A 277,417-nucleotide genomic window follows, 5' to 3' on the forward strand; every position below is an offset into this window, starting at 1 on the left:
AGTAAATAAGCCGCGAAAAATGTTACAAAAATATCATGATTTTTGGCACTTAACACGTCGTGGGTATATTCTAGAGGTTGAAAGGGTATTAATTTTCGAGTGGATTTATACACACTTTAAATTTAAGACAGGAACAGTTGATAGAAAAATGAGTCAACTATAGGTCCTCCGGCAGGAATCGAACCTACGCTTTTGCGATGCAGGAGCAATGCTCTTGCCACTGAGGCAAGTTCTAAAATCAGAATTGATTTACCCTCACCTATTCCCGGCATTACCCTCACCTATTCCCGGCATCCCCTCACCCATTACCAGCATAATTATACACATTAACCTCGCTTGCTTTTGTCAGCTACCTCTGTAGCTTAGTGGCAAGGGCATTGCACCGGCATCGCAAAAGCGTAGGTTGTCGATTCCTGCCGGAGTAACTATAGTTGATTCATTTTTCCATCAACTGTTCCTGGCTTGAATTTGAAGTGTGTATAAATCCACTCGAAAATTAATACCCTTTCAACCTCTATTATAAAAATATATCTTACTTTAAATAAATTTTACTTATCTATAATGAAATCTTTTAACTGTTCTCGTTTGTATTCCCAAAGTTAATTTCGTTTTATATACGAACCAAAGACCATTTGTATTTTCACAAAAACAGCAATCAAAAAATGTCGGGAAAATTTTCGAAACTCGTTATGCCACTCCTAAACAGTTCAATGCTCCTAAACGATGCTTACAGAAAATATCCGCACCGCACCCCGGCGTATGTAGTGGCGTATGGTGGTGTATGAATTCTACGAGTGTTTTAGTTCGAATTCTCAGTAAAATAGCCCCATCTATATAATAAATAACAAAAACGACCTTTCGCTATAATTATAGTACATACAAGCATGCACGCATAACCATTTGCGCAGCACAACTTTTTTTCAAGGGTTATATGTTAGTTATGAATCTATTTGCTCAGTTATATGTTAGTTATGAATCTTTTTTTTTTGGAAAGAAGTATAACAGCTATATATTAATATATCACTTACCTTTTGCCTTCGTAAAGTATGAAAACGAAGCAATTAAACAAAGTTTGATAAACGTCTTCTGTGTCATCATCCAGCAGTGTTATAGATAAACAAATACGTTATGCGACTGCACCGGAATGAGTTATTCTTCCTGTTATCACTGAAAATGAAATTTAGCATATATGCTTCGTTCTTTATAGGGGGGATAGATAATTATTAACATGTCCACTCCATTAACAGCTTTTCCCTTTCTATATGACACGAAACTTGTCATTCCATGCAGTGTGCAAGAGAACTATACTTATCCTGACATAGAAAATGAATATTCTAAGAGGGCTAAGAGGGCCACTTAAACTACAAAGTATACTTTGTAGTATACTCAAGACTATGGGAGCGGCTGGTAATCACTTTTTATTACATATTGGTTTATTTAGAGTTGTTACTATGGACCGACTATATGGATATAAAAAAAAATTTCGCGTGAGATGCGTGTTTTAGTACCTAACATAAAAGCATAAATGGTACTTTTTCATTTTGATTTCCGTTAACTATACGAGTCGCAACGCAGCTAAATGGTGTCATTATATATAAATACAAAAATATTCTAGATATTTTCCTCAAAGAATTTTGATTTCCGCGAACTCTTTGTGTGAGTTGAGTCGAGCATGCATGCATGCACATAGTATTTCGCTGATAAAATTTCTCATTTTTCTATAATCTGTTACAGTGCGTATCAATGGACTGTTTAAATTAGAATGGTTCGTAATTATAGAAATAACGCTACAAATAATTATACGATTCCTAGACTGATTGGCTAAGGCTTAACAAATGTTTCGATATGTAATTGACTAATCGAGATTAAGCGAAGAAATGAACTACTCTAGCGATGTTAGGTCTTTAAGTATTGAAACCCGCTCTTCACGTTAAATAATTTATTGTGAGGTTAAAAACAGCTGCCAACAGCCTAAATTACGAATGTGATTTTTGGCACTTCATCCGATGCAGGTAAATTTTAAAGGTTTTAAAGGGTCTTAATTTCGAGTGGAATTATACACACTTCAAATTCAAGCCAAGAACAGTTGATGTAAAAAATGAGTCAACTATAGGTCCTCTGGCAGGAATCGAACCTACGCGATGCCGGTGCAATGCTCTTGCCACTGAGCTACAGAGGTAACTGACAAGGGCAAGCGTGGTTAATGTGTATATAAGATCTCATTAAATCTTTCTTTAAATTTTCCATCAACTGTTCCTGCCTTGAATTTGAAGTGTGTATAATTCCACTCGAAAGTCGAAACTATATAAGACCCTTTAAAACCTCTATAAATTACGAATGTATATATAATGAGTGAATTTATAGGGTAAATTTACTGGCTTCAAGGCGCGCACAGTAAATAATTCATGTAAAAGAAATATAGTGAAATCATTTAATACATGTTGATTCACTGAAAAAAACATCACGAACAACGGTTGTTGAGGAAATTCATATCATAATAGTTAATTTCAAAGGAAGTTAAGGCGATAAAGCGAAAGAGAAAGGTTTCTTTATGTTTAGAAACTATTGTTATATAGCCAATTATAGGTCCTGAGTATCCTAAATGTGATTGGTTCTTTTGTAGTCACATGACTTTGAATAAATGCAATGTGCCTCGCAATGGAAACAAGTAAAAAATTGATGCCCACATATTGTCATAACAGTGTAATTAAAGTGTTTTTTCTTGAAATGAAATTGTTGTGTAAAATGTATGTTTTGTTCCAATTGCAAGGTTTCCAAAGGGCGAGATAATATAAAATACATTTACTAAAGCAGGAGAAAATAAAATGACACCGATGATTTGTAGCACTGCATGTGTCGTATAATTTTTTGTGTTAGTGCGGCTGGTCTCTGTCATGAGTGCCTTTATTAACATGGGGCGTAGAAAGAATTTTTCGAAAACGCCGAAATCTGGATAGAATATTTTTGTGAGGCGTGCAGTTATCTCGTGGTGAAAGAAGGACCAGTTTACAAACTTAGGAATTGATTTGATTCATATAATTCGAAAATCTAGCAAACGCGTCCGTCGGAAGTTTCTTAATTGTTATATTTTAATTGTTGTATGTTTATCGGTACAGTATTTTTAATACAGCTCTTTCCAAAACTCAAGCATTATGGGGAACATCAAAAGGATTGCATCACAGTGTCGACCCATTTATATTAACACTTCAAGACCCATGTACGTCAGCACTCAGCACAATCCGCTAATCAATATTTCTCTCGTAGGCGTAATAATGTACTTCTTTCCGCCAACGCTATTATCTTTGGCACCTGATATTTTTGTGTCATGATCAAAATCAAATTAACGTAACGTTTTTCATCTTATTTTGCTTCCCTAAATTTTATACCTTTTCGACTAATATAAGTTAAAGCCGATCTGTTTGGGATTTACAAATTAATAACTGTTCAGAATTGTCGGTTACGCTCTAATTCTTAACTATTGCTTTTTCTATTTTTGTGCATGCAATAAGCTCATGTTCCTTATACGGAAACCGATGGTTCGACTCATCACGCAATTTGATTGGTTTCTGATATGTTTGGATTACCCGTGTTTATGTTACGTGCGCCTTACAAGGCATTTCGAAACTGCATTAACGCTTCCACGTTTCACAACCCACTCCCATTAATTTAAGGACATGAACCCTCAAGAGCATTTAGAAGTACGGATGTTGTATTTTCCTTTTTCGCCGTACTCATGTTTCGTTACTCACGGTAAATATGAATATAAGTTTGAAAGACAACAATCGTTATATAGCCGAGTCGGCAGTACTAAAGGAACTTTGTACACACCTTAGATTTGTACATACCTCAGATTTATGAAATTTGTTGTTATTGTTGACAGATTGTTAATTAAAGTTGATATTTTGTATTGAAAATTGAAAATATTTGAATCGTCGACTGAATTGATATTTTTCAAAAGTAAATTGTTTTTCTTGAAGCATTCACTATTAGGTATGTATTGTTTTGATTACATCTCCAATCATCAACCAGATATTTAATATAGCAGCCAAAGTTACTGGTCCTTAAAGCAGGAAAATTACATTAAAAACATTAATGTAATTTTGTCTACAATACTTGATTAACTTTTTTACACACCATACGTTTATGAAATTTGTGGTATCATCAGCCAGATATTTAGTATAGTGGCCATAGTTATTTGTCTTTATAGCAGAAAGAGAGATGACATCTGAGATGAATGATGATACCTGCCAGGTATCTCTTCTTCTGTCACAATAGCGTCCTTGGTAAACAACAAAGGATCATGATCACTGATTCCAAAGATGTCCGTGGAATAGAGAAATGCAATGTGTTGATCGAGCAAATTATCTGTCACACGATGAGTTGAATCTTCTATATAGTCTAGGACCTGTAAAGGAGTTTGTATGCATTTCATTTAGGACAGATTATCTCAACTGTTTTAGGGTAAAATGATCATGGCGGTCAACATGGCATATGTGCCAAAATCTGAATCCGGGACGAAAGTCCTGAAAATGACCACACCCAGAAACAGCATAGTCGACATAGCTCTAAATCCTGAATTATCAAAGCTACAGTCTTTCTGAATTGTTTATATGGTTCAGAATGGTTGCTTTTAGGGGTGGTCACTTGAGGGTGAAATTAGCCCAAGTTTCATATTTTAAAAGAAAATGAATGTTTTCTATCCCAGGTTAACTACTAATTATGCATAAAATTACAGATTCACCTGGCAAAGTCTAATTTTCCCCATTTTCTAAAAATGTTTGCCGTATGATGAAAAAAATGCTTATTTTAGTATATTTATTATAAATTTCCTAGGAAATAACAATGTTTTGTTGCGATACGACATATTTCATTTCACTTACCCCCCGCCATAACACGATTTCAGCCATATTTCGCAAATTTGATCGCCGTTTTTCGCCGTCCGTCTCAAGCACCATCCAAATACTGTACTTTAGCACGATTCTAGTGGACTAAAGAATTATTCAAGCAATTTTCGATGGGTTTTGAAGTAGTGCCATGTAATATTTTTTCATTTTTGTGTCTTTTGTGCCTTGACATTTCACCAATTATGTCGGCATTGCCATGTCTCGTCGCCTTTCTGCACGATAAATGCCACTTCTTGATCCCCAGCTGTATTTTTTTAACAGCATCGATAAATAATTGATAGTACAATAGCAGCTATCCAAAATTTGAAAGCATTTGTCCCACTTCCAAGTAAAAAACCACCCCTCGTTTATCGGGAATGAAATTCAAGTGCGAAAGATTCAAAATAATTTGAAAGTCTCGCGCAAACTCCGAGTCGACGAGCCCTCGTGGACAGCATTCCGGGGGGGACGAAAATTAAAGCATACATTTGTTCACAACCACAATAAGTCAACAACCCGAGTAAAATTTGTCCGTTTTTGCGATTAATATTTCTCATAACAAAATTAACAAGTCTCCGCGTTTAAATTGCATTTTCTTGCTTTCACAAAGCTAAAAAAATAAACCAGAAATGTATTCGTGAAAATAATCCCCCCCTTGCAATGTTGCCCAGGAGCATTTGTCGTGGAGTTTGCGCGAGACTTTCAAATTATTTTGAATCTTTCGCATTTGAATTTCATTCAAGATAAACGAGGGGTGGTTTTTTACTTTCAAGTGGGACAAATGCTTTTAAATTTTGGATAGCTGCTATTGTACCATCAGTTATTTATCGATGCTGTGAAAAAAATACAGCTGGGGATCAAGAACTGGCATTTATCGTGCAGAAAGGCGACGAGACAGGGCAATGGCGACATAATTGATGAAATGTCAAGGAACACAAAAATGAGAAAATATTACATGGCACTACTTCTCCCCCAAGTGACCACCCCTAAAAGCAACCATTCTGAACCATATAAACGATTCAGAAAGACTGTAGCTTGGATAATTCAGGATTTAGAGCTATGTCGACTATGCCGTTTCTGGGTGTGGTCATTTTCAGGACTTTCGTCCCGGATTCACATTTTGGCACATGTACCATGTTGACCGCCATGGTCATTTTACCCTAAAACAGTTGAGATAATCTGTCCTAAATGAAATGCATACAAACTCCTTTACAGGTCCTAGACTAATAGAATCTTCTATTGAATGTTCCATAGAATGTCGTATAGAATATCCTATAGAATGTCGTATAGAATATCCTATAGAATTAGTGCCAAAATCTTTTAGAATATTCTATAGAATATTTCAATAGAACATGCAGCATCTTTCTTGATTGACACTTACCAGATGATATGATCATCACCACATGGTACAATTACCATGATGATATTATCTTACCATAATATGAGCGGTACTTTAATTTGACAATTGTAAAAAATCTTACCTTCAAGTTATTCTGTATTGGTGAACTAGTTAAATTAAAATGATTTTCAGCAGGAATTTCTTAAATTGCGATAATTGTTTTGTTTGCAGTGTTTTTGATCTTGTGTCCCTCATCAAGACTGTATAATATAATTCTAGAGAAATATCAATTATAAAAACACATTTATGATACATCTTTATTGTCAAAGTGAAACAGGATTTAAGTAATTGATGAATACCAAAGTGATCATAGCCATGTGAATCTAGACAACTGGGCAGAACAAGAATGTGTAAGACGTGAAAGACATTTGTACATGTTATTAAGATAAACATTAATATCCAGATGACGTCAATCTATCTATGAACATGTGTCATGATCACATGAGCACTAGCAATATAAAAGTTTTGTTTTATGTAGTTGTTAGTTAGTTGTAGTTGACTCCAGCACTTGTAAGTTTTCGTTAATAAATATTGTTATATATAAGTCTTCCGCGCTCACGAGTTTAACAGTACACCTACTAGACTTAAAGAACATTTGGTACATGATTTGTCAAAAAAGTTCAACATCAATCATTGTTTGAGGTAGACAAGATCTTTATACATAATATTTTGTGTAATCCCCATAGGTGGTTAAGCAAACTCCTTGAATTTTTTCTAGATTTTAAGTACGTTGCTTTATTTACCTTTGAACCATGGAACAAAAGAACCCGAATTTCAAGAGCCCTAGAGAGTAAAGCTCTCTAATAATACTCAGCAGGCCACACCAGTCCTCCAGTCCATCCGGACGATAATTCGTCGCCGTCGGGTAAATTCATTGAAAGTCCGATTGAGAATGCAGAGAAACCTGTCTCAAACTCTTCGAAGGCAAAACGTAACGGTAAGTTCTATTTCATTCCTTCAATGTTTTTAGTTGTTCATTACAATTAATGTCTACAAAGAGTGGCTATTTGACGTAACAAACACGTTTGAAACCAAGCTTAAACTCTGCTGTGTTTGATGATCCGTTTGGTCTTTTCAGTGCCAAAGAAATATTTTTCAGTCATTTGTTATTCCATAGTGCCCTTTGTTAACTTTAATGGTTTATTTCACTTAATATATACAAACATGTGTTCAAAACAAAGACGACATATAGGCTGCTCCTTTTTGTGTTCGGAGTATGCCGGATTTTCAGAACAGTAATGGAATGAACGGAGTACTGTCACATGATTGTTCGGAACTGTTCTGGCTGCCCCAACTTTGAAGATGGGGCAGCAGCCTTTCAATAGATATGCCCCATCACCTATAAGATGGTTATCCTGGCCACACCATTGCTGGCCAATATTCCAAATGTCACAATTTCTTAAAATCCTTGCATCATGTACGCTCCTATGCCAACCGGCTACCACATGTAAAAATTGCAAGTTACTTGCACTAATGCCCTGAAGAACGATGGAGTGAAATTTTTTCGATTAACGTATACTTTTGGATGATCGTGTGGCGCTACAATGCGAATATGAGTTCCATCGATTGCACCCAAAACATTCGGGAATTGTGATGCTGTGTAAAAATCATCTATGGGGCAAATAGATGAACTTCTTTCTCAAAGTTCGCAGTACCACGTCAAATACTTGATCTCTACATCGAATGACAGATGAATCTGTAACGTTAGACCGGTCACCAATTCTGTGTATGGTATCTTGATGGGCAATAAACCAAATAGTGATAAATAACTTCTTCTCTGGCTTAATAATTGGTCTTCCTCTTTGAATATCCGGCGTAAGAACCACAGCCACGTTCCTCAGAATAATTTCAAAAGTACGCCAAGATATTCTGAAGAACCTTTGAAAATCGTCGAGCAGGTAAAATGGTATTTTCTCCTCGGCATAACCGCTTATCTTTCGCCTGTCCTCACGAACCCTGACATTATGAAAAAGATATTATGAAAAAGATATATCGGTGGGCTCCGCACACGATCACCACCGCTCCGCGATAAGTTTGATTTTTAGCTACCCGGGATCTCAAGCGGATTGTGGCAATTGAAAAAAGACAAGCAGTACTTTTTACTATACATGAAACGGTAAAATTTCAAAAAAGTTTCGAAATTATTTTAAGATATGAACTGGTTATACTCAAAAATCGGCCAATAAAAATCGTAAAATATCAAAACGGCTTGATGTTGTCCGATAAAAATCGGGCAACAAAAATCAGTTAAAAATAAAACGTCACACACAACGATTTGTTAGTTTTTATAGTCAAACGATTTTAGTCGGCCGAGAAAATCGTGTCGTGTGCGCCTTGCAATTTTTTTGTGTTCACTTTTTTGAAATAAAGCAAGGGTTTTCCAAGACATCTTATCTTTCATAAAATAGCTTCAAATTTTCACTAGAAAAGAAAGTATAGCACACTTACATTGCAGTGGTTACAGTAATTAAATTTTCAACGAAGCTGTCACTTTCAAAGGCATTTTAAGCTGGTTCAAAATCCCAAAGTAAAATCGGTATTAACTTTTCAGCCATATTGAAAAATGCGAATTTAATTTATGCACACTCATTTTCGCAAGCCAATGTTCCGGAATGCCATGTGCATTCCATTACGCAGAATTCCAGAACAGTATCGGGCATACTCCAGAACACAAAAAGGAGCAGCCTCATATTGTCAACGCTTCTCGAACGTTTTTCGGTCACGTGTCCGTAATTATCTATATCCCTCATTATCAATGTTTGTTCTAATATACTCTTATATATATATACATATGTCAACACCCTTCGATTACAGAATAGATGAGTCAACAAAACGAGCAAGAAGAAAGTTCGGCCAATACTAGCTCAAATGCCTGTTCATTTCAATTGGACAAACTATGGCGTGATATTCTATCCATTTAATCTTCGCTAACGGCAGAAAATACACACCAAAACACTTCACTTGATACTTCTTCACAAAATATGAGAAAAAAAGGAAATATTCTAAAAGAATGGTTTGAATATTTGAGGGATTCAAGAATTCGCGACGTTTTATTTAGGCCCGCAAGCATCGGAGTTCGGCAACATGCACTATGCGTTTTTTCAGAATTTAAACGTAAAATAACAACGTCTATGAAATTGAATTTGAAAAGACATGTGTAACGAATAACTCAAAATGTCATAATGCTTCTAAGTATTAGAAATACCTAAATCGAAAAATAAATTGTCTCTGTACTGACTCACTCGCGGCAATACAGTCAAAATTCGCGTCCGGCACTTCCAAATCGCCCCTGGCGTTTATCGGTCTTTATTGTTTTACCGAAGTGCTTGCGCCCAATGTTTTATACCAATTCTCTCTCAAATCCTCCTTGTGTGATAAATCATTGCCATGACCAAGAATTTAATAAAGATTGTATATCATAGTTTAATTAAAAACCTTACTCCGCGCAGCTTTTCACAAAATTACCACGGCTGCATGTGGATTAATTTTAGAATCAACAAATTATCATATTTCAATCCCACCTCCACAATATATATATCTCCAATCGTGATTCCTGAATGCTTATTGTGTCATAAACACATGACTTCTAATGAACCATTTTATGTCGATAATGTCGGTAAATTAATTAAGGTCAAAGCAAAAGAGATAAGGCAGACAGAAGAAGCCGCTATTGTAATATTTTGTAGTATACCCATTCGCCGAAAGCCGAACAAAATGGCGTGAATCGAATATCAAATGTTTACTTTTAACCTGTAAAATTATGTACAAATTTTTTTCACAACAACCTTTTCGCCTGTTAAAATGAATGCTTAATAAAATTACACATTAAGGTACTGTACAGTGTACATGCATGCAGCTCTGCGAATGTTCATATGCAGGGTATCCCAAAAAATGAAACCTGATAAAATAATATAATAATTTAAATTTTCACTGAAATATTGAGATTATTGCTCTGAATAATCGAATGAACTTGCATGATATCCCTGTTCGTCCAAAATTTCATATGCTTTGAATAATATAGGAAAACAAATAACCGAAACAAAACAAAATTACATACAGTTATATAATACTTCGGCAATTGTCATTTTAATGCATTCTCTCGGAACACCTGATGATGGAGAATTAGCTGTAACAAAGCGATTAATTTAGATTAAGTATTTGGTAGCCACAACAAAGGTTTTGTACGATAAACCAGGCTCCTATTTATAACGAGAACCTCGGGTGTCAGAGACTATGCGGATTGTTACGTAAGTTCTTCGCGCAGCAAAAAACTGCTTTCAGGCGGTGGATACACTACTGTTGGACACTGTTCGCTTCTTATATTATTTTGCACGATGGAATGGCGCTATACTTTGTGATCGTATGTGAAACGTCGTTGTATACGAGCGTCCTAACTCCTAATTTCGCTTAAAAGATTAATATCTCCCCTGCATGGTTTACAAAATCACTAGCTTGCGTGTCAAAGGTGGCTCTTTACAGTTTTCAAAAATCCAAGTTATAAAACTTTGAAATGCATGTTGAATAATGGCAATACATCAGACTTTGTGGTGCTCTGTATAGTGAAACATAGGTCGTTGCTATCGTGCATGTGTTTTACTTGCACTAGCTCTGAAGTCTTTTGCCATTGCAAAGTTTTTTTTATTTTAATGAACTTTTTTTGCGGACTGCGGCGAAATACAGCATGCGAGATTTGAAAACATGATTATCCGAAAATCTAGAAAATACATGCATGTAGTTGAGCCATTGCGTCCGCTCCCACTATCAGTATTATTTCCTACCCTATGCCTTCCTTCTCTTACGGAAAAGTTTAGCAGGGCGTTTATAAAATCGGACAGTGCTCTTCATGTGACTCTGTGTGTATTTTGCAATGGCATTTTACTGTTGCGAGTTAAAAACCAGGCTATTGTCTATTATTGTGGTTATTTCTGTTAAAGAAAGTTCAAATGGAGTAGTTACATTTGGATTTGCTAAACTGCTGTTGATAGCCATCGTTGTGCGCTATATTTTTACACTTAAATGATGAAGCAGCAGAGCGAGCGCCGCGGGTCAACTGAAAACTAATGGACTCAGACTCATTTCATTCATTTGACTTTTAAAACAGGCGATTCGTTCAAACGTGTGAAAAAACCCTCCATAATGAGTGTCAGTATTAAAGTGCCTGTATTACTTGTGGGATTTTTACGGATTTGAATAGGGCTTGAAAAATTTGTTTATATGTTCTACAACATTTTTTGATATATTTAAACAGTTTTAGAAATACGTCGGTTGGGGGGACTGGGACTCAGGAATGATTTACAAAGACGCCGTCTTTTATAATGTAAACATGAAGAGTTTTACTAGCGATATAGTTTGCGCTTTTCAAGAAAAAAATGCGGGAACGGTGCGTTGTGTATGGCTTTAGCAACTGGGCGAGTTTTTCTCAAAATGTTTTATTGGAAGATCGAAGTAAAATTACAATTGATTATATTATGTTTGACAAGAACTCGGTTCCTGAGTCCAAGGCCCCCGAGCACGACGAAAATTTAGGCAAATCGTTATTTTTAGGTGTACATATTTCCGTAACTATTTAACTGTATCAAAAAGGGTTGTAGAACTTATAAACTAATTTTTCAAGCTCTATTTAAATCCGTAAAGATCCCACAAGTGATATAGGCACTTTAATATTTTCTTTGATAAGATGGTCTTAACGCTACAGCCAAGTCATCAAGGAAATGAAATATCACCAGTGCTAAACTATCTACTATAGCAAAGCTGCAAAGCAGAGGTGGATCCAGCACTAGTGCACAAATTGGCATTACAAAACAAAGTGGTTATTTTTAGCAGTTTTCTTTTGTCATGCAAATTAGTGCACTAGTGCTGGATCCACCCCTGCCTCAAAGGAAAAATAGAATAATATGTCAAATGGAAATTTTCCTTTAAAACAAGTAGTAGAACTGGGCTCGATTCCCGGTCAACGCATATCCGCTTTCGGGTCTTCACCATCCCCTATTTGAATGAAAATATTGCATGTTTTTCGTCGACAATAGAAATTAACTTTTGCCTGTGTTAACAAAACAGTTGCTGTTTCATTCCATTGGTTTTATACTTCCAAAAAAATCAGAAACAACATAATTTGAGTGAATTTACGGGACTCAGAACACTACAAAAAAACGTAGGAATTATCTTGACTGCCTTAAATCTTCGACTAATCATCTTAAAAAGTTCCTCGATTCAACGAGACGTGCAATGCCTTGAATTTTTTCCGTGAAGAGTGATTATAGTTACAGTTGGTCCTGCCGAGATTTGAACTCGGATCGTTGGATTCAGAGTCCAAAGTGCTAACCATTACACCACAGAACCAACTTGAGATTGGTTTCGAAACGCATTTTTCTTTTAGCATTATAACGATGCTTATAAGACTGTTCACCGTGAATTTCTCCATACAAACTAGGATACAAATTTTTAAATCAGGAACAACATATTTCGAGTGAATTTATAAGACACAGAACAATAGCAAAAAACGTTTGAATTATCTTCACTACCTTAAATCTTCAAGTGATCATCTTAAAAAGTTTCTCATTTCCACGAGACGTGAAATACCTACGATTTTTTCGCGTTAAAGCGTGATTTGCCTTAATGCGGTCGTAGGTCTTGCGGAGGTTTGAACTCGGATCCTTGGATTCACAGTCGAAAGTGCTAACCATTACACCACAGAACCAACTTGAGATTGATTTCGAAACGCATTTTACTTCCAGGATTATAACGATGCATATAAGACTGTTCACCATTAATTTCTCCATTCCAACTAGCGTGCAAATTTTTTCTATGCCCGATTTTCTTCATTCTCTCCATCTATTTGCTACGTTCGATTTTTAACAAAAAGTAAAATGATGTGTCGAACAATACCATATCTTGTGTTGATGGTGACATGGTTAGCATTGCTGCCTTCCAAGCTGTAGATCTGGGTTCGATTTCCGATCAACGCATAGCCGCTTTCGAGTCTTCATCATCCTCTATTTGAATGAAAATATTCCATGTTTTTACGCCGACAATAGAAATTAACTTTTGTCTAGGTTAACAAAACCGATTCTTTTTTATTCCATTGGTTTGATATTTCCAAGAAAATCAGGAACAACATATTTCGGGTGAATTTACGGGACACAGAACACTAGCAAAAAACGTTTGCATTATCTTTACTGCCATAAATCTTCGACTAATTTTCCTAAAAAGGGCCTCGTTTTCAAGAGACTTGCAATGAAGCCAATAATTTTTTGCTTGAAAGCGTGATTTGCGTTTAAGATGGTCGTAGGTCCTGCCGAGATTTGAACTCGGAACCTTGGATTTAAAGTCCAAAGTTCTAACCATTACACCACAGAACCAACCTGAGATTGGTCTCGAAACGCATTTTTTTCATCAAGGATTATAACGATGCATATAAGACTGGTCACCATGAATTTCTCTTTTCTAACTAGAGAGCAATTTTTTCTATCCCCAATTTTTTTCATTCTCTCCATCTATTTGCTACCTTTGATTTCTAACAAAAAGTACCATGATGTGTCGCACATTACCCTATCTTGCGTTGATGGTGTAATGCTTAGCATTGTTGCCTTCCAAGCAGTAGATCTGGGTTCGATTCCCGGTCAACGCATATCCGCTTCCGAGCCTTCATTGTCCCCTATTTTAATGCAAATATTGCATGTTTTTCACCGACAATAGAAATTAACTTTTGCCTTTGTTAACAAAACAGTTGCTGTTTTATTCCATTCGTTTTATACTTCCATAAAAATCAGAAACAACATATTTTGAGTGAATTTACGGGACTTAGAACACTATAAAAAAACGTACGAATTATCTTCACTGCCCGAAATCTTCGACTAATCATCTTAAAAAGTTCCTCGATTCAAGAGACGTGCAATGCTTGCAATTTTTTCCTTGAAGAGTGATTCAGTACAGTTACAGTTGGTCCTGCCGAGATTTGAACTCGGATCGTTGGATTCAGAGTCCAAAGTGCTAACCATTACACCACAGAACCAACTTGAGATTGGTTTCGAAACGCATTTTTCTTTTAGGATTATAACGATGCTTATAAGACTGCCGGTTCACCGTGAATTTCTCCATTCAAACTAGGATACAAAATTTTTATATCAGGAACAACATATTTCCAGTGAATTTATAAGACACAGAACAATAGCAAAAAACGTTTGAATTATCTTCACTACCGTAAATCTTCAAGTAATCATCTTAAAAAGTTTCTCATTTCCATTTTTTGCGTGAAAGCGTGATTTACTTTAATGCGGTCGTAGGTCTTGCCGAGGTTTGAACTTGGGTCCTTTGATTCAAAGTCGAAAGTGCTGACCATTACACCTCAGAACCAACTTGAGATTGGTTTCGAAACGCATTTTTCTTCAAGGATTATAATGATGCTTATAAGACTGTTCACCATGAATTTCTCCATTCCAACTAGCGTGCAAATTTTTTCTATCCCCGATTATCTTCATTCTCTCCATCTATTTGCTACGTTCGATTTTTAACAAATAGTACAATGATGTGTCGAACATTACCATATCTTGTGTTGATGGTGTAATGGTTAGCATTGCTGCCTTCCAGGCAGTAGATCTTGGTTCCATTCCCGGTCAACGCATATCCGCTTTCGAGTCTTCATGATCCTCTATTTGAATAAAAATATTGCATGTTTTTACGCCGACCATAGAAATTAACTTTTGCCTTTGTTAACAAAATCGATTCTATTTTATTCCATTTGTTTGATATGTCCAAAAAAAATCAGGAACAATATATTTCGAGTCAATTTACGAGACATAGAACACTAGCAAAAAACGTTTGAATTATCTTCACTGCCATAAATCTTCGACTAATGATCCTAAAAAGGGCCTCGTTTCCAAGAGACGTGCAATGGAGGTAATAATTTTTTGCTTGAAAGCGTGATTTGCGGTAAATACGGTCGTAGGTCATGCCGAGATTTGAACTCGGTTCCTTGGATTCATAGTCCATAGTGCTAATCATTACACCACAGAACTAACTTCAGATTAGTTTCGAAACGCATTTTTTTCCATCCAGGATTATAACGGTAACAAAAAAAATGTTTAATTATCTTCACTGCAAAAAATCTTCAACTACTCATCTTATTAAAAAGTTCCTCGTTTCCACGAGACGTGAAATGCTTGCAATTTTTTTCTTGAATTGTGATTAGCTTTAATGCGATCGTACCTCCTGCCGAGAATTGAACCCGGGTCCTTGCAATTGGATTCAGAGTCCAAAGTGCTAACCATTACACCACAGAACCGACTTACAGTGGTTCCGAAACGCTTTTTCATCCAGGAATATAACGATGCATATGAGACTGTTCGCCGTGAATTTCTCCATTTAAACTAGCGTACAATTTTTTTCTATCAACCATTTTTTTCGATCTCTCCATCCAATTTCTACCATTAATTTGTAACAAATGTACAATGACGTGTCGAATATTACTATAACTTGCGTTGATGGTGTAATGGTTAGCATTTCTGCCTTCTAAGTGGTAGGTCTGGGTTTGATTCTCGGTCAACGCATATCCGCTTTCGAGTCTTCATCATCCTTTATTCAAAGGAAACTCGCGTGACAGCTGTCCAACCTCCTCTTGAATCCGGCCATCTCGGAAAAATATCCTGCGAGTTCGGTAAATTCAAACTGACCTGTAGTAATGCAAGAAATGGACTGATTGGTTTCCCTTATGCAAATCAGTCCGTCACCCCACAAGTAGACAGTCGAGATAAATCCAAATGGCTTATGGACCTGTGAAATGAGCATGCTGCCTGTGCCAGTTTCGGCGTTTTACCGCTGCTCTTAATAAACGAATATGTTTTAATCTGAACCCGCTACATGACACTAAACTGGATTATGATGTTGTGAAACAAAACTAGACTATGACGTTGTTTAGTCTTCCATAATTATTTAGTAATAATTTTTTATGTTATTTGACACTTCACTCAATGCAGGTAAACTCTGGAGGTTTAAAGGGTCTTAGAATTACTAATTTTCCCCTGTAATAATTTTTTAGGTATATATTGCAAAAATTAATGACTATAATGGTCGAACTGGTGTCACGCAGGATACATCATTAATGTTAGCGTGCGATCGCAGCCTTTGCTGGTACGCGGAAAACATTGTGACAAAATAATGAATTTTGAGCGGAATTATTAAAGCGAAGACATTTCCTAGAGCTTTATAGCTGCTTCATCTTCAACAGTCACGTGACAAGGGGTGGTCGTTGTTCGTAATTCTTCCTCCTTCACTTGTTGTACATTGATGTAAGATTTCTAAAAATAATTTTGAAATTATTGTAGAAAATTCACTATAACAGTGATATAATCATAGTTATATATAAGTCTTGTTTGTTTAAAAATTCTTCATCTCGATTTGCAAACTGTGCATAGGAACTATATTTTTCGAACAATAATACATTATATCGTTTCTATACAACAGTTCTGGTAATGAAAAGACATGAATGATTGTGAGGAATATCTACATCGATCTTATTTCTAAATGCTTCTCAGTACAAAAAGATATTATGATATTACTAGTTTTTATGCGTCGAAGTATAGTAATAAACGAACAGGGCTTAGATCAATTTCTGCCGACTTTAAGACATTCTGGGTTGTTCTTCCTCTTTGCTACAATCTCTGTGCTGCACATAAATACAAAAATATAAAAATGTTTTCATGCCATATTGCAAGCCAAGTTGCCATAGTGAAAAAAAAACAACTGTAGGATTCGGTCCACAAATCGGTCGGGAATTCCCAATACTGGAAAATGGACGTTTTTTTAAACGCGTTAAACAAACTATTGTTGGTTTTAACTCTAGAACGACGGGATTGGTTTACTTATTTCTATTTATTTTTGCCTTGGAGCTGAACGGCCTGAACCTAGAATAAAACTTTTCCAGCATTAAAAAGTTTTGCAGGGCTAAGAATATAAAACTTCTACGATCTACTGATCTAAAATAAACAGTCGCTTTTATCTTAGACTGAACGGAATACAACACTTTTAGGTTTGGGTCCGAGCCGAATGTCTTTAAAGTCAAGCATTAAAATCTTATTATGTTAGACTTATTACTTTTTTAATTATCGCACCCGAAAGTAAAGGGAATGAGAATTTTAGTTTGCTAAGAAAAGCGACGAAAAATTTTTTGCATATAATAATTCATAAATAATAGAAACAAAACAATAGAACAACAAAATAATAGAATAAACAAATTGCCCTTTTGTGTGCTCCGGATAAAACACTATACTAATTCTTGCGGCATCATGAACTTAATACCTTTCTAACCGCAAAAGACGACATTTGTGATTTCACTGATTTAAACCTTAAGGCCTACCTGATCATATATTAACATATCATGGAGATCTTTTCTTAATTGGAAAAAACTTGGTCGCTTCTTTTCATCAACATCCCAACAATTCATCATTATCTTATATCTACGTAGAAAAGAGATTTAAAAACGCTTGAAAGATTCTTCCTGGCAGAGATCTTCGGCGGTTTACAGACAATGACCTCCTTTTTAGCAACATATTGGCGATCAACATAATTATGAGCAACATATGAGCTAACTGATTGGCTCTCTGTTAGGCACATATTTGCTCATATCTTTCCAATAGAGAAACGTAGACAAAAAGGTGGCAAGATTTGGCGCCTTTAAAAAAAGCGAGGTTCAAAATGTAAATAAACCGTTTGCTCACATACGAACTTGACTTCCACTTTAAGTTTGCTTTACTTACATTTCGTTGGAACAGTTTGGCGGTTTTTGTAATCGACCTCCTGAACTAATGTAGCTGACAATCACAAACGGTGATAAATGTTTGTATGGTATTTCTCCTGAAAATTCAATCACTTCATTTATTTAAACATGACGTTTTATACAGTGGAATCTACCACAAGAAGGGTGAAAAGTGGATGAAGCAAAGTTCACTTGAATCATGCAGGACTGGAAATGGGGATGAGTTACAATCTAATCACTTAGGAAATTTCAAGTTCGTAGAGACATTGCAAAGTTCGTGCATGAACGCCTAGTAAGAATTCCAACTAATGTTCTACTAATTTAAAAATTTCATTACTTACCTAGAGTTACGATTTCATAAAGGAGGACACCAAAACTCCACCTGATTAATTTTAAATGCAAATAAAATATTTCAATAGTATTCTTATTGCACTTATGTGATACTGCATGATTAATTTGTGATTGAGAATACATGCCATTTGTGTATAAAATAAACAGTAGGCTATAAACATACACGTCACTAGCAGTCGTAAATCGACCGTAAAGTAGACTTTCCAATGCCATCCATTTTACTGGAAGTAGGTCCTAATAGAATACACGAGAAATTAAGGTTATATACGAACTGTAAGACCTGATTGCCTACGGTAAAAAGTTTAAAAAACCCGCGGCCAGTGCCAGAAATAAAACGGAGGGGAAATACAAATAAACATGAATGGTTAGTGATTATGCAGGAAGAATAAGTCGCAAGTTTTCATTTTTCAAGTTAATATTTTTCAACCTCACGTTCGAACTAATTAAACAGTTTTTTTGAAACTCTGACTATGATCTTATTTTTCAAGCCATTCATTTACTACCACGATCATTTTTTTGCCTAGTTTTATGTATTAATTAAAATATAGTCTTGCGAAGCATTTGAATACACGTGGGTGTAATTACTCGATTCAGCATTTACTTTCGGTCACAATAATATAATTTATGTAAAATACCTGGTTCGTTCGCATATATTCTTCAGTATTTGCAATATCCCTTGTCAACCCAAAGTCCGTAATTTTTGCGACATTATTGTTACAGCTGATAAGAATATTTCGTGCAGCCAAGTCACGATGAACCAGCTGAAAATATGAAATGTTTAATAAGGCATTGGAACCTTCCTTCATTTTTTTGTTTCAAATTCCATATACTAAGGGACTATGTTACACATATTCTGTTCCTATACTATTGCTATATCCATAGTATGGAAATAGCAATTACAGTATGGATATTATAAACTTCCATACTATTTTCAATCACCATCCATGCATTATCTCCGCATATAATATGGATTTTGAAAAATTATTCCTTTGAGCTGAGATAAACTGTTAACAGCCAGTTAATAAATGCCGTTTCCTATATAATACAGTGAACGGAGAAAGAAAATGCTGTGCAATGACCACCATTTCACTAAGCTGTATTTTTTTCTGCAGTGACACTTGCATTTATAAAAAATTTTGACACCATTGCTATTATAAAAAATTAGATATTCTCATATCGTTTTCGTTGTGGCGCTATGTATCTTATTTTAGAAATTTTGTGTGACTTAATTTGAGTGAAATTTTGAAAAGGCGTACTATTAATGACTTTTTCAGTTTACATTTATTGCCAAGCTGTATGCATGTAAACACCAAGATTGGTATATACCTTCAGTTCAGAAAGATGCACCATTCCACTTGCCACATCCACGCCAATTTTCAGCAGTTGACGACTGTCTAAAGTCGAAGTTGTTTTGACATACTTCGAGTCAAATGTTGAAGAGTTGTCAATAACTCTTCTTTTCCTCAAAAAACTTTGTAGATTACCACAAAAGCAATACTCTGTCACCACCATTAGTTTCTCTGAAATCAAGGAAGTATCTTCAGGCATGCCGTAAATGATATCTGTATTGCAACTGGAAAGATTTGTCTATAAATTTTTGGTACGTTCCAATATCACCTGGGAGCAGCGTGGAAGCGTCTTCAAACAACTTAGCATCAAATGTGGTATAACAACTGCCGAAAATATACAAAACATTTCTCAACGTTTTGCCAACGGAGGGCCTTGATATGATACTAACTCATCCTTGACGTATGATACTAACTCTCCTGACGAAGACCTTCAGGTCGAAACGTTGAGACGTTGAGAGAATTCATGTTGGTTCTTTCCAAACGGTACGTGCTTTATACTCCATATAATATCGGTACAAGAACGGAAAGAATCAAAACGCGAGATAAGTTACTTGGAGCAAAATATTAATAAAGCCAAGAAGAGTTTAAGTATATTGCGCGCAGTGGCGTAGCCAGAATGACGATGTCTTTAGAAATTTACTGTTTTCACAGTCAATGAACACCAAGGTATTAGCATAGCGAGACAAATTGTTTAGGCAGGCTACGCTACTGTTCGTGCGCCATGGCGGTTTAAGCTGTATGTATTAAACCTGGCAAACGAACATCGAACATCAAACTCAGCGAACATCGTACATTTTACCCCGGTTTTGCAGAATTGAAGTCGCCGAAGAAGTTGCCAAACACTATTTTGACACTTCGGGCTATTCAGATCGTTGCGAGCTCCGTAGCGTGGCCAGCCTGACGATTTGTATATCTTTCATATATATATATATATATATATATATATATATATATATATATATATATATATATATATATATATATATATATATATATATATATATATATTACTCATATCTGAAGACATGAATATTTAAAAAAACGCAAAATTTACATAGCGGGACAAAATCGTCAGGCTGGCAACGCCACTGTGCGGGCTCATTTTAGCGCCTTGACTTTGTGCAGTAGTGGCATGCAGGACTATGTTGTGCTTTAATGCATGTGATTGGTTAGTTTAGAACCTTTAGTCCTTTATTGATTTATATTTTGTCAAATCAGCTTTTCCCCATATCCGAAATGAATACTAATATCTATACACGGTTCGGAGATTGGAGACTCGATCCGAAAGACTATCGCTGCAATAAGGTCAGTATTAATATTATATAATATTAAATATTTACATACTTAAAAGGCCTAGCTTTTTTAAAAGCATAATAAGGCTTAAATCTAGTTCTTCCTCGTCCAAGGGATGTGAGATTCTATTTGTTCCTGCTAACTAGTGAGAGATGCCCAGTGGCTAGGAACAAGTGTGCACCAGGCATAAGGTCAAGCAACCCTTAGAGATTTATGACTATCGTGCAATTGTCTTGAGGAGCGTTAAAAATTTTCGATTTGCAGGCCCCCGTATTTTCGCCATCAACTGTTTTTGATTGATAAATAGGGACTTACCTTCTGAAATACAAGCTCCAATAAATCGTATGACATTTGGGTGTGGTTCTTTGTTAGTTTTTTTCAACATCTCCAACTCATCTACGAAATCTGACACTTCAGATTCCGTCGGATTATCTAAACAAAAGCGTTGAAAATTTCAAGAGGGAATAACAATAGTTGTAAAATCAAGGTAAAATCAGTGAAATATCACCTATTTATATAAAATATATCTTAGATATCTATATACAATATATCTTAACATATCGTTCACCTAAAATTGGAATGTGCCGTAAATATTAAATAAAGGTATATTCAACAACTATAATTTAATAATTATTACATTTTAACTCAAAAAACGTTATCCTGTAAAATGAGAACGAAACATTTTGCAGACTATCCTTTCTGTGATTTAATGAACCTACGAAATTGGGATCGCAAAGCGAAACGTGATTTCAGACTATTCTCTTATACAGTCAGTATTAAGGAATCATCCGGTTTGCTCACACATTACGTCGTCTAAAATACAAGTTAAACAAATGTTTTCTCCCACTAATATAGCTTGGTATCACGACTGTATTATTGTATATACGTATCCTTTCCGAGCTTCCTTAAGACCTTACCTTAACCCGTTCGCATTAGGCGTACGAATGAAGGTTTTATACCGTATATCAGTATGGGATAAAAATAAAACATTGTATGAATTATTTACTTTTTAACATTTTCACAGCAACCTGTACTGGTTCTTCACCTAGGGAAGCTGTATATAACCCTTTTTTCACAATCCCAAACTTTCCAATTCCAAGTATTTCATCCAGAACCTTTAAGCGGTTGGGGGGAATTTCCCAGTTATTCAACAGTCTAACGTAAGTTAGTTCTTCTGACTGTAATTCTAAAAAGAAAAAATGGATTTCTGATCAGCGATCGTGAGTTTACTTTCTCTCTCCCTTTCTCTCTGATGTTTTTCCTTTAATCTTTGTGTTAAAATAAGGAGTAAGCATGTGGGACTTGGTTTTCAAGGCGAAAGATGTTATTATATAAGTATACTATATAGAGAGAGGTTTTAGGGTTTTAATTTCGAGTGGAATTATACACACTTCAAATTCAAGCCAGGAACAGTCGATGGAAAAATGAGTCAACTATAGGTCCTCCGGCAGGAATCGAACCTATTTTTTCTCTCTCAAGGGGTTTTTCGTGCAGCTTAATTATAAAAATTTATATTGTTTAACTTTAAGATGTTTTGTAATATGCCATATAATGTTATATATTAAAATGTTATCTAGTGTTACTATGTAATATTAATTAACTAACCTATAAGATATTATCTAAGCTATAAAAATCTTATTATAAAATATACTATAGAAATATACTAGCTATATAGACACTAATTAAAAAGTATTAAAAATGTCATATATTGCTGATCTTCGAAAAGTTCTTTTAAGCACTACCTTTTTAGTTCATATTTAAATCTTTGATTCATCTTAGTTCATATATATCTATGAAATAGGAGTTTGGGAGAACGAGAAATAATCAGTGGGAAAACGAGCCCGTACGACTAGTTTTTCCCAGTGAACTCAAATAGGACTGGAACGCTCACTCTTTCGGAAGTTTGAAGCCAAGATGGCAGACACTGAAGCCTTTCTCGCAGGTATGACCCGGGCCTCTACGCGGAAATTTTTTAGGTAAGATGGCGACTTAATTTTTAACCTTTGAAATTTCCGCTTAGAGGCCTGGTTGATACCTACAAGAGAGGCTTCATGATCTGCCATCTTGGCTTCACTCATTAATGAGGGAAAGTCAGAGAGTAGGCGTTCCACTCTTATTTGAGTTCACTGGTTTTTCCTCGTTATTTCGAGCTCTCCACAACTCCCACATGTCTTTCTACACGGGAAAAATTATTATATTTCTTTAATAATATAACTCAAAAAAAAGATTCCTCAAGAATTCCTCGCGAATTCCTCACGAAAAACTCTCCGCACACGAGAGTAACTTGCTGAGCTAACAACCACGCGTGGTCTTATCTCAGCTAAATAGCTCTCGTGTGCTGCGGGTTAAATTTGACTATTGTACTGTACGCCTTATTTTAGAAACAAAAAAAAACATTGTGCTTTTCCTCGCAATATAAATACTCACTGTCATTTTCCTTCGATTTCTCTGAATTGTTAACTGTACTCGACGGGTAATGTCCTCTTTTCTCTTTCATTTCGGCTTGCAAAGATTCAAAATCCTGCAAGAAATAAAATAATAGCTATAAAAGTTTTATTTTTAGTTTTACATTGGAGAAAATAATTATGTAAACTATTATCTGAGATCAATAGAGAAAAAGTGTACTTTTAAAAATTAATTTACACAAGAGGACTAATATAAATGGAAAGGTCGAGGAAGAAAGCTTTTCACAAAATGAATTGTAAGATGACAACGTTCTTATGTCCTCCGGAATTTGGTTCCAGACATAGGCACCGTTGTAGCTAAAATTTTTTCAAGTAATCCGTCCTGGGCTTGGGAAGACATAACCTAGTTGAGGACCCTCTATTAGAATGTATTAGAATTTTAGAATAGATCTCTCAGACAAATATGACCTTATTTAAAATGCCTATATCACTTGTGAGATTTTTACGGATTTAAATAGAGCTTGAAAAATTAGTTTATAAGTTCTACAACCCTTTTTGATATAGTTAAATAGTTTCGGAAATATTTACACCAAAACATAACGATTTGCCTAAATTTCCGTCGTACTCGGGGGCCTGGGACTCAGGAACCGAGTTCTTGTCAAACATAATATAATCAATTGTAATTTTACTTCGATCTTCCAATAACGTAAAATATTTTGAGAAAAACTCGCCCAGTTGCTAAAGCCATACACAACGCACCGTTCCCGCATTTTTTTCTTGAAAAGCGCAAACTATATCGCTAGTAAAACTCTTCATGTTTACATTATCGAAGACGGCGTCTTTGCAAATCATTCCTGAGTCCCAGTCTGCCCAACCGACGTATTTTCAAAACTGTTTAATTATATCAAAAAAGGTTGTAGAACTTATAAACAAATTTTTCAAGCCCTATTCAAATCCGTAAAGATCCCACAAGTGACATAGGCACTTTTATATCAGACTAGTAGAAAGCTAATCAGCTTGCACATAACTCACACCTTGCGCTTGTGTATATAATAAACAGTTGTATTGTAAATTCAAAACCGCACAAAATAACGAGATATAGCGCGCTTTGTTCATCAAAAATGGAATTTTTAAATTACGTGTGCAATTACACGCGCGGGCCGAAACAAACATCACGTGAAACAAACACGCGTCGCGCATGCTGTTCTAATTGTTCTGATTCTGATAGAAGCATTTATGTTTACTGGTTTTGGCAGTGCGTTCGAAAATGGAACTAGACAAATATCGCGAGGCTATTTGTTTATACGCGCAAGAGCTTAACTAAATATACTGTATCGAGCCACCTTAAACGGCGAATGTGTGTTATAGCCTTTAAAAGTTGGTTTATGCCTGTAAACTGCATCCTAATACCGGGAAGCAAAATACGAAATCAACATAATAAACACGTATACTACCTTTAAAACACTTACTGTACCCTCGCAAGCTAGGGTTTCGGTCCCCCAAAAAATTTACACACATGATAAAACCATATTCTATTATTATACTGACAAACGCTGCCTTAACGAGACAAAATGCCAGTCCGACTACAATACTGGCATTATTGGTCATAGTTTGATTAATTGAGTGTAATATAATTTACCTTGATGGATTTTCTTCGTCGTCTTCTCCGTATTATCTTCAACAGGAAAAAACAGATAGTTACAGCAAGGATGAGGAATAAAGTCGCGCTTATCACTCCAGCGGCAATAGCGATCTTGTCGGGCCTTGATTCCTTATTTTTTTTCAAGTTAGACTCAACAGTTGGATTCTTGAGTGTCGTCATATTGTCGGTAAAATACACGGTCTTATTCGTAGCTTGTATCCTCGTTTTACGATTTATCGTTATGTTTTTTACATAGGCGGCTTCCCCCACACCATCGTTATCAACAGCCTGGACTTTTATGGTGTATTGCCCAAATTCATCTAAACGATAAAAATTGTGCAGAAAATGCGAATATAAAAGGACATGTCGAAGTTTCCCTAATTTCTATTTCTACCTTTTTTTTAATTTAATCAAATTTTACTGCATATAAAGATAATTATGAACATAAATAAAGTAAATAAAGTAAAATATAAAGTAATATATCGAAGGAAAAACGGAAAGGAACAATAAGAACCATACTAAAGCCGTTATGCCAAAAAGCAAAATACGATTTAAAGGATCAAACAAGTTATACATCCAGGGCCGTAGCTAGAAGCTTGGGGGGGTGTATATTCATATATTCGTCTTATGCCCCACTGATTTCTTTTGCACGCTATTGTTCCTACGGTATATAAACATGAGTATATGAATATACAACCCCCCAATTAAGCGGTCTAGCTACGGCCCTCTATACATCCCAAGAAAAACGAGTTTGGGATGATAAGAAATTTTTTTTTTGCTCCTTACAATAACAATGAGGAGTTTCGTTTTAAACTAATCGCCAATTTTGTTTAAATTTTTCAGTCAAAGCCCATCAGAACGCCTAAATTTTTAATACTTCATGTAAAATGATATATATTGCACTTTTTATCAAAATTTATGCATTCTGATTGAGTTGCTGAAAATTTGAACAAAGTTGCTGATTGGTACAAATACAAAATTCCCTTATTATTCTTTGTAATAATGTATAAACTTTGCAACGCTACCACTGAAAGTTCAGATATTTTCTGGTCGATTTGTCCCTAGATATACTACTTTTCAATTAAAAAATATCGCATTAAAATGTGCGGTTCTACATGTACATTTAGGAATTTTCAATTTCCCTCGGGCAGTTAATCTTAATCTTGTGTCTGAGCCTCTGAGGAAGACTCAACAAAAAAATCAACAGAACAGCTATATAGACCAGTTTTCATTTTATAGAATGCTGTTAAGAAGTTTATCTCTCTTCGATGTAACAATGGTCGTTCCTTATATTCCAATTCTGGCATTAACATACGTGTTACACGTCCTTGAACGTTTTCAATCAACTTAAACATTTAATGTTCATCAATGAAATTCAAGATTTAATTGAAGTTTATTTAAATTAAAAGAAAGAAAGAAAGAAAGCAAACAAAATGGTTTATAGCGCGTGTAAGGAGATATGCAGAGTAGTCACTTACTTCCAAAATTATGAATAAAAGGACTGGCTGAAACATTTGTCTTGTGAAAATTACCATTTCTATTTTCTCTTCTCCAGAACACGAAGTAGTAATCCACACTACTATATGAGACTTCAGGTGGCAGCCATTTAACGATTATTTTGCCCCCATTAACAGTCAGCGTAACATTTCTAGGTTTACTTGGTCCTAAATCATGAGTTAGGAAAATGTTTAATCGGCGGAATGATGCAGTTATATTTGCCTTCTAAATAATTGAATTGAAATTTTTGACAATTGAAACTGAAATTTTCTACACTCGTGTATATCTGCAACAACAAAATACAACATCGATGAAACTTTATGTATGTTTTTGTAAAAACTGTTATGTATGGTTCATGTCAACTCTACATATTTTGTTTCATACTGAAAATGTTTTGTATGGTATTCAACGTAATAATGGGTTTATAAAACCTTGGCTTAGAAAAGCAGGACGAATACTGATAAAAATTAAAATTAAAAAACTATCTCGAAATATTTGTAATTATATCTGTATTGCAACTAGCAATCTAGGCAAAGTATAGCCAACCTACTAATAGTTCTATTTTAGCGTTTTAGAACTTTGTATTCTACAGTATACTCATGATCATGAGGCTATAGTTTAACACCATATGCTAATTTCCGCGGAAGTAGAAAGTTAATTTTGTCTGAATTTTCTGGCGCTGTATCTAAATATCTCTATATAACGTTGAAATAATATAGACCTACAGGGCATCAAAAAAGGCGACACTTATAATATTAAAAAATATTCACTTTTTGAGCTACACAATTAGAAGTATACAATTAGTGGTACCATTGTTCTTAATAACAGTATGGATATTGAGTGGTTGTCTTTTTTTTATACACTCTGTACATATATGACAATGTAGAGATTTATGTCACAACACTCACCCGCCTCCAACACAATTCTATTCCAATCACGACAATTGGACAAGCCAGGGACAACTGTGATATCTTTCGGTTCAACGGGGTGTTTCCATGGACTAAAGCATTTGCTATCCCCACTCGTGGTCGGAAGAAGCTTCAAATGTTTGGCAACAGGGTTGTGTGTCCATTTAGCAGCAGCTGGACCATCACAGTCATTGGAGAGTATAAGTACAAGGTTAGAATCAATTTTCACGCATTTTCCAGTATTCATTTCCTGGAGGACACTTTTACTCGTAAAGCGAAAATAAGCAGCACCAACACGAGTCTTCAAAAATTGGAGAAGATCAAGATGGCGAAAAATGCCATAACGATGCACATAACCAGACTGTTCTGATTTTATTATATACGTAGTGTAAGGTCCAACTGAAACGAAAGCGTATGATTAAAGTCCTGTCCAAACGATCAACTTTGTCTGATCCATTTAACTTCTGTTTGATGTTTCATAGTCTGTTGACGTCCAATTTATATGGGCAGCAAATCAACTAAAGTCAATGCAGCCAATACTTTAACAATGACAACAACAGACCACATACATCAGAAGTGAATTGGATCGCGTGAACATACTTTCGCGTGAGGAAAATGAAATAGATGAAATAATTGCGTACTTAAGGGTGCATTGATGGGAACCCCATCCTCGTTCCAGGTTTTTCGCGTACTGCGGATGGGGTCCGAGGATGGGGTTCCCCGTAGTCTCCTAATGAGAATGCCCATTATATCTGTGCAAGTGTTATTCCACCCCGCGGATAAACAACAAAAATTATTAATTATTGACATCGGGCAACTAGGGCTGGGACGTTTATCCAAAGATGCGTATAATTCTGTGTGAAACACTTAGTTTGGTAAGCAGCGTAGATTTGCTAAGGCCATAGTAATGTTATTGGGTTAGTCATTTAATCAACTTGCATAAGTCTACCTTTCTTTTTTTTAGTCTTAGTTTCCTCTTATTTGTTATTGCTAGAAGTTGTCAGTCGATATGAATAATGTAAAATGAAGTCAGTACGAGCGCAAGTTAAACCACTTTCTGACATATCTTTTGTGTAGGAGATAGTATGTGCCGCAATACTTTTTGAAAGAATTTACATTTTCCTTCTTTTTCGCACTGTGGCTTAACATTAGCAATCACAATAAACGTTTTTCCTTTGTTTAACAACACTTGCAAAGAAGTAATTACTTAAACCTCTACTTCCGATCAATGTATTCTTATGTGCATGTTTACTTATTTTACAGTTTCACAAATCAATATCCTTTTATGGTGCTAATACAAGTATAAGGAAATTTTGAATTTTTTAAGTTAATATAATTTTACCTGTCGAAGTACATTCTACTCCGGCGTCAGTAGAATGGTTGCAGTTATGAATTCCCCAGTTCTGTAGAGAGCAACTTGCAAGATTTTTCTCCTCTCCAGTGCAGTTAACCCCTTCTAACCATATCTTACCAGAACCGGACGGAATCTGTCCGCCTTTAAGAGCTTTGACTGCATTCAGATGACCAAGCTCGCGGCAAACAACACGTGCGTCATTTATATCCCAACCATTATCACAGATTGTCCCCCAGATTCCATTGTAGAATACCTCAACACGTCCGATGCCTTTTGAGCTGGATGGTCCTTGTATCCTGATGCTTTTTGATATTCCTTATAAATAAGAAGGGAATTATTGTATACAAGTTGAGTAAAAACTGATACAATTAACTACAGTTTTATTGCCTCTCGCGCGTATAGAATGCATTAAGCTTTTATCTCCCAAAGGGAACAAGTTGTTATGATTTCGGTAAATTAAGAATTTAGTTTAGAGAACATGTTTCAGATTATTGTGGGCAAACTTAACGCATCATCCTTCGTTCCGAGTACCCCCATATCCCTCACCATCAACACATCACCCCTTTTTCAGAGTACCTCCACAACCGACACCATTCCTCCGTTGATGATGTTTCCAACAGCGCCTCCAACACACTAAGACAAAACAATCGGGATTCCTTAATTCATCCGCTTAGTTTACCGTCGAATAATCAATGTGATTATAAACTTAGAGTACCAAAAATATGTGTATCAAACGTGAGATCCTTAGCACCCAAAATAGATGAAGTATCCGAGTTTATACCGTACCACCCAGATTGACTTCGCATTTATCATTGAGACTTGGTTGAAGGAATCAATTGATGACAGTGTCATTAGTATTCCAGGATACACTGTTTTTCGTAGAGACAGAAAGACAGATGACCATGGGGGCGTATGCATTTACGTAGATAAAAATTGGTCTAAAATTAAGCGTATCTCTAACCTTGCATCCAGACGGAAACCGATAAGTTTAGCCAATGTTGAAACGTTTTCTAACCTTACACCAAGAGATCAAGCAATGAAATTAACAAAGCAACCTTTCTAAACGTATCAGAAATAGAGTGCAAAAAGCTTTGTCGAAACTCCCAACGAATAGAGCATGTGGACCCAATAAGTTACCAAATGAGGTATTAAAGACTATTCATATATCCTAGCCCTCCCAATCTCAATTATCCTCAACACCTCATACCGAGAGCAACGTGTACCTACCACTTGGAAAATGGCCAATATTACACCTTTGCCTAAGACAAAAATTGTAAGAGATCCAAAGAAAGATTTAAGACCTATTTCACTTACCGCTAGTATCTCTAAAGCCGCTGAGGAATTTAGTGTCGTTGATTATGTGAAACCAGCAATCTTGAAAGTCATCGAACCAAAACAATTTGGTGCGGTTCTTAGAAGTTCTACTACTATTGCGTTAATCAGCATGATCCATCGCTGGTCCACCACCACTGACGGTAATGGCACCATTGTAAGAACAATCCTCTTCGATTACCGAAAAGAATTTGATCTTATTGATCATTTAAATTTTGATCCAGAAACTATCAGAGTTAGAATTACATATAGCGTCATCAATTGGATATCAGACTTTCTGACTAACAGATATCAACGAGTAAAGTTAGCAGATAACTGTTATTTAGAATGAGGCCCAGCTCCATCTGGCGTGCCCCAAGGAACTAAATTAGGTCCTTGGTTATTCATTTTACTCATAAACGACCTAACAGCAACCCAAGCAGATCTTTGGAAATACATCGATGATTCGACAGTAATCAGAAATTGTTACGAAGGATTCCATCAGTAACGCCCAAAATAATACAGATAATGTGGTTACGTGGTCCAATGCAAATAGAATGCAACTTTATCCGGAAAATGTAAGGAACTACGAATCTCGTTTAACTCTATGCCGAGACCTTTCGATTCAATTGTAATCAATGGAAAAGAGTTAGAAGTTGTAAACAAAATCAAACTCAAAACTATTTTAGCGTTTTAGTACTTTGTATTCTACAGTATACTCATGATCACGAGGCTATACAAGTTTAACACCATATGCTAATTTCCGCGGAAGTAGAAAGTTAATTTTGTCTGAATTTTCTGGCGCTGTATCTAAATATCCCTATATAACGTTGAAATAATATAGACCTACAGGGCATCGAAAAAGGCGCCCCTTAATATTAAAAAATATTCGCTTTTTGAGCTGCACAATTAGAAGTATACAATTAGTGGTACTATTGTTCTTAATAACAGTATGGATATTGAGTGGTTGTCTTTTTTTTATACACTTTGTACATAATATGACAATGTAGAGATTTATGTCACAACACTCACCCGCCTCCAACACGATTCTATTCCAATCACGACAGTTGGACAAGCCAGGGACAACTGTGATATCTTTCGGTTCAACGGGGTGTTTCCATGGACTAAAGCATTTGCTATCCCCACTGGTGGTCGGAAGAAGCTTCAAATGTTTGGCAACAGGGTTGTATGTCCATTTAGCAGCAGCTGGACCATCACAGTCATTGGAGAGTATAAGTACAAGGTTAGAATCAATTTTCACGCATTTTCCAGTATTCATTTCCTGGAGGACACTTTTACTCGTAAAGCGAAAATGAGCAGCACCAACACGAGTCTTCAAAAATTGGAGAAGATCAAGATGGCGAAAAATGCCATAACGATGCACATAACCAGACTGTTCTGATTTTATTATATACGTAGTGTAAGGTCCAACTGAAACGAAAGCGTATGATTAAAGTCCTGTCCAAACGATCAAACTTTGTCTGATCCATTTAACTTCTGTTTGATGTTTCATAGTCTGTTGACGTCCAATTTATATGGGCAGCAAATCAACTAAAGTCAATGCAGCCAATACTTTAACAATGACAACAACAGACCACATACATCAGAAGTGAATTGGATCGCGTGAACATACTTTCGCGTGAGGAAAATGAAATAGATGAAATAATTGCGGTACTTAAGGGTGCATTGATGGGAACCCCATCCTCGTTCCAGGTTTTTCGCGTACTGCGGATGGGGTCCGAGGATGGGGTTCCCCGTAGTCTACCTAATGAGAATGCCCATTATATCTGTGCAAGTGTTATTCCACCCCGCGGATAAACAACAAAAATTATTGATTATTGACATCGGGCAACTAGGGTTGGGACGTTTATCCAAAGATGCGTATAATTCTGTGTGAAACACTTAGTTTGGTAAGCAGCGTAGATTTGCTAAGGCCATAGTAATGTTATTGGGTTAGTCATTTAATCAACTTGCATAAGTCTACCTTTCTTTTTTTAGTCTTAGTTTCCTCTTATTTGTTATTGCTAGAAGTTGTCAGTCGATATGAATAATGTAAAATGGAAGTCAGAACGAGCGCAAGTTAAACCACTTTCTGACATATCTTTTGTGTAGGAGATAGTATGTGCCGCAATACTTTTTGAAAAAGAATTTACATTTTCCTTCTTTTTCGCACTGTGGCTTAACATTAGCAAATCACAATAAACGTTTTTCCTTTGTTTAACAACACTTGCAAAGAAGTAAAATTACTTAAACCTCTACTTCCGATCAATGTATTCTTATGTGCATGTTTACTTATTTTACAGTTTCACAAATCAATATCCTTTTATGGTGCTAATACAAGTATAAGGAAAAATTTTGAATATTTTTAAGTTAATATAATTTTACCTGTCGAAGTACATTCTACTCCGGCGTCAGTAGAATGGTTGCAGTTATGAATTCCCCAGTTCTGTAGAGAGCAACTTGCAAGATTTTTCTCCTCTCCAGTGCAGTTAACCCCTTTTAACCATATCTTACCAGAACCGGACGGAATCTGTCCGCCTTTAAGAGCTTTGACTGCATTCAGATGACCAAGCTCGCGGCAAACAACACGTGCGTCATTTATATCCCAACCATTATCACAGATTGTCCCCCAGATTCCATTGTAGAATACCTCAACACGTCCGATGCCTTTTGAGCTGGATGGTCCTTGTATCCTGATGCTTTTTGATATTCCTTATAAATAAGAAGGGAATTATTGTATACAAGTTGAGTAAAAAACTGATACAATTAACTACAGTTTATTGCCTCTCGCGCGTATAGAATGCATTAAGCTTTTATCTCCCAAAGGGAACAAGTTGTTATGATTTCGGTAAATTAAGAATTTAGTTTAGAGAACATGTTTCAGATTATTGTGGAGTGGGCAAACTTAACGCATCATCCTTCGTTCCGAGTACCCCCATATCCCTCACCATCAACACATCACCCCTTTTTCAGAGTACCTCCACAACCGACACCATTCCTCCGTTGATGATGTTTCCAACAGCGCCTCCAACACACTAAGACAAAACAATCGGGATTCCTTAATTCATCCGCTTAGTTTACCGTCGAATAATCAATGTGATTATAAACTTAGAGTACCAAAAATATGTGTATCAAACGTGAGATCCTTAGCACCCAAAATAGATGAAGTATCCGAGTTTTACCGTACCACCCAGATTGACTTCGCATTTATCATTGAGACTTGGTTGAAGGAATCAATTGATGACAGTGTCATTAGTATTCCAGGATACACTGTTTTTCGTAGAGACAGAAAGACAGATGACCATGGGGGCGTATGCATTTACGTAGATAAAAATTGGTCTAAAATTAAGCGTATCTCTAACCTTGCATCCAGACGGAAACCGATAAGTTTAGCCAATGTTGAAACGTTTTCTAACCTTACACCAAGAGATCAAGCAAATGAAATTAACAAAGCAACCTTTCTAAACGTATCAGAAATAAGAGTGCAAAAAGCTTTGTCGAAACTCCCAACGAATAGAGCATGTGGACCCAATAAGTTACCAAATGAGGTATTAAAGGACTATTCATATATCCTAGCCCTCCCAATCTCAATTATCCTCAACACCTCATACCGAGAGCAACGTGTACCTACCACTTGGAAAATGGCCAATATTACACCTTTGCCTAAGACAAAAATTGTAAGAGATCCAAAGAAAGATTTAAGACCTATTTCACTTACCGCTAGTATCTCTAAAGCCGCTGAGGAATTTAGTGTCGTTGATTATGTGAAACCAGCAATCTTGAAAGTCATCGAACCAAAACAATTTGGTGCGGTTCTTAGAAGTTCTACTACTATTGCGTTAATCAGCATGATCCATCGCTGGTCCACCACCACTGACGGTAATGGCACCATTGTAAGAACAATCCTCTTCGATTACCGAAAAGAATTTGATCTTATTGATCATTTAAATTTTGATCCAGAAACTATCAGAGTTAGAATTACAATATAGCGTCATCAATTGGATATCAGACTTTCTGACTAACAGATATCAACGAGTAAAGTTAGCAGATAACTGTTATTTAGAATGAGGCCCAGCTCCATCTGGCGTGCCCCAAGGAACTAAATTAGGTCCTTGGTTATTCATTTTACTCATAAACGACCTAACAGCAACCCAAGCAGATCTTTGGAAATACATCGATGATTCGACAGTATCAGAAATTGTTACGAAGGATTCCATCAGTAACGCCCAAAATAATACAGATAATGTGGTTACGTGGTCCAATGCAAATAGAATGCAACTTTATCCGGAAAATGTAAGGAACTACGAATCTCGTTTAACTCTATGCCGAGACCTTTCGATTCAATTGTAATCAATGGAAAAGAGTTAGAAGTTGTAAACAAAATCAAACTCAAAACTATTTTAGCGTTTTAGTACTTTGTATTCTACAGTATACTCATGATCACGAGGCTATACAAGTTTAACACCATATGCTAATTTCCGCGGAAGTAGAAAGTTAATTTTGTCTGAATTTTCTGGCGCTGTATCTAAATATCCCTATATAACGTTGAAATAATATAGACCTACAGGGCATCGAAAAAGGCGCCCCTTAATATTAAAAAATATTCGCTTTTTGAGCTGCACAATTAGAAGTATACAATTAGTGGTACTATTGTTCTTAATAACAGTATGGATATTGAGTGGTTGTCTTTTTTTTATACACTTTGTACATATTGACAATGTAAGATTTATGTCCACAACACTCACCCGCCTCCAACACGATTCTTTCCAATCACGACAGTTGGACAAGCAGGACAACTGTGATATCTTTCGGTTCAACGGTGTTTCCATGGACTAAAGCATTTGCTATCCCCACTGGTGGTTCGGAAGAAGCTTCAAATGTTTGGCAACAGGTTGTATGTCCATTTAGCAGCAGCTGGACCATCACAGTCATTGGAGAGTATAAGTACAAGGTTAGAATCAATTTTCACGCATTTTCCAGTATTCATTTCCTGGAGGACACTTTTACTCGTAAAGCGAAAATGAGCAGCACCAACACGAGTCTTCAAAAATTGGAGAGATCAAGATGGCGAAAAATGCCATAACGATGCACATAACCAGACTGTTCTGATTTTATTATATACGTAGTGTAAGGTCCAACTGAAACGAAAGCGTATGATTAAAGTCCTGTCCAAACGATCAAACTTTGTCTGATCCATTTAACTTCTGTTTGATGTTTCATAGTCTGTTGACGTCCAATTTATATGGGCAGCAAATCAACTAAAGTCAATGCAGCCAATACTTTAACAATGACAACAACAGACCACATACATCAGAAGTGAATTGGATCGCGTGAACATACTTTCGCGTGAGGAAAATGAAATAGATGAAATAATTGCGTACTTAAGGGTGCATTGATGGGAACCCCATCCTCGTTCCAGGTTTTTCGCGTACTGCGGATGGGGTCCGAGGATGGGGTTCCCCGTAGTCTACCTAATGAGAATGCCCATTATATCTGTGCAAGTGTTATTCCACCCCGCGGATAAACAACAAAAATTATTGATTATTGACATCGGGCAACTAGGGTTGGGACGTTTATCCAAAGATGCGTATAATTCTGTGTGAAACACTTAGTTTGGTAAGCAGCGTAGATTTGCTAAGGCCATAGTAATGTTATTGGGTTAGTCATTTAATCAACTTGCATAAGTCTACCTTTCTTTTTTTAGTCTTAGTTTCCTCTTATTTGTTATTGCTAGAAGTTGTCAGTCGATATGAATAATGTAAAATGGAAGTCAGAACGAGCGCAAGTTAAACCACTTTCTGACATATCTTTTGTGTAGGAGATAGTATGTGCCGCAATACTTTTTTGAAAAAGAATTTACATTTTCCTTCTTTTTCGCACTGTGGCTTAACATTAGCAAATCACAATAAACGTTTTTCCTTTGTTTAACAACACTTGCAAAGAAGTAAAATTACTTAAACCTCTACTTCCGATCAATGTATTCTTATGTGCATGTTTACTTATTTTACAGTTTCACAAATCAATATCCTTTTATGGTGCTAATACAAGTATAAGGAAAAATTTTGAATATTTTTAAGTTAATATAATTTACCTGTCGAAGTACATTCTACTCCGGCGTCAGTAGAATGGTTGCAGTTATGAATTCCCCAGTTCTGTAGAGAGCAACTTGCAAGATTTTTCTCCTCTCAGTGCAGTTAACCCCTTTTAACCATATCTTACCAGAACCGGACGGAATCTGTCCGCCTTTAAGAGCTTTGACTGCATTCAGATGACCAAGCTCGCGGCAAACAACACGTGCGTCATTTATATCCCAACCATTATCACAGATTGTCCCCAGATTCCATTGTAGAATACCTCAACACGTCCGATGCCTTTTGAGCTGGATGGTCCTTGTATCCTGATGCTTTTGATATTCCTTATAAATAGAAGGGAATTATTGTATACAAGTTGAGTAAAAAACTGATACAATTAACTACAGTTTATTGCCTCTCGCGCGTAGAATGCATTAAGCTTTTATCTCCCAAAGGAACAAGTTGTTATGATTTCGGTAAATAAGAATTTAGTTTAGAGAACATGTTTCAGATTATTGTGGAGTGGGCAAACTTAACGCATCATCCTTCGTTCCGAGTACCCCATATCCTCACATCAACACATCACCCCTTTTTCAGAGTACCTCCACAACCGACACCATTCCTCCGTTGATGATGTTTCAACAGCGCCTCCAACACACTAAGACAAAACAATCGGATTCCTTAATTCATCCGCTTAGTTTACCGTCGAATAATCAATGTGATTATAAACTTAGAGTACCAAAAATATGTGTATCAAACGTGAGATCCTTAGCACCCAAAATAGATGAAGTCCGAGTTTTACGTACCACCCAGATTGACTTCGCATTTATCATTGAGACTTGGTTTGAAGGAATCAATTGATGACAGTGTCATTAGTATTCCAGGATACACTGTTTTTCGTAGAGACAGAAAGACAGATGACCATGGGGGCGTATGCATTTACGTAGATAAAATTGGTCTAAAATTAAGCGTATCTCTAACCTTGCATCCAGACGGAAACCGATAAGTTTAGCCAAATGTTGAAACGTTTTCTAACCTTACACCAAGAGATCAAGCAAATGAATTAACAAAGCAACCTTTCTAAACGTATCAGAAATAAGAGTGCAAAAAGCTTTGTCGAAACCCAACGAATAGAGCATGTGGACCCAATAAGTTACCAAATGAGGTATTAAAGGACTATTCATATTCCTAGCCCTCCCAATCTCATTATCCTCAACACCTCATACCGGAGCAACGTGTACCTACCACTTGGAAAATGGCCAATTTACACCTTTGCCTAAGACAAAAATTGTAAGAGATCCAAAGAAAGATTTAAGACCTATTTCACTTACCGCTAGTATCTCTAAAGCCGCTGAGGAATTTAGTGTCGTTGATTATGTGAAACCAGCAACTTTGAAAGTCATCGAACCAAACACAATTTGGTGCGGTTCTTAGAAGTTCTACTACTATTGCGTTAATCAGCATGATCCATCGCTGGTCCACCACCACTGACATGGCACCATTGTAAGAACAATCCTCTTCGATTACGAAAAGAATTTGATCTTATTGATCATTTAAATTTTGATCCAGAAACTATCAGAGTTAGAATTACATATAGCGTCATCAATTGATATCAGACTTTCTGACTAACAGATATCAACGAGTAAAGTTAGCAGATAACTGTTATTTAGAATGAGGCCCAGCTCCATCTGGCGTGCCCCAAGGAACTAAATTAGGTCCTTGGTTTATTCATTTTACTCATAAACGACCTAACAGCAACCCAAGCAGATCTTTGGAAAATACATCGATGATTCGACAGTATCAGAAATTGTTACGAAGGATTCCATCAGTAACGCCCAAAATAATACAGATAATGTGGTTACGTGGTCCAATGCAAATAGAATGCAACTTTATCCGGAAAATGTAAGGAACTACGAATCTCGTTTACTCTATGCCGAGACCTTTCGATTCAATTGTAATCAATGGAAAAGAGTTAGAAGTTGTAAACAAAACAAACTCAAAACTATTTTAGCGTTTTAGTACTTTGTATTCTACAGTATACTCATGATCACGAGGCTATACAAGTTTAACACCATATGCTAATTTCCGCGGAAGTAGAAAGTTAATTTTGTCTGAATTTTCTGGCGCTGTATCTAAATATCCCTATATAACGTTGAAATAATATAGACCTACAGGGCATCGAAAAAGGCGCCCCTTAATATTAAAAAATATTCGCTTTTTGAGCTGCACAATTAGAAGTATACAATTAGTGGTACTATTGTTCTTAATAACAGTATGGATATTGAGTGGTTGTCTTTTTTTTATACACTTTGTACATAATATGACAATGTAGAGATTTATGTCACAACACTCACCCGCCTCCAACACGATTCTATTCCAATCACGACAGTTGGACAAGCCAGGGACAACTGTGATATCTTTCGGTTCAACGGAGTGTTTCCATGGACTAAAGCATTTACTATCTCGTGGTCGGAAGAAGCTTCAAATGTTTGGCAACAGGGTTGTGTGTCCATTTAGCAGCAGCTGGACCATCACAGTCATTGGAGAGTATAAGTACAAGGTTAGAGTCAATTTTCACGCATTTTCCAGTATTCATTTCCTGGAGGACACTTTTACTCGTAAAGCGAAAATGAGCAGCACCAACACGAGTCTTCAAAAATTGGAGAAGATCAAGATGGCGAAAAATGCCATAACGATGCACATAACCAGACTGTTCTGATTTTATTATATACGTAGTGTAAGGTCCAGCTGAAACGAAAGCGTATGATTAAAGTCCTGTCCAAACGATCCAACTTTGTCTGATCCATTTAACTTCTGTTTGATGTTTCATAGTCTGTTGACGTCCAATTTATATGGGCAGCAAATCAACAAAAGTCAATGCAGCCAATACTTTAACAATGACAACAGCAGACCACATACATCAGAAGTGAATTGGATCACGTGAACATACTTTCGCGTGAGGAAAATGAAATAGATGAAATAATTGCCGTACTTAAGGGTGCATTGATGGGAACCCCATCCTCGTTCCAGGTTTTCGCGTACTGCCGATGGGGTCCGAGGATGGGGTTCCCCCGTAGTCTTCCTAATGAGAATGCCCATTATAACTGTGCAAGTGTTATTCCACCCCGCGGATAAACAACAAAAATTATTAATTATTGACATCGGGCAACTAGAGCTAGGACGTTTATCCAAAGATGCGTATAATTCTGTGTGAAACACTTAGTTTGGTAAGCAGCGTAGATTTGCTAAGGCCATAGTAATGTTATTGGGTTAGTCATTTAATCAACTTGCATAAGTCTACCTTTCTTTTTTTAGTCTTAGTTTCCTCTTATTTGTTATTGCTAGAAGTTGTAAGCCGATATGAATAATGTAAAATGAAAGTTAGTACGAGCACAAGTTAAACCACTTTCTGACATATCTTTTGTGTAGAAGATAGTATGTGCCGCAATACTATTTTGATGAAGAATTTACATTTTCCTTCTTTTTCGCACTGTGGCTTAACATTATCACATCACAATAAACGTTTTTCCTTTGTTTAACAACACTTGCAAAGAAGTACAATTACTTAAACCTCTACTTCCGATCAATGTATTCTTAATATGTGCATGTTTACTTATTTTACAGTTTCACAAATCAATCTCCTTTTATGGTGCTAATACAAGTATAAGGAAAAATTTTGAATATTTTTAAGTTAATATAATTTTACCTGTCGAAGTACATTCTACTCCGGCGTCAGTAGAATGGTTGCAGTTATGAATTCCCCAGTTCTGTAGAGAGCAACTTGAAAGATTTTTCTCCTCTCCAGTGCAGTTAACCCCTTCTAACCATATCTTACCAGAACCGGACGGAATCTGTCCGCCTTTAAGAGCTTTGACTGCATTCAGATGACCAAGCTCGCGGCAAACAACACGTGCGTCATTTATATCCCAACCATTATCACAGATTGTCCCCCAGATTCCATTGTAGAATACCTCAACACGTCCGATGCCTTTTGAGCTGGATGGTCCTTGTATCCTGATGCTTTTTGATATTCCTTATAAATAAGAAGGGAATTATTGTATACAAGTTGAGTAAAAAACTGATACAATTAACTACAGTTTTATTGCCTCTCGCGCGTATAGAATGCATTAAGCTTTTATCTCCCAAAGGGAACAAGTTGTTATGATTTCGGTAAATTAAGAATTTAGTTTAGAGAACATGTTTCAGATTATTGTGGAGTGGGCAAACTTAACGCATCATCCTTCGTTCCGAGTACCCCCATATCCCTCACCATCAACACATCACCCCTTTTTCAGAGTACCTCCACAACCGACACCATTCCTCCGTTGATGATGTTTCCAACAGCGCCTCCAACACACTAAGACAAAACAATCAGGATTCCTTAATTCATATGCTTAGTTTACCGTCGAATAATCAATGTGATTATAAACTTAGAGTACCAAAAATATGTGTATCAAACGTGAGATCCTTAGCACCCAAAATAGATGAAGTATCCGAGTTTATACCGTACCACCCAGATTGACTTCGCATTTATCATTGAGACTTGGTTGAAGGAATCAATTGATGACAGTGTCATTAGTATTCCAGGATACACTGTTTTTCGTAGAGACAGAAAGACAGATGACCATGGGGGCGTATGCATTTACGTAGATAAAAATTGGTCTAAAATTAAGCGTATCTCCAACCTTGCATCCAAACGGAAACCGATAAGTTTAGCCAATGTTGAAACGTTTTCTAACCTTACACCAAGAGATCAAGCGAATGAAATTAACAAAGCAACCTTTCTAAACGTATCAGAAATAAGAGTGCAAAAAGCTTTGTCGAAACTCCCAACGAATAGAGCATGTGGACCCAATAAGTTACCAAATGAGGTATTAAAAGACTATTCATATATCCTATTCCTTCCAATCTCAATTATCCTCAACACCTCATACCGAGAGCAACGTGTACCTACCACTTGGAAAATGGCCAATATTACACCTTTGCCTAAGACAAAAATTGTAAGAGATCCAAAGAAAGATTTAAGACCTATTTCACTTACCACTAGTATCTCTAAAGCCGCTGAGGAATTTAGTGTCGTTGATTATGTGAAACCAGCAATCTTGAAAGTCATCGAACCAAAACAATATGGTGCGGTTCTTAGAAGTTCTACTACTATTGCGTTAATCAGCATGATCCATCGCTGGTCCACCACCACTGACGGTAATGGCACCATTGTAAGAACAATCCTCTTCGATTACCGAAAAGAATTTGATCTTATTGATCATTTAAATTTTGATCCAGAAACTATCAGAGTTAGAATTACTATATAGCGTCATCAATTGGATATCAGACTTTCTGACTAACAGATATCAACAGGTAAAGTTAGCAGATAACTGTTATTTAGAATGAGGCCCAGCTCCATCTGGCGTGCCCCAAGGAACTAAATTAGGTCCTTGGTTATTCATTTTACTCATAAACGACCTAACAGCAACCCAACCGGAAATTTTTTTGAAATACATCGATGATTCGACAGTATCAGAAATTGTTACGAAGGATTCCATCAGTAACGCCCAAAATAATACAGATAATGTGGTTACGTGGTCCAATGCAAATAGAATGCAACTTTATCCGGAAAATGTAAGGAACTACGAATCTCGTTTAACCCTATGCCGAGACCTTTCGATTCAATTGTAATCAATGGAAAAGAGTTAGAAGTTGTAAACAAAATCAAACTCAAAACTATTTTAGCGTTTTAGTACTTTGTATTCTACAGTATACTCATGATCACGAGGCTATACAAGTTTAACACCATATGCTAATTTCCGCGGAAGTAGAAAGTTAATTTTGTCTGAATTTTCTGGCGCTGTATCTAAATATCTCTATATAACGTTGAAATAATCCCCGAGCGGGCGCGGAGCGCCTGCGAGGGTACTAATTCTGCTCGGAGATTAGGAGTTACACCCGGAACCCGGTAGAACATAGCCGAATCCAAAGTTGTCCAAATTCTTTGTCATGGACGGTCGACGTTGGGTGGTTTTGTAAGTTATGCGCATGCGCGAGTAACGTCTGGTAATCAACGAACGTTCTGATTGGCTAAGACAGAAAGTTTGTATTTCAATGAGAACGTCAGCAATTTAAATTAACTGTCATTTCGTAAACATTTTTGTAATTTGTAAAAGCGTTTCGTAAACTTTGTGCAAAGAAAGTAAAACAAGAAGAAACAAGATATATGAAGCATGACAGTTAGCAAAGATGAACGTGGATACGGTCAAGACAAAGCCGTGTAAGAGGAATAATTCATAATCTGCAAACTTATAAATGTTTTCAAAGACAATGGGTACGTGTTTACTTTGTTTATTTCGTATTTGTTTCGCGATAAGAAAGCCGTATTTGTATACTTTTCAGCTTTGTATGGCGTTTATTTGTAAAATTTTCAGCTTTTTATGCAAACGCATAAACCTGTGAAAGGCTATTACACCTTTGCTTTAACTTCAAAAAGTGTTTTTGAAAGTGTAATTTGAATTTTGGTATCAAAAATACACACTATATTTATAAAGTATAAAACATTTAGCCGCCGGCGTCGACTGCAATTACAGAATAAAATAACATTTGAAGTTTTTGTACTGTTTTAATCGTTTGAAACTTCGATTTTAAACCGTTACTTAATTGCTGGCATGGTATAATGCAGCAAAAATGAACGGGCAATGTTTACACTAGCTTTATGATTATTTTTGTATTGAATGATGGAAACATTAGCTATAATATTCTCGGTAAAATATAATAGGACTGATTTGAGTTTTGTGTCATTTCATAATATAAGTTTAGGTCAGGTTAACTCAGGAAATTGTGTACTTGGTTTGAAATAGCGAGGGGTTGCTGCATGCATGTATTTCTAGTATAGACCTACAGGGCATCGAAAAAGGCGACACTTAATATTAAAAAATATTCGCTTTTTGAGCTGCACAATTAGAAGTATACAATTAGTTGTACTATTGTTCTTAATAACAGTATGGATATTGAGTGGTTGTCTTTTTTTTTATACACTTTGTACATAATATGACAATGTAGAGATTTATGTCACAACACTCACCCGCCTCCAACACGATTCTATTCCAATCACGACAGTTGGACAAGCCAGGGACAACTGTGATATCTTTCGGTTCAACGGAGTGTTTCCATGGACTAAAGCATTTGCTATCCCCACTCGTGGTCGGAAGAAGCTTCAAATGTTTGGCAACAGGGTTGTATGTCCATTTAGCAGCAGCTGGACCATCACAGTCATTGGAGAGTATAAGTACAAGGTTAGAATCAATTTTCACGCATTTTCCAGTATCCATTTCCTGGAGGACACCTTTACTCGTAAAGCGAAAATGAGCAGCACCAACACGAGTCTTCAAAAATTGGAGAAGATCAAGATGGCGAAAAATGCCATAACGATGCACATAACCAGACTGTTCTGATTTTATTATATACGTAGTGTAAGGTCCAACTGAAACGAAAGCGTATGATTAAAGTCCTGTCCAAACGATCCAACTTTGTCTGATCCATTTAACTTCTGTTTGATGTTTCATAGTCTGTTGACGTCCAATTTATATGGGCAGCAAATCAACTAAAGTCAATGCAGCCAATACTTTAACAATGACAACAACAGACCACATACATCAGAAGTGAATTGGATCGCGTGAACATACTTTCGCGTGAGGAAAATTAAATAGATGAAATAATTGCCGTACTTAAGGGTGCATTGATGGGAACCCCATCCTCGTTCCAGGTTTTCGCGTACTGCCGATGGGGTCCGAGGATGGGGTTCCCCCGTAGTCTTCCTAATGAGAATGCCCATTATATCTGTGCAAGTGTTATTCCACCCCGCGGATAAACAACAAAAATTATTAATTATTGACATCGGGCAACTAGGGCTGGGACGTTTATCCAAAGATGCGTATAATTCTGTGTGAAACACTTAGTTTGGTAAGCAGCGTAGATTTGCTAAGGCCATAGTAATGTTATTGGGTTAGTCATTTAATCAACTTGCATAAGTCTATACCTTCTTTTTTTAGTCTTAGTTTCCTCTTATTTGTTATTGCTAGAAGTTGTCAGTCGATATGAATAATGTAAAATGGAAGTCAGTACGAGCGCAAGTTAAACCACTTTCTGACATATCTTTTGTGTAGGAGATAGTATGTGCCGCAATACTTTTTTGATGAACAATTTACATTTTCCTTCTTTTTGGCATTGTTAATTGTCATTAGCACATGACAATAAACGTTTTTTTCTTCGTTTAACAACACTCGCTACGGAGTACATTTACTTAAACCTCAACTTCCGATCAATGTATTTTTATGTGCAGGTTTACTTATTTTACAGTTTCACAAATCAATATCCTTTTATGGTGCTAATACAAGTATAAGGACAAATTTTGAATATTTTTAAGGTAATATAATTTTACCTGTCGAAGTACATTCTACTCCGGCGTCAGTAGAATGGTTGCAGTTATGAATTCCCCAGTTCTGTAGAGAGCAACTTGCAAGATTTTTCTCCTCTCCAGTGCAGTTAACCCCTTCTAACCATATCTTACCAGAACCGGACGGAATCTGTCCGCCTTTAAGAGCTTTGACTGAATTCAGATGACCAAGCTCGCGGCAAACAACACGTGCGTCATTTATATCCCAACCATTATCACAGATTGTCCCCCAGGTTCCATTGTAGAATACCTCAACACGTCCGATGCCTTTTGAGCTGAATGGTCCTTGTATCCTGATGCTTTTTGATATTCCTTATAAATAAGAAGGGAATTATTGTATACAAGATGAGTAAAAAACTGATACAATTAACTACAGTTTTATTGCCTCTCGCGCGTATAGAATGCATTAAGCTTTTATCTCCCAAAGGGAACAAGTTGTTATGATTTTGGTAAAGGATTTAGTTTAGAGACCATGTTTCAGATTATTGTAGTATGGGCAAACTTAACGCATCATCCTTCGTTCCGAGTACCCCCATATCCCCCACCATCAACACATCACCCCTTTTTCGGAGTACCTCCACAACCGACACCATTCCTACACCCTCCCGCACTACTATGCCCACCACCTCCGTTGATGATGTTTTAACACACTAAGACAAAACAATCAGGATTCCTTAATTCATCTGCTTAGTTTACCGTCGAATAATCAATGTGATTATAAACTTAGAGTACCAAAAATATGTGTATCAAACGTGACATCCTTAGCACCCAAAATAGATGAAGTATCCGAGTTTATACCGTACCACCCAGATTGACTTCGCATTTATCATTGAGACTTGGCTGAAGGAATCAATTGATGACAGTGTCATTAGTATTCCAGGATACACTGTTTTTCGTAGAGACAGAAAGACAGATGACCATGGGGGCGTATGCATTTACGTAGATAAAAATTGGTCTAAAATTAAACGTATCTCCAACCTTGCATCCAAACGGAAACCGATAAGTTTAGCCAATGTTGAAACGTTTTCTAACCTTACACCAAGAGATCAAGCGAATGAAATTAACAAAGCAACCTTTCTAAACGTATCAGAAATAAGAGTGCAAAAAGCTTTGTCGAAACTCCCAACGAATAGAGCATGTGGACCCAATAAGTTACCAAATGAGGTATTAAAAGACTATTCATATATCCTAGCCCTTCCAATCTCAATTATCCTCAACACCTCATACCGAGAGCAACGTGTACCTACCACTTGGAAAATGGCCAATATTACACCTTTGCCTAAGACAAAAATTGTAAGAGATCCAAAGAAAGATTTAAGACCTATTTCACTTACCGCTAGTATCTCTAAAGCCGCTGAGGAATTTAGTGTCGTTGATTATGTGAAACCAGCAATCTTGAAAGTCATCGACTTAAAACAATATGGTGCGGTTCCTAGAAGTTCCACTACTATTTCGTTAATCAGCATGATCCATCGCTGGTCCACCACCATTGATGGTAATGGCACCATTGTAAGAACAATCCTCTTCGATTACCGAAAAGCATTTGATCTTATTGATCATTTAAATTTTGATCCAGAAACTATCAGAGTTAGAATTACTATATAGCGTCATCAATTGGATATCAGACTTTCTGACTAACAGATATCAACGAGTAAAGTTAGCAGATAACTGTTATTCAGAATGAGGCCCAGCTCCATCTGGCGTGCCCCAAGGAACTAAATTAGGTCCTTGGTTATTCATTTTACTCATAAACGACCTAACAGCAACCCAAGCAGATCTTTGGAAATACATCGATGATTCGACAGTATCAGAAATTGTTACGAAGGATTCCATCAGTAACGCCCAAAATAATACAGATAATGTGGTTACGTGGTCGAATGCAAATAGAATGCAACTTAATCCGGGAAAATGTAAGGAACTACGAATCTCGTTTAACGCTGTACAGAGACCTTTCGATTAAATTGTAATCAATGGGAAAGAGGTAGAAGTTGTTAACAAACTTATGGGTCTTACCATGAATAATACTTGGAAACCTCACATAGACAAAGTCGTCAAAAAGGTTAATAAAAGACTCTTTTTTCTCAAGCAACTTAAACGCGCAAGTGTTCCGTGTAAAAACCTGGCCTCCTTTTATATATTATGCATTAGATTAGTCATGGACTATGCCATCCCGATTTTTTACAATTCGCTACCTCAATACTTGAAAAACGATTTGGAACGGCCAGAGAAAAGAGCTATGGCCATTATTATACCTAAAAAAATTATTCTGTCACATTAGACTCACTTGGTATTCCATCTTTGAAAGTTCATCATGAACATCTGTGTAACAAGCTATTTAATTCTGCTGTGTTGCATTCAAACAATAAAATTCATAATTTTTGCTAGAGAGGAACAAATCTAATAATAATCTAAGACATGCAAGAATCTTCGATATTCCAATGAGCCACACAAATAGGGTATCAAACTCTTTTATATATGCTATGAGTAATAAGGTCAACAAAAGTTAACCTTTTTGTTCGATTTTAATTTTAAAATGAAATTATTTTATTATCTTACATATTAATAATTTTAATAGTTCTTAGCAATAGTTATAGCTATAATTTTATTGATACAATAGTTTTAACTGCAAAAATTACGTAATTCAGTCTTTAGGCTGCAAAGTAATTTTATTAAATACAAATGCAAATGTCATAAAAAGATCATTTGCGTCATCAAAAATATTAAAGTTGTGAACCTTTTTAAGTATTCATCGATTGTGCAGAATACCAACCCGACTAGTGCTACAACGCCTTAAACAAACAAGATATGGGACCTGGAGTGAGCTTCTAACACCAACCCACATTTCTAACTTACAACACTCATTGGCTGGATAAGGATCAGCCAATCATGTCGATGACGTGTGCAAGTGTCCCTCATACATCCTGTATATTCCAGTACTGTTAGTAACAACAACGAGTCAAACCACCCCGATAGCAAGAGTAGCCACTCAAACTCCTTTTTTGTCTTTGACGACAGCGTCAAAGATAAAAAACAGGCACAGCGACACAAACGGAGAGTCAGCGCCTTATGCCGCTGTTTTCCGGCTGGGTACGAATCAGATTCTGCCAGAACATGCAGTGATAAACTGGTCGAACAGCCAGATGAACAAGTCCCGGAAAACGCATGCTCTTCATACTACATCGGTACTTTTTATGGCAATGCTAGACCTTGTCCCATATCTTCGTAGCCAGCTTAACCGTTTATCTACGCACGTATATATAGGATATTACAAGCGGTTGCGATTAGATATGGATTTTACGTTCGAGTGCATGGTAAAAACAATATCTCACGAGTGAGCGCAGTAAATAAGAAATATATTGTTTTTGACTCGAGCGAACCGTGTAATTGTGTTTATTATATGGACTAAATTATGAGTGACAAAAATACATGCACGCAAATACGACAAGTAAATAAGCTGCGAAAGATATTACAAAAATATTATGATTTTTCGCACTTAACACGTTGTGGATATATTCTAGAGGTTGAATTGGTATTAATTTTCGAGTGAATTTATACACACTTCAAATTTAAGCCAGGAACAGTTGATGGAGAAATGAGTCAGCTATAGGTCCTCCGGCAGGAATCGAACCTACGCTTTTGCGATCACTGAGCTACAGAGGCAAGTGCTAAAGTCATAATTGATTTACCCTCACCTATTCCCGGAATTACCAACATAATTATACACATTACACACCTCGCTTGCTCTTGTCAGCTACCTCTGTAGGTCAGTGGCAAGAGCATTGCACCGGCATCGCAAAAGCGTAGTTTCGATTCCTGTCGGAGGACCTATAGTTGATTCATTTTTCCATCAACTGTTCAACCTTTTGGTTCGTTTTTCGCTAAAACGACGTCGTCAAGTTTTTCCGACAACTTAGACAGCCAACTTGATTCGGATATTTAATTCATCCCGGATTATGTATTGCCAATATTGGAAGTTGAAGACGATGCGATACTGTTGCTTCAAGAGACAGTACGCCTACAAATGACGGTTTATATCAACTTTACCAAGACAAACCGATTGCTGACCGTGCTGAGTATAATAAAGACTAAAAGAGGGACGTGTATATGAAGAGAGAAGGAAGCTTCTTTTATTCGCAAAACGGCCGGACTATCCCAGTGTCAGATTGCTAAGTAAAATATATAAAAGCACTATATCATTACATATAAAGCACTACATATACTGACATTTCACCGTATTGTTTCACAATCAATATTAATATATGTTTTTGTAGGTGCAAACGTAAAAATTGCAAGATCGATCTCTTGGTAAATGAAAAACAGGAGCGTTGAAGCGTTGAATGGAGAACTTGTCATACAAGAACTTTGAGAAGTCTCACATTGCATAACAATGCGCCCTGGTCAAGGTGATTAAAAACAGGCAAGTATTCAACAATAACTAGTGGCTAATATGCATGTCCTTTAGCCATTTCAATTCAAACATGATAATTTAGAATAACTTCTCAACACTTTGCATTGATCTATATTGTTTGAAGGTTTTAAAGATCTTTCCTCGAAAACTTTGTCTGAAATGGAATAAGGAGCACATGTCGACATAGGTATTCTTCTCTTTCCCAAGTAGCCATAAACCAATAGACCTTTTCAGCTTGCATGCAATTGTGACTTGAAATGGTTAATTTGCATACAAGCTGAAAAATAGCTACTTGGGAAAGAGAAGAATACCTTTGTGTCAGCATGTGCTTAGGATTCCATTCCAGACAAAGTTTTGGAGGAAAGATCTTTAAAACCTTCAAAACTTTGTCTTTGGAAATCATAAGCATATACAATATAGATCAATATGAAGTATTGAGAATTTATTGTAAATTATCACGTTTGAATTGAAATGGCTAAAGGACATGCATATTAGCCACTAGTTATTGTTGAATACTTGCTTGTTTTAAGGCTCTTTTCCACTCATCGCAAAACGTCCTCGCAGCGAGCTTGCGAGGAGTCTCAAACCGCGCTGCCAATTTCCACACTTAGCTTTGCCATTAATTCGCGTGCTATTTTCGTGCTATTTTTACTTGCAAAATGGCGGCTGCCTTTAATCGGCGCCTTTTGCTATTATTGTATTTAAGACGTCGTAGGCGAAGACGCCTAAAGTATTTAAAGCGTTTTTGGGTTAGGCCGATTTTCCTAAGACGAGAACAACATGGGGAGTACTTCAAGTTGGTTAAAGAAATGAAAGACGAAGACCACGAAAGCTACTTCGCATACTTTAGAATGCTCCCTCGACAATTTGATTTCTTGTTGTCTCTGGTTGAGCCTCTTATCGGCAAATGCAACAGGAGAAGAGATACTATTTCTTCATCAGAAAGGCTTGCTTTGACATTACGTTATTTGGCGTCTGGTGACAGCCCTCGAAGCTTATCATTCAGCTACAGGATTGGCTTGACTACTGTTCATAGAATAATTGGGGATGTTACTGAAGCAATCTGGTCCACTCTTTTGAGTGCAGGATATATTAAAGCACCAGAGAGTTCTTTTGAGTGGGAGAAAATAGCAGGAGAGTTTGAAAGACGGTGGAACTTCCCTCATTGTTGTGGAGCCATGGATGGAAAGCACATCAGGATGCAAGCTCCCCCATCAGCTGGTAGCAGATATTATAATTACAAACTGTGGCACAGCATTGTCCTACTTGCAGTTGTATCAGCTGATTATACTTTTTATTGATTGATGTTGGTGACTGTGGTCGCCATAGTGATGGAGGTGTTTTGCAGAACTCCCACTTTGGTGCAGCGCTGTTAACAGATCAACTTGGTTTACCATGCTCAAAACCACTTGCTGGTGTGGATCCAAATGTAAAGATACCTTTTATGTTTGTGGCTGATGAAGCATTTCCATTAAGATGCAACATCATGCGTCCATATATCCTGGCAAGAACCTGACAGAAGCAAAAAGGGTCTTTAATTACCGTTTATCAAGGGCGAGGAGGATTGTAGAAAATGCTTTTGGCATTGCTGCATCGAGATTCCGCATCTTGAGACAAGAAATTATTGCCAACCCTAGCAAAGTAGAAAGTATTTCCAAAGCAGTTGTGGCCTTACATAATTTTCTAATAGTTTCTGAGCAGCATGTACCTGCTGGGTCTAGGATGTATTGTCCACCAGGATTTGCAGACTGTGAAGACAGGTAAGAAAATTTTTACTTGAATTTGAAGTTTCTATTTGAATAATTTTCCCTGGATAATTTAATGCAGATTTTGCATTGTTTGTACCTAATTTAATTACACCTATAATTACAAGTGGTAGGAATATGTAGATGGCATGTTTACAAGATGCCATCTTGGACAACACCTAATTCTTACCCACTGTGTCTATTTCACCATTTTACAAAGATGTATGGTAAATTTAACAGGTTTTTAATCATTCCTTCAATTTGTAGATCAGGTAATTTAGTTGCTGGGCAGTGGAGGCATTTACCTACTGGTGAGACTACACTTCAGTCCCTGAGCAGGCAGGGAAGCAATTTTTTTACTAGAGATGCTGCACAAGTACGAGAAGAACTAATGAAATACTTTTGTTCAGCAACAGGACAGGTTTCATGGCAGCTGCAACATGTTCGTGCAGATGGTAATGATGCAAATTAATCCAATTCTGCATAGTTTTATTGGTTGTGTTAAATAAGCCATACAGAAAAATGGTTGTGTGAAATTTTTGAAATAATTATATATCAAACAAAAGGGGCAAATACTGCAATTTCAAATTCAAATTTTGTATTTAGTAGTTTATACAGAAGAGTGTACAATTAAAAAGGAATAGAATGAATTTACAGTATATAGTCATGCTATTAATACAAAATCACACTCATGATTAAATAATGCAACCTCCTACTGTGTGATCAGCTTTTTTGTAATCATTTGTATGATTTTTGCATTAATAGACATAATAGTACTCCTATAAATCATTCGATGAATTTGTAATTAGTTTGGAGGATAATATTTATTAAAAATTAATAACCAATTGCAAAATACAATAATTGTATGAATTTATAACATATTTCAACATTTTTTTCCAACTGTATTAAATATATGTATATATGTACATTAACAAATATATGTATATCAATTATATAAATTATATATCAATTTATTATATAAAATAATTCAGAACAAACAGGTTCACACAACACAAAATGTTCGAAGTATAACCTCAACAAATTTGAAAAGACTGTTTGGTAGCCAAGATTAATTTTCTGTGAGTGGCAACCCACACTCAACTTGAAACAATACTTCTGTGATTTTCATCTTTGCTAAAGCTTTCTGATAATTATCAAAGCTTCTCAGTGTGTGGGCAATTGAGTTTCCAAAGGAAGCCTCGGCATCTGTTTCACTTTGGCCAACATTGGAACTTTTATCTTCTTTTAACAATTTCAAGAGTGCTATATCAACTTCCTGGTCAACATTTTTTTTCTTCTTTATCGGAGAATTATGCACACTTGATGGCATTCTTTTTAAATCTAGCTTCTCTGTACTAGTTTTGTTGTTGGTTGACACTTCGAATTCAGGAGAAGAAACTTCCAATGGCAATGTGCTACTGCTTTGCAATGGTACGTAATTCAATTTCACTGCATTCACCTTTCTCTGGACAAGCTTTTCCTTCATTTTCACTGTATGTTGGCACAAAACCAATGTTACTGGAACTTGTTCTGTGTGAAATGCAATCTCTTACAAACTGCATATGCTCGAACCACCTCCATCTTATCACTTTCTTTCTTCCTGATCCAGATGGAAGTTTTTCACGTCGAACATTTTCTGTAAATGTGTCACGAAGTCCTTTCCATTTAGTTTGACAAATGTGAACTGTATAAATGTAATGGTAGAATTACTAAAAGGCCATTTTAATTTCTTACAAAACAAACGCCTATGTTGTTTACTTTTCAAAACTTCCAAACTTGAGTTGAGATACGATTGGGATAAATAAACAAGCACTGCGTAAAATATTAAACAGAAAGGAAGCAACTAATACTTTTATTATGGCGAACACAAACAAAAAAAAGGTAGAAATCTTCAACTAACCTGGAAATTCCAGTTCATCAGCGACTTTTGTTCTTGTACTCTTTATATGTGACATCGAAGAGAACTTTGTATTTTTTAACATTTTCTATTAGCATTTCAATCTTGGTATTTGTCCAAACGATAGAAACATTGACATCATTTTCCACGTTTTCTTCCTCAATCGCAGCCATTTTGCTCTCACTGTCAGTCACGTGACATTTTAAACGAATTTTATTGGCTAATAGAACTTTTGTTCGCGCAAGCAGAAAATATTGTTCAGATTATTTAACTTTGCTGCAAATCATAGTACCTCGCTGCGAATTACTCGCAGGCACTCGCAGCGAGCTTACGAGTGGGTTTTGCGATGAGTGGAAAAGAGCCTTTAATCACCTTGCACATTTATACTTCCTTCCATCTATGTTTTAAAACAGACGCAACGACCAGGGCGCATTGTTATGGAATGTGGGACTTCTCTAACTTCTTGTAAGACAAGTTCTCCACTCAACGTTTCAACGCTCCTGTTTTTCATTTACCAAGAGTCGATCTTGCAATTTTTACATTTGCACCTACAAAAACATATATATTTATATTGATTGTGAAACAATAGGGTGAAATGTCAGTATTTTCACACAGCTTTATGGAAATCAACAGGCCTTTATATATTTCATTTACCAATCTGACACTAGGATAGTCCGGCCGTTTTGGGAAATAAAAGAAGCTGCCTTCTTTCTTCATGTACACGTCCCACTTTAGTCTTCATTATACTCAGCACCGTCAGCAATCGGTTTGTCTTGGTAAAGTTGATATAAACCATCATGTGTAGGCACGCCTCTTAAAGCAACAGTATCGCATCGTCTTCAACTTCCAATATTGGCAATACATAATCCGGGATGAATTAAATATCCGAATCAAGTTGGCTGTCTAAGTTGTCGGAAAACCTGATGATGTCGTTTTAGCGAAAAACGAACCAAAAAGTTTATATACTACAAGATTTGGCTCTTTATTGCCGCAATATTTCTATATTTTAAAGCGTGTTTCTTGTTTACAAAATTAGCGTGTTCTCCAATGTACGTCACTTCCGGTGAAAAAGGGCAACTAGTTCCCACTCACAGCACCTCACGGTCAAACACGAAAAAAGCTAACTTTGAGGCCCGAAAAGTACATGAAGATCAAATTTTCGCCTTATCAAATATATTGCAAATGTTCTTAATTAAAATTGTCTGATCTATCCAAGTAGGTTATTTCCCTGAGGTTGATATAGGCACTTTAAGTGTTCTCGTTTTTATTAGTTAACATGCACCGAAGGACTTATAACCTCATTAACGAACGAAACTTACGTTAAGATCATTGTTCCCTATTGGCTGGGACTGCCAAATTCGTTCGTTACCGTAAAATGCCAGGTCCTCATTGGTTGAACGTTTAGTGTCAGGTATGATATATTCATAATCGAAAATAAGTTTGCAGTTCTGTTTTGCATAAGTTCTTTCAACGCAAGTTGAATGCTTAAAATATATTCTAATCTTAAAGCGCCTTTAAGCCTAGTTTACACTTGTCTGGGATTCCCTTTGGGCTTTGTCCTCAGACAAAGTTGACCGCTGGTGTGCAAAATGCTTTTCTGAGACTATCGGAAAGTAATACAATGGATCCCCGATTCTTAGGAGCCAGTGTGATCCAGGCCTTACACTGATCGATCATTATATCTAGCTTATGCATGTACATTCAAGTTCATTTGACATTATGTAGACCCTAAAATTCGCTCGACTTCATGGATTACCCTGCGTCCTCTCATTGAAGATTGCAGTAAAACTTTTAGTTCTATACTAGAAGTTCATCTATTCTCGCAGCTTGGTAATTTCAACTCAATAAATGTTTGTTTGTAAAAGACTGCTTTATATTTCCATATTTATTGTGCTGAGAGAGCATGTCCCAAAGGACTAATAGTCTTGATTTATCTTATGACATGGAAATTTACACCGGCATTGCATGCGAGTTATAATTGTTTTCTAACATTTCACAATGTTGTGCTTGTTTCGCGACCATCATATAAGAATTAATAGTGTCAGGTGCAGGTATATGGGGTGCTTTTTCGACAATCCTATGCTACAAAATCTATGGAAAATACCGAAAATATAACGAATTTTGAAAACATTGCAATCGACTATTTACTTTTAACGAACATCAACATGCTTACATGCATACATCGTCTCATTTGCAATTATTATACATTTAGCCAATCACAATTAGAACTTTTACGTTCGTACATTTGCATAACTGAATATAACGTCGCTTACGGTCTTCGGTGCATGTTAACTAATATTCCCAACGTTAATTTCGTTTTATATACGAACCAAAGACCATTTGTATTTTCACAAAAACAGCAATCAAAAAATGTCGGGAAAATTTTCGAAACTCATGCCACTCATAAACAGTTCAATGCTCCTAGACAATACGCATATCCGCACCGTACCCCGGCGTATGTACAGGCGTATGAATTCTACAAGTCTTTTAGTTCGAATTCTCAGTAAAATAGCCCCATCCATATAATAAATAACAAAAACGACCTTTCGCTATAGTTATAGTACATATAAGCATGCACGCATAACCATTTGCGCAGCACAATTTTCTTTTGAACGGTTATATGTTAGTTATGAATCTATTTGTTCAGCCTTCCCTTCATTTTTCTTTGGAAAGAAGTATAACGGTTATATATTAATATATCACTTACCTTTTGTCTTCGTAAAGTATGAAAACGAAGCAATTAAACAAAGTTTGATAAACGTCTTCTGTGTCATCATCCAGCAGTGTTAGATAAACAAATACGTTATGCGACTGCACGGGAATGAGTTATTCTTCCTGTTGTCACTGAAAATTAAATTTAGCATATATGCTTCGTTATTTATACAGAGGACAGATAATTATTAACATGTCAACTCCATTAACAGCTTTTCCCTTTTTATATGACACGAAACTTGTCATTCCATGCAATTTGCATGAGAAACTATACGCATCTTGACATAGAAACATGAATATGCGAAAAGGGCTAAGAGGGCCACTTAAACTACAAAGTACTCAAGACTATGGGAGCGGCTGGTGATCACTTTTTATTATATATTGGTCTATTTAGAGTTGATACTATAGACTGACTATATGGAGATAAAAAATTTCACGTGAGATGCGTGTTTTAGTACCTAGCTAACATAAAAGCATAAATTGTTCCTTTTCATTTTGATTTCCGTTTACTATACGAGTCGCAGCGCCGCTAAATAGTGTCATTATATAAAGTCATTATATAAAAATACAAAGATATTCTAAATATTTTCTTCAAAGAATTTTGATTTCCGCGAACTCTTTGTGTGAGTTGAGTCGAGCATGCATGCATGCACATAGTATTTCACTGATAAAAATTTCTCGTTTTTCTATAATCTGTTACAGTGCGTATCAATGGACTGTTTAAATTAGAATGGTTCGTAATTATAGAAATTATGCTACAAATAATTATACGATTCCTAGACTGATTGGCTAGGGCTTAACAAATGCTTCGATGTGTAATTGACTAATCGAAATTAAGCGAAGAAATGAACTACTCTAGCGATGTTAGGTCTTTAAGTATTGAAACCCGCTCTCTACATTAAATAATTTATAGCGAGGTTAGAAACAGCTGCCAACAGCCTAAATTACGAATGTGGTTTTTGGCATTTCACTCGATGCAGGTAAATTCTAGAGGTTTTAAAGGGTCTTAATTTCGAGTGGAATTATACACACTTCAAATTCAAGCCAAGAACAGCTAATGGATGGAAAAAATGAGTCAACTATAGCCCCTTTTACACTACACTGAATTTATCAGCACGGCACGGCTAAAATGGGCACCCGTACCCAATTTTATCAGTGTTCAGGCTACCAAAACAAAGGCCGAGTACAGATGAAATGGGTACGGGTGCCCATTTTAGCCTTTCCGTGCCAATAAATTGAGTGTAGTGTAAACGAGGCTTATAGGTCCTCTGGCAGGAATCAAATCTATACGCGATGCTGGTGCAATGCTCTCGCGACTGCATGAGCTACAGAGGTAACTGACAAGAGCAAGCGTGGTTAATGCGTATAGAATATGTAATTAATGTGTATAGGACTCATTTTTCCATCAACTGTTTCTGGCTTGAATTTGAAGTGTGTATAATTCCACTCGAAACTAAGACCCTTTAAAACCTCTATAAATTACGAATGTACATATAATGAGTGAATTTATGGGGTAAATTTACTGGTTTCAAGGCACAGTAAAAAATTCATGTAAAAGAAATATAGTAAAAACATTTAATGCATGCTGATTTACTGAAAAAAACATCACGAACAACGGTTGTTGAAGAAATTCATATCATCATTACCAGAAATTTGCGACATGATAATTTGCATATATACTAATTTGCATTTAACTTTCAGCATAATGGCCTTCAACTTTTACTATTAAATGCATATAGTAAATACACAAAGTCTAAAAATGCCGTTGACCTAGATCTTGCCCACTGTTTGCCGACCTCTGGATCAATAAAACAGCTTTTTCCCAACGTTTTAATGATCGAATTACTTACCTTAGGTATTTTTACGTTCGGCCAAATGATTGTGAACAAATGGGTATATATAGCCTTCGTATTACTCAAGTTACAGATGAGACTGATAATATTTTTTAAAGTGACTGCAGTAAAAATCCGAACCGTACAAGAAAGTTTATACACAAATACGAAAGACAATATCTTCAACAATTTTTTTGGTACAACTATCCGAATCGAAATATTCGAATCGATGTGAGCGATTTTAAAAGTTCGTGGACAGAACACGGACAATTGAGCAATATATCTTTAAATTTGGCAGAATGCAGAAATGCCCAAGCTAAAAAATTCTGTCACCAAAACGTTTCTAAACAGGTGCTCTACCGATCTAGAGGTCGGCAAACAGTGGGCAAGGTCTAGGGCAACGGCATTTTTAAGTTTTTTATAATTACCTAATGTATTTTATAGTAAAAGTTGAAGGCCATTATGCTGAAAGTTAAATGCAAATTAGTGTACATGCAAATTATCATGTCACAAATTTCTGGTAATGATAGTTTATTTCAAAGGAAGTTAAGGAGATAAAGCGAAAGAGAAAGGTTTCTTTAGGTTCAAGCACTGTTATAATATAGCCAATTATAGGTCCTGAGTATTTTAAGCCTGGTTTCCATATGACGCCGACGTCGGCAAAGTATTATTGTCGGTGATTACTGATGATTGAAATCTTTTGTCTTTCTGAAATCATTTTCTCCCTGGATGATTACAGACAATGAGTCGGCGACAGGTCGGCGTCATATGGAAACCAGGCTTAAATGTGATTGGTTCTTTCGTAGTCACATGACTTTAAATAAATGCAATGTTTCTCGCAATAGAAACAAGTGAAAAATTGATGCCCACATATTGTCATAACAGTGTAAATAAAGTGTTTTTTTCTTGAAATGAAATTGTTGTGTAAAATGTATGTTTTTGTTCCAATTGCAGGTTTCGAAAGGGCGAGATAATATAAAATACATTTATTAAAACAGAAGAAAATAAAATGCAGCAGATGATTCGTAGCACTGCATGTATCGTACAATTTGTAGTGTTAGTGCGGCCGGTCTCTTTCAAGAGTGCCTTTATTAACAAGCGGCGTATAGACACAATTTTTCCAGAAACAATTTTTCGAAAACGGCGAAATCTGGATAGAATATTTTTGTGAGGCGTGCGGTTATCTCGTGGTGAAAGAAGGACCAGTTTACAAATTTAGGAATTGATTTGATTCATATAATTCGAAAATCTAGCAAACGCGTATGTGCATGCACGTCGGAAGTTTCTTAATTGTTTTATTTTAATTGTTGTATGTTTATCGGTACAGTATTTTTAATATAGCTCTTTCCAAAACTCCAGCATTATGGGGAACAACAAAAGGATTGCATCACAGTGTGGACCCATTTACATCAACACTTCAAAACCCATGTACGTCAACACAATCCGCTAATCAATATTTCCCTCGTAGGCGTAATAATGTACTTCTTTCCGCCAACCCTATTATTTTTGGCACCTGATATTTTTGTGTCATGATCAAAATCAAATTAACGTAACGTTTTTCATCTTATTTTGCTGGCCTAAATTTTATACCTTTTCCATTAAGATAAGTTAAAGCCGATCTGTTTGTGATTTACAAATGAATAACTGTTCAGAACTGTCGGTTACGTTCGAATCTTTACTAGTACTTTTTTTATTTTTGTGCATGCAATAAGCTCATGTTCCTTATAAGGAAACCGATGGTTCGACTCATCGCGCAATTTGATTGGTTTCTGATATGTTTGGATTACCCGTGTTTATGTTACGTGGCCTTACAAGGCAATTCGAAACTGCATTCCGCTTCCACGTTTCACAACCCACTCCCATTAATTTAAGGACATGAACCCTCAAGAGCATTTAGAAGTACGGATGTTGTATTTTCCTTTTTCGCCGTACTCATGTTTCGTTACTCACGGTAAATATGAATATAAGTTTGAAAGACAACAATCGTTATATAGCCGAGTCGGCAGTACTAAAGGAACTTTGTACACACCTTAGATTTGTACATACCTCAGATTTATGAAATTTGTTGTTATTGTTGACAGATTGTTAATTAAAGTTGATATTTTGTATTGAAAATTGAAAATATTTGAATCGTCGACTGAATTGATATTTTTCAAAAGTAAATTGTTTTTCTTGAAGCATTCACTATTAGGTATGTATTCTTTTGATTACATCTCCAGTCATCAACCAGATATTTAATATAATAGCAGCCAAAGTTACTGGTCCTTAAAGCAGAAAAATTACATTAAAAACATTAATGTAATTTGTCTAACAATACTTGATTAACTTTTTTACGCACCATACGTTTATGAAATTTGTGGTATCACCAGCCAGATATTTAGTATAGTAGCCATAGTTATTTGTCTTTATAGCAGAAAGAGAGTTAAGAGATCCTGAAGACAAATTACGGCCATAAGGTGGTGGCTATAAAATTATAATGATACTAAATTAACTTTGACTTTGTTAAGTGAATCATTTTATAAAAATATTTATATATTTTTTCTGACAATACTTGATTAACTTTTTTTCACACCATACTTTTATGAAATTTGTGGTATTTGTGAATTGTTGAGATTGTTGTTTCGGCTTCAGAACTACAATACACGTATTCGGCAAAACAACTAAACAGTGTCAGTGTGATTAGGGATATTGGCATCAGTTGAATACCAAGAACTGTAGAGCATCACCACACGAGTTTCACATCTCGTGCGGTGATAGCTTGACTTGACTCAGCTGTCATGATGTCTGCTGCTCGACGAACCATAGCAACATAAAAAAGAGTCAGAAGAGCAAAAGAACGTAGGACAGTATTTAACTCTGTGAGTTATGGAGTAAATAGTCAACCTGCGATTATGAACTTTGGGAATCACACGGTACCTTTGCTTGAATAGCGTCATTCATCTCAGAACTGCCAGGTATCTCGTCTTCTGTCACAATAGCGTCCTTGGTGAACAACAAAGGATCATGATCACTGATTCCAAAGATGTCCGTGGAATAGAGAAATGCAATGTGTTGATCGAGCAAATTGTCTGTCATACGATGAGTTGAATCTTCTATAGAATCTTCTATTGAATGTTCCATAGAATGTCATATAAAACATCCTATAGAATGTCGTAATGAATATTCCATAGAATTAGTGCCAAAATCTTTTAGAATATTCTATGGAATATTTCAATAGAATATGCAGCATCTTTCTTGATTGACTAATTAACACAAGAGTTCGATGTCCTTCGCGCTTTAAATTCACCAGAAGTTAAAGAAGAAAGGCAAGTTTAACCGATTCTTCAACAAGTTGTTCCAACGGAAGAGAGCACCTTTCATGCTTACATTCTGTGTCTTCGTCGTCTCTGATTTATATTAAAATAATTGCAAGTCAGTAAAGTACACAACACCTGCCGGGCTACGAGCGAAACATTTCTTATCATTATAGGAATTGATCAACTTACAGTTCATCATTCAATCCTAATTGTTTACAAGCCATGGTGGACACAACATGGTACAATTACCCGATGATATGACCACCACCACATTGTACAAATACCAGATGATATGATCATCACCACAATTACCAGATGATATTACCTTACCATAATATGAGCGGTACTTTAATTTGACAATTGTAAAATCTTACCTTCAAGTTATTCTGTATTTGTGAACCAGTTAAATTAAAATGATTTTCAGCAGGAACTTTCTCAAATTGCGATAGTTGTTTTGTTTGCAGTGTTTTTGATCTTGTGTCCCTCATCAAGACTGTATAATATAATTCTAGAGAAATATCAATTATAAAAACACATTTATGATACATCTTTATTGTTAAAGTAAAACAGGATTTAAGTAATTGATGAATACCAAAGTGATCATAGCCATGTGAATCTAGACAACTGGGCAGAACAAAAAAAACTGGGCAGAACAAAAAAAAAACAAAAAAAAAAAAACAAAAAAAAAAAATACAAAACAAACAAGAATTTGTAAGACGTGAAAGACATTTGTACATGTTGTTAAGATAAACATTAATATCCAGATGAACATGTGTCATGATCACATTAACACTAGCAATATAAAAGTTTTGTTTCATGTAGTTGTTAGTTAGTCGTAGTTGACTCCAGCACTTGTAAGTTTTCGTTAATAAATATTGTTATATATAAGTCTTCCGCGCTCACGAGTTTAACAGTACACCTACTAGACTTAAAGAACATTTGGTACATGATTTGTCAAAAAAGTTCAACATCAATCATTGTTTGAGGTAGATAAGATCTTGATACATAATATTTTGTGTAATCCCCATAGGTGGTTAAGCAAACTCCTTGAATTTTTTCTAGATTTTAAGTACGTTGCTTTATTTACCTTTGAACCATGGAACAAAAGAACCCGAATTTCAGGAGCCCTAGAGAGAAAATTTGGTTCAGGATTCGTATCAACTATCAACGCAGTGTTTACATGGCCACTTCTGAACAATCCAGCCAGAAATGAAACCACTTGGAACCACTTCCCTAATTCCATGTCATCCCCTAATATTCATCATATTTTCTCTTCATGGAGTTTCCAAAACCACATCACACCTTCAATTTGATATGGATAAAGCTTGTTGTAAATTGCCTTGGGCAGTTTGAAACTTTCTGCATCTTCTTCATCATCGTCATCAGCATCACCATCATCATTTGAGATCGTGTGACATTCCCATTACAACCGTCAATACATTATTCCTACGTCCAACTTCTCAATTTTGTTTTGACAGCTTTTCACTTTTGTGTATTTCATATGCTTTTTTTAAATAAGGTTAAACCCCCAATAAACAGAGGAAAGAATGCTTTCCAGGACGGTTTATAATCTTTATAAAATTGTTCTTTTAAATCTTCAACAATTTGATTTGATTTTGCCTCATTTGCATGATAATAGATAGGCTTTTAATTTTTATTAACTAGTTTCATAAAGAATTACTGAATGAAGGTTTAGCCATAAATAATTCAAAATTACTTAAATTAGTAAATCATTAAAAGTTTATATTTATTTCCTACCGTAGTCAATGTCCAACTATTCAATTTCTCTTCCAAACTTTTAACGACAACTTTTTCGTCAGAATTCATTGTTTATAAGATAAACTAGTAATTTCTAATAGAAAGATAATTGCTGCGTGGGGTTAGATCATTCAAGAATCAAGATTAGTCCTTCAGTCGTGATTAAATATAAAATCCTTGAAGATATTATAAAACGTGCGTACGACGCCTTGATCAAAACTGGATTTATAACGTTGAATTAAACATAATTTTTGAGCTCTATTAGTGAATTTCTGTGCTTACCTTCTTTTGGAAAAACGTCTCAATCGCCGTTGGGTTGAAAAGAACGTGCGAATGTGCGAACACGTGTGTCTGCTGGCTGGTTTAAAAAAAATCTGCATCGCGCACTGTATAGAAATCACTACAACTGTCCGACACAGCGAAGGCTCACAAGATCATCTCGAATGAATCGAATCGACAATATTCACACGATTAGTAAGCTGCTTGCTTCGCTCGCAGCAATTGCAATTTTTAAGGAGGCAATAACAAAACATTTAATTCAAACCATAACTCTGCAGTAATCAGGGGCGTAGGAAGCATATTTAAGATGGGGGCGCCATTAACGTCTAGGGCATTTGCCTGATGAAAAGGTCATTTAACATTAGCACGTATATTATTGTTGAAAAAAGTTGAATTATATTATTATATTGTTGCGTTGGCATAGACGTTTCCACAAAGAAAAAGGGCACTTTTTCTGTGATTTTTAAAGTTGGGACGCCTGGGCCCCCTTGGCCCCCCCGGTTCATACGCCCCTGGCAGTGATTCAAGTTCAACCAACTCAAAAAGTAGCGTGAAAATTTTCAATTTTGTTCATTCGGAGCCTGCATACAAAGTATGATACTTCATGTTAAGCACTGTGTTGTTGAAAAAAGTTTGGTAACTTCGGAACCGGTTGTCATAAAAATTATACTTATAAACACAACTAAAAACGCCAGTGTTTTTTGTTCTTTGGAAAAGAAAAAATGTAGTTATCATATTATCAAGATGTTCGTTGTGCATTTAACGACTGTATACGAAATAAAAAGAAAAATTTGTTGTTAATTGTTAAACTTTCAAACTCCAACTGAGGTGGTATTAGGCATAGAGATTATAAATAACACTAGAGGAGGCATTGGTATCGGAAACATCAGTCAAAAAAGGGAGCGCGATAATGGGGGGCAAATTCAAGTCCCGGATGCTAAGCCAAGCGCTGATTGGCTAGATCAATGCCTCCTTAGCAACCACGTTAGCAACAATTTTAAAAAAGTTATATTCGTTATTTAGGTCGCTTTGCCGGTTTTTTAAGGAAAAACAGTGCTTTTTGAAACTGGTTTTACTAACTTAGACATCCTGAGACGATATTTTCGGCAAAAAAACATTTAGAAATAAAAAAAACTCGTTAAAAACGACATATTTGGCCTCGGACATCATGAATGAGTGAACATCCGGGACTTGGATTTGCCCCCCATTAACGCGCTCCCCAATTTTTCCTCGATGACTCCTCTAGTTTTATTTATAATCTCTATGGTATTAGGGAGCTTTAGATTTGACTACGGCTCCCGCTACTGCTACGAGATTCGTCACATTGACGTGATATTCGTGATACTTCGTACTGACGCCATAGACTCATAGCCGTCGCTTATCTGACTACGGCATTTTAAGAAAACTTCGTAGTCCTCACTACGTGATTTAAAAGAGAATAAAAGTTGACATTTTCTCGTTTTTTTCTAGAAGATAATTTGAGAGAACTGTTTTTTATGACCAAGCCACCGTGGCGTTTGATTGTGCGTATTTTTCGAAAAACGTTTGAAACCAAGCTTAAACTCGTTTGCATTTACTCGTCCATGGACTTAATTGTGCTGTGTTTGATGATCTGTTTGGTCTTTTCAGTGCCAAAATAAATGTTTTCCAGTCATTTTTTATTCCATAGTGCCCTTCGATTACAGAACTTCTATTTTTTTAATAGATGAGTCATCAAAACGAGCAAGAAGAAAGTTCGGCCAATACTAGCTCAAATGCCTGTTCATTTCAATTGGACAAACTATGGCGTGATATTTCATCCATTTAATCTTCGCTAACGGCAGAAAATACACACCAAAACACTTCACTTGATACTTCTTCACAAAATATGAGAAAAAAGCAAACATTCTAAAAGGATGGTTTGAATATGTGAGGGATTCAAGAATTCGCGACGTTTTATTTAGGCCCACAAGCATCGGAGGCGATTTGGCAACACGATGCGTTTTTTCAGAATTTAAACGTAAAATAACAACGTCTATGAAATTGAATTCGAAAAGACATGTGTAACAAATAACTCAAAATGTCATAATGCTTCTAAGTATTAGAAATACCTAAATCGAAAAAGAAATTGTCTCCGTACTGACTCACTCGGCAATACAGTCAAAATTCGCGTCGCACTTCCAAAATCGCCTCCGGCGTTTATCGGTCTTTATTATTTTACTGAAGTGCTTGCGCCCAATGTTTTATACCAATTCCCTCTCAAAGCTTCCTTGTGTGATAAATCATTGCCATGACCAAGAATTTAATAAAGATTGTATATCATAGTTTAATTAAAAACATTACTCCGCGCAGCTTTTCACAAAATTACCAGGGTTGCATGTGGATTAATTTTAGAATAAACAAATTATCATAATTCAATCCCATCTCCACAATATATCTCCAATCGTGATTCCTGAATGCTTATTGTTTCATAAACACATGACTTCTAATGAACCATTTTATGTCGATAATGTCGGTGAATTAATTGAAGGATTTCTTTTAATTTTTAGAGGCAACTCGATCCTAGATTGCTATTTAAATAACGTAACGCAGGTTCGAAAAGCAATGTCGTCCATGTAACAAACGATATTTTTGTGTTTTTATGTAGATAGTAGTGTTAAACAACGATACGTTTCGATATAAATTCGGTGGGAATTTTTAAGAGCATACCAAAGTCCTTTGTTTTATTAAGGTCAAAGCAAAAGAGATAAGGCAGAGAGAAGAAGCTGCTGTTGTAATATTTTGTAGTATACCCATTCGCAGAGAGCCGAACAAAATGGCGTGAATTTCGAATATCAAAATGTTTACTTTTAACCTGTAAAATTAAGTAAAATTTTTTGCACAACAACCTTTTCGCGTGTTAAAATGAACACAACATTAAGGTACTGTAAGGTGTACATGCATGTAGCTCTGCGAATCTTCATATGCAGGATGTCCCAAAAAAATGAAACGTGATAAAATGATATAATAATTCAAATTTTCACTGAATTATTGAGATTATTGCTCTGAATAATCGAATGAACTTCCATGATATCCCTGTTCGTCCAAAATTTCAAAACAATGCGAAACAAAACAAAATTACATACAATTATAATACTTCGGCAATTGTCATTTTAATGCATAATCTGTCGAAACACCCTGATGATGGAGAATTAGCTGTAACAAAACGATTAATTTAGATTAAGTATTTGGTAGCCACAACAAAGGTTTTGTACGATAAACCAGGCTGCCATTTATAACGAGAACCTCGGGTGTCAAAGTCTATGCGGATTGTTACGTAAGTTCTTCGCGCAGCAAAAAAACTGCTTTCGGGGTGGATACACTACTGTTGGACACTGTTCGCTTCTTATGTTATTTTAAGCGATGGAATGGCGCTATACTTTGTGATCGTATGTGAAACGTCGTTGTATACGAGCGTCCTAACTCCTAATTTTGCTTAAAAGATTAATATCTCCCCTGCATGGTTTACAAAATCACTAGCTTGCATGTCAAAGGTGGCTCTTTACAGTTTTCAAAAATCCAAGTTATAAAACTTTGAAATGCATGTTGAATAATAACAATACATCAGACTTTTTGGTGCTCTGTATAGTGAAACATAGGTCGTTGCTATTGTGCATGTGTTTTACTTGCACTAGCTGTAAAGTCTTAATTTTGCCATTGCAAAGTTTTTTTATTTTAATGAACTTTTTTTGCGGACTGCGCAGAAATACAGCATGCGAGATTTGAAAATGTATCGCCGGACAATATAATGTTAAAGATTTATTGACCCTAACAAAGTGGAAATACTCAGTCGAATTTTTTTCTATAGAGGTCACTTATAGTAATGTTCTTATACATGGTGAAGTTTGCTGTATAACGTGCCATCTTAACATTACAACATAAGCCATCTCGGGGCTCTCGGCAACTCTATTTCTCCAGTAAGAATTCTAGGAATCAATTCCACAATATCGGTTCCTGGGTTACTTTCAAGTTGAAAATTTTGTTTGATTGAACGCTGTGGTGTTTAACCAATCATAGAATACTATTGTAACAGGACTGATATTCAGTATAAACACTAAAGCCAATTCAATTTAAAGCGGATCGATAAGTTACCTTGCCTGGTATTTGTAATTCTTGCTTTTATGTATTGTTTATTATAAGTAGCGTTGGTAATGGGAGTTTTCTTGAGTGGTGAACTGCCAATTTACTTCGTGGTGAAATGTGAAAAGCGCGATTAACATTTCCTACTATTTTCAGGGCAAGTCTAATAGATTCGAAAACGTAGACTGAATTGGGTTTATTGAGAGTATCATCCTTGTTTTTGTGGAAAAGTAATTCAACAAACCGAACAAAAAACATGATTATGCGAAAATCTAGAAAATACATGCATGTAGTTGAACCATTGCGTCCGCTCCCACTATCAGTATTATTTCCTACCCTATGCCTTCCTTTTCTTACAGAAAAGTTTAGCAGGGCGTTTATAAAATCGGACAGTGCTTTTCATGTGACTCTGTGTGTATTTTGCATGCAATGGCATTTTACTGTTGCGAGTTAAAAACCAGGCTATTGTCTATTGAGATTTAAGATAAAATCTTTTCGTGGATTTCTAAGATTGGCCTGAATTTTTATCGATCAAACTTTGCTTTTGTGTAACTTGCAAAAATTGTTTCGGCAATGGGCGGCAAAAATAGACACAACCAGCAACCCCGGCAATTTTCTGTTGTCGAAGTCGAACACGTGCAAATCCAAATGCTATTATGCCATCCGCATAACAGAATTAAGACTCCATGTTTTGTTCACAAAACATTGCTAAAGTTGAGGTAATGTAGTGGTTATTTCTGTTAAAGAAAGTTCAAATGGAGTAATTACTTTTTGGATTTGCTAAACTGCTGTTGATAGCCATCGTTGTGCGCTATATTTTTACACTTAAATGATGAAGCGGCAGAGCGAGCACCGCGGGTCAACTCAAAACTAATGGACTCAGACTCATTTCAGTCATTTGACTCATAAAACAGGCGATTCGTTCAAACGTGTGAAAAAACCCTCCATAATGAGTGTCAGTATTAAAGTGCCTGTATCACTTGTGGGATCTTTACGGATTTGAATAGGGCTTGAAAAATTTGTTTATATGTTCTACAACCTTTTTTGATATATTTAAACAGTTTTAGAAATACGTCGGTTGGGGGGACTGGGACTCAGGAATGATTTGCAAAGACGCCGTCTTTTATAATGTAAACATGAAGAGTTTTACTAGCGATATAGTTTGCGCTTTTCAAGAAAAAAATGCGGGAACGGTGCGTTGTGTATGGCTTTAGCAACTGGGCGATTTTTTCTCAAAATATTTTACGTTATTGGAAGATCAAAGTAAAATTACAATTGATTATATTATGTTTGACAAGAACTCGGTTCCTGGGACCCAGGCCCCGGAGCACGACGGAAATTTAGAAAAATCGTCATGTTTAGATGTAAATATTTCCGAAACTATCTAACTATATCAAAAAGGGTTGTAGAACTTATAAACTAATTTTTCAAGCTCTATTTAAATCCGTAAAGATCCCACAAGTGATATAGGCACTTTAATATTTTCTTTGATAAGATGGTCTTTACGCTACAGCCAAAATTTTCACGAAGTCAAGTCATCAAGGAAATGAAATATCACCAGTGCTAAACTATCTACTATAGCAAAGCTGCCAGGTGGATCCAGCACTGGTGCACAAATTTGCATTACAAAACAAAGTGGTTATTTTTAGCAGTTTTCTTGTGTCATGCAAATTAGTGCACTAGTGCTGGATCCACCCCTGCCGCAAAGGAAAAATAGAATAATATGTCAAATGGAAATTTTCCTTTAAAATGATAATGCTAATTATGGATACCTGTGATCTATACCACAAGGGCAGAGCCAACAGTTTGGCTGACTGATATGGTATTTTGAACTAATGCAATTTCAGTATATTAAACCAAACCAAGGTTCGAATATACCAATATTACAGTATAGCATTAAATGTGGTACAACCACTGCCTAAAATAGACAAAGCACTTCTCTATATTTCATCCTGAGGGCCTTTGTCAGCAGAGTTAGCTAACTCTGCTAAGTTGCTAAGTTGTTTGAAGATGCTGCCATGCTGCTCCCTAGTTAAATTGGAACATATTACAGTATATTCAACCTTATGAAGATGGAAGATACCTGATATACCAGTATATTCCAGCCTACACTGAAGGTTCAGTATACCACATTCTGCTGTAGTTAAAATGGGGGTATAAAGCACATAGGTACTATATAGGCAGGGTACTGATATATCGTATGCCTAGAATTTTACAGGCAAGCATTGTAGGCAATTTTTCAGGAATTCTTGTTTATTTAATTTAAAACCACTCATAATATTACTGCGTATCATGTTGCATTTGTTGTTTAGATTTCAAATTATTAATATTTGCTACAAAATCTGTTTCCAATTATATTATGAATTATTGACAGATGTCCCATGGTTTTGTCAGTCAGCAAATATGGAAAATTCCTTTACGGATCACACTTATACTGATATGTGAATTATATGAATGCACTGGTATGGTTTACCAAGTGTATACATTGCTACTGCATCATTACTAATAGTGCTATTCATCATTACATTTGTACGAATTCCACCAACATTAATTAACAGCAGGATGAAACTTCCTTGTTTTTCTCATGGGAGTGATTGGAAAGATTAACGCTTTCATCTAGAGGGCTAGGGGCAAGGTTCATCATCTGTCTGTCTAACTTTTCCTCGAGCTCCAAACGTCTTTTCACAGAAAAACTGAAAGATAAATCCACATTGGTGTTGTCTTTGGCACTTGTTTCAAAGTATGGTAGTTCACCATTCATTTGACACCATGACTTGGCATCATCCTCATTCACCATCCTCTCCTCTTCCATGTCAACCTTGTTACCAAGGACAAGGAAAGGAAAGTTTTCAGGTTCCTTTACATCAGCATAAAAAAGGAATTCCTTTTTCCAATGTGCGAGATTCTCAAGACTCTGCCTATCATTCACAGCAAAAACAAGTAAACAAATATCTGATCCTCTATAAAATGGCATTCGCAAGCTTTTAAATCTTTCTTGTCCAGCTGTATCCCAAATTTGAAGTGTGAAAGTCCCTATAAAATATTTTAAAGAAAATCAAAGTATCATTATGCATAAAAGAGGGTACCCACTAAAGAGGGTACCCATGCATAAATTCAGTATTCGGGGTCTACAAAAACATGTTCGAAGATGAATATATCTAGTGAGTACCATGGGTTTTGCAGTACCTGTTTATCACAGATAATTCATTGGAAATATTAAGATATAACCGATGGTGCAGGAAGTAAGACTGAATAAATATATATCCTTTAAACATTTGAGTTAAACGACTAAATTTTTAATGGCAAACATGTTTCAGCTTACACTAAGCCATCTTCAGTGCGAAGTGAGCTAAGAATATTTACAGCAGGATTTGTGATACAATAAAGTGACATGAATTAATTATGATACAAATATTACATTACAATAACAAATATACATGTGTCAATTATTATTTACAAAAGTGGGTTATTATATTTGCAAAATAGGGTCAAGTATATTTACAAGTTGAAAATGGTATTAATTCAAAATGCTGTATTTGCTTATTGAGATCTGGTTTGAGTTTTTTGATATAGAGAGCTTCTTTGAGTTTGATAGGGAACTGTGATTGTGCATGATCTAGTACGAAGTGTATGCAGCTTTGCATTGTGGTGAATTGTGGAGATGTTTGTATACCTGCGAGTTCTTATCCAACGTGGTGTGTTCCTTAATGCGTGTAATTATAAATGACGATTAGTTTCGGCAACATAACGGGCATTACATCCCGCATATGAAAATTCATGTACTACTCATGATTTAAAGGTGGACGGAAATGAGTGAAATTAACATCCATCAACTATGGATTCCATTCACCTTCAGTATCGACCTAATCCAAAGAAATTATTGCCAAGCTGAATTTGTCCCATCCACACAATATAAACTATTTTTTTAATAGTTGGATGCGAGAAAAAGAGTCTGAGAACTAATTAGGGTTTTGACGTCATACCGGGCAGGGAACGAAATCGACTAGTGTCACATGACAGTAAATATATGTCGTACGCATTGAAATTTGTATACTTTGCGTTGCAAAATGCCGGCTAGATGGGGTTGGGATAAAACGCGGAAACGGAATACGGAACGGAATGGCGGAAGCGGATTCCGCAAATTGAGAGAAAACGCAGATTCCGCAGATGGGGATAAAACGCGGATTCAGCAAACGGGACTGAATAAAACGAGAAATTGCGCAATAAAGATTAAGAAGCAAATAAAAACCCAAATGGGCAAGTTGTCGTCGACTCCTCCCATAAAGTAGTTGACAAAGTTCAACCTTTAGGGCAACTGCATTCGAGGTTATTTCCAAATATGTTTTCATTAGTTAGCCATACGATTTTAATATGTGTACAAATTTCAGTAAACATATTCTGATGTCTATAACCCAATTGCAATGGTCTGCGATCCTCAATTGGCGTCCCAATCTTAATTAACATTATATCTAAAGGTATTCTGTCCTAAAATCAGGAAATAAAATGCCAATTAAGAAACTGAGTCCAAAACGTCTAAGCCTTTGTTTCGCATTTTACTAACTATACCAACTGAAGGACGTTGGGTATTCAAATAGCAGACTTTATAAACAAGAAACCTGCCCGTTAACAAATAAAACTAAAAATCTAAATAATGCTACGATTTCTCATCGTCTTTGCGGACAAATTCTTGCAGAATAATTACTGGGTAGCGCTGTACTGAACGGAAGCAATTCGCCGTTTACATTTTAACGCTATTGTCGTGGAAATTTTAAAGATAAAAATAGAATTCTATGCAGTATTAAGGGCTGTTTATATGACAGCCAGGCTGGCCCCCTTGGTAAGATAGGCCTCTAAGCCGACTAAGCGAGATCCCGCTGTCTAGTAAAACTATGACAATAGTGTTGATTTGAAACCAGAATATTGCTAGGTTTTAAATCTCGATGCGAAATATCCATGTCATGTAGAACTTTTAACGCATTTATAGACATCAGAATATCTTTAAAATGCTTTTTAAAATCGTATGTTTGGAAATAACTTGGAATGTAGTTGCCCTGAAGGTTGAACTTTGTCAACTACTTTAAGGGAGTCGTCGGACCACAATTTGCCGATTTGGGTTTTTATCTGCTCCTTGATCTTTGCGCAACTCCGCGTTTTACCCCTGTTTGCGGAATCCGCGTTTTATCCTCATTTGCGGAATCCGCTTCCGCTATTACGTTCCGTATTCCGTTTCCGCGTTATATCCCAAACCCGACTAGATGTGTCGTATACGGTTGTTCCAACACACCAGATGCCTAAAATCAAATGTATAATGGAGATTTGCGCCCAGAGGCAGTAAGAAGACGAAAGAAATGGATAGACTTCGTTAAATTCAAGCGCGCTGGATTGGACTTGGAGCAATCACGTGAAAGCCATGTTTGCTCCAAATATTTTAAGTCTGATGACTGTTTGGGAATTCGCCTGGTTTAGAAATAGAACGCACATTCCTTCGACTGAAGAGAGACGAAATTGGGGTCACCCCTTATCCAACGATACAAATTGCGGTCGAAAAACAGATAAACTTCTCTGCGAGATCTGCAAGGGCGATTCGATGCAAGGTGAGAATGTTACAGTTAATCATATTTTAGATTTATTTATCGAGAAATTTTGTGGGTAATTTATTATCCATTAGAGTTGGACATTCTAAATGCCCTTTTAGAGCTATGAGAGAAAGCGCGTCCCATAATGAGGAAACAAAACCATCTGTTACATGTTTATTGATATATAATGTAATAATGTTACATATTGGTGCTTTATATTTAATATCGGCCTATATTTTTTTCAACAATGAGTAATATACACCTTACTGCTTTAACACTTTTTGTCCCAGTGGCCTCATTTTTGGACAACTTCTAAGTATTCATATGAGAACCAGTGTTCATTGAAACAACTGCAAGGCTATATAGCAATGTAAACTATGTCTTATAAACAATGATTTACTTATAATGTATGAGTCGACGACTAGCTCAAACAAGGATGAGCAGTAAGATCTATTGGTTAAATTTCATTGTTTTTACATCTTAAATTAAGAGAAGAAGAATTAACCTATAAATTTTCTCAGTTCTTTTGTTCCGTGGGCAATTTGCAACAAACTCATGCCCTTTCATGCGTTGTTGACATTCCTTGCAATGTGTTTTGCTCTTTGCGCCAGTGTCCCAATCTGTTGTAAGGGCCCGATTCCACGGGCGCTTTTTCTTGGTGAAATGTGAAATATTTCGCCTATTTCTTTTGAATTGTGACCACTTGAATATATTAATTCTGATTGATTGCTCACAATTCAAAAGAAACAAGCGAAATATTTCGCATTTCGCTTGAAAATTTCGCACGAGCAGGGCTTAACAATAAATATTAATAAAGCACCAACATGTAACATTTATTTATGTATGAAATCATAACTATGGACACAGGATGATAATGGTATTCTTAATTTGCCCAATTTGCCCTGCACAAGTCTGGCAACACTTTGTTCCAGTGGCCTCATTTTTGGACAACTTCTATGTATTCCTCTCATATGAGAACCAGTGTTCATAGAGACAACCCCAAGGCTATATAGCAATGTAGAAAAGGTCACTATGTATTTGCTCTTTGCGCCAATGTCCCAATCTGTTGTAACAGATGGTTCTGATTTCTCACTATGGGATGCGCTTTCTTTCATAATCTAAAAAGGCATTTAGAATGTCCAACTCTAATGAATTGCCCACATAACATGACTCGATATATAAGTCTAAAACATAAGTAACTGTAACATTCGCACCTTGTATCGAATCGCCTTTGCAGATCTCGAAGATAAGTCCATCTGTTTTTCGACCACAATTTGTATCGTTGGATACGGGGTAACCACAATTTCGTCTCTCTTCAGTCGAGGGAATGTGCGTTGTTCGATTTCTAAACCAGGCGAATTCCCAAAAAGTCATCAGACTTAAAATACTTTGAGCAAACATGACTTTCACGTGATGGTTCGCATCCAGCGCGCTTGAATTTAACGAAATCTACCCATTTCGTTCGTCTCCTTACTGCCTCTGGGCGCAAATCTCCACTATACATTTGATTTTAAGCATCTGGTGTGTTGGAACAACCGTATACGACACATCTAGCCTGCATTTTGCAACGCAAAGTATACAAATTTCGATGCATACGACATATATTTACTGTAATGTGACACTAGTCGATTTCGTTCCGTGCCCGGTATGCGTTCAGCTTAGCCTACATTATTTCATTTATATAGGCAAAGTTAGTAGCTTACCTCCTTCAACTGAAACGTCTCTGTTGAGAAATTTCACACCGATGGTATTGAGGCACTGACTGTCGAATGTATTACTGACAAATCGATTCATAAGCGACGATTTCCCGACTCCTGCATCACCTAAAAGCAGGACTTTTAATACAGCCGGCTTACTGGTCATGACGCTGGAATTATTGCGCCAAAGTTTATGTCAATTTAACCTATTTTCATAGTAGTATTTGATCATTTGGAATCTGTCGCAATACAATTTCAATGTATATAAAATATCATGTGATTTTTAATTCTTGACATTTCCGGTTTAGCTTCACTGAATCGACCTCAGTCAGGTGAAATAAGCGGTCAGCAGTGAAGCTTTCGTTCCCTAATACTTTATTTCGGTCATTTCAAAAGTAAACTTGTGTCGTTTAAGGGGGTTACCGTCCCCTCATCGGTTCCCCACGTTGAAAGAAACCTTGATTAGACGCAATCAAATGCAAACTAACTATGAACTTAGAAATAGTCATACAGATCTGGCTGTTTCTAAGCCCAAAAGAGAATTGCTAAAAAAGAGCTTTAAATATAGTGGAGCTAAATTATGGAATAGTCTCCCTATCAACACCAGACTGGCTGAGTCCATTCATGCATTCAAAAGCCAGCTGAAACGTAACTCCAACGTAACGAATAATTATATTCTAACACATTCTAATCATAATATCCCGGGTCACACGAACTTGAACATAGACTTTATTTTCCTATATTTTTGTTATTTTTAATCTTGCAGGCGCCCCCCGTGGAAATCAACTTATTGTTGTCGGGGCTAGTGTCTTCAAATAAAGTTTTACATACATACATACAAGCCAAAGCTGGTAGATATCGAGGCGCTATAGTACGTCAGATTCAGACCTCCTATGTGCGCAGTCAACTAAATTCGTATTTTTCAATTTTATTTATTCATATTTTTGAGAAAAAATGAGGGGAATTTCAATGAAAAGTATAATATTAATGCTTTGTATTGAGATACTACAAATAAATTAACAAAGAAATAAGCGATATCTTACAAGGAAAGCTAAGGAGTGGCGGATTGTTGATGTTTTCGGCTTTTCGCAAATCACAACATTTTCTCAAAGAATATGCTTCCCAAAAAAACATAAATAAAACTTTTTTCAGTTCAATTCAGTCTATATAAGGCTTTCATCCGTGTAAAAAATTAAGAGGAAAGAAAATTATGCTGAAAAACGTACGAGTTTGAAATAATACTAATATATGATTATGAAATTTATCAACAAGACTCATAATGCACATATAAAAGAAACCTTAAAAAGAGCCCTATATGCTAGGAAAGCAGCCCAAAAAATAAAGGACAACTAGTGTTAAAGGTGGACTGGCATGATTAGTAAAAGGTGGACTATAACCTGAAACACCGGAAACACCGTTCCGGAAATGAATACGTAAACCATATTCCGGGGGGAGGTAAATACCAAAGAGTGTCAAAACCAGAGTTGGTAGATATGCAATTTTTGAGGCCAAATTGTCATTAGTGCTATCAAGAAAACAAAGAAAACAAAAGACAAAGACAAAGGAAACAAAGAACTAGTGTGATGTTGTTTGGCCTCAAATATGCAGCTATCTACCAACCCTGATCAAAACAATATTAGGCATTGAATATTTTATGATTTCGTACCATTGTACACAAAACAAAGACTTTCGAAAAAAGAGCTAAACATATCGGTCAAATCCTTTAATAAATGGTCGTTATATTCACTGTCGGCTCTACGATTTCATACGAAGAGTAGATATATAAAGAGGGTTCACACTTCGAAATTCCAATACTTTACCATCAAAGAGCAGAATATCTACTCTTTTGATATATCCATACCAGTATAACAACAATAAGAACTAAGAAATTGCGAAGTACAAGTATTTTTCATAGGCTGTGATGCTACAAACTGTGAAATAAATATATGGATTTGACCGTTTTGGCATACTGTTCCAGTACGAATAGCCACTGCGTTATCTTGAACTCTCTCAAAACGTGCCATGTTTCAAAACGTGGACGTGCAGAAGAACATTGAAAAGAACACTGTACATGTTAAAAGGGTCTTCAAACATTATACCATACTATAAAATGTGACATTTATTATATGACTTTTTTTCTGTTCATGATCAAAAGAACGTAACAACAGCTAGGAAAGGCTCACGAAAATTTTGAGTAACTGATTTAATCATTTACAGCTTATATCATGTATTTATCAAGTAATCAGTGTAAATGTATCATTTTTTGTTATAGTTGACTTATTCATATTCATCATCTGTGTATCGGGGAAGGGACATAATAAAGATAGTAAGTACAAAATTTAAGTGCAATAGTTTCTTGGTATTACACTCGCACGTATCTCAAAATTATAACGTTTGAATTGCACGAGTTCTAAGCTAAAGCATAGACATGCAGTTGTTATTTTAAGCGTCAAACCCACTTTTTGTGCCATGTAATAAGATCACAATATAAAACAAGATGGCAGATATTTAACAGTTATTCCGCGAACTCGAGTCGTATATGCGCTTATAGCCGACGAAGCACGAAGCGGCGAGTTATCTATTAGTCATATATACGACGCGAGTCAGCAGAATAAGAGTTTGATTGACAATAACTTTAAAATTTATTCGTAATTTGAACAACATTTAAAAACTGAATAATTAAGTCCTCTATCGTGTTTTTTTCGGACGTTTTAATATAGAATATAACAGAAACAAAAGTGTATATTTTGTAAACCAATAGTTTTTAACCAGCCGTTGAACTTTTGTTTCAAAGATAGTCAACCTTTCGGTGCACGCACTTTATTGTACTTTCATCAAGGAAAACTTGTGTGAATTTCATTGTCGCCTTAACTCCCCAAATCTTCCCGCCTTTTTGTTTACGTTTCTCTACTGGACACATATGAGCTAATATCTGTCTAGCAGAGAGCCAATCAGATTTCACGCTAGCTCATATGTTGATTGTTAATATCTTGCGAAAAGGGAAGATAAAAAAAATTTGTAAAAAGGCTTTATAAGAAGTTTAAATATTTTTTCAACAAAACAGAAATATTTTTTATTTCCATATCCTAAATTAGAAGTAGTGAATTAATAATAATTATTAAGCAGGCTGGCGTCTGAAGTATAGCCATTAAATATGGTTAATGAATGACTATGATGTTGTCTTAACAAATTCCACTTTTCGGTCCTTCCAAAGTAATTCTTTTCTTAAGTTATTCTGTTTAGGCCATTTCTGCACGAGTGCGTTTGTTCTTTTTGTGTCAAATGGTAGATATATTACCATATTATTAAATTATTAAAGCGTTATTAAATCTCCTTTCTATGTAGATATAAGATAATGATGAATTGTTGGGATGTTGATGAAAAGAAGCGACCAAGTTTTTCCCGTATATTCTTGAAAACATATTCGTTTATTCAGAGCAGCGGTAAAACGCCAGGAATGGCATAGCCATTTGGACTTATCTCGACCGATTTGTGGGGTGACTGGTCTGAGTTGCATAAGGGAAACTAATCAGTCCATTTCTTGCATTACTACTGGTCAGTTTGAATTTACCAGACTCACAGGATTATTTTCCGCTATGGCATGACTTCAGAAGAGGTTGGACAGCCGTCACGTGAGTTTCTCAACCAATGAGAATGCGCAATTTCTCTATTACGCATGCGAAAAATTTGAGCAAGAAATTTTGCACGGGATGTAAAAATACCGAAAATTCGAGCTTACACTTATGGAAGTTTCGTAGTTAAAACAAGGCTGCCGCTTCAGAGAAGGGAGGTAAAACTATCGATATATTCAAAATTTATAGCGATAAACGTTCCTTGAAGATTATGGCAACTGGAGTTGGTCGTGTCGCTCCGATTTGATGATTCATATGCGCGTTTGTTTACATATTTTCAAAGTTGAAAATGGACAATTCCTGTTGTACGATTTTTGAAATTCTACATAGGGATAAAGGTGAGTATTAAAATTGTTTGTCTTTAATAATTGAAAATTGCATTTATCAACAGAAAATTTTGCCTGATTATATATATCACAAATAATTAAATTTGTCATAGAAATTTCGGACAAATGTTGGCAAAAAAAAGATGGAGAAGAAAAAAAGAAAATCTTTGATAGAGAGATATTAACAGACCATTTCATTGCAAATATTCGTGGTGAAAAGTCTTATAATTATCTGTCCTTGTAATCTTTGACGAAATATATGCGTTTCGAAAACAATCGCATGCATGTTGTTTCTGTGGTGTAATGGTTAGGGGACTTTGGACTTTGAATCCAAGGAACCTAGTTCAAATCTTGGTAGGACCTAAGACTGCCTTTAAAGCAAATCAAGATTTCACAAAAAAAATGCAAGGATTCCATGTTTCATGGATACGAGGAACTTTTTAAGATGAATAATCAAAGATTTATGGCAGTGATGATAATTCGAACGTTTTTTTGTAGTGTCCCGTAAATTCCCTAGAAATATGTTGTTTCTGATTTTTTTTTGGAAATATAAAACCAATGGAATGACATAGCAACTGTTTTGTTAACAAAAGGAAATATTTTCCTTCAAACAGAGGATGATGAAGACTCAAAAGCGAATATGCGTTGACCGGGGATCGAACCCAGATATTCTGCTTGGAACGCAGCAATGATAACCATTACACCATCAACGCAAGATATGATAATACTCCACACATCATTGCACTTTTTGTTAATCAAAGGTAGCAAATAGATGGAGAGAATGAAGAAAATCATAGAAACAAAAAAATTGCACGCTAGTTTGAATGGAGAAGATCATCGTGAACAGTTTTATATGCATCGTTATAATCCTGGAGGAAAAAAATGCGCTTCGAAACCAATCTCACGTTGGTTCTGTAGTGTAATGGTTAGCACTTTGGACTTTGAATCCAAGAATCCGAGTTCAAATCTCGGCAGGACCTATACGAATGCGATTACCGCTAATCACACTTTCACGCTAAGATAATTTTGCAAGGATTGTAGGTCTTGTGGAAGCGAGGCACTTTTTAAGATGATAAATCGAAGATTTAGGGCAATGAAGATAATTTGTACGTTTTTTTGTAGTGTTCTGAGTCCTGTTAATTCACTCAAAATATGATGTTTCTAATTTTTTGGGGAAATATAAAATCAATGGAATGAATTAGCAACTGTTTTTAGTAATAACAAAGGGAAAAGTAATTTCTATTGTCGGCTTAAAAACTTGCAATATTTTCCTTTAAACAGACGATGATGAAGACCCAAAAGCGAATATGCGTTGACCGGGAATCGAACCCAGATCTACTGCTTGGAAGGCAGCAGTGCTATTACCATTACACAATCAAAGCAAGATATGACAATATTCGACACATCATTGTACTTTTTGTTACAAATCAAAGGCAGCAAATAGATGGAGAGCATGAAGAAAATCATAGAAGAAAAAAAATTGCAGGGAAGTTTAATGAAGAAATTTATCGTGAACAGTTTTATATGCATCGTTATAATCCTGGATGAAAAAAATGCGCTTCGAAACCAATCTTACGTTGGTTCTCTGGTGTAATGGTTAGCACTTTGGACTTTGAATCCAAGAATCCGAGTTCAAATCTCGGCAGGACCTATACGAATGCGATTAACGCTAATCACACTTTCACGCTAAGATAATTTTGCAAGGATTGAAGGTCTTGTGGAAGCGAGGCACTTTTTAAGATGATAAATCGAAGATTTAGGGCAATGAAGATAATTTGTACGTTTTTTTGTAGTGTTCTGAGTCCTGTAAATTCACTCAAAATATGATGTTTCTAATTTTTTGGGGAAATATAAAATCAATGGAATGAATTAGCAACTGTTTTTAGTAATAACAAAGGGAAAAGTAATTTCTAATGTCGGCTTAAAAACTTGCAATATTTTCCTTTAAACAGACGATGATGAAGACCCAAAAGCGAATATGCGTTGACCGGGAATCGAACCCAGATCTACTGCTTGGAAGGCAGCAGTGCTATTACCATTACACAATCAAAGCAAGATATGACAATATTCGACACATCATTGTACTTTTTGTTACAAATCAAAGGCAGCAAATAGATGGAGAGCATGAAGAAAATCATAGAAAAAAAAAATTGCAGGGAAGTTTAATGGAGAAATTTATCGTGAACAGTTTTATATGCATCGTTATAATCCTGGATGAAAAAAATGCGCTTCGAAACCAATCTTACGTTGGTTCTGTGGTGTAATGGTTAGCACTTTGGACTTTGAATCCAAGAATCCGAGTTCAAATCTCGGCAGGACCTATACGAATGCGATTAACGCTAATCACACTTTCACGCTAAGATAATTTTGCAAGGATTGAAGGTGTTGTGGAAGCGAGGCACTTTTTAAGATGATTTGTCGAAGATTTAGGGCAGTGAAGATAATTTGTAAGTTTTTTTGTAGTGTTCTGAGTCCCGTAAATTCAGTCAAAATATGTTTTTTCTAATTTTTTGGGGAAATATAAAACCAATGGAATGAAATAGCAACTGTTTTCAGTAATAACAAAGAAAGAAGTTAATTTCTATTGTCGGCTTAAAAAATTTGCAATAGTTTTCCTTCAAATAGAGGATGATGAAGACCCAAAAGCGAATATGCGTTGACCGGGAATCGAACAAGTATGTTTTGTCAACGGCACGATATCAACGCCAAAAAAGATAGTCTGTGGGGTTCCTCAGGGATCCATCTTAGGACCATTATTGTTTTTACTTTACATTAACGATCTCCCAGATTGTCTCGATAACACCACCCCGTGCTTATATGCTGATGATACGCAGATGTTTTCAACAGCAAAGGATTCAGCAGAACTTATCTCCAAGTTAAATACCGATTTGAATAAAATTAGCCAGTGGCTAAAATGTAACAAATTACAGCACCATTCAACCAAAACTAAATTTATGTACGTTGGATCAAAGCATAATCTTCTTAAGATCAATGATGATATTCCTGTAATGCTAAATAGCAAACCTATTCCCAGAGTATATTCAATCTCTTGTCTGGGCGTTACCCTTGATGAAACATTAAGTTGGGAAGAACACATTGAAACGATTTGCAAAAAAGTTGGGGCAGGTATAGGAACGTTAAAACGCGTTAAGCCCTATGTTCCTGGAAACATGTTGCAATCGAACTTTAAAGCTTTGATACAACCCTATTTCGATTATTGCTCTCCCCTTTGGGATACCTGCAACAAGACATTGAAAGATAAGCTGCAAAAATTTCAAAATCGGGCAGCTCGAATAATAGCTGGCGCTAGCTATGAAATTAGGTCTGCAGATATTCTTCGGGCACTTGACTGGGAAAATTTAGATTCCAGACGAAGTATGACCAAGGCAGCATTATTATATAAAATTTTGAATGATTATACCGCACCTAATTTGAAAGAATTATTCATCAGGAGGAATCTTTTGCAAAATAATTATGACCTCAGAAACTGTCACATTGATTTGGCTCTTCCAAATCCGAGACGAGAATTTCTGAAAAAAAGTTTTAAGTACAGTGGTGCTAAACTTTGGAATAATCTTTCACAAGAAGCTAAGGAAGCGCAATCTATTTATTCTTTCAAAAATATTGTAAAGCAAATGAATTGTTAAATAGAATTAAGATTCAATCATGTATAGATCTTAGCATACGGCCGGATCACACCAACTTAATCTATTTTCTTTCTTATATATTTCTCTTTTGTAAATAGCTATGTAGATATATTATTATCTTTTGTAAATGTTCTATTGTGTTTTGGACGCCCCTTATGGAAACCGACTTTTGTTGATAAGGCTAGCGTCATTAAAGAAGGTTTTACATACATACAACCAACGTGAGGTTGGTTTCGAAGCGCATTTTTTTCATCCAGGATTATAACGATGCATATAAAACTGTTCACGATGAATTTCTCCATTCAAACTTCCCTGCAATTTTTTTTTTCTATGATTTTCTTCATGCTCTCCATCTATTTGCTGCCTTTGATTTGTAACAAAAAGTACAATCATGTATCGAATATTGAAATATCTTGCGTTGACGGTGTAATGGTTGGCATTGTTGCCTTCCAAGCAGTAGATCTGGGTTCGAATCCGGGTTTTTAAGCCGACAATAGAAATTAACTTCTTTCTTTGTTATTACTGAAAACAGTTGCTATTTCATTCCATTGGTTTTACATTTCCCCAAAAAATTAGAAACAACATATTTTGACTGAATTTACGGGACTCAGAACACTACAAAAAAACGTACAAATTATCTTCATTGCCTTAAATCTTCGACTGATCATCTTAAAAAGTGCCTCGCTTCCACAAGACCTTCAATCCTTGCAAAATTATCTTAGCGTGAAAGTGTGTGATAAGCGGTAATCGCATTCGTATAGGTCCTGCCGAGATTTGAACTCGGATTCTTGGATTCAAAGTCCAAAGTGCTAACCATTACACCACAGAACCAACGTGAGATTGGTTTCGAAGCACAATTTTTTCATCCAGGATTATAGTGATGCATATAAAACTGTTCACGATGAATTTCTCCATTCAAACTTCCCTGCAATTTTTTTTTCTCTATGATTTTCTTCCTGCTCTCCATCTTTTTGCTGCCTTTGATTTGTAACAAAAAGTACAATGATGTGTCGAATATTGTCATATCTTGCGTTGATGGTGTAATGGTTAGCATTGCTGCCTTCCAAGCAGTAGATCTGGGTTCGACTCCCGGTCAACGCATATTCGCTTTTGGGTCTTCACCATCCTCTGTTTGAAGGAAAATATTGCATGTTTTTAAGCCGACAATAGAAATTAACTTTCCCTTTGTTAACAAAACAGTTGCTATTTCATTCCATTGGTTTTATATTTCCAAAAAAAATCATAAACAACATATTTTGAATGAATTTACGGGACTCAGAACACTACAAAAAAATGATGTACGAACTATCTTCACTGCCATAAATCTTCGACTAATCATTTTAAAAAGTGCCTTGATTAAACGAGACGTGCAATGCTTGCAATTTTTTCCGTGAAGACTGATTAGAGTTAAAGTTGGTCCTGCCGAGATTTGAACTCGGATCGTTGGATTCAGAGTCCAAAGTGCTAACCATTACACCACAGAACCAATCGAGATTGGTTTTTAACGCATTTTTTGATCCAGGATTATAACGATGCATATAAAACTGTTCACGGTGAATTTCTCCATTCAAACTTGCGTGCAGTTTTTTTTCTTTCTATGATTTTCTTCATGCTTTCCATCTATTTGCTGCCTTTGATTTGTAACAAACAGCACAATGATGTATCGAATATTGAAATATCTTGCGTTGATGGTGTAATGGTTAGCATTGTTGCCTTCCAAGCAGTAGATCTGGGTTCGATTCCCAGTCAACGCATATTCGCTTTTGGGTCTTCACCATCCTCTGTTTGAAGGAAAATATTGCATGTTTTTAAGCCGACAATAGAAATTAACTTTCCCTTTGTTAACAAAACAGTTGCTATTTCATTCCATTGGTTTTAAATTTCCAAAAAAAAATTAGAAAAAACATATTTTGAGTGAATTTACGGGACTCAGAACACTTAAAAAAATGATGTACGAATTATCTTCACTGCTATAAATCTTCGACTAACCATTTTAAAAAGTGCCTTGATTCAACGAGACGTGCAATGCTTGCAATTTTTCCGTGAAGAGTGATTAGAGTTAAAGTTGGTCCTGCCGAGATTTGAACTCGGATCGTTGGATTCAGAGTCCAAAGTGCTAACCATTACACCACAGAACCAACCGTGATTGGTTTTTAACGCATTTTTTGATCCAGGATTTTAACGATGCATATAAAACTGTTCACGATGAATTTCTCCATTCAAACTTGTGTTCAATTTTTTTCTTCTATGATTTTCTTCATGCTCTCCATCTATTTGCTGCCTTTGATTTGTAACAAAAAGTACAATGATGTGTCGAATATTGTCATATCTTGCGTTGATGGTGTAATGGTGAGCATTGTTGCGTTCCAAGAAGTAGATCTGGGTTCGATTCCTGGTCAACGCATACTCGCTTTTGGGTCTTCATCATCCTCTATTTGAAGAAAAATATTGCAAGTTTTTAAGCCGACAATAGAAATTAACTTCTTTCTTTCTTATTACTGAAAACAGTTGCTATTTCATTCCATTGGTTTTATATTTCCCCAAAAAATTAGAAACAACATATTTTGACTGAATTTACGGGACTCAGAACACTACAAAAAAACGTGCAAATTATCTTCACTGCCCTAAATCTTCGACAAATCATCTTAAAAAGTGCCTCGCTTCCACACGACCTTCAATCCTTGCAAAATTATCTTAGCGTGAAAGTGTGATTAGCTTTAATCGCATTCGTATAGGTCTTGCCAAGATTTAAACCCGGATTCTTGGATTCAAAGTCAAAAGTGCTAACCATTACACCACAGGAGCAACGTGACATTGGTCTCGAAGCGCCTTTTTTCCATCCAGGATTATAACGATGCATATAAACATGTTCACGATGAATTTCTCCATTCAAACTTCACTGCAATTTTTTTTTTAATTGCTTCATGCTCTCCATCTATTTGCTGCCTTTGATTTGTAACAAATAGTACAATGATGTGTCGAATATTGTCATATCTTGCGTGATGGTGTAATGGTTAGCATTGTTGCCTTCCAAGCAGTAGATCTGGGTTCGATTCCCGGTCAACGCATATTCGCTTATGGGTCGACTTCATCATCCTCTATTTGAAGGAAAATATTGCAAGTTTTTAAGCCGACAGTAGAAATCAACTTTTCCCTTTGTTATTACTGAAAACATTGCTTATTCATTCCAATGGTTTTATATTTCCCCAAAAAATTAGAAACAACATATTTTGAGTGAATTTACGGGACTCAGAACACTACAAAAAAACGTACAAATTATCTTCATTGCCCTAAATCTTCGACTAATCATCTTAAAAAGTGCCTCGCTTCCACAAGACCTTCAATCCTTGCAAAATTATCTTAGCGTGAAAGTGTGATTAGCGGTAATCGCATTCGTATAGGTCCTGCCGAGATTTAAACTCGGATTCTTGGATTCAAAGTCCAAAGTGCTAACCATTACACCACAGAACCAACGTGAGATTGGTTTCAAAGCGCATTTTTTTTATCCAGGATTATAACGATGCATATAAAACTGTTCACGATGAATTTCTCCATTCAAACTTCCCTGCAATTTTTTTTTTCCATGATTTTCTTCATGCTCTCCATCTTTTTGCTGCCTTTGATTTGTAACAAAAAGTACAATGATGTGTCGAATATTGTCATATCTTGCGTTGATGGTGTAATGGTTAGCATTGCTGCCTTCCAAGCAGTAGATCTGGGTTCGATTCCCGGTCAACGCATATTCGCTTTGGGTCTTCATCATCCTCTGTTTGAAAAAATATTGCATGTTTTTAAGCCGAAATAGAAATTAACTTTTCCCTTTGTTAACAAAACGGTTGCTATTTCATTCCATTGGTTTTTTTTTCCAAAAAAATCAGAAACAACATATTTTGAGTGAATTAAAGGGACTCAGAACACTACAAAAAAATGATGTACGAACTATCTTCACTGCCATAAATCTTCGACTAATCACTCTAAAAAGAGCCTTGATTCAACAAGACGTGCAATGCTTGCAATTTTTTCCGTGAAGAGTGATTAGAGTTAAAGTTGGTCCTGCCGAGACTTGAACTCGGATCGTTGGATTCAGAGTCCAAAGTGCTAACCATTACACCACAGAACCAATCGTTATTGGCTTTACGCATTTTTTCATCCAGCATTTTAACGATCAATATAAAACTGTTCACAGTGAATTTCTCCATTCAAACTTGCGTGCAGTTTTTTTCTTTCTATGATTTTCTTCATGCTTTCCATCTATTTGCTGCCTTTGATTTGTAACAAAGCAGAATGATGTGTCGAATATTGAAATATCTTGCGTTGATGGTGTAATGGTTAGCATTGTTGCCTTCCAAGCATGATCTGGTTCGATTCCCAGTCAACGCATATTCGCTTTTGGGTCTTCATCATCCTCTATTTTAAGGAAAATATTGCAAATTTTTAAGCCGACAATAGAAATTAACTTCTTTCTTTCTTATTACTGAAAACAGTTGCTATTTCATTCCATTGGTTTTATATTTCCCCAAAAAATTAGAAACAACATATTTTGAGTGAATTTACGGGACTCAGAACACTACAAAAAAACGTACAAATTATCTTCACTGCCCTAAATCTTCGACAAATCATCTTAAAAAGTGCCTCGCTTCCACAAGACCTTCAATCCTTGCAAAATTATCTTAGCGTGAAAGTGTGATTAGCGTTAATCGCATTCGTATAGGTCTTGCCGAGATTTAACCCGGATTCTTGGATTCAAAGTCAAAAGTGCTAACCATTACACCACAGAACCAACGTGAGATTGGTCTCGAAGCGCCTTTTTTCCATGCAGGATTATAACGATGCATATAAACATGTTCACGATGAATTTCTCCATTCAAACTTCCCTGCAATTTTTTTTTTTTAATTGCTTCATGCTCTCCATCTATATGCTGCCTTTGATTTGTAACAAATAGTACAATGATGTGTCGAATATTGTCATATCTTGCGTTGATGGTGTAATGGTTAGCATTGTTGCCTTCCAAGCAGTAGATCTGGGTTCGATTCCCGGTCAACGCATATTCGCTTTTGGGTCGACTTCATCATCCTCTATTTGAAGGAAAATATTGCAAGTTTTTAAGCCGACAGTAGAAATTAACTTTTCCCTTTGTTATTACTGAAAACAGTTGCTAATTCATTCCATTGGTTTTATATTTCCCCAAAAAATTAGAAACCACATATTTTGAGTGAATTTACGGGACTCAGAACACTACAAAAAAACGTACAAATTATCTTCATTGCCCTAAATCTTCGACTAATCACTCTAAAAAGTGCCTTGATTCAACAAGACGTGCAATGCTTGCAATTTTTTCCGTGAAGAGTGATTAGAGTTAAAGTTGGTCCTGCCGAGATTTGAACTCGGATCGTTGGATTCAGAGTCCAAAGTGCTAACCATTACACCACAGAACCAACGTATTGGTTTACGCATTTTTTGATCCAGGATTTAACGATGCATATAAAACTGTTCACAGTGAATTTCTCCATTCAAACTTGCGTGCATTTTTTTTCTTTCTATGATTTTCTTCATGCTTTCCATCTATTTGCTGCCTTTGATTTGTAACAAAGCAGAATGATGTGTCGAATATTGATATCTTGCGTTGATGGTGTAATGGTTAGCATTGTTGCCTTCCAAGCATGATCTGGTTCGATTCCCAGTCAACGCATATTCGCTTTTGGGTCTTCATCATCCTCTATTTGAAGAAAATATTGCAATTTTTAAGCCGACAATAGAAATTAACTTCTTTCTTTCTTATTACTGAAAACAGTTGCTATTTCATTCCATTGGTTTTATATTTCCCCAAAAAATTAGAAACAACATATTTTGAGTGAATTTACGGACTCAGAACACTACAAAAAAACGTACAAATTATCTTCACTGCCCTAAATCTTCGACAAATCATCTTAAAAAGTGCCTCGCTTCCACAAGACCTTCAATCCTTGCAAAATTATCTTAGCGTGAAAGTGTGATTAGCGTTAATCGCATTCGTATAGGTCCTTGCCGAGATTTGAACCGGATTCTTGGATTCAAAGTCCAAAGTGCTAACCATTACACCACAGAACCAACGTGAGATTGGTTCGAAGCGCTTTTTTCATGCAGGATTATAACGATGCATATAAAACTGTTCACGATGAATTTCTCCATTCAAACTTCCTGCAATTTTTTTTTTTTAATTGCTTCATGCTCTCCATCTATTGCTGCCTTTGATTTGTAACAAAAGTACAATGATGTGTCGAATATTGTCATATCTTGCTTGATGGTGTAATGGTTAGCATTGTTCCTTCCAAGCAGTAGATCTGGGTTCGATTCCCGGTCAACGCATATTCGCTTTTGGGTCGACTTCATCATCCTCTATTGAAGGAAAATATTGCAAGTTTTTAAGCCGACAGTAGAAATTAACTTTTCCCTTTGTTATTACTGAAAACAGTTGCTAATTCATTCCATTGGTTTTATATTTCCCCAAAAAATTAGAAACCACATATTTTGAGTGAATTTACGGGACTCAGAACACTACAAAAAAACGTACAAATTATCTTCATTGCCCTAAATCTTCGACTAATCACTCTAAAAAGTGCCTTGATTCAACAAGACGTCAATGCTTGCAATTTTTCCGTGAAGAGTGATTAGAGTTAAAGTTGGTCCTGCCGAGATTTGAACTCGGATCGTTGGATTCAGAGTCCAAAGTGCTAACCATTACACCACAGAACCAACGTATTGGTTTACGCATTTTTTGATCCAGGATTTTAACGATGCATATAAAACTGTTCACAGTGAATTTCTCCATTCAAACTTGCGTGCAGTTTTTTTCTTTCTATGATTTTCTTCATGCTTTCCATCTATTTGCTGCCTTTGATTTGTAACAGACAGCAGAATGATGTATCGAATATTGAAATATCTTGGGTTGATGGTGTAATGGTTAGCATTGTTGCCTTCCAAGCATGATCTGGCTTCGATTCCCAGTCAACGCATATTCGCTTTTGGGTCTTCATCATCCTCTATTTTAAGGAAAATATTACAAATTTTTAAGCCGACAATAGAAATTAACTTCTTTCTTTTATTACTGAAAACAGTTGCTATTTCATTCCATTGGTTTTATATTTCCCCAAAAAATTAGAAACAACATATTTTGAGTGAATTTACGGGACTCAGAACACTACAAAAAAACGTACAAATTATCTTCACTGCCCTAAATCTTCGACAAATCATCTTAAAAAGTGCCTCGCTTCCACAAGACCTTCAATCCTTGCAAAATTATCTTAGCGTGAAAGTGTGATTAGCGTTAATCGCATTCGTATAGGTCTTGCCGAGATTTAAACCCGGATTCTTGGATTCAAAGTCAAAAGTGCTAACCATTACACCACAGAACCAACGTGAGATTGGTCTCGAAGCGCCTTTTTTCCATGCAGGATTATAACGATGCATATAAACATGTTCACGATGAATTTCTCCATTCAAACTTCCCTGCAATTTTTTTTTTTTAATTGCTTCATGCTCTCCATCTATATGCTGCCTTTGATTTGTAACAAATAGTACAATGATGTGTCGAATATTGTCATATCTTGCTTTGATGGTGTAATAGTTAGCATTGTTTCCTTCCAAGCAGTAGATCTGGGTTCTATTCCCGGTCAACGCATATTCGCTTTTGGGTCGACTTCATCATCCTCTATTTGAAGGAAAATATTGCAAGTTTTTAAGCCGACAGTAGAAATTAACTTTTCCCTTTGTTATTACTGAAAACAGTTGCTAATTCATTCCATTGGTTTTATATTTCCCCAAAAAATTAGAAACCACATATTTTGAGTGAATTTACGGGACTCAGAACACTACAAAAAAACGTACAAATTATCTTCATTGCCCTAAATCTTCGACTAATCACTCTAAAAAGTGCCTTGATTCAACAAGACGTGCAATGCTTGCAATTTTTTCCGTGAAGAGTGATTAGAGTTAAAGTTGGTCCTGCCGAGATTTGAACTCGGATCGTTGGATTCAGAGTCCAAAGTGCTAACCATTACACCACAGAACCAATCGTTATTGGCTTTACGCATTTTTTGATCCAGGATTTTAACGATGCATATAAAACTGTTCACAGTGAATTTCTCCATTCAAACTTGCGTGCAGTTTTTTTTCTTTCTATGATTTTCTTCATGCTTTCCATCTATTTGCTGCCTTTGATTTGTAACAGACAGCAGAATGATGTATCGAATATTGAAATATCTTGGGTTGATGGTGTAATGGTTAGCATTGTTGCCTTCCAAGCATGATCTGGCTTCGATTCCCAGTCAACGCATATTCGCTTTTGGGTCTTCATCATCCTCTATTTTAAGCAAAATATTACAAATTTTTAAGCCGACAATAGAAATTAACTTCTTTCTTTCTTATTACTGAAAACAGTTGCTATTTCATTCCATTGGTTTTATATTTCCCCAAAAAATTAGAAACAACATATTTTGAGTGAATTTACGGGACTCAGAACACTACAAAAAAACGTACAAATATCTTCATGCCCTAAATCTTCGACAATCATCTTAAAAAGTGCCTCGCTTCCACAAGACCTTCAATCCTTGCAAAATTATCTTTGAAAGTGTGATTAGCGTAATCGCATTCGTATAGGTCTGCCGAGATTTAACTCGGATTCTTGGATTCAAAGTCCAAAGTGCTAACCATTACACCACAGAACCAACGTGAGATTGGTTTCCAAGCGCATTTTTTTCATCCAGGATTATAACGATGCATATAAAACTGTTCACGATGAATTTCTCCATTCAAACTTCCCTGCAATTTTTTTTTTCCATGATTTTCTTCATGCTCTCCATCTTTTTGCTGCGTTTGATTTGTAACAAAAAGTACAATAATGTGTGGAATATTGTCATATCTTGCGTTGATGGTGTAATGGTTAGCATTGCTGCCTTCCAAGCAGTAGATCTGGGTTCGATTCCCGGTCAACGCATATTCGCTTTGGGGTCTTCATCATCCTCTGTTTGAAGGAAAATATTGCATGTTTTTAGGCCAAAAATAGAAATTAACTTTTCCCTTTGTTAACAAAACGGTTGCTATTTCATTCCATTGGTTTTTTTATTTCCAAAAAAAATCAGAAACAACATATTTTGAGTGAATTAAAGGGACTCAGAACACTACAAAAAAATAAAATGATACGCAACTATCTTCACTGCCATAAATCTTCGACTAATCACTCTAAAAAGTGCCTTGATTCAACGAGACGTGCAATGCTTGCAATTTTTTCCGTGAAGAGTGATTAGAGTTAAAGTTGGTCCTGCCGAGATTTGAACTCGGATCGTTGGATTCAGAGTCCAAAGTGCTAATTATTACACCACAGAACCAATCGTTATTGGCTTTACGCATTTTTTGATCCAGGATTTTAACGATGCATATAAAACTGTTCACAGTGAATTTCTCCATTCAAACTTATGTGCAGTTTTTTCCTTTCTATGATTTTCTTCATGCTTTCCATCTATTTGCTGCCTTTGATTTGTAACAGAAGCAATGATGTATCGAATCTTGAAATATGCGTTGATGGTGTAATGGTTAGCATTGTTGCCTTCCAAGCATGATCTGGCTTCGATTCCCAGTCAACGCATATTCGCTTTTGGGTCTTCATCATCCTCTATTTTAAGGAAAATATTGCACATTTTTAAGCCGACAATAGAAATTAACTTCTTTCTTTCTTATTACTGAAAACAGTTGCTATTTCATTCCATTGGTTTTATATTTCCCCAAAAAATTAGAAACCACATATTTTGAGTGAATTTACGGGACTCAGAACACTACAAAACAAAGTACAAATTATCTTCATTGCCCTAAATCTTCGACTAATCATCTTAAAAAGTGCCTCGCTTCCACAAGACCTTCAATCCTTGCAAAATTATCTTAGAGTGAAAGTGTGATTAGCGGTAATCGCATTCGTATAGGTCCTGCCGAGATTTGAACTCAGATTCTTGGATTCAAAGTCCAAAGTGCTAACCATTACACCACAGAACCAACGTGAGATTGGTTTCAAAGCGAATTTTTTTCATCCAGGATTATAACGATGCATATAAAACTGTTCACGATGAATTTCTCCATTCAAACTTCCCTGCAATTTTTTTTCATGATTTTCTTCATGCTCTCCATCTTTTGCTGCTTTGATTTGTAACAAAAAGTACAATGATGTGTCGAATATTGTCATATCTTGCGTTGATGGTGTAATGGTTAGCATTGCTGCCTTCCAAGCAGTAGATCTGGGTTCGATTCCCGGTCAACGCATATTCGCTTTGGGTCTTCATCATCCTCTGTTTGAAGGAAAATATTGCATGTTTTTAGGCCAAAAATAGAAATTAACTTTTCCCTTTGTTAACAAAACGGTTGCTATTTCATTCCATTGGTTTTTTATTTCCAAAAAAATCAGAAACAACATATTTTGAGTGAATTAGGGACTCAGAACACTACAAAAAAATGATGTACGAACTATCTTCACTGCCATAAATCTTCGACTAATCACTTAAAAAGTGCCTTGATTCAACGAGACGTGCAATGCTTGCAATTTTTCGGTGAAGAGTGATTAGAGTTAAAGTTGGTCCTGCCGAGATTTGAACTCGGATCGTTGGATTCAGAGTCCAAAGTGCTAACCATTACACGACAGAACCAACCGTGATTGGTTTTAAACGCATTTTTTGATCCAGGATTTTAACGATGCATATAAAACTGTTCACGATGAATTTCTCCATACAAACTTGTGTTCAATTTTTTTTTTCTATGATTTTCTTCATGCTCTCCATCTATTTGCTGCCTTTGATTTGTCACAAAAAGTACAATGATGTGTCGAATATTGTCATATCTTGCGTTGATGGTGTAATGGTGAGCATTGTTGCGTTCCAAGAAGTAGATCTGGGTTCGATTCCCAGTAACGCATATTCGCTTTTGGGTCTTCATCATCCTCTATTTGAAGAAAAATATTGCAAGTTTTTAAGCCGACAATAGAAATTAACTTCTTTCTTTCTTATTACTGAAAACAGTTGCTATTTCATTCCATTGGTTTTATATTTCCCCAAAAAATTAGAAACAACATATTTTGAGTGAATTTACGGGACTCAGAACACTACAAAAAAACGTACAAATTATCTTCACTGCCCTAAATCTTCGACAAATCATCTTAAAAAGTGCCTCGCTTCCACAAGACCTTCAATCCTTGCAAAATTATCTTAGCGTTAAAGTGTGATTAGCGTTAATCGCATTCGTATAGGTCTTGCCGAGATTTAAACCCGGATTCTTGGATTCAAAGTCAAAAGTGCTAACCATTACACCACAGAACCAACGTGAGATTGGTCTCGAAGCGCCTTTTTTCCATGCAGGATTATAACGATGCATATAAACATGTTCACGATGAATTTCTCCATTCAAACTTCCCTGCAATTTTTTTTTTTTAATTGCTTCATGCTCTCCATCTATATGCTGCCTTTGATTTGTAACAAATAGTACAATGATGTGTCGAATATTGTCATATCTTGCGTGATGGTGTAATGGTTAGCATTGTTGCCTTCCAAGCAGTAGATCTGGGTTCGATTCCCGGTCAACGCATATTCGCTTTTGGGTCGACTTCATCATCCTCTATTTGAAGGAAAATATTGCAAGTTTTTAAGCCGACAGTAGAAATTAACTTTTCCCTTTGTTATTACTGAAAACAGTTGCTAATTCATTCCATTGGTTTTATATTTCCCCAAAAAATTAGAAACCACATATTTTGAGTGAATTTACGGGACTCAGAACACTACAAAACAAAGTACAAATTATCTTCATTGCCCTAAATCTTCGACTAATCATCTTAAAAAGTGCCTCGCTTCCACAAGACCTTCAATCCTTGCAAAATTATCTTAGAGTGAAAGTGTGATTAGCGGTAATCGCATTCGTATAGGTCCTGCCGAGATTTGAACTCGGATTCTTGGATTCAAAGTCCAAAGTGCTAACCATTACACCACAGAACCAACGTGAGATTGGTTTCAAAGCGCATTTTTTGATCCAGGATTATAACGATGCATATAAAACTGTTCACGATGAATTTCTCCATTCAAACTTCCCTGCAATTTTTTTTTTCCATAATTTTCTTCATGCTCTCCATCTTTTTGCTGCCTTTGATTTGTAACAAAAAGTACAATGATGTGTCGAATATTGTCATATCTTGCGTTGATGGTGTAATGGTTAGCATTGCTGCCTTCCAAGCAGTAGATCTGGGTTCGATTCCCGGTCAACGCATATTCGCTTTGGGGTCTTCATCATCCTCTGTTTGAAGGAAAATATTGCATGTTTTTAAGCCGAAAATAGAAATTAACTTTTCCCTTTGTTAACAAAACGGTTGCTATTTCATTCCATTGGTTTTTTTATTTCCAAAAAAAATCAGAAACAACATATTTTGAGTGAATTAAAGGGACTCAGAACACTACAAAAAAATGATGTACGAACTATCTTCACTGCCATAAATCTTCGACTAATCACTCTAAAAAGTGCCTTGATTCAACGAGACGTGCAATGCTTGCAATTTTTTCGGTGAAGAGTGATTAGAGTTAAAGTTGGTCCTGCCGAGATTTGAACTCGGATCGTTGGATTCAGAGTCCAAAGTGCTAACCATTACACGACAGAACCAACCGTGATTGGTTTTAAACGCATTTTTTGATCCAGGATTTTAACGATGCATATAAAACTGTTCACGATGAATTTCTCCATACAAACTTGTGTTCAATTTTTTTCTTTCTATGATTTTCTTCATGCTCTCCATCTATTTGCTGCCTTTGATTTGTCACAAAAAGTACAATGATGTGTCGAATATTGTCATATCTTGCGTTGATGGTGTAATGGTGAGCATTGTTGCGTTCCAAGAAGTAGATCTGGGTTCGATTCCCAGTAAACGCATATTCGCTTTTGGGTCTTCATCATCCTCTATTTGAAGAAAAATATTGCAAGTTTTTAAGCCGACAATAGAAATTAACTTCTTTCTTTCTTATTACTGAAAACAGTTGCTATTTCATTCCATTGGTTTTATATTTCCCCAAAAAATTAGAACAACATATTTTGAGTGAATTTACGGGACTCAGAACACTACAAAAAAACGTACAAATTATCTTCACTGCCCTAAATCTTCGACAAATCATCTTAAAAAGTGCCTCGCTTCCACAAGACCTTCAATCCTTGCAAAATTATCTTAGCGTTAAAGTGTGATTAGCGTTAATCGCATTCGTATAGGTCTTGCCGAGATTTAAACCCGGATTCTTGGATTCAAAGTCAAAAGTGCTAACCATTACACCACAGAACCAACGTGAGATTGGTCTCGAAGCGCCTTTTTTCCATGCAGGATTATAACGATGCATAAAACATGTTCACGATGAATTTCTCCATTCAAACTTCCCTGCAATTTTTTTTTTTTAATTGCTTCATGCTCTCCATCTATATGCTGCCTTTGATTTGTAACAAATAGTACAATGATGTGTCGAATATTGTCATATCTTGCGTGATGGTGTAATGGTTAGCATTGTTGCCTTCCAAGCAGTAGATCTGGGTTCGATTCCCGGTCAACGCATATTCGCTTTTGGGTCGACTTCATCATCCTCTATTTGAAGGAAAATATTGCAAGTTTTTAAGCCGACAGTAGAAATTAACTTTTCCCTTTGTTATTACTGAAAACAGTTGCTAATTCATTCCATTGGTTTTATATTTCCCCAAAAAATTAGAAACCACATATTTTGAGTGAATTTACGGGACTCAGAACACTACAAAACAAAGTACAAATTATCTTCATTGCCCTAAATCTTCGACTAATCATCTTAAAAAGTGCCTCGCTTCCACAAGACCTTCAATCCTTGCAAAATTATCTTAGAGTGAAAGTGTGATTAGCGGTAATCGCATTCGTATAGGTCCTGCCGAGATTTGAACTCGGATTCTTGGATTCAAAGTCCAAAGTGCTAACCATTACACCACAGAACCAACGTGAGATTGGTTTCAAAGCGCATTTTTTTGATCCAGGATTATAACGATGCATATAAAACTGTTCACGATGAATTTCTCCATTCAAACTTCCCTGCAATTTTTTTTTTCCATAATTTTCTTCATGCTCTCCATCTTTTGCTGCCTTTGATTTGTAACAAAAAGTACAATGATGTGTCGAATATTGTCATATCTTGCGTTGATGGTGTAATGGTTAGCATTGCTGCCTTCCAAGCAGTAGATCTGGGTTCGATTCCCGGTCAACGCATATTCGCTTTGGGGTCTTCATCATCCTCTGTTTGAAGGAAAATATTGCATGTTTTTAAGCCGAAAATAGAAATTAACTTTTCCCTTTGTTAACAAAACGGTTGCTATTTCATTCCATTGGTTTTTTTATTTCCAAAAAAAATCAGAAACAACATATTTTGAGTGAATTAAAGGGACTCAGAACACTACAAAAAAATGATGTACGAACTATCTTCACTGCCATAAATCTTCGACTAATCACTCTAAAAAGTGCCTTGATTCAACGAGACGTGCAATGCTTGCAATTTTTCGGTGAAGAGAGTGATTAGAGTTTAAAGTTGGTCCTGCCGAGATTTGAACTCGGATCGTTGGATTCAGAGTCCAAAGTGCTAACCATTACACGACAGAACCAACCGTGATTGGTTTTAAACGCATTTTTTGATCCAGGATTTTAACGATGCATATAAAACTGTTCACGATGAATTTCTCCATTCAAACTTCCATGCAATTTTTTTTTCTATGATTTTCTTCATGCTCTCCATCTATTTGCTGCCTTTGATTTGTCACAAAAAGTACAATGATGTGTCGAATATTGTCATATCTGCGTTGATGGTGTAATGGTGAGCATTGTTGCGTTCCAAGAAGTAGATCTGGGTTCGATTCCCAGTAAACGCATATTCGCTTTTGGGTCTTCATCATCCTCATTTGAAGAAAATATTTGCAAGTTTTTAAGCCGACAATAGAAATTAACTTCTTTCTTTCTTATTACTGAAAACAGTTGCTATTTCATTCCATTGGTTTTATATTTCCCCAAAAAATTAGAAACAACATATTTTGAGTGAATTTACGGGACTCAGAACACTACAAAAAAACGTACAAATTATCTTCACTGCCCTAAATCTTCGACAAATCATCTTAAAAAGTGCCTCGCTTCCACAAGACCTTCAATCCTTGCAAAATATCTTAGCGTTAAAGTGTGATTAGCGTTAATCGCATTCGTATAGGTCTTGCCGAGATTAAACCCGGATTCTTGGATTCAAAGTCAAAAGTGCTAACCATTACACCACAGAACCAACGTGAGATTGGTCTCGAAGCGCCTTTTTTCCATGCAGGATTATAACGATGCATATAAACATGTTTCACGATGAATTTCTCCATTTCAAACTTCCCTGCAATTTTTTTTTTTTTAATTGCTTCATGCTCTCCATCTATATGCTGCCTTTGATTTGTAACAAAATAGTACAATGATGTGTCGAATATTGTCATATCTTGCGTGATGGTGTAATGGTTAGCATTGTTGCCTTCCAAGCAGTAGATCTGGGTTCGATTCCCGGTCAACGCATATTCGCTTTTGGGTCGACTTCATCATCCTCTATTTGAAGGAAAATATTGCAAGTTTTTAAGCCGACAGTAGAAATTAACTTTTCCCTTTGTTATTACTGAAAACAGTTGCTAATTCATTCCATTGGTTTTATATTTCCCCAAAAAATTAGAAACCACATATTTTGAGTGAATTTACGGGACTCAGAACACTACAAAACAAAGTACAAATTATCTTCATTGCCCTAAATCTTCGACTAATCATCTTAAAAAGTGCCTCGCTTCCACAAGACCTTCAATCCTTGCAAAATTATCTTAGCGTGAAAGTGTGATTAGCGGTAATCGCATTCGTATAGGTCCTGCCGAGATTTGAACTCGGATTCTTGGATTCAAAGTCCAAAGTGCTAACCATTACACCACAGAACCAACGTGAGATTGGTTTCAAAGCGCATTTTTTTGATCCAGGATTATAACGATGCATATAAAACTGTTCACGATGAATTTCTCCATTCAAACTTCCCTGCAATTTTTTTTTCTTGATTTTCTTCATGCTCCATCTTTTTGCTGCTTTGATTTGTAACAAAAAGTACAATAATGTGTGGAATATTGTCATATCTTGCGTTGATGGTGTAATAGTTAGCATTGCTGCCTTCCAAGCAGTAGATCTGGGTTCGATTCCCGGTCAACGCATATTCGCTTTGGGGTCTTCATCATCCTCTGTTTGAAGGAAAATATTGCATGTTTTTAAGCCGAAAATAGAAATTAACTTTTCCCTTTGTTAACAAAACGGTTGCTATTTCATTCCATAGGTTTTAAATTTCCAAAAAAAATTAGAAACAACATATTTTGAGTGAATTTACGGGACTCAGAACACTACAAAAAATGACGTACGAATTATCTTTACTGCTATAAATCTTCGACTAATCATTTTAAAAAGTGCCTTGATTCAACGAGACGTGCAATGCTTGCAATTTTTCCGTGAAGAGTGATTAGAGTTAAAGTTGTTCCTGCCGAGATTTGAACTCGGATCGTTGGATTCAGAGTCCAAAGTGCTAACCATTACACGACAGAACCAACCGTGATTGGTTTTAAACGCATTTTTTGATCCAGGATTTTAACGATGCATATAAAACTGTTCACGATGAATTTCTCCATTCAAACTTGTTCAATTTTTTTCTTTCTATGATTTTCTTCATGCTCTCCATCTATTTGCTGCCTTTGATTTGTCACAAAAAGTACAATGATGTGTCGAATATTGTCATATCTTGCGTTGATGGTTTAATGGTGAGCATTGTTGCGTTCCAAGAAGTAGATCTGGGTTCGATTCCCAGTCAACGCATATTCGCTTTTGGGTCTTCATCATCCTCTATTTGAAGAAAAATATTGCAAGTTTTTAAGCCGACAATAGAAATTAACTTCTTTCTTTCTTATTACTGAAAACAGTTGCTATTTCATTCCATTGGTTTTATATTTCCCCAAAAAATTAGAAACAACATATTTTGAGTGAATTTACGGGACTCAGAACACTACAAAAAAACGTACAAATTATCTTCACTGCCCTAAATCTTCGACAAATCATCTTAAAAAGTGCCTCGCTTCCACAAGACCTTCAATCCTTGCAAAATTATCTTAGCGTGAAAGTGTGATTAGCGTTAATCGCATTCGTATAGGTCTTGCCGAGATTTAAACCCGGATTCTTGGATTCAAAGTCAAAAGTGCTAACCATTACACCACAGAACCAACGTGAGATTGGTCTCGAAGCGCCTTTTTTCCATGCAGGATTATAACGATGCATATAAACATGTTCACGATGAATTTCTCCATTCAAACTTCCCTGCAATTTTTTTTTTTTAATTGCTTCATGCTCTCCATCTATTGCTGCCTTTGATTTGTAAAAATAGTACAATGATGTGTCGAATATTGTCATATCTTGCGTTGATGGTGTAATGGTTAGCATTGTTGCCTTCCAAGCAGTAGATCTGGGTTCGATTCCCGGTCAACGCATATTCGCTTTTGGGTCGACTTCATCATCCTCTATTTGAAGGAAAATATTGCAAGTTTTTAAGCCGACAGTAGAAATTAACTTTTCCCTTTGTTATTACTGAAAACAGTTGCAATTCATTCCATTGGTTTTATATTTCCCCAAAAAATTAGAAACCACATATTTTGAGTGAATTTACGGGACTCAGAACACTACAAAAAAAGTACAAATTATCTTCATTGCCCTAAATCTCGACTAATCATCTTAAAAAGTGCCTCGCTTCCACAAGACCTTCAATCCTTGCAAAATTATCTTAGCGTGAAAGTGTGATTAGCGGTAATCGCATTCGTATAGGTCCTGCCGAGATTTGAACTCGGATTCTTGGATTCAAAGTCCAAAGTGCTAACCATTACACCACAGAACCAACGGAGATTGGTTTCGAAGCGCATTTTTTTCATCAAGGATTATAACGATGCATATAAAACTGTTCACGATGAATTTCTCCATTCAAACTTCCATGCAATTTTTTTTTCTATGATTTTCTTATGCTCTCCATCTATTTGCTGCCTTTGATTTGTAACAAAAGTACAATGACTGTGTCGAATATCATATCTTGCGTTGATGGTGTAATGGTTAGCATTGCTGCCTTCCAAGCAGTAGATCTGGGTTCGATTCCCGGTCAACGCATATTCGCTTTTGGGTCTTCATCATCCTCTGTTTGAACGAAAATATTGCATGTTTTTAAGCCGACAATAGAAATTAACTTTTCCTTTTGTTAACAAAACAGTTGCTATTTCATTCCATTGGTTTTATATTTCCAAAACCAATCAGACACAACATATTTTGAGTGAATTTGCAGGACTCAGAACACTACAAAAAACGTACAAATTATCTTCACTGCCCTAAATCTTCGACAAATCATCTTAAAAATGCCTTGCTTTGACAAGACCTTCAATCATTGCAAAATTATCTTAGCGTGAAAGTGTGATTAGCGTTAATCGCATTCGTATAGGTCCTGCCGAGATTTGAACTCGGATTCTTGGATTCAAAGCCCAAAGTGCTAACCATTACACCACAGAACCAACGTGAGATTGGTTTCGAAGCGCACTTTTTTCATCCAGGATTATAACGATGCATATAAAACTGTTCACGATGAATTTCTCCATTCAAACTTCCATGCAATTTTTTTTTCTATGATTTTCTTTATGCTCTCCATCTATTTGCTGCCTTTGATTTGTAGCAAAAAGTACAATGATGTGTCGAATATTATTATATCTTGCGTTGATGGTGTAATGGTTAGCATTGCTGCCTTCCAAGCAGTAGATCTGGGTTCGATTCCCGGTCAACGCATATTCGCTTTTGGGTCTTCATCATCCCTGTTTGAACGAAAAATATTGCATGTTTTTAAGCCGAAATAGAAATTAACTTTTCCCTTTGTTACAAAACAGTTGCTATTTCATTCCATTGGTTTTATATTTCCAAAAACCAATCAGACACAACATATTTTGAGTGAATTTGCGGGACTCAGAACACTACAAAAAAATGATGTACAAATTATCTTCACTGCCATAAATCTTCGACTAATCTTTAAAAAGTGCCTTGATTCAACGAGACGTGCAATGCTTGCAATTTTTCCGTGAAGAGTGATTAGAGTTAAAGTTGGTCCTGCCGAGATTTGAACTCGGATCGTTGGATTCAGAGTCCAAAGTGCTAACCATTACCGACAGAACCAACCGTGATTGGTTTTAAACGTATTTTTTGATCCAGGATTTTAACGATGCATATAAAACTGTTCACGATGAATTTCTCCATACAAACTTGTGTTCAATTTTTTTCTTTCTATGATTTTCTTCATGCTCTCCATCTATTTGCTGCCTTTGATTTGTCACAAAAAGTACAATGATGTGTCGAATATTGTCATATCTTGCGTTGATGGTTTAATGGTGAGCATTGTTGCGTTCCAAGAAGTAGATCTGGGTTCGATTCCCAGTCAACGCATATTCGCTTTTGGGTCTTCATCATCCTCTATTTGAAGAAAAATATTGCAAGTTTTTAAGCCGACAATAGAAATTAACTTCTTTCTTTCTTATTACTGAAAACAGTTGCTATTTCATTCCATTGGTTTTATATTTCCCCAAAAAATTAGAACAACATATTTTGAGTGAATTTACGGGACTCAGAACACTACAAAAAAAACGTACACAAATTATCTTCACTGCCCTAAATCTTCGACAAATCATCTTAAAAAGTGCCTCGCTTCCACAAGACCTTCAATCCTTGCAAAATTATCTTAGCGTGAAAGTGTGATTAGCGTTAATCGCATTCGTATAGGTCTTGCCGAGATTTAACCCGGATTCTTGGATTCAAAGTCAAAAGTGCTAACCATTACACCACGAACCAACGTGAGATTGGTCTCGAAGCGCCTTTTTTCCATGCAGGATTATAACGATGCATATAAACATGTTCACGATGAATTTCTCCATTCAAACTTCCCTGCAATTTTTTTTTTTTAATTGCTTCATGCTCTCCATCTATATGCTGCCTTTGATTTGTAACAAATAGTACAATGATGTGTCGAATATTGTCATATCTTGCGTGATGGTGTAATGGTTAGCATTGTTGCCTTCCAAGCAGTAGATCTGGGTTCGATTCCCGGTCAACGCATATTCGCTTTTGGGTCGACTTCATCATCCTCTATTTGAAGGAAAATATTGCAAGTTTTTAAGCCGACAGTAGAAATTAACTTTTCCCTTTGTTATTACTGAAAACAGTTGCTAATTCATTCCATTGGTTTTATATTTCCCCAAAAAATTAGAAACCACATATTTTGAGTGAATTTACGGGACTCAGAACACTACAAAACAAAGTACAAATTATCTTCATTGCCCTAAATCTTCGACTAATCATCTTAAAAAGTGCCTCGCTTCCACAAGACCTTCAATCCTTGCAAAATTATCTTAGCGTGAAAGTGTGATTAGCGGTAATCGCATTCGTATAGGTCCTGCCGAGATTTGAACTCGGATTCTTGGATTCAAAGTCCAAAGTGCTAACCATTACACCACAGAACCAACGGGAGATTGGTTTCGAAGCGCATTTTTTTCATCAAGGATTATAACGATGCATATAAAACTGTTCACGATGAATTTCTCCATTCAAACTTCCATGCAATTTTTTTTTCTATGATTTTCTTTATGCTCTCCATCTATTTGCTGCCTTTGATTTGTAACAAAAAGTACAATGACGTGTCGAATATTATCATATCTTGCGTTGATGGTGTAATGGTTAGCATTGCTGCCTTCCAAGCAGTAGATCTGGGTTCGATTCCCGGTCAACGCATATTCGCTTTTGGGTCTTCATCATCCTCTGTTTGAACGAAAAAATATTGCATGTTTTTAAGCCGACAATAGAAATTAACTTTTCCTTTGTTAACAAAACAGTTGCTATTTCATTCCATTGGTTTTATATTTCCAAAAACCAATCAGACACAACATATTTTGAGTGAATTTGCAGGACTCAGAACACTACAAAAAAACGTACAAATTATCTTCACTGCCCTAAATCTTCGACAAATCATCTTAAAAAATGCCTTGCTTTGACAAGACCTTCAATCATTGCAAAATTATCTTAGCGTGAAAGTGTGATTAGCGTTAATCGCATTCGTATAGGTCCTGCCGAGATTTGAACTCGGATTCTTGGATTCAAAGCCCAAAGTGCTAACCATTACACCACAGAACCAACGTGAGATTGGTTTCGAAGCGCACTTTTTTCATCCAGGATTATAACGATGCATAAAACTGTTCACGATGAATTTCTCCATTCAAACTTCCATGCAATTTTTTTTTTCTATGATTTTCTTATGCTCTCCATCTATTTGCTGCCTTTGATTTGTAGCAAAAGTACAATGATGTGTCGAATATTATTATATCTTGCGTTGATGGTGTAATGGTTAGCATTGCTGCCTTCCAAGCAGTAGATCTGGGTTCGATTCCCGGTCAACGCATATTCGCTTTTGGGTCTTCATCATCCTCTGTTTGAACGAAAAATATTGCATGTTTTTAAGCCGACAATAGAAATTAACTTTTCCCTTTGTTAACAAAACAGTTGCTATTTCATTCCATTGGTTTTATATTTCCAAAAACCAATCAGACACAACATATTTTGAGTGAATTTGCGGGACTCAGAACACTACAAAAAAATGATGTACGAATTATCTTCACTGCCATAAATCTTCGACTAATCATTTTAAAAAGTGCCTTGATTCAACGAGACGTGCAATGCTTGCAATTTTTCCGTGAAGAGTGATTAGAGTTAAAGTTGGTCCTGCCGAGATTTGAACTCGGATCGTTGGATTCAGAGTCCAAAGTGCTAACCATTACACGACAGAACCAACCGTGATTGGTTTTAAACGTATTTTTTGATCCAGGATTTTAACGATGCATATAAAACTGTTCACGATGAATTTCTCCATACAAACTTGTGTTCAATTTTTTTCTTTCTATGATTTTCTTCATGCTCTCCATCTATTTGCTGCCTTTGATTTGTCACAAAAAGTACAATGATGTGTCGAATATTGTCATATCTTGCGTTGATGGTGTAATGGTGAGCATTGTTGCGTTCCAAGAAGTAGATCTGGCTTCGATTCCCAGTCAACGCATATTCGCTTTTGGGTCTTCATCATCCTCTATTTGAAGAAAAATATTGCAAGTTTTTAAGCCGACAATAGAAATTAACTTCTTTCTTTCTTATTACTGAAACAGTTGCTATTTCATTCCATTGGTTTTATATTTCCCCAAAAAATTAGAAACAACATATTTTGAGTGAATTTACGGGACTCAGAACACTACAAAAAACGTACAAATTATCTTCACTGCCCTAAATCTTCGACAAATCATCTTAAAAAGTGCCTCGCTTCCACAAGACCTTCAATCCTTGCAAAATTATCTTAGCGTGAAAGTGTGATTAGCGTTAATCGCATTCGTATAGGTCTTGCCGAGATTTAAACCCGGATTCTTGGATTCAAAGTCAAAAGTGCTAACCATTACACCACAGAACCAACGTGAGATTGGTCTCGAAGCGCCTTTTTTCCATGCAGGATTATAACGATGCATATAAACATGTTCACGATGAATTTCTCCATTCAAACTTCCCTGCAATTTTTTTTTTTAATTGCTTCATGCTCTCCATCTATATGCTGCCTTTGATTTGTAACAAATAGTACAATGATGTGTCGAATATTGTCATATCTTGCGTTGATGGTGTAATGGTTAGCATTGTTGCCTTCCAAGCAGTAGATCTGGGTTCGATTCCCGGTCAACGCATATTCGCTTTTGGGTCGACTTCATCATCCTATATTTGAAGGAAAATATTGCAAGTTTTTAAGCCGACAGTAGAAATTAACTTTTCCCTTTATTATTACTGAAAACAGTTGCTAATTCATTCCATTGGTTTTATATTTCCCCAAAAAATTAGAAACCACATATTTTGAGTGAATTTACGGGACTCAGAACACTACAAAAAAACGTACAAATTATCTTCATTGCCCTAAATCTTCGACTAATCATCTTAAAAAGTGCCTCGCTTCCACAAGACCTTCAATCCTTGCAAAATTATCTTAGCGTGAAAGTGTGATTAGCGGTAATCGCATTCGTATAGGTCCTGCCGAGATTTGAACTCGGATTCTTGGATTCAAAGTCCAAAGTGCTAACCATTACACCACAGAACCAACGTGAGATTGGTTTCGAAGCGCATTTTTTTCATCAAGGATTATAACGATGCATATAAAACTGTTCACGATGAATTTCTCCATTCAAACTTCCATGCAATTTTTTTTTCTATGATTTTCTTTATGCTCTCCATCTATTTGCTGCCTTTGATTTGTATTAAAAAGTACAATGACGTGTCGAATATTATCATATCTTGCGTTGATGGTGTAATGGTTAGCATTGCTGCCTTCCAAGCAGTAGATCTGGGTTCGATTCCCGGTCAACGCATATTCGCTTTTGGGTCTTCATCATCCTCTGTTTGAACGAAAAATATTGCATGTTTTTAAGCCGACAATAGAAATTAACTTTTCCCTTTGTTAACAAAACAGTTGCTATTTCATTCCATTGGTTTTATATTTCCAAAAACCAATCAGACACAACATATTTTGAGTGAATTTGCGGGACTCAGAACACTACAAAAAACGTACAAATTATCTTCACTGCCCTAAATCTTCGACAAATCATCTTAAAAAATGCCTTGCTTTGACAAGACCTTCAATCATTGCAAAATTATCTTAGCGTGAAAGTGTGATTAGCGTTAATCGCATTCGTATAGGTCCTGCCGAGATTTGAACTCGGATTCTTGGATTCAAAGCCCAAAGTGCTAACCATTACACCACAGAACCAACGTGAGATTGGTTTCGAAGCGCACTTTTTTCATCCAGGATTATAACGATGCATATAAAACTGTTCACGATGAATTTCTCCATTCAAACTTCCATGCAATTTTTTTTTCTATGATTTTCTTTATGCTCTCCATCTATTTGCTGCCTTTGATTTGTAGCAAAAAGTACAATGATGTGTCGAATATTATTATATCTTGCGTTGATGGTGTTATGGTTAGCATTGCTGCTTTCCAAGCAGTAGATCTGGGTTCGATTCCCGGTCAACGCATATTCGCTTTTGGGTCTTCATCATCCTCTGTTTGAACGAAAAATATTGCATGTTTTTAAGCCGACAATAGAAATTAACTTTTCCCTTTGTTAACAAAACAGTTGCTATTTCATTCCATTGGTTTTATATTTCCAAAAACCAATCAGACACAACATATTTTGAGTGAATTTGCGGGACTCAGAACACTACAAAAAAACGTACAAATTATCTTCACTGCCCTAAATCTTCGACAAATCATCTTAAAAAATGCCTTGCTTTGACAAGACCTTCAATCATTGCAAAATTATCTTAGCGTGAAAGTGTGATTAGCGTTAATCGCATTCGTATAGGTCCTGCCGAGATTTAAACTCGGATTCTTGGATTCAAAGCCCAAAGTGCTAACCATTACACCACAGAACCAACGTGAGATTGGTTTCGAAGCGCACTTTTTTCATCCAGGATTATAACGATGCATATAAAACTGTTCACGATGAATTTCTCCATTCAAACTTCCATGCAATTTTTTTTTCTATGATTTTCTTTATGCTCTCCATCTATTTGCTGCCTTTGATTTGTAGCAAAAAGTACAATGATGTGTCGAATATTATTATATCTTGCGTTGATGGTGTAATGGTTAGCATTGCTGCCTTCCAAGCAGTAGATCTGGGTTCGATTCCCGGTCAACGCATATTCGCTTTTGGGTCTTCATCATCCTCTGTTTGAACGAAAAATATTGCATGTTTTTAAGCCGACAATAGAAATTAACTTTTCCCTTTGTTAACAAAACAGTTGCTATTTCATTCCATTGGTTTTATATTTCCAAAAACCAATCAGACACAACATATTTTGAGTGAATTTGCGGGACTCAGAACACTACAAAAAAATGATGTACGAATTATCTTCACTGCCATAAATCTTCGACTAATCATTTTAAAAAGTGCCTTGATTCAACGAGACGTGCTATGCTTGCAATTTTTTCCGTGAAGAGTGATTAGAGTTAAAGTTGGTCCTGCCGAGATTTGAACTCGGATCGTTGGATTCAGAGTCCAAAGTGCTAACCATTACACCACAGAACCAATCCAGATTGGTTTTAAAACGCATATTTTTATCCAGGATTATAACGATGCATATAAAACTGTTCACTATGAATTTCTCCATTCAAACTTGGGTGCAGTTTTTTTTCTTTCTATGATTTTCTTCAACTTCTCCATCTATTTGCTGCCTTTGATTTGTAACAAAAAGTACAATGATGTGTCGAATATTGTCATATCTTGCGTTGATGGTGTAATGGTTAGCATTCTTGCCTTCCAAGCAGTAGATCTGGGTTCGATTCCCGGTCAACGCATATTCGCATTTCATGGGTCCTCATCATCCTCTGTTTGAAGGAAAATATTGCATGTTTTTAAGCCGACAATAGAAATTAACTTCTTTCTTTGTTATTACTGAAAACAGTTGCTATTTCATTCCATTGGTTTTATATTTCCCCAAAAAATTAGAAACAACATAATTATTTTGAGTGAATTTACGGGACTCAGAACACTACAAAAAAACGTACAAATTATCTTCATTGCCCTAAATCTTCGACTAATCATCTCGCTTCCACAAGACCTTCAATCCTTGCAAAATTATCTTAGCGTGAAAGTTTAATTAGCGGTAATCGCATTCGTATAGGCCCTGCCGAGATTTGAACTCGGATTCTTGGATTCAAAGTCCAAAGTGCAAACCATTACATTACAGAACCAACGTGAGATTGGTGTCGAAGCGCATTTTTTTTGTCCAGGATTATAACGATGCATATAAAACTGTTCACGATGAATTTCTCCATTCAAACTTGCGTTCAATTTTTTTTTCTATGATTTTCTTCATGCTCTCCATCTTTTTGCTGCCTTTGATTTGTAACAAAAAGTACAATGGTGTGTCGAATATTGTCATATCTTGCGTTGATGGTGTAATGGTTAGCATTGCTGCCTTCCAAGCAGTAGATCTGCATGTTTTTAAGCCGACAATAGAAATTAACTTTTCCCTTTGTTAACAAAACAGTTGCTGTTTCATTCCATTGGTTTTATATTTCCAAAAAAAATCAGAAACAACATATTTTGAGTGAATTTACGGGAGTCAGAACACTAAAAAAAAATGATGTACGAATTATCTTCAATGCTATAAATCTTCGACTAATCATTTTAAGAAGTGCCTTGATTCAACGACACGTGCAATGCTTAGAACTTTTTCCGTGAAGAGTGATTAGAGTTAAAGTTGGTCCTGCCGAGATTTGAACTCGGATTGTTGGATTCCGAGTCCAAAGTGCTAACCATTACACCACAGAATTACACATTGCGTTTTTTTGTAATGTTCAATGCTAAGCATTAACATTAATGCTAAGCAATCTCATTTTGGTTCTGTGGTGTAATTGTCAGCATTTTGGACTTTTAATCCAAGGATCCGAGTTCAAATCTCGTAGTTTAATAAATCAAATATTGCAGTGAGTAAGACTGAATTATAGCTGATTTTACAGGATATTTCGCTAACTAAATAATTATATATTTCAAATGCAGTATATGTACATTTCATTTCGAATAAGGGTCATTAAAACTTACACAATCTAAATTGTACTTTTTTAAAATTTCACTTTCATTGCTTGAATAGGAATAACTAGAAATTACTAGAAATTTACGAGAAATTAACCACTAGAAATTTACTAGAAATTAGTAAAGTGAAAACGATCTGTCTTAATTAGAGGGAGTTCATACTTTCTGATAGTTCGAAGATTATTATAAACACCCGATTTTACACTTGGTAAAATAATTATTCAATTTATGATTCTGATTTTGTTCTATTTGATCAAAAATCTGTTTACATAAGTATTCTCGTCTATCATAGAGTGACTCTAGATGTCCCCTTTGCAAGGCCTCTTTGTACTTCATACCAGGGAAAATAATCCTCATTGCACGTCGTTGTACTCATTCCAGATCATCAGATAGATATGTAGGAAGATTCGAATAATTGGAGACTTCACAGGCATATTCTAGTAATGATCGAACACATGCATTTTAGAATTGAATTAAATATTTTTCTTCCACATCAGCTCGTCGCAGTTGTTTTAAAAGATAAAGTCGTTTTGAAGTTTTAGCAACCACCGTTTGTATGTGTTTTGTCCATTTAAGATCATCTGTTAGGATTAATTCTAGAACTTTCGTTGATTTTACAATTTCAATATGTCGTCCATTCATCGTAATTGGATCAAACATACCTTCGTGCTTGGCAAATTGAATCCTCATCTCTTTTCATTTTTCGGGGTGTAGATTTAATTTATTCTGTTCAGACCAATTACCAATTTTATCAACAGCTGGCTGCAGTGCGCTATTGCTGTGTTTAGGAATGACTTCGGAAATTTTGGTGTCACTCTTCATATTTCCACATATCTTCTGAGGGCTCGCCGGAAAGTAGGAAGTCGTTAATCATGGCAAGAAAGAGCCAGGGCCCAAGTTTTGTTCCTTGAGGGACACCTGCTGGAACGCGCTAAAAATTTGAGTAACAATCCGAGTCAATTCTCACTCTTTGAAACCGATTCCGTAAAAAATCCACATTCCAATTTATAATTGCTGGTTTTATACCATAGTCATACAGTTTGGCAACCAGAAGGTTATGATCAACCATATCAAAAGCCTTTTTATAATCTAACAAAATCACTCTAATCAGCCTGTTCCATCAGTAGCGGACAACTATTTGTGGAGCATTGAAATTAGGGCAAATTTTGTGCATGATTCCGGAATAAATCCAAATTGTTTAGGATCAATAATATTTAAAAGATTAGGGTTTTTATTCATGTTGGATAACAAAATCTGCAGCAATTTTGGATAAAGTTGACGTCAAAGATATCGCTTTTAGGTCTTTGTTAAAGTCTTTGATATTTTGAGCTTTTGGAAGTGGAGAAATATCTGCGAATTTTGCCAACAAAATAATTATCCTCGAAACATTACCCATAACACTTCATGATCGTCATGGTAGAGATCACCTAGGAGTTTACATTTAATATTATTTTTATATAGAGACAGATAAACGCCTCTGTGATCTCTTTGTTTACGGTCCCTTCTTAGCAATTGGTATCCTTCTCATCACATTGATTTTGCTTCACGACACATGCTACCAGTAGCGTAGCCAGCCTGTCGATTTGTCCCGCTATGCTAATATTTTCGGGTTCACTGACTGTGAAAACAATAGATTTCTAAAGACATGAACAATTATAATAACTCGAAATTTACATAGCTACTTCGTCAATTTTGGGGGTCAACGACATCACGTTTAAGAGTAAGATGGATGGGACGAAGTATGTTGATATCGGAACTTCATTTCCGTAAGCAATTGGAGTACGTTTTATAAATCTTAATTGGCGGAAAATTGGTGATCTTCGAGAACATCCACGATTATAGTTAGTTTGCTTCGTTGTCTTTAGCCTGTGCACAGACCTATATCCGGAAAGATAAAGACATCTTTCCGGATATAGGTCTGTGCACAGGCTACGTTGTCTTATGAGCACTGGAATTTCTTTATTTGGGCGCTTAGTAGAAATAGGGGTTAAATTTGGCCTTGGTCTGTTTTTATATTAATATATAAGATATAATACAGTAATTAGTGCAGACAGTAGAAGCTGACCGCGCGCGTAAACAATGCAGTCGAAGACTGAGCATAAACAGATTTCTGGGCTGCCTATGGTCTGCGTGGGCCTTAATACTATTCATATTCCTATTCTGATGGAACGGCAGTTCGTCATTGTATTTGAAATATTATAATTTTTGAAAGTTGTTAAATCACAAACTCTGATTGGCTTGTTAAGAATTCCAATCTCAGATTGGCAATCTCCCGCCATAAGTGGTGTTTGTACTGTTACCTTTGATGTTTTGTACTGTTTACACTGGTATATAGCGCAACAAAGGAAAATTTAATTGCTTTGGAGCAGGTAGGAAGTAATAAAGGAATACTAAATTGTTTTCCGTGCAGGATGGCGTGATATACTGCGCGCGGGATATTGCAAGACTTTTGGAAAGCTGTTTTTACCCTCTCCGAAAGTCGAGCAATATCCCAAGTTCAGTATCACGCTATCCTGCAGGGAAAACCATTTAGTATATGCTTTATAAAATAACCACAACGAGACAACGGTCAAATTTATTTAATAAGTTAGCGGTAGTTTGGAATTCTAAACAAGCCAATCAGAGTTTGTGATTTAACCACTTTCATAAAATATAATATTTCAAATACAACGTCGAAGATGCCTTTCTATCAGTATACTAAATAGAATATGAATAAAGGAATACCAAATGATTTTCCGTGCAGGATTGCGTGATCCATGCACGCGGGATGTTGCGAGACTTTCGGAAAGCGTGAAAATACACGAGCCGTAGGCGAGTGTATTTTCACGCTTTCCGAAAGTCGAGCAACATCCCAAGTGCATGGATCACGCAATCCTGCACGGAAAACCATTTGGTAATTGTTTTATAAAATAACTGTAGTGAAACAACGGTTAACTTTATTAAAATTAAATTTTGCGTGCAGGATTGTCTAAAACGCGTGCAGGATTGTCTGATCCTGCACGGCTATTGACCAATCACATTGCGTGTTTCACTATAGTTATTATATAACAGTATTTTCCGTTAGCGTAATTTTCATCACGGTGTCAAGTTTATGCAATCGATGGATTTATCACTCTCCATCTTTCTATCTTAAAATCTTTAAGAAAACTATCAAGTTGTGAAGATGAAAAACGTCGACCCGCGACGATTACAAAGATAATATCACATGCAGGTGGCATGACTTTCTTACTACGAATTAATACAAAAATTATGTAAAATTCAGGGTTAAAATTTCCCGCGGATGGTTGATGAAAACGTATAACCGGGGATCTTACGGAAATCATAGAGTATGTTATGGATTTCAACTAGACTACAACTTTCGTACCGTTTGACAGAAGAATAAGTATTTTCTATAGTTCTGCCTTGTTCCAGTAATCGGTAAACGGTATCGCAACGATTTCTTTCAACTGCAATCAGTTTACAACAAGTTTAAACTTTTCTAAGCCCAGTCAGTTATGAGAACACAGAAGCTGGGCTACGTCCTGGGTGTCGTTTTGTACTTCAAAACCTGTCGTAAATGTAATGGTACTAGCAAGAAAATTCACGAGGCCTCTCAGTTCCCGTCTCACCGCGTGTACTAAGGAACGTATATAAGAGGCCTAATAACTAGGCTGTTTGCATGGACAAAATCAGGGAAAATTTTTGAAATCTCAACATTTTGTGCCTCTTAACGTGGGCTGCCCCGCATAATTTACAGCGGGAACTTACAAGGCCTGGGATTAGGCTGCAAAAAGCTGATAAGTTTGGCTGTAACATCCGACATGTATAACGTCCAGTCTCAAATAAATTCGCTAACTGTAAATGAACTGGTGCGATAACTCGGTTGCCATCTTTGCAGTCGAAAAGAAGGACCAGTCAATCTTTTTTTACTGTTTATGTCGGCACGGTTAACGTAATAACTATCGTGCGGACAAAACAATAAAGAATGGCCGGCGTCGGTACAACAATCAGTTCTCACGCAATTTAAAGCAATTTAAATATGCATGCATATTTTTAGGGAATCAGTTAAGCCCACCGCACACGAGAGATATCAGCTGAGTTAACGACCTCGCAGGGCAGTTAGCTCGGCCGAAAACCATCCGCACACGTGAGAAACTTGCCTCTCGAGTCGAATTCTTCACAAAAAACTATCCGCACACGAAAGTAACTTGCTGAGCTAACAACCACGCGTGGTCTTTAGCTTAGCTAATAGCTCATGCACGTGCATGTGCGGTGGGCTTTGCGATCTACCATGCGGTCAGCTCGACGTTGCTAGTCTATTATTTTCCTACCTCCTACCTTTGCTACCTACCTTCGGGCGATTTCGGAGAATAAGATTATTTTGCTAGAAATAAGCTATTCGCTACGGGAAATTAATTATGCTGCCCTGATATATGTTCATGTACCTATAAAATTATATACCTACTGCATACAAATATAGACGGAACTATTCACAGCGCAGTTCAAAGCTACTGCATATTCTATCACGATTGTCACAACTTGATTTGTAAATGTCATGCAGTACACATTTACATATATAAATATAAATTTCTGTGCTCATAACAGCAGCCGTATTTCTCGAGGTATATTTCGCCATGAGAACTGCACCGTACAGTACTTCACGCGGAAAGATTTCGAAGTATCAAATTCTGTGGTTTTAGTTACATGGGATCCTCCATAAACAGTTCTGGTAAGGTAAAAATCGTTATTTCCTGCAATACACGCCTCATTTCAGCTCGATCGCATCAAACGCCTGAAACGTTTGCAATTGCATGTAAATATCAAGTAAACACTGATAAACATAAAATAATAAATAATATCTTTCGATTATGAGTTTTTCTGAACTTCGCTGCGTCTCATAATTCAGCATTCATTACCGGCCCATCTTATGACACACAATGTTTTTTACATGCAGTAATGTATGTTAAGCCATGTTTATGCTTTTAGTTATTGCTATGCTATGTTAGGCAATATCAGTTTGTTTATGTAAGAACTCACATGCATATATGTCTGTTCGTTTGAACTGCTCCACTCGGTAAATCCGATAATAAGATTTAAATAAATATGGCATATCCATGTGCATGTATGAAATATTTCTGTTCTCTAACACTTCATGAACACTGCACTAGAAGTAGACGGTTTGAATTATTATTGTCTGTCTTATTAAGCAAATATCATAAGAATAAATCGAGAATATACTAAGTATCGAGTAATGTGCATTCTATATAACTTGCATGGAGAGTTCGTATAACTTGGTTGCTAAATCTTAATTACGATTTTTTATTAGCTTCAGTTAATAAAACAGTTCACGATTCGATTCTAACTCTGAGAATTGCTGAGCTCATGAAATATGAAAAAATTTCACAATATATTTATCGTATGATACTACATAATATAATCAAGGTCAACGTGATATGATATATATAAACAAGGTCAAAGTCAGTTGCTGCACCGTCAACATCTGGAATATATTTACATACAAATTATTACTCCAGCCTAAGCGACAGAGTTGAAAATTCGCCCAGGTTTTGTTTGTGTTGTTTTCGTCGTCGCAAGTGTGTTTTGGCGCGAAATATACTAGTATTTGAAAAGTATATGTGACCGTATTTATCTACGTCACATTTTTGTCTCCCAAGAGTTGTGGTGCGCAACTCGAAATCTCTGACTAATTTACTGATGCGCGATTTGATTTCTCTCGCATGATATTCGGAAATTCCTCCAAAAGGAAAAAATAAACCGTTCTTTTGATGCTGTTCGATTACGTTAAGATTTAATTGGGGTAAGAATATATTTAATACATGTAGATTCTGGTCCTATTTTATTAATATCGCTGCTATTTCGATGTGGTCGTGTATGGGCGCGTTGACACGTCGCAATTTGCACAGGATTGAAGATTTAATAAGCGCAAATTCCAAAATGTAAGACAAAGTGAACGCCTTATCTTGCGGTTTATTTACTTTTTTTAAACAATTGAACTTCTACACTTTTTAAAGTACTATGTGCTTCTGAATGTTGCGATCGAGCAACATTTAGGTTCGCAAGGCATCTAAATGGGTATTAACTGTATTGTTTATGTTCAGAGACTTTATATTGAAGACAGGCACGTGCGCGGCACGCCGGAGTTAACGCCAGAACAGGCATCTTGTTGTATGTAAATCATTCATTGTTGGCTGCAAACGCATAGAAATACTCTATTACGGCTGTCACCTTAACATCTTGTCCATCATCTCTAATTCCTAACTGCCCAGTGAAATGCTGTTTCACTGCTACTATATTCTTAGCGAAATACTTCATTTCAAAATATGACCACTCTGACCATTTTCGTTAAAGGAAAGCGCCTGAAGTCAAATTGAAGATGGATTCCACAAATAGATCGGACGTTTTTCTGGATACAATTGCGAAACAATGTGGGGATCTGCATGCATGGTATGTGAATTAAGTTTCGCATCTTTTAAATTTTTTTAATTTTAGTAAACGCTAGTAATAGCGTAAGGTATCCGCACAGACAGCACATCGTGCTACTTATCAGGCAAATTTGAAAACGAAACTGATGAAAGTCGACTCAGCATTAAATGAGTTTTCAGTATTTTAGATGGACGAAAATATTAGCCGCAATGTAGAAGTAATTGATATCTCATATTTAGCCGTGAAATTAAAGTATTTTCCTTTGTTTTAAAGATGGATGAAAACAATTTTACCTGCGGTAAGCGACTTTTACCTTGCCCCTCCAAAGGCAGTGAAAAAGTTGATGAGCATGAAGATTCTGAGATTTCCCACGAGGGAGTTATGGAGAGATCCAAGATATATTACCCACTAGACGTATGGTGTATACTGGCTAAATACATCGAACCCTTACAAATTCAAACATATGCGTGCATATGTCGTTCATCCTACCTGGCTATAAATTCATCGACATTTTGGAATCATCTTTATAAACGTTATATCAAGGACACCGTACGTTTACCAAAATGTTTAATGCAAAATTTTGGAGCAAAGCACATCGGACTTAAAATATTTGTGATACGAGCCCTTTTCCTCTTACACCCAAATCTTAGCAGTCGATTGATGAAAGAGGATTCGTTGGACATTGACAAACTATTGTTGCAACAGGTAATTGGATTACGTTGTTGCAACACTTGGTACAAAATTGAAAGCTCATTGGGCAGTTCACACGTTTACCTGTTTCGATTTCAACTTAAAAGCGATGGCAAGAAAGTGTCTGCGCCTAACCTTCCCGCCATCAATCAAGATTATTTAACTCGTAATAATGAAGAGAATTATGTTGTGCTACAAGTGAGAGTTCGAGAATTTACACGTGTTCATTTCAAAGCAAATACCGTGCTACTAGAAGTATCAGTAGATACGGATAATGCACTTTTAACAATGGAGTTTGGTTGTTCAGATGTAGATTGGAATGTGGAAAACAATCGAGAGAATGTGGTTCTTAATGCAGTTAGCGCCATAAAACTGTTACGTTGGTGGCACCCATCTTACCCACATCGTAATTAAATTTTAAACCCGCAAAGAAAGAAAATTAGTATATCACTCTGTTAATTCTCCTTGTTCACATTGCTTGTCGTTTCTTCTCGTCTTGTAAAAGATCTTTTGAACGAATGCATAAGCCTATTGGAAACATGCACAATGTAAAGCATCATGCTGAACATTCTCTTCGTGTTAGCAGCAATAAATTCCTAGAAGCAAATCAAACTACATGGCGTATGACAAGAATACCATAATTGTAACATGTCTTGTCATACGTTTATGTAGCAGTTTATTTGCTTTTGTATTATTACAATGCAATTATAAAAAATTCTGGCCTCTGATTGGTCCAACGACCTCGGATTATTACGCAATAATCATCTAAGCGGTTTTTCAAAGGAGTTGTTTTTGCCAAAGTGACAGATGAAGAAATACGTTACTTTATCAGAAATGCTGAACCTGAAGAGGAATGAAAAAATTATTTTCAAGACAAAATACTACTTTGTAGAACGCTTTTCAACTTTATTTTGCAAAAACATTGTTTTATTTGAATCGCCGTAAAACTGTCCAGATATTTGTTTACGTTTGTAAAACATGCATTTTATACAACAGATTCACTTTCTCGATAAATTTGTAATTATACTAAAACAATTATTCACCTCAGCATCGGTGAGTTTCGCTAAATAAAAACCTCAACTTCGTCTCGGATTTTATTCACTTCGTCTTCGGCGAATAATTGTTAAAATAATGTTTACAGCAATGCCTACTTTGCAGGTGCCCTAGTATAACACTAGCTGATGTGGGCGGTAAGAACAAGGAAAATTTTATAAACTAGGATGTATATATTTCTTAGTAAACTGACACTCCTTTCTTTTACTCCTATATACAGTGGCTTACCTCATCCGTCTAAGTCTCACCGCCTTATGTAAATATAAAACTATGAAAAATACTCATGTGAGAAGGAGTTATTTACTCGCTTGGTAAAATAACAAATTTTGTTTCACCAAGGCCAAGTCGATGGAGACATCGACTTACGACTTAGGGGGCAACAAAATTTAACATTTCCGAAGGGATATTACATTATAAATACATCGTTGTATAGCAATAAGAAATGAAACAGAGAGAACAGGTACAAGAAAAATTTTCTATTTTTTTAAGTTTCGGTGGCATTTTGTTCTTACGCAATACGTTTTAAGGATCGAACAAACATGTGACCACTAATCGGCTAATTACAATTAGAATATAGGCGGTAGATATATCACAATTTTTGTAAGTTGTAACTCTTTCCTAAAACCTCACAATGGAGTTGAGTGACAGACTCCGTGAACAACATTTTCCTAGCGGAAAATCCGTATAATTGCATTTTTAGGGCGTGCCGTATTTACTGGACAGGGGGCTGAGTCGAGTTGTAGCTGTGAAATACGCTAGACGCTAATATGACTTTGATACACTTTTATTTTACATGGAAATTCGTCGATAACACTTTGAAGAGATGTGCTCTTGAGAGTGCTAAGTAAGACTGTCCGACTGACAACAATTTACAAGTCATTTTATACTCTAGCTAGTAAAGGTGAGGCGGAAAAACATGCAATTAAGATTAGCGTAAAAGTATTATATATAAAAATAGTGTTCGTAAGTTTCAGACATTTCTTTGCGCGCCTACCAGAAACCACATAATTTGCGCGAAATATTAACGCGACTACGCACTACAGTAGCCCCCTGCTAGTGCAGAAGTTAATGAAGATTAACAATAAACGATGGAGACATAACGCGCACGAAAATGGACATTTCGGCAAGATCTTGTTTTTCGAACCAGTGTTTCATCTTGAATGGTGGAAGTTGTTGAAGATGGGGTCGCTACAGTGGCTGGTAAAACAATGTCCGCGTCCGTGCAATATTCGGAAAATGAAAAGTTCTACTACATTTTTATGGAAGAGGTATATGACAAAATTTACACGTAAATGCCGGCCGGAAATGCCTACAATGGCCATGTTATTTATTCAATCATCACAATGAGGGTACAGTGGATACCACCAACGCAGTAAGCGAAATTCTGAAACAGGATCAAGAACAATCACTTTTCCGTCACCTTTTCTATACCTGCCATCATGCCGGAAATCATGAAATGTCATTTTTATACAATGAAACCTTAAGTTTCGACTCAAATTTACCGAGATATCTGTCAGGTTCTCTCCTAAAACTGGCTTCAAAAGAATAAAGTTTGATACGGTTATTTGAAGGACTATAAAATCACGTTCGTTATTGGCAGTCAGATATTGAACTCTTTCGTCGTCTGTGCTTAAGATTTTTGATTTGTAAACATCATTGCATTTAAATTTGAAATAAAATAGAAATATGTCAGTGTTTTTAGCTGATGTCGTCAACTTGTACCACACATGACTACAGCGTAATCCGATAAGATGTGACGTTGCATGGGTATCACGTGTTGTTTCCAGTGTTTTTTTCCCTAAACGATCATGAAGACTTTTGTACCCGATAAACAAGGCTCGTACAACTCGGCTTTTAAAGCCATTTCTGCTTTCAATCCAGTCCGATTTCAATCGAGCAGGTAAACACTCGCTGTCTGAGATAAATCGCTTGTAAAGACGTAACCAGAAACTGAAGGAGCTTAGCGCAAAGTAAGATCCACGGCATATGCAAGAAAAAACTTGTACTTGCTCTGGTGTGATATAATTTGCAAGAATACACCATAAATCCAGCGGGTATTGCCTCCCAGGCTGTGCAAGAATCTCATGTCCTGCCGAAATATTTTCAACATTTTTAACAGTTTTGGCTTCTAGATATTCGATATCATCGCAACTTTCCTGACTTTCGTTCTCTTCGTCGTCGGTTTCCCCGATGTTTGTCCGATCATACCATGGAGATTCATCGTCAGATACCGTATCCATCTCGGCCATTTCCTCCGCTTTTTTAATTTTTTCTGGATGACGAAGTAGGGCGAAGGATCCTTAAAAGTAAAGTGAAAAAATTCCTTAAAAATGAAATGTGATTTTTCGCGTTGACCGGATTTCATGGGGTGCCGAATAGAACTTTCCCCTTTTTGTTTTCAAGCGCGCAATGCGTGACGGTAGTTGATTATCAAGGTCAATTTGAGTTGTGATTTCGCCATGTTCAGGAGCGATTTAGTTTAACAAAAATCAAAAAGAAAGTTTCTTACAAACAAAATCGCTTCATAGCAGAGCGATATCGCAACTCAAAGTTGCTTGATAATCAACTACCGTCACGCATTGCGCGCTTAAAAGCTAAAAGGGGAAAGGTCTATTGAAAAGTATTAATATTAGAATTAAAGACTTGCATTATAAAAATCTAATGCAAGATCATTTTCATGGTTTGATCATAGGATCATTGTTCTTGAACATACTAAAAACATATGGTATTTAATATGCCGCCGTAGTGTAGTTAGGGTAAAAAAAATGAAGGGAAATAAACAGTTGATCCCGGCTTATATACCTGCTGACGAAATCATTTTCTTTGAAATTTTCTTGAGATCACCTTCATTTGGGGCATTTGCGAATTCGTTCAAAGAAATGTCTAAAATAATATTTTAAATTACTAATATTAGAGGGGTAACGATATATAGTTCTGCATATATAGCAATATAACAACAGTTCACACTTGTTAACATATACTCACAAGGAGGAAATCTATGGTCATAAGCTTCCGGGTGTCGCATTTCACTATGCTGCATGCAAAATAAAGTTTTAAACTATTTCGAGGCAAAAGATTTCTCCTTCTTTCTGATTTATTCAGAAGGTGGTCTCGGATCTAAAGGTCCGTCACGTCAGATCAAGTCAGTCACGTCAGCACGTCACGTCACACCACACCACAGTCCATCCTATCCCATCCAATTCTATCCCTTGCCACCCCACTCTACCACATCACATCACACCACACCCCATCCCATCCCATCCCATCCCATCCCATCCCATCCCATCCCATCCCATCCCATCCCATCCCATCCCATCCATCCCATCCCATCCCATCCCATCCCATCCCATCCCATCCCATCCCATCCCATCCCATCCCATCCCATCCATCCCATCCCATCCCATCCCATCCCATCCCATCCCATCCCATTTCATCCCATGCCATCCCACCCCTTCTCATCCGACCACATCACATCACACCACACCACATCACACCCCATGCCATCCCATCCCATCCCATGCCATCCCATGCCATCCCATGCCATCCCACCCCATCCCATCCCATCCCATCCCATCCCATCCCATCCCATCCCATCCCATCCCATCCCATCCCATCCCATCCCATCCCATCCCATCCCATCCCATCCCATCCCATCCCATCCCATCCCATCCCATCTTATCACATCACATCCCATCGCATTACATTACTTACGTTCTGAATTTGAAGTTATAATTACTTGGTGTGCATTCGTGACCTGCATGGCAGCTAAGTTATAACTAAAAGGTCGTTGGTTCGAATTCCACCGCGCGGTCAAGCTAATTTTTCAGTTTTTCCAGCCGCGGTTAGTTACTCAGATAAGCGCAATCGAAATAGGAATTCACGTAGCTGAGTCATATAAAGACAAACATAACTATCGAAATATTATCAAGCAATGCGTGAGCGATATAATCTTATACGGATTAATGAGCTACTCGCAGAGTGCTTGAGCGTTTTGGCGTTAATTACAAAGATCAAACCATACAATAAATATATGATGGATGCACTTGAGATGCAGGAAAAATACACTCATGCATTCACGTCATACGGTTCAGGGTACTCGCAACCGGATATGATTCGCAAATGCTGTTGTGATTAAACTACATAAATCGTTAGTCATTGCATGTTCTTCGATGAACAATTGAATTGTGTTTCATCAAGTATCTATTTTGCATGTGTCTGTGTGCCGGTGTTGTTCGGTAACGCTATTTAGAATGTCTTCTATCATAACAGGTTTTCTTGGCAAAACAGTTGGTTTATTGTGGAACAAAGGACTGGATTTGACAGCAGCGAAATTAACGAGGAAATTAAGACACTCCGACGTTACAGATGAGACTATTCGTGGGTTGCTTGCGCGAGAGCTGAATGATATCAAAATGAAACTTGATGGAATTTTACGAAATGACTTGAACCGCAGCTACGGTTACCTATTGGAAGGTATAGATTTTTTTAAAGCCTCCCTCGATGAAATAAAACCGCAGCAGAACACCGTAGAACACGACAGTCTAGATGATATCGCTGAAGTACCTGGAACGTCAAGCGGTGCGGATGAAAAGATATTGAATAAAGCATTAATGCTCCTGGACGTCGTAGAAATTCTCCAACTCGACTCAAGCGACAATTTCGCGAAAGCAATGGAACGATTCAAAAACGCGCGTGAGAAAGCGCACGATGCTTTCTTCAGCGAAGGCTTAACCATCGAGGATAAAATCTTTGTGGCAAAAGTACGAATAGTTTCGGAAATTCTTGAGAATATCCGATGTCCGCAGTCCGCTGTAACCGGATGTGTATCGTTTTTGAAAAAGCTGCATGGTCTACCCGCAATTCAAGAGATGTTCTCGGTGTACATTCATAGCCGAGTCGTTATATCGTGGTTGAATAAAGCAAGACGCGTGGAAAATGTGAAAGCCGTGATGTTGATCAACTTTGTTCTGTATCAATACGCTTCCAAATTCAGCAGTAAGTATTGTTCCGCCTGCACCTGGCCAACAATCAATCTTCCTGAACTTTCTCGCAGTTTTTACCCTATATTACAATGGAATGAAATTTCTATGCGGAAATCTATGGGCGAGATATTAAGTCAGCACTCCATCAACCCAGTGGTTCTGGATGAAATAATACTTTGGGAATCTACCGTTGTAAATGGTGCTGGCGAGATTGTCACACCTTCTCAAGATGGCGTAGAGATTATATCCAAAACAGAAGAAAAAAAAATAGTAAAAATCCGTGAGCCTACGAAAGGTAGGCTGATCTCGCAATGTATAGAGGGGTTGAATGTTGACAAGAATAACAACATTTACATTGTCACCCATGCAAAGATGCTGATGGAAGACAGTGACGAAGAGTTCCTGAGTTACATGTTGTATATCATAGATGATAAACAAAATGTAAAATGCGAGTCCGTCCTGGACTCGCTTGAGGCTTACACATCTTGTAAACGCATAATGATCGCGATAAACCAAAGCAATGACATAATCCTTATCAAACTTGGTGATCCTAATATTTACGTCTTTGACGACACTGGACTGCTGAAGCACAAGTTTAAACGATGCTCACGTGCTCTGACGTTCCTCAACGTAACCGAGAAGAATGAAATATTGATTAGGGCAAACCGAAGGAAAGCTTTTCAATTCTACTCACAAGAAGGAGATCTGATGTCAACGATTATTGTACCAAAACATCACCGCATTGTGGGGGCGGCATTTCACTACGTTACAGGCAAAATTATTGTCCTAACAAACATGCGTTCTGAGAAATATGGATATTTCGTGCTGATTTATTCGGCAGATGGCGATATGAAGGCATTTTCGTGCCTTTGCAAGGAACCCGGATATCATCTGCATAAGATCACATCTCATCCAAATGGTCCAGTCGCCCTTTTGGGACCGAGTCGCATCATTTATATTTAAAAAGCTTTATATGTTTGTTGAACTCTGTTTGGCAGTCTGAAATTATAACATTAACAACGCTTTTATGCAGAAAGGCGTCAGGGCGTCCAGCTGGGAGTCTTCAATCAAAAGTTGACGGCTTTGGACGCCGAAAATTCAAGAGAAACACTTTTTTGTCTGAATATGTACTTATAATTGAAAACTGTTACCTTTGTTATTAACTTTACCACACACCTGATATTTTTATTAATTCGATAATGCATTTTAAGCAAAAACGCAAAAATGTTTGTAAAATCTTGCATGACCTTTTCAAAAAATGTTTGTAAAATCGTTCATGAAGCAATATGCAGTACACCTCTGAATTTCTCAATGGAATTTCATACCGCTTTACTTGTATGATCCATATTCTTTTAGTAAGAGACAGGCCACTTTCATCAAAGATAGCTATCTCGCAACTTAAAATCGGTTTTTGATCGGTGACTAATACCCAAAATTTTTACCAATTACATACAACACGTACCCCCTCATCCTCGTCCCCAGGTTTTCCGCGTCCTGCGCATTACCCCTTTTGTTTCTTAAGACCCCTCGTGATATCATTTGCACCAATCAAGCCTTTGGTTTGCTATTCATTTCAAATGGTTAAAATTTGGAATAAAATCAGCAAAACAGCCTCCATAGAGGTTTTCCAGTATACAACCAGTAACAATCCCTCAAAACAGTAATCAATGATCAACCAAAGATCCACAAAGTCACATAAAATTTAACCATCAACCAACCTCTATCACAATGATGGAATCTAATTTACATTTTGTTAACTCAAACATCACTAGTACTATAGGTGTAAATAGTAATCAAAATTCTTTATGCCTAGATTACCTTTATTTTCAATATAAACCTTGTATAAGTTATCATTCAATAATACCAAGACATAAAAATTAATTTATTAAAACAAAGTAAAATATGTGAGAAGTATTAAATCTCTTAGTTTTACATTTAAAACCATTATTATGGCTGAAATAGAACTTGCGAATAGTGTTATTTTAAATGTTTGGTTTATCAGTCAGAAAACGCATACGCATACGAAAGAGATCTGTCAGGCAGAACAAATTAAATGAATACTCACCCCACCCCCACATGTTATAGCATATCATATATTCACTGCAGCCTAAACAGTTATATTCTCTCTAATTTCAGATTATTTTAGCCATAATTAATACAGTAGTGTATTACCAATGAATAGTTTCATGAATTTCTAATTTAGCAATTTTTAAAATTTTGCAAGCATTTTTCCAACCAGGTTGGTAAGTGCATATTTGTTTAGCCACAATCTCTTTGGCCCAACTTAGGTTGGAGTAAATAACATAAGGTATCCGCAGTAGAGACGAACAAGTCAGAACATTCACATTGATCAATGTTCAACACATATGAAATTACATCATGCCCCTGTATGCCACTACCCTGGCCACCGAATAATGGAGTGTTAATAGTTAACTTTCAAATATAGATGCAAATGCCTCTGCTATTACACCAGAAAGTTGACTGCCTAAAAATATGCCCTTCCCAAATTTGATTGCAGTACTTTTTGGGAGTATAATTTATATATTAGGGACATTAAAAAAACATCATAATACAACTTCGGTCAATTAAGGTTAATTGCCCCTACTGTAGTAGTTTATCCCACATACTACCTTTGGAGAACATTTAATAGCCCTGTCTGGTGTACAGGAAACTGGGGAAAGAGTAAATTGTTTCATGGGGAAACTGTTTAGTGTTAAAAGCATGTATAAAATTTCAAATTGAAATCAGCGTATTCAGTCGATACTTTATAAAACGCGAATATTTTGCGACCCAAAAATATTGAAAATATAAAATGCACTCACCATGGATAGAATATTGGTCTCCTCCAGTACTGTTCCCTGGCGCATTTTTACTCCTCGTGGCTTTTCTTCGAGTTCTTCTTTTCCTTGATTTCCTCCTTGATTTTTCGTCCATGTCATGTCTCTCAAGATTGCCTCCACTCAACTTCGATCATTTTTGAAAGTTTACAACGTTCATATTGCTTTAGAACTACAAATTAAACCAAAACGAGAAAACATCACCAGTATTGGTTGGTACCGCTAAAAGTCCGCTATTTGCCCGGAAGGACACTGAATACTTCATGTAAGGAGGTATCATTGACACTGACGATAAAAAACTGATCTTGAAGGTTACACGATGCAATTTTTTTAAAAAATAGCAAAAAAAATTGCAAAAATTTTTTTAGCGACCTGCAATTCTATTGCAACAAGACGCCTTCACTCGGGCTGCATCACAGTGCTACCGGTTATCTCGTAGTAACGTGACAGTTTGAGGATTTACAGTTGTATAACTCGCGGCGGAACCCTTTGATGTTGCTGTCCGGCCTGTCCCTCAATTCCAAACGCTCAATGTAGCAAATCTATAGGGTATATTCGCCAAAATTGTTGTTTTACTACAAAAATTGACTATTTTCCTACCTTCCCCTATACTAAAAGAAATCATGACACGGTCTTTTGCTTCGCGCGTGCGCATAATTATGCGGGACAAGAATTTCTGCGAGTTACGCAACTGTATATCCTTAAACTGTGATAACATGCTATGTTCGTGACACCCGCGCGAGAAACAGACCTAGGACGATTTCGATTCGTTGGAAGACTTCGTGCTGCCCACGTGTGATTTTCGTAAACTCGCGACGCAAAAGGAAAACCGATCCCACTTTTCAACTCGCTCTAACTAAGGTAGCCCGAGTAATAATACCATAATTACGGTCATTTTAAAATTGGACAACACGACGACATGACGCCAATAAATAAGAACGATAGAGAGTACATTTATATTTTACATACAGACTGCCTCCTTTCCATCTATGCTAGACCTACGTACCCTAAGACAAAGAGTGCGAAAACTAAAAAACTTGTGATTACCACGGCAACAAATACAATCGGTTACATGGTTTTATACTGTGAAAACTTTTTGTGAAATCCTTTGATTCTCTCTTCCTTCTCACCGCGACAAAGCGCGCATTTATACTTGGATTTTGATTTGGACAATTCCTTGTATGTTTTCTCATTGATACCCTCACAATCAGTATGCGTCCATCTGTCACACATATCACAGCATACCATGGGCAGATCCGTCTCATCGTTACGATATACTTTGAGGCAAATGGGACAGAAGTTGCCATTTCGAAACAACCTTGAACACGATATGCACAGCGTTTGCAGAAACTGCGGCTCTTGCCCATCGCCTGGGATTGTGAACTCGTGTTTCCACTTGGCGGCGCTACCTTCGGGTCCAGGCACTCTCTTCAAGCACGAAGCGCACATTCCACATTTATCGCAGATCCATCGGCCAATCGGAATCTGGGTTAGACCGACACAGAAGCTATGGTATCCCCGATCACATTCATCACAGAACAGCATCTTGTCTTCATCGTGAGGATCATTGCACAGGGTACACCTCTTACATTCCATACACTGCCAAGAATAAGTCTTGATGATTCTTACCAACTGAGCGCTCATATCAAGACAAGATGGATGGCCACTGTTTTCGCATTCTGAACAATGGATTAGGCTTTCTGGCATGCCTGTGAAAATATATACCAGGGTTTTAGTATTACTAAAAGACATTTGCTGGTTTTCTTTACTGTAGCAACGATTGTCATAGGTAAAAGAAAACGGTTTCCAGGATGGACAATCCCAGGGGCCGGTTGTATCAAGCCCGTTTAGCGTAAACGGTGGATAAGCTCAAAATAGAAAGCAAGTCCATCGTTTTATTCAAGAAGCTAACTAAATGTTTTTAACCTTAATACAAAGATACTGTTTACAACTACATACTCAGTGCATAATATTCAAGTTGACTCATGCATTCAAGAGAGATGTAAGAGTGTTATTTAATTTTGACTTATCCACCGTTTAAGCTAAACGGGCTTGATACAACCGACTCCTGCTATACATTATTTTTTTATTTAGGGAAGCCGAACAAAATCCAATACAATTTCTGAAGAGAGCCAAATTTTGGTTCGCAAAATCATGGAATATTGCTTCGTAGATCTTACAAATTTTGTACATGCTCGTTTTACACCTTAAAAGCTTTCAACGCAAAAATGTGGACGTGCCTAATAAAAATGAGTAGAAACTTTACAGAGCTACTTTTCAATTTTGATTTTTGAATCCAATTATTGCTGTTAAACTCTAAGATGTTCCTTCAAACTGTTTTGGATCTTGTTTTTTATGCCTTTATCAAAATTTCAGTGGAATCTTCAATATTATATATATGAGAATCATGCGAAGTAGAAAATAACCACGTTGGTACAGAATGGTACTTTGCACGGCCATATTTCCGCACAAAATTCCGCGAAACAAGCTTGGCAGGTTTTTACTTATTCTAAGATGTTCTTTGTAACCGAAATGCTGCCAAATGTAAAAAATAGTAGCTATATATAGTCCTGTATGATATTTTTATGTGACCAAAACGGCAACTCTTTTCTGAGAAACGTTTCAACAATTTCGCGACGAAAATTTTACTAACTTTGCGCCGCTCCTTCCCTTGCAAATATCAAAAAGTTGTTCAACACACAAGAGGTTCATTCACATCAAGTATTGTGAATGCACAAAATTTACCTTTCTTATTCATCTCTGGACCAGACAAGCAAATGCCACACACGGGGTCTTTTTTCCCGCTCGGCTGTTTTCTGTATGTTCTCTTAGGAGGGGGTTCGTCATAGACGTCTTCTCGTTTCCCCATGGTGACCAGAGGTGATGTTGGCTCAGGATCATTGGTCACATTTTCCAGCATCTGAAATGCCTCTGGCACTTTTACTACCTTTATTAAAAAAGTAAAATTTTCATCAACTCATATTCAGTTGTTCTTACGAAAAAAAACAACTGATTGCTGCACTATCAAAAGGAAATGAGAAAGATTGAACATGCCTGAAGGAACTGATATGGTTGATTTTTTTTTGTTTATAGCCTAAAAGCCTCAATGCATTGTTAACCTCATCATTACCATTATGAATCCTCTAGAGTGATTTCAGAATGTGGCTAAGAAAATTGTTTTCAGACAGATTGCAATCCCATATTTGAATTCACCCTTACCCAAGACAGATCACAGTGGGCCTGAATTGTTTTGAAGGACAAAAAGAACATATCAGCTTCAACAATTCACACATATGGTGTTAAATATTTAACTGATTTAAAATATTGTCCTTTCAAATTCTAATTTGCTCCTCTATATCCAAGACCATTGCTCTCAGTACTGATTTAAATAACGAAAAAAAAGAGATTACAAGAAAGCTGAACTACTAGCTAGTGTACAGTTATGCCTGCCTTACCCAAGACTTCGAGAAATTGTTAGTTATTTGGAAAATAAACTGCTATAAAAGATGTACATATTATATGATAAATGTTTACCTCTGGTTGTGGAGGAAGAGGGAAGGAGACAATTGAACCGAGAGGAAATTGATTTAGTTCACTTGAAGTATATGGATAATAGTAATCTTGATATTGACCAGGAAGCAGAGCTACAGGATACTTGCTTGGAACTGTCATATGTGATGGCAATTTTCTATTCTTCCGGGCAGGGATATGAATGAGTTGGGTTTGCATGTCGTAGTAGGATGCTCGTTCTTCTTTACGTTGTTGCAGTAGGATAGAGTTATACTCTGATGAATCTTTCATGGCCTTCTTTAGAGCATTGGTCTGCCGTATAGACATCATCTTACTGTTCTTCTTCGCCTTGCTGATTGCTTGTTGCCTTTCTTTTTTATGCAAAGTTGTTATGTATTTTTGATAGAATGTGGGGAAATGATCAATCATCACCTGTCTCACATCATCAGTATTTAGGGCCACTAACTGTGAAGAGAATTATATACAGTGACTTCAATACTGGTTGTCTTCATTATAATATGATGTTAAATATTTTATGCCCTACCCAAGCCAGAAAAATGGCTGGCAAATAGATTTTATAGTACAGTTATCTTTCTTTACTTAAGACTTGGGTATTCTTACAAACCAATTATTCTTACAAAATTAACATTAGACTTTTTTTGTCTTTGGTATTTATATTCATGAAAAACAATTTATATGAAAAACAATATATAATGAATGTTATCATGCATTCATGTTATGGAAAGAACATTTTAATTTGTTAAAAGATGGAATGGTCCATTAAACGTGGGGCTTAACTATAGAATACCTTGCTGTTTAGTGTATTTTTCCATATTTTTGGAACAGCAGAACAAAGGTGATAGACATAGTATAGACATGCTAGAACATTTAGAATACAAATCAGCATACAATTTTTGATTTGCAATCTCAGTTTGAGCAACTCTGATTTGCCTCATTGAAAGGGTGATTCTAATCATTCTTCTTAAGAAAATATTCTTACCATGCACTCATATATGATATAAAACATTATTAGTGTAAATATAGTGTACAATACCTTTTGGTCTTCCTTTTGATATTCTGTTTCTGTTATGGCTTTCTGCTCAAAAAGATACTTCCTCTCCTCTTTTGACACCTGATGATGCTGTATCTCAGGGTATTTCTGTAACAGACTATCCATATTCAAATATTCACAAACATGCTTTTCTAGTAGGAAAAATTCTCCAGCTTTATCCTGAGGCCATTGATATTCAAACGGAGTTGTTTCCAACGATTCTTCCTTGGTCGATGGTTTCTCCTTCTCAGCTACCGTCGCAACACCAGACATTGCAAAAACAATTTACAAACACTAAATTAATCACTGTTTTGTTTCAGAAATCGACATAAACAAATTTGCCACGCTTTCTTCTTCATTGACCTTTTTCGAGTCTTCGACAAAGGAAAGTAGGAGGCTGATGATTGGTCAATTTCCAAACTGACTTAATGTTGTAAACTGGACGTCGACACCAATTTCGTCGACACGAAACATGTGCAAAATTATTTTTACGAGGATTTTTGAATAGCTCGCATATTAAATTTTTAGAGGTGGAGTGCTCACCCCAACCTCGCAGGCCAGGCTTTTCCGTTGAGCGTAAGTAGAGAAACCTGGCTTGCGAGGTTGTGCCCACCCCGAAGCCCAAGTCAAGCCTCATACATAACCCCACTAAAATCCATATTCATATAATATTCACAGCAGCCTGCAGCTATATCACATAGCTACACGCATATTGTGATACTCTTAAAATATATTATAAATCATTATCCTCCCCATAGCTATTTTATTGATGGTCCGCTTCATCTCTTTACACGGGTTAAACCGGTCTATTTGACCCGTCTATAACGGGGATTCAAGCAGTGGCGTAGGAAGGGGGGGGGCACTGGGGGCACGTGCCCCCCCAAGATTTTTCAAGGGACCAAAAGTGCCCTTTTTGTGAAAAAAATGCCTTTTTGGGAAACGAAAAGAAAGAAAAAAGTATCTACTATTTCCCAATAATCCTTAAATTGAGAGGGATTTGTGGCCATTTCAGAGGCCTATATCTCAAAATTTTCTCGGGGAAGCATGCCCCCGGACCCCCCTAGCAGTACGGAGCCCAAGAAATACGAAAAATGTTCTGCTGTCGGCGGTCCCTGAATCAAGCCGTCCATATATATATATTTTTATTAACCATTTTAACCGTCATTTTTATTAACCAAAAGTGCCCTTAGAAGCTGGTGCCCCTCCAACCTCTGGATGCTTCCTACGCCCTTGGATTCAAGTGTGTCCAAAATCCAATCAAGGGCGGATCAAAGACGGACTTACTTCAAAAGATTTACAAATACTCATCAACAAAATATGCCCTGCACACGGCAAAAATGAATCGCCTGCATTTTTACATCCACAGTCGACAGTTGTGGTGCATACTTTAAGTTTAAGCCTGAAATGACCATTTCTCAGCAGTCAGATGCCGTATATGAAGAGCTGTCAAAAGATTGCAGAATCAGAATGCGTATTCAGAAGAAAATTAAACTTTTTAAAGTTATTCAAACGTTTTTCTTTGACAGCAATAACGAAATGCACAATTGTGAACCAGTGATTAGATTTTCGGATTAAAACTTCATAAACACCAATTTTTGCGGTGTGGTGTGGTGGTGGTTTTACCATAGGTTTTAATATCGAAATAAATATAGATAAATATCGAAATTGAATTTGGCACTTCGAATGTGGAAACATACTCAATATTTCCCACAAGTCATTTCTTCTCTCATTATCTCAATCTCGTGGTGGAAAGACTTTGAACGTTTTTGTTTGCGATTTTACCGCAAAATGACAGCGTTTTTGCCGTCCAATCTTTTAGCGTTATTCGCTGCAAGAGAACCTATACCATATTTGCCACCGCTTGATAAACTTGGCCATCAGAAGAAACCATGGCCGTACATCGGAGTGTCCAACCATCTTGGGATGTTTGAGGTACATTGTGTTCATTGCCAGTTTCTGGACAGCTGGAATTTCATTTATTATTTCTCAAATAATGACCAATTATCAATTGTTGTCTGTTTTGAGAACTACTTTGCTTCAATGAGTCGGGTATTCGGACTCAAAGACTTGTTCTATGACTTCTATCAAAAGTAAAGCTTTTGAGTTGATTGAGTTCAGGCCATAAGGGCACATTGCATAAATTATTCTAAAAATAATTAAGTTAGCTCTTTCAGTAAACATGTAGAGTAACTGCAGATATGAATAAACCTCTATCAGGTTGATTAAGGCCATATTTTTAGCAAAAATTGGATTTCTAATATAGAAGAAAAAGTAGGTTTCTACTTCTATGAAAGAGATTATAGCCATACCCTTGCCTAGCAAAACGTCTATGTTGTGTAGTATTAAAAGGATCGCAGAGAGCAAGGGTAGCAAACCCAGTTTGCAATCCTTCAAAGGAAGTGCGTAATAGAAATTGTACAAATGAGCTAACAGAAATGCAATATTCTTTCCAAAAGATTTTATTATCTGTTGAAAGTAAAATTACTATTTGGGAAATATATTTTGAATCTGACTTCTATATTTCCATGTCATCTTAAAAAAGTTGTAAAAAAATTTCTATTAAAATTTTAGAATATTTTGACTTTTGATGTGTGTAGTTAGGTTTCTGCTTTTGGTATCTTCACCATAATTAATCAAATCATTTTCATTTTTAACCTTAGGATCCAAGTGAAACACCAGCTCCAACCAGAGCAGAAAATAGAATAGAAAAATCTGAACGAAAAGTAAGTGCATCATATGAATAAGATGTCTGTTGTCAATTTAATATATAAAAAAACTTTTTTGATTTAGATTTCTGATTGTTTATTTGCCAATGACCAGACATATCAACTGTTAACTTAGCTGATCACCTTATTTTACTATCATTTTGCAAAAATTGATGTTCATAAATCATAATATTGTTATCCCAATGTTCACTTTGATCCCCTGTACATTTTGACAAAAATTTTAGAGCCGAAAATTTGTATTTTGTATAAAATGAAAGAATTCATTCTGTGTTTTCGAAACCAAATAGAAAAAAGAGAGAAATGAAAAGAACAAGCTTCAACTGGAACAAGCTTTGGAAGATTGTAAGTATTACATCTTACATAGACATAATTTCCTTCATTACAATCAATTTTGAGTTTTGATTGGCAAATGATGATTGTGACCTCTCCCTTGTATGTAATAATCTGTTAGTGGCTTAGGATATATCTAGCATATTTGAAATAGATATTTAAATAAACTTTTAAAATTAATAAAGGCAATATGGTAGAAGGCAGAGCATATGTACAGTACCATAATATGTAGTGCATCTTAGTCAACATATATGGCAGCATAAAGTGTGGACATTGAATAAAACTCTATTTTGCTATTATGAAGTTCCTCCAATCAAAGATTTTGTCAATAACAGCATGTAAACTTAATCACCACAGGGATGAAACAGAGCAATTTTGGGGGGGGGGAAGGGGTGCTTTGTGATTGCTGTGTGTGCTGGAAATTTGGAAAATATGCAGGCCCCTAAACATACACTGACAATAACCAATGGAGCATGTTTTATTTTTTTAGGGGATCCACATACAGATCCTAATGCTGTAACCGATGCCTTTAAAACCTTGTTTATTGGTCGATTAGTAAGTACACTCATGTGCTGTATCTATAAGATACTACTGTATCTATAAGAACGAAATTTAGACTATGTGCACATCATGGTAACGTTTTCAAACATGGTCAATTTACATTATATAATAACGTAAAGAATTCAAGCAATTTCATTGGTCGAGAGCCATGATCTATAAGAGGACAGACGCACGGAATGACGTCACAGCAATTTTCTTGTTTTTAAATTGCAAACAAATAATTCAATTAATTTTGGATTTTTTTCAGTTTTATTATATAAAACAAATCGATTACAATGAACCGTTGTTTGTTCAGTTATAGATACACGGTATGACGCCATATGTCATAAGAACAAAAGAGTGACCACTCGCCCCGGCGGCTCGTGGCCACTTTTTTTGTTCTTATCACATATGACGTCATACCGTGTATCTATAACTGAACAGACAACGGTTCATTGTAATCTATTTGTTAAATAGAAGTTCAAGCTAATTTACATATTGAGCATGTATTTTTCCTTGGGTTGTGTGGACAGAGCATCAAAACAATAAAATAAACAAAAACTATTCTGAAAACGCTAGAAAATGGCCCTCATGTGCACATAGCCTTAATGAAGAAATATAAAACGTACGTAATGGTTATTTTGTAAATCATTGTGCTCTATGTCCTAATTCCTGTTTATTTTTCCCTTGTTATGTTTGAAAATAATAGTATTCTGTGGTACTACTGTATCTTTCATGAAACAATGTTGCTAAATGTGAGAACTATTCTTTCAGAACTACGATACATCTGAAAGCAAGTTACGAAGAGAGATGGAAATCTATGGCCCTGTGAAATCTGTAAGATATATCCACCATTATTTTGTATTTGCTACGATGCCGAGCAACCTGGCTATGTTCTGCTGTCTAGGCCTGTGAAGTCTCTGAATTAGCGTTTCTTACGATGACGTTTTGGGGTACTTTCAATTCTCTCAAATATGTAGGTTTAAAAAATTATAACAAGATGAACAGCAATGTTTTTACAATCAGCAGACCATTTGAAGAATAAATTCAGCCCAAAAATAAAGATAGTCGCCGTTACGAGGTCTTACGCTCTTGATTTTAAAATGTCCTACCCCAAAAATGGCGGTATATTCGTCATCGTGAGAAAGGCTGATTGAGCTCTGCATTCAGCAATTGTTAGGGCATTAGAAAATTGCTCACATCTCTGCAACTGTATGGATAACTGCCGTCCATCTCTGGCAACTGTATTAACTACAACAATTTTCCAAGTGGCAATTTTTTTTTTGCAATCCTGTATATAAAATTTTGGCCTCCCCTAGGCTGGGGCGGTTCTCGGAAAAAACCAAAACCGAAAACCGTTAAGAAAAAACCGGAAAACCGTTTTTTTTTTATCTGAATTGAGACGATTTTAATTTTGACGAATTAGAACGTCGTATAACTATAACACAGAAAGGTTCCAAGATCAAAATTTATAATTCATTTACTGGTATAAAGATTTCGTAGACTAATAGATATTTACAACGTTTTTTTTATAAATTTTCTGCGAGGAAAGTGAGCATATCAACCTTTCCTGGTTTCAATAGTGCTCGTGATGGAACGCTGATCAATCCCGCCTTGCTGAAAAGTCGTTCAGATGGAGAGCTAGGCCCTCCCCTGTTACTTCCATTGTTTCATTTCATATGTAATTATTCTTAGATCCAAATGGTGACCAATACATCGACAGGAAAACCACGTGGTTACGCATTTGTTGAATTTGAACACGAACGAGATATGCACTGTAAGTACATATACGTTAAAGGTATAATGTATCTAACGTTAGCTACATAGATTTCATAAAATGACCAATATAAACTGTTGACGGTGGCATATTACTAGGCCTATAAGATCGGCACGTTTGTTTTAGTTAAAATTTTTGCCTTCTGGAACTCATTTTGTCTCCAATAATACGGATTTCCAAATGAATTCCTACATCTAAGAAAATGCTTGGTGTGTTGTAGTTCGGATGTGATCAATATCATCTTCGGATGTGATGAATCTCATCTTCGGATGTGATCGATCTCATCTTCGGATGTGATCGATCTCATCTTCGGATGTGATCGATGTCATCTTCGGATTTGATCAATCTCATCTTCGTTAAAGTGTATAGTGACTCTTTTCGAGAGCTCGATCTGTCGAGATCCTGACAGCCGAAACTATTTCTGATCAACTTCTGTATCAATAGCTACACTATTCAATTATGCGTCACTTTGTACTGTATACACGAATGTATCTTAATGTACTAAGCGCATTTTAAAGGTATATGTACTCGCAAATGGCCATTTTGATGGTAAGTCTTCGTGTTGCGTTCTCGGTGTTTTGGTAAGTTTTGTGTTCCGTATTTGGTAAGGTCTGCATCCGGTTTCCCTTCGAACAGTCTTATCAGGTTATCTTATAGGCGCCTTACATGGCAACCATTTCGTGTGAATAATACTGCTGTTATTAAATCCTTGCAGTGCAAATACTAAGAATGTTGAGCCAATACTCAATGGCAACAGATGTTCACGCCATGGCCAACTTGATCTTTAAAAATCTTTCATTTTAACTGGTGGGTATTTTGGTGGGTATAGGTTCGTATGACGTTTGCCTACAAACACCATTTGAATAATTTCGGATTTTCTTTCATTCAAAATTTTTCACTTAAAAAATTGCGTTTATTTTATGAAAATCGCAAAAAAATTGTGGGCCTTAGTGTTAGTTTTTTACAAAACAAGAGCGTTTCGATAAAATTTAACAAATCCTTTTCGAACTTGAAAAAAACACAGGCTAAAAATATTTGGAGTCAAGCATGCATGCAATGAATTATAAATAAGCTTTTGAACAGATTGTTCTAACAAGAAGTAGCAAAAACGGTTTTTTCAGCGGTTTGAAAGAAAACGGTGGTCACAGAAAAATAATACCAGTTAAAAAGAATTAAAACTTTTGAAAACAATATTTAAAAAAATTACCGTTAGTTTTATATATTCTGCTTCATCAAACATTATACGTAATTTTTGCGCGACCGTTGTACCTTCGTCCTGTACTTTTGCGTATTGAACCTAAAACATCATTTTCTATCAACAATTCTGTATTCTTTATTCCTGAAAACGAGACCTGCATAATGAGATAATAGAGAAGGCAGTCAATTCATGAGGCTGCTGCACCTTGTCTAATTGGTGGCTTAGGTAAATGATTTATTTTGCACTAATCGTAGCCTCTGGCTTACCCGGTTGCTTTTCGTGAACCCGCATCCAAAAAATATATTTTGGGAGTGTGCTGCTTATAATCTACTTAATCTAACTTGGTCATGCAGAGACAATTATTAATTGTGCGTTATCAAATGCTAAAAATTATATTACAGTAAGTTAGAAAGTTGGCCACCGCGCAGCCAAGAATGAAAACTATAAATTATTTCAATTGCGACTAAAAAAACTCTGTGTAAGATAAACATATGCATTTCTTGGCGAATTCCTGATTTGATCTAATTTGAAACGAAGCAATGGTTAACTTGGAGGTTTATTTCCTGGTAATCTTTGTAATTGGTTCGTTTGTAAGTATAACTGACAGTTCGTAAGTATTCGCGGTAAAACATACGTGCCTTATAAGATCTGCATGTGAGTTCCAGACCTGAAAATCTGTTTTCTTTACGAGATTATGGTAAATAGAATGAAATTCTATTTGTGAGTTGGTCTTCGTTGATTTAATGATTTTCCGTCTGGTAATTGATCCTTTGATATACTGAAGAATTCCCAGAAACCTAAGCTGCAATCCTAATCAGTAATGACATACGTGACTTTTCGTAAGTCCTATGTATATAAGTCCTCCCTCTTTAACCGCAAATTTATATCCATTTTTGCATCGAGTAGTTATATATAATCGAGTAGTTAGATATATTCTTCACATTCCAAGCTGTAACAATGGCATGTTCAACTTTCTTTGCTGAAGAACTTTCGTCATCATCAACTGCAACTACGGGGAATGTTTTGAATAGTCTCGTCAAACGTAAATGCTTGAAGGGACGCTTAATCTCGTACGATTCTAGCGTTTCTTTGAACGTTGTCCTTAAAACGGTTTTTGCGACTTGTCAGAGACTTGCAGCATTCCCATGTACGAGAAATGCAGTAAAAGCTTCTTCAATATTCGTCTAAAGTGTTTAAACATGGTTGAAGACCGAGTATCAGCTTGGTAAAGCTTTACTCTTTATATTATAATCTCTACATTTTGTGTGAATGTATTTCTGGTCCCCTCTGGTGCCAGCCCGTGAGATTGGGCCAACATCTTCTACTGTCTCCGTATTCGATTTACGGTTTAGCGTTTTTAACGACTGACATGAATGTAAGTAGCTATTACCACGATAAATGTCTCAACCAGTGGGCATGCATGTGTTTATATCTTTCAAAGAAAACGAAATTGGAGAAAACTCGCCGTCCGTCTTAATAAATGGCAATTCTTTAAGGCGGGGTCAACAAGATCCAGAGTAAAAATTCCCATGATGATAGACCCCGCGATCCTTCATACGGAGAAACGTTTACGTATCAGCCCGCTGTGAACATCAGCAGTTTGGTATTCTCTCAGTGGGTTATTTAGGCCTTGCTACATAAGTTCAATGATTTTCACAATTGCTCAAGCTGGGCATTAGCAATCAAGATATGACCTGGAAGCTCAGCTAAAATTTGATAATTCGACTTGACCGGCGTCAACGTCTCTATTGACAACGTTCGGGCATGCATGTCCGCTGCATGGTCGTGTTTAGGCAGTTTAGGTGGAAAGTTGCTTTAATTATTCGCGAAATACCCACAACTTGACGCTTAGCGTAAGGGGAAAATGTGGTAATAATGGTAGGTTTGAATGTGTGGCACGTACGTAGAACCAATTTCCCTAGCTTTAGGTTTAAAACTCTTACTATATATTAACTATGGCATTACATGATACACGGGACAGTTTAGAGTTGAACTGTGCCAGACTTGGCTGGATTTCTTGTAGTGTCACCCTATCCCCTGGCTAACAACCTCACCGGTATCAGTTGTATAAATGTACTGAATGTATAAATGTATTTCCTTTACTGACGTCCCTGGTTTACCGAACTAAACGCACTTGTTTCGTATTGTTACAGCTGCTTATAAACACGCTGATGGCAAGAAGATTGATGGTCGACGTATCGTGGTTGATGTCGAGAGAGGAAGAACTGTGAAGAATTGGAAACCGCGGCGTTTAGGTAGTCTTTTAGATTATTTTTCCAACTTTACCAGTGCTCTGGGAAAGTTTCTACAGTATTCAATGAGAAATCGTTATTTCAGTGTTTCTAGTAAGAGGTGGCTATAGTCTATTTCGCATCTGACCCTAGACAGGCCTGTTATGAGTTGAACGAAAACGTGCATGACTCGTGTCGTTTTCTAAATTCATTTCGAGTCATTTCGAATTCCAAGCATTCGCTACTCAAGCAAAAAGCCCATCCCCCCCTTTCCATTCAATAGTGAGCTTAAGCAAGTGACGTTTTTGACAACACGTACGTTAACCGGAAGTAAAGTTTTTGTTTTTCACCAATCACAACCCTTGACCCAGTCTTTTCACGTTGCTCATGCCGTTTGTGTTGTCAAAAACGTCGTTTGATTAAGCTCACTAGTGTTGTCGATGCGATGGGGATCACCTGACATGTGTTTTTCGCAACATTTGCTGGGTGGCGAGTCTGGCCTACCTTTATCAAAACTGATTGTACCTTAGTTTTTATGCAACCCGCCACAGGCCTCCAGAATTACATGCTGTAATTTTGTGTGTACGTCGCTCGGTTGTATTTTATTGATGTTATTTTGTCTGATGAGTTCCCACAAATATCATCAAATCGTTTATAATTTCAATTAAACAATTGTTAATCGTATGTATAATAGGTGGTGGTCTTGGTGGCACTCGTAATGGCCCAGCTGAGATGAACGTAAGACATTCAGGTCGTGTAGAGAACTTTGAAAGGTGAGTAGATAGTCTTTTCACTTGGTGCCCGGCAACTAGCTAGTGCCCGAGTTATCAAAGTGCTCAAACGGTCACAATGGTAGTGTGCTCCGCATTAGTGTAGAAGACATAAGATTGACGTTTATTGATTAACCGCAAATTTTAATTCGCTTTGAAAGTAAACCCTGTAGGTTTTTTCACAGTATTATATACTTCTTCACATTTCCTGCTTTAATCTTAATGAACAAACTATCCCAATTTCGGCCAGCTAACAACTGATTAAAGATTTCGAATTTTAAATTATTTGCGGTTTGCCATTAACGTCAATCTTGAAGTGCCTATTGCTAATTAAACAGCCTTTAATTATAACTTCTAAAAAAGACTTTTTCAAACGGATCCAACATCACCCAACAATTTTTGAATAAAGTTTTTTGCTGTTCAAACCCGATTAGTTTAAGCCTAGGATTTCAACGTAGATAAATGTTAAAATATAGAAAACCCCACAGTTCATCAAGACATTTTAGCGCTGTATCAAGTGTCAACATTTCTGCGTTTGTTCAAACGAACCTTAAGAACAGTAAAGTGAAGGTTCCTGTAGTACTCATCCGTACAGTGCACAAATTCTGGCCTGGATCAATTAAGAAAACTCTTTCAAACTATACGAGTCCTTCGGCTTGAATCGAGCATTAGCATTCTCATCCTAACCCTGTACCTGTTATTTTCACGAGTTCTTTTATTAGGCAATGAAAAATATATCTCAAATCTGATCCTAATGTTACTAAGCAAAAGCCCAAAGAATCATTCTCATGGAAACTTTTAGTTCGTAGTTTACTAATCTACGTGTTTCATTCCCTCGATAGGGATCGTGAACGTGAAGATCGTGGTGGTGGTGGTGGTGGTGGCGGCGGTGGGGGTGGTGGTGGTGGGTTGGTGATTTCCGTGATCGTCAGAGGCGTGAACGTGACCGCGACCGTGAGCGTGACCGTGGTGGTCGTGACAGGGAACGTGATCGGGACAGAGATAGAGATCGGGATCGGCGTAGAGATCGTGGAGAACGGGATCGTAGTGAACGTGATCGTGGTGATCGTGAACGAAGTGATCGTGATCGTGGTGATCGTGAACGAAGTGATCGTGAGCGTGGTGACCGCGATCGGGGAGATCGTGATCGTGGAGAACGTGGTGATAGAGACCGTGATCGAGACAGGTAATCTTTGCCAGGTCTTTTCTTTTTCTATGCTGCTTGTCTTTGTGGTTGGTTATATGGTTGGCTTAACTACCTTAGTTGGCTGGCTGGCTAGTTGGCTGGTCGTTAAATGGATGGGTGGGTTTTTTGTGGGTTAGATGGAATGATGGTTCTTTGTGTGGATGGGTGGTTTGGTCAGGCGGTAGGTAGACCGATTGGTTAGTTAGTCGGTCGTTAGGGTTGGTTGGCTTGGTTGCTTGCGTGTTTCTCATTAAGACTCTCAAGATTAACTTTTTTGTGATATCCAGTATGATTTGATCATATTTTTTTGGATAATTTATTAAAAGCAAATATTCGGCCGCAATTCGTATGGTACACGTCATACTAACCCGTTCACTGTTCTCAGGGATCGGGACAGGCGTCGTGATCGAGAAGGTGAACGTAATCGTGATGGTGAACGTGAAACACGCGAGGGCGAGCGTGAAGGGGAAATTCGTGAGCGTGAAGGAGTTCGTGAGCGTGAAGGAGTTCGTGATGGTGATATGCGAGAACATAATGATTTGAAACAGGAACGCGAGGAAGGGGAGCGCGAACGTGATAGCGATCGTGAGAAGTATCGTGATGGAGAACGTGAGCGTGGTGAAGATCGGGAAAGACAGCGTGAGGGGGAACGTGATCGTGATAGAGAGCGTGATCGTGATCGTGATAGAGAGCGTGATGCGGTTCGTGATCGAGATCGTGATGGCGAACGTGACCGTGAACGTGGTGGCGAACGCGATCGTGAGCGTGATGGCGAACGTGACCGTGATCGCGAGCGTGATAGAGAGGGTGATGGAGAGCGTGAACGTGACCGCGAAAGGGATGGTGAGCGTGAAAGAGATCGTTCTGATCGTGAACGTCGTGATCGTCACAAGCGTGATCGTGATGAAGACGATGAACGCAATGGTGAAAGAAAAGAAGACGCAATAAAGAAAATAAAAACAGAGGATGATGGATATTATGGTTATCAAGGAAACATGGAAGCAGGCGATAAGGAAAAACAAATGGTGAAACAAGAACCAGTAGATGACTATTATTAAACTAGATTCAAGCCATGAAATAGTGCAAGAATAGCAATTTCTTGTATTTGACTATTGACTTTACACTGACTTTGTTTTTACAAACGTGTTGTAATAACTGCTACTCTATCCAGGAAATTTTACAACTTCAACTTAATTTAAAGTTAAAAAATTACAACCTCTCTTTAATATTGCACGCCCAATGGCAACAGGAAAAGGCAAGACGGAAACAGCTATTATTGCTGTCTTAGCATTTAAAAATCCCGTCATTTAAGAAATACGTGTATAAAACTGTGCTTGATTCAACGAGGTTCACCGCCATGTTTAACATTGGTCATCTGGTTTAACCTCAATTACTCTTTTAACAAGATAAATCAACGCTTTTATACTGATAATATAAATGTAAATAGTTTTCTCCTCAGTTTAGCGCAATAAAAGAAGGATCAAAACAATTACGACTGGGAATAATATAGTTACAACATTTTGAAATAGGCCGCGCGAACTTGCTAAAAAGTTGCAGGAAAAATGAAGAGGATCAAAATTTTCATGATTAATTGCAAGTGTCTCAAACACATTATTACGAGAACGCTCAAGATGGCGTAGTTAAACGTGTGCATGCGAGTGTATCTGAAGTATTTTCACTTTTGATGGTTTGGAAATTTGGTAAATTTCATGCATCTATAGTCAGCTCTAACATTTGAAAATTGCTCTGGTTTTCTGAAGTAAGATTGAGTTCTATGATGAGGTGATTCAGGTAACGACATTGGGCAATGATCCATGATGGGCTTCATGAAAAATATGATGTTTTGAGGCCTTATTCCCAAGTGACGAAGAAAATAACAAAGAATTTATTCTCTAAAAATCACCAACAACAGCCAACACCGACTGTCGGTGACCAATGAGAATCAAGTTTTACTTCGAACAAATTTGCATAAACATGGACCGATTTCCAGACCATAAAGAAAGTGAAAGATTCTTCTTAAGAGTTAGAGAGACATGTATGTAAGCTGGGTATTATTAGTGCTTTAATAAAGTTTTGCTGCTTGTTTAGAATTTGTTTTGGCTGGGCACAGTTTTCTATTCATATTCCTTACGGCTGCTGGGCTGGGTGTCAATAATTATTATCGCATGTTACCGATGCATGATTACGAACGAAATCGCTATCAAAATCTTTTCTGCAACCTCGTACCCAGGTTTTTTTCTAGGGGATACCCCTGGGTATGAGGTTTTATTTTCTGTTGGATTAGAGTCAATAATGCCCACACAGACTCATGGGAAGTCGCCATGCACATGCGATAGGAAAGAGAGTTCAGTGTTTATATATCTAATTCATATGGATTAAATATTCCGGACTAAATTTGACAAGTTCAACAGCTAAAACTACAACTTACCAGCGCCCTCACTCTCCAAAAGTGCTAAAATTAAAAAAGTTTGATACAATATGTATTGAAAATTTCCCTAAAATCAATCGAAATTCGCATTTCCCCATCAATTTCATGCAAATTATGTTCGTCGTTCATATTTATATCAACAAGAGGATTCAAATGTTTACTTTGTGTGTCGAAACCTATAAGACAAACGATCCATTTATATTGCAAGAAGTAGTTTTATTTACCAACTGTATTCATGGAGTGAAGTGAGATACTGTTCATTGCTTTTATACCCGACGAAACGCGCTTATCCAGAAAGCGAACATGTGTTTGAAACTGAAAGGAGATTAAATCATATTTTTTAAAGGTAATTTGATAAATTGTTAGTGGAACTAAGGGGATCAAGGTATACATTACGATCATTTTTGGCAATATAGCGAACGTTGACATGTTTGAGAATACTTCAAGATATTTCCCTTGCGTTTCCATGATGGCAGTTTCGAGGGCTATACAAGACGATAATGAGCCTTGGATTCTTTTTTGTAATGGTTTGATTGTGGATGTTTGATGTGCGAATTGAAACTATGTTATGAGTCAACGTTAGGATATAGTAATTCTCATTATAGTAACAAATCAAGTAATTAGAATAACCTCTCTTGTTCTAAACGGTTCTAACGGATGTGCATGCGTAAATTGCAAAGTTCTTTAGAGGCATTCGGATATTTCAGTGAAGTGCAAAGCATTTTACAGCATTAAGAACACGAAAGAGTTAGACTTAGCCAATATTGAAAGGGATTTCTGAAGTACGTGTGGTTTTTAAGGTTAAAAGGTCGATCTTCACATTGAACTTAGTCAACTTGCATAAACGCTCCATGGCATGGCATTTTCTTTTAAATGGAAAATTAATTCACTGTAAGAATGCTCAGAAAGACGTTTCGTAAAAACATTGGCGGCCGCAAAGCGGTAAGAAAGCCTCTAACGAGTGAAAGTATTCACGAATTATTATGCAAGTATTTGGCTTATGGCCTTATAGAACGCTGTGTGTTTATATGCGATCTTCGCTTTATTTACATATGATTAATTATAATAAACAGTCGTGGAAACTTTAGCTGTTAACATAAAGCGAACTCTATCTTTTAGTAGCTGATGATAGCGAGATTGAAACGAACCTATAAAAGAAGCTACCAACTGACAAGTTCACGGTTGATTCAAGGTTTGCAACATCATTTTATGCAACTTTAAGGTAAGTGTCCAAGAAATGACAAGCAAATATCTGTTGCAGTTTAGGTTTCGTATGTCGCAGATTGCACACAAAGGAGGTATTGCAAGAAATTACGCCCTGTATTGATAAATATTTCGTGGTGCAAAGTTCCTTGCCTGTATATGACACGAGTTTTAAAAATTTTAAATTCACTTCAGTAACTTTTTGTAAAATTTTAGTAACTTGCTCTCTCTCGAGTTATATTAAAACCTGTCTCATATCCAAATATCACTATATTTCTGCATTGGTGTAACATCACATCGAAAAATTAACTTGATAAAATGCTTCAAAGCTAGGTTAGCGCTAACCGGGTTTAAATCCAATCCGCTGTTTTAGTTTACGTGCTTCTGCACCGTCGCTTGTTTTAAAACTTTGCAAAATATGATTTCTATTGAACCAGAAAATACTCATGGAAAAAATATTCAACTCTTATTGACAAGCGATGAAAAAAAAATGATGTAAAAAATTGCGTTAACTCTAGGTTAAGTAAACCGGCTTTTGAACAACCGTTAGTTAACTCTCAACTATAATTAGTGGCAAAATTGGCGGATCAGGATCGTGTATATTTTCGGATTCTTTTTGGAATTGCGAATTGTTGTGAAGAGACGGTCGTATATAAATGAAAACAAACTGCGACCAAAACATTTAATTATAATGTCGTTGAAAAATATGCATATATTTTCGTGCTTTCAGTGGCCCTACATCCCAAAGACGAACCTTTCCGTAATATTTTGCGAGGAGTTATCCTGAGATTTGGAGGCATGGGCGACCAGAGCTAGCTAATGAGTTTTAGCAAAATGTAGTCGAATATTACTGTAAATGCTAATTGGCTATGCTACTAGCCATCAATTTACTTATAGATAGCGAGTATTAGGTTAACGTTCATTAGTGCTTACTCAGAGAAAATTAGACTACCCGCTCCTGCTCTTTACTTTACCAGAGCGGTTTCCAGAATTTGCTTTATTTACAATTATCAGCAGTTTCCAGAATTTTGCTTCATCTGCAATTATCCTATAAAAGTCTCGAGCTTATGATCAATTTGTGAAGCACAGTCTGTAGTTTGTTAGGGTTTATTATCTTCATCATTCAAGAGAGCGAGTACCATAAGCTTGTTATCGTTCAATTAGGTCCGTTGTCACTAGTCTTTTTTATGTTCCAAGCTCCTGCACTATATGGCTTTGGTTATACGTCGCATTGTGGTTGCGTCGAATGCAATTCAAGCAATAGATAATGCATATGAAATCATAATGAAGATTAATGAAGTTTATTATCTCATATGCTTTTATCAGTCTGATATACAAATTATCATTCAAATATGCAGTTGAGTTCACCTACAAAGCATTTTTCTCCCACGAAATATATTCTTTAACGATCATTTTGAATTCCCCCAGGGCCTAACTATAGCGTGATGTATATTATGGTGGGGTGTATATTGATATACCCAACTTGATTTAATGTTCATTGGAAACCTCCCAATTATCGCATCTAAGTTTGGCCGTGCATCTCCCCGCGCGAGTGATAACTATAAGAGCTATTGTTGCCATACAGATAAACAAGCCCATATCTGAAAATGTAAATGCGTTGTCCTGTGTTTTTAGTGGAGAAGACAACAGACCTACAATATTACCGTACTCAAGGAGTCTGAAAACCCATAATTTTCGATGAGCTTCAGAAGAGAGAGAATCAAGAACTCGCCAATCCTCAATAGGATCCGGACGAGAACGACAAAGGAAACAGCGTTATATTTATGCAAAGCCGACATATTTCTACCGAGAGCAGAGATTCCATCAACGCGAAAACACCTGGCGAAAATTTTGAGTCATGTAGATCCAGGTTGGAAGTTCATCAGATTTCGTAACGATGAAATCTCCCCCCTGGCTGTAAAACATGATCGTTTAAACACGAGCGAAATTGAAAACAGTGAGGAGACTAGTATCCAGGCCCTTAGTGTGGTCTTGTTCATAGACGAAGCGCTATATGAAGAGGTACTGGGTACCATTCAGAATGAGGCAGATATCTGGCAATTACGCCATAGCATTAAACTGTTAAATAATGTTGACGACTCTACGGTGATTGGCTGTATGGATTTCTATGAATTCTCCAAGCATTTGCCTCTCTGGGCGATTTCTCCAATACATTTTGGCAACAAGATTCTAAGATTTCATATATTCGTCAAAGATTTTGAGAAAATGAGAGAATATTATGAACGGCTCATATCACAACAATGTAATTTCATAAGAACAGGATTTTGCATTTTCAATGTTCATTCTTACCCAGGCCTAGACGTCCAAATCTCGTTGAAGAAGGAACTATATGCGCATCTTCATCTAACAAGATCAGCGGTGCTGCGTTTGAAGTTTCGAAAACTTGATGTTGCGCGGTGTAATTTGGTTTCTTCACTTGTGCAAATTAACTTACGTGTATGGCGTACAAAGGATCCAGAGGGGAATGTGATATTGCTCGAAGAGATTGGAAACGAGTCACCTGATAAGCTCTCGAAACATCGTTCGAAATCCGAAGTTGCGAATGACGAATTGGTATTTGTATAATATATCGGTTTAAAACACGTGATAGACGTCTTGGAAGAGAGTTTTGAATGCCATTCTGTTGGATTGGAAACGAGTCACTTGATAAGCTTACGAGATATCGTTCAAAATCAAAAGTACTAAAAATAAATATTGTTGTTTGTATAATATCAAAGAAACACAACAAGATAGCCCGATGGGTTTTTATCATTCTGATGTATTTCAAGCGTTTAAAAGCAAGAAGCAAGTGCAAGCAGCCAAGCGAAATAAACGCAAGCAAAACAACGAAAACGATTATATATGTTCGCAGTAAATAAAAACAAACATGGTTTTCCTAGAAAAGTTATTTGTATTTTCAAAGCAACTTAATATGTTGCCCTTTCGACATTGTTTTTGCCTCGACAGGATGTATGCATGACCAATTATATATTTATTTTTATTTTGCCATGATGATTTTTATTGTAACTGCGATTTTTATTTTGAGATTATGTCGCAAAGCACAACTCAGAGGCCCTGTTACACGGTGCAACTTTTCCTGCAACTTGCAATCCAATTCTTCTTTTGAGAGATGTAAATTTGGTAACTACAAAACTCTTGTCTTTATTACATGTACTCACATGGCGTTTCTTACACTTGCATTCTGAATACTTTTCACTAATTTACATTTCTTAAAAGTAGAATTGCATTGCAAGTTGCAAGAAAAATTTCACCGTGTAAAATGGGTAAGACAAAGCCTCAAAAAGTTAACTGACGATCACTGATTAAGACGCAGAAGTCAGACTGGCCTATGACCTAAACCTCTATTAACAGATTTAAAGATCCTAACCCCTTTGTCGATTTCTTTTCTCGGCAACAAGCCTTTCGAGCTTTTGTTTGGCATGGAGATCTGGTTGCTCAAAAACTCCATATAGTCTCTATTTACACTACACTCAATATAATTATTGGCATGGTAATTGGTACGATCGCGACTTGCGCTTTAGACTAATTTTTTCATTGGGTAACAAGAAGGGAATAAACTTACTTACTAAGGAGCTAATTACATGGAGTGTTTTCAGCCCGGGCTGAGTTTCAGCTAGAAACTTCAGCCCAGGGTTGTTATAAAATCCTAACAAAATCACGCACGCGATTACATGAAAATTTCAGCCCGGCAATCTCTTGCGCGATTTTGTTGGGATTTTATAGCAACCCTGGGCTGAAGTTTCAGCCCGGTTGGCTGAAAACACTCCATGAAATCAGCCGCTAAGCGCACTTAAATTAGTGTAAATGCAAAGTTTGGCCGCGAAATTCTGTGAATTAGTTAACTAAATTAGTTAACAAAATGGCTTACACACTTCCAGCCGTAATACAAAAGTATACAAAATTTGTCACCTTCGCATGGCTATATTTTCCGTGATTTAAAACAATTCCCAGTCAAACTTGGCGTTTTACTCATTTTAATACGCTCTTTCAGAAAATGTCCTTTTTATTCCCGGGGTAAGAAATTAGTCTAAAACGTTAGCCGTCCATTGGTACCCGAACCAAATTTCATCCGTGCATGGCAATAAATTGAGTGTAATGCAGACAAACATTTAAATAAAAGGCTAATTAAGACAAAGGGAAGGAGAAGTGACAGATGATAGAAATGTATTTACTGGCTTTTACCCTATTTCTAAGACGACGACTCTCGAAGCAGCAAGTTGAAATTATCGCGTAAGCAGGTAAGCTATATAGCTATGTCGCTATCTCCATGAATTTCAATGCCGGTATCACAATTCATCAACATTTCTCTTCAAAGTTTCGCCCCAGTGAGTGGCTCTACTGCCAACGAAAACGTCGTAGTTGTGTAATATCTCGTCCTTGCTGAGTGCATCGTCCTATTTAAGATTTAAGAAAGAAGTAGGCTATAAGATTTTTTTTAAAGTCGATCGACTTTCATATTTATATTTGGCGACAATTATAATGCGAGATTTTTTATTTTGCCACAAAAGAATAACTCTTATTCTATTTTGCGCGTATCTGCAAAAGGCATTGGACTTTTGCATACTAGACCAACTTTTGATTTAGACAATTACAAAAAGGAATGTTCCTCAATTTTTTCTACGACCGGGATCGAGCTTAGCTGTGGTGATTTTTTTCCATCTTGTTACATATATCGTAAGTTGTTGGTCATATATATGAGCCTTCTTAATCCAACAAATGAATAGCAGAACGAGGTTGCAATTGAGTTCTGTTCGTGAATATAGTACGTTTTTGCCGGTGTAAAAACTATAAGGCCGATGTAACGACATAGATGCACGTCCGTACACCTCTGTAGAAAAAACGCGACAGTGGAAATCTGTCAGTGGGAATTTTACGTTTCCGGACATCTTTTATATAGATGCACTCTGCATGTGTAACAGATTTATGATGTATATATGCATGTGTTGCTGTACGACCTGTACATGCACAGAATTTATTGACCCGAATCTCATGTACCATGCTAAATCCTGAAGAGTCTGCATGCACTACACTTGTTCATTTTTAGTTGCCGGTTGCACGAATGCTGGTTAGCGCTATATCCATCGGATTATAGTGATTTTTTCAACTTTTCTAAAAATGCTTGAAAAGCAATAAGATTTCAGCTTAGGAACCAATTATTATTAAAGAGGTTCCTCAATTTAGGAATACTGTAAGGTTTAATTAAATTTCAGCCAACAACAGGCGATTTTAGAGCGATTGAAAAAACACTAATGCGGTGGATAGCGCTATATCCTGCTTTCATACAACAGGGCCCAGAAAATCTTGATTTAAACACCGCTTTAGTTATACAACTTACAATACACACCTTATCACTATCAGCCTTGCCAATGAGATGCAATGCTTCGTTTTCATGGCGATCGTATTTCGTCGGAAAATACCATTCCTTCACTTCATCCTGAAGAAAGAAGGTTTCATAAAATGACCATAGACTGGGTGATGACCCCGGACGGGGTCGGTAAAATATAATGAATAAAACATATCGGAATATTATGATACACAACATTATGATACAAAAATTTTATGATATATTATGGTCTGTTGAAGCAATCCAATTTTATTGCATCCAATTCACTTCTGCATGCATGGCGTATGAAATAAAGTCAGGTTATTGACAAAGCAGTACTGCGTTGGTTTAAGGTGATTTGCTGCTCACGTGCATTGCAATTCAACAGACTATAGCCCCGTTTACACTAAACTCGATTTATTGGCACGGCACGGCTAAAATGGGTACCCGTGCCCATTTTGTCTGTGCTCGATCTTTGCTTTGGTAACCTTAATACTAATAAAATTGGGTACGGGTACCAATTTTAGTCGTGTCGTGCCGATAAATAGAGTGTAGTGTAAACGGGGCAAAATGAATTGGATCCGACAAAATTGGACCGTGTGAACAGATCTTTAAAGTACAAGTATAATATATACTGTTGTTATTCATGGGGTTCAGCACAACATTCTTCACTCATGACGCGACGACCTGATCGATTTTTCACCTTGTATTCGTAGATCAACTGTAGTAGGTAAAGGTCAAAGACTCACCTTGTCCAGTACATCATTTTTATTTAAATCCCTGATACCAAACTCCCTTTTTGTATCCTCACGGGATCTTTTTTCGCCTGGAAGAAATTAACAGAAAGCAAGTTCGACAAATTTTGGGTAATCTCCATAACAGTATGGCCCAAGAAAATGACCATGCAGCAATATTAAAGTTTACAAACTCAGTGTAGACCATCAACGCTTTTGGTTGAAGTAGCAGACACATCGTCACATTGTTAGGGTGGTAGCTAAACCGATCAATTGGGGAGTGGGGTGTATATTCATATATTCATGTTGACATATCATATTTAGTAACAACAACGTACAAAAGAAATCAGTCGGGCATAAGAGGAATATATGAATATACACCCACAAACTAAGGTTTTATCTACAGTCCAGTATATTGTGGATTTCGCACGGGCACGTTCTGGGCTATTCGATTAAAGCCATTAAACGAAATCCACGCCACAAACCTTTTTTGAATTCCTCGAAAGTTATCACGCCGTCTTTATTCAAGTCCATCGTCTCCATCGCTTCATCTATGAATACGTCATACATACGAGGAAAGAGATCCATGTACTGATATGCCACGAATTCATCCAAACTCAGTTTGTTGTCTTTATTTTCATCAGCTGCTTCGAACCGTTTGTGATATTTATTGATCCTAGCTATTATTGTCTCATCTACAGTCAAAGATACAGCGATATAAATTATTTTTGAAAATTATTTTTGGTGAGTGTTCACAAAATCTGTTTACGGACTTTCGTTATCTTTATTACCCACTTTTCATCTGGGATATGCCTATGCTTATGCAACTCATGGCTGACGGCCGTGTTTGAAGACAATTTGAAGAATATTTCAATTCTGTCATTTCATATTTTCATTCTTTGATACACTGGGTCTGGGTGATATGTATATATATACATGACATTTCTGATCTCGATGTAGAAACCTTTAGTGCCTATTTTTAGGCTTTTTAGTGTAAAAATTTAGTCTATCTTAGCTGTGTTTGTTCTGCATGCTATATATATTATATCAATGTAATCGGCATGTGACTCAGTTTTTCTGCAAAATGAGTGAACCATTAAATTGGCTTCGTTTAAGATGGCGACCGAGCTAGCTAGCTATATCATCAGTTATTGTCCCGGTTCACGTGAAATTCTTTGCTCTTGTCGCCCCAAAGATAGCGGACAAGGTCATACGTCATGTTACATCAGGACCTTTAAAAAGCAACTTCAGAAGTTTTAAATTTGCAGAGAAATTCAATGGCTGAGAACCTTACCATGATCTTTTCCAGGAAAATTTAAAGCTTGATAATCCTCCCAGCTGATAAGGCCATCACCATCAATGATCGAGGGATAATTATCAGCCCAATACTTTCTCATTAATTCCTTCGGTTCATTTAATGAAATGTATTTCAACCACTCTGTCATTTCACTCTTTGATACATTACCGTCGCCATTTTTATCGATTTTGTCAACCAGTTTGCTTAAAAACAATAATTTACTATAAATTTTCAAAAGTAGCTATATAGTTTTGAATAGTGGAGTAAAATAAAAATAACAAATAAACAATTGAGGACACTTTTGGAAATGCTATGATGCACAGTAATTTATTTCAAAGTAAACTTCAGACACACAGAAAGGAAAACGACGATGCAATTCAAACAAAATCAGAATGAGGGGATGAATCTTTTACACGGCTTCATTATAAACCCGTTACATGTCGCTAGAACTGTTTCATTGAAAAAAATCATTTTCCATGGGTCAGTTGTATAAAAAGGTAGTTGCAGATTTGGCCAATCAGAATAATGTATTTTCTAGTAACTACGATTTAACTACTTAAAATGTAGTTGAGCGTTTTATACAAACGGCCCCTGGTCCCTGGACAAAAAACTCTGCGAGTATTGCATGCAAACTTGAACAATCTCACAATTTTACTATAAGAATGTTTAATAAAAATATTGTTCCCCGTGGCCCATGAATATGACCATGATCTATTATTCACGCACCCTAGCGGTGAACCAGGCATGTCAAAACTTTGGTCACGAGTTTAAATAGAAGAGTTTCAGCAGACGAAAACTGATTTCCAAGGGGTGATCGAGTGGCAAGTCAGAATGAATGATCAGCAATGTCAGATTAAATGCAAATTAGTCATCCCATAAGTTCAGTGGTTTCAAATTACCAACATATTAAACACGATATGTATAAATATAACATCGAATGCGCTTTGTGAGTTTCTTGCATCGCTGCTTTCGATTAGAATCCATGAGTAAAGGAATCACGCATTCAGGATAAGGACGCGCGCACAACAGATAGAATCGAATCGATTGCCATGGATCTGTGCATGCAGATATGAATTTGTAACAGGAAATGTTCAGGATGTGGTAATTAAAACAGTTAGCAGTGTTTACACACAAATACCTCTTTCTTTCAAGCTTTCAACTACGGATCAATGGAAAGTGATGTGTGCTTTATTGTTTCATGATTGTAAACATTCGAGATTCATATCAATTATTATTTTAATTTATCTATTTTCACGTGAATATTAAATTAGGCATAATATATTTCATACAAAGTTTAGACTTCAGACTTCGGGGTGCATGCATGCTCGCGAAGGACTGATAGAAGAGCTCCGGTAAGTAAATAGATAGATGCACTTAACGACGTCTATGCTTACCTGAGTCTAAGTATTCTCTCTTGATTATTCAGTTCGCCGAATTCTTTTTGCCCATCATGGCCGAGAAACGTTTCGTGGTCATATTCATCATTATGCTTGCCATCCTCTGTGTAGTGACCATCTTCAGCTCTCCCGGGCACTGAGTGTGCTAGACATGTAGGGAGCAAAATAAAAAACAATAAAAATCGTACGTTTGCCATGATTTCTTCGACAGATTGTTGTGTCACAGGGCGCAAGCAATGAATGTATTCGTCGCGCAAATGCGAATGTTTTCTATGCGCTTTGAAATTTCTTACTTTGCGTGGAAATGTGGCCGTGCGCTATTGGACAGTTGCTATCACGTGATAAAAATGAAGCATTTCTATTGGCTACTTGATTCTGTCCAGCACATATGAAAGCCCTTATTGTTGTTGTCAATCTCTCGCATAAAAGGCAAAATTAAGTACTCATTTACTCGAAATCCGCAACACAATAAAAAGGATGAACTTAGTGTCTAAGACGGAATAAATATTTAAATAAATTGCGCAAAATCTATTTGTATCAAAGAGGCAGCAAGGCATAAAATGTCGTAACTGTGTCAGGGGTTTTCCCCACTATTTTGAAAATTTGAGTTCATTCATGCTAGTTTCCGGTCACTTCCGAGTCTGGGCGATGACATTTCTACCTCAATTACTAATCTTTAAAATTATTTTGCAAATAAATTGGGGCGATTTAGTATTCTTGGTTAAAATTAACAATCATCTGCAGAAGTCTGCTCAGACTTAGCTTGGGGGTGTTGGAAATAAGTTAGCATTTGGGGGTTCAGACGAAGGTAGTTCATGGGTGGGCAAAATGACAATCCTTGAATACTTTGCCTGAGTTTGGTGCGTCAGCTCCCACGACGTGGCATGATCATGCGTGTAATACGACAGCGCAAATTTGGGTACGTGGCAATTGGCCGCCGAAGGTCCCATTTTGAATGCATGTCGAAATATAAAAATCTGTGGGCAGTTTTGTTGTAAAACGCTCATAATAACATTTTGACATTGACAATGCAGTCTGTTCTAAAGTCATGCCTATTTGGAACGGAACGAGCGAAACACAAATGCATCACTGGGACTCATCTTATGACATCAATGCCCGTTTGCGGGTTTTTACCGACGCTGTAAGACAATAGCGCATTATAGTAACTCAAAACACAAAACAGCAACGTGGCATATATTTCGTCGAGCCATGTTTAAATGCGAGGTTCATCGTGAGGGTTTAGCATTGATTCATTTGATTGAACGCTAGTGGCTGTATCTAGGATTTGTCATCATGGAGATACAAATAAAATGCTTTCTAAGTCTGCTTTGTTGTGTGCTAGTCAACTCAATACCACGCATTCGACCAAGTGATCATTACATTGACGGTAAACACAATGTAGAACATGACCACAAAGCATTTCTTGATGAGAGCGAGAGAGATACATTTAAAACTCTCACGCCAGAAGAGAGCAGACTGCGTCTTAGGTAAGATGGGGATCTTGTTGAATAGGATTATGTTTATAACAGGCTGCCAAGGGGCCAAAGTTTTGTTGCAATGGAGTTTGCCAATTATACATAAAGGTTTATACTTGGTATTATGATATATTATTTTATCGCTGCCGCATTAATTTACGGAAGCAGTCAGGTAAACAATTTGCATAAAGCACGAGTGAATAATTAAATATGGCCCCAAATAATGGTGTCTTATTCCATAAAATTTATTTATTCTACCAATATATATGATGCAAGTTACTGAAGTTAGAACTGTAGTAATCTATTCTGACTTAAATCTATTGATCTATCCATTGATCACTCTTCTCATGATGACGTCAAACGCGGGAAATCTGATGTTAAACTGTTTAATGATGTTAAAATGTTTGACTGGCCCGCAACACTAACGAGACCATGAAACTCCTTGTCCCTTCTCGCACTTGACGTTTCATGAGAAAAGTCTATTGCCTAATATTTTTCGGAACGCCTGGGTATATTTTCTGAACGCAATGACTGTAATATAGTAATGTGTTCTTTGATGTGGGCACAAACAGTGGTGGATTTAGGGCCTATTCATATGCCTCGCGTACCCATAACCATGGCATACTATTGCTATTTGGGTATACATTGAGTTTACATGCATTGTAAATTAAGGCCCTGTTATACAGTGCAATTTTTTTTGCAACTTGCAATGCAATTCTACTTCCCAAGAGATGCAAATTACTGAAGATTCTTGCAGAAGAAAAGCGAAGTGTAATAAACACAAAAGTTTAGTTGTTCCCAAATATACATCTCCCAAAAGTAGAATTGCATTGCAAGTTGCAACAAAAATTGCACCGTGTAACAGGGCCTTAAGTATTGGATTGAATTCTTTTTTGCAGTGAAATTGTCGATAAAATAGACAAGGATAGCAATGGTAACATAACAAAGACAGAGTTAAGGGCTTGGATGGAATATATTCAACTGAAACATCTTCGTGATGAGGTGGATAAGCGTTTTCATAAGATTGACACGGATGGTGATGGAGTGATATCCTGGGACGAGTTTAAAGAGAGACATTATGGGCATAAAATGGGTGAGAAATTTGATTAAGAAATATTCTTCGCATGCTTGTCCAAATCAGCATCATTGGAGAACGTGCTGCAAATTAAATAAGTAGGTTTTTCTTTTATAAGTAAGTTCAGCAAGAGATCATATATAGCGTATGATTAGAATATCTTCGATCTAGTTGTTGGAATTCAAGAGTCAAAACACAAGAGGTTATTTCATGGCCAGGATTAGCATTTTGTTGTCCTTTAAAGCTAGGAATCTTTCAATTTCCTATTTGAACAATATAAATTATTATGAGGAATTCTCCCCTGATCCATTCCGCTTAAAATATTTCATATTTATTGAATTGCATTCTGTACACCCTTCAAGTTACTCATATTAAAATTCAACCATGTTTGAGATCTCTTTTTTTTATATTCACGAAGATCACGACAACAGAAATGTGGACGAACAGTACAAGAAGAAACGGGAATTCGACAAAAAAAAATATCAGGCCGCAGACTCCGACCACGACAATATGTTAACAAAAGACGAATACTCGGCATATTTACACCCCGGCGAATACAGGAGAATGCATGAAATCGCTGCTGAGGAAACATTAAAAGGGATAGACAAGGACAAAGATGGATACCTTTCTCTTGAAGAATATATTGGTAATTCATATTTTTGTCAACTTTTCTTACTGCATGGTGGCTTTGCTCAGGTTTTACAGCTCTACTCGTACCCAGGTTCACCAGAACGATACAAAGCTAAAGTAGGGCGCAGGGGGGGGGGACTGTTGCGGCTGGTTTTCGTCCATATTGCCGCATACAAGCGATTGTTAACAGTACTATCGTGATGGTTTGTTAAATTATTTTGTCAGCTATTCTGTGTCCATTACGATATTCAATGCCCGGTAGACGATTGCGTTTTCTTTGAAGCTTTTTAGCTGCAAGGATAGCAGATGAAGGCATATTATTAGCGCTTTCGTCGCAACGACAGTAGAATATACGTTGCACTGCAGAAGTTTTTAGTTTAAAACCACCCTGCTACACAAAAATTGTAAGAGGAAATTGTTTCTACTGTTTTTAAAAGGTGATTATGGTGAAACAGAACCGGAGTGGGTGGACGAGGAAAGAGAATACTTTCGGAAGGAAAGAGATAAGGACGGCGACGGAAAACTTAATAAGGTAGGAGTGAATTATGGCACAACCTACTGAACTCTGCAATTAGCAGAACCCGAGAAACGAGCGCGAAAAGTCAACCAAGCAGAAGACATTTTTGTTTTCTACATTACATGCTTACATAATTTTCCAACAGAAAAGAAGTTATTATATAGAGAAATAAATGACCGTAGATACTCTTTATCTCTCAGTGGACTACAATAGCACATAATTTATAAAGTAATTTAAATTCCACATTCTTAGGCAGAAGTACTCACTTGGTTGTTTCCTGTCAATTATAATCCGCTTGATGCTGAGACAGAACATTTAATGTATGAGGCTGATGGAAATAAGGTATGTTTTATTTGCATACATAGAATTTAATACAACTGAACGATAACAACACTGAAGTCTAAACATCAGTTATCAGGCTGGCCTGGTATAAGAAACTAAGGCAATAAAACTAAAGACTTGTAAAATAGCTACTATTTCATGAGTTTTTCTATTTACATATTTATATACAACAATTCGAATGCTTTGAGAGTGCGTAAAGAGATGATGCTTTAATGCTAATTATAGTCTATTTACAGGCTCTGTTTCAACCCATAGGTGTTGAGAAAGTTCTCCAGTATAATGTTCCACTGTCATTTCTCATTTCAGGACAAGACTGTCACCAAGCGGGAAATATTGGACAAACAAGAGTTATTTGTTAAAAGCAAAGCTACGAACTATGGGGAGACGTTGAATCGTCCCGTGGACGAACTTTGAAGTAATATAAAATTGTCCAAGATTTAAAAGTTTTCCTAAACGGGCAAGTGTCCTAATTGGTCTTTTGGCCCACGTGACCGCATGTATATACCAACGTTGATGCACGTGATTCGTATTCACACGTGAAGCTATTTTGAAAAAAAACGTCTAAAAGTTTGTTCAAATTCATTTCCGTAGGAATTAAATTAAAAGTATTCGAATTTGAATATTACAATTTCTGAGTTTTTGTTTTCTGGGTAATGGCGATATTGTGTGGTTATTATTAGTTTAAATGATTCTTGAAGTACTGTTTTCCCGCGCTTCATTGATTTTCAGTAGCGTAGCCAGCCTGAAGATCTGTCCTGCTATGCTAATATCATGTTCGTTGACTGTGAAAAGAAGAAATTTACATTTACATAAATTTTAGGCGAGTCGACGTACGAATAAATGCATTGCAGCGGTGTAAACAGGGCTTTCTTTCTAGAACATTATATATCTTTTTTTCAATAAGCTGTTAGTAATCTTCTCATTGTATTTGCGCTTAGTATATGACGAATGATCATATCCACCGTCCCCCCCCCCTTCCGATACACCTTCACTCCAGAAGTGACATGCAGCCGCTGGTAAGTTCATTGCGGTGATTACGGATTCAAAATTTCTCCTTTCCTTAGATAAAACATTTTGTTTGCATGCAAATGAAATGATAATGCACGACACTGAAAATAGGCTGCATTGTATAATACGTTTGTTATGTTAACAAATCTGCATAAATAAAAAGGAAGAGCGCGAAATGCAATTTAGGTCGATGGCAAATAATTAAACCGCAAATTTATTTTGTGGTTGATATAAACCGCATAACCGGGATAAATAACTGCATATGCGGTTACATGATAATAGTGGTAAAAGAACGAGGTGTAGTCGAGAAATAATATAACTTATTAATCACGAGTATAACTCGGCTGCAATTATTGAGTTTTGTAATTTTGTAATCACACTGTTCAAAATTAAACTAAAAATACACAAAGTTACACTGCATGAGGTTCAGATAGCTGTTAAAAAGGTATTTTCTGACTCGCAAAGGTATGTTATTTGTGTCGTAGAAGCATGTATAAGAAAATCAAAATCCATGTTTTTCCACCTTTTCCCCCCAAATAGTAATATAGGCTTAACTTAGCTAACAGTCTAAGAATAGTGTGCATATGCAATTACAGCCGGTGAAATAAATTGTTAATGACATTGCTTCAAAACCAATGAAATTTCGGTACGAGTCCTCAGATCACAAAAGTTATATAATTACCGCGATAAATTAGAAAATAAAATGTAATAAATTTTTCTAGACTTCATCGCCTTGACCAAAGAAAAATAGATCTAGAAGCGCATGGCATCATAAACAACAATTATTCAAATTTTCCGACCTTGTATAAATATAGACCTTTATTAATAATATATAAATTTTAATCACCATGGCGTTGAGCAAATGAACTATATCAATATTTATGCATATTGAAAGACATCCCCTAATAACATCTTACTATTACCGCAAACCTTTCGAGTAGACAACGATTTACAAATTTATTAAAATACCATATAATGCAATATTTGACTTATATAGTGCTAACAAAACAAAAGCTATCACAAAATTTATAACAAGAGACTGGGTAAATTTCTTGTTGTATTATGATGAAAATATTGATATAGAATACATGCACCTGCAAAATGACAGTTATAGCAACATATATAGCACCTGTCGCGGTCGGTCGATCCATAAACAACGTGTTCATGCTAAGTCAAAACAAGGAACAGTTGCAATTGTTTCAAAACGTATTAAACTTCAGCAGAGTATAAGCGATGTTTTCCAGTGACGTTTAAAAGGAAGGTAACTGTTCGTGACTGTCATGGTATTGCTGAAGAATGTTACACGGAAATTTAATGGAGTTAAGTAGACAGGAAGAGCAGCAACGCTAATGAACAATCTTGATATATAGATTCAAAGATGCAGAAGGCTGTTTTGAAACCTCCAGATGGATTGCAAGGTTTTAATTCGCTTCAATTTGACCGTGACCTTAGAAGTTCCCTGCGGAGTCAGAGGTGTTCTTCGCGACCAGAAACTACCCCTTCTCCCGACGTGGATTGTGATATCACGATTTTGAATGAAACGCCGAAGCAAAAAGCAGACAGACTCTTACAGGAAGCGAATAAACGAGATATTACCCTAATGGCCACAAGCTCGCGACCGACGACTCGCTATGCGGCTTTGTACGCCGCTAGCAAAAACCGCGGGCTCGACGCATCTTTAGGAAGAAACTTGACGTTTTTGGAATCTATGAAAAAGAAAAAAGTAAGAATGATTCAACAAACACAAGAAGCGCTAAAACAGGATTTTAGAAAGACCAAAAAGGTTTCTTTACGACGGGATAAACAACTCGTAAAACAAAACAGTGAAAGTAGTATTTATACAGAAAGGAAAAAATCCCGCCCGGGAAATAATCGGCGGAGTGTTAAGTTACCACCAATTAATCTTAGAAAAATGAATAGCCTGTGAATAACAGCCATGCATGGGAGTGCTTTACACACGTAAGTAATCCAAGCAGGTTCTAGTTATCTTTACATGCTGTGTCTTCATATAAAGATTGACGCGATAAATGCATGCATGTAGAAAGTTAAAATCAACTGAAAAGGAAAGAAAAAAGATCAGGATTGAATTACCGTAAATACAATACGCGCTTCTCTGTTGCCATGTTGGATGATTCATTTGAAATTAAAGGCCATGGTCTACTTTAAACAGATGTAAATTAGTGAAGAGTCTTTAAAGTGTAAGTGCAAGCGGTACAACAATCGCCATGGAGCGTAATATAGACGAAAGTTCGGTAGTTGCCAAATTTACATCTCTCAAAAGAAGAATTGCATTGCAAATTGCAAGAAAAATTGCATCGTGTAACATGGCCTAAACTGGGGGAATTAGTTGGAAATATATAAATACATACTACAAATACATTGCATAGATTGATATTGTTTGCACGAGCAAAACGCAGCATTAAAACAGTCAGTTTACTCAAGCTGTAAATATGACATGCATGACTTGATGTGTCAGTTTGAGGCGCTCAAAATCATAACTAAGTCACGTCAAGACTCATAACCGTAATTTTATTAATTATGATAAAAGTTTTGAATATCATAATATTGACTGATAGAGAATTTGTCGCAAAATAATACCACGCAACGTCGTTGTTTGGGGTGTATTTTGCCCCATTCAGAAAAAAATTGTGTTCCGAAACTGTGTTGCACATACATCTTTAATAGTATTGTCTGTCGGCTGCCCAGCATGCAGGTGCACGAATATGAAGTTATATTTATTTCATGTTCGACAGCAGGGGCCGCGGAAGATCGTTACGTGGGAGGGGATATATTCACGTTCAGCATTATTAGTTTTTTTGAGATTGATTGTCTTTACGGTCTGCTAACATGCATGAATATATGAATAGTTACCAAACTCAACGATCTTCCGCTGCACTTTTAGACTTGTAGTACAGTAACGGTCAAAGATGTCTCGCAAATGTCATACTCATTATTGACATTACGTCAACTACTTCAGTTCCTAATTTATCCATTATCCCAACCATGCATTATGGCATTATCTAAGTGACCGTTTGCAATAATAAAACCAGACAGCAAGAATCTCGGAATCTGTAAGAATATAGTGTAAGATCTATAGAGAGGTAAAAAAGTGAAATTTTTCCAAGTTGAATAAAGCCATGAATTTATGAACAAGTTTAAACAATGAAATCTCTATTGGCTATCATGTTCCTTATTATTATAAACCACCAGTATGTTATAGAAAGCGTTAAGAGCATGATCACGTGTGCTCTATAGGATATAGAGTCCCAAGAATTAGATCATAAATTCATAATTTTATTTAATTCGTGGGACTCTATATCCCATAGAGCAGAATTGGTCATGCTTTAACCGTCATTAGTAACTCAATATAAAGTTGTTAATAAATTCAAAAAAGTCACTCATAATTTTCATGATTTTCAACCCCTATCAGTTAAAGAGCATGGAAATACTGGAAGCTGATTGGCCGAGTGAAGGTAGCTATTCTCTAACTTATGTTCCAGTCTAGTAGATGTTGAATTTTAGCGACAAGCTTGTCAGACTGGAAAGAAATGCCAAAGTGTATGTCAAAATAAGCCAAAACATCGACAAAACTCAGTTATCATTTTACCTATTCTTTTATTTTCGCTCAGAAAGCTTGCATTTTCCAATGTATTGTTTATAAACCATAACAACGACTCCTGTTATGTAATAACTTGTCTTTGCACATAACGTCATCATGAGAACATGCTCATGCGGACTACTTTTCGCCTTCATACAAAAGTTATATGTTCTTCATACGCGTGATTCACGATGACCATGCATTCAGACTCACTGTCCTCACTCTTGCTCAGGGAACCATCAACACTAGACATAGCTTCTTCCGGAAACAGACCATGTTCAGAATACTCATTTTTACTCCACATATGTTTTCTTAGCCTAGAATTTGAATTCGAACTCTCTTCCAAAATCTTTGATTCAAAATTGTTGTTTTCATCAACTTCATTTGGTGACTCGCAATGAAAGTTGCTAACTTTGGAATAAGACCTTTCAATGATAACGTCATTGCCATCTGGGTCTTGAAGAATGTAATTTGATTGGTTCGAAGAATGTTGGGCCGATGCCAAAAAGTCGAACAGCGGAGATATGCTTTGGACTTTAAATTTCAGTCGAAACAAACTACTCCGTAAGGGCAACACAGTTGAATTTTTCTTCAAACCGATTTGAACATCTAGACCGTCTTCCGAGTATGTCGTGAGGAAGCAAAAATCCGGCCCACAATCCTTTGCTTTCCTGTCTGTAATACTTTCGTAGAATACTTTCATCTCGTGGAAATTTTTCACATTGATATGAAATCGAACATGTTCGTTTCCGTAATGTACGCTACCGACTGATATCAATGGCATATCATACGAACATCTGTAAAACTCTTGTCTTGCGATTGTCCGAGGTCGTTCAATCCGGGAACTTTCAATCACGTGATCAAGTTGCCATGGTAATCCCTCGAGATGACTTTTAAGTGTGAACTCTAGGTCTGTATCCTCTTTTAGAAAAAAACAAATCGCATGCGATTGTGCCGGATTTTTTTCCAATGACCTGATTTTTAAAGCTTCATTCGGTTCAGTTGTGAAATTTCCAGAGTTACCAAATTCCAGTATGTTGAAAGGAAGTCTTATCTCTTTGAGATAATCCTGTAATAACTGTTCAATTTCTGGATTCTTTTGTTCAATACAAACTGCAATTGAACAATAGCAGGTAGTTTCCCCCATGATTATTGCCTACGGTGATACGAATGGGTATAAGTAATCGTGAAAGGCGAGGTACGCCTACGTCGGGGCTTTTATTCAGTGATATTCAAAGAACCTTGGAAAATCAGGATAAGTTCGACATTATGTCACTATTATAACGAAACGTCCAGCTTGGCTAATGAGTGTTTGACAATTTTTGTAAATCAACTTTGTAAATTGTAATTAGTGTAGGTAATAATACTATCATTACTATGGTGCGACAGCGTACGAATTTTTTGTACGAGTGACATACGAAAGTTTTGCCAAAATTAGACGAGACGTCGAGCATGATTATTTGTCAGTTATAAATTATGTATTAGTTCGATACAAAGGGGTTTTACAGCCGGTTTTCATTGCAAGTGTCATCATAGTTCATTGTCAAAGACTAGAATCCACGAAATATGGAATTTTATCAATATTGAATCCCACTAGATGGTTAGTGCATGACATATTAGTTTGCCTGCTAGGGCCGGACCAAGACTAATAAAGAGGTCAAGATACCCCGATTTCGGTATATGGGTACGGTAGCCATATCAGTTTGTTCCTTGGAATTTCTTGTTGTTTGCACGTTTCATGATACAAATCATGCCTGCCTCAAGAGGCTAAAGTCTACTCGAAATGATATGTTGAGGTAATCTTCGAAAAAATTGAGAAACACTGATGGAAATTCAGTGAACAAAATAAGGCTACCCGTACCCGTACATCGGGAACGGGGTATCTTAACTTCTTTAATGAGTTATAGCATTGGGTGCTGGGTTGCGTGGGTCGGCTGCGTGTCCGAAATTCATTTATGCTAAGAAGTGCTGTGGATTACGTTTATATTTTTATCAAGCACCCAAGATAATTTTTCATAGGAGCATTGACAACTACATGTTATTAGAGTGGAGGAGATATATTTTACTTTTCCTTGGTCATTTACAAAAAGCTTCAGGTTACAATTTATTCAAGTCTACATTACACTAACTATAAGAGCATCCGACCTAAGATAATAAATGAAATCATACTCGTTACTCGTATATATATTCACTCATGAAATGATGGGATATAGGAACAAATACCAGGACCTCTACTATTCATTCGAAAACATTCAAAAGCATGAAAGGCCGGTTATATATCCAACATTATTGACCTTGTTTGTCTGTGGTAATAATGTCAAGCGAACCTGAATTGCAATTAAGATTTTCTTAGCTTTTATTAAATAAGTGCCTTTGATCGGTTTGAAGGATCTTTTATAAATCTGACCAGAATTACGATTAATCCAATTAAACAGCGTTTTGGCTTATAAGATTAGGAACCTTACAATACTTTGGGGACTAGAACTGTTTGTGGATATTGGAAATTACTCACCAATTGATTTTATTTTTATTGATAACTTAACTGCGCTTCGAAAGCGTGTAAACGTTACTTACCCTCGATGCAATCCACTGTGTCTGTAACTTGTAAAACCAGGGATCCGAAGAGCATGTATCGTTTAATTTAGGAAGACCATCTTAGTAAAACTTGCAACAAGCTTATTTATGCTCTGAATTACACCTCGAATCCTTTAAACTGAATTCCAAAGAATATAATTAATGAGATGCATTTCTACTGATAAAGTGCATTCTGTAAGATATGCATACTGTAAAATGCATTGACAAACGATTAAGAGTCATAAAACGTTTTAATGGCTTGTTAAAATGTAGCGGATATTTGGTATGGTCAAGAAAATTTCCTTTATCACAGTGAAATCAAGCTTACAAGAATCTGTAGGTGAGGAAGCTGCAGTGGCAAATAGAAATATATCCATTTTCTCTATAAAACTAGATTAACGAAACTATAAATAGCCACTACAGACTGAAAAATACACTACAGATTGTTGAAAAAAGAAGCCAAACATTGGTATAGTCGGGCCTTTGATTTCTTTGTTTCAAACAAAGAAAACAACGATTATGGTAATAACATTTGGCTAATTTACTCAGGAATCTGGCAACCCTGAGTGTAGCTCAGTGAGTGTAGTCTGTAGATTGCACACATGATCAATCATTAATTATGTAAATTCAATTCACCCTAAAGACGTCATCACCCGAGACGGCCGAGAGCAATCAACTTTCAATTTTTTTCTCGTTTTTGTGAGCGTCAGCCCTCAAGGATTGCTCAGCTAATGGCATTATAATTACCTCTCTGGTATGCAAATAAACAGAATGAATTATGGTGTTCGCTCAATCGCTTAACTTCTGGCAATTTGGATCCCGTTTAGACGGTACCGAACGAATTTGGAACTAGTCGAAAACGCATGCATGCATGGATATCATGCAATACGTTTCCTGAATTAGTCACTAATCACTGATGTCTCAAATAATCAAATAAAATCTAAAAGTTTAACTGTTACGCTCGCTTCAGTATATCTCACTTCCCCTTTCTCTCACGTCTTCTTAATTCCCTTCTCATTTCAATTTATCTTAAACGGAGTATTAACGAAAGAACCAGTCTGAAATTCGTCGTTTTCGTCCTTTCGTTTCAGTATACACGGCCAAAAAATGATCAGGTTGTCACATCAGGAGTGAAAAATGTTGTGCTACAGTTACAACAAGTTGCAACAACATTGATGATTCAACAAGCTTAAACAACATTGTTAACAATACTGTCCACAGGGTGCAGCACAACATCGTTCACTACTGTTTTTAACAACTTGCATCAACATGATGATTTTTACGGGTGTAGGTGGTTTGGAATTTCTGCCATCTTGGTTGATTTTTCAAAACATGTGAACAAATAATTTTTTTCGCCCATAAAACCCAGCCTCGTACCCAGGCGCTTTATTGGGAAACATAAAGGCTGCATTCAGCGTAATATAGAGATCTGTGGCTGAGATGTGCGAGCGCGCAGGGGTATATTACGCTGAATGCAGCCTTTATGTTTTCCAATAAAGCGCCTGGGTACGAGGCTGCATAAAACCCATAAAAATGATGTGTGAATTTTGACTCGTCCGGTACCGTGTAAACACCGAGACCGGGTTTGTTTTTGTACATAAAGCGCGGCAGAGGTTCAGCAGAGGATTGGGTATGATAAGAAAACGGTGGTCATATTGTACTTTTACATGAAGTATATCCTACACCCAGTGACCAAATTCAGTCTAATCGTCCGGTACTGTGTAAACTCTTGACAAAAAAAGGACCAGACTGATTTGTCTGATTTTCATGGTCCATGTAAACGGGCGAAAAATAATGAATTACAGACCGGTCCCAAATTCGTGCGGTAGCGTGTAAACGTAGCATCGTTTGCACAAAGCGTCGAAGGCACTCAGTGACACTGTGACAGTGGGCTTAGGGCTCGTTTATACCGGTCAGATTCACGCTACGCTATCTTCGTTTGCTGCTTAAGAAGTTACGGTTAGTTGCAAATCCTTACTTTTTTCAAAGATTTGATATAAAAGGTGTGTCGCAAAAGGTATTCCATTCTCTGGTAGCCCAGAAGACCGCAAACATTTTGGGGGCTACCTGGGTTACAAGGCGAATAAAAAACACCTTCCAAGCAGGGGCGAAACTACCACCTTTTTGCTGGGGGGGGTGTTGGGTAAATTTGCCCTGCCAAATTTTATCATGCCCTGCAGCATTGTAGGTATAGTCCATTTAGAGATGTAACATATCAGCTAAGATTTTGTTTGAAAGGCGTGGGTTAACACGATCCCTAGTAATACGTTTTAGCTTTATAACGCTAATACTGTCTCGTATGTAACTGAATATTAACAGTATTTATTTCATTGGCTTTATTCGAAATTTGCGCATCTTAACTTTGGCCCAAGTGTCCAGTACAACGTTCAAATCAATACTGTCTGTGAGATCCTTTTCACAAGCCAGTAGGATCAAGTCATTCAAACGCTTGTCTTTCATAGTTGACCTAAGGCAGTTCTTGACAATCTTCAGTTTGCTGAAAGTTCGCTCATCCTTGGCGACGGACACTGGAGCAGTACTGCCTCGTCCCCAGTCGCTTTCATTCCAAGGGGAAGACAATTCGGGCGCGCGAAAAATGAAGAGCGCGCGCGAAGAATGAGGAACGCGCGCGAAGAATAATGGGAAGGCGTATCCCATAATGCATTGCCTGACACTAATCCCAGCCACTGATCTATATGATTGCACTGCACTGTGTTCAACGAAGGGCCTGCGGAGGAGGCAGGGAGCAGTAAGCAACAGCTGATAAGCTTTGCATACGGTTGGGAAGATCCTGATATACTCGTGAGCATATTTGGCTGCTTCTTGTACGGAGCTAGGTTGTTTTCTCGAGATAGTGGTACTGAATATTTCTAGCTCAGACATAAGCACATGAGGTTCAATTCGACAAGCAGGAGGAAAAAGACAGCACATTGCTTTAACTGTTTCATCTTTTGGTTTCTGTACAGGAGGTTGCAGGCAATCAGCTAGGGGTTTAATCTGGTCAAGGCAGACTTTGATGTTGTCCATATACTCGGTAATTAAGGAATCGAGCACCCCACACATTTCTTTCCTGTAAAACTCTTTGAATAGTAATTGCGCAGAAGCTTCTGGGTGGTCGTCAATTCTTCTTGGTGGTCTCCTTGGTCTATGATGAAGTTGGTATTGTGCAATTGAATCTATGCCCATTTTGTTTCCGAACTCAACAATCGCGTCTAGCTCTGCATCCATTGCACGATCTTCACTACGCATTTTTTTCATGTTTTCCACCGTAGAATCGATTAACAACAGTGCGTCCAAAATATTGAGCTCTTCTTCCTGCAACTGCTTTGTGAGAACTTTTGTTTTCTTCATAATAAGTCTCATAAACATGAGAGCAAAGAGAAAGTCAAAACTAAGCAATTTCGTCTTGATCCCGTTACCTTTGCTTTAACTTTCGGTTCGACACCATCAGCAGTGACAACTTCATCAATTGCTTTCGGGATTTGCTCGTAACTTTTCCAAACAGCGTCGATTGATTCAGAACAGTAAACCCATCTGGTCTTTGACAAGTTTCGGAACTTTAAAACGTTTTCAATCTCTTTCGTAGAATTCTCAATAACTTTATTTCTCTTTGTGCTTTGGCTAAAAAATACGTATATATCTTCCAATACGGTTATACATCGATGTTACAATTGCGCTCTGTTTGCAGCAGTGTTCATTGAAAGTGTTAGATCGGTGCCCCTGGCATGGAATATAAGGCACTGGTCGTTGCAACATGTCTTGCAAGATTTTTTGTGCACCGTTCAATCTACCAGACATCGACGCTGTAAAGTCATACGTCTGAAAAGACAGCATATCTAAGTCGATTTCATTATCTTTCAAAGATCTAATTATGTCCTTTGCTGTCCCAGCACCACTCTTATCAACGGATTCTTTCATTTCAATTACTCTTTCGCGTGGGAGACCTGCAGAATCGACATACCTTCCAGCAACTACTAACTTATCTTGATTCGAGCTAATAAGCTAATAATTTAAATAACGGGAAACGTACGTATTTTTAGTTCATATTTTTTTCATTTTGGTGTATTACATAAATCTAAAACAGTTTAACCAATGTGCGTGCAGCGTGCCTTTTGCCCTGCAAGAATGTCCCTTGCCCTGCCAATCGGAGTATGGGGGGGTGTCACACCCCCACACCCCCCAGAAGTTTTGCCCCTGCTTCCAAGGACTGGACCAACTTTTCTTCCAATTCAAGAAATAATATAGATATATTAGTTTCCTGCAAGCAATAAATAGTTTTAATATATAATTTGTATTCTAGAAGAATAAATTAAAGCCTTGTCAACTCACTAAGTCGTGCTTACGGTAAATGCATTATTAATTTCTATTTCATTCATTAATTTAACTTCATGTATTGCAGCTGCAAGGATTTTAGTCAACTTTTGCCTCCGATGTTTTATCGTTCGTAGCTAAACCGCTGGGAGGGAGGCTGTACGGCCGACACGAGTTTTATATTTTGAATTGGAGCGCTCATGCATCCACGAACGAAAAGAAAATAGATCCAAGAAGAATACACGGTAAGAACAAGATGTTTGGAAAAAATACTTTTACAAATTGAGAATGCACGACAATATAAAGTTAACACATGTATATGAAAATAATTTCTTTATATAAATATATATATTAATATTCCTACTCTATATGACAGTGAAGAATGAAAGCGTTGATAAAATCATAATCATATTAAACTGTCAATAGCAGGCAAATGTACGCGACTAAAACTCGTCATGACGAGCTAATGCTTCACCAAAGTCTGTCACTTGGCTGCCAACAAATATGTCATGTTTCTCCAAAATTTCCTCTTTCGTTAGAACTCCATCCTAAAATGGGAGATTTTGTATAGAACTATTATTGATTTCGGGGTTATCGAGAAGTACATTAGTGCGCGGTTGAGAAATTTTAAGAGTTTTTGCTAAACTTTGTGCAAACTAAAGGATTGTTAACTTCAGAGAATAAAGACGAATCTTCCACATGGGTGAAAATGAAAACTAGCGCTAATTAAAATTTAGTCCCATGCACGCAAAAGGTTTTTTCCAAGGTATTTCAAAACTATGGAGATAAATAAACATACAATTACATGGCCTAAAGCCCGTGAAAAACAATAGCATTATTTATTCACAAGCCAATTAAGAAAGAAAATGGTAAAATGATCGTCTACCACCAGCATCGAGAAACCTTTTCCAAAAAGGAAAGTGTAGTTGCGATGGCTTCATTCATTTACCGATCTGCGCTATCAAGGTTTGATATACATATCACCACTTATGGTAAATCAAACTAAGCTCCAGGTAAATGCAGTTATTGTTGAACATAGTAAGACATACTTCAACCACCTTGACATGATCATGACAATTACTCCTGAATGAAAACCAATATTTCAAATGTTCGTACCTTATTAGAATCAGCCTCATGCATCAAATGTGTAGATTCTGCAGCAACATTGTCATATTCTGCTGGTAGGATCCAGTCCTTCACTTCAGACTAAATAGAAATTGCAAAATATACGAATCATAAACTTTTGTCCGTCCATCCGATTAGCATAATGTAATGCTTACCCCATCGTTACGTCTTTTTTTGCTTTGTTATGACGTTTTAATTAAGAAAATTTGTACAACAGAACAGCAGTCTATTTTTGTTCAATGCTTACCTTGCCCATGTAACCATCACCATTTTTATCTCTGTATCTTGTGAATTGCTCTTTCTCAGTCTTTAACCAATCAGGTTCTTCAGCATTGTTCTTTCGTTCATCTTCCGAATACATATCGCCTGAACGAGAATAAATTCAATTTAGTACAGTGCGCATACTATCATAGTCCTAAACTTACTTGGCTATATACACGTACAGTAGAGACAATGCATACAAGGGTCTATATACACGTGCAGTCGGTGGAGACAATGCATCCGACTATTCCGTCTTAATAAATCATTGTACTAGTGGCGTAGTCAGCATTAGGCCAATACTTATACACTCTATATCCATATTCACAACCCTCAAATAACTTTTTAAAAAGAAATGCAAATTAATATTGTCGTCAAAATCATTTCTCACCGATATACTCATCTAACGAAATTCTCCCGTCTTTATCTTTATCAATATCCTCCATCGTCTCCTCCACCATGATTTCTTTCATGTGATCAATCTCTTCTGGGTGTAAAAATGACGTCAGTTCATCCTTGGTCAGCTTATCGTTGTTGTCAAGGTCGGCTTTCTCCCACCTTCTTCTGTCCCTTCGTTTCATATCCTTGTAATTGAACTCCGTGTTTCTCTGTGGATCATCTACAAACGATTAAAGTTGTTAATTTACCAGTGTCGTACGTGAAACGATAATTGGGGGGAGGGGGGGGCACATATTCATGTTAACAGGCCTTTAAACACAATGGGTTTGAAAAGAAATTAATCTTGCAAAACATGAATATATGAATATCTGGACCCCCCCCCAATTATCGTCTCCCGTACGCCACTGTTATTTACAACACATGCACTTCTTGGTTGTGAAGCGTTAACTCATCATTCGAGTTTCATTGGCCCTAAGGCCCGGCTAAACTCTTTCCATTGCATTTCTAAGTTACTTCTGAATCCTCTGAATCCGGTCAAGTTTATACAAGTAAGGCAGGGTGATTCCTCAACTGATATAAAAGATATTTAACCTGTAATAGCATCAAATGTGGCATAACAATTGCCTAAATAGACAAAACACTTCTCGACGTTTCGACCTGAAGGCCTTCGTTAAGAGAGTTAGTATGACACTCATGGCAGTTATTATACCATTTGATGCTAACACAAATATTACCTAGTCGAGCATATCCTGTGATGCAATTACAGTAGTTGGCATACATAAATGAATTTCCAGTATAAAATAAATTTTCAAATAATGAATTTGAAACAAAAATTGTTGCAAATAAGTGACCGAAATACTTGGAGCACTACAAGATATACATTCCTGTACCAGATCTGAGAAACGTAAATAGATTCTCGTTCAATCGCCTAATTGATTTTATTCTTACCAACATCAAAGCCATATGTTCTATTCACATATTCTCCCCAGAGTATGGAAGGTTTGTTATCTGGATTGAGATCTTTCCACTGTCGATCAACATCTTCATAAATGTATCGCTTTTGTGTGTGATCAATGTAGAACTTCAGTTCTTCCTCTGTTATCTTTTTGTCGCCATCACGATCGATCTTGTCCACAAGAATTCTGTGCAATATGAAGTGGAAAGATTACATGCATTACGTTACATTATGAAGAAAAATAGAATCCTTGGGTTTATTTGGTGGAAAAAAGGGCGCTAAACTCACGCTTTTAATGATAATTAAGGTCGTGTTACATGACGCAACTTTTCTCGCAACTACAATTGCAATTCTACTTTCGAGAGATGTAAATTAGTGACGAAATGTTTGCATGTATTGAATAATGAGCACAGTTTTTCACAATGAGTTCGTAGTTGCCAACTTTACATCTATCAAAAGTAGAATTGCATTGCATGCAGCGAGATGATATAACACCACCTTTAGGTCATGAATTAAAAGTCCGAAATATCGCAACTTCCCCAACGGAAATAAAAAGATAACTGACTGGGTAGGAAGAAGTGTATGCCTACGAACTACAAAATTTCGGTAGGGAAGGACGAATGATATCAGCAAAAATTGTGAGGTACAAATTGCCTAAATTGATACCGCTTTGAGCAATGGACTCTGTATATATATATGTATTCGTATCGTGGATTCAACTGGTTTTTCTTTCGCTGTATGACAAGTCAACCAATTTGTCTATCGCGCCAAAACACACTTGCGACGATTGAAAAAAAAATTAAAAAAACCCAAAAAACCTTCGGAATTTTCAACTCCGTCACTGACGCCGGAGTAATTACGTCCAGGGCACATTAGTCAGCATAATAGATGCCGGTAGGCATATTTCAATGCGCAATTATTATAATTTCAGGTTGCATTATCTTTACAGGAAATAAAATAGGTTTTTCACCGCTAATATATCGACCAGACAAAACTGGTTGCATTTGATTTGTTCCACCCACGCACAATACACTCTAAATTAATGTCAATATGATTTAACTATGCCAAAGTTTCATATAACATATTTCTGAATTCTGGTGCTATTACAGTGATGTTATTACACACGACGAAGCTTTACATAACGGACCATACTGTCCTTGTGTCCCAAACTTAATATTCCGTTAATTGTGTCTTATAAATATTGAGACTACAGCGGTATAGCCTGCTTGGTTTATGCCACCGGCCACGGTACTCGTTGCCAATTTGTGGCAGTTTTATATGAATAAAATGATCACATCCGGTGCACAAACTGCACATAATCCTTATGCACATGTAACTTAGGTTAGCGATGCATGATGCATGATTAATTCATTTTTATTGTGTATTTACTGACCGGCGCGTACAAATACAAAAGTTGCCAGACTGCTGCCCATTTGCGCTCTTATAGAAGAATAATCGATTAAATTCAATCTTAAACACACAAAACAAGAGAATAGTCAGAAACTGCTAGATTTTTAATACACATTCTGTGTATGTATGAAGTATATATTTCACTTTATTACTAAACTACATGCGAAAGTATTGCCCAGTAACACTGAAGTGGAAGTCGAAATGTTGCGCGCCAGCCCGAATATTATGAAACACAGCATAGTGAGCATTCGGTGTGCAAACAGCATACCTAATTGATCAACATTTGCCGAACTAAAAACACATCCCACTTACCCAAGTCTACGTAAGCTTTCTTCGGGTGAAAGCTGATCAAATGTGGCCTTCTGTTCGTTGCCTAAGAACGCTTCGTGGTCGTATTCCGCGTTGTGTTGCTTGTTACTCTGGTAATGTTCCTCACCTGAAAGCGGCTGTTGCTCATGAACGCGTTTCTTCGCTCCCCCTTCGTTCGGCCTCGGAATGCCGTTAACCAATATCGACATACACAACATTAGCATTCCTAGACAACGAATCTCCATCTTGATAGCCAAGGCAACAGTCACAGAACAACGAATATGCGAGTAAAGAGCAGCAACAACACAAAAATTTTACGTGTTTCGGTTTAATATGCAGAGTATGTTGCAACGCAATTGGTCAATGTAGAACACGTGGTATAAACGTAAACATTGCCACGTTGGCAACTCATTTGAATGGCCCCTTGTCTTACTCTGAGGCAGTCTGGGGCGAGTAAATAAACGTCTAGAAATCTGGGGAAAACCGTATGACGTGTCGCTGATAAGGGTGTCTAGTTGATTAAGTGCATAAATCGGACACGGGCATATAAATTTGTAATGCTTTCGCATATTTATGGTAGACTGCTATTGTCTGGTCACCAGTATCGGATTCCAATTTATATATTTACACAGACATTAGACATGCATCCATATTACTTAAAAATTTATCACTCAGATTCACTCTGCCTCGATTTCTGGTGTTGTATGAATCCTTGTTTGCATTCAGTCACTGCCTGTCGCTTCCGTGACATGTGATCGATGTTAAATAGCATCTGTTGTGTATAGTATAGGAACTCAGTCTTACTGATCGCTGAGATATTTCTTGGTTAATTATGATGTATTGTTTTGACACTGTCATTGACAGTTTGACACAAAAAAACTAGCATACTGTTGTCACTGGAGTAAAGGCTGGCATATGGAAACCGAATTGTAACAAATTACCACAAATTACGGCGACAAATTACAACGAATTATGTAGCTAATATAACATGTCACTGTGGTGAGGTATTACGATGTTTCAGTCTATATTGGCATTTTAAATACATAGAATAAAGAAGAATTCCCATTATTTCACATCGGAGAAAATAACCTGCTCGAGACATTTGCGACTACATTGCAAATTCAATTGACTGAAATTGGCGAAAACAACCAATGTAATAACTTGGAATTTGAATGGTGAGACCAAATCGTCCAGGCTAGCTGAGCCACTATAAAGACAAAATGGGATTATGGGAACCAGGCCTCATGCATGGCCCAGTTTTTATTTGCCAATCCACATTCCAGTTTATTTGCAGATCAGTGATATCGCGTGTACTTTATGTCACAGCCGCTTGGTAGTTGATAGTCAGTGGTGTAGCCAGCCCGACAACTTAGTAATGCTATGGTAATATTTTGTTGTTCATTGACTGCGAAAACAATGAATTTCTAAAGAAATGAATAATGATAATAATGAAAAATTTGCATAGCATGACTAAATCGTCAGGCTGGCTACGCCACGCTGATAGTTGGTACTCTCATTGGTCGCCATTGATTTTTGCACTTTCGTTGATCACCTTCTCGTGACTTAAATACTGAAAGTCTTAGAAGAATTAAAATTACACGCATAATTATGCCAAATGAAATTATCGATCAAATGCCTGCCTTCATGATTGTTAATTACGAGCAAATACTTTCTTTTCAGGGGTCGCAAAGATCGTTAAGTGGGAGGGGAGAAATATTCATATATTTACGTTCAGCATTATATAGTTTCTATTGAAAATTGATTGTTTTTACTGTCTTCTGACATGGATATATGAATACCCCCCCTCAACCGAACGATCTTTCGCTGCCTCTGCTTTTCAAACTCGACTTAAGGAGCGTTTTAAACTTCGCTATTCTTTTTGCATGCACTTTTAAATAATTCTATTTATATTATAGCTCATCATGTTCCAGTAACGTGTTCTGTAAATCGGGATAAAACGTCTTGAACTTATCCCAATTTTTGAGTATTTCATCTTGGTTTAAAGATCCATCCTGCAAGAAAACAGTGCAAAATTAGAAAGATAATTTATCAGTAATACACTAATGCAAAAATATGCTAAACTTATAAAGCTTCACGCGAATGTTGCCAGCTATAATTATTGAAATGAGGCATACCTCCAAGGCATGTCAAACAGCATGGACAGGACTCAGGAGTAAGCTGGGATTGAAATAAACCTCCAAACTATAACTGGATTGGACTGTAAAGGCCCGCCTAGCAATACTTGCTGCGATATTATGAACGATTTTCTTCTTTTGATAGATGTGAACGAGTAATTATTCTGTTATATCAAAAGAGGAAAATCCCGTATAAAATCGCACCAAAAATCGCAAGTGCAAACGAGCCTTTACATGCCCACTGTCGCCTTCACCTTATTTCTATCTATCTGTTGCATAAAACCATTCGTTTCAATGTCGATCCGCGATGGAAATGATCGGTGAAGCCATTTCTTGACCTCCACCTAAAACAACAAGAGAGTTAAGATTAACTTTGAGAAGTATTTTAGAGGTATTTATTGAGACAACGGTTGAATGAAGAACACTTCACTTCAGAAAAAATAATTGTTCTTGGATAGGCATTACGAAGGCAGGATAGTTCCTTCCACCGAATAGTCATTTCTTCAATTGCTCTAAAATTGCCTATTGTTCGGTATAACTTTAGATAAACCTTAGTGTTCTTAAATTAGGGATCGTCCTTAATAATTGTTAGCTCACTGAAAGCTGTGGTTTTATTAATTTCCCAGCATTTACACAACAGTTTAAACTGATAAATCAATAATTGGCAGATATAGCGCTATCCAGTTTTCGTTGCTACATCTAACTGTACCTTATCTAGAAAACCGTCCTTATTTCTGTCCTTCAAAATTTTGAAATAACGTTCTCTAAAATCAACTTCCTCAGCAGCCACGCTTGAAGACACATCAGAACCTTGAAGAAATTTATCATGAAAACGTCAGTGAATTTCATAGGTTATGGCCTTGCTGGAAGCACACTCATCATCCCATAGTGCGAATGTGTATTTAATTGTCGTTCCAGTTTTTTGACAACGTCCGGCAGGTTGCGTCACAGCGATATGAAAACCTTGGCTCCAGGCCTATGTCTAACATGGGTGCTGACAATTTTTAAACCTTTTGGTATACTCTTTCTAGTTCTTTCGGAAGTTCTCTATAAATCCCGTTAACTTAATGAAAGCTCGGTTTTTTAATCAGTTACTAGATAATATGGCGCAGATTTTGTAAATGCCTGTTTTCCATGAGATTTCATCCTCGTTGCCAGGTTTCCCGTGTATTGTTTTTCATTATACTTTTGCACTAGGCCACGGCTAAGATTATGCAATCGCGCATCACTGATAGGCGAAAACTAGATATATCGTTCGTATTAAGAAATACGATACAGAATTGGACTAGAAAAACCTGCTCGACATTTTCTTGCTTGCATGCCATAGCTAAGACAGAAATTAGGGTTGCTAACAATTTTGCAAACTTCGCGCATTTCTCCAAAGTTTGTCTTACTTCATCTTGTTTCGGAAAAGCAAAAATATGTAGATTTGTCACAAAACCTCCCTAGGGCTTGACATTTTGACTCACAATTAATGATATTAGCTAAGTGAATTCTTATATTTTATGCTGGTATACTATTGGCGGATCTAGGAGTGTGCAAAGTAAATTACACAACTTCATTTTAAAGTCGAAACACCTTAATAACTAGTAATTTATTCTGCACACCCCTAGATCCGCCACTGCGGGATACTACTTAAAGCAGAGCAGGTACGTGTAGAACGGAAAGATACCTCGTTATTATGGAAACTCTCTCATGTAAAAAGATTTCAGCACATTGCTTACCAAGATATTCATTCAGAGAAACCTTCCCGTCCCTGTCGGAGTCCAAGTTTTCAAATGTTTCTTCCACATTGTAATCTTTCATTTCCTCATAATCTTCAGGGTTTTCAAACGCTGCTAATTCGTCAAGTGAAAGACTCCCATCTCGATTGAAATCGGCGTAACTCCAACGCCTTTTGTCTTGCTCTTGACTTTGTAATATTTGGTCGCGGTTTTCTTGTGTCGGAAGTAAATCTACAAATCAGTTAGCATGTTGTTGGCGGAGAGTCAGTCAGACCTTATACAAATCAATCCTTATACGCGATACCAGGCTTTTTATTCATGTTTTATTTACTTAAAAGTCAGATCACTGCTTCGTACATTTTGATTACTGTATTACATTACATTTTGGTACCACATTTTGTGACGTAGGCCAAAGGCGATTACACTCGCAGCCGACTAGCCGTATATTGAAAAATGGGGAAACATACCTGTGTTGTCAGCATTACCATAAATATATACGAAGTATTCATCCATTGAAACTAGTCCATCATTATTACTGTCATATTCAGCAATTCTTTCTTTGGTCATCTTTATTGCGTTATTACTCCTTACGCTCGTAACCCAAACTTTTACTTCTTGAGAAGATAAAACTCCGTTTTTATTTTTATCAATCGTACGGAACAAGTGTCTATAATTATACATATATACACTGTATAATTATATAACATTTAGATATATACTGTATAAAACAATTGAATTCACAAAACTGAAACGTTTCAATACGATCTCTATTAAAGCAGGTCGGCTGCTGTTCCCGAAGGTTGAAAGTTGACAAGGATTTTTTTATATTTTACATTCGCGGTGAAGGTAGCGTTCTGTAAAAGGTTTTAGAAAGGTTTACTTGTGTTTTTTTAAACTTTATTTTTGCCACTAAACTTTATCTTCAGATAAGGACGGCGCAGTGGGGGGATCAAACGTTCCATATATTTTTGTTTGCAGATAAAAATATCAATTTCAAAAAGGAACGAATAATGTGGAACGTGAATGTATGCATACCACGCCCCCCCCCCTTGCTTAACAATCTTCCGCCGACCTTGTCAGCATTTATGTAAAATGAAGTATAAAACGCACTATGGTGAGGCCAAAAAGAGAGGCTGTAACATTTATATACTGATTCCGAGTGGCATACACTCATTTATAATAACACTATTCAGTTTTTGTTTTCAGTGTTCTCAAAGAACCTTTATCTGTCCCATTGTATCCTTGAGTGTACTGGATATCATATGCTGTCTAACTAAACTAAGCAAGATTAATTAGACCCTCGAATTTTCTCCCCAGGCCTTAAATTTCCAGTCTATAGAATTCTTGCGACGCGAACATCGGCTATAGCGAAATGGAGCAACGGTGAAATCGATTCCGTTAAGACAGTAGCAATTTTTCTTTTGAGGTAGACTTTTTTTTTTACCGAACGCTTTTCAGGGTTGATGTAGACTAAAGGATTGTTAAATTAAAGTATAATTACACTTGAAAAACCGACGCTAACCTTAGATGAGTATCACTAAAATCCTCTGAAATATCGCCCAATATCGCATCATTGAAGTCTTTTGCCGCATCATGACCAGAAATGCACTTTATCACAGAGAATTTGAAGATGACGAGGAAGAGAACAAGTCTAGATATATAATATGAAAACGCAGCCATGCTTGCTTTGTCAGCTCAAATATGATTTTATTTCTATGTCATTTGAATTTTGTATAATTTCTCATAGTGATTGTTATCGCTGTAGGTGCAGGTATAATTGCCGCTTTGGCCTCTGTAAACAAATCATTATTTGCAATCGGCCACGGAAAAGAACACTTTGGTAAATAATTCTTACATGTATTACTTCCTATAACTGAAATAAGTTATATTTAATGATGTCCTAGTGTACCTCAATTATGAGCATTTATGATTCAATAAAATACGATTTTAATATCTGGAATTATTGATGTTTTATGAAAATATATTCAGAGTTTCCGACAGTACTTTTATTTCAATTATTTTGTGCTAAGAATTTGCAATAAAGTACAGGTAATTGGCAATTATGTTTCATTTGCATAATAATTATAAGTCTAATCAATTGGATGTATTTTCACTATTAATAGCATACGCAATAACTGTATTTCATTTTGATTGTTAAATTAAAACGGATGAAAAAGTTTCCAATGTCACTTGGCGCAGATTTTTTTTAAACGTCGGGCAATTTTCCGCGTGAAGTTGTAAACGATAGACAAGTTAAAGAAAACATGGAACAACGGTTTGCTCTTACTACAGAAACTCTGATTGGCTTGTTTAGAATTTCAAACTTCCGCTAACTTCAATAATCTCTTTCGCGCTCGACAGGCCGCGAGTATAAAAAATCTTGGCAAAATGGAACGGACGAAATTTAGACCATCTATATTTATAGGGAATCCAAATTTTATCATCCTCAATTTTTCTCGATCGCATGTGCGTGCAGATTTCGAAGTTCAAACGAGAAGCTAGCTCCGATGTGCTTATCGCTTTACCAAGAGTCATATATGCCGTCGCATCTAATGTATCCATGCCATACAATTAGCCTTTATAACATAGAAATTCAATCCAACCTCATCTGCAGCCATCGTCACTTACCTGCCTTTCGCAGGGCTTGGAGACTCTATAGAGTCAGTTTCTAATGCGTTCATAGATTAGTTACGGCAATCCGTATATTCCATGTCCGCGGTTTCTGGAAGGAGAAATGCATGGGGAGAGGAGAAATGAGTCTGCAATTCCAAGATATTTGTATTTCGCGGTATCGGTCGTTAGAAAATTTAGCTGAACTTAATCATTGGTTGAATTCAAAATGATGAGAAAGTGGCAATGACTGACAAAACTAGAGTTACGCAGAATTATAAGATAAATTATTGTAGGCTGTAGATATATTAACGATTTTGTGAAACATGTTAGGTCTAAACTACTACCACAGAACCACTGCATGGCAGAACATTAACAGCTTCACATTTTTAGTGTATAAAGTCTTTCATTACGAAAAAAATTAACCTTGTTCGATCTAATTGCACAAGTTTTGCGAGACCTCGAGCACAGTTTTTTTCGCAACCGGACCTCGCAGCTAGTTACTAACAAAAATCTAACATATAAATATTAGCTATTCCTTCAAAGACTGTGTAAGCTATAAAAATTATGTGGACACAAGACGAGTAAAACTACGAATAATGGTGGAAGTCACATACGTATTAAAAATATATTTAATGAGCAATGTTAACGCGGTCATGCATTTCATTGTTTAATTGCGGTGATATGAAGATACGGTACATTCAACACGATACTGCCATCGTCGTGAAAAGTAGCAATTTGAGCCATCATTTCTTTCACATCAGCTGGATTTAACTCCTCGATTTCATGATGGGATGATGCTTTTATCCAACGCTTCAATATCTCATACGACTTGAAATTAGCTGTTAGAAAGGTCTGGCTTATCACGACTTCACTGAACAGACCAATTTCATGAAATAGCTTTTTCATTTCATCTTTTGTCAAATAATGGATACCAAGTACGTCGGATTGATCAGCTTGTTTAGCGCCTATCTTATCTGTGCACAAAATAACCAGTTTTCCTCCAGATTTCAAAGATTGGTAGGCTTTCTGTATGTAAATCTTCTTATGCTCGTGTGGAAACCAGTGAAATGCATTCATTGTTACATGAACGTCATAGTATGGCGAATTATCGTTTGGGAATCCAGTGACACTATCACCAACATGAAACTGAAGATTATTAACTTTTTGATATTTCTCTTGAGCTATTTTGATTCTCTCAACATCAGGATCAATTCCCACCGTCTGACCACAAGACCCAACAATATCAGCGATGTATTTGGTGATATTTCCCGTACCACAGCCCATATCAAGCACTTTGGCCCCGGAGGAGAGATTCACTTCATCAATAAACTTACAACCAGCTTCGTATTGCGGTTGGTTCAGTTCTTCGTAAGCTTTTGCATCGGATTCCATCGTCTTGGGCAACACAACTGAGTGTTTATATTAACTGCATGTAACAAGTCAACCAGAAAATCAGGAAGTGTAATAGCCGGAAGGCGGAGGCTAAATATTTGCATGGTATAGAATAGGCCAACAATCAGTTTCACGCCATCTTCAGACTAGTATAAAGTTCGCGCTTTTTTAGTGTGTCAAGTCATATACCGCAACGTAACACAAACGTACGATCACCGCGCGATCCAATGCAGATGACACTGCGAGATCCAGTGGCGTAGCCAGCCTGTCCATTTTTTATGCTATGCAAATCAAGGTTATTCTAATGATTCATTTCCTGAGATATTGTTTTGACAGACATATATATCCCTTTCGCTGGAGGCGTGTGTTTAAAGACCTTTTCAACTTGTAGCAAATTAACCCATTTCAAATCACATGGTCTGAAATAGTTAAGTTTTATTGGCTAATCCATGGTTGCAACATCTCAAATGGGTTAATTTGCATGCAAGCTGAAATTACCTGTTAGTGTAGTTTGTTCTGTGTAAACCTGGTTCACTCTTGTCCTAAGATTTAGGGATCCATTGTACAGTGGCGTAGGAAGGGGGGGCACTGGGGGCACGTGCCCCCCCAAGATTTTTGAAGGGAATAAAAGTGCCCTTTTTGTTAAAAAATGCCTTTTTGGGAAGCGAAAAGAAAGAAAAAAGTATCTCCTATTTCCCAATAATCCCTAAATTGATTCAAAATTTTCTCGGGGGAGCATGCCCCCGGACCCCAAAACAGTACGAAGCCCAAGAAATACGAAAAATGATCTGCGGTCGGCGGTTCCTGAATCAAACCGTCCCTATATATATATTTTTATTAACCATTTTAACCGTCATTTTTATTAACCAAAAGTGCCCCTAGAAGCTGGTGCCCCCCCAACCTCTGGATGCTTCCTACGCCATTGCCATTGTATCCATTTTCCGACAGACAAAGGATTTCGCGCACCATGCAGTGAACGTCCTAGCTCGCACAAAGGGAATCCCAGATTCGTACGACAAGTGTGAACCATGCAAGCCTAAAGCTACTTGTCGTGATGTGGGCCTGTGGTGGTGTTTGTTCGCAGACTGGTGCTGGCCTGGGTGGTTAGCTGTTCAACAATCTATTTCGCACTCGACATGTCGCAGGGGTTTGGCACGGAAATTGGTACAGATTAAATTTGGACCATCTTTATGTAACGAGCCGAGCTTACTTCACATACACACACAACAGGTCTAGATCCAACTCTCTTATTCATATTTTACATTTGTTATTTATACTCTCGTTCTATAGGGCGTGTTAGCTTACTTTAATTATCTATAATGCTATTTTCTATTATTAATTTCTATATTTCTATATTAATCTTGGAAGCACTTACAATGGTGCATCCGCGGCAACTTGCTTTTTCTTATTCCATTAGGTTTGTCTATATTTACAGTTAATCCATTATCCGATATCCGTTACACCATCCTCCTCCTTATGTTCTCGTCCCGAGGACATGCTTTCAATCAAATCCGTATCTTAATGGCGGATTAATGTTTTGTCACTAAGTCTGGCAGGTCGAGCACGAGGAAATCCGTCAATTCCGTCTTGTTGGGGTGTAACATCAACCACCTTGAACTCACCTACTTCCCTACTAGGGCAAACCAGTTCACCCTCTTGAAACGGGATAAAACTGCGCTTCAACTGATTGTGGTGAACGACCATCACCTTGCCTCCCTTTGAAACAATATGATAGTCCACCCCAGCCCGTTTTAGGATTCTATAAGGCCTAACTCAACTATGGCCGAACTTCCAGCCTCTTTGTCTTTTCAACATGACTGTTTCGCCTGATTTGAAAGGCCGCCAAGTAGTTGTCGGTTGATTGAGCCTTGCCTTTTTTCCGATGCTTTTGATAAATGTTCCTCTGCTATGCGTCTTATATCATGAAGTGCTGACCTAACTGATTGTAAATATTCGCTCTGGGTGGACGGTGTTGTTAGCGGCATGCCTAATTCCAATTCAACTGGCAGCCTAGGTAATTGGCCAAAAACTACCTCGTACGGAGACATACCTAGTGCGTCGTGTTTGCTAGTATTGTAAGCGAACGTGACTGAATCCAGCCACAAGTCCCAATCATCTTGCCTATTAGAAACAAATAAGGAAAGCATAGCCTGAATTGTGCGGTTTTGGCGCTCTGTCTGTCCGTCACACTGAGGATGGTAGCTAGTAGTGCGCGTTTTCGTAATACCTATAAAATTACATACTTCATGCAGCAGCGTGCTCTCAAAATTTCTGCCTTGGTCTGAATTCAAGACTGCTGGGGGCCAAACCTGGAGAAAATGCGACTGAGGCTAGTAGTGGCGCAACTGTGCTGGCTTTTTGATCGGGTGTTGCAAACGCTTCACACCACTTGGTGAAATGATCGACAAAAACTAAAATGTGTTTGTTCCTTCGACTGGTCTCTGGCAACGGTCCCATGTAATCCATTGCCCAGAAAGTGAAAGGTTGACCGACTGAAATGTGGCCTAATGGCGCCAAGTTTTTGCTATTTGGGGAGTTCTTTTGATTACAAACGTTCTACGTTTGGATATGTTCGGAAACCGTTTGGCGAATACCAGGCCAGTAAAATTTTCTTTGGACGCGTTCCTCTGTTCGAGTGATACCTAAATGTCCCCCGAGTGGCCCATCATGCAGTGTTTTCAGGATGTTTCCTTGAAGGTTGGAGGGAATCAATATGACATTGTTCGGATGGTTATGCGACGCCTGTCGGTTACCAAGAGCTCTATAGAGAATGCCATCATGCAGAAAATATTGGTCATAGTGCCGAAGCCAACCCTTTAGTGCAGGGTCTTTATCGCGATTCAAAGTTGGTTTGGGCAATTTGCGCCGTTTCATGTCTAATATAGTTGCTAAGTGCGGGTCATTTGCAATAAAGTACAGGTAATTGGCAATTATGTTTCATTTGAATAATAATTATAACTTTTATAAGTCTAATCAATTGGATGTATTTTTACTATTAGTAGCATACGCAATAACTCTATTTCATTTTGATTGTTAAATTAAAACGGACGAAAAAGTTTCCAATGTCACTTCGGGCAGATTTTTTTTAGCGTCGGGAAATTTTCCGCATAAGTTGTAAACGATAGACAAGTTAAAGAAAACACGGAACAACGGTTTGCTCTAACTACAGAAACTCTGATTGGCTTGTTTAGAATTTCAAACTTCCGCTAACTTCAATAATCTCTTTCGCGCTCGACAGGCCGCGAGTATAAAAAATCTTGGCAAAATGGAACGGACGAAATTTAGACCATCTATATTTATAGGGAATCCAAATTTTATCATCCTCAAATTTTTCTCGATTGCATGTGCGTGCAGATTTTGAAGTTCAAACGAGGAGCTATAGCTCCGATGTGCTTATCGCTTTACCAAGAGTCGTATATGTGCCGTCGCATTTATTGCATGCATGCCACACAATTAGCCGTTATAACATAGAAATTCAATCCAACCTCATCTGCAGCCATCGTCACTTACCTGCCTTTCGCAGGGCTTGGAGACTCTAGAGTCAGTTTCTAATGCGTTCATAGATTAGTTACGGCAATCCGTATATTCCATGTCGGCGGTTTCTGGCCAAGTCTTTCACGCTTAAAAGGGAGAAATGGGGACAGAAAAATGAGTCTGCAATTCCAAGATATTTGTATTTCGCGGTATCGGTTGATAGAAAATTTAGATGAACTTAATCATTGGTTGAATTTGAAATTATGAGAAAGTGGCAATGACTGACAAAACTAGAGTTACGCAGAATTATAAGACAAACTAGGTTACCTGCAAGGTAGGGATTGCTGCGGGCATTAAAAACAAATTGAACCAAATATCATATAAGAACAGGATTGGCAAAACTGTACAATTGTTAAAAAATATTACAAAAGCGTTGAAATTTGTGCAATATGTGTCACACGATCACGTCGCAATTACTTTAACAAAGGGCGTGTTAAGGTGAAATTTTAAACACTAAATTGCCGCTTTTACTGAGCTTTTTACCCCTAGTAAATGTCATACTGAATTAAGCGCAGTACCGTAGTGCAAATGAAACCGAGAATAGCTACAAACAGTTTAATCAGTTCGAAAAAATGAAATTCGAATACGGCAGACTGCCCAGGCACACTATGACAATGAAACACGAGGTGCAATGACAAAGATGAGGAAATAAACTTGGATTATCAACACTGAGTCAAAATAAGTCCAAACAGGCAAAACAATCAACAATATACTTAAAATACGATTTGGTAGTCAATGCTGTATATCGCGCGTCGTACGATATGCTAAACGAAAATCTAGACATCAATGCGCGAATATTTATATTGTGAATCAAAACAAATTACAGTGGAAATCAGGCAAAACGACAAGCAACTGTCAACCTTATAATAAATGAAAACAAAGGCGAATGAAGAACAGAATGTATGTTAAATCTGGACTGGTACCTCTTCCAGACTTGGACGTTTGACTTTTAAGTTTTAATCCATATTGGTATTTAATCCATGTCACTGAAACGTGAGATTAATTTGTGCACAACTGCGCATACAAACAGGCCTGATACAACTGCGTCACTGTGCACAACCACAATGCAACGCAACCCTAAAAATTTGCTTTTCACTGCCTACTACGCCAATTAGACTGCTGCTACGCTCGCTCGCTTCAGGCTCGCTCGCTCCGCAGCAATTATTGTAGCCTGTAGATATATTAACGATTTTGTGAAATATTTTAGGTCTAAACTACTACCACAGAACCATTGCATGGCAGAACATTAACAGGTTCAAATTTTTATTGATATAAAGTCTTTCATTACGATAAAAATTATTAACTTTGTTCGATCTAATTGCACAAGTTTTGCGAGATCTCGCGCATAGTTTTTTTCGCAACTTGACCTCGCAGGTAGTTACTAACATATAACTATTAGCTATTTCTTCAAAGACTGTGTAAGCTATAAAAATTATGTGTACACAAGACGAGTAAAAACTACGAATAAAGGTAGAATTCACATACGTATTGAAAAAGTATTTAATGAGGGCTATCGGTAAAACAAGGAACGGGGAATTGGGGAAAGGAATGGTGGAAAGGAACGGGGAACGGTAAAAGCAGGAATGAGAAAACCCGGAATCTGTAAAACCCGGAATGAGAAAAGCCGGAATCTGTAAAAACAGGAATGAGAAAAGCCGGAATCTGTAAAAACAGGAATGAATGTTATGTTTATGTTCTTTTGAATTTTGATCATATTCACAAGAGTAGAGCGTGTTTGTCCTACGGGGCGACTGGTGTTAATTAAAAAACGGGAACAGACTGTAGCATTGTTGTTATCATACATATTTATCATAGACCATCTAACATTATTATCATATCAAACATTATTATGTTTGTTATTATATACATATTCAGTTTTATAATTTTATTCGCAACAGACGTTTGACAGACGTGCGCTTTAGTTCTCTGTGTTGTATACGTTGTAAAGTATTGTATTTCATTCTGTCTGAAGATTTCTTTAAAATGAAGTCGAAATTTTGACTCTCAAGATTGCTTTTTATACGTATTGAATTGTTCGTTATATCTTTATATATAAGATATTGCGCGTAAATATAAAGTATAAACGAATAATTTTAATAATGATAAGAGACTATGGTAATAATATAGAAGGGGCTAGTAGCTCAGTCCATTCCTGGTTTTACAGATTCCGGCTTTTCTCATTCCTGGTTTTACAGATTCCGGCTTTACTCATTCCTGGTTTTACAGATTCCGGCTTTTCTCATTCCTGGTTTTACAGATTTCGGCTTTTCTCATTCCTGGTTTTACAGATTCCGGCTTTTCCCATTCCTGGTTTTACAGATTTCGGCTTTTCTCATTCCTGGTTTTACAGATTCCGGCTTTTCACATGCCGGGTTTTACAAATTCCTGCTTTTCTCATTCCTGGTTTTACCGTTCCCCGATTCCCCGTTCCTTGTTTTACAGATAGTCATTTAATGAGCAATGTTAACGCGGTCATGCATTTCATTGTTTAATTGCGGTTATACGAAGACACGGTATATTCAACACGATACTGCCATCGTCGTGAAAAGTAGCAATTTGAGCCATCATTTCTTTCACATAAACCGGATCTAACTCCTCGATTTCATGATGTGTTGATGCTTTGACCCAACGCTTAAATATCTCATACGACTTGAAATGGGCTGTTAGAAAGGTCTGGCTTATGACAACTTCACTGAACAGACCAATTTCATGAAACAGCTTTTTCATTTCATCTTTTGTCAAATAATGGGTGCCAAGTACCTCGGATTGATCAGTTCGTCCAAAGCCTAGCTTATCAAAGCATAAAATAACCAGTTTTCCTCCAGACTTTAAAGATTGGTACGCTTTCTGTATGTAAATCTTCTTATGCTCGTGTGGAAACCAGTGAAACGCATTCATTGTTACATGAACGTCATAGTATGGCGAATTATCGTTTAGGAATCCAGTCACACTATTACCAACATGAAACTGAAGATTATCAATCTCGTGATATTTCTCTTGAGCTATTTTGATTCTCTCAACATCAGGATCAATTCCCACCGTTTGACCACAAGACCCAACAATATCAGCGATGTATTTGGTGAGATTTCCCGTACCACAGCCCATATCAAGCACTTTGGCCCCGGGGGAGAGGTTCATTTCATCAATAAACTTACAACCAGCTTCGTATTGCGGTTGGTTCAGTTCTTCGTAAGCTTTTGCATCGGATTCCATCGTCTTGGGCAACACAACTGAGTGTTTATATTAGCTGCATGTAACAAGTCGACCAGAAAATCAGGAAGTGTAATAACCGGAAGGCGAAGGCTAAATATTTGCATGGTATAGAATAGGCCAACAATCAGTTTCACGCCATCTTCAGACTAGTATAAAGTTCGCTCTTTTTTATTGTGTCAAGTCATATAGCGCAACGTAACACAAACGTACGATCACCGCGCGGTCCAATGCAGATGACACTGCGAGATCCAGTGGCGTAGCCAGCCTGTCGATTTTTCATGTTATGCAAATCAAGGTTATTCTAATGAATCATTTCCTGAGATATTGTTTTGACCGTCATATCTATCCCTTTTGCTGGAGGCGAGTGCATGTTTAAAGAGCTTTTCAGCTTGTATGCAAATTAACCATTTCAAATCACATGGTCTGAAATAGTTAGGTTTTATTGGCTAATCCATGGTTCCAACATCTCAAATGGGTTAATTTGCATGCAAGCTGAAATTATCTGTTAGTGTAGTTGGTTCTGTGTAAACCTGGTTCACTCTTGTCCTAAGATTTGGGGATCCATTGTATCCATTTTCCGACAGACAAAGGATTTCGCGCACCATGCAGTGATCGTCCTAGCTCGCACAAAGGGAATCCCAGATTCGTACGACAAGTGTGAACCCTGCAAGCTTAAAGCTACTTGTCGTGATGTGGGCCTGTGGTGGTGTTTGTTCGCAGACTGGTGCTGGCCTGGGTGGTTTGCTGTTCAACAATCTATTTCGCACTCGACATGTCGCAGGGGTTTGGCACGGATAAAATTCGTACAGATTAAATTTGGACCATCTTTATGTAACGAGCCGAGCTTACTTCACATACACACACAACAGGTCGAGATCCAACTCTCTTATTTATATTTTACATTTGTTATTCATATTCTCGTTCTATAGGTCGTGTTAGCTTCTTTTGATTATCTATAATGCTATTTTCTATTATTAATTGCTATATTTATACATTAATCGCGGAAGCACTTACAATGGTGCATCTGCGGCAACTTGCTTTTCCTTATTCCATTAGATTAGTCTATATTTACAGTTAATCCATTATCCGATATCCGTTACACCATACTCCTCCTTATGTTCTCGTCCCGAGGACATGCTTTCAATCAAATCCGTATCTTAATGGCTGATTAATGTTTTGTCTAAGTCTGGCAGGTCGAGCACGAGGAAGTCCGTCAATTCCGTCTTGTTGGGGTGTAACATCACCCACCTTGAACTCACCTACTTCCCTACTGGGGCAAACCGGTTCACCCTCTTGAAACGGGATAAAACTGCGCATCAACTGGTCGACCATCACCTTCCCTCCCTTTGAAACAATATGATAGTCCACCCCAACCCGTTTTAGGATTCTATAAGGCCCCACCCATCTATAGCCGAACTGCCGAACTTCCAGCCTTTTGGTCTTTTCAACATGACTGTTTCGCCTGATTTGAAAGGCCGCCAAGTAGTTGTCGGTTGATTGAGCCTTGCCTGTTTTTCCGATGCTTTTGATAAATGTTCCTCTGCTATGCGTCTAATATCATGAAATGCTAACCTAACTGATTGTAAATATTCGCTGTGGGTGGATGGTGTTGTTAGCGGCATGCCTAATTCCAATTCAACTGGCAGCCTAGGTAATTGGCCAAAAACTACCTCATACGGAGACATGCCTAGTGCGTCGTGTCTGCTAGTATTGTAAGCGAACGTGACTGAATCTAGCCACAAGTCCCAATCATCTCGCCTATTAGAAACAAAGAAGGAAAGCATAGCCTGAATTGTGCGGTTTTGGCGCTTTGTCTGTCCGTCACACTGCATGAGGATGGTAGCTAGTAGTGCGCGTTTTCGTAATACCTATAAAATTACATACTTCATGCAGCAGCGTGCTCTCAAAATTTCTGCCTTGGTCTGAATGCAAGACTGCGGGGGGCCAAACCTGGAGAAAATGCGATTGACTAGGAGTGGCGCAACTGTGCTGGCTTTTTGATCGGGTGTTGCAAACGCTTCACATCAATTGGTGAAATGATCGACAAAAACTAAAATGTGTTTGTTCCTTCGACTGGTCTCTGGCAACGGTCCCATGTAATCCATTGCCCAGAAAGTGAAAGGTTGATCGACTGAAATGTGGCCTAATGGCGCCGAGTTTTTGCTATTTGGGGAGTTATTTTGATTACAAACGTTGCACGTTTGGATATGTTCGGAAACCGTTTGGCGAATACCAGGCCAGTAAAATTTTCTTCGGACGCGTTCCTCTGTGCCAGTGATACCTAAATGTCCCCCGAGCGGCCCATCATGCAGTGTTTTCAGGATGTTTATTTGGAGGTTGGAGGGAATCAATATGACATTGTTCGGATGGTTATGCGACGCCTGTCGGTTACCAAGAGCTCTATAGAGAAGAATGCCATCATGCAGAAAATATTGGTCATAGTGCCTAAGCCAACGCTTTAGTGCAGGGTCTTTATCGCGATTCAAAGTTGGTTTGGGCAAATTGCGCCGTTTCATGTCTAATATAGTTGCTAAGTGCGGGTCATTTGCAATAAAGTACAGGTAATTGGCAATTATGTTTCATTTGAATAATAATTATAACTTTTATAAGTCTAATCAATTGGATGTATTTTTACTATTAATAGCATACGCAATAACTCTGTTTCATTTTGATTGTTAAATTAAAACGGGCGAAAAAGTTTCCAATGTCACTTCGGGCAGATTTTTTTAAACGTCGGGCAATTTTCCGCCTGAAGTTGTAAACGATAGAAAAGTTAAAGAAAACATGGAACAACGGTTTGCTCTAACTACAGAAACTCAACACCGCGGAAAAATGTCTGCGCACGCGCCGAAATGTCAAAATATTGTGGTAAATCTAAATATCAACTTTTGGAACAAAACATGCCCATTATTTGATAAAATATAAGTTAAGAAAAGGCAAAAATATACAAGACGGCCAGACAGAACATAAATTAAAAGCCTTCTAGCATTTAGAGTATCGAACGAACTGTCATTCACGTTAAATTTTCCTTCTTTTACGGGGTAGATTTAGAATATTTTTCAAAAACAAAAGTTTAAACCTAAAAGTTAAGAAAACCCGCGGAAAGTTAAGCTTTCTAACATATTTAAATTGTAAAATACATCTTAATTTTCAATCGTTGAGAACACGCAAACGTCTCGTATCTGGCGACATATTTTTTTTTAATAAAACGTGTCTCAAGTAAAAGTTCGGAAACTGTCGTTGCTTATTTGATAAACAAAATGTTTGAGACGAAAAATTTGTCAACAGTCACCATTTACAGGTGTTTTTTTAGGATGCCACTTCTAGGACTCTCTGGACGTTTTTTCTCTTAGTTTCTATAATGCAGTGTTTATTTATGCCCTCGAAATATGGATTTGAAGACACGAATGAAATCACTCCTTTTTACCGCCAATTTTAGCCTTCGGAAACGTTCGGAACCGCTTTTTAATTCTTTTTAATCTCACTTACAGGCAGAGTTGACGCGTGCGCAGACGTTTTTCCGCGGTGTTCAGAAACTCTGATTGGCTTGTTTAGAATTTCAAACTTCTGCTAACTTCAATAATCTCTTTCGCGCTCGACAGGCCGCGAGTATAAAAAATGTTGGCAAAATGGAACGGACGAAATTTAGACCATCTATATTTATAGGGAATCCAAATTTTATCATCCTCAATTTTTTCTCCATTGCATGTGCGTTCAGATTTCGAAGTTCAAACGAGAAGCTAGCTCCGATGTGCTTATCGCTTTACCAAGAGTCATATATGCCGCCGCATCTATTGCATGCATGCCATATATATACAATTAGCCGCTATAACATAGAAATTCAATGCAACCTCATCTGCAGCCATCGTCACTTACCTGCCTTTCGCAGGGCCTGGAGACTCTAGAGTCAGTTTCTAATGCGTTCATAGATTAGCTACGGCAATCCCATTCCATGTCCGCGGTTTCTGGCCAAGTCTTTCACGCTTAAAAGGAAGAAACGGGGACAGGAGAAATGAGTCTGCAATTCCAAGATATTTGTATTTCGCGGTATCCGTTGATAGAAAATTTAGATGAACTTAATCATTGGTTGAATTTAAAATTATGAGAAAGTGGCAATGACTGACAAAACTAGAGTTACGCAGAATAATAAGATAAATTATTGTAGCCTGTAGATATATTAACGATTTTGGGAAATATTTTAGGTCTAAACTACAACTACAAAACCACTGCATAGCAGAACATTAACAGGTTCAAATTTTTATTGATATAAAGTCTTTCATTACGATAAAAATTATTTACTTTGTTCGATCTAATTGCACAAGTTTTGCGAGATCTCGAACACAGTTTTTTTCGCAACCGGACCTCGCAGCTAGTTACTAACATATATTTATTAGCTATTTCTTCAAAGACTGTGTAAGCTATAAAAATTATGTGGACACAAGACGAGTAAAACTACGAATAAAGGTAGAATTCACATACGTATTAAAAAAGTATTTAATGAGGGCTATCTGTAAAACAAGGAACGGGGAATTGGGGAAAGGAATGGTGGAAAGGAACAGGGAACGGTAAAAGCAGGAATGAGAAAAGCCGGAATCTGTAAAATCCGGAATGAGAAAAGCCGGAATCTGTAAAACCAGAAATGAGAAAAGCCGGAATCTGTAAAACCAGGAATGAAAAAAGCCGGAATATGTAAAACCAGGAATGAGAAAAGCCGGAATCTGTAAAACCAGGATTGAGAAAAGCCGGAATCTGTAAAACCAGGAATGAAAAAAGCCGGAATCTGTGAAACAAGGAATGAGAAAAGCCGGAATCTGTAAGACCCGGAGTGAGAAAAGCCGGAATCTGTAAAACCAGGAATGAATGTTATGTTTATGTTCTTTTGAGTTTTGATCATATTCACAACAGCAGAGCGTCTTTGTCCCACGGGGCGACTGGTGTTAATTAACAAACGGGAACAGACTGTAGCATTGTTGTTATCATACATATTTATCATAGACTATCTAACATTATTATCATATCAAACATTATTATGTTTGTTATTTTATACATATTCAGTTTTATAATTTTATTGGCAACAGACGTTTGACAGACGTATTGAATTGTTTGTTTTATCTTTATATATAAGATATTGCGCGTAAATATAAAGTATAAACGAATAATTTTAATAATGATAAGAGCCTATGGTAATAATATAGAAGGGGCTAGTAGCTCAGTCCATTCCTGGTTTTACACATTCCGGCTTTTCTCATTCCTAGTTTTACAGATTCCGGCTTTTCTCATTCCTGGTTTTACAGATTCCGGCTTTTCTCATTCCTGGTTTTACAGATTTCGGCTTTTCTCATTCCTGGTTTTACAGATTCCGGCTTTTTGCATTCCTGGTTTTACAGAATTCGGCTTTTCTCATTCCTGGTTTTACAGATTCCGGCTTTTCTCATGCCGGGTTTTACAAATTCCTGCTTTTCTCATTCCTGGTTTTACCGTTCCCCGATTCCCCGTTCCTTGTTTTACAGATAGCCATTTAATGAGCAATGTTAACGCGGTCATGCATTTCATTGTTTAATTGCGGTTATACGAAGACACAGTATATTCAACACCATACTGCCATCGTCGTGAAAAGTAGCAATTTGAGCCATCATTTCTTTCACATAAACAGGATCTAACTCCTCGATTTCATGATGTGTTGATGCTTTGACCCAACGCTTAAATATCTCATACGACTTGAAATGGGCTGTTAGAAAGGTCTGGCTTATGACAACTTCACTGAACAGACCAATTTCATGAAACAGCTTTTTCATTTCATCTTTTGTCAAATAATGGGTGCCAAGTACCTCGGATTGATCAGTTCGCCCAAAGCCTAGCTTATCAAAGCATAAAATAACCAGTTTTCCTCCAGACTTTAAAGATTGGTACGCTTTCTGTATGTAAATCTTCTTATGCTCGTGTGGAAACCAGTGAAATGCATTCATTGTTATATGAACGTCATAGTATGGCCAATTATCGTTTAGGAATCCAGTGACACTATCACCAACATGAAACTGAAGGTTATCAATCTCTTGATATTTCTCTTGAGCTATTTTGATTCTCTCAACATCAGGGTCAATTCCCACCGTTTGACCACAACACCCAACAATATCAGCGATGTATTTGGTGAGATTTCCCGTACCACAGCCCATATCAAGCACTTTGACCCCGGGGGAGAGATTCATTTCATCAATAAACTTACAACCAGCTTCGTATTGCGGTTGGTTCAGTTCTTCGTAAGCTTTTGCATCGGATTCCATCGTCTTGGGCAACACAACTGAGTGTTTATATTAACTGCATGTAACAAGTCGACCAGAAAATCAGGAAGAATTGCCGGAAGGGTAATAACCGGAAGGTTGAGGCTAAACATTTGCATGGTATATAGCTAGAATAGGCCAACAATCAGTTTCACGCCATCTTCAGACTAGTATAAAGTTCGCGTTTTTTTAGTGAGTCAAGTCATATACCGCAACGTAACACAAACGTACGATCACTGCTCGATCCAGTGTCGTAGCCAGCCTGTCGATTTTTTTATGCTATGCAAATCAAGGTTATTCTATTATTATTCCTTTCCTGAGATATTGTTTTGACAGTCATATCTATCTCTTTCGCTGGAGGCGAGTGTTTAAAGAGCTTTTCAGCTTGTATGCAAATTAACCATTTCAAATCACATGGTCTGAAATAGTTAAGTTTTATTGGCTAATCCATGGTTCCAACATCTGAAATTGGTTAATTTGCATGCAAGTTGAAATTATCTGTTGGTGTAGTTGGTCCTGTGTTGCAAAAGTAAACGGGCCTGGTTATAACATTAGCGTTTATGAAACAGTTACACTTCTGTCCAAGTAGGTCCTTTGTGTCCGCGCATTGGGATAATAATTTAAGTTAGCTCAAATTCAACTCGAGCTCGTAGTTTAATTGTCATGTCATGTTAATACTCGGAAATGGGTTAATTACTTAATTTGCATGCTGAAAATGATCTATTAGTGGTCTATTATTCTGTGATAATGCTCATGGAGTTTTGAAGAGTTTCGAGTACCGTATTTACTCGATTGAGCGCGCCCCCGAATGAGCGCCGCCCCCGAATGAACGCCGCATTTGCGATAATTTTTACTTAAGAACGCCGCCCCCAAATGAGCGCCGCACTAATTATTTTCAAATTCGGCGCTGTGTTGACGTGTGTTGTTGCTTTGACCCAACCGTTAAATATCTCACACGACTTAAAATGCGCTGTTTGAACGATTTGGCTTATCACAACTTCACTGCGTGAACAGACCAATTTCGTGAAACAGCTTTTTCAATTCATCTTTTGTCAAAAAGTGGATTTCAAGCAGCTCATATTGGTCATCTCGTTCCGGATCTATTTTATTCGAACAAAAAATAGCCAGATTTCCTCCAGCTTTCAAAGATTGGTAGGCTTTCTGTAAGTAAATCTTCTTCTGCTCGTGTGAAAACCAGTGAAATGCATTCATTGTTATATGAACGTCATAGTATGGCGAATTATCGTTTCAGTGGGTTGCCTGAGCCTGGGACTTAGCCGTGGGTCCGTTGTATCAAGCCGTTGTATCAAGCCAGTTATCAAGCCGTGGGTCCGTTGTATCAAGCCGGCTATACGGGCTTTTCTTCTCCTGTGTATGCTATTCAGTAAATTTAACAGAGTAGATTACTTTACTTCGCCCATGCAGTTTATATAGAACTGTGTACATAATTCACACAATAACATACGCTAGAAAGACAACATCGTCGATGAAAATGGCCCGTGTAGCCGCGGCAAAAACAGTGTTCGATAAGTTCAAAATAAAACTGAAGATTATCAACCTCTTGGTATTTCTCTTAAGCTATTTTGATTCTCTCAACATCAGGATGAATTCCCACCGTCTGACCACAAGAGCCAACAATATCAGCGATCTATTTGGTGAGATTTCCCGTACCACAGCCCATATCAAGCACTTTGACCCCGGGGGAGAGATTCACTTCATCAATAAACTTACAACCAGCTTCGTATTGCGGTTGGTTTAGTTCTTCTTACGAAGAAGGCATCGGATCTCATCGTCTTGGGCAACACAACAGGTTGTTTATATTTGTTCATATAAGCAGTCGACTAGAAAATCGGGAAGAATTGAAGTATAAACATTTGCATGGTATAGAATAAGCCGACAATCAGTATCGGACAAACGTTGTGGTTCGAAATTTCAGGATAATCCTGTTTTCTCCTGGTAAGTTTTAACTTATCTATTGGATAGCTATCCACTCCACTATATTCACGCTTCGTGCAACGCGTTTTTCTCCAATGGATAACTATCCACTGGATAGCAGATTTATCCGTTAGATAGGACTTATCCGTTGGATAAGTTATCCATCTTTCGAACAACCGGCACCAGACCTTTTTCATTACGACGTCAAACGCGGAAGGTATGATGTAACACGAAGTTTGATTGTCGCGATAGTTTTCTGGAGCCAATCAAATTTCATGTAACATCATACTTTCCGCGTTTGACATCATTATAAGACTGAAAGGTCTATTAACCTAGGTCAAACCTCGGTCTGATCGGGGTTGAACCATTGAACTGTAAGCAAACTGCAACGATAACCCAGGAGGGAAAATTGAAGCCAGTGTTTCTTTTTTTCTAACTTTTTCAGAGTTATAAGCTGAAATACACTATGTACATACGAAGGTCCACCCTGGTTATAATTCAAGGTTATTAAAGTGCCTATATCACTTGTGGGAACTTTACGGATTTGAATAGAGCTTGAAAAATTAGTTTATAAGTTCTACAACCCTTTTTTGATATAATTAAATAGTTTCGAAAATTCGTCGGTTGGAGGGACTGGGACTCGGAAATAATTTGCAAACACGCCGTCTTTTATAATGTAAACATGAAAAGTTTTACTGGCGATATAGTTTGCGCTTTTGAAGAAAAAAATGCGGGAACGGTGCGTTGTGTATGGCTGTAGCAACTGGGCGAGTTTTTCTCAAAATATTTTACGTTATTGGAAGAACAAAGTAAAATTACAATTGATTATATTATGTTTGACAAGAACTCGGTTCCTGAGTCCCAGGCCCCGGAGCACGACGGAAATTTAGGCAAGTCGTCATGTTTATATGTAAATATTTCCGAAACTATTTAATTATATCAAAAAGGGTTGTAGAACTTATAAACTAATTTTTCAAGCTCTATTCAAATCCGTAAAGATCCCACATATGTGATATAGGTACTTTAAATACATACCAGGGTCTATGCACCCTTGTTAATTAAAGGTTAGAGACAATTGTGAAATTTCGAGTTTATTGTGTGGTCAGCAAGTGAGTTTTTTATTTGTAAACAAAACACGAACATAAACGCCTGTATTCAAAAAGCTCACTCACACTCATACTCAATGAGTGTGACATATAAATTTTGTTAATGCTGATCAATGCGAAAGTTTTCTCTGAATAGATCGAAAGATATAAGGTAAATCACTGAAAATCAAGCTCCTATTCGGCTGAAAATACCGCCATTGAAACGTTATTAGCAGATTAAGATCTCCCACTCAATGAGTTTGAGTGTGAGTGAGCTTTTAGAATACAGGCGAAAGTCTCTAACACTTATCAGTACAATCTGAGTTCATTGATTACTGCATTGAAGATCTATAGTAATGTTAACAAGCATAAATTAAAGGACACGCCCACATGGGAATTTAGATTAGTCTAAATATAGCGAAAGGAGCGAATAAAAATATATATATCTAGAATACGATGTAGAAAAGAACATTATATTGGCGACGAAGATAAAATAATAATACTTGAACGATGGCCGAAGAGCTAGATCAACTGCAACAACAACCGCCTAGGCAGATCATGCAATCTGTAACGATAAATCCTATGCCAGAATTTTCCCCAGATGCAAAAATTGGCACAAGTGTAGCCACAAGAGGAACAATTGGCAAGCAGACTTTGAGATGTATTTAACGGCAAGTGGCATTACGGATCCAACTAGAAAACGAGCATTGTTACTCTACCAAGCCGGACCTAGAGTGCGAGAGATTTTCAAACAAATCCCCGAGACTGGAACAGACGCAGATTACGACGTCGCGAAGCAAAAATTGAAGACGTATTTCGATCCCCAAAAGAATCGAAGGTACGAAGTATATCAATTCAGACAGGCAACACAAGGAACAACGAGACCTTAGACCAATTCCATACAAGGCTAAGAACAATGTCAGAAACATGTGAATTCGGAGACGTTAATTTTGAAATTGAGGAACAAATAATAATAGGCGGAAATTCATCGAAAATACGAAAGCGAGCATTGCGAGACCCTACATTTGATTTAAAAGCCATGATGTTAGAAGGACGGCGTGACGAACAGAGCACATATCAAGCAAGACAGATCGGAATCAAAAGAAACAAAAGACGGTGAGACAAATAAATTAGAACAAAAACCTAGTACTGGCGTAATTTGTAGAAATTGCGGGCGTAATTATCCACACACAGGAGCATGCCCAGCGAAAGGCAAAACCTGTAATAACTGTGGAAAATCGAATCATTTCGCCAATGTTTGTCGAGGAAAACAAAATCAAAAACAAGCGCGGACACTGCTATATCAAACATATAGATCAAATACGAAGTATAAGCCCAAGAATCTAAAAACATTAGACCAGGAATCAAACTCCTCGGACGATGATTATTTATATTCCATGACAGATCAGAAACACAATAACAAAGTCAATGTAACGGTAAGCGGAACCAAATTTAAATAACAATTGACACTGGCGCGACAATAAATGTCATTGATCGCAACACTTTCAACAAAATGCAAGACGTAACATTAAATCGCACCAGTAAAGGATACAGCACTTGAAAACATCATCCATAAGCACTCTAAAGTGTTTTCGGGACTCGGAAAATTAAAAGGCCAGAAAGTTCAACTAGACATTGATAAAACCCAAACACCGAAAGCACAGCCACAGCGGCGTATACCATATCATATTAGAGAAAAAGTGAAAAACGCGCTAACTGAGCTTGAAAAACAAGATATCATTGAGAAAGTTCAGGAAAACGAAGCCACACCATGGGTTTCTCCCATTGTGGCAGTTCCCAAAAAAGACGGACAGGTTAGAGTATGTGTTGATATGAGACTCGCAAACGAAGCTATAGACGAGTACGTCATCCGATACCAACAGTTAATGACGTGAGTTTCGCCCTAAACGGAGCTAAATTCTTTTCGAAACTCGATTTGAGTCAAGCGTATCACCAGTTAGAATTAGACGAACAGTCTCGATATGTGATCACATTTAGCACGCATGTAGGATTGTATCGATACAAAAGACTGAACTATGGTACTAACGCTGCCGCAGAAATATTCCAATACACTCTCCAAACTGCACTTCAAGGACTTGAAGGCGTAAAAAACATAGCGGACGATATTATTGTCTTTGGGTCGACAAGAGCCGAGCACAATGCAAATCTTGATAGATGTCTGCAACGACTTGCAATAAAAGGTTTGAGACTAAACCAAAGCAAGTGCGATTTCCTAAGAAACACGTTGTCATTCTTCGGACAAATTTTCTCGGAAGAAGGTACGACACCTGATCCTAAGAGAGTCACTGATTTACTAAACGCACCTCAGCCAAATAATGCGCATGAAACCAGAAGCCTTCTTGGCATGGCTAATTATCCTAGTAAATACATTAGAGATTTTGCAACCCTGACCGCTTCACTGCGTGAACTGACAAGAAAAGACGTTCGATTTGAGTGGACGCAAAAACACCAAACAGCATTTGAAAAGCTAAAGAACACACTCGCGACTGCGCCATGTATGGCATACTTCGACAAAACGAAGGAAACATTTGCAGTCGTTGACGCAAGCCCAGTAGGAGTTTCGGCGATTTTGTCCCAAAAAACCAAAAAAGGTGACATTAACAACCAGCAGATCATTGCGTATGCCAGCCGAGCGTTGACCGACACTGAGAAAAGATATTCTCAAACGGAAAAAGAAGCGTTAGCGATAATTTGGGCAGTTGAACACTTCCATCTATTTTTATTTGGTAGTGAATTCACATTAGTAACAGACCATAAACCTCTAGAAATAATATATGGACAGCGTACAGCTAAAACATCCGCACGTATCGAAAGATGAGTACTTCGATCGCCTCCAACCATATGCGTTCAAGATAATATATAAATCAGGTGCAAACAACCCAGCGGATTATCTTTCTCGTCATCCAATCAATGAAAGTAAGCGAAAACAAGAGAAGATGACAAAACCGTACATCAATTTCATAACTCAAAACAGTGTTCCTAAGGCAATGACCTTAAAGGAAATACTTGATGCAACTAATGCTGACGCGGCATTATTAGAACTGCGTGACGCAATCAAAACCAACAAATGGGATTCCCCCGTAGTGAAACCATTCAAAACAGTGAAGAATGAATTGACAACCACCACAGACCGCATAATATTCAGAGGAACTCGAATTGTTGTCGCTGCAACTTTGCAACAACGCGGACAATAAACATTGCGCATGAGACGCACTTAGGCATTGAAAAAACGAAATCACTAATTCGCGAGAAAATATGGTTTCAGCAAATTGATAATCGAGAAAAAGACATAATCGAACAGTGTGTAGCATGCCAGGCTGCAGGTAGACCAAAACACCCAGAGCCTTTACGCATGACAGAAATGCCAGAATTACAATGGAGTGTCGTACACGTAGACTTTCATGGACCACTACCTACGTCTGAATATCGATCTCTTAGTCGTAGTGGATAGATACTCAAGATTCCCAGAAGTGGAGATCGTTCATTCCACACGAGCTTCAACTGTAATTCCGAAACTGGACAAAATTTTCTCTGTCCATGGAATACCTGACACAATCATATCGGACAATGGACCTCCGTTCAATGGAGACGAATATGCACGATATATGAAAACCCTTGGCATTCAAACCAAGTTCTCAACCCCTTATTGGCCTCAAAGGAACGCCACGGTAGAAAGATTCATGCAACCGTTGGGAAAGGCATTAAGAACAGCAAAGGTAGAAGGACGACCATGGAAACAAGAATTATATCGTTTTCTTCTTCAATATCGGACAACCCCGCATTGTACCACAGGTGTACCACCATCAGAACTATTATTTAATCGAATTGTAAAAGGAAAGATCCCAGTGATAACGCGGAAGAAAGTCATTAATAGACACAAAGAAGCTCGAGACAACGAAAGAACAAGGAAGGAAAGAAATAAAGAATACGCTGATCATAGAAGAAATGTAAAAAAGAGCGAGATACAAGTTGGTGATTATGTGTTAGTAAGACAGGAAAAGAAAAACAAACTAACAACGAATTTCAAACCAGAACCATACAAAGTCATTTCGAAGAATGGTGTAGAAGTAACAGCTCAACAAAAGAATGGTCACAAAGTCACAAGAAATATATCGCATTTCAAGAAAATAATGAAACAAGAAGACGACACAGATGATGAATATATGGATGAGAGAATACCAGCAGAAATCCAACCAAGACCTAATTACCATCCTCAGCGGAATGATGATAGTATAAGAAGATCATCTCGGAACAGACGACCGATATGGACTACAGTATCCTTCAGATATGATAAGATAATTAGTATGAACAGTATCATGAACAACTATATGATTCGTGATAGATTTATATATATATATATATATATATATATATATATATATATATATACATTAATAACATAGACATAATATTCAAATTGGGGATTTTGTTTAAAACAAGGGAAGTGATATAGTAATGTTAACAAGCATAAATTAAAGGACACGCCCACATGGGAATTTAGATTAGTCTAAATATAGCGAAAGGAGCGAATAAAAAAATATATATCTAGAATACGATGTAGAAAAGAACATTATAAGATCCAAGTTTGGTTGCGGATGTCACTTTTGAATAAACCACGATTTTTATGGGTTATATATTGCGAATAAATTAGCTCTTTCTTCAAATATTGTGTAAGATATATATTATAGGAAACAAGAAGAGTGAAAATTACGAATAAAGCTAGAAGGTAGTCACACGCATATTAAAAGATATAATAATAATAGCTAATCGTATTAATCAGCAAATGTTTACGTGATCTTTTCATTGTTTAATTGCGGTGATATGAAGACAGGGTATATTCAACACGATACTGCCATCGTCGTGAAAAGTAGCAACTTCAGCCATAGCCTCTTTCACATAAGCTGGATCTAACTCTTCAATATCACGATGTGTTGATGCTTTGGTCCAACGCTTTAATATTTCATACGACTTGAAATGCGCTGTAAGAAAGGTCTGGCTGATCACAACTTCACTGAACAGACCAATTTCATGAAACAGCTTTTTCATTTCATCTTTCGTCAAATAATGGATACCAAGTACCTCGGAATGATCAGCTCGTTCAAGGCCTACCTTATCTGAGCACAAAATGATCAGTTTTCCTTTAGCTTTCAAAGATTGGTAGGCTTTCTGTATGTAAATCTTCTTATGCTCGTGTGGAAACCAGTGAAATGCATTCATTGTTATATGAACGTCATAGTATGGCGAATTATCGTTTGGGAATCCAGTCACACTATCACCAACATGAAACTGAAGGTTATCAACCTCATGATATTTCTCTTGAGCTATTTTGATTCTCTCATCATCAGGATCAATTCCCACCGTCTGACCACAAGACCCAACAATATTAGCGATGTATTTGGTGATATTTCCAGTACCACAACCCATATCAAGCACTTTGACCCCGGGGGAGAGTTTCACTTCATCAATAAACTTACAACCGGCTTCGTATTGCGGTTGGTTTAGTTCTTCGTAAGCTTTTGCATCGGATTCCATCGTCTTGGGCAACACAACGAATTGTTTATATTAACTGCATGTAAGCAGTCGACCAGAAAATCGGGAAGAATTGAAGTATAATAACCGGAAGCTGGAGGCTAAACATTTGCATAGTATAGAATAGGCCGACAATCAGTTTCCCGTCATCTTCAGACTAGAATAAAGTTTGCGTTTTTTTTAGTTTGTCAAGTCTCCCAAACATATGATCACCACGCGATTCAGTGCAGAAGACACTGCGCGATCAAGCGGCGTAGCCAGCCTGCCGATTTTTCATGCTATGCAAATTCAAGGTTATTATCATACACTTAATGTATGCTCCCGAGGGAAATAGTGAATTTTGTTTTCCCAAGAGTCCAAGAAGTCGTAAACCCACATTACTTTGTTATTACAAGAAGTGGGCAAATATTTTTCACTTGTTTCCCTGGTGGGAAACATTGCATTTATTTAAAGTCATGTGACTACGAATGAACGAATCACATTTAAAATACACAGCCGACCTATACTGTATAACAATGCCAGTTAATGCCTGAGATATTGATTGTTTTCACAGTCATATCTATCCCTTTCCCGGAAGGCGAGTGTTTAATAGACCTTTTCAGATTGTATGCAAATTAAACCATTTCAAATTACATGGTGTGAAATGGATAAGTTTTATTGGCTATTCCATGGTCACAACATCAGAAATGGGTTAAATTACTTAATTTGCATGCTGAAATGGTCTATTAGTGTAGCTGGTTCTGTGATAAAATGCTTATGAGTTTTGAAGAGTTTCGAGTACTGTCCAAAAATAACTTGACAAAATTAAAACCGCGGTTAATAGACCTTTTACATAATGACGTCAAACGCGGAAAGTATGATGTTACACGAAGTTCGATTGTCGCGATAGTTTTGTGGAGCCAATCAAATTTCATGTAACATCATATTTCCGCGTTTGACGTCATTATAAGAAAGGTCTATTAACCTAGGTCAAACCTCGGTCTGATCGCGGTTGAACCATTGAACTGTAAACAAACTGGAACGACAACCCAGGGGGGGAAATTGGAGCCAGTGCTTTTTACTTTTTCAGAGTTATGAGCTGAAATACATTATGTACATACCAAGGCCCACCTTGGTTAATTCAGGGTTACTAAATACATACCAGGGTCCACCCTTGCATGTTTATTAAGGTTAGAGACAGTTGTGAAATTTCAAGTTCATTACAAGTATGGTCAGCAAGTGAGTTTATTTGTAAACCAAACACGAACATAAAGTCTCTAACACTTATACAATCTGAGTTCATTGCCATTACTGCATTGCATGAAGATCCAAGTTTGGTTGCAGATGTCACTTTTGAATAAACGACGATTTTCATGGGTTATTGCGAATAAATTAGCTCTTTCTTCAAAGATTGTGTACGATATATATTATAGGAAGCAAGAAGAGTGAAAATTACGAATAAAGCTAGAAGTCACATGCATATCAAAAAATATAATATTAATCATATTATTCAGCAAATGTTTACATGATCTTTTCATTGTTTAGTTGCGGTGATATGAAGACACGGTATATTCAATACGATACTGCCATCGTCGTGAAAAGTAGCAACTTGAGCCGTAGCCTCTTTCGTATAAGCTGGAGCTAACTCTTCAATATTACGATGTGTTGTTGCTTTGGTCCAACGCTTTAATATCTCATACGACTTGAAATGTGCTGTCAGAAAGGTCTGGCTTATCACAACTTCACTGAACAGACCAGTTTCATCAAACAGCTTTTTCATTTCATCTTTTGTCAAATAATGGACACCAAGTACCTCGGATTGTTCAGCTTTTACCTTATCTGTGCACAAAATAACCAGTTTTCCTCCAGACTTCAAAGATTGGTAGGCTTTCTGTATGTAAATCCTCTTATGCTCGTGTGGAAACCAGTGAAATGCATTCATTGTTATATGAACGTCATAAAATGGTGAATTATCGTTTGGGAATCCAGTCACACTATCACCAACATGAAACTGAAGATTATCAACCTCTTGATATTTCTCTTGAGCTATTTTGATTCTCTCAACATCAGGATCAATTCCCACCGTCTGACCACAAGACCCAACAATATCAGCGATGTATTTTGTGAGATTTCCCGTACCACAGCCCATATCAAGCACTTTGACCCCGGGGGAGAGATTCACTTCATCAATAAACTTACAACCGGCTTCGTATTGCGGTTGGTTTAGTTCTTCGTAGGCTCTTGCATCGGATTCCATGATCGTCTTGTGCAGTTGTGCACTCACTTGTGCAACACAACTGAGTGTTTATATTAACTGCCTTTCATCAATCGACCTTCTATACAATATGGTTATTGATAAAGATCATATTGTTTTCATGTACTTGATTTGGAATTAACTTAACCGGATTAAAAATAATTACTTTATATACTTTATCAAATTAAACATTTTTACAACAAATCAGTCTCACGTTTCTCTTATACCTTTTATCGCCGTTTAGACATTTGCCCTGTGCAGAACTTACTAGACTATTTAGCGTTAAGGTATAGATATATTACCCATAGGCACCCATATGGTTGTCTGAAAATCTGAATTGCAACGTGAGCTAATGAGCTTACAAGGATTTTATATTAACTGCATTTCATCAATCGACATTCTGCAACATTAAGCTATAATAGATTTGGGAAACTTACCCAGATTAAAAATCAGTTATTTATGATTTATATTTATTTTCTCTTATATACCTTTAATCGCCGTTTAGACATTTGCCCTGTGCACACCTCGGCTAGATTATTTAATGCTTCGTGGTTCATCTGATGCGTGGCCCTCTTAAATTTTAAATTTTAAACTCTCGATGCATGGGCGCACACATACTTCTACGTATAACTTTCTTACCGATCGGATAATCTGCTTTTAAATTTTTTGTGCATGTCAGTTATGTTTATCGTACTAAGTGCAGAGGGCATAGTTTTCATTTGGCGCGGCTATTTCCGCTGCGAAATGCGGTTTATTAGACGAATGCTTTGTATTTGAACTTTATGCTTATTTTATATTTTGACATAGGTAATTGGAACCATATTGTAGCTCTTATATAGTTATAAGTTAATTTGTAACAATTGTCTGAATTAAACAAACTAGAGAAAAAAATAGTACGTTATGCATATGTGGGCAAAAGGGGAACATAATGAGTCATTTGTTGAATAGATAGTTTCGAGTTGAGGGGCGTAGAAATAGAAATAAAAATAACCAGATGGGGTAGTTAGGAATTTGTTGGACAACCGCCAACCATGTGGTGTGTTTGAAATAAAATTTTTTGTAAAAAGGGTTTTGTTTGTGTATGATGGAGTTCTTCAAGAAACTATGCAGTTACGTGTGTAGTAATAGGTTGTGTAGCGTTACTGGTGGTGTTTAAATCAAGGTTATGTAAGGAGGTAGGTAGAAAAGTAAAACAGAAGACAAGAAAGGCAAGCGTGCGAATCAGTATCCCCGTACGCGGCGTTTCATCCTTTTGCGGACTCGTCAGCAAAAGTGTGTGTTTATAGGAGAATCATAAAGAATCAAAGTAAGTTATCAAACCTGCGTGAGAGTGTATTCGTAAAAGGTAAAATGGTAAAATTTAACTGTGTGTCTTACCAAAGCTGTTGTTGATCTTCGATAAACCAACGCGGTGAGCCATCTCAGGGTTGATGTGAAACCGAGTGTAAATTTACTTTAAAAGTTGCTTCGGGAATTGCTTAAGAGCAGAGCTTGTGTTCGAGCTTGTATTCGTTCAAAAGGCTTGATCAAAAAGGGGTCAAGGATTACACGTGTGTGCATAAAATGCGTTAATATGTTACGTCACTGAGGTCAGGTGTCAAGTGTGTTGGGATAGTGGGGTTTACGTGTCAATTTGGTGTTTTGTTCCGAGTTTGTGTATTTGGTGGGTTGTACTTCATGTAGTATGGTTGGTTATAATTGTTAAAGTTTCGTTTTATTACCGTAGTCATGAATTAAAACAAGTATAGTTGAAGTGTTTACTGTGTTTTGGATTTTTGGCGAGGAATTACAGAATTACAGTGCAATATCGTCATCTGTGGGTAGACAAATTCAGCTTTGTGCACTCGTTCGTATCTATCAAAAGAAGAAAATCGCACCGAAAATTGCAGCAAAAATTGCAAAAGTAAACGGGTCGGGCTGAGCTTTTCGTTACACTCAAACATTAGCGTTTAATATGCAACAGTTACACCTTTGTCCAAGTAGGTTTTGTCCGCGCTCTAGGTCTCTGGGATAATAATTTAAGTCAATTTCCTGGAGGAAACTTAAGCCGTGTTTACACGAAGGGGCTGACATTTACCTGACATTTACCCGTACCTGAGAAGTACCTATAACAAAGTTTTACAGGGTGTGTTTACACCAGTTACCTAACGGGACTTATTACATCAACATAAGTACTGGAGAAGAGGTATTAAAATAAGCTTGCAGTTCTTTGTTTGTTTATTTCGTACAACTACAAGCCTCGTAAAAGGATACGACGTAGTGATTACTGGGATTACTGGCAAACAACGATTTCATGCAAAATTGAAAAATATATGATATAACTTATCGGCAAGTTCCGAAATTCGCCATGTAACTAATTATCAACTCTGAATTTCCCCCTAATTTTTGCAAAATCGCGCTAGAATTCCAAGACCGCTAAATGCTGACATCAAAGACTCGAATTTACGTTTGTTGTCATGGAAATTAGCTTCGATCACATTTGGGTCAATGTAAATGTATTTACACCGCCAGACTGACCTGAGACTTACCTAGGACGTACCTAATATCATGTTTTCAGGCCACCTCTAATGCTTGGCATGAAATCATGGTCTTAGGTCGGTCCTAGGTCGGTCTTAGGTCAGTCCTAGCGCGTTTACACTGCAGGACTAACTGCTTAAGTTAGGTCTTAGGTCAGGTATAGGTCTCTAGTGTAAACACTGCTTTATTAATATTCAGTGAATGCATACAATAGACACGAGGCATCTTCAGACTTCAGCTAATCTTTAACAGCGTTTCAAAGACTCCACAAGCAAAAATAACGATAAAAATACAACTAATAAATAATAAACAATTATTGGATGAGGTTTTTGTGATATGCAGAGTTATCAAGGTCGACGTAACGCTTACTGAAACCTTGATAACTCTGCATATCACAAATACCTCATCCAAGAGGAACGAGTTGAAGAATACAAACCAAAACAATGGCAATTTGAAAGTACGATACTAGGGCCAGTATAAATGCCTGGACGAACAGAAATTTTCAAAATTTTGCGAAGAAACACTTAAACAAACACAAACTAAAGCTTATGTTTATAATCAGTCAGAATCAGCTAATTTCCTAAGCACGTTCGAAGCCATTTTTCGAAACACGAGAGCGCATGGCGGTGGCAATTGTCCATGGTGGGCAGTGTCATCTGTCCAGGACTTGAATTAATCATAATAATTACACATACATAAAGAAGGCCTACGAAAGATGCTGCACTCGACACTATACTCGGTATTCAATGAGCTCGAAAAATTGAATGGCAATACAGTCATGCCACCAAATTCCAAATTGGCAATGTTCGGAATGTGCAAACACGCGACATTCGCTAACGTTGCTATACAATGGTAGCATAAAAAAGGGGTCAATAGCCTGGCGGATTTGCATGCACTCCATTGCAAATCTGGACGATTGCCGACCTGTTTGCAGTTTAATAATCTATTTCGCGCTCGTCATGTCGCGGGTATAATAATATAAAAAAATGTTACCAAAAATGGAACGGACGAAATTTAGATAATCTATTTATAGATAATCCAAATTTAATCGTTCTCAATTTTTTCTCGACTGCAGATTTCGAAGTTCAAACGACAAGCTAGCACAATTGGCCGCTACAACATAGAAATTCAATTCAATCTCATCTTCAGCCATCGTCACTGACTTACGTGCCTTTTGCAGAGCCTGGAAACTCTACAGCCAGTTTTCTAATGCGTTCATAGAATAGTTACTGCAATCCGCATATATTCCATGTCCATGATTTCTGGCCAAGTCTCTCTTTTATGGTCTCCCGAAGTATGAAATTAATAAGCTACAAAATGTTCAGAATGCGGCAGCCACTCCAACTCTCAGGAAGCTTCACTGGTTACCAGTACAACAAAGAATAATTTTTAAGATTAACCTAATGTGCTTCAAAATAATGAATAAAATGGCACCGAAATATCTACATGATCTCTTATGTCGCCATAAGCCGACAAGGTGTCTTCGGTCCTCTTCTGATAAATGGCGTTTCACAGAACAACGCTATAATTTAAAGACATATGGATACAGGGCTTTTTCAATTGCAGCACCAAGAATCTGGAACATGCTCCCAATGGATATTAGAGCAATTAATAATATTAACAGTTTTAAAACTGCCTTGAAAACTCATCTTTTTAAGCAAACTTATGACATTAGTTTTAATTAAAATTTTTAGATATCCTAGTTAAGATACACATTATTAATATTTTTAATATGTATTTAGCATCTTACTTATTCATATGAATTCTGTAAAGATGTTGTAAAGCGCTTAGAACAGTAATGTATAGGCGCTATATAAGTTTTATTATTATTATTATTATTATGGCAAAACATTGACCGGTTCACAATCGTTATTATACATAAGATCTTTCATTTCGATATTTAATCGTATCAATCGTCAAAACGTATTTAATCAGCAATGTTTACGCGGTCATGCATTTCATTGTTTAATTGCGGTGATATGAAGACACGGTATATTCAATACGATACTGCCATCGTCGTGAAAAGTAGCAACTTGAGCCATCACTTCTTTAACATAAACTGGATCTAACTCCTCGATATCACGATGTGCTGATGCTTTGGTCCAACGCTTAAATATCTCATACGACTTGAAATGCGCTGTTAGAACTATCTGACTGATCACAACTTCACTGAACAGACCAATATCATGAAACAGCTTTTTCATTTCATCTTTTGTTATGTAATGGATACCAAGCAGCTCGGACTGATCAGCTCGTTTAGGGCCTATCTTATCTGTGCACAAAATAACCAGTTTTCCTCCAGACTTCAAAGATTGGTAGGCTTTCTGTATGTACATCTTCTTATGCTCGTGTGGAAACCAGTGAAACGCATTCATTGTTATATGAACGTCATAGTATGGTGAATTATCGTTTGGGAATCCAGTCATACTATCACCAACATGAAACTGAAGATTATCAACCTCATGATATTTCTCTTGAGCTATTTTGATTCTCTCAACATCAGGATCAATTCCCACTGTCTGACCACATGACCCAACAATATTAGCGATGTATTTGGTGAGATTTCCCGTACCACAGCCCATATCAAGTACTTTGACCCCGGGGGAGAGTTTCACTTCATCAATAAACTTACAACCAGCTTCGTATTGCGGTTGGTTCAGTTCTTCGTAAGCTTTTGCATCGGATTCCATTATCGTCTTGTGCAGTTGTGCAATACAACTGAGTGTTTATATTAACTGCCTTTCATCAATCGACCTTCTATGCAACATGGTTATTGATAAAGATCCTATTGTCTCCATGTACTTGATTTGGAAACTTAACCGGATTAAAAATAATCAGTTTATGTATATTTTATCATATTAAACATTCTTACAACAAATCAATCCCATGTTTCTCTTATACCTTAATCGCCGTTTAACTGACTCATTTGCACCCACATAGGGTTGTCTGAATTACGGAACGAATGCGTCCGCCGAAATTTTTCAGTATGTAATGCAACGTGAGCTACTGAGCTAAAGATTTTACAAGTGTTTATATCAATTAACTGCAGTTCATCATTTGACCTTCTACAACATTAAGCTATAGATTTGGGACCCTTAACCAGACTAAAAATCACTTCATTTTATCAAATTTTAGACATTCTTTCAACATATCTCATGTTTCTCTTATACCTTTAATCGCCGTTCAGACATTTGCCCTGTGCACACCTCGGCTAGCGCTAGATTATTTAATGCTTCGTTGTTTATCTCACGAATGGCCCTCTTTAATTTTAAATTTTAAAGTCTTGATGCATGAGCGCACACATACTTCTACGTACATAACCTTTATACCGATCGGGTTATTTTGGCTTTAATTTTTTGTGTATGTTGTATTTATCCTACAAAGTGCAAAGGGCATAGTTTTCATTTAATTGGCGCGGCTATTTCCGCTGCGAAATGCAGTTTATCCGACGGATGCTTTGTATTTGAAGTTCCGTATACAAAATCAGCTTAATTCACTCGTTCGTATCTATCAAAAGAAAAAAATCGCACCGGAAACTGCAGCAAAAATTGCAAAGGTAAACGGGCCTGCATGGCTAAGCTTTTCGTTACACTCAAACATTAGCGTTTAATATGCAACAGTTACACCGTACCTTTGTCCAAGTATATTGTGTCCGCGCTCTGGGGCCGGTTGTTCAAAAGCCGGTTAACGCTAACCCAGGGTTAAAAATGCCTTACCCAGGGTTAAATTTTAAACCTTGGTTGATTTGCGTTGCACAAAGCTCGGTTAGCGTTAACCCTGGGTTAAAATTGATAAAAAAATTAACCCTGCTAGCTAGGTGGGTTAACTTTTTAATCCTGGGTTAACTTCGATTCAAAATGGATGAATAAGGAGCTGAAACACGTAAACACGTATAATTCGTCATGAATTAAACACTTTTGAAAGGTTTTACGAATAATTTCAACAGCAAAGAATTATTTAAGTTTGACTTCGTTCGGTTTCAGCTGATGTATTGATTTATTTATCTTCGCTTCAATGCAATACGCGATAAATGAAGACAACCGTACAAATTGAAAGATCGTAATCGAAATATTTGTTTCGGATGCCAAAATTCGATTCTTTTGATTTGCAGCAAGTGGTAAGGCTACGTTTGTTCCTGAATTTTGAATAATCAAAGAATGCCTGAAATTTTAAAATAGATTATAGATTGTTTATAATTTGCTTAATTTTATTTCACATCGACATTGTTTATTATACAAAATGGCCTTTCATTTCGAATGTTTCCAAAATTCCATGCACGGAAATTGCTGTTCAGAACAACGTCCCTTCGACCCTGCCCTCACGGCATATAATCTTTCGACTAACAATATATCTTCGTCCGGTAAAGTTTTGACGCTCGTTTATTGACCAATCGAAAACGTTCTTATATTCAATTTAGTCCTAAAAATATATTTAATCTTAGGTTAAATATTTTAACCCTGGGTTAACTAACCCTACCACTAACCCAGCTTTGAACAACACAGTTTTAACCCAGGTTTAGCTAACCTAGGGTTAAGGATTTTAACCCAGGTTTAGCACTAATCCAGGGTTAAATTTAACCTGCTTTTGAACAACCGGCCCCTGGGATAATAATTTAAGTCAGCTCATATTCTACTCGAGTGCTCGTAGTATAATTGTTATGTCATGGAGTGTCATGTTAATACTCCCATGGGTTTGGGTACAATTATTTCAGATCAAAACTCGGCTTCAGGTTGTAAATTCTGCATGCCAATTGGAATAGTTTGCAACATCGATCATGCATTCATGCATGAATACAAAGCTACAGTAATATTCAATTCTCCTTCGCATAATACTCCGCACTGCAGGATATAATGATATACATATAATGATAATGCATTTTTCGCTACTATTCACCAGGCCATCACGGCTTAAAGTTCTTTGTTATGCAAATCGAGCCCTATATAAACGACAATGAGCCCTTCCCAAACGTCTTTTTTTCGCGTGCATAAAACCAGGCTCATCGACTTCTAAACTACAATGACGGAAAGACAACCTCAAGGGGTCGTTGATACAGATGAAAACGATCTTCCTGTTCATTCAGAGCTTTCAAATGATGCGAGATTTGATGTCCTATTCCGTAATATGGAGCGAATGTAGAAGCAGATAGCGATGTTAACTGAAGCAAACAACGCGGAACCTATTGACATTGATCTAGAGGAAGAATCCCAAGCTGATACAAATTCTGTCTTCGACCCGACTGAGAGTCTTACCAACGGCTCAAGCGGGAAAAGCCTCGAGGATGTAGTATATAGACCTTTGACCTTTAGTAACAATATCCGGTAACACTATACTTGATATGTAGATATAGCGAAGCGTGTGTTTTGGCTGGGTTGTGTGGTAAACGTGTGAACATACAAATAGAGTTTTATTATTATAAATTGCGTTATTGCGATACAAGCGTGTTCAGTGTTTCCTTCGATATTACAAGGAGACAAAGTTGCCGTACCACGATTTATTCAAGGACTCTGAGGACTGGATGCGGTCCTAAGGTTCTCAAAGGCGTTGCTAAACGTATTAACAGCTCGTGTACTAAGAAACCTGCTAAAGAGCAATTTCAGAGTATTCAACGGAAATACTTGCGACCGGAGAATTGTGAGTTTTTAAAAGCTCCTAGAGTCAATCCAGAACTGTGGGGCGATTTACACGATAAAACCAAGTCACGGGAAGTTTCATTTCAGGCATTTCAAAGGAATTTGATCAAAGCCAAAGGAGTCATTCCGAATTCTTTCAAGTTGATTGTTGCTATTAACATGCAGTCTCATGATCATCAAATGTTGCAAGTCTTTGGCAAGAACCAATCATCACGAATACGGTTTACCGAAATTCATATTCCAACGCTTTTTTGTGCCAACGTAATAATGATTCAATAGCATTCAGACTCTCTAGACAAAATCATTTTTAGCCTAAAACGCATAGTCGACTTCCGCATCAGACGATTGACTATCATCGAATCACTCTACGCAATGATATTGCTTGGCTTCAAACCTGGTTTGGTTTCAAATTGATAGGTCAATACCTCTTCTACTTGTTTATCATGGTTATTTTTCATTCAAGTAATTGAAAGCGTGAAATCCCTTAAAAGAGCTACGACATCGCGATTTGCGCGAATAAAATATATTTGTTGTTTTGATCTCCACTGCAGTTGACAAGGTAGACTTGCTACAAGTCCACTCTTTAAACCCACACGCGAGCTTGAGCGACCGGGCGTAGCGAGGTCGCAAAAGTGAGGGAAGGGAACGCGCGGAAGAGTCTTCCAAGCTCGCGTGTGTGTTATAGAGTTGACTTGTAGCAAGTCTACTGACAAGGGTCAAGTTACCAAAAGAGAATTTTTTTGAAAATCGGTCCAAGATAGCGGACGAATTGAATATAAATAATGAAATAACTCGAGAACAAAACAGTTTGGATAAAAAATAATCACATAATTATTCATAATCAGGAGGTCGAACATAACTGAAAGCAAGAATAAAAAAATTATTGCCAATACCTTTTTTCGTGATGACTGTTCTCGTGACGATGAAATGTTCTCTTATTGTTTCAAGTGTGTACTTAATAGTAGGCAAAATATCGGTTTCAAATTTTGTGCGATGAGCAGATGAGCATATGCTCGTAACTGCTCATGAGCAGATGCTCATCTATCTCATCCATTTATAGACCTGCGTACATAATTGACACAGTAAAATACGTTAAAAAGACAGCATCGTTTGATAAAAATGGCCCGTGTAGACGCGGCAAAAACGGTCAGATCGTTAAGTTCAAAATAGAACGCATGTCCAACTACATATACAGTGCATTATGCATAATATTCAAGTTGACTCATTCAATAGAGTCGTAAGAGTGTCATTTAATTTTGACTTACAAACATGATTTAAACTAAACGGGCTTGATCTTGAGTTCATTGATTATTGCACTGAAGGTCCAAGTTTCGTTGCAGATGTTGCACTATCAGAGATTGAAATTTTACACTGTTTGCAGCGAAAATTACTTTTTTATCAGCACACACTCTGCACTTTTCTCAGTCAGACTATGGTAACTGATAATGGGATCTTGTAGTCAACTCACTGAGGAAAGGTTTACCTATTAACATTGATATTTGCTATCATGAAAACAACATAGACCAAACTCAAAAGATTGACACTGCCAGAAATTTAATTTCTTCCCCAGACAACAAGTCAAGAAAAATGATAAAGTTTGGGTACATAAAATTGCACTGTAATGTACCAAAGGTCGAAACTAGTATATTTGCTGTTTGTACCATACGTTTTGATGGATTTATTCGCTCAGACCCTTTGGTAATCAGTTTATACTAAAGTCCAAAGGCAAAAAACAAAATTGTTAGAAAAACCGGCTTACCTGGATGCTATAATAAAGCCTATAAAATAACAGCAAAATGAGAAAATTCACCCTCCCGATAAGTGAGTTAAGACATTCACAACGTCAGACGTAGAGCACAAAGTTATACGTCGCCTTTCCATTTGTTAAAGAGTGAAAAAGAGGAACATTTCTATCTTTTTTATATGAAATACAAAAAATATATACCGAAAGCCGAAAATATATTCATAAAAACCAGAAGGGAGATGGACACAGTTTTTCACCTTGTATCGCGGTATGTCAGTGGTAACTACCATGAGCAAAAGGAACCATGTGGCGTCAGCAAAGCTCAAAATCCGCCATCTTTTTGGCGACCGACGATTTGAACGCGAGCCGGTCCTCCAGGAATTTAATATAGCTCAGTGGGCAGATTACATGGAGTGTTTTCCCGGGGTTGCTATAAAATTCTAAAAAAATCGCGTACAGAAAAATTTGCTTTCACAATGCTTTTTCGTTTGTGTATTTCACTTTTATGTGCAGTCATGGTCTCTTAAGGGTCAAGTTATTGTCATTCGGGATTTAAAGCGCTCGAAGAATCGAAATACAGTAGGTCTACTACCAGCTTTTACAAACACAGCCCGGGCTGAAACTTGCCATGTAATTGAAAAATACTCTGGCCCCGGTTTTCCGGCTGAAACTCAACGCGGGCTGAAAAGACACCATGTAACCAGTACCCTAATACTCCCATGGATTTGGGTACAATTATTTCAGATCAAAACCTGCCTTCAGGTTGTAATTCCTCACTCGTGCATGCCGTAGATTTCCCGTACCACAGCCCATATCACGCACTTCGACCACGGGGGAGAGATTCACTTCATCAATAAACTTACAACCAGCTTCGTATTGCGGTTGGTTGAGTTCTTCTTATATGCTTTGCATCGGATTCCATGATTGTCTTGTGCAACACAACTGAAAATTGTCAGTAAACCAGTCAACCAGAACATTCCGGAATATAACGAATCGCTAATTTAAAATCAGGAGCGACAAGCGTCATAGAAAACACGGCATAGAACGTTGTCATAAGTGATCTTTGAGCTTGACCAGAAATGCTATGCAGTAATATATATCATGGAAATAGCGCCCCATACACTTTATTTCAGGGGCGTGGAGAAGAAGGAGGGGGGTAATGGCTATTTTTTATATTATTCATATAGACTGCTTGCGTGCCTTAAGAACCTCAAGAAGTATGGAATTAGGGTTGTGCCACAGTGTGAATGGTGAATGAGTCACTGTCCTTTCCTTTTGTGGTTGATCTGCGTGCGCCCCTTTGTCTTAATGTCCAAAACCTGAAAAAAAATATTATAACAGATCTATCTGACTAATAAAGAAAATGCTACTAAACGTACGCGTTGCTCAAAGCGGTAGAACGAAGACGCGACGAATAATACCAGTGGCACACGTAAATGAACGAAGCCTTTCTACCATAATTTAAAAAAAAAAAAACCAAATTCTTTTAACAATATTTCAGTACTAACAACAAAATACCTCCTCAAAACTCCATAAGTATAAGCACAGAACCAACTACACTAACAGATAATTTCAGCTTGCATGCAAATTAACCCATTTGAGATGTTGCAACCATGGATTAGCCAATAAAACTTAACTAGTTCAGACCATGTGATTTGAACCATTTCAAATTTGCATAAAAGCTGAAAAGCTCTTTAAACACTGGCCTCGAGAGATAGATATGACCGCCAAAACAATATCTCAGGAAATGAATCATTAGAATTAATAACCTTGAATTTGCATAGCATGAAAAATCGACAGGCTTGCTACGACACTGGATCGCGTGGTGATCGTACGTTTGTGTTACGTTGTGGTATATTACTTGACAAACTAAAAAAACGCGAACTTTATACTAATCTGAAGATGGCAGGAAACAGATTGTTGGCCTATTCTATGCAATGCAGATGTTTAGTTTCCACCTACCGGTTACTATACTTCCATTCTTCCCGAGTTTCTGGTCGACTGGTTACATGCAGTAAATATATCATGCAATCCGATGCAAAAGCTTACGACGAACTGAACCAACCGCAATACGAAGCCGGTTGTAAGTTTATTAATGAAGTGAATCTCTCCCCCGGGGTCAAAGTGCTTGACATGGGCTGTGGTACGGGAAATCTCACCAAATACATCGCTGATATTGTTGGGTCTTTTGGTAAGACGGTGGGAATTGATCCTGATGTTGAGAGAATCAAAATAGCTCAAGAGAAATATCAAGAGGTTGATAATCTTCAGTTTCATGTTGGTGATAGTGTGACTGGATTCCCAAACGAAAATTCGCCATACTATGACGTTCATATAACAATGAATGCGTTTCACTGGTTTCCACACGAGCATAAGAGGATTTACATACAGAAAGCCTACAAATCTTTGAAGTCTGGAGGAAAACTGGTTATTTTGTGCACAGATAAGTTTGGCCCGGAACGAGCTGATCATTCCGAGGTACTTGGTACCCATTATTTGACAAAAGATGAAATGAAAAAGTTGTTTTATGAAATTGGTCTGTTCAGTGAAGTCGTGATCAGCCAGATCGTTCTAACAGCGAATTTCAAGTCGTATGAAATATTAAAGCGTTGGACCAAAGCATCAACACATCGTGATATTGAAGAGTTAGATCCAGCTTATGTGAAAGAGACTATGGCTGAAGTTGCTACTTTTCACGACGATGGCAGTATCGTATTGATTATACCGTGTCTTCATATCACCGCAATTAAACAATGAAAAGATCACGTTAACATTAGCCGATAAATACTTCTTTTAATACGTGTGTAATTTTATACAAGTGTCCACATAATTTTATACCTTAGGGCCTTCTCTCAAACAAAGATTTTTTGAACCTTTTGTCATTCTTCTCTTAAATGGCTGCAAATTCAACAACCGAATCTAATGCTTGCTGTTCTCAGTGACGTTAAAGGCAGGGGCGGATCTAGGGGTTGTCAGATGAATCACGCGATTAATCAAAAATAATTTACACAAGCCTAAGGTCGAAATATGTAAAATTCAGTCAGCGAAGGTAGTCATGCGATAAATTAAAAGTTAGCTTGGAACAATACTAGCTTATGCTGTAACTGTTATGAATATTATTCAGGCTTACAAATTGACCACATTCATGTTTTTATTCCATGGATGTAATTTCCCCTTATTTATTGCCCGTTGTTTCGACACACATGTATCTGCTATTAAAACTGAAGGCTCAGTGAACTTTTAAACATTTTCGCGCATAATTTTTGTATAAATTTCGGGTTCAGATGATAAGTTAACAACTTTTAAAATTTCGGGAGGATGGGGGGGGGGGGGCAATTGACCCACCTTCCCGTTTTCCTTCCGATAATTTTGACTAACGTGCGAAAATTCCTAGATCCGCCCCTGGTTAAAGCAAAGAAACCGAATCGAAAAACTGTAAATATAAGGTTTATACTATCTATGTAATTGTCGTCCAAATTAACTCTGCTTAGTTCGAATTCAAATGTTCGATCTGATAGACTGATATTGATACTCGGACTATTTTTTTGAATGATGAAATTATTGTTATAATAACCAAGATATTAGTTGTTATTGATATTTAGCAATTTGTCGTTGTTTGCGTCATGCATTAACACTAAAATTTGATTGGAATGACTTAGGGGCCGATTACTTGCGCCAAGTTGTCCCAGTTAGCCGGAGTGGTACAATTTGCCGAGTTACTTTTTCCCTGTGATTATGTGTATACATGGCGAATTTCGATATTTCAGGATAAAAAGCATTGTATCTCCCTATTCCACCTGGTGACCGACGTTGAAAATTTGCATATGGTTTTGCGCTGCAAAAAACTTTAATTTTACAGTGAGTTCTATAGGCGTGTGTTGTCATAGCAACGGGAGAAATGGCTCAAGAAATAACTGAATTTGGAAGAAAATACGTTGAAATACATAAAACTTTCCAAATCTGCTTCAGAAAACAATAAAACTACTCGTATTACGCGGGGTCATATATCTCTAGATTTGCGGCAATATTAGAGGAAATTTTGTAGTTTTTGCTTCTTGCCGTTTCTGCATGCCAGCTATTCATGAGTTTCCATTGGAATATTAAAATATAGGTTATGGGTCGTGTTTTGATTATATTTTTACGGCAATTGGAGTTAATTAAAGCTCGTCATTTTTGAGTTGTTTTGGATCAATTGCGCAATATTTTACTAATGTATACTATTATGCGCGCTGCGTAGACTCGGGGATTGGACGTGAGCACGATCTGCGCAGGTCTCTGACTATAGTTTCCGCCAAATTTGAATAGAGCGTGAAATTTGCAACATTCTGATATTAAGCCTAAGTTGCTTAGTAAAATATCGAGTTTAGGCTCGTCAAAATAGCCTGGAAGTTTGGGGTATATTTTGTCCTTATTCTTGCTGTCGCTGTGCAGATAGCGGCGGCTATAAACGAAAACGGCGCAGAAATTTCGACAGACAAATCGTCCCAGTCTGTGTATTGTATAAGCAAGTAAGTCAACCGGAATAAAGCTTCCTTTTAACTTCGGTATACAGTTTATGTTTAAATAATTCCGCTTTTTGCTCGAGGGACTCTGCGTCAGGTATTGGCATTCTCTCTTGTCGCGCAAAGGGGAAATATGATTCTTGCTTAACACCGAATGGCCTCCACTCGTCATACTTTTCACTGTAGCCTTTATAGTGAATTCGCACCAAATTCCGTGCCTTATCAACTTCTGTTACTTCTAACTCATACAAAATTTTATCCTTTTTAAACTTTTTTACAACTTCAGCACTCGATGAAACGCCAGACTCATATATTGAACGCTTTGGCGGACGCGAATCGCGCCTTGGTCTGTCTGCCATGTTTGCTTTTAATACCTGATTACGCAATTTTTGCGTCGGCGGGGCTTGGCACTACTTGGTAGCAAATGTTCAAAATCATGGCAAAAAGTTTGATACACAAATCAGGACCATCGAGAACTACAAGACACCTGATGTCTAAAAAACTGTATCAAGCCACCTTAACCGGGACAACTCAGCAAATTGCGATTACATGGACAAATAGTAAACAATTATCCCCGAGCCGGCGCGGAGCGCCGAGGGTACTAATTCCGCCCGGAGATTAGGAATTACACCCGGAACCCGGGAGAACATAGCGGAATCCAAAGTTGCCCAAATGTCATGGACGTTCATGGACGTTCAATGGTCATGGTAGTTGTGCGCATGCGCGAAATTTGAACGAAGAAAGAACGGTCGTCTACGACTTGCTGATTGGCTAAGACAAAAAGAGAGCATGCATGATAGCGTCAGCATTTTAACCGTCATTTTTCAAACTATTTTTTAAAAATATAAAATGAAATCATGGAGTCAAATATTAAAACAATAATAAAATATTTAAAGATCATCACAGCACAGAAACAGTTGGTGAAATAGGAACGACTCGAAGTTTATAATCTTTGAAGTGGTATAGGTGTCTATATATTTTGCTTATTCAGTGTTTGCTGTAAAAATGCATTGTTTTTTTGACAAGTACGAGCTTGGTATGTCGTTTTACAAGGAGCTAACCGACCGTTTAAGGCTTTACATCATCGCTTAAACTTTAGAAAGAATTCTCAAAAGTGTACTTCAGAGTTTTGATAAAACAAATATAACTTTGCAGCTTATATAGTCGCTAAAATCATTGAGTAAAATAAATAATCGAAAAACAACATTCGACGTTTAGTGCTTGTATGGTTATTATAAATATTTGTGCTGTTTTGATGTTTTGAAGGTTTAGCTATAGAAAAGTTTAACGCTCATTTAAGCGGCAACGTAATGCAGCAGGCAAACAGGTGATTTCTGTTCACCTTTACGACTGTCTTTGTTTCCGAAAAATTTGCACGAGTTATTTCATAATATTAGCGTAGAAAGTTAGGTCTGGGTAGCGCACGAAATATTTTGCTTCGTTTAAAATGGCGAGGGGTTGCTGCACGCATGTATTTCCAGTTGGATGAGGTTTTTGTGATACGAAGAGTTATCAAGGTCGAGGTAAGCTTTATCAGCCGAGCCGAATATTATGCATTACTAATGCAATCTCGATTGTTATTAGCTAAAAACCTAGAGATAATTCCCAATGTCTTGCCACCTACAAGACATTAAACAATTATTGGATGAGGTTTTTGTGATATGCAGAGTTATCAAGTTCGAGGTAAGCGTTATCAACCGAGCCGAAGGCCAATAAGGCCATATCACAAAAACCAAGTTCAATAATTGTTTTATTATACATTTGAAGAATAGTAAACATAGTATGAACGATTACAAAACCTTATTTATTATCAACATCCAAAAATATCACTTGTGGGATCTTTACGGATTTGAATAGAGCTTGAAAAGTTAGCTGATAAGTTCTACAACCCTTTTTGATATAGTTAAATAATTTCGGAAATATTTACATCTAAACATGACGATTTGCCTAAATTTCCGTCGTGCTCGGGGGCCTGAGACTCAGGAACCGAGTTCTTGTCAAACATAATATAATAAATTGTAATTTTACTTCGATCTTCCAATAACGTAAAATATTTTGAGAAAAACTCGCCCAGTTGCTACAGCCATACGCTACCGTTCCCGCATTTTTTTCTTGAAAAGCGCAAACTATATCGCCAATGAAACTCTTCATGTTTACATTATAAAAGACGGCGTGTTTGCAAATCATTCCTGAGTCCCAGTCCCCCAAACCGACGTATTTTCGAAACTATTTAATTATATCAAAAAAGGCTGTAGAACTTATAAACAAATTTTTCAAGCTCTATTCAAGTCCGTAAAGATCCCACATTTAGTATTTGAATTAATTTTCGTACAACAACATTGAAAAAGCCAACTTCCTGAAACACATTTTAAACTTCATCCTTCAGCTCAAAAAATGGATGTTGAGAAGCTCAGATCCACGAGCTCTCACAGGGCCTAGCCTATATCCAAAAACAAAATAGCCAGTTTCCTCCAGACTTCAAACATTGGTATAATAGGCTTTCTACGGAGCCCTGTAAGGGCCATGGTAATTATCATCTCACGCTGGTCCAACTTAGCTAAGTTTCTCCCACTCGTGCAGGCTCATATTGTCAGCGGACAACTTACATAAAATTGAGAGCAAGGCGTAAAACGAAAAGCTTTTAATTTTTTATGCGAAGACCGCTGAAAAACTGAGCCCTCTTTACCGGGAGAAAATTTGCCGAATATGACCAACGTGTCTGTTTTTTTCTATTTTCCGACTTTTTTTTTCAAAATCCGACTTTTTTTTCAAATTCCGCCTTTTTTTCAAATTCCGACTTTTTTTCAAACTCCGACTTTTTTTTTGAATCCCGACTTTTTTTCAAATTCCGACTTTTTTTTCAAATTCCGACTTTTTTTTCCAAATTCCGACTTTTTAAAATTGGAACTTCCTCGTTATTTATCGTAGCAACATGGCCGTTCGTCTCTTGTGTTTTGTTTGTTTAATCTACTTAATTATTATCACGACGGCATGTTTTGCCATTAATCTTCATGAATATCTTCCACTTTCTGAAAGTGGCGATGGTTCAAGAGAAAATTTTATTAAAAAATACTTTAATCTTGGTTTCCCCTATGAAGAAATTTTGGCTTTTCTTTCGAAGTTTCACGGAGTTGTACTAAGCCTTCGTCAATTGAAAAGAGTACTGAAGTCTATGGGATTGCTACAGGCTACAGAGCAATGCACCAACGATTAAAGGTTGACCATCAACTAGTTGTAGACAGGGAGACAGTCCGTAAGATTCTAAGGATTGTTGATCCAGAAGGGGTTGATACTCCTTTGAGACACCGACTAAAGAGACGGCAGTACAAGGTTAAAGGGCCAAATTACATATGGCACATTGATGGCTATGATAAGCTCAAGCCATTTGGGTTTTGCATACATGGTGCCCTGGATGGCTACAGCAGGCGAGTCCTGTGGTTAGAGGTTGGCCCTTCCAATAACGATCCAAGAATAGTTGGACAATATTATCTGAATTACATTCGTCAAATTGGTGGTGCCCCCCGTATAGTCCGGTCAGACTATGGGACCGAAAACGTGCATATTGCCGCAATGCAGAGATTTTTCAGGTCTTCTGCTAATGATAGCTTTTCTGGGGACAAAAGTTTTATGTACGGCAAGTCAACGTCAAATCAGAGAATTGAAGCATGGTGGTCCCAGTTGCGACGAGCCGGTGCTAACTGGTGGATAAATTATTTTAAAGATCTCAGAGATACTGGTGTATATCGTGAAGGGCAAATAATTGACGAGGAGTGCCTTAAGTTTTGTTACTATAACATTATTAAAGATGAACTGTATAAGATTGCGAGTCACTGGAATGTCCATTGTATAAGACCTAGTTCTAACGCAGAATCCCCATCTGGCAGACCGGATACTTTGTATTTTCTTCCTGAGGTAAATGAAACCCGAGATTACACAACAAGAGCATTTGACGCAGATATTAATGTTGCAGAAGAAATGTGTTGTGTGCAAAATCCACCAAATGGCTGCGAACATGAGTTTAACGAGTTGGCCACAATCATCATGAGTGAAAATAGACTACAAATGCCAACAACTGTTGAAGAGGCAGAAGAGCTCTATGTAGAGCTACTACATCAAATTGAAAACATATGACATTCGAACAGTAATGACGTGGTGGTTCAACGAAAAAAAAATTACCGAGTTTTGGTTTCAAGAAGGTCTAATCAGAATAATGTATGATTGTGGTCCTTTAAAGGCTGTTTGCCACTACGTTCGCTTTGCCAGCGAACTCTCATTAACGAGAATTCAGGCTGTGTATAGGCTATTTAATTGATATTTCATCGCATAAATTAAAGGAAATTGATATTTTCTAATTTCTAGATTAAGGGTTTTCAAATTATCATCTACATCATTATTGCTTAAATTTAATGACTTCATTATACGGCTTTTTGCTATACGAAAGCCAGGTTTGATCATTCAGGTCCTCTTTCTCCCCCAGGCACAGAACGGGCACATATAACACGTAAAAAGGCACAACTTGTAACAAGTCTGATCACAAGTTGTCAGCAAGTTGTGTTCGCACTGCTTGTTCCATGTTGTTGTTACAAGTTTGGGACAAGCTGTCAACTTGTAGCGAGTCCGATGGCATTGTCTGACAAGTCTGCTGCAGCCGGACACCGCGGAAATTGGTTTACATATAAATATCTAACAAAATATCTATTGCACAAAAGATTTTAAGCTTGCACTCGGCAAAAACGACTCGTCTGAATTCTTAACTTCGTTGTATAGTTTTGCCTCAAAATGGCCATTTTACAGGCAGCAGGCAGATGTATACGAAAAGCCTTATTCGAGGGTCGTACAGCGTGGGGTATCTGACACGGTTCACGGCCTGAAAAAGTGACGCATCACGAATCACGGACGTTCAAAATGTATTTTACCGAATCACGAAAAAAAACACGTAAGACTTTTAAACACGTAAGGATTTTCTTTCTTGAGTTGCGGTGGTTTTCTTAGGATTAAACACTTAAGCAGTAACTCTTGGAAACTTTTCAATTAGGTACTGTATGTGAAATGCTACCGTGCATTCTTTTTAACTCAACATGAACTGAGGATGAATTCCACTTATTGCTTACAAATCGAACAGAAAATTAAATTTCGGTGTTATTTTAAAATAATTTTTTGAAACTTTAAATTGAATAACAAACAAAATATTAAATTACATGGAGTAAGTTATGAGTGTGAGGTTGTGACAAGTAGCTTATACCTCTTCTTAGGTTCTCTTGCCTTAAATTTAATGTCACATGTAAGAACTCGTATAAATATCAACTGTCAACGTATACATGCACTTACGTAATCTATTCTATCTCTATTGGCTACCAAGCAAAACACACATGATCAAGTGGTTAATAATGTACAATAGCACACTTAGTTAACGATTAAGGAATGAAAGTAAAGCTCTTTGTTGTCTTTCATTAACCATGCATATATGTGTGTTTTGAATGGACCTATGAAATTCCTAACACAACAACGAATAAAGTCTTCCATAGGAAATTCGTTCTAAAACCCTGCCTTTTTTAAGACCAACAAGCAAACTAGTAGTAGTAATGGTTGCAGGACCAAACCTGCAATAAACGAAATTGCATTTACACTAGCCTAAATTTCCAGGATTCTGGATTACATAAAATGTTGTCCAGCTGAGTTTTGAAATCAAGAAAACCGGTGTAACTTCCAACTGGTAGATCGACTGTGCATCCACACGTGTGAGCAACTAAACAAGGCAGGCGTGCTATACTGAGATGAAATATCACCTTGATTTCCTTAGCTACCAGGAAACTGCTGCCAGTAACAAAACGGATAAACCGTTTCAGTGTAGCTGTATCAGCGGCATTCACGTATCGCTTTAGGTGGCAAAACACTTCCTCTTGTGACTTGGTTAATACGCCATCTACATCAGCTTTTATCAAGGACAACACCTTTGTTGGAGTGGGAGGAAGTTCATCATACATTTGAAGAACGTCTTCTTTATCTACATCAGCAAGAATCTGAGCATCCATATCTTGTATACCTTCTCGGAATTTGTTGATTGAACGATTGACCTTCTGCACCAATTCGCACTTGGCTATGTTGACCAGTATAGATTTGATGTTACTATGTGTGGGCAACATTCGCAGACCAAAGGGCGAAAGAACTTCCAAAACTTGGTGCTGTGTTGTAGCTTTCATTACCCCGCTTTCAGCTTCGGTTAAAGCATTCTGCAAGACTACCGCTTCAAACTCGAGGACGTAGTCCAAAAATGCATCCAAAAAATCGTCGTCTGTAAGGGATTCTTCTCCTCCTAACACTACAATGGAAAACAATTTCGAAATCTGAATTGGCCATATGCCAGTGATCAGAAAGGAATGAATAAGAGCTCTTCCAAGTATTTTACACAATTCATCCGTCACATCGGGACCAACTCGTGGAACAAGACTCTTTCCTCCTTCAAAATACTGGTTTGTGATATCATCCCAAAAGATGGAATATATTTCCCGCTTTACACCATCCAGATCTTGAGCTAACTCATCCTGGATAATAAACTTAACAAACTTCATTGAAAGAAAGTTGGACTTGTAAACATCAAGTAATGTAGGTACAATGTTGTTTCTCTCAATCGTGATAGTAGGTGCTGATTCCATTATTTCAAAAGCTTGTTCTCGCTTCTGTATTAAACCGCCCTAACACATAAAAGGCAAGTAAAATTTAGTACATTACAAAATAATACATAGTAAATCTTCTGTTAACTAAGCTCTCACAAGGGAATTCTCCGTTTGCATAAGACGTCATAATCTGTCATTAGGTGCCGTCTTGGTTGATTCTACAAAGTTCACTTCCACAGTTAAAGAGAACAAACGGAGTTAATTTACTTTTTCCTTGTTTATTTTGTAACTGCTTACCATGTCCATAGTATGACAGTTGGAAAGTGCCTGTTTGAAACACAGCAATGATGAAAAATATGATTCGTGCACGTGTTTTGAAAAATCGACCAAGATGGCGGGAATTGCAAACTACTCATAGTGCCATAATGGCTTGAACAAATAAGGTCCAATGAGTTAGTGTATCACCCATAGCTAGCCATGTACCTTCACTTACGCTAGAAAGAAAAGCTCTATTAAATATTTGCTAAAAGATTATAAATGGAACAACAGAAAGATTAATGACGCAATTCGTATGACGAATGGAAAACCGAAAATGTACAGGGTGTCTTAAAAAAAAGTTAATGCAACCTCAGTATGCTGCTGTGCGTCAATTATATGGTAAACTGGAGTACATATTGGAGAATAATACAGATCAATGACACGTTTTCGTTCCATATGGAGAAAAAAATGTGACGAAGTGAAAATCGCATTTTTTTTTACTTCTGCGCGATGCTAAACAAAAAGCAATTAATTATGTATTTGTCAAAGCTGTCTTTCGTGGACAATATGTAGAATAATTAGTTATGCATGCGGACACAACTTAAGTCCAAAAGAGAGTTGATTTTCAATAGTATAACAAATAGCGTTATTTTCACTTACAACACGGACAACTGCATGTCTATGATATTTGGAAAAATGTTCTAATTTTCTAAAATAATTTACCTTGTTCTTTACACGTGAATCTGTCTCTCTATGAAAAGAGTAAAAAAAGAATAATCGAAAACGAATGATTTATGCTTGATTCTCTTCCGTGTATACCTGGTACAACGGAAAGCAGTAGCGGTTTTACTAGTCATTCATTAATTTTCATAAATTTCAGTCAGCTTCAGCGCAGTCATATAGTACGAGGCCCGCCGAGAGGGGGGCGGACAGGGGGAGGGGCAATTTGCCCCTGGCCCCCAACTGAAGGGCCCCAAAACGACCCAACACTGATGTGGGAAAGTGCGCAAAAAAAGCCAATTCTGACGATCTAGCGCCTCAAATTTCACAAAAATTTTCCCTAGTATAAAGATTCGGCTCTTTCACCTTTTAACGCGAAAGGGAAGGACCCCCACGAAGTTCTTGCCTCGGGCCCCACTAAACCTCTCGGCGGCCTGGTATAGTACTTACATTGAGTTGTCGCAATGGCCCTCGATGTCACTTTCATCATCCACCATTATGGTTGTTGGGCATTTTTCTGGGATGGGATCTATCACAATGGCGTTACCAGGGGGACTGCTGCTGAGTGGTCCGAAACCTTTAGGAATTAACTCTTCATCTGGAGAAAAGGGCACAGGGTACTCACTCTCGACCATCACTAACATACATCTGTCAGCAATTTTGACACTTTCTTGTGGAGACAAACAACCTCCTGAATAGTTACATAACTGAAAATACTTTGGTGACTTATGTAACGACCCTATCCAGTCATATACAGAAAACATCATATCTGTGAGCGAGAACAAACGTGTTACTACTCCAAGTGATAGATGTCTTACTGATACAATATAATGAGGGTCAGAAACATCTGGTTCCTCAGACAATCGTCCTGTTCGGACCTCTCTTAATTCATCCAGAGAATCGTCCGTCTGGTGAATATCAACTGGGCGTGGGATACCTTTTCTCAATGTTTGGAGTGATTTGTTTTGATCAGCCAACAAAGACTCTTCATATGCTTTATCAATAAGGTTTTTTAGTTGTTCCCGTTCTTTTGATGTACCAATCAAACTGTCATCCGTGTTAAGCAAATGTGGCGCTGCATTCTCCTGTTCATCTGAAACAACTGGAACTGGTTCGTCATCCAGGACTGAATGTTCCAGAACACTGTCAGAAATTTCAGAATTATTGTCACTGTCAATGTCATCATCGTGTTCTTCATTTATCATCGTTGACAGATACAGCCTCACCTTTGACAGCTTAAAATAGTCAATGTACAACCCTAGAGTAAATGGAACTTGACCATCACCTAATAGTATTGTGTTTACATTTTCTTTCTTGAAATTCAACAAATCAAATTTCATTTCATTGGCACATCCAAAACTACATTTTCCATCAGAGAAGAACAGTTCCCTAGCAATTTTGATGATTTCGGTTTTGTTTGCCGATTTTAGGATGTCTACAAGACGTATTCCACCCCCTTCTTTCATCTTAACCAATTTGAAACTTTCACTTCCCTTAGGACAATGGAGCCAGGCAAGTTCGACTTTTCGTGTGCTTTTTGTTACGACAGTTTTTCCCTTTTGGGCTGACTGTGCAGTATGTTGCTTTTTATTGCGTTTCTTTGCAAGCTCTTCTAATAATCGTTTTTTCCTCGAATCGATTTCTGCCTTAGAACACGCCCCTGTCTTTCCATGTTGATTTTCACAGAATGACCGCAAGGATAATCGGTCGCCAAGTTTGATTAGCCCAAGGTCATTTTTTAATTGTTCGTCTGACGCATTCATTATGGCAACGTGCATCATCTAAAATAAGTTGAAATGTACATTATATTAACGATATACTGCATGGCCGAAAGTGAGGGCCGTGTGCACGAAAATATCAAACTGAGGTCTTGCAGTATCGACTGATCGAATGCGAGGTCAATACAGCAAGACCGAGGTCTGATACAACCTCGTACCCAGGTCCTGCTGCTGAGGCCGAAGGCCCTGGTAAATGCTGATCAAATACTCCCAGATTTTGGGGGTATTTTTTGAATCCACTAAACATTATGATGGCTATCAGGGGGGTATAGCAACCTAAAATCTAATGAGATTCAAAAATACTCCCAAGATCTGAGAGTATTTTGATCAGCATTTATTAGGGCCTTCGCCCTTATCAGCAGGCCCCAGGTACGACTTTGGGTTTGATGTTTTCCACTATGGTTTTTATTGTTTTACTGTATGAAATAACGCGTTTCAAAAATTAATTTATGCCTTCCTCTAGAGATTACTAAAGATAAAGATAGTACATTCTCGACATTTGGACTGAAGGGTCGCATTTTCTGCAATCTTGTTTGCTGGGCAGAATATTAATAATATAATGCGCGCACATCAAGACAATCAATTCGTAGTTGGGTTAATTTGGCTGGGGGTAACGATTTTCTCCCAGCTGCTTTATTAATAGTTAACTTTCAAAGTCAAAAATGTTTAAAATATGCATAAAATTCCTATTAGAAAACAAATATTCTAATATATCCAGTTACTTCGTGAACCTGATAAAAACAGTTGTTGTTTTAAACCAAAAATCACAAAAGAAGTTTAATATTACACAGGATTACAGCGTAAAGAGGAGAGGAATGACCAGCATATAAAAATGAGATACAGTTTACTGCTGCGAGTCTCTGTGAGGCAGTGCACCATTTGTCGCACGCATATTTCACCCAAATAATAAACTCCTATGCCGATCTTTGTAAATATTATTGAGATTGGTATATATTGTTCGCTTATTTAACGTCTTATCAATAGGCAGTTGGAAAATAAACAGCAAATACACTTAAATATTATTGAAATATTGAATATTCACTCAAAGTTCATCACGATGTCATATATTGTCTTTGGGCATAAATCCAATTACTTTTATTTTCTCCGTCATTGGCTAAGTATGGCGTCATTTCTAATGTCATGTCTAATGTTTTGGCTGTCTAGTGGCATGTTCGGCCGCCTGTTGTTGAGCTTATTTGCTGACTTTATCACTAAGTGCACTCTCACACTAACAAAGTTCCTAAAGCTAAAATGAAAGAGCATCTGTCTCTATACTGCATATGTTTACACCACTTAATTCAAAAACACTGACTCTCTAAAAACAGTCAATATAGGCAAATACACAGCTTATACTATTCAGAATATTAGTATTATTAGACTAATAAAGATCAATATACACTGAAAACTAACATTTTCATCCTCAAACTTTTGTGCCACATCTTGGGCCACCCCAATTGAAAGGAGGAATAGTTTCACCTATAAATAGAAAGACCAAGGCTTAGTTAAACAACAGATAATGTTTATATACCTAGGTTCATAAAATAAAATCGAAGACAAATAAATAATCTCTTATTGTTCGTGTAAAATCATAATATGTACCCCAGATAACTTAAGGATTTCTTTTGGCATTCTCTTGTTTAATTGTTATAATATACAAAACAAAATCAGTTTAAAATACCTCGTTAGCTTCGCTCAGTTGAGTCACAGTAGTGTTTTTGTTGTCGTCCATCTTGAAAGTGACAAATTTATCTAGACATTATACTCGGGAAAAAAAGTCGGAATTTGAAAAAAAAAGTCGAAATTTGAAAAAAAAAGTCGGAATTTGAAAAAAAAGTCGGAATTCAAAAAAAAGTCGGAATTTGAAAAAAAGTCGGAATTCGAAAAAAAAGTCGGTTTTCGAAAAAAAAAGTCGGATTTCGAAAAAAAAAGTCGGAATTTGAAAAAAAGTCGGAATTTGAAAAAAAAGTCGGAATTTGAAAAAAAGTCAGAATTTCAAAAAAAAGTCGGAAAATAGAAAAGAAAAGATAATAATTACCATGGCCCTTACAGGGCTCCGTAGCTTTCACAACACGATGACTATTATTGAAAAAAACTAAACCAATCAGGGTTCTCGTCTGGTTACAAATTCTAGTGGGAGTTTTGATAAATTGTTCAAAATCATTAACGCTTACAAATCTTTGTAGCTTCTGTCTCGCTTTACACGCGGCAGTATTCTTCTCAGCTGAAAAATCGACATTAAAATCTTCCAAAATTATAACTTCAGAGTCTGCAGGCAATGTTGCCAGTGATGTGTTAAACTTATAGCCGATCAAAGAGCCACAGCAATAGTCTGGCGCTCTATACACACAACAAAAGATTTAACGTTTTGCCTTTAGAACGGTTTATTTCAATCCAGAGATTTTCATTTACCTCGTCAACCAAGTCTGATAGGTGTCTAGCTGTAGTGTAGGGAATGCCATCTCGAACAAAAATCGCTGTTCTACCACCTCGCTTGCCTTTACGGACTTGTCTTACTAACGTGTAGCCAGAAATGTCAACTTCAGTATCCAATCTAGTGAGATTAAGCCATGTCTCTGACACTGAGAAAATATCGAACGACTGACTTACTTCTCACGAGATGCCTAATGTCGTCTAGTTTGTTTACTAAGCTTCGTACGTTCAAATCAGTGAGCCACTTTGAATCCTTACGCTTTCGGCAAATCCTCTGCTTAAAGACCTGGAGCCGGTTGTATCAAGCCCGTTTAGTTTAAACGGTGGATAAGTTGAAAATAGAAAGCCAGTCTATCGTTTTATTCAACAAGCAAACTAAACGTTTTTAACCTTAATACAAAGATACTGGTTACAACTACATATTCAGTGCATAATATTCAAGTTCACTCATTCAAGAGAGATGTAAAAAGTGTTATTTAATTTTGACTTATCCGCCGTTTAAGCTAAACGGGCTTGATACAACCAGCCCCAGGATTTATACTCAATTGGCTCATAAGAGAACTAACGAGGAAACGACCTTTGATAATTTCAACAGATGTATAATTATAAACTAACTTTCAATTTACAAGATGGTGGCAAACTGGCTTTACTGGTGGAAGGAGAATAATTCGGTAAACCATGCAGGCGTATTTCCTGGAGGAAACCATGGATAATAATATGAAATTATTTATTTTATTATCCACGAGGAAACTTATTAACATCCAGTTTGAATGCACACATTTGACACGAGGGATCTTTAGCTAACCTAAAAACAGCATTTCAAAGACTCCGCAGGCAAAAAATTATTAATGATAAAAATACAACTAAAATGGCAGACAATCTAGATACGCGTCTTCCTGCCATAACTGCAATCTGCTGTCATAACTGCAATCTTCTGATAAATGATATGCTTTATTGTTCAACTGTTTGGTCGAACACAACAAGCTCTATAATAATTATTAAGAAACTGTAATCATGCAGTCCAGAATTTCGCAAGTAATATAATCACTGGATCCAATACTCAAATAACTCAAGTGGCTGACAGATGATAAAATGCTCTATTTTTGCAATGCGGTTATATGATTTATAAATGTAGGAATAACACAACCTCGTACTCAGCGTCTTAATAATATGACACCAAAATATCACTATGATATGCTCGAGGCGAGATCCATCCATAATAAGTCCTACAAGATATCGAAGCTTAATTCAAATATAGCCACCTCGGTTTAAAACACGGGCAGGCCAACGATCATTAATTTTCACAGAGAAGCCTTGGTTTGAATAATTGGAAAAACAACTGAAGGAATGCACATCCCTTAAGACTTTTAAATTTAATCTGAAGAATTATTTAAGGCATGTTACACGGTGAAATTTTTGTTGCAACTTGCAATGCAGTTCTTTTTTTGAGAGATGTAAATTTGGCAACTACCGAGCTTTTCTTTTTATTGTCCATGGCGTTTCTTACACTTACACTTTGAAGACTCTTCACTAATTTTCATATCTTAAAAGTAGAATTGCATGCATTGCAATTTGCAAGAAAAATTGCATCGTGTAACATGGCGTTTACTGTCATTTTAACATATGATATACTTAGTCATAGGTTTTTTAGATATTATGGATTAGGTTAGGATAGGGTTGGAGAATTGGGAAGAAACGGTGCTAGAATTTCAGTATGCATAGAGAACACACGATTCAAGATGGTTTATTATTATTTGAATAAACTTTATTCACTTCATTATTTTTGAAAGTTGTCTTTCCAGAAATCGAATCACGAAATAGAATCAGCCATAAAAGAATCAGTATTTGGAAAATGTTCAGATATTGGCCTTCATCAACTTCTTCAACATACGAGAAATTTCCATCTTCTATCCCTAGCAGAATATAAATAAAATTGGTTGGGAACATTTCATATAATCTGTGTGATATTTACGAGAGGCGGAAACAGTTACCTTAGAAGTCGTTATTTAGCTAGATGTACTAAATTTTGGCTGAGGATTTCTTGCTTGAAAAAGATATTTCACAGATAACTTAACCAATTCTAACAGTTAGAAATTGATCGTAAATATGACGTCATTGCAGCTATAATGGTAACAATGGCGATTCAACAACTGCTATATCAGTTGTACAATAAAACATCTTATTTATCACTAATGAATTTGTTATGGTTCTTATGAGTGTTATCTTGTCGAAGTTCTTTTTGATCCGGTAAATTTGGCCAAATCCTTTTATATAGAAAAAAAACTTCTGCAAAAATTTCAATTCTAAGAAAAGAGTTGGTATTTCCAACGTAAAATTCGATTTTTTTATTTTCATTACCATTTCTTTTCTAAATTTAATCTTCTCAAAGAAAATGCACACTACCAAGCCGGTATTTTTTTTCAACTTACTCTCTTCCGTTGTCATGATAACTGTGTAGGCCGACAAAATAATAAAGGTTTGGTACATCATAGTTTAAATAAGCGTCCCACCAGTTGATATATTCAGTCCAATAACAATGACGCGGGTAATCTGTTGTTTTACAGCATCTGACTTGGAACCTTCTGTCTTCGCGATTGTTGTTATGGTAAGAGTACACAACTGAATAAATGAAATTAAAACAGTAACACGTGTGTTTCTAAATTGATTTAAAAAAACTGGAGATGATGATGATGATGACAATTATGATGTTAATCCTGCATTCGGTGTAATGTTCACCTGTGATCGCGCCATCAGGACATTGCCAAAGAATCGGTTGGTCGAAGCCATTCAACCAATCTTCACTCCATTTACATGAAGAAGTAATTACAGAAGACGACCTGCATCTGAAAGTCCATGAACGATCTTCACGTTGGTTGCTATGAACACTGCTTATATGCGAGATGGATTGACCTAAAATTATAAAAAGATATATTTGTATACGGTGTTTTTAATAATTATATGAAGAGTAATATTGAGAATGATTGAAATTCAATACATAAGAATTCAAGGAATAAATTCGATACAGTTGTTGAGTAAAGATGGCGAGTCTGGATCGCTAAATTGTTGGAAATGGCACATCATAAAGGATACATGCATAAGGTCATAAAGAACACAAAATCAGTTAAGCTCTCTTGCGATAATTGCATGACTCGTGACTTGAGAACCGTGGCTTTAAGCTAACGAACACGCCTAATGCACAAACATTTAAAGAATAACCACGTAAAATAACAAACTTTCAGAATTGCAATCTGAAAGCAGCGGATACACGGGCACCACCCGTGGGGAAGGTTAACTACGTAACAAAAAAAATATATCGACACAGGTACTATTGTGTTAGCAACCAATGCAACTACCAGCAGATAAATGTAGGAAGGTAGGATGAGTCATGTGACTGATGTGAGTGACGTATACGTGACGTCAGTTTGAGGACGGGAGGAAGGTTGAAATCTGCAAACGTCTAGCTTCTGATAAGCGTCAACAATATAACGCGGGCACGGCCTGACAACAATTAAAGTCATTGTTAAGGGAGAAGTCCTAGTGAGAATGCTTTGACGAAAATTTCAGTTAATACATACCTGATGGACATTCGAATGTCCACGTCGCATCAAAGTCTGTTCCAGCATCGATGCTCAGCATTGCATTCGCAAGTAAAATAAAGGCCGCTAATTTCAGGTGCGTCATTTTTCTCCTATATAACAAAAAAGGCAAATTTAGCAGGCTATATAATATTTATTTTATTGTTGTATTATACGAGATTTACTCAAAAGAAGTTAAATTTGCTAATCCATGCCTGCACGTACGTTAAAAATAACAATTCCAACCTTCTGACATTCTTTCGGACGAAAATTCAAGCCTATGACTGATATAATTGATTCTGCCAGCATAGTAAATGCTAATTTTAGATAGTAATGATTTAATCTTGGATACGAATGCGGGTAAACAGTGTGAAACTATGTCATGCACTGTATGCAATTATCGAATGGAATTATTTAGGATCACTTTTTTTGTCTTTATTAGCAGCGCTACAACGACCCGAAGTTGGGCCGAATGGAGAGCATTTATTTCACGTCTGACCAACACAGCAAAAATTCAAAACTGTCATTCTTGATTCAAGAAAAAGAATTGTACCTTACAGTATGCACCTTGTGCCGAGTACAAAACATTATCTACACTGCATGAAAAGCGCCGTATTCCAAGGTATTCACATGTGAATACGGGTGTGAATAAAACACATATTGCAAGCGTATTCCGACATGGAATATTAGTGTGAATACGGCATCGTATTCTTCAGTATTCTAAGTGTGAATACGCCGTGAATATGCCGCGTATTCTGACCAATATTCACACTTGGAATATCTCACTTCTCACTTAATCCGTGTTTCCACAAAATAAATTCATCAGCTGACATTTTTAAACTTTATTTTGAATGCTGAAAAATTGAAGTGGAATTTTATAAATAATTTGGCGCAAAAACCAAAAAGCGCGCTTTCGAGTTTAATAAACATTGAACGAGGAGATCGTGCGTTTGTGGCTGTAAGAAATCTTTTTGGCGCTTATAAATAAAAGAGAGTGAAGGATGCCAAGGGCTTGGTAAAGTCTGGAAACTCTGGTCGCAGTTAAAGAGCATGCCGGCGAGTATTTGTATGCTACGATTCCCACGAAGTCTGATGAAGAAAATGCGCGAAATAGAAATGAGATTGCATGGCGCGATTTCCACAGCACCTTATGTTCGCTAATACGTGTAAAATGATAACGAATATTAACCGTATTTCAAGGATTTTTTATTGTTCAAAACCGAAAACGCATATACTGTTTGTGCGTAAGGGACCTCTTCGGTGAGTGACTAAATATCGTGCAGTTGAATTCAATAGCCGGCCTATAGACTATACCCTATGACCATGTTGGGAGTAATCTCAACATTTTATTAACAAATTACCTGGTGATAAGAGGTTAATGGGTTATGCGTTCGCAGCCTGTGCGAATGTTTAGGCATTTATTGTCCCTCAAGTCTGTCCATTAAGGAAAATATCAATATGAACAAACATGCATAATCTTTAGGTTGCCATGTTAATTTGCATAGCAGTCATACACATTGCAATGGTAGGTTTATCCACAGTTAATGTGTTTTATCAAGGTTGATCAAATGCAATACTAAGATTTCAGTCAATTATTTAAATTTTATACAGTCCTTAAAGATCATGTACATGTGATGGGTTACAACATTTCACATTTTATAAAATATTATTGGAACATCACAAATTGTTCAAAAATATGTAGCAAAAACACAGCCTATCATGAACTTCTACTAAGCTGTTATGATTTTCAATCTTTCATCAGCTGATTGTTAATTTATAAGCAATGTTGTTTTAGTATATATGAAACATTGCTCCTGGAGTATGTCAGAAATTATACTTAATAGTAAATTGTTGAGCAAAGCAAGTGATGTTTTTTCACTTGGTAAGATATTAAAAACTATAGGTGAGCAGATAATGAATCAGGAACTTCTTTCACTGGGTGAAAAATCCTCTTCATCTTTAGCAAAGTTAAGGCCAACTCTTTTGGGAATTTTCTCAATCTTGCAACCCCTGATGGCTAAAAACAATTAAAACCACCTTAAAGCAATTATTGAACAAAATACATAGCAAACTTTCTTAAGCTTAAAAGCTGATGTTGCATGCATGGCCATTTGTTTTTATTGTTGTGCATAGAATTTATGCAGTGTAATGAAATTATAATATTCCTAGGAGAATGTATATGTACAATGTACAATGTACACACCATTCATATAATTTGGAAGCTAATCAATTAGGGTAAAAATGGAAACAAATTCTTCCATGAACTTAAAGCTGTATATACACATAGCTACTCCTAGTATGCAAACATCGAGAAGCTGTAGTAAACTCATCTACACTTTAATGGTATATTCTTTAAGTATTGTGATTATAATTTATGTACGGAAAAGTAATTGCAAACAAATCAGTAAACAGTCTCAGTTATAAATTATGATGAGGGCAATGTTAAAAGGCTTCACTTAAAAACACAGTCTAGCATGAACTTCTAAGCTGTTAAGATTTCTGTCTTTGGGCAGCTGGTTGTTAAGATTCCTATCTTTTGGCAACCAGTTCAATAGCTATTCTGTGGTAAATATTAGTGTAAATATAATTCATATATGCTAAAAGGAAAAATATAGGCCATTATTTTTAAAAAATATGTATTATATATAACTAAAAAACACAGTCTGGCTTTGATTTCTAAGCTGTTAAGATTTCTGTCTTTGGGCAGCTGATTGTTAAGATTTCAATCTTTTGGCAATCAATCATTAGCTATTCTGTGACAATTATATAACAATATATATCTATAATATATAAATTTTGCCGAAAATATAAAAAACCCTCATGAAATGCACCAATGCACGTCATTTCAATGCATCTTGAAATGTCTATCTAAGGGTTATGTTATGTTAAAGTTATGATTTCAGCAGCTTTCTGAATATTTGTGGTAGGTAAGAAAGTAATGTCCTTTTTCAGTATTAGCAAACTTTTAAATTTTGTTTGTATTGAGTATGGCTTTGAAATGGCAAACATTTGTACCTACTATAATTAGTGTGTGATGGAGGTAGGATTGATGAAAACAATCATACAATTTATTTATTTACAAGCAGGTACAAATAGCTGTGTACAAATTAGCTACAATAGACACAATAGTAATCTATTTATATTAATAAAAACAAAAAAGTGATGAGCCCAGCCGTAAAAGCGTTGGCCTCGCACTATTGTTGTGTTGTTGTGTTGTTTCAGGACTATAGTATGACATAACTCTTGTTATTATTAAATAACTTACCTGATTTTAGCACCGCAACAAGAATTATTTTGGGGCATCGCGAACATCTTTAACAATTCAAAGTTGAACAGCTTGAACTTCTGTTGAAACCACGCATTTATATATAAGCGCCCTGGTTGAAACCAATTGACATTTGTGCCATGTTATCGTTTTGTAAACAAAGGGAACTGGACAACTTTTGCGAGGAATCATTTAAAGACATTTATTTGTTATTGTTATACGACCTCCGAATTTCGCCATTTATTCGCAATTTCGCCGCAATTCCTTGGCGCAAAAATTGTCACTAACATGTCGAAGAGGAAATTTCCCAAAGGAAATTTCCTACGATTTCCCAACACTGAACTGTATATATTACGGATGTTTTTGACGATACAGAATCATCAACTTTCTACCCATGTGTTTACGTATCCAAGCAAAAATAAAAGTATTTTTTATATATAACTTCTTTTACACAGGTAATTAAAGAAATTGATGGATATTTCTCTTTTTATACAGCTTTTTTACGACTTACGAGGCTACTCAGCGCTCATCGACTGAGGATATACGATACTCGACATCCCTGCGGCAGCAAAAAAATTAATCAAATAAAAATCATCGTGCGTTTGGTAACATTTATTGTCTTTATTGTCTGTCGCCTAAACAAATCAAGTGCAATTTCAATTTGTGACCGTGATGAGAAGAAATGCTGGATAACAGTTGACACCGGCATTGAACTGAAACAACCTTTGCCTATTCCGTGGTATATAAACGCATTTCCTGCAATATTTACACAATATAACTCGTTGATTATCCCGTATTCATGCGTACACTCACATTTTCTATGCCGAAGTGTGAATACTAGGTCTTGAAAAATATTCACAGAGTATTCGAAGGTATTCTAGGTCAGAATACGCGGTGTGTTTTATTCACAGGTATTCACATCGGAATACCCCCAATATTCCGAGGATATTCACAGTGAATATCTGTGAATACGTGTGAATATGGACCATATTCGAACTCATATTCGCACGTATTCACCTGTGAATACGCGGTTTTTCATGCAGTGTAGATAAACTTCATTAACACAATAAACTCCACCACATGAGGCTGAGCCACGTAATGTTCTTGTATGAAGATAATGCCTCGAATGTCGCATAAATTCTCAACCACACCCTTATAATTATATAGTCTGTTCTCGCATGAAGAGAGTCTCTCTGAAAGGAGTCACTTCAACAATCACCACAATTGTCCATGTTCAGTTTCGTAACGCTAGAAAATTCATTTCTTGAGAGGTTGCAATCATCTCCATTAATATGAATACAAGACGCCTGCTCTGGCGTTAACTCCGGCGCGCCGTGAGTGTGTTTTCAATATACAAAGCTTCTGAACATAAAAGCTCTATAACTTAGAAACATTGCGAACCTAAATGGTGTTTGACATTCAGACAGCACAAGATACTTCAGAAAGTATACAAGTTCAAAAATGTAAATAAACCATACGTTTATATGGGCGGACATGACTTTCACATGCATGACTTCCACTCTTACACTTTGGAATTCGTGCTTATATTAAAAACTTTTGTTCATATGATGTAGCTAATGTAAGCGTGTAATATGTGTAATGTTTTAACGAATGTAATTTATTCATGCTGTATTTGTGCTTGATCGTATTCTTAATTCTTCAAACGCGCCAAACGCGACCGCATCTTTAAACGGTGAAATAACAGCGATATTTCACCTAAAATCCACAATTTCAAGCAAATCACGCATCGGAAAATTAGCCCAAGATTCGATCAGCACACCAAAAATCTTGCGAGAAAAAAGTTAACGTAGGGAAATACGGTCTGTGCATGCAGGTACACAATATATTTTGCGCCAAAACACACTTGCGACGACGAAAAATAATAATAAAAAAGAAACAAAAATAAAAACTGGTCCATTTTTCATTTGTACAATTCTGCGAATTGTACAAATCGTGCGTCTATACATTTGCAAGGTATTATTTTTGTAAACTTTATGTTTCGACCTATAGATTCTAATGAGATACGTGTTTTAATTATGAATTTAAATGTAACAAAATCTGTAATTGGTTTACCACAAAAAATTATAAAATTAGCATGTAATTATTCAATTGAACCACTTCCAGAAATACTCAATCAAGCTTTTCTTCAAAGTACTGTTCCTGCACGAGATTTTAAAGATTTAAAAATTACACCGATAGATATGGGTGCATGGCGAGACATCTGATCTGACCCTACAAACTCTCTACCTATTTCCACTCTCTCTGTGTTTACTCAAATAATTGAAAAATTGGTTTATAGCTAACCAACTTATGACTTATATTGAGAAAAACATATCCTTACCCAGTTTCAATTTGATTGGACTCTCAACTACTCAGGCAATAACCGAAATCACAGAAACATTAAGGAAGTCACTAGATAAAAATTCATATATACTTGCAAAATTTTCATAGATTTTTCTAAAGCATTTGATACTGTTAATTACAATACACTATTGACCCAATTGGAAGCTTATGGTATAAGAGGTAGCCCTCTACAATGCATGGTTTACAAATTATCTTAATATAATAAAAAAACAATACGTAGCACTGCGAGACTATGATTTGTGGCCGGATATTCCACAGGGAATACACCTGGACCATTGTTGTTTTTTAATTTTTATAAATGATCTTCCTAATTCCTCCGATAAATTACTATGCAGCTAGATGATACAAATAAACAAAAGACTAGTAACCTAAAAACCCTTGAATATTTGATGAACTCTGAACTTTATAAAGTCAAGGATGGTGTGATGTTAATCAATCATCAATTAATTTTAGTAAAACGAACTACATGCTCATGGAAAGCCTATTTGAAAAAAAATATTAAAAACGATACAAATTAGAAAAAATGATGGAACGTTCAGTATGTTAATCCGAAAAATCATATAAAGTGTACATGTTTGGGTGATAGTGCATGGTGGATAACGCGATATCTTGGAGGTATCATATACATTATAATTAGTATATGTTCTCGCGGCATTTCGCGAGGCATTGGCATGCATCTTATCCAAACTAAGGCACTATATAGCTATTATATAAATCAGATGCAATTTTGGCATGGGCAGCGCTTGTACATCTTTTATACGCAAAGTACAAGTAAAACGAGATTATGTCAGTGGCGTAGTCAGCCCGACAATATTATGCTCATATTTTGGTTTCATTGAATTTTTTTGGAAATATTGTGTGTATGTGTATATATGTGTGTAAATGTGCGTGGTTGTCAGTGTGTTTATGTGAACGATAAATATATTTACTATATAATGTATGGAACAAACAGGAAGAATGTAAAATAACGAAAAATAACAGGAAACGATCCTAAATGTATCAGCTAGTTGTTTTTGCCAAAATGTATTGAAACGGGCACGATGTCAAAAGTATTTTGGTTGTGCCAAGTTAGTGGTTTGAGGTAAACGAAGTACGTCAGAACGGTTTCCGAACCTAGACTATACGTAAAGTACTAGAGGTTACTATCGCAAGGGAAGTGCTGGCATCGCAAGTCCATTTATCACATGTTGAAGAAAAACAACGGCTGTTTAAACTAAATTTGTCTACTCCACAGAGGCTTTCTGGGATTTTTTTTCAAATGAATGATACCGTGAACATTGCCATGAACAATAGGTGCATTAAGTCTTAGGTGTCACTACTGTTACAGTAACAATGTTGCGACAACATGTGTTTTTGCGCGTGTATTTGATACAGCATTAATTTGCTCCTGCCAGCAGCTTCACGCGTGCTAAGAGTGAGAGCAGTTGTGAATAGACTCATCAATGTTATTTCCGCCATATTGCCTGCGTCTGCAGAGCAAAAAAACAGGGTTTGAGCTGCGCGACTCGCCAATTCAGGCATTTACATTAAGATGCAATACATATGGCGGTCACAGAATGTTTTCCTTTTTGCCATCATTTCTAACAAAACACTGTGTTGTTGTGGCGAGACGGGATTATATTTCTATTAATAACAGTAATACTCAATCTCGTCTCCGGTGTGCGCAGAGTCCGCAATGCTTTGCTTCCAAGTATGAAAATTGAAGGTTATTATAAGAGGTGGGTGGCGGCTTTTCGGGGCGGCTGTCGTGCGCTTGTCATCACGCGGAAATATAAATCAACAGAAATCGTCCTTTGTTGTGACTTGAAGCAAGTTAAACCGCTCAATAAAACGAGTGCTTCGTTAGAAATTGTTAAATTCAGTGTTCACTTGCGGTTTGCCTACGAAGTAGCAAAAACGAAAACTTTCTATACGACCGCAATTCGTATTTAATCTTAAAACTCATTATCATCGTATCAGGTGGCATCTTAAAGTGGTTAGCTCATTTTAACTTGTGATTTCTGTGTAAATGCTTGACCGACTTTAATAAAAATAGAACCATTTTAAGGAGGAAATTGTCCTCAGTAGATACATGCTTTTTTTAGATCGATATGTTGCCAATTCGCCATAATATTCACTTGAGTTAAGTGCATGCTTACTGCGGGCTCGGAATGTTGTCATGCGGTTGGAAAGGCGACAAAACTCTATGATACCCTCCCCCTAGGGTAAATTTGATCCCAAAAATCGATTCTTGATTTAAAATTGGACCAAGGGGGCAGTTTTTCGGCTTTTTTTGCCCGATTTTTTTCTCGATATTTGTATTATTGTGAAATAGTATTGCCGGTGATGTGATAACTCATATCATCATGAATGTTTATATAAAAAAGTCGGCAAAAATCCTCTAAAGGCTCGATTTTGACGCTAAAGATATCAAAATAATCCTGAAAATTTGAACTAACTGTACTAACTCACTGCAACCGTTTTAGTTTGTATTTTGCGCAATATTTTTAATAGATTAGGCCGCTTTGATGTGTAATATTGAATAATAAATAAATCGCATGCATTTTAAGCCTGAGCACACGAGAGCTATCAGCTGAACTACGGGTTACTCGTGCCTGTTTGCTCAGCCAACTGCTCACCGTGTGCGGATAGATTTTTCTGAGTTTTCTGCCACATACAACCTTTTCTCGCATATCAAGCATGTTTGATACTATTTAAATCGTCTTTTCAAGCCCTATCGTTTGGTGGTATTCCGGGGTCTTTAGCCCAAATACTTGCTCAGATATTTAGTTTTCCTTCTTTCCGACAATATTGTCGGGTTTAATCTATGTATGACAACAGTGAGTAAGTGGCGGGTCGCGCGGGCCGGCACGGCTCGAAGCCAGTTTTTTTGCCCTGCAGGCAATATGACGGAAATAACCTTGCAGGGGTTCGCAGACGCAGGCAACTTCCATATATAGAACGCATACCATATATGGTTTTCGCCAAAATGAATGACAAAAATCGAGATTTCGCCTCAATATACGTGCCCAGACTCCGAGGCGTATGCGGCCAATCTCCGGATTAGTGTGCTGGCTTGCTGCGCTCGCTAGCAATTATAGGAAAAATGTTTTAGAGCGTTTTGAGATTGTTTAGATCGTTGTACGAGAATTGTTATGTGAAATTGTTGTAAATTGAAGATAAAAGTAAAACCATGCAGCGTTTCCAGGTCAATTTACTGAACGAAGCCAGTGAATTCTGCGACAACTGTGAAAACAATGAATTTCTAAAAAAATGAATAATGATAATAAAACAAAATTTACATAGCATGACCAAATCGTCAGGCTGGCTACGCCACAGAATCATGCAATTAGGTTGATATTTTTTGTTAAGTTAGGGCAAAGATACTGCAAGTGCCCTCCATTATTAAATTTGTCTGATATTTTATTGGTTCAAAATGTATTTCGCCTGCATGTATTGAAATTTATTTATGCTTGGCACAATTTTAGGTCTTTTGCCGCAAATTTTCGATTATTTTGTCCAATACTCGAGTGATGTTCATAGTTATACTACCGGCTATTCATCTAATTCAAACATGCATGTATAAACCGTAAGTTAAAACTAATACTGGTAACAGTCCATTATACTAAATACCTTTGGAGCAAATAATATATGTAAGAATCTTCCAGAAATAATGAAAAATCTACTATTGTTTTTCTTCCTTTAAGCAAACTAAATCTTACTTATTTGTTCAATAATAAATTTATTGAAATTTATATCATTATGTATGTGTATTATACTATTATATTCTTCGTCACATAAACTATTGAGAAACTGAAATATTTTTTTTCAATTCGGTCTGACAGTAGCTACATTATTTTAATTAATAAGAATAACAATGGAAGTTAACCAGAAAACCTAACGGTTCATTTAGCTTCAATGCTCGAAAAATTTCTATACAACACCTATACTGTAATTCTTCGGTCAAAGAGTAAATAAAGTTGATTTGATTTTTTCTCTAGGTATATAGATTAGCAGGCTGAATTCAATGCATAAGAATTTCCCTGGCTTGGATTGCCAACTGCGAAAAATTCGTGTCAATATATATTCGGATGCTCGTACGAATATTATAGGACCTTATATATAATTATACTTCACATGGCGTTTTGTTGCAATATTTCTTCAGCTCTGATGTACTCTTGGTCGGTATAGTTAGTGAACGGAGCATTAATTGAGAAATACTGATCAGCCGTGACACTAGCTATATTATAATGATATTTTATACCGATATACTCCTAGAATGGAGCAATCAATCTGTAAATAATAGAGATAAATCCCTTTATATAGCTTTTGGGGTATTTTAAGAAGGTGACATCCGTATATTATATGCATGTAATTCCCAATAATTTTACTAGTATACCAGTTGCCATATTTTGTGTTTTAGCTTGTGTGGTGTATTTCTAGTATGCAGCATTCATAAAATAATGATATAGCCTGTATACATTCGCAATTAATATAATATATCAGTAATTGTGATATTTAGGCTCTGATTTATAAAATTGCATCTTTTTCTTCTAAAAGTGCAAAAACTGCTTGCCAGAGCGCATTAGAAATTAGGAGGCAAAATTTTCCGCGCCGTATGTTTAAGCCGGTTTTCCACTAGCGATATTTTTCGCGCGAAGCGACTTTATTCCTTTGTATTATAATTTGAGCAATTTGTTCCAGGTGGTTGCAGTTGAGAGCTCTGGAACAAAAGTAAAAGGTCGATTCGCGCGAAAAATATCGCCAGTGGAAAACCGGCTTTATATAGATATGCATGTCAATGGCCATCTCTGTTACTGTTACCTGTGTGTAGTTTCTCTGTGACTACGAGTTTTAGCTGATAACGTAAGCAAACAACGCGCGAAAATGACGAATTAGCCTTTTTCACGATGACGAATATGCAGCCATTTTTGGGGTACTTACAGTTTTCAAAACCACGATCTTGTAACGGGGACTGTCTTTAATTTTAGGCTGAATTTATTCTTTAAATGGTCTGTTGATTCTCAAAAATTTGCTTTTCATGTTAAATCATAGTTCTTAAACCCATTTCAGAAAATTGAAAGTACCCCAAAACGTCATCGTAAGAAAGGCTCCTTGAATCTCGTACTCGTGGTCACTGCTAAGGCTCCCGAATCCTTGGTACATGTTTATGCGAATAAACCAGATAGATGAAACACTACCATCGTATTCATCCGGTAAAATAAAAATTAAAGTTGAACTAACGGTGTGGGAGCATCACAAAGCATAAACAAAATGTTAAAAAATCAACTTTTAAAATGAACAGTCCTAATGGCATTGAAAGAAGCATACTAATACGATATGCTCTCTGAATATCCAAAACTGTTTAGGTTCGTTACGCTTCTAAATTAATATGAACGAGAGTTTATGTTAAGAAAAAATAAGAAACATGCGAAATTTAGGGAATTTTCACATCAGAGGGGCCTTCATTTGTTATGAGCAGAACCTATATGCATGGAACGGACTTCAACTTTAATGTGTAACTTAATTGAAAAATAAAATGTTTCCTCGTGACTCCTTACTGTGTTCGATTGTAGTTTAATCAAATTCACTGGCGTGTCCCTTTCTATTTTGCAACATCATTCATAAATTCAGCTACAGTAAATATTCAAATCTAATCAGTGCTTAATTGCTGTGACAGACAAAGCGGGTACATTGACTATGAGGCTGCCATCGTCGTTAAAAAGAGTCATTTCATCCCAAACCCCGTGCACATAAGCTGGATCAAATTCCTCGAGATCATGATGAGTCGACGCTTTCATCCAACGCTTGAACGTTTCGTAGGACTGAAAATATTCCTTTCGAATGAATTGTTTAACAACAACGTTGTTGAAAAGATCAATTTCCTGAAACAGATTTTCAACTTGATCCTTGCTCAAGAAATGGATGTTGAGAAGCTCTGATTCGTCCGCTCCAACAGGGCCTACCCTATCCGAAAACAAAATAGCCAGTTTTCCTCCAGACTTCAAAGATTGGTAGGCTTTCTGTATGTAAATCTTCTTCTCTTCGTGTGGAAACCAGTGAAATGCATTCATCGTTACATGAACGTCATAGTATGGCGAATTATCGTTTGGGAATCCAGTCACACTATCACCAACATGAAACTGAAGATTATCGACCTCTTGATATTTCTCTTGAGCTATTTTGATTCTCTCAACATCAGGATCAATTCAGTACACATCACTCATATGAATGCTCATATGTCATCAGTGTTTCCACTCCAAAGTTTGAACTTCTATCTACAAATTTCCAAACCTGAAATCCAGGCTATACCTATTCGAATTTATACCGAATTTCAGGCTGAACCTTTGGGGCTTGGACGTAAACCCCTATACGTAAAAGAAACTTGGCATAAGTGCGTAATTCTTATAAAGATTTATGAAGAAAAATAACGCTTAGGTCATAAACTTTATGGCTTTATGCGTTATGACGTAAGTGCAATGTGCCGTACCATTAATTGACCATACCACGTAGAACCACGTAGCAGTTTATAAGCTAAGAACGTGATTGAAATTTTCTATACTCCTAGTAGCAGTATAGTCTCCTAATTAGAAACACATCTATCTGTCTATCTATCTATCTACCACCAACCTCGTACCCAGGCGCCTTTATTCGCTATCTTGTCGCGTCCTCCCCAAGCACCCCCGCGCGCTCGCACACTTAGTCACAGATCTCTATATTGCGCTGGGTACGAGGCTGGTTAGCCACAGTATATATACACAGCTCAGTGTATAACTAGTGAGCTCTATATAGCTCACTGATTGTGGTTTGTCTTAATGTCTTTTCTGTGTTCTCTCTAATGCTTCGTGAATTATCAAGGATGAATTTACCATTATTGGCAGAGTAGAAAATGGAATCGAGTTTCAAGAAGAAAAGTAATCGTGGTCACTCCAGCATCGCAAAAAAATCTTTACGTAATAATCAATTATTGATTTCTACAGGAGTACCTTCTCTGGATAGTTTGTTAGGTAAATATAAATGTTATAAATAAACTATTTTACTAATATAATATGTTATATACTTTGTTGCATCATCATGTAGTATATGTGTAATTGATTTGTCTTAATTATCTCACAATGCTATATGAAATATCTCCCTAATTTGGATATGGGCTTATGTATTAGCAAATTTCCTCCTAATTAAATTAATGTAAGTTAAGGCTGGGGGCTCATTAAAGAATGTCTATTTTATGAGAAAGATTGGTTAAATTAGGTTTGAGCAAGGCACCACCATTGGTCCTATTGGTCCTATTACATTTATAATTATTTGAACCATTATATTTAAGTCATATTTCTTATTTAAACAATTTATGTTTTAAATCATTTACTGGAATGTTAAATGAAAATACAGGCTGAATCAGTTATATTTTTAATACAATTTTGCAACCAGCAACTTACAACTATACATATGCATTTTTCTTTGAAATTGCATCATATCAATGTGGCAACAATTTTTAAAATCACTATCATTTGCCTCGCTCCCTCAAAGGTACCCTTGCAGCTATTAAGCCATACCCTGGCATTTGCTAAGATTATTACCCTATATGTTGCAGTGACTTTGGATTTTAGATTAAACCGTTTCAGTAATAACATATGTCAATGGGATGCTCTTGGCATTGAAAAGCCTAAAGTACTGTGTCTAAAAATGTATTCAACCCAGGGATATTTCAAAAATACTTGTACACAATATTTTGCCAGGATTACCCTGAATTCATTAATTGACATAAGAATAATTGTTTTTATATAACTCTCGAAATACATACAATTAAGGAGTTGTACATAGCACACGTACTGTAGGCATGCAAACATATATTCCCCGCTTATTTGTTAAACAAAATTTGTGGCAGAAACTAAAGGTTTGCAATAATTCTATCTAGTATTAATTAGTATTGAAGTATGTACACATGCACCTTTTATGCTAAAATGATGAAAAGGTTTTTCCTTAACAATTGTATACATATGCTTTCAAAATAAGGGTTATTTCCAGATATTGCCAGTTAATAGCTGAATAAAAGCAACCTGGGTAGTGAACGTATCATCGAAAAGACCATATCACCATAGATTTGCCAATATATATTAAGATTAAAATACTAAAGCCACATTTACACTATGCATTCAGGCCTGGGGCTATGGGAGGAGAAGTTGTTGTAGTGTCACCCCCCCCAGAAAGTTTATTCTGAGGTTCATTCGGTAAAATTGCTATTTTAGTCGGTAGACTAATATTTTTGACTATACTATAAAGAATATTGTTGATTACTCGCAGACGGTAAATATCACTATGTCATCCTGTTTTTACTCTCTGCGTAATTACTATCGACCGAGCAATAGAAACTTGACAAAGTTTCATCCAGAGTGTAGTCAGTACAAGTCTGTCAATCAGACAGTTTAGATTACCTTCACCCCTCCCCCCAGGGAAATATCCTGAGGATAGCCCTGTATGCATTATTCTTAGTTTGGTATGAAAAATGTAGGAAAGATAAAGATTGTTTAACAGCTGGTCAAATTTCATCCCTACCAAGTCTAGTGGTTTATACTGCGCCAATTTTTGCATCGGTACCAATCCTAAAATCTACATAAGATAAAGTATTTTATTATGTTCATAGTTACATATAGCTAATAGTGAACAGGTTCCCAATTTCATAGAACTGATATAATCTCTAAGTACTACTGTATTTCTACAACAGTGATTCATTTATTTATTGACTGTGTTGCTTGTAGGTGGTGGTCTTGCTGTTGGAACAGTGTTGTTAATTGGTATGTCATTAATTATAATATATATTTTCAGCTGATTCAAATGAAAGTGTTCTTTCAAAGCCCATACGTTGAAACTCCAAGCATATTACAAGTGACTATGACTTCTCACCTATTGGTGTTCATTATTGACTGTGAAAACAATAAATTTCTAAACAGTGGCGTAGCCAGCGTACGATTTTGCCCCGCTATGTAAATTTCGTGTTATTATAATTATTCATTTCATTGTTTTGACAGTCAATGAACACCAAAATATTAGCATAAGAGGACAAATCGTCAGGCTGGCTACGCCACTGTTTCTAAAGTAGTGGGGGCAAAATCGTCATGCTGTCTACGCCACTGATTTAAAGTGGGATTGAAATTGCCTCTAGAGCATTAATATCGTATATGTCATATTGTGTTACCTCTATAGACGTCGAATTTAGTCATTTGTAGAGAGATTTTACACAGGTCTATGTAAATCATTAAGATATTTCATGTTTTAAACCGGGAGTCCCAAGCTGAATTATTTGCCTGTATTTTAGAGGAAGACAACTATGCTTGTTATTCCAAGACATTACTCAAATGTTTCCTTGCTGAAGGTGTTGTATCAAGACATTCCTTGTTCCTAGCCACTGCAGGTCATGATCCCGAGGAGATATGGAAGGTGCAATAGCTTTTAATAACCTAAAATTAGACATTTTCTTGTTGGAATAAATCTTGAACCATGAAAATTTACTTATATATGCAAAGGCATCAATCCATCTTAAAATTTAGGACAGTCATAGAACAGTGAATATGAATAGGTCTGAGGCCAATGATTGTGTTCAAGAAGTAAATCCAGCAGTGCAATGCTAAAATGGATTGACAACCATGGACCTGTTATTCCTTATGTATTTTTTTGATTGAATCATGATTCAATATCTTACTATTACAAAACATGTAATATGGTAGAGGGATATAATTCGATATAATACTGAATATAGTATCTATAATCGTTTATGTGTTTCTTAGAATTTGCCCTGTGCTGTTGATGACGTTAACGAGACTGGGGCATCTGACGTGAATAAATCGCCGGAAGGCGATCAATCCATGAAAATTGCTTGGAGGTATGAAAACATGCCTAAAGTTCGCCCAGCCGCTGTGAAATTTGGCCACTTCTTTGACTTTACAAAAACTGTGGATGTTGCAAGAATAAATAAAGTTTCTAAATACGAATATAAGTCAAGAGACACCTGGTCAGGACAAGATGGAGATTCGCAATGCCAAACAAGGTACAAGCCTTTAATTGGAATGTTGGGAGGTGCACACCTTGGGCGCTTACTATTTACCTCAAGTGGGGAATCGGATATCGGATATTCCGGTTGGAAAAGCAAATGGTACAAGGAATTTCCACCGAAATTTTAGATTCCCGAAGGTAAATGGTGATTAGCACCCCTGGACTTTTTCTTCTTTGGGAAAATTAGAAAACATTCCCTTTTGATATTAAAATAACGAAAGAGTTTACAATCGTACTTACCAAGATAATGTGAAACAGCAAATGTGTCGACTGCAAATGCCATATCAATAGCTCGTTTACATTCTCCTAAAATTAAAGTGAAAAGTAAACTTTAGTAAAGAAAAACCCCAACAAAAAAGAAGAAAGGATGTAATAGCAGAAATAATAATAACTCATCCACAAAATAGACTCAGAGAAAAATCCTACTTGAATACTAGGGTTATTAAAAAAATGCATTCATGATTCGTCTGATATTCAGCACTCTAAATTCCTGATAAGATGACGGATGATTCTCTATTCTCTCCCGCCAAGAATCAAGCACCTTTTCCCAATGAGGATGAACAATAAACGAGGCATAACAGTTTTTGCACATTTCCAGTTTTATAAAGTCGTATAAACATATCAACGATAGCCGTCACGCAGGCTGCATGCTGTATGGAAAATTTTTCATATGTATGCACATAGGCAAAAAGCCCTTCAAGATATCAAAAAGCGAGGATGTACGTGCATGAACATTTTAACGCGCGGTGGTTTATTTTTTTGCAAAATATGGTCGCGTTCGGGTCGACAGATCACAGATATTAGACACTATAGGGCCATGTTACACGTGTTCTTGAAACTTGCAATGCAATTCTACTTCTAAGAGATGTAAGTTAGTGAAAAGCCTTTCAGAAGAAAAGTTCAAGAAGTTCATAAACAAAAAAGTTTCGTTGTTCCCAAAGATACATCTCTCAAAAGTAGAATTGCATTGCAAGTTGAAAGAAAAATTGCACCGTGTAACAGGGCCTTAAAGGCTGCTTTCCACTTACGCGTTTTTTATACGCACGTACACGTACGGAAAATTTTAAATGCTTATAAATTTTTATTATTTAACTTCTAGGTCAACTAATGCATACTAAAATATGCAGAAAACTATGTTCCTTCGATTTATTCACTTAGTTTTTTCAAAGGTAACATGTATAAGGATTTAGACTTTTACGTGCGTGTACGTGCGTATGAAAAACGCGTAAGTGGAAAATAGCCTTAAGATTCACGTTTATGGTGAACCGCTATCCGCAAACGGCAAACTAAGATTCCTATTCCTCATTTGATAATTAGCTGTTTTTTAAAGTCGTGAAATCTTGACCATGGAATTTTAAGCAGTAAATGTGAACTAAGCTTTTGAAAACCGGTAAGGTTCACTTTCAAATGTGGTTTAAAGTTTGCCGTTCCCACGTTCACCGGTTTGTCGTTAACGTCAGTCTTAAGGTCACCATTACGTTGATCTTTATAATTCCTAATGTCACATGTACTTTAACAACAACTGTTTTATTGTATTCTGTCCATATATTTGTGGTATATTTATCCTGTTACATTTGTGATGAATAATCGATGCTTGTCAGACATAACGATTAACGTCATTTCTTGCAGATCATCATTAAATCCGGAATATCGAAATTTGTTAAACTCAATAAGAAAAGTAATCGAAGAAAACGGTCATTCTACTACCAACAAAGAGGTTAAACTCTCATATTACGATCATTTATTACCCTTCGGTGCTAATAATTACAGGTTCCCTAGTGTGCACTTAGGATAATTTTTCATTTCTATTCCATTATTCTACTGAATTCACATCGTAGCTATATCTTTTGCTTTCTCGACACGTATACCGTATCAAAACGTATGCACGTACCAGAATGGCAGAGCCGTTAATTTCAGAGTTGTTGCATGGATATGAATCCATTTTAAAACTATATATTGGTGTAGTTTCATGTATGAAAAACATGATTTTATGAGAAGCTAGAATGTAATTTAGCCGGGTAGGGTCGCAGCTCCTCGCAAGAATGATTTTCATTGGCTTTAGATAAAGCAGGTACAAAAGCATTGCTTACCAAAAATCTATCCACTACAGTCTGTTTCTTCCGTATCGATTCGATACTATTTTAGCAAACTCGCTCTCTCGCCGGCTTCAAACAAATGTGAACATTCTCTGAAAAGAATTTGCTGTTTGACGGTGACTTGCGCCTCACGTCAGCATGTTGCCTTGCTTTCTGGCGAAACTCGTTGATGTAGTCGTTAATTTTTAATAAGAAACTGATTTACAAATAATCAAAATGAGAAGCAAATCACAGAAAAATGCATAGGAGACAATACGGCGCTTTCCTTTAGGCGGCAAAAATGGTCAGACCGGTCATATTTTGCATTGAAATAGAGTATTTCGTTACGAATACAGCGGTGAAGCTGCATTTTCCGTGCTAGGAAGATGTAAATAACGATATACATGAATGCAGAGTTCTTAAAACACTCTAAAATACCAGTATTTTGTCTGTACTGAAATACAACAGGACCGGTCTGGCCCTTTTTTACCGTATAAAGCAAAGCGCCCATAGTTTAAACATTGGACTAATGTATATTTTGACTGGATTATAACTGGATTGGTAACTGAAGGAGGGGAGAGGGGGGTTTCAAAGCAGCGAATGATGTCCTCCCTACGAAACTACTTAGCATGATTTAAGAAGCACAAACAATAATTTTAACAAAATGGAAAAAATCGGTACCCTCTTTAACCATGATTTCTTCATACTACGAAAATCAGCATCCACTCCACTGGCGTGATAAAAAACATGAAACTATAATGGCTGTAATGCTAAATATTTTGTAGATCAAAGATCGAGTTATTTTACGAATTGCAATACAATCCCTGGAATCACCGTTGTGGTGTAACCATAGTGATGACGATCATTCATTAACGATGTTCTTGTATTATCTCAGAGGAATATTAAGATCTTCCTTTGCTGTTTGTTTGATCACAATTCCTTCTTATATTCACCAGGTGAGATCAGGGCTCATTTTCTGAAAAAAATCCTGAAAATTGTCGTGGGCAATATGTCGTGGGTTTTCTCACAACCAAATTCGTAAAATTTTTGAAGTTTCGACGAAATGTCGATTTATTTTTTATATATTTTAAGCTTATCTCTCCCCCAAATGTGCTGTAATATTTTTTTTGCAAAGTTCGTAAAAAAACCCAAAAAATTTGTTTTTCCCAAAGTGGTGCTATAGTGGGCCAATTCTTTAAGTTTTTTAATCCTTTTGAGACCCTTTTGACCCCAAACATCTAAAGGAGCTGAGATAAAATATCATACCATGCACGTATTTTACTATTTTTTTAGGATTCGACATTTATCAATCGTGTTGAGAGACTCTGTGACACCGTAGTAAAGTTTGAGTCATTTGCAGGATCAGAGAAAGAAACGAATCCAATATATAAAGATTATCACGGTATATGCTTTTGTGTTGGTTAAGAAAATAGTTGCATGGTATTATTGTTTCTTTGGACGTTTGCAAAAATACTTAACACTGATTTACCGCGAAAGCAATAGAAGATGAGAAAAGGGGAATAGAAGTTGTTATTTAGATCGGAAATTGTGATGACGTTCTTTTTTGTTTTTACCTGGTGCATGCTCAACTTTCCTATCATAACTACCGCTTTATCCGTAACATTGATTAACTTCCGTGAAAAAAAGTCTAGTGATGAATATTCATAAGCATTTTCGAAAATTAACTGCGCCAAACCTACTGTAAAGCCGGTTTTCCACTAGGCGGAATTTTTCGATCCAGTGGAAAACTAGCTTAACTGTTTACTAATTCTCTCGAAATAATTGTGTAGGTTTATTTCATATTGTTCGTCTTCCAAGACTCAATTCTCTGACAAGCTTTATGCCTGAGACGTTGGATCTGGCGTTCAAACTTCGGCGAAGAAAATTTCTCATCGAGGTAGCTGTTTATGATGGTACCATAGGTACAATTTTGGGGGCCGTCAAGCGTTATTTATATTGTATCCGAATAGTTTGTGATATTTCTGAAACATTTAACACTCAGTCATGAAACTATGTGACGCATGTTGATACAGCTATTTATTGCTGTAAAGCCTGGATCAGTGATCACCGACAATAGCCATCGCCAACCGTCGGTGAGATGTGAGAGCCTGTGGCCGGTATATAAAACGCTTAACTACATTTTGCGTAGTTAAATCGTAGTTAACTCAGAATTCTGATTGGTCAGTTCTTTCACCAACTATAGCTAAAAGTTAAAAGTTAACTGCGTTTTTATACAACCGGCCCCAGGCCGAAAGATTTGCTTCGAACAAAGATTTTGTTCTATTTTTAGAAGTTACATCTTCCGCCTGACGTTGGTGAAATCTCAAGTGATGGACGGAAAGATCCACTGTCTAAGAATACTGGGGCATATGGTTGCGGAGCATCATTGGGTGGCAGCAAGTTGGATTTTTAAGAGACAAATTGCGATCGTGTGATGCATACAACCCTTGCAGAGGATGCAAGGATAAGATGCAAGGATGCATTGCATGATGCATACAACCCTTGCAGAAGAACATGATATCAAGGGAACGTGTGATTTTTATCCCACAGTGGTCCTGCCACAAACGACTATACCCCCGCTCGTTCTACACGTTCTTTAAATGGTAGAGGAGAGACTCCTTTGAATTTGAATAGGTGACGAAATCTTGGTTCATCACAGCTATATAATTATTTCATGTTCTCTAAGACATTCATCAATGTTTTCTAACGTAGAATAAACGAGTGAGTGATTAAAACTAAAACAGTTCAAACACGATCCTGCAAGGGCTTCAATCCTAAAGAGCGGTGGCGGACCTACAGGTCCTCCCCCACTTTAGGAGTAGGAGGGGGCGAATACATAATTGCCCCCTGCACTTTTTATACCCTAATGTCTCTTTTCAAGAAATGGGCTTCACAAATGTAAACTTGAAAATCAAAACACCATTAACATTAGAAAATTCAATATAAAACAACGGACAAATAAAGAAATTGGAAGCCGACATTGAGCTGTCTGTATGTAAAGGCGGATTTCCATTCAGTGCAAAATGTCGCGCGATCGACTTTTTGCGATCACTTTCTCATACGTTATAAATACCGCCTGCATTTTTCCAAACTTGTATTTCAATATAGTAATAGTTATAGCCTCCTCCGCAGGCAACTCTGTTGGTATTCAAATAGTTTTATAAGCATAGATGAGTAACAATATACCCTGTACAGGGTGTCCCAAAAAAAGTCCCCTCTATTGAAATCAAGCCTTTGTTAGAATCTGATTGCCTTAATATTATGATAAACCCAATTGAAAGCATTCAAAGCAAGACGCTTTATTTGAATGCCTCAACCTAATAACTATGCTATTTACACGCTACTGCGTTAATCATGCATTCAAATTCCAACAAAAGCTTCATTTCAATAGGGGGGACATTTTTGTGGGACACCCTGTATATCACAGTCTGTGCGCAGGCTATGGAGCTAGGCCCTGGGGACGAGGATGTGCGCAGGCTAGTCAAAACTGTATGAAAGTGAGTTTTGTTAACAGTACAATTTCGCCTGTCTTTAAAGACCATATATCGCTAGAATACTGTTCGGTTTAGTAATACATTTGACACCTGCTAATATAATTTCAAACGCTGAATCGAAAGGTGCTATTTTTGTCTTTATTCGGTGCATAAAACCGGAGATACGACGCAATCGTGACAGTCCGAGATTAAAATTGAAAACAAAACATTCCTCGAAAAAGGGAGTTCTGGAAATGTGCAAGAGATTAATAATAAATTATGAATAAATTCCTAGCATGTACATGGAATTTTTACTAGACGATTAAGGAAACGTATTGATGCGAACAAACTAACAAACTCACACGCAGAATACAATGCAGTGCCAAACTTTGCGCGGGCACTGCAATATGAACTCAAAGATCCCAAGATGCTCCACGATTTCAGATTCTATGTTTCACACCATCGCTTTTTACTGCCTAGCATGCAGTTAATAAACAGCTAGTGGCGTAGCCAGCCTGACGATTTTGTCCCGCTATGCATATGTAAATTTCGAGTTATTATGATTATTCATGTCTTTAGAAATTTATTGTTTTCACAGTCAGTGAACACCAAAATATTAGCATAGCGGGACAAATCGACAGGCTGGCTACGCTACTGTAAACCGCTTCATATTTCTTCGTGAATCCTGAACTGAAAAGAGGTCGAACAGGTTACTGATCTTTTGCTTCCTGCACGAGCGTATATATATTCAAGTATAAGCACTGAAGATCTGTCATTATTTGCAAATCGGGATCTGGTAATCAAAATTTACCCTTTAGCTTACAAGGTAGGAAGTTGTTTTGGAATATACCAGCTACTAGATCATAAGGTGAAATAATATAATTGTATTGTTACAATTACAAAGGTTTCTTTCGTCCTAATTTTTCTACTAAACTGAACCGTAATTACACACTTGCTGTTAAGTTCTGAACTGGCTCATAGTCATCGCAAATCTTTCCCTCAAACAAGTATCATACTATATGAGTATAACTCAGTCAGCGCAAAAACGCGAGGTTGACGTACTTAATTGTAATTCATAATGTCTGTGCTACTTTGTACATTGTATAAATCAGTTTAACCGTTGCAATATAATGTTAGTTCACGTTTCAACTCATTTCCAAATCAAACTTTTAGACAACGTCTTTAAATGAATGATGTTAGCTATCCTTAGTGAAGCTTGAAATATAGAAACACTGTTTAGGGATTTGCCCTTTTGTTTAGGGATTTCCCCTTTTTTTAGGCATACAGACACCAAACATACAGACACATTATTTGTTTATTTTTTGTGGATTGGATGCAGAATTTAAGCTAGCAATATTTGCATGTGTGCTACAAAGTAGATCGGTATACCAGAACGAAAGATTTAAATCTCCCATAACAATGTAATAGAGTTTGAATGCGTAAGCTAGCGCCCTGTTGGCAGTGGCGTAGCCAGCATTGATCATCGGGGGGTCCATATTCATATATTCATGTAAACAGACTGTAAAGACAATTGATTTGAAAAGAGATTAATCCTGCGTATCTCGAATATATGAATATTGGCCCCTCCAATTATCGTTCTGGCTGCGCTACTACCTATTGGGACCCACAAGTGTATATATGTTCGCCATAAGCATTTCTATACATGATGACTGTAAAGTTTGTTTGCACCCACAAAAGATTTTCATTACCAATAATTACAATTTACAGATATGGATAATAATATCTAAATTTACAACTGAAGCACGATGACCTTCGACATGTCTCTAGAAAATTTTAAATTTTTATAGGCCTATATTCAGCATTTTATTAGCTGCGTCAATCCCCACAAGCATAAATTCGCGAACAAGTCAAATTTTAACAGGTGATTGCAATAGTTTTGGGGGTTTTTGGACACGTATATAATTTCACCTGTATATAATTTCTCTAAATTCAAATTTTGAAATTTCCATCCCCAGCCAAACTCTCCCAATCCATCTCTAACAATCTTTAAAGTATTTTTGTGGTCATCGGTTGAATTGTCAAAATGCCTTGCTGGTAATTTTGCATAAGCCTTCTCATGTCTGCATGTATGTTCCTAAACAAGAGAATCGATAGAATCAATACGAATGCGATATTAAAATATGAACGAAATATTGGATAGGCCTGTGAAATATTCTCAACAAATAATTCAATTCATAATGTGCCAGACGCAGGTCAATCATTATTAATTTTTGCCGCTGCCTCATTATAGTCCTCTCTTTCGGAAATCAATACTCTTTAATACAGCTTGAAATTATGTTTAATGTGTTTTAAAGAATTTGCTGACTGAAATGTTCATTAACGCGAAGTTAGATTACTTTAAAGTTGGTAACAAATGCTTTGAAATTTAGGATAATTTAAACCAGTGGCAATGCAGATTACTTATTGTGATCACAGAGAATTAAACAGTACTCATTGATTTTTTGTTCTGTTTCAGCTGGATTGTATAACTCTTTTCTCGGACGTGAATCAATTTGATCTGCCAAAATGAGTAGCCTTGAACAACAGTAAGAATGAAATCTATTATTGCATGTCAATGGACGACTTGCGCTTTAGACTAATTTCTTACCTCGGCGATAAAAAGGACATTTTTTGAAAGAGCTTACTAAAATAAGTAAAACTGCCAAGTTTGACTGCGAATTGTTGTAGAATACGGAAAATATACCCATGCGAAGTTGTCGATTTTTGTATACTTTTGTATTACGACCGGAAGTTAGTAACTAAATTAGTTACACATTTCCGCACGTAATACAAAAGTATACAAAATTTGCCAACTTCGCATGGCTATATTTTCCGAATTTTACAAAATTTGGCGGCCAAACTTGGCAGTTTTACTAATTTAAGTAAGATCTTTCTAGCTGGGGTGATTTATTTCCCTCTAGTTACTTCTATCAAAAGTTAGTCTAAAGCGCAAGTCGTCCATTACAACACTGTACTGTATATCCCAGACGCTAAAGGCTCTCACCCAATCATCGCAATTCGCAAAAACTGATGCGCAAGCTGCCTGCGAGTAATTTCGTACACTGATTGACAGTTATTTTAATTAGATGCAAGCAAACACTCGCAGCGAGGTTGCGGGTCGATGACACTGAGCTATATAATAATTCCTGGAGGACTTGCTCTTAATGTTTTGGGCTCAGAAAGTGAAGCAAGAAATATGGCGGATTTTTCGTGCTGACGCCAATAAGATATGGTCCGAAGAGGTCATAGAAATGACGACTGACACGGCTATAAAATTATGTTAAAGATGATGTAAAGTCCGTTCTGCGCATATATTCTGCGCATCAACACATTCCATCAGTGGGGGAGCAACTTTTGGAATGTTAATGATATGCGATATTAGCGCGTTGTATTACAAACGGACAGTTCAGGGGCAGAATTATTTCATTTTATGTCGCAAGGCGAAGAGGCTCGAATTGTGAGTGACGAAGATAAGGCTGCTAGAAAAAAGCAATATTATGCTGAAAGGAATGCTTCAAGAATTTATTTGTTGAATGAGGACACGAGATGGCGAGACTATTTGTCGTCGCTACACATGCACGCTACTTTCTCGCTTGTTCCACAATTGCAAATACAGTGTATAAAGTTTTAAATAACGGTCGATTTATTTATAAGCTTAGCTTTACATCTTCTTCAAAATATAATAATATTTTCTTAAAAATATGATATGAAATAAGCATGTTCATCACCGCCGGTCGAGCGAGATCAAGAAGAAAATAAGAAAATTAAAAACGGCACATTCGTCATGTGAAAATAGATTACGTCATCAAAAGTTCAATTCGATAAATAAAAGTGAAAATAGTTAAAGTTGAAAGATATTGTTCACAGAGGTACTGTTTGTAAATTTTTCTAGTTGTTGATGATGAAATATTTAAGTTGTGAACATTTTTAAGTATTGATCGATTGAGCAGAAGACCAACTCGACTAGTGCGACAACGCCTTATATAAACAAGATATGAGAGCTGGAACGAGCTTCTAAGACCAACCCACATTACTAACTTACAACGCTAATTGGTTGGATAAGGATCACCCCACTCTGGTTGATGACGTGTGCAAGTTTCTCTCAACCGTTACTATAAAAGAGCGTGTACAACCCCTCAACATTCAGTGGACTAGCGGAGTAAAAAGCATGTGAAACGTTAAGAAGCTCAACATGACAGGACAGACAACCAAGACAAGAACTCAAAAACGACGAAGATCTGAAGTGAAGAGTAGAGAATCCAGAAAAGAAACATTAATGAACATTAGCTAACAATTAATTGTAAAAGATCTCTTACCTCGCGCATAAAAATAAAAGCGTCTATATATAACACCATCGTAAACAAACATTGTTTTGCGCAGAACGGATTTTATATTATCATCTTTATTCTGTACCCAGATGTCTCACTTTTAAATAAAAAAGCGTTAGCGCTTGCTTAGCAAGTGAGTGAGTACTAGAGGCATTCGCCCTTTCGATATTTGAAACTGGAGCCGAACCATTTATATTGACAACAAATATGAAAATAAACTCCTCTCATTTGCTAGAAAAAGGAACAGTGTCGGTGTGGTTAAGTGTGTGCCTGAATACCTCATCATCAATACGCGTATTTAAAAAGTGAGTTAAGAAGACCTCGTTTTCATTATGGTGCGAGTGTTTTATCTTTTTTCTATTGTCGTAGGAGCGGAAAATTATAAGCAGTTAGAATCCCTGTACGACGGGAAAACGTGAAAAAGTTTGTGAATGTCTTCTAACTGAATGACATTTCCTGTACAAATCAATAAATGTACATATATTCTGCTTGATTTGAACACATCGTCGTTTTTTCAGTTGGAAAAAGAGCCAATAAGCTTTTTATTTGCAATTCTAAAAGATGACAACTGTGTAGGCTGGGTGTCCCCAGCATATTTTTGACAAAATTTTGTCAAAATATGGAAAAACATTTGCTTTTTTAGCATCCTTAAAATTGAACTTTGAGGTAAAAACTTCGGTTTAAAGTTTTGACGTTTAAACCGATGCAATTTTTATATTTTTTTATTTGTAATTTGCGAGACATTCAGGCGGTAGCAAACGTTGTAGTATATTTTGGTAAAAAAGCTTGCCAACCATATCATAAATCATAATAATAGATCGAACAGTGAACCGATTAGACTCGCGTACACGCGCTAGAGCCACGAGAACAAAAACATTTCTGGGCTGCCTATGACCAAAGTATATTCAAAAACTAATGTAAATCTTACAAATGCGAGTCGGAGTCGAGATTCCCCACTTTTAGCGACTAACAGCATCCACAAACTGAAAAGAGGCGGTTGTTCCTTCACGTCAAAAAAATAGTGGAAAATGGCAAGATTCGATGGAAAAAATACGAAAAAATCACAAGAAAAATAAAAAAAAATTCGGGCCAAAGAGTGCGCCTGAAGCATTGTATCGCGGTTGTCACTGGTCATTGCCATGACCATATTTGGCCATATTTGGCCACAGGGCGTCCAACTACGAGCTATGATTGTACACGCATTATTATATACTGTCACTCTAATTAACGCTAAACGAAGATCAGGATCGAGATCGCAGACAAGTGAAGCGCCCGCGTTCCTTACCTGTCGGCGATCTCTTGCACTTCGTTTAGCGTCAATACTCAATAGACCTTCTCGGTAATTACGTCACAACATTATAACATCACAACGTTTTAAATTTAGAACCACCATAAACGAAATTGATTTCTAGCTTTACTCTTACAAGCCTGGTGCGAAGATGCAAAACATCCCTCTTCAACAAACGTATGAGAAAGATTTTTTTATTTTGATCAATAAATGTGGAACTAAGCTATATAACACAAGAGCAAGGCTGAGGGGCCAAGACCGCGAGCACGTTACGGCTTATTTTCATACTTATTAGTCAAAATGAAAAACTATTTTTCATGCAAGGGTTATAGAAGGATGTTTTGTATCTTTTCACGTAGCTTGTGAGAGTAAAACTTGAAATCCATCTCATTTAAGGTGGCTCTATATTTAAAACCATAATGTTGTGACGTAATTACCAAAAGGTCTATTTTAGAGGGATATATAGCATAATGCGTACGATCTGGCTTCTGCACGAAAAAAATGCCATGTTTCACTCTTTTCTCAAGAGCAAGTCCTCAAGGAATTATAATACAGCTCAGTGCGTGATGAGGGAAAAAGAGCCGGTTTTCCACTAGCGATAATTTTCGCGGAAGCGATATTTTAATTTTGTTTCAGAGCTTTCAAATACAACCATCTGGAACAAATTGCCCTTGCAAATACACAAGAATAAAGTGTTCTGGCGCGAAAAATGACGCTAGTGGAAAACTGGCTCGAATTTCTTGTCAATTGTGACCGGTGAAAGGCATCCGTTACGGTCAAACAAATTCTCACAATTCAAAAGGAAATCGAACGAAAAATCTCGTTCGGTCGAAAAATACCGCCTTGCGGAAACCGCCTTAAAGGCCCTGACCCAGACCGCCGGACGCGATTTGGGAACGCAGCGCGATCTTTCCAAGTTTTTTATTTTTCAAAAGCAAATAAATTTTAACCTATCGTAATATTCTTGTAGATACGTAACAATAATACATTTTGACTGCTCTGACGTCCATAGTTCCAAATTTTGCCTCGACAAATTAATTTACATGCTTCTGAAACCTAAAAAACGTGTCGTGTTGCCGCATCCCGTGCAGTCTGTGGGGGCTCGCTACGAGTGCATGATTACAATTAGTATATGCACTGATATCCGACCGTGATTGCCGATTGATGGTACATTATGACTGGTCTTGTACCCGTATCTCGCAAAAGATTCTTTCGGAATAAAATTCATTCGTTTCTGAAAATGAAAAATTCGCGTCGCGTTAGCGAATGTGTGTGGGCCTTTACATCCACTTGCGTGTACGAACGCAAAATCACTGTTCTTTACTTACTGTGGTTTTCATTATTTAGAAAGGAAATTCCTGCCTTAGGAAGATTAGCAGATCTGGGCATGCTTTACGATATCCGTACAAATCAGCTGATTATGGGGAAATCGTTGTGGTCGCTAGAAGCCCTACAATCTAACGTCGCTACAGTGCCTGGCCGTTCCTCAAAAGAAGAATTCTTTGTCTCTGAAACGACGTCGGATAAAATAATGACAATAACAGTCGATTCACATCTCCAATTGAATCTGTTTTGCGAAACTGTCGACTTGCAAGGTACGGCTAGTTATTTGCGAGATTCTAAGTATCTAAGGCATCAAGCTCAAGCTTCTTTCAAGTACGAAACAACAACAGAACTTCGTTATCTTACAATGGAACACCTGAAAGAAGATAAAATTGCACATCCCGAGATTTTAGAAGAAGAAATTGCAACCCATGTTATTGTTGGCATAAAATATGGCGGACAGATTATCATGAATTTCGTTGAGGAGCTTGATAAAGAAGAACGCTCGCAAAAGTTGAAATCTGAGCTCCTGTTAGAGAAGTTAAAGGCAATGTTTTCGGGTAAGGGTGATGTTGGTTATACTGGCAATGATTATAGTCGGGATGAAAGGATAAAGTGCAATTTGTACAGCGATTTTCCTGTTGATACAAATCCGACTAATGTTAAAGAAGCAGTAGAGCTTTACAAGAAGCTACCGTCCTTGACAAGCGGTGGAAACATTGGAATTCCAGTTTTGCTTTACCTATGTCCTTTACAGAGCCTCGCCGGTAAGGGCGGTGATTCTGTGAAAGAGATTCGTCCTTCATTATTTCCGAAGATATGTTTCATAAGAGAGAAAATTCACTTTATCCTTGCTTCTTGTGAGGATCTTGTTGAAGCGGATGGTTTTCCGAGCGCAAAAAGAAAGCTTAGATTGTTCATGGAAATGGTGAAGCAGTACAAGCATTTTTTAATTCAAAAGGTTTCAGAATTGCATCGTGGAATTTTGTGTGGATCAGCCGATAATGATCACTTCGATACTTTCTTGAGGGAGCAGGAATGCTCTGTATTTTCACATTCCGGCCTTTCCAAATGGCTCAGTGTGAAGAAAGAGGAAATGAAGGCCATGAAAGGTTTGATGGAATCACTCAATACCCCATTTGTTGGCCGTGGAGAACTGGAAGGCTACTTCTTAAACCCTAAAATTTACCACGTCGTATGCCTTGCTTTCAAACTTTTCCCGGACACAGACACCCAACTTCAGAATATGGAACGATTTTTGAAGAAAGAACCAGTGCAGGAATTTGAACAGCCTGTGATGATGCCTTTCGCCTCATTCGTACGTGCGTCTTTGGAGCGTTTTCTGACGCTAAGGGAAGATAATCGGAAGTGTAAAGCTGCCAAGTTTGTCATCACAGAAGAACCTCTTGGCCAGAATCCTAAGTATGTATGTTTGATTCCATTACCTAAAGAGACTGGTGAGATTATATAGAATATTAAAATAATTAGAATATGAGATGAAAAGATTCCGCAATGTTACCAGTTGTTTGCTCCATCCACGTTATGAAATTTCCATTTTCACGGAATACTTTTTGTACTGTTCTATGTTAAAATTTTACACGGGGTAATGCACTGCCAAAAACTTTCATTATACAAAAAAATAAATCTTTTTGGTAAAGTCATAATTTTTTATTGCGGAAAGTTACATTTTTTATTTTCCAAAAAATCTGACTTTCCAGGTTTTTTTTATTTTGATATATAGCCATTTGTTTTTTCCCAAGTTAATGAAAAAATGCGTTGAAAAATTCGGTCATCGTGCTTCTTTTCCACATATTCAAGCCAATGGGTCATTTGGGGGTAAAAGGACAGAAAAAGGCAACCTCGTACCCAGGGTCTTGGTAGTTGGTACGAGGTTGGGAATTAAGGAGAACCCAATATCTGTTGAATAATTGATGAAATTACCTCGTTTGAACCCTTAAAGAGTTGAGCACCTGATTTAAGTAAAATTGTATCGAACCAGTTTCATAAGAATGTGGCGACCTATAGTTTAGCGAGGATTGGGTAAAAAAGCGTTGCACAAAGCATGGATAGTTGAGTGGTAGCTATCCTATATGCATAATTTAAAATTTAAAAATTCTTACCACAGCGTCAGCTTTGCTAATGATTAATAACATTTAAGTCGTAAATCAGAATGAATAATCGATTTGATGCATCTTGTGTTGGATGCATTATTCTAATAATCCAGTCATTTCAGTTAGACACTAAAATAGACTTGAACTGACTGGTTTTCGCCTGTACTCTTCACATTTTATATTCACTAATAGCGATCACGATTAACACTTCGCAAGATTAAAGTACGTGATTTTGACCTGATACTGTTTAGCATTTTATTTGCCTTAGCCTTGACCAATAGTTTAAGAATCGCCGTAAACATTCTTCAAATTTCGGAGTGAATATATCGCGCGGATATCAAATTATTACTAATAGTGCGACTAAATACAGCTACCAAACGGTCAAATATCGATAATTTTACCTGGCGATTACAGTTATTAAACGGCTAAATATCAATAAACGTGGATTATCTTTAAAAATACTAAATGGTGACCTTTATAGTTTACAAATCGAAGGAAACACAACCTTATAAACGACACAGGAATGCGCAAATTATCCTGACTGTACCATCCCATATAGCATGGTTAGATGAGCGAACAGTAATTACGGTAAACCAATAATGATATAAGTTACAGTAGAAAAGCATGAAAATAATGGCAAATGGTAAACAGATAGAATATAGGACAAACTTGTCGCACGATAAGAAAATTTATCGCACCATATCAAAACAATTTTCAGCCAGACCACATGTAGTGAAGTTAGACGAATTTTTTTATAGACGATGCGGCTGCGCATTACAAAACTGCGCAAAACCACAATGCCTTACGACCCTAAAAAATTGCTTTTTTTCTGCTACTGCACAAATCAGGATGCGGCTACGCTCGCTCGCTCGCTCGCTCCGCAGCAAATAGTGCACCGCAATTTTTTTCTTTTTTCATAAATTATTGTGTAAAATTTTATCGGTATAAAGTTAGATAAAGCGGTTACTAGTACTGTAGAACGTTTTAGCCTGAAACCAATTTGTGTATTGGAAAGTAGCTTATTTGTGCACTTAAAGCTTCGAAAGAAATCAATTTGCAAAATAGTTTTTTTAGCTAAGTTGTTAAATTGTAAAGTTCACATTTTGTCCTAAAATCTAAAAGTTTATAAATTGATTCAAATCTGGCAAATGTAAATATGCATGAAATTTTATTTAGTTTCGGCAACGAGTCGAGTATTTTTTTATCCATGGTAGCAATGCTTATGTGAAAGATATGAATTCCTTGTCTTGACATGTCATACATGCATATAAATATTTTACTTTGTAAACCAGGGTAGCAGATATTTTAATTTTTGTTCACGAATCTTTTCCGGTTTCATAATGGTTATAATAATTATTTGACTTTTCCTTTGTAGTGAAAGGCCCGGTGCGTTCGTGCGGTATTATTATAAAGGAGAGCTTAAAGTGACAAACTTAATGCCATTAACGAAATTTCAGAATTTGAAGGTGGAGAGCGTTTCCGATGAATGTGTGGTGCTTACGTGGGATAACTCACTGGTAGATCTAGAGCTGAATGATATTCAGGAAGAAGTTCAATGTTACAAAGACGAGAAACTTTGTGGGGTCTTGTCGCCATCGGTTATGGAGGGAAAAAAAGTGAAAATCGAAGGATTAAAACCTGGCACGGAGTACAAGTTATCTTTGCATTCACAACATCAGATCTTCTTAAAAGATTTTTTTAACTCTGTGAATGTAAAAACCAATCCTGCACCCGGAAGCTTAGAGGGGTTTATAATTTGGTACCTTAATATAGTAAATAATTCGAAATTACTCTTTTTAATGAGATAAACTACTCGAAATCTTCCCTTGTTGAAGCCGACACGTACTATAGTACAATAAGGCAGGAATTAGTAAAATTTAACTAATAGTTGCCCATAGTAACCGCGCATTATTTGTAACCTGAGAGAAAAAAAGGAAAAAGTTAGGCTGAGGTAGACGGGCCTCTATATAGAGACTGAATATTTGAAGGAAATTGGTTCGAGCGTGGGGAGATTCACCCATCAGGTATACCAACGCTATAATTTATAAGTCCGTGAACTTCTCATATATTATTTGTTTTATTAGTTAATTTATAGTTGATTTAAGTGAACTTTATTATCCCGTATAACCATTGTACTTGTAAAATATGATTGGGATGAGCCACATGTAATCTTTGTAAATTTTTGATTTTCAGAATTAAATACTTAAAATTAAAAGGAAATCTCCTTGCGTGTCGCAGTTAGTCTTCCTGGCATGTGTCTTTACCAAGTTCCGATGGTTTAGAAGAGTTTAGTGCCGATCGAGTAGGCAAATCAAGCAACAAATCAAGCAAATATACAGAATTGTATATTTGGAAAGCGCAATTCCCGAGGGAGAATCAAGCGAAGCGTTGACGGTAGACAGGTCGAATGAAACCACGTTAAAGAATAAGCGTAAGCAAGTGCGAGGAAAGATTACTCGAAGTATAAAACGGTTGAATGATGGAGTCGCGAAAGAAGATCGGAATGCGCGACGTTTTGAGAAAGAAATGACCCAGTTGCAAAAGGACTTTGATCTTGCGCGTGAATTGCACAGCCAGTTTTACGATCTGCCTGATGTAGATACAGTTATCTTAGATAAGTGGGAAGACGATCTCACGAACGACGTGTATGGAATTGAAGAAACAGTAGAAGATTATTTGCGCACAATCTCGAAGTCAAGTAATAGCAAAAAACCCGAAGAAAACGAGACAAATTCCCCGAGCGTGCCAGTTCAACAAGTTCCGGAAGTTAGAGAAACGTCATCGCAAACACCAGCATAGGAAGCGAGTGTATCAACGGCACAACGTGAAGGAAGCCACGATATTCCGTCGCCCACAATTGATGAAGCCAGGGCCCAACAAGAAAGGGTTTCTCCAATAACACTTGATTCTTGGATCGAAGATTTAAAAGAATTTGAAGAGACTGAAAAAACACATACGGACGACGGATCCCAAATGTCCATCGCAGACGCCCTTTTAAAGCTGGAGGCAAGCCGAGACATACCAAATGTCACGCTGACTAAATTTTCTGGAAATCCGTTGGATTACGCAGATTTTATCGATCGTTTCAAGATTCACATTCATAACAAACCCGACCTAACCGATAATATACGAATGATCCAGTTGAAGATGCATGTCACTGGTGAGGCAGAGAGAGCGATTTCAGGTCTGGGATCGAAAGGAGTGATGTATGCCACAAGCCTAAAGACTATCAAGGAACAATTTGGTCAGCCAAGTGTGATTGCGCGTGCATTAGTAAATAACGTTACAAAAGGGGAGAAAATTGCCAAAAGTGACAGAAAAGGGCTACGCGAATTTTCCATAGATCTACTCAATTGCATGGCGACAATGAAACGCATAGGCTACACTGCAGACATCAACGCCAACGAAGATCTATGCAGATCATTGTTCTTTTACCGGATCACATGATCGAGAAGTAGAGAGTTGTCGTGGAAGATTTGCGGGAGAAAGGTCAGATGCCAACAGTAAATCACATCAGTGATTTTGTGAGGAAAAGAGTGAAGGCAGAATTTGATCCAGACTTCTGTGACCTTCAAAGAGAAACGAGATCCTCAAGAAATGAAAATCCTCCAGAGAGAAAGTGTATCTACGCTACTGGTCGTGATTCGAACAGACCACCGTTAAAGTGTTATGTTTGTGAAAAGGAGCATCGCGTTGTCGAATGCCCAGTGTTATTGAAAGCTTCAGTTTTGGAAAGATTATATCTGGTAAAAAAAGCAAGACTCTCGTGTTTCTCGTGTTTGAATCGCGGTAACTCCAAAACAGATTGTCGATCGAAGAAGAAATGCCAGAAAAGCGAGCTGTGTCCGTATTCCCATCACCCTCTATTACTGTCGGGAATTGACAGATAAGATGATTATATAGACAAATGTTTCCTTTACTTAATTATATTCTAGTTTTGTAACAGTGATTGATAGGATGAAGGTGTATGTGGTTTGGTCATGAGAGCGAGAGAGTTAGTTGAACTGAGACATTCAGTGAGTGAGGAACTGTGAGCGAGAGAGAGTAATTTATAGCCCGTGTGCTATCTGACGGTGTGAGTGGTGAGGTTCGTTGGAAATTGTAATCGACATTAATTTTGGAATACTTACTTCGTTAAAATATAAATATACATTGAAAACTATGTGACTTGTTGAGGATCACATTTAGAGGCAAATTCTCGACATTACATTCAGATTCACCAGATCCACCAACAGTCGGTAATATTACTCCAATAAATACGGTGCAGCCAGGAGTCGCCTCAGTACTGGACAAAACAAGCATCATGCCCGTAATCAGGGTCAGATTCAGAGCTGCAAATGGCCGAGTCCGCGAAGGAAACGTGTTGATCGACAGCGGCACTGGGACAACAGTTATTCGAAAACAGTTTGCAAAAGATCTCGGATTAAATGGAAAGAGAGAGTGCATTGATTTAGCAGTGGTTGGAGGAGAAAGATTAAAGCAACCTCACAGCAGACGAGTGAGTTTCTGCGTCTCGGCGATCCACGGTAAGCAAGACTTCAAGATCGAAGCCCATGAAATCGAGAGGACCATTCTTAACGTCTCTGACTTAGATAGAAAATGGCTTGGTTCCTTTCCATACCTTCGAGATATTGAATTTTATCACATATCCGGTCCCATTGATCTTATCCTGGGCGTCCATTATACACACCTTCACGCGGAAGAAAAAATTCGGCATGGAAGCATTCCAACCTGTGGCGAAGAGAACTAAGCTTGGGTGGTACGTGATGGGAGCAAATGAAGAACAACGAACCTCCGAACTTTGTTCAATTCATTTTATGCGAAAGATCGACATGGAAAAGTTTTATGCGTTTGAAACTCTCGGAGTGCAAGCAGTGAAGTGTTCGTGTCCAAAATCATCCCTGTCACTTGACGACAAACGAGCGATCGAGCTTATGGAAAGTTCATGCAAGCTTTATAACAACCGATACGTGATTGGTCTTCCCTGGAAAAGGAACAAAACGTTGTTGCCTGATAACCGCCCCCTAGCAGAAATCCGACTCCAATCGTTGGAGAAGAACCTCCGTAAGAATGAAGCAAAGGCGAGAATGTACGACCAGGTGATAATGCTGTACGCAGCAAATGATTGGGCAATTCCACTCAGTGAAGAAGACCTCAAAGCTGATACGAAGCCAGTTTATTACCTACCACATCATGGAATCTACAGACCAGACAAAAAGAGTACCCCTCATGGTGTGTCTCTGAATTCCTTCCTGTACAAAGGCCCGTGTTTGATTGGCAGTCTACTAAGAGTTCTGTTACGTTTCCGCGATGAGCAGGTCGCCTTTAGTGGAGACATATCAAAGATGTTTTTTCAAATGCTACTACCACAAGAAGATACCCATGTTCATCGTTTTCTTTGGAGGAACCTAGATACCTCACGAAAGCCAAAAACATACGCTCTGCAGAAAGTGACGTTCGGAGACAAGCCATCCCCAGATATGGCAAGTTTCGTAATGTTAAGAATGGCAGAAGAGAACGAGAAGGATCGAATATCCTTGAGCTGCTACGATCCTGAAGCGTGACAAATATGTGGACGACCTCATAAACTCATGCCCAAGTGTAGACGAAGCAAGAAAAAGCATGGAAGAAGTAGATAAAATTTTAGCAACAGGAAGCTTCAAAATTAAAGAGTGGATATATTCATTCGCAATCGAGGACGCCAACGTAAGTGTTCAAACAAAACAAGAAACAGCTACAGAGAGTGCTCTCCAACCTGTCACATCGATCGTGAATTTGGACGGTGAGGAAGCGAACAAAACCCTTGGCGTAGGGTGGAATCCAAAATAAGACGTGATCGGTTTCGCGTCGAAAGAAGTCGAGGATAAATGTCTGACGAAAAGATCCATTCTTTCAAACATATCAAAGCTTTACGATCCGCTTGGTCTAGCATCTGCAGTGACTATCAAAGCGAGAATTGCGTCGCAAAATGTTTGGAAAGCTAAGCAATTTGATTGGGATGATCCTCTTCCGGATGATATAAGGGAAATTTGGAAGAAATTGTTTAAAGAAATTGAAAGCCTAAAAAGGGTAGAGTTGCCAAGGTGCCTTCAACCGAAAGACGTTTCTGGTCCTTCCCATTTACACGTATTTGCAGACGCAAGTAAATTAGCCTATGGTGCCGTGGCGTATTTGGTTTGGACGACACCCCGTGGTCCACATGTCAGCCTAGTGTCCGCCAAAGCAAGAGTAGCCCCACTTCGTCACACCACGATTCCAAGGCTGGAATTGATGGCAGCTTTAGTCGCGTCTAGATTGGCTCACACCCTGTACAAAGATCAAACCCTTGAGCGTGACGTTTTGGTCAGATTCCACTACCGTGCTTAATTGGCTACATTCTGAATCAGCTTCATTTAAACCATTTGTTGGAGTACGAGTTGCCGAAATACCAGAGCGTTGGAGTCCTATTTTCTGGCGATACGTTCCATCTGAACAGAATCCAGCTGATGATCTAAGTCGCGGTATAACGCCAGAAGAATTAAGCTCAGGTCGCTGGGTTAAGGGTCCGTCCTTTCTGTGAAAACCAAGTACCGAGTGGCCGAATGAATCCCGTCAATTTCTCAAGTTGGGAGAAATTAATAAGAGTGACTGCTTACTGTCAACGTTTTGTCAACAACGCAAGAAACGCGAAGCGAGATCCATCCAAGATCCGAAGGGGAGAGCTACAACCAGAAGAAAGTAAACAAACCGAAAGTTATTGGATTCAAGATGCCCAGCGGGAGATAAAGGCTACGTACATATTACCCAAACCTCTCACCATTCATCGAGAATGGAATAATCCGAGTCGGTAGTCGATTGAACAAGTCAGAGTCACCATACAAGCAAATTAACCCGGTACTGCTTCCAAAACACCACCACATCTCACTCCTCATCATGCGAAGGGCTCACGAAAGGGTGAAACATGCTGGTCGAGAGAGGACCTTGTGCAGGTCAAAAGCACAATACTGGATCTTGAGCGGCAGACGACTTGCCAAGAAACTAACGAAGAACTGCGTGATATGTAGGAAAGCATGTCAACCTCCGCATTCTACCGCAAGTCTACCATCAGAGAGAGTCAAAGTGCAAGCACCCCCGTTCACGGTCACCGGCGTAGATTTGTTTGGACCGTTTCATCTAAAGTACGGCAGGAATAGGTCAAGCAAGGCCTGGGGAGCTATCTTTACGTGCGCGACATCCAGAGCAGTCCATTTGGAAATAGTGGAAAACGCATCAACAGAAGCGCGCTACCTTCCTACAGGCACTTCGAAGATTTGCATCCCACCACGGATGACCAGACACGGTTATCTTTGACAACGGAGGATCATTTGTGGAGCAGAAGTAGAGTTACGGAAGTTATTTTTCGAAGAAAGAAGCGTCTTTCAGACTTCGCAGTTACGCGTAAGTTCCGTTGGAAGTTTATCACCCCCCTCAGCCCTCATCAAGGAGGGATATACGAGAGTTTGATAAAGGTTACGAAGCGAGCTTTACGTATGAGTATAGGAGAACAGATCTTATCTTGGAATGAAATGGCTACGATATTTGCGGAAGTAAAGGCGATCATCAACAGCCGTCCCCTAACATACATGTCGGACGACCCGAATGAATGCGTCCCCTTAAGGCCGTTTTCCACTTCAACGGTATCGTGGCGAAACGTAGCGTATCTCATTGTTTTAAAGTCATTAGTTCCAGTCGAATACTTCGGAAACAAAGAAATACGCTACGTTACGTTACGATACGGTTGGAATGGAAAACAGGCCTTACCCCTAACCACCTGTTATTAGGTAGAGCATCGCAAGATATTCCGCACGGACCATATGAAGACACCAAGAATACCCGAAAACGTTTTCAGTACGTCCAAACAGTTGTAAATAACTTCTGGAGAAGTTTTATAACAGAATACATCCCCAAGTTGATAGAAATTGGAAGGCCGAAATTGGCAGAAGATGGAATCTCAAGTGAAGAAAGATGTCCTCATTTGTTCTGATTGTTGAGAATAACGTACCGCGAGGAAAGTGGAATCTTGGACGAGTCTTAGAAGTCTTTCCAGGAAAGGATGGAGTAGTCAGAAACGTGCGACTGAAGACAGAGAACGGAGAACTTAAGAGATCGGTCCAGAAATGCTGTATCCTTCTGGAAGCCAAGTAGGATAAGATAGTTCGTGAGTGGTGCCCCCGGAGGGTATGTTTTGAACATTTGACGTTTATCACTATATCGATTAATTAATAATAACATTTAAATAATTATCATTGTTGTGTTAGTAAAAATTAACTAATAGTTGCCCATAGTAACCGCGCGTTATTTGTAACTTGAGAGAAAAAAGGAGAAAGTTAGGCTGAGGTAGACGCGCCTCTAGAGAGATTGAATATTTGAAGAAAATTGGTTCGAGCGTGAGGAGATTCACCCATCAGGTATACCAACGCTATAGCTTATAAGTTCGTGAACTTCTCGTATATTATTTGTTTTATTAGTTGATTTATAGTTGATTTAAGTGAACTTTATTATCGCGTATAACCATTGTACTTGTAAAATATGATTGGAATGTGCCACATGTAATCTTTGTAAATTTGTGATTTTCAGAATTTAAATACTTAAAATTAAAAGGAAATCTCCTTGCGTGTCGCAGTTAGTCTTCCTGGCATGTGTCTTTACCATCTGTCTCCATCATCGTGTGTGCAACACAACTGAAAAATAATTAATTATCAGTGAGCCCGTCAACCAGAACATTCCGGCGCAGCAAGCGTCAAAGAGAACAGAACAAGCGTCATAGAACGTTGTCATACGTGATCTTTGAGATCGATTCAAAATGGCTCGTGCCCAGAGGTGGATGTAAATCATTTGAAAATGCAGATATAACGATCAGATGGTACTCAACAAGTAATTCATTGATAATTAAAGGTCAAGACGGCGAGTTGCTTCGCAATGAGCTTAAACTGATCGCGAATTCAATGGACGAAAGTGACGGGGATTCGCAAGATGACGAGTTGGTTTCTGCCGAAGGCAAAGACGACGGCGACAGTATAGCTTCATCACAAAGTTTTGGGAAAGCAGACGAAACTGTTCAACCAGAAGAAGGTCCTCAAATATACGATGAAACGCAAAAAAAATATCAAGCCGAGCACATGTATGGTGAGATGATCACTGAAGCAGTTAATGAGATCAAAGTACAAATCGAGCAGCTCAAACTAGGTATTGAAGAAAACAAAGCCTCAATATCTAACATTAAGGCCTTACCTGTAAGTATAAAATCGGCATCTGGCAAAGAGAGTCTCGAAATGTACAATCTTCGCCGTGAAAATGAGAAACTTCAACGACAGAATGAAAATCTCCTGAAGGAAAATGCCGAACATACTGAATGCATGAATAATCTCGCTAATGTTCTTTCTGATTTGAATACCAAAATCAAAATATTAAAAGACGAAAAGGCGAGCTTGATAACTGCGATAAGCCTCATACATGATGACTATCGCCAATCTTCATCGAAAAGCAAAACGGGAAATAATCAATCATCAAATGTTATCAAACAGAATGGCTGGACTCAAGTTAAAGAGAGAAATGCGATGCCCGCTCGTGTTGCTGAGAGTAATGACCGTGACTGCTTTGTTGTAGAGGATTCCAACAGATATATGACCCTGAATGATGAAGCATCTGGCGATAGTTCCAATGTATCTACAAGCAACGATAATGATAAGGATGCTTTTTATGGCGATACGTCCAATAAACAAGGCCTAAAGCAAACACCAAAAAAGAAAAAGATCAATACCAATAGCAACGTCGGCCACGCAAACTGTAAAGTCAGCAATAACCGATGATATGGCTGCGTCAAAAACTGCCTTCAACCGAACGACGATACACCCAGGAAAAAAGAAAACCGTTGTCATCGCTGGTGACTCCATGGTTAAAAATGTTATTGGTGCAAAAATGAGTAATGTAGATAGGGATCACTTCTATGTGGTAAAGCCCTTTCCAGGAGCAACTGTTGAAGACATGAACGACTTTATTAAACCGCTAATCAGGAAAAGACCAGATAAGCTGATTCTTCACGTTGGAACCAACAATCTTAAGAGTTCGTCCGCAAAAGTTGTTGCCGATTCTATCGTAGATCTTACGAACACAATCAAGCACTCCTCTCCAGATACAGTTGTAGGTGTCTCAGCACTTGTGGTAAGGAATGATAATCAAGAACTTGCTGGTAAGGTAAAACAAGTTAATGATATGCTAAGAAGTCATTGTAAACACTCCCAAATATCGTATTTAGAAAATGCTAACATTAATAGTTCCCATTTGAACTTCAGAGGCCTTCATCTAAATAATGTAGGCAGCTCAATTCTTCAGGACAATTTAAGAGAATTTGCAAATAATATACCTAATTGACATGATATTTCCCCGGACATTTCAGCAATAACCTCCGATAATCAACTAAATGACTTGTTGAATGACCCGGCAATAGTAAATTGTAATTCTGAATCTGCTCTTAGCGAAATTGCTAATCTCAAAGGTTTTCGAATAGCTAGCCTAAATGTTAATAGCCTCTTGAAGCATATCGATGAGCTTCGAGTAATATTGGAAAAATGTCCGATTGATGTCTTAGCCATCAATGAGTCCAAAATCGATGAATTTGTCTCAGACCATGAAATTAAAATACCTGGATACGATTTATTCAGAAAGGATCGTAATAGACACGGTGGGGGTGTCGTTTTATATGTTAGAAACTGCTTTTCATGTGTTGAACGTACAGAATTGGTCCCAAATTCGCTTGAAATGGTGTGCATTGAAATTTTTCGTCAATATAGCAAGCCATTCTTAGTTTGTTCTTGGTACAGACCTCCGAATGCTAATATAAGTTTGTTTGACGACTTTGAACGCTTTATTCAAAAATGTGATATGGAAAATAAAGAATTAATAGCTTTAGGGGACTTTAATTGTGACGTTAGTAAATCCCCATATGATAATCACACGCAAACATTATTAAATATATGTACGTTATATCAGCTGAAACAACTGATAGAAGAACCAACTAGGGTGACTAAAACAACTGCAACCTTAATTGACTTGGTTCTAGCTAACAATCCTGAGAGTATTTCTAACTATGGAGTAATTAATTTGGGGATTTCCGATCATAACCTAATTTTTGCTGTCAAAAAAATGGTGTTTCCAAAGAAAAAACAAGCCTTTAAGGAATTTCGAAATTTTAAAAATTTTAATGAACGACAGTTTCTCGAAGACTTAAATACGGTTCCCTGGGATTATGTGAACCAATTTAATGACCCAAATGATAGCTGGCAAATTTGGAAATTATTCTTTCTAGAGACACTCGATAGGCATGCGCCAATTCAGAGTAGGCGGACTAAAACTAAATCAATGCCATGGGTAAATGCATCCATAAAGCAACTTATGAGGGAAAGAGACCTCCATCAGAAATTGGCTAAAAAATTTGGCTCTGAAGCGCATTGGGAAAAGTATAAAACCATCAGAAACAAAGTGAATTCTGAAATAAGGAAAGCTAAAGCTAACTACTTTAATAATAAACTTTCAGAATCCTCTCAGCAGAGAAATGTTAAAAAAAGCTGGTCATTAATTAATACTCTTCTAGGTAAAGACGGTAGTAAATCTACAATAGTCAATGAACTCAATATCGGCGGCAGTGTTATTACAGACGGAGTTTCAATTGCAAATCAACTAAATAACTATTTTGTTAATATTGGCCCGTCACTAGCGGCTGAAGTGACAAATTGTAACGCTGCCTACGAAACAAATGTTAAGGATTCTACTTGCCGTTCAACATTTTGCTTCTCAGGTCTAAGTATTGATCAAATTGCAAATAATCTAAAATCTCTAAAAGTTTCTAAAGCTACGGGACTCGATAAAATTCCAGCAAAAGTACTTAAACTATCTGCGGATATAATTGCTCCATCACTGACTGCCATTTTTAATCTATCATTATATACTGGGAAATTTGTCAATGATTGGAAAATAGCACGAGTCCAACCAATCTATAAATCCGAAGATAGGAGAAAGTGTGAAAATTACCGTCCGATCTCCATTCTGCCAATTGTTAGCAAAATATTTGAGAAAGAAATTTTTCGACAACTATATGACTATCTGTCAGAGAACTTACTGATTTCAAAATTTCAATCTGGCTTTAGACCAAAACACTCAACATTAACTCTACTTCTTCAAATGTGTGATAAATGGTTGGAAAATATGGACGAGGGTAAAATTACTGGTATAGTTTCCTTAGATATTCGAAAAGCTTTTGACTCAATTGATCATGAAATTCTACTGATAAAAATGAAAAACCAGTTTGGAATAAAACACTCCGAACTTGCTTGGTTTGCTTCCTATTTGACTAATCGAGAGCAGGTGTGTTATGTGAATGGCTATATATCGACTCGCAAAGAAATAATAAGTGGAGTTCCCCAAGGTTCCATTCTGGGTCCCCTGTTGTTTCTGCTGTATATCAATGACTTACCAGAGTACCTAAAATCTACTACCCCTGGAATATATGCAGACGACACTCAAATCTTTGCGTCGTCGGATAACTTTGATGAATTAGTAGATATGTTGAATTCTGATTTAAAAAATATCAGTAAATGGCTTAGTGATAATAAATTGCAACATCATACTACCAAAACTAAACTTTTGTTTGTAGGCTCTTCGTATAACATTCAAAATAAACTAGGAAATAAGTCAGTGATCTTTGGAAATGTACCAGTAACCCGTTATAGATCTTTTAAATGTTTGGGCGTCGAGATTGATGAACAACTTAATTGGGAAGCCCATATAAATGCAATAAGCAGAAAGGTAGGCGCGGGAATAGGTGTAATGAGACCGAGTTAAACCCTTTGTTCCTGAAGAAACCATGCACACCATTTACAAAGCTTTAATTCAACCATACTTTGACTATTGTTCCCCTCTTTGGGACAATTGCGGTCTATTATTGAAAGAAAAGTTGCAAAAATTTCAAAATAGGGCTGCTCGGGTGTTAACGGGGGCAGACTACAATACAAGCTCCTCTGAACTCCTGGAGCAGCTTAGATGGAAAAATCTCGAAACTAAATATAAAACTAACAAAGCAGTTCTCGTTTATAATATCCTAAATAACGGTACTGCTCCGTGCCTTCGCGAATCCTTTTCTGAGCGTAGTGTAATTGAAAATGGTTATAACCTGAGACATTACGATACTGATCTATCAATTCCGAGACCTAAGAAAGAGTTTCTCAAAAGAAGTTTTAAATATAGAGGAGCTGTATTATGGAATAGTCAATAGTCTTTCGCGTGAAGCTAAGTCTGCTCAATCGATTCATTGTTTCAAGAGGCTCATAAATTCAAGTAGTTAATTCTGCATATTATATATAGTTTATATTTGTATAGTGTAATTAAGTAGACGCTCATAATGTAATTAAGTAGACGCCCTCCGTGGAAATCAGTGGTAACTGACGGGGCTAGTGTCTGTAAATAAAAAATTTTTAATAATAAAAATTTAATAATAATTCATGTTTACATTATAAAAGACGGCGTGTTTGCAAATCATTCCTGAGTCCCAGTCCCCCCAACCGACGTATTTTCGAAACTATTTAATTATCTCAAAAAGGGTTGTAGAACTTATAAACTAATTTTTCAAGCTCTATTCAAATCCGTAAAGATCCCACAAGTGATATAGGCACTTGAACACAGCCTT

At 37.0% G+C, this 277,417-nt stretch overlaps 21 protein-coding genes, 1 long non-coding RNA gene and 51 other non-coding genes across 73 annotated transcripts; 30 read left to right on the forward strand and 43 right to left on the reverse strand.

Moving 5' to 3' along the window:
• Positions 1-12,549: 12,549 nt before the first annotated feature.
• Positions 12,550-12,621, reverse strand: Trnaq-cug. Its single transcript has one exon. It is a non-coding gene; the product is annotated as a tRNA-Gln (tRNA).
• A 1,216-nt stretch (positions 12,622-13,837) lies between these two features.
• Positions 13,838-13,909, forward strand: Trnag-ucc. Its single transcript has one exon. It is a non-coding gene; the product is annotated as a tRNA-Gly (tRNA).
• A 312-nt stretch (positions 13,910-14,221) lies between these two features.
• Trnaq-cug lies at positions 14,222-14,293 on the reverse strand. The gene has a single exon. It is a non-coding gene; the product is annotated as a tRNA-Gln (tRNA).
• Positions 14,294-16,472: 2,179 nt separating this feature from the next.
• LOC114532152 (fibroblast growth factor receptor 2-like) lies at positions 16,473-27,723 on the reverse strand. The gene is made up of 13 exons (XM_028553729.1): positions 27,477-27,723; positions 26,550-26,735; positions 25,069-25,391; positions 23,452-23,545; positions 22,031-22,210; positions 21,340-21,456; positions 19,709-19,902; positions 19,018-19,143; positions 18,546-18,616; positions 18,373-18,413; positions 18,033-18,129; positions 17,633-17,732; positions 16,473-16,574 (listed from the first exon to the last, which is right to left on the reverse strand). Exons 1-13 carry the CDS (start codon positions 27,721-27,723, stop codon positions 16,473-16,475), a joined length of 1,878 nt encoding a protein of 625 aa, XP_028409530.1.
• Positions 27,724-49,872: 22,149 nt separating this feature from the next.
• Positions 49,873-50,364, forward strand: LOC114532154. The gene has a single exon (XM_028553730.1). It carries the CDS (start codon positions 49,873-49,875, stop codon positions 50,362-50,364), a length of 492 nt encoding a protein of 163 aa, XP_028409531.1.
• An 18,562-nt stretch (positions 50,365-68,926) lies between these two features.
• On the reverse strand, positions 68,927-74,175 carry LOC114532133 (ras-related protein Rab-9B-like). Its single transcript, XM_028553710.1, has 2 exons — positions 73,960-74,175; positions 68,927-69,713 (listed from the first exon to the last, which is right to left on the reverse strand). Exons 1-2 carry the CDS (start codon positions 74,117-74,119, stop codon positions 69,232-69,234), a joined length of 642 nt encoding a protein of 213 aa, XP_028409511.1. The 5' UTR covers positions 74,120-74,175; the 3' UTR covers positions 68,927-69,231.
• Positions 74,176-78,819: 4,644 nt separating this feature from the next.
• Positions 78,820-78,891, forward strand: Trnaq-uug. The gene has a single exon. It is a non-coding gene; the product is annotated as a tRNA-Gln (tRNA).
• Positions 78,892-79,490: 599 nt separating this feature from the next.
• On the forward strand, positions 79,491-79,562 carry Trnaq-uug. Its single transcript has one exon. It is a non-coding gene; the product is annotated as a tRNA-Gln (tRNA).
• Positions 79,563-80,160: 598 nt separating this feature from the next.
• Positions 80,161-80,232, forward strand: Trnaq-uug. The gene has a single exon. It is a non-coding gene; the product is annotated as a tRNA-Gln (tRNA).
• A 2,085-nt stretch (positions 80,233-82,317) lies between these two features.
• Trnaq-uug lies at positions 82,318-82,389 on the reverse strand. The gene has a single exon. It is a non-coding gene; the product is annotated as a tRNA-Gln (tRNA).
• A 198-nt stretch (positions 82,390-82,587) lies between these two features.
• On the forward strand, positions 82,588-82,659 carry Trnag-ucc. Its single transcript has one exon. It is a non-coding gene; the product is annotated as a tRNA-Gly (tRNA).
• A 313-nt stretch (positions 82,660-82,972) lies between these two features.
• On the reverse strand, positions 82,973-83,044 carry Trnaq-cug. The gene has a single exon. It is a non-coding gene; the product is annotated as a tRNA-Gln (tRNA).
• A 196-nt stretch (positions 83,045-83,240) lies between these two features.
• Trnag-ucc lies at positions 83,241-83,312 on the forward strand. The gene has a single exon. It is a non-coding gene; the product is annotated as a tRNA-Gly (tRNA).
• Positions 83,313-83,624: 312 nt separating this feature from the next.
• Positions 83,625-83,696, reverse strand: Trnaq-cug. The gene has a single exon. It is a non-coding gene; the product is annotated as a tRNA-Gln (tRNA).
• A 1,530-nt stretch (positions 83,697-85,226) lies between these two features.
• Positions 85,227-85,298, forward strand: Trnag-ucc. The gene has a single exon. It is a non-coding gene; the product is annotated as a tRNA-Gly (tRNA).
• Positions 85,299-85,606: 308 nt separating this feature from the next.
• On the reverse strand, positions 85,607-85,678 carry Trnaq-cug. Its single transcript has one exon. It is a non-coding gene; the product is annotated as a tRNA-Gln (tRNA).
• An 854-nt stretch (positions 85,679-86,532) lies between these two features.
• Trnag-ucc lies at positions 86,533-86,604 on the forward strand. The gene has a single exon. It is a non-coding gene; the product is annotated as a tRNA-Gly (tRNA).
• Positions 86,605-86,922: 318 nt separating this feature from the next.
• Trnaq-cug lies at positions 86,923-86,994 on the reverse strand. The gene has a single exon. It is a non-coding gene; the product is annotated as a tRNA-Gln (tRNA).
• Positions 86,995-88,219: 1,225 nt separating this feature from the next.
• On the reverse strand, positions 88,220-88,291 carry Trnaq-cug. The gene has a single exon. It is a non-coding gene; the product is annotated as a tRNA-Gln (tRNA).
• Positions 88,292-89,534: 1,243 nt separating this feature from the next.
• On the reverse strand, positions 89,535-89,606 carry Trnaq-cug. Its single transcript has one exon. It is a non-coding gene; the product is annotated as a tRNA-Gln (tRNA).
• Positions 89,607-90,458: 852 nt separating this feature from the next.
• Positions 90,459-90,530, forward strand: Trnag-ucc. Its single transcript has one exon. It is a non-coding gene; the product is annotated as a tRNA-Gly (tRNA).
• A 319-nt stretch (positions 90,531-90,849) lies between these two features.
• On the reverse strand, positions 90,850-90,921 carry Trnaq-cug. The gene has a single exon. It is a non-coding gene; the product is annotated as a tRNA-Gln (tRNA).
• A 586-nt stretch (positions 90,922-91,507) lies between these two features.
• Positions 91,508-91,579, reverse strand: Trnaq-uug. Its single transcript has one exon. It is a non-coding gene; the product is annotated as a tRNA-Gln (tRNA).
• A 192-nt stretch (positions 91,580-91,771) lies between these two features.
• Positions 91,772-91,843, forward strand: Trnag-ucc. The gene has a single exon. It is a non-coding gene; the product is annotated as a tRNA-Gly (tRNA).
• A 308-nt stretch (positions 91,844-92,151) lies between these two features.
• Positions 92,152-92,223, reverse strand: Trnaq-cug. The gene has a single exon. It is a non-coding gene; the product is annotated as a tRNA-Gln (tRNA).
• A 1,263-nt stretch (positions 92,224-93,486) lies between these two features.
• Positions 93,487-93,558, reverse strand: Trnaq-uug. The gene has a single exon. It is a non-coding gene; the product is annotated as a tRNA-Gln (tRNA).
• Positions 93,559-93,754: 196 nt separating this feature from the next.
• Trnag-ucc lies at positions 93,755-93,826 on the forward strand. Its single transcript has one exon. It is a non-coding gene; the product is annotated as a tRNA-Gly (tRNA).
• Positions 93,827-94,141: 315 nt separating this feature from the next.
• Trnaq-cug lies at positions 94,142-94,213 on the reverse strand. Its single transcript has one exon. It is a non-coding gene; the product is annotated as a tRNA-Gln (tRNA).
• A 1,263-nt stretch (positions 94,214-95,476) lies between these two features.
• Positions 95,477-95,548, reverse strand: Trnaq-uug. Its single transcript has one exon. It is a non-coding gene; the product is annotated as a tRNA-Gln (tRNA).
• A 196-nt stretch (positions 95,549-95,744) lies between these two features.
• Positions 95,745-95,816, forward strand: Trnag-ucc. The gene has a single exon. It is a non-coding gene; the product is annotated as a tRNA-Gly (tRNA).
• Positions 95,817-96,133: 317 nt separating this feature from the next.
• On the reverse strand, positions 96,134-96,205 carry Trnaq-cug. The gene has a single exon. It is a non-coding gene; the product is annotated as a tRNA-Gln (tRNA).
• A 1,263-nt stretch (positions 96,206-97,468) lies between these two features.
• Trnaq-uug lies at positions 97,469-97,540 on the reverse strand. Its single transcript has one exon. It is a non-coding gene; the product is annotated as a tRNA-Gln (tRNA).
• A 192-nt stretch (positions 97,541-97,732) lies between these two features.
• Trnag-ucc lies at positions 97,733-97,804 on the forward strand. The gene has a single exon. It is a non-coding gene; the product is annotated as a tRNA-Gly (tRNA).
• Positions 97,805-98,116: 312 nt separating this feature from the next.
• On the reverse strand, positions 98,117-98,188 carry Trnaq-cug. The gene has a single exon. It is a non-coding gene; the product is annotated as a tRNA-Gln (tRNA).
• Positions 98,189-99,046: 858 nt separating this feature from the next.
• On the forward strand, positions 99,047-99,118 carry Trnag-ucc. Its single transcript has one exon. It is a non-coding gene; the product is annotated as a tRNA-Gly (tRNA).
• Positions 99,119-99,447: 329 nt separating this feature from the next.
• Trnaq-uug lies at positions 99,448-99,519 on the reverse strand. The gene has a single exon. It is a non-coding gene; the product is annotated as a tRNA-Gln (tRNA).
• A 191-nt stretch (positions 99,520-99,710) lies between these two features.
• Positions 99,711-99,782, forward strand: Trnag-ucc. The gene has a single exon. It is a non-coding gene; the product is annotated as a tRNA-Gly (tRNA).
• A 323-nt stretch (positions 99,783-100,105) lies between these two features.
• Trnaq-uug lies at positions 100,106-100,177 on the reverse strand. The gene has a single exon. It is a non-coding gene; the product is annotated as a tRNA-Gln (tRNA).
• Positions 100,178-100,373: 196 nt separating this feature from the next.
• Positions 100,374-100,445, forward strand: Trnag-ucc. The gene has a single exon. It is a non-coding gene; the product is annotated as a tRNA-Gly (tRNA).
• Positions 100,446-100,755: 310 nt separating this feature from the next.
• Positions 100,756-100,826, reverse strand: Trnaq-cug. The gene has a single exon. It is a non-coding gene; the product is annotated as a tRNA-Gln (tRNA).
• A 1,265-nt stretch (positions 100,827-102,091) lies between these two features.
• Positions 102,092-102,163, reverse strand: Trnaq-uug. Its single transcript has one exon. It is a non-coding gene; the product is annotated as a tRNA-Gln (tRNA).
• Positions 102,164-102,359: 196 nt separating this feature from the next.
• Trnag-ucc lies at positions 102,360-102,431 on the forward strand. Its single transcript has one exon. It is a non-coding gene; the product is annotated as a tRNA-Gly (tRNA).
• Positions 102,432-102,758: 327 nt separating this feature from the next.
• On the reverse strand, positions 102,759-102,830 carry Trnaq-uug. The gene has a single exon. It is a non-coding gene; the product is annotated as a tRNA-Gln (tRNA).
• A 193-nt stretch (positions 102,831-103,023) lies between these two features.
• Trnag-ucc lies at positions 103,024-103,095 on the forward strand. Its single transcript has one exon. It is a non-coding gene; the product is annotated as a tRNA-Gly (tRNA).
• Positions 103,096-103,410: 315 nt separating this feature from the next.
• Positions 103,411-103,482, reverse strand: Trnaq-cug. Its single transcript has one exon. It is a non-coding gene; the product is annotated as a tRNA-Gln (tRNA).
• Positions 103,483-104,341: 859 nt separating this feature from the next.
• Trnag-ucc lies at positions 104,342-104,413 on the forward strand. Its single transcript has one exon. It is a non-coding gene; the product is annotated as a tRNA-Gly (tRNA).
• A 332-nt stretch (positions 104,414-104,745) lies between these two features.
• On the reverse strand, positions 104,746-104,817 carry Trnaq-uug. Its single transcript has one exon. It is a non-coding gene; the product is annotated as a tRNA-Gln (tRNA).
• A 196-nt stretch (positions 104,818-105,013) lies between these two features.
• On the forward strand, positions 105,014-105,085 carry Trnag-ucc. The gene has a single exon. It is a non-coding gene; the product is annotated as a tRNA-Gly (tRNA).
• A 326-nt stretch (positions 105,086-105,411) lies between these two features.
• Positions 105,412-105,483, reverse strand: Trnaq-uug. The gene has a single exon. It is a non-coding gene; the product is annotated as a tRNA-Gln (tRNA).
• Positions 105,484-105,679: 196 nt separating this feature from the next.
• On the forward strand, positions 105,680-105,751 carry Trnag-ucc. Its single transcript has one exon. It is a non-coding gene; the product is annotated as a tRNA-Gly (tRNA).
• A 595-nt stretch (positions 105,752-106,346) lies between these two features.
• Trnag-ucc lies at positions 106,347-106,418 on the forward strand. Its single transcript has one exon. It is a non-coding gene; the product is annotated as a tRNA-Gly (tRNA).
• Positions 106,419-106,734: 316 nt separating this feature from the next.
• Positions 106,735-106,806, reverse strand: Trnaq-cug. Its single transcript has one exon. It is a non-coding gene; the product is annotated as a tRNA-Gln (tRNA).
• Positions 106,807-107,003: 197 nt separating this feature from the next.
• Positions 107,004-107,075, forward strand: Trnag-ucc. Its single transcript has one exon. It is a non-coding gene; the product is annotated as a tRNA-Gly (tRNA).
• A 909-nt stretch (positions 107,076-107,984) lies between these two features.
• Positions 107,985-108,056, reverse strand: Trnap-cgg. Its single transcript has one exon. It is a non-coding gene; the product is annotated as a tRNA-Pro (tRNA).
• Positions 108,057-112,837: 4,781 nt separating this feature from the next.
• LOC114532173 lies at positions 112,838-116,319 on the forward strand. The gene is made up of 3 exons (XR_003687936.1): positions 112,838-113,023; positions 114,664-114,759; positions 115,012-116,319. It is a non-coding gene; the product is annotated as an uncharacterized LOC114532173 (long non-coding RNA).
• Positions 116,320-117,724: 1,405 nt separating this feature from the next.
• LOC114532168 (transmembrane protein 183-like) lies at positions 117,725-124,523 on the reverse strand. The gene is made up of 3 exons (XM_028553745.1): positions 124,286-124,523; positions 119,284-119,364; positions 117,725-118,780 (listed from the first exon to the last, which is right to left on the reverse strand). The coding sequence occupies exons 1-3, from the start codon at positions 124,395-124,397 to the stop codon at positions 117,813-117,815; spliced, it is 1,161 nt and encodes a 386-aa protein (XP_028409546.1). The 5' UTR covers positions 124,398-124,523; the 3' UTR covers positions 117,725-117,812.
• A 735-nt stretch (positions 124,524-125,258) lies between these two features.
• On the reverse strand, positions 125,259-129,223 carry LOC114532169 (PHD finger protein 10-like). Its single transcript, XM_028553746.1, has 4 exons — positions 128,865-129,223; positions 127,835-128,275; positions 127,046-127,247; positions 125,259-126,009 (listed from the first exon to the last, which is right to left on the reverse strand). The coding sequence occupies exons 1-4, from the start codon at positions 129,132-129,134 to the stop codon at positions 125,369-125,371; spliced, it is 1,554 nt and encodes a 517-aa protein (XP_028409547.1). The 5' UTR covers positions 129,135-129,223; the 3' UTR covers positions 125,259-125,368.
• A 1,357-nt stretch (positions 129,224-130,580) lies between these two features.
• Positions 130,581-141,024, forward strand: LOC114532124 (U1 small nuclear ribonucleoprotein 70 kDa-like). The gene is given in 10 exon segments (XM_028553701.1): positions 130,581-130,793; positions 131,522-131,584; positions 131,875-131,929; positions 132,408-132,472; positions 133,232-133,294; positions 134,153-134,234; positions 137,586-137,687; positions 138,358-138,440; positions 139,393-139,619; positions 140,005-141,024. Coding segments are annotated over 10 exon segments (1,557 nt in total). The 5' UTR covers positions 130,581-130,649; the 3' UTR covers positions 140,678-141,024.
• Positions 141,025-146,008: 4,984 nt separating this feature from the next.
• Positions 146,009-152,322, reverse strand: LOC114532121 (reticulocalbin-1-like). Its single transcript, XM_028553698.1, has 6 exons — positions 152,020-152,322; positions 150,623-150,828; positions 149,814-150,023; positions 149,344-149,420; positions 148,616-148,705; positions 146,009-147,665 (listed from the first exon to the last, which is right to left on the reverse strand). The coding sequence occupies exons 1-6, from the start codon at positions 152,217-152,219 to the stop codon at positions 147,558-147,560; spliced, it is 891 nt and encodes a 296-aa protein (XP_028409499.1). The 5' UTR covers positions 152,220-152,322; the 3' UTR covers positions 146,009-147,557.
• An 851-nt stretch (positions 152,323-153,173) lies between these two features.
• LOC114532120 (calumenin-A-like) lies at positions 153,174-156,670 on the forward strand. Its single transcript, XM_028553697.1, has 6 exons — positions 153,174-153,509; positions 154,397-154,590; positions 154,991-155,218; positions 155,640-155,734; positions 155,972-156,061; positions 156,368-156,670. Exons 1-6 carry the CDS (start codon positions 153,316-153,318, stop codon positions 156,473-156,475), a joined length of 909 nt encoding a protein of 302 aa, XP_028409498.1. The 5' UTR covers positions 153,174-153,315; the 3' UTR covers positions 156,476-156,670.
• A 3,758-nt stretch (positions 156,671-160,428) lies between these two features.
• LOC114532117 (protein FAM124A-like) lies at positions 160,429-163,317 on the reverse strand. Its single transcript, XM_028553695.1, has 2 exons — positions 163,242-163,317; positions 160,429-161,823 (listed from the first exon to the last, which is right to left on the reverse strand). The coding sequence occupies exon 2, from the start codon at positions 161,812-161,814 to the stop codon at positions 160,819-160,821; it is 996 nt and encodes a 331-aa protein (XP_028409496.1). The 5' UTR covers positions 161,815-161,823; positions 163,242-163,317; the 3' UTR covers positions 160,429-160,818.
• Positions 163,318-167,903: 4,586 nt separating this feature from the next.
• On the reverse strand, positions 167,904-172,332 carry LOC114532119 (calumenin-like). The gene is made up of 6 exons (XM_028553696.1): positions 172,012-172,332; positions 170,283-170,476; positions 169,327-169,554; positions 168,925-169,043; positions 168,669-168,758; positions 167,904-168,100 (listed from the first exon to the last, which is right to left on the reverse strand). Exons 1-6 carry the CDS (start codon positions 172,251-172,253, stop codon positions 167,996-167,998), a joined length of 978 nt encoding a protein of 325 aa, XP_028409497.1. The 5' UTR covers positions 172,254-172,332; the 3' UTR covers positions 167,904-167,995.
• A 1,586-nt stretch (positions 172,333-173,918) lies between these two features.
• Positions 173,919-176,434, reverse strand: LOC114532155 (calumenin-A-like). Its single transcript, XM_028553731.1, has 5 exons — positions 176,335-176,434; positions 175,868-176,098; positions 174,853-174,953; positions 174,398-174,487; positions 173,919-174,020 (listed from the first exon to the last, which is right to left on the reverse strand). Exons 1-5 carry the CDS (start codon positions 176,432-176,434, stop codon positions 173,919-173,921), a joined length of 624 nt encoding a protein of 207 aa, XP_028409532.1.
• A 2,706-nt stretch (positions 176,435-179,140) lies between these two features.
• LOC114532156 (demethylmenaquinone methyltransferase-like) lies at positions 179,141-179,872 on the reverse strand. Its single transcript, XM_028553732.1, has one exon. It carries the CDS (start codon positions 179,870-179,872, stop codon positions 179,141-179,143), a length of 732 nt encoding a protein of 243 aa, XP_028409533.1.
• A 6,015-nt stretch (positions 179,873-185,887) lies between these two features.
• On the reverse strand, positions 185,888-186,619 carry LOC114532157 (ubiquinone biosynthesis O-methyltransferase, mitochondrial-like). The gene has a single exon (XM_028553735.1). It carries the CDS (start codon positions 186,617-186,619, stop codon positions 185,888-185,890), a length of 732 nt encoding a protein of 243 aa, XP_028409536.1.
• Positions 186,620-200,738: 14,119 nt separating this feature from the next.
• On the reverse strand, positions 200,739-201,470 carry LOC114532158 (ubiquinone/menaquinone biosynthesis C-methyltransferase UbiE-like). The gene has a single exon (XM_028553736.1). The coding sequence runs from the start codon at positions 201,468-201,470 to the stop codon at positions 200,739-200,741; it is 732 nt and encodes a 243-aa protein (XP_028409537.1).
• Positions 201,471-202,980: 1,510 nt separating this feature from the next.
• Positions 202,981-203,703, reverse strand: LOC114532159 (ubiquinone/menaquinone biosynthesis C-methyltransferase UbiE-like). The gene has a single exon (XM_028553737.1). The coding sequence runs from the start codon at positions 203,701-203,703 to the stop codon at positions 202,981-202,983; it is 723 nt and encodes a 240-aa protein (XP_028409538.1).
• A 4,472-nt stretch (positions 203,704-208,175) lies between these two features.
• Positions 208,176-208,907, reverse strand: LOC114532160 (ubiquinone/menaquinone biosynthesis C-methyltransferase UbiE-like). The gene has a single exon (XM_028553738.1). The coding sequence runs from the start codon at positions 208,905-208,907 to the stop codon at positions 208,176-208,178; it is 732 nt and encodes a 243-aa protein (XP_028409539.1).
• A 6,498-nt stretch (positions 208,908-215,405) lies between these two features.
• LOC114532176 (ubiquinone/menaquinone biosynthesis C-methyltransferase UbiE-like) lies at positions 215,406-216,585 on the forward strand. Its single transcript, XM_028553753.1, has one exon. It carries the CDS (start codon positions 215,494-215,496, stop codon positions 216,346-216,348), a length of 855 nt encoding a protein of 284 aa, XP_028409554.1. The 5' UTR covers positions 215,406-215,493; the 3' UTR covers positions 216,349-216,585.
• Positions 216,586-221,291: 4,706 nt separating this feature from the next.
• Positions 221,292-222,224, forward strand: LOC114532161. Its single transcript, XM_028553739.1, has one exon. It carries the CDS (start codon positions 221,292-221,294, stop codon positions 222,222-222,224), a length of 933 nt encoding a protein of 310 aa, XP_028409540.1.
• Positions 222,225-223,714: 1,490 nt separating this feature from the next.
• On the reverse strand, positions 223,715-224,746 carry LOC114532162. The gene has a single exon (XM_028553740.1). The coding sequence runs from the start codon at positions 224,744-224,746 to the stop codon at positions 223,715-223,717; it is 1,032 nt and encodes a 343-aa protein (XP_028409541.1).
• A 1,385-nt stretch (positions 224,747-226,131) lies between these two features.
• LOC114532163 lies at positions 226,132-227,448 on the reverse strand. The gene is made up of 2 exons (XM_028553741.1): positions 227,049-227,448; positions 226,132-226,943 (listed from the first exon to the last, which is right to left on the reverse strand). The coding sequence occupies exons 1-2, from the start codon at positions 227,446-227,448 to the stop codon at positions 226,132-226,134; spliced, it is 1,212 nt and encodes a 403-aa protein (XP_028409542.1).
• An 18,517-nt stretch (positions 227,449-245,965) lies between these two features.
• Positions 245,966-253,984, forward strand: LOC114532165 (elongator complex protein 4-like). The gene is made up of 9 exons (XM_028553742.1): positions 245,966-246,083; positions 247,833-247,868; positions 248,390-248,511; positions 248,859-249,118; positions 250,753-250,840; positions 251,984-252,154; positions 252,492-252,600; positions 252,989-253,095; positions 253,489-253,984. Exons 1-9 carry the CDS (start codon positions 245,966-245,968, stop codon positions 253,609-253,611), a joined length of 1,134 nt encoding a protein of 377 aa, XP_028409543.1. The 3' UTR covers positions 253,612-253,984.
• The last annotated feature ends 23,433 nt before the right edge of the window (positions 253,985-277,417 follow it).

Source organism: Dendronephthya gigantea, unplaced genomic scaffold (genome assembly GCF_004324835.1).
Source record: "Dendronephthya gigantea isolate DGI-Jeju-01 unplaced genomic scaffold, DenGig_1.0 000078F, whole genome shotgun sequence".
Lineage (NCBI taxonomy): Eukaryota > Metazoa > Cnidaria > Anthozoa > Malacalcyonacea > Nephtheidae > Dendronephthya > Dendronephthya gigantea.

Excerpts from the sequence above, each read along its gene's own strand:
- LOC114532152 (XM_028553729.1), bottom strand. The coding sequence starts at position 27,723 with ATGAATACTGGAAAATGCGTGAAAATTGATTCTAACCTTGTACTTATA. Across the intron at positions 23,546-25,068 it reads GACGAAGAAAATCCATCAAG|GATTTTGAATCTTTGCAAGC; the intron begins GTAAATTATATT and ends TATTTCTTGCAG. Across the intron at positions 22,211-23,451 it reads GAAATCGAAGGAAAATGACA|AATTACAGTCAGAAGAACTA; the intron begins GTGAGTATTTAT and ends TTTTCTTTTTAG.
- LOC114532169 (XM_028553746.1), bottom strand. The coding sequence starts at position 129,134 with ATGTCTGGTGTTGCGACGGTAGCTGAGAAGGAGAAACCATCGACCAAG. Across the intron at positions 128,276-128,864 it reads ATCAAAAGGAAGACCAAAAG|TTAGTGGCCCTAAATACTGA; the intron begins GTATTGTACACT and ends TTCTCTTCACAG. Across the intron at positions 127,248-127,834 it reads CTCTTCCTCCACAACCAGAG|GTAGTAAAAGTGCCAGAGGC; the intron begins GTAAACATTTAT and ends TTTTTAATAAAG.
- LOC114532121 (XM_028553698.1), bottom strand. The coding sequence starts at position 152,219 with ATGGCAAACGTACGATTTTTATTGTTTTTTATTTTGCTCCCTACATGT. Across the intron at positions 150,829-152,019 it reads GAGAGAATACTTAGACTCAG|CAAACTGGTTGACAAAATCG; the intron begins GTAAGCATAGAC and ends ATTGTTTTTAAG. Across the intron at positions 150,024-150,622 it reads TTTTCCTGGAAAAGATCATG|ATGAGACAATAATAGCTAGG; the intron begins GTAAGGTTCTCA and ends CTTTGACTGTAG.
- LOC114532117 (XM_028553695.1), bottom strand. The coding sequence starts at position 161,814 with ATGGGGGAAACTACCTGCTATTGTTCAATTGCAGTTTGTATTGAACAA.
- LOC114532176 (XM_028553753.1), top strand. The coding sequence starts at position 215,494 with ATGGCAGGAAACAGATTGTTGGCCTATTCTATGCAATGCAGATGTTTA.
- LOC114532155 (XM_028553731.1), bottom strand. The coding sequence starts at position 176,434 with ATGACCAAAGAAAGAATTGCTGAATATGACAGTAATAATGATGGACTA. Across the intron at positions 174,954-175,867 it reads TTCTCTGAATGAATATCTTG|GTTCTGATGTGTCTTCAAGC; the intron begins GTAAGCAATGTG and ends AATTTCTTCAAG. Across the intron at positions 174,488-174,852 it reads AGGACGGTTTTCTAGATAAG|GTGGAGGTCAAGAAATGGCT; the intron begins GTACAGTTAGAT and ends TTGTTGTTTTAG.
- LOC114532160 (XM_028553738.1), bottom strand. The coding sequence starts at position 208,907 with ATGGAATCCGATGCAAAAGCTTACGAAGAACTGAACCAACCGCAATAC.
- LOC114532159 (XM_028553737.1), bottom strand. The coding sequence starts at position 203,703 with ATGGAATCCGATGCAAGAGCCTACGAAGAACTAAACCAACCGCAATAC.
- LOC114532162 (XM_028553740.1), bottom strand. The coding sequence starts at position 224,746 with ATGGAATCAGCACCTACTATCACGATTGAGAGAAACAACATTGTACCT.
- LOC114532120 (XM_028553697.1), top strand. The coding sequence starts at position 153,316 with ATGGAGATACAAATAAAATGCTTTCTAAGTCTGCTTTGTTGTGTGCTA. Across the intron at positions 155,219-155,639 it reads TTCTCTTGAAGAATATATTG|GTGATTATGGTGAAACAGAA; the intron begins GTAATTCATATT and ends TGTTTTTAAAAG. Across the intron at positions 156,062-156,367 it reads ATGAGGCTGATGGAAATAAG|GACAAGACTGTCACCAAGCG; the intron begins GTATGTTTTATT and ends TTCTCATTTCAG.
- LOC114532165 (XM_028553742.1), top strand. The coding sequence starts at position 245,966 with ATGGAATCGAGTTTCAAGAAGAAAAGTAATCGTGGTCACTCCAGCATC. Across the intron at positions 249,119-250,752 it reads GATTCGCAATGCCAAACAAG|ATCATCATTAAATCCGGAAT; the intron begins GTACAAGCCTTT and ends CATTTCTTGCAG. Across the intron at positions 252,155-252,491 it reads TTCCTTCTTATATTCACCAG|GATTCGACATTTATCAATCG; the intron begins GTGAGATCAGGG and ends CTATTTTTTTAG.
- LOC114532154 (XM_028553730.1), top strand. The coding sequence starts at position 49,873 with ATGAAAGACGAAGACCACGAAAGCTACTTCGCATACTTTAGAATGCTC.
- LOC114532158 (XM_028553736.1), bottom strand. The coding sequence starts at position 201,470 with ATGGAATCCGATGCAAAAGCTTACGAAGAACTAAACCAACCGCAATAC.
- LOC114532161 (XM_028553739.1), top strand. The coding sequence starts at position 221,292 with ATGCACCAACGATTAAAGGTTGACCATCAACTAGTTGTAGACAGGGAG.
- LOC114532133 (XM_028553710.1), bottom strand. The coding sequence starts at position 74,119 with ATGACCAGTAAGCCGGCTGTATTAAAAGTCCTGCTTTTAGGTGATGCA. Across the intron at positions 69,714-73,959 it reads AGACGTTTCAGTTGAAGGAG|GGACTTTCACACTTCAAATT; the intron begins GTAAGCTACTAA and ends AATATTTTATAG.
- LOC114532157 (XM_028553735.1), bottom strand. The coding sequence starts at position 186,619 with ATGGAATCCGATGCAAAAGCTTACGAAGAACTGAACCAACCGCAATAC.
- LOC114532163 (XM_028553741.1), bottom strand. The coding sequence starts at position 227,448 with ATGAATGCGTCAGACGAACAATTAAAAAATGACCTTGGGCTAATCAAA. Across the intron at positions 226,944-227,048 it reads GTTCTTCTCTGATGGAAAAT|GGTTGTACATTGACTATTTT; the intron begins GTAGTTTTGGAT and ends CATTTACTCTAG.
- LOC114532168 (XM_028553745.1), bottom strand. The coding sequence starts at position 124,397 with ATGGACGAAAAATCAAGGAGGAAATCAAGGAAAAGAAGAACTCGAAGA. Across the intron at positions 119,365-124,285 it reads AGACCAATATTCTATCCATG|ACATTTCTTTGAACGAATTC; the intron begins GTGAGTGCATTT and ends ATATTATTTTAG. Across the intron at positions 118,781-119,283 it reads GAAAATGATTTCGTCAGCAG|GATCCTTCGCCCTACTTCGT; the intron begins GTATATAAGCCG and ends TTTACTTTTAAG.
- LOC114532119 (XM_028553696.1), bottom strand. The coding sequence starts at position 172,253 with ATGGAGATTCGTTGTCTAGGAATGCTAATGTTGTGTATGTCGATATTG. Across the intron at positions 169,555-170,282 it reads AACATATGGCTTTGATGTTG|ATGATCCACAGAGAAACACG; the intron begins GTAAGAATAAAA and ends AATCGTTTGTAG. Across the intron at positions 168,101-168,668 it reads ATGAGGCTGATTCTAATAAG|GATGGAGTTCTAACGAAAGA; the intron begins GTACGAACATTT and ends CTCCCATTTTAG.
- LOC114532156 (XM_028553732.1), bottom strand. The coding sequence starts at position 179,872 with ATGGAATCCGATGCAAAAGCTTACGAAGAACTGAACCAACCGCAATAC.